The 288,358-nt window shown below is 40.5% G+C and overlaps 2 protein-coding genes across 8 annotated transcripts; both read left to right on the top strand.

The window, feature by feature from the left end:
* Nucleotides 1–6,834: 6,834 nt before the first annotated feature.
* Nucleotides 6,835–26,157, top strand: NSMCE4A (NSE4A component of SMC5/6 complex). The gene is made up of 12 exons (XM_048856323.2): nucleotides 6,835–6,967; nucleotides 7,114–7,428; nucleotides 9,695–9,775; nucleotides 10,421–10,551; nucleotides 12,480–12,631; nucleotides 14,547–14,646; nucleotides 16,329–16,419; nucleotides 20,266–20,360; nucleotides 22,538–22,586; nucleotides 24,310–24,401; nucleotides 25,221–25,290; nucleotides 25,913–26,157. The coding sequence occupies exons 2-12, from the start codon at nucleotides 7,119–7,121 to the stop codon at nucleotides 25,915–25,917; spliced, it is 1,176 nt and encodes a 391-aa protein (XP_048712280.1). The 5' UTR covers nucleotides 6,835–6,967; nucleotides 7,114–7,118; the 3' UTR covers nucleotides 25,918–26,157.
* A 4,155-nt stretch (nucleotides 26,158–30,312) lies between these two features.
* Nucleotides 30,313–212,628, top strand: ATE1 (arginyltransferase 1). 7 transcript variants are annotated; one of them, XM_075131043.1, is made up of 13 exons: nucleotides 30,492–31,088; nucleotides 35,744–35,807; nucleotides 38,755–38,817; nucleotides 39,745–39,848; nucleotides 41,791–42,054; nucleotides 50,883–51,115; nucleotides 53,983–54,111; nucleotides 55,180–55,308; nucleotides 84,112–84,144; nucleotides 99,040–99,221; nucleotides 114,752–114,851; nucleotides 172,895–173,015; nucleotides 209,198–212,628. In XM_075131043.1, the coding sequence occupies exons 1-13, from the start codon at nucleotides 30,986–30,988 to the stop codon at nucleotides 209,374–209,376; spliced, it is 1,704 nt and encodes a 567-aa protein (XP_074987144.1). In that variant the 5' UTR covers nucleotides 30,492–30,985; the 3' UTR covers nucleotides 209,377–212,628. The 7 variants fall into 7 exon arrangements, with proteins under 7 accessions (XP_048712279.2, XP_048712278.2, XP_074987145.1 ...); XM_048856322.2 differs by lacking the exons at nucleotides 30,492–31,088; nucleotides 55,180–55,308 and adding an exon at nucleotides 30,313–30,440; XM_048856321.2 differs by lacking the exons at nucleotides 30,492–31,088; nucleotides 53,983–54,111 and adding an exon at nucleotides 30,313–30,440.
* The last annotated feature ends 75,730 nt before the right edge of the window (nucleotides 212,629–288,358 follow it).

Consider the following 288,358-nt stretch of genomic DNA (forward strand, 5'->3'; position numbering starts at 1 on the left):
ACAATCTTTAATCTTAATAGTTGTGGCATAATGTCAATAGAGAGCAAAATGAAGGTTCTTTGGGTACCTGTAAGCTCTTCAGGGCAGGGACTATCTTTTTGTTTCATGTTTGAATAGAACCTAGCACAATAGGGTCCTAGTCCATACTAGGACTCTGTGGAAGGATAGACTTACCATTGCAGTACCCTCTTGTGACTGGACATGGCATAGCATCTCTTTCATCTTTAGCACCCCCTGCTCCACTTTTAGTGGTCTCTCTTGTTTTAAGTTGGCCTTCCAATCAGGTCAAATTTAGCCCCACCCCTTCCAGGGTAACAGCAACTCAACAAGTAATTCCAAGACCTTGTGTCAGGCATGGGAACTTAGGCAACCTTATGCCTTCCTAAAGATTTTGCATCATCCTTATTCCCTTATGTCCGAGTGGATTCATGCTACATTTCTTGTGGCTTGTAGGGGAACTCAGAAACACACTCTACACTGGGTTCTAAACCAGGGACCTTACAACACGCAGCCAGTCTGTTCCATCAGCCACTTTCCCACTGCCTCCCTGGAGGATGCCTTCCTACCATTAGCCTTTTCCCCTCAGACTTTTCCTCAGCCCCTTTGTAATAAGCAATAGCTCCAAGGACTTCTCAGAGGTTTAGCTCCTGTCCTTATGTCAGCTACAGGAGTGTATGCCAATCACGTGTATTCCCAGACTTCCTTCTTCTACTGGTCTCTCTAGTCTTTATCAACTACAGAGAACTTGTTTATCTCCCAGCTACTTCCTTCTGTTGCAGACATCCTCTCTTTTTAATAGCACCTAACTTCATTTTTTATTATTCCTGACCCCTCTTTCAGGTGCAACCAGGTAGGAGAATTGGCTTTTCATGTGTACCCTATCACAGGCTCCTACATGCTACTGCAATGCAAATAATAATTTCCTGTGGCCAGGTCTATACTTTGAATTGCTAGCTTAACATACAATAGTCTGGAAGAGTTCAGCCAGATCAGTTACAGCATTAGCAATGTCATTAGTGTGAGAACATCAATGAGTGCATGAGACCCACTTAAAATTTGGGAATACCTTTTGAATCATCTACAATTTGAGTAGCACAGTACCCAGAAACACAAACAACATAGCATAGCAAACAAGATAGAGGTAGTACAAAATGCCCAGCACTTGCATGAGTCACACCATGTCTTGCAGGGAAACCCCAACTGTTAGTCATTATCCTCCTTATCATCATCATCCTGATGTCTCCTACGCTGCAGCACACAGGCTGGGCAATGTTTATTACAATGTGTTACACTGATGACCCCTATATCCAATACATATTTATGGGGGTTTCAGTCCCTTTTCCCCCTATTTGAATTTCTACACGCCACTTGTATTGAAGTACCCCACTTCCTATAGGTTAATTATCCAATTATATCTAATTAATTAGCATTTATGTAAATTGGTTGCCATACTATTATTACAGTTAAACCTTATGAGTTTCATTTTTACATACTGCCTAAAAATATCCTAAACTTCAGTAACCTGTGTTTGTGTTTTTCTTACTTCACATCCATCAACACATCTTATTTGTTGCAGAGCAAGCATCTTGTGACTTGTCATTTGCCTGTCATCTAGTCATGTCAAGCCTAGGCTTTACTTATAAGCCATACTTACCTTATAGACCTTGGGCCTGTCTGTTCTCTACTTGTATTATAACATTAATCAATATTTTTTTTTATTATAGACAAGATTACATTCCATATCTTAATATGACTGAATTTCTTTTAAATAAAACCTTAGCTTTGAATTTCCTGGTTTTGTAATGCTTGATTTTTGGATAAATACAACATTCTTGTAATGTTCTCTTCTTCCCCCACCTTAATTTACTGATATGTACTCTCAACCTTAGATCCATATTGAGTACTTTATCTTTGGCTAAATAACACAACCGTAGTCTGTGGTTAGCTGATGAGTTGGTGTCTGTATCTCAGTACCAAGTATATGCTTGTTAATTTACTTCACATGACATAAACTGCTTATTCAGGGATTAATTAATGTACATACTTAGATAACTGAAATGTCTGTAAATTAATTTTCACATTTTCTAGAAATAAAGATTCAATTATACTGTTGAACTGTACTTTGAGTGAATTTATGCAGGGAAGCTTAAGCACAGTAGCAGAATCTCTTGTAATCATGTCTAGTGTGAAATCAGTTTCTTAACAGGGTAAAAGTCTTAAGTCATCTTTGAATGGCTTTACTCCATCTGGCCGTTTTGTTAATAGCAAGCCAAAACATAAAAACATAACTTTTATTTGCTAAGCCAAGAGGTAAAGAGCCACTGCTATCTCTTCCCTGCAGAGACAATTTTGCTTATAGACGTCTATTTCTTTTATTCCATATGTAATTACTAGAAATGTTTTAATTAAAACAGGATCTTTGTTTAAGAGTTGTAGTATGTTTGAGTACCTGTACATCTCTGCCCTCTACTGGATAGAAGATCAGATCCTATTCCATCTGTGCCAAAGGGAGGATTTCAGGTATCTAGTTTTCATACTTTTGGAATCTATTTTAGGGAAATTCTGGCTTCCTTCGAGGAGTTAAAATTATTCAGAAAGTAAAAATGGGGAAAAAAGTTCCCTGTGAATCCCCATTCTTACAGAAATGAGACAACCATATCTGAGAGATCTTTGGGGCCCACTCATCTCTTTTGTAATTAGTTTTCAATGTTAAAAAGGTTTAATTTAAAGCTTCATAACAAAAGCTTTTTACAAACATTTGCTTGATGTTTTAGCAATCTTAACCTAAAACTAGAAACTAAAGTCATAAGCCCTGCATTGGCACAGACAATAAGGATTTTCCTTTGTTTGTAGGCACCTGTGGAGTATCACATACAGTCCTCAGCTAAAACCTCTCCAACACATCATCAGTAATCTACAACCCATCCTGGACAACAATCCCTCACTTTCACAGGCCTTGGGAGGCAGGCCAGTCCTCGCCCACAGACAACCTGCCAACCTGAAGCATATTCTCACCAGCAACTACACACCGCACCATAGTAACTCAGGAACCAATCCATGCAACAAACGTCGATGCCAACTCTGCCCACATATCTACACCAGGTTTCAGAGTAACAGCCGCGTTAGTCTGTATTCGCAAAAAGAAAAGGAGTACTTGTGGCACCTTAGAGACTAACCAATTTATTTGAGCATAAGCTTTTGTTAGCTACAGCTCACTTCATCGGATGCATACTGTGGAAACTGCCGAAGACATTATATACACACAGACCATGAAACAATACCTCCTCCCACCCCATGCTCCTGCTGGTAATAGCTTATCTAAAGTGATCACTCTCCTTACAATGTGTATGATAATCAAGTTGGGCCATTTCCAGCACAAATCTAGGTTTTCTCACCCTCCGCCCCCCACACACACAAACTCACTCTCCTGCTGGTAATAGCCCATCCAAAGTGACCACTCTCCTTACAATATGTATGAAAATCAAGGTGGGCCATTTCCAGCACAAATCCAGGTTTTCTGACCCCCCCCCCCCCCAAACACACACACACAAATTCACTCTCCTGCTGGTAATAGTTCATCCAAAGTGACCGCTCTCCCTACAATGTGCATGATAATCAAGGTGGGCCATTTCCAGCACAAATCCAGGTTTTCTCACCCCCCCCCCCCCGCCACACACACAAACTCACTCTCCCGCTGGTAATAGCTCATCCAAACTGACCACTCTCCTTACAATGTGTATGATAATCAAGGTGGGCCATTTCCAGCATAAATCCAAGTTTAACCAGAACGTCTGGGGGGGGGGGGGGGTAGGAAAAAACAAGGGGAAATAGGCTACCTTGCATAATGACTCAGCCACTCCCAGTCTCTATTTAAGCCTAAATTTATAGTATCCAATTTGCAAATGAATTCCAATTCAGCAGTTTCTCGCTGGAATCTGGATTTGAAGTTTTTTTGTTTTAAGATAGCGACCTTCATGTCTGTAATTGCGTGACCGGAGAGATTGAAGTGTTCTCCGACTGGTTTATGAATGTTATAATTCTTGACATCTGATTTGTGTCCATTTATTCTTTTACGTAGAGTCTGTCCAGTTTGACCAATGTACATGGCAGAGGGGCATTGCTGGCACATGATGGCATATATCACATTGGTGGATGTGCAGGTGAACGAGCCTCTGATAGTGTGGCTGATGTTATTAGGCCCTGTGATGGTGTCCCCTGAATAGATATGTGGGCACAGTTGGCAACGGGCTTTGTTGCAAGGATAGGTTCCTGGGTTAGTGGTTCTGTTGTGCGGTATGTGGTTGCTGGTGAGTATTTGCTTCAGGTTGGGGGGCTGTCTGTAGGCAAGGACTGGCCTGTCTCCCAAGATTAGTGAGAGTGTTGGGTCATCCTTCAGGATAGGTTGTAGATCCTTAATAATGCGTTGGAGGGGTTTTAATTGGGGGCTGAACTTCTGGTTAAACTTGGATTTATGCTGAAATGGCCCACCTTGATTATCATACACATTGTAAGGAGAGTGGTCAGTTTGGATGAGCTATTACCAGCAGGAGAGTGAGTTTGTGTGTGGGGGGTGTGTGTGAGAAAACCTGGATTTGTGCTGGAAATGGCCCACCTTGATTATCATGCACATTGTAGGGAGAGTGGTCACTTTGGATGAACTATTACCAGCAGGAGAGTGAGTTTGTGTGTGTGGTTTTTGGAAAAAAAAAAGGGGGGGGGAGTGAGAAAACCTGGATTTGTGCTGGAAATGGTCCACCTTGATTATCATACACATTGTAAAGAGAGTGATCACTTTAGATAAGCTATTACCAGCAGGAGAGTGGGGTGGGAGGAGGTATTGTTTCATGGTCTGTGTGTATATAATGTCTTCTGCAGTTTCCACAGTATGCATCCGATGAAGTGAGCTGTAGCTCGCGAAAGCTTATGCTCAAATAAATTGGTTAGTCTCTAAGGTGCCACAAGTACTCCTATGTCTACACCAGCAACACCATCACATAACCAGGACGTAACTAGATCAGCCACACCATCACCGGTTCATTCACGTGCATGTCCACCAATGTAATATATGCCATCATGTGCCAGCAATGCCCCTCTGCTATGTACATCGGCCAAACTGGACAGTCCCTATATAAAAGAATAAATGGACACAAATCAGATAGTAGGAATGACAATATATAAAAACCTGTAGGAGAACACTTCAATCTCGCTGGACACACAATAGCAGATTTAAAGGTAGCCATCCTGCAGCAAAAAAACTTCAGGACCAGACTTCAACAAGAAACTGCTGAGCTTCAGTTCATTTGCAAATTTGACACCATCGGCTCAGGATTTAACAAAGACTGTGACCGGCTAGCCAACTACAAAAGCAGTTTCTCCTCCCTTGGTGTTCACACCTCAGCTGCTAGAAGAGGGCCTCATCCTCTCTGATTGAACTAATCTCATTATCCTCAGCCTGATTCTTGCTTGCATATTTATACCTGCCTCTGGAAATTTCCACTACATGCATCCGACAAAGTGGGTATTCACGCATGAGCGCTTATGCTGCAATACGTCTCTTAGTCTATAAGGTGCCACAGGACTCTTTGCCACTTTTACAGATCCAGACTAACACGGCTACTCCTCTGATGCCTGATTACTGAGGAAGCAGTGATAATTGTGCAGGCCTTGCTGGTCATAGATTCATTATGCTTGGCAACAGATTATTATATTTGAAGTCTTGTGAACTGCAGCTGCCTGGACATGAATTTTGTGTAAAGGGGATGTGGAAATACAGCATATGTAGTCACGTACATACTTGAATAACTATTCACATGTGGATTTTTTTCATTACACACACATCTATGTTTCAGAAGTGGTGTCTGGATGTTTATTTTCCTTAAAAATGGCTAGTTCTCTCTGAGGGATAGTCCTCGGTAACCTTCTGAAAAACATTTGAAACAACAAAGTTACAAGAAATTCATATTTAGCTTTCATGTACATATAGTAGAAAATATCGTTCTAGTTTTAGGTTTCACAGTTGCCTGCTGTGTAACTCCACAGTTCCACGTTGGTGCAGTCTCTAACAATTTATTTTTTGAGCACCTGGTGAAGTGCTGCAGTTTAAATACTAGTTCCAGCCAACAGAGGGTCCAATTTTGAAACAAGAATGTCTTCCTAAAAGCCAGATAACGCTGTGGGGTGAGGATGTGCAGTAACCACTGCCTAACGTTGTGGACCAATCCTGTCTCATTGTTTGCTCGTACAGTATTGCCCACTCTGTCTAGATCCGTCTGTTGTCTCTTTATAGTTAGACTGTAAGCTCCTGGGAGCAGGGACCATCTTTTTGTAGGGCTCCTAGCAGTACAGGGTCTGGGTCCAGGAGCAGATAGTGCGACAGTTACACAACTACACTACCCTGCTATGAACAAGGTAGGGAAGTGCCCTGCCGCAGATTGCACCGGCTGTCAAACCACACTGTGCGTTGAACACGGTCACGCACCAGGACCGTGGGCAAACCTGCAGCTTCCTTCGAGCACCGCCTGGTGCGGCCGGTTTGCACCCATCATTTGGCATGAAGCGTGGGCCCTGCAGTTAATTTCCAGGTTTTAAAGAGAGATGAGGTGAGGGGGAATGTAAAAGAACAACTACAGCGAGGTGCCCCGTGTCTCCCCAGCGCTCAGGGCAGCGTCAGCACCCCACCCCCGCTGAGCAGAAACACCCTCCGTTCTCACCCCTCAGAGGCGCTTCAGCGGCTCCCTGAGCGTCGTGTGCCTCCCACACGCCAGGGGGCGCTGCAGATACTGAGAGACGGAGGCAGAAGGGGACGCCGCCGGCGCTACACATACCGCTCGGGCGAGTTGCTTCCTCTCTGCTCTCCCCGCCCTCCATTGGCTTCGCGCTTTGGCCCTCGCGCTTCGCCGTCGTGAGAGTCCTAACAACGCATGACGCTCGGGGCGCCAGTGGCACGCGGGGCCCAGCGCGTTGAGGGGTGAGAGCCCGGCGGAGCGGGAGGGTTTGAGGAGGTGTTTTCCCCGGAGGGGGGATGGGGCAAGGCCCGAGCCTGAAGGAGGCCGGGGGAGTGAGGAAGGCGTAGGGCCGCCCGCGGCTCACGCTCTCCTTCTGCCCCGCCCGCAGCGGCGATGTCTGAAGATGCTGGAAGCGGCGGCGACTCCCTCCAGGGCCGGGGCCCGGACTCGGGCCGCAGCCACCGCCAGCCTTTCCCGTCCACCTCTCGCAACGGGGCCGTGCCCGAGCACCAGCAGCGCAGGCTGGCGGGAGGCCCAGGCCGTCGGGGCCCCCCGGAGGCTGCGAACGAAGCGGGTGACGGGGAGGAAGCGGAGTCGGAAGAGGAGTCCGGGCAGGGCAGCGAGAGGGCCGAGCCTGATGAGGACCACACGGACAGGAGGATGCTCCGGCAGCAGTATCGTCAGCTGATCAACAGAGTGCAGCGTAAGCCTGGGGATCGCCCCGGCCCTGGGGTCCGGGAGGGTGATCTGTGTTCGTACGGGGCTGGCACAGTGCGGTCCTGGGCAGTGGCTGGTGCTCCTGGGCGCTAGGGTAATACAAATAGTAACAACGATGATAGCGCTGGGGTCTCCCTGCGGCAGCCAGAGACTTAGCCCTGCCGCAGAGCTGCAGCTGTCTCCGTCGTGCTTGATGCAGCTGCAGGAGACTGCCCCGCCCAGGACAAACGGCCTGTGCCCTACTCACTGGGAGGCTTATAGAGAGCTAGGGCTGAAGCTGGTGCTGGTCTTCGGATGATGGAGACTAACGTCACAGCAGAATTCTTCCTCTCCAGAGGGAAAACACTTTACCGGGTTCTTTAAAGGATCGTCTCTCCTCCTGAATTGTATGAGTGAGCATTGCCAAATTTTGGGCACTTAAGTGGTTTAAACTTCATAGGTGCTGGATAACCAGACAATCTGTTGCAGGAGTTGAGAGTGTTTGACATTTTTGAAATTTAGGCACCTAAATCTTTATTTAACATCTCGTTTTAGACATCCAAGTTTGAAAATTTTGCTGTAAATGTGTTGCATCCTTTTTTGCTGCCAAGGCCCAATTGAGGGAGGCATACAGGCTAACATGGCTGCTACTCTGAAACGAGTATAAATTTAGCAATTTGAGGTGATGGCCTATTTAGTAGACTTTTATCTTTGAATTAAAAACAACTTTTGTCATCACATTTTTAATGTTAAAATGTAGAAGGATAGTTGGTCAGTGACATGAGAAGTTTAGTAATCACTATGTGGTCACCATAATTCCATATAAAACTGTATTAAAGCAATGTTAAGACTTCGTGCTTTATGATTTTTGGGATGAGATATGAAAAGTCCTTATCAGTGTACAGCAATGCAGTGCACAGATGAAGATATGATATTTTTACCGGAAAGTACGGAAGAATCATAGCCAGAATAGACCTAAACCAGAACACTATCCTACAATTTGCAAAAGGGTCCATGGGGTTTTCAGTGATCACCAGTGCTTATGACCTGTATTTTACCTCTATGATCTCTGTTTCCCCTATGTGTACAGTCATCAGTGATGTCCCTTTGTCACTATTCTTCTGACTTGTAAGAGTGCTTGACTACTAAGTCATCAATAACAATTCCAGCAGCACCTGGTATTTTTTGTCTTTTTTTTGTTTTTGTTCCCCCTGCCCCCCTTCCCAATCCCCCCGAAAATCTTCCATCTCATTCTGACTTGCTTAATTTACATGATTTTTACATGAAATTGCAACTCAGTTTTAGAATAACTCAACTAGTGTTATAAGATGTTTAATAATACACTTATCAAGAAAAACACCAGCGCTTTGGAAAAGTGTATTAAGAGCTGGATGCATGTGCTCAAACCACTTGAACACTATGATGCTGTGAGTAGTCATATAGAATCAGGCATTCAAATATTCCCATTGTGTCGATGTTTATTAATCTAAATAAATGTAGTTGTTTGTTTTAACCTAGTGATGTCTAGAAATGAAACAACCTTTATTATTATTATATGTATTATTGTATAGTGTTTAGGAGCGTTGGTCATAGACCATGACCCCATTGTGCTGTACAACCTTGCATGTTTTTATAGAGGTCCCTAATTGGTGATGTTTAAATGTGTGAGACAAATGACATATGGCATAACTCTCATGAGCTCTGGTAACTACTTTGACTTAGAACAGGATATTTTAATTGGAATGATCAGCAAATTACATATAAGATTAAGATCTACTTCTTAATTTTGGAGCTTTTTAAAAATGTCCACATGCCAGAAATATACTGTGGATGGTTTGTAATCACTTTAGGGCTTGTGGGGGAAATCCTAGCTTTTGCATTTCTGAGTCTCATTCTATAAATGGGAACTCTTTTTATTGAAACATTCATTTTACAGTACTGAAATAGTCCTACTATCTGCAGTGACAAGTGCTACTGTTTTGATTTGCAAATACTTAAATGCTTAGCAGTAAACATGCGAATAGTCCCGTTGATTTCAGTGGGACTACCCGTATGCTTAAAGTTAAGCATGGGCATAAACATTTGCAGGATCAGGGCCTACATAAATGCTCACTGTAAAAAGTACTAAAAACAGATTTGGAGTACTTTAAATTTGGTGAGATTTAGCGTCAAGCACTGTTAGCTACTTATGCTTAAGGCTATAGGTGTTTATTTTTTGATGTGTACATGTTTAATTTAAGATTTCATTTATTTGTTGTTTTCTTTTTTCCCAGAGAATCGTGAGGATATGCTGAGTTCAAAAAGCAATAGTTTGACAGATGCGCTACAAGAAGCCAATAAATTGTTCAGTGGAGGTAAAGTTAATCCCATAGTCTATTTCAGAAATTTTTGCTTTGAACCTCAAAGCTCCTGATGTGATACTCAAAATAAAAAAATTTATGGGAATCAAATTCAGGTCCAAGTACTATATGAAAACACTAAAATATAGCAGTACAGTTCTTTAATAAATTGAAATGAAGATGGAACTGCTTGAGCAGACCTCACTACACTTAAAAAAAGGCAACAAACAAAGCAGCCAGGAAACTCCCCTTTAATAAATTTAGGTTTATAGCTAAAAATACAACAGTTTATTTATACTTCTGTATCTTGGCTCTGCAGTGCAACAGGAGTGAAAAAATAGTGTAAAAACTAATGTTGTTTAAGTAAATAGATTCAGTATGCTGTATTTGGAAAGAGCAAATATATTGGGGAAGAAAATGTAATTTTACTTTAATGATGGCTTGACAGTGTTTCATGCTTCCTATTGGCAGTGATTGCTATTTGCAGAATTGGCAAACGTTTTCTTTTAGAGCAGTCTGTACAATAAAAGGAATGGTTTGATCTTCAGAAATTGACTTACAAAGCACATTAGCTCTGATTTTAGAGTTAGTGTAGTGTATACTTTATCACATTTAGACAATTGTATTTTGCTAACATACATCTTTCTTTTTCCATAACAGTTTCCCAGGCAAGGGAGGCTGCTCTGGATGCCCAGTTCCTTGTTTTGGCATCAAATCTAGGAAAGGAGAAAGCAAATGAGTTACACTCTGAAATGACAGTATTTGACTTGCCAGCATTTGCTGAAGATTTAGTAAGTTAAAAACTGCTGACTTGTTAAAATGTGGCTTGAGATTGCCCTATATGTAATAGAAGGGGAAAAGAAACTGGGGTTAGAAGATTTCAGACAAAATACTGCTGTTGCATTAAAACTTAGCATAATTTCATGAGGTTCTTTAACTTTTTTTGCAAGCAGTCTAGAAGTTTATTCTAAGTTTCTGCTCAATCTACAATAGTTGTTTTAAAGGCTACATTTAGAATCTACAGTTTTAATAAAGGAAATGTAGCTATACAAATTTAGACTCCAAATGTTACAGGATCAGCGTCTTACTGCATCAAATGATTTTTCACAGCAGTGAATTGAATGAGGTTCTTTACAATAGTGTATTTAGTAAAGAAAAGAAATCTGCTGTTTGCTGTTTTGAAGGTATAGCTTTTCAAAACCAATGTTTGCTGTTCTTTTTTCTATTACATGCACTAATTCCTATTTTAACCAAAGCTGTGATTTTCAGTGGGACTTCGATATCTGAATCTTATTGGCAGTTTTGAAGATCTCCTGTTTTATTTCTTGATACTCTGGCTAAAAAGTGCCAGTTTGCGCTGACATTGGAGCAAAAGCCAATTTCATTTTCTTATTATAAGCTGTTACAGTAGCCTAATGAGGAGTTGCAACTTTTTGTCAAAGGTGTAGCTTTGTTGTACAAGAGAATTAGGTTCCATTGCTTATTATTGGCTAAAGGGGGAAGAGGCATGTGATGTTTATACGGTACTGGAAATGTGTTCAGTTGTCCCAAAAATGTGGTATGTTCAGAAACTGTGTGCTTTTAATTGCATTGTAAAGTTAAGAAACAGTAACTTCCACACTTGCTGGCATAGCGGTCAAGGATTGTATGAAGGCAGAGGCGAAACTGTACTCTCATTCTTAGATATAGCTATGCAAAGACAAGTTTAACACGCACTGGGCAATGGAAGAAAGCTTGCAAATGAATAGAGGACTTGTGTTGTCTTTCTAGCACCATTCATAACCATCCATTTGCATAGATATTTAGTTTATGGGTAAAAAATACAGGTATCTGAAGTTATAACTGGCAACTGAACTTCTGGAGAACATATGATAAGTAAGATAGTAGATAGCACAGCATCACTCTTTGCTGCTATGCAGGAGGACACTTCAATTCCTGTCCTCTGAAATGCAGGAAAGCTGTCATGTTGAAGACAGCCGTGAGGCAGTGTCTCTTTAAACAGCCTCGTGCTGGCAGTCTGAAAAAGAGAATTGATAACTGCCTTAGGTCCCATTGATTTCAGTGGAACTACTCACAAACTGGTCATAACTTTATGCCTAAATCTTAGCAGAATCGGGGCTACAGGTCCCAGTTCTGCAATAAACTCTGTTCAGGCAGATGCCTACACCCACGTAGATGTCCGACTTCAGTGGGGCTCCCATAGGGCTGAATGGGCTACCTGTGTAGAGCTTATTGCAGGATTGAGGCCTAAAAATTATACAGTGGGGGTGAGGATAGACAAATGAGAAACTATAATTAAGAGAAACTGCTATGTTCCAAGAAGGAACATACCAGTTTCTTTTTTTGTGATAAGACCAGTAAGATGTTGGACCAAGACCAATCATTCTTTCATATAATATTTAGCAAATTATTGTATAATTTTTAAAATGTGGATTTTTTTCCTTTTTAGTACAATTTGGGAAGACATATCTAAATATTTGAATTTTTGTTTCAGTAGCAATTGACAGTGTCATTCTTTCATTAGGTAATTCATGTTTCTATATGTCGACTTTAACTTAGTTCTTTTTTGTTTTTTTTACTGTAATTGGAAAAAAAGTAAGCGATTCTTGCAGTATTCAAGTAGGGTATACATTATAATGCAATATCTTAGAAATAAGCAGCCATTGACTTTGCTTTAAGTGAAATTTAGATGCAATATCTTCCCCCCCACCCCCAATAGCTAACATTTATGGGCCTAAATCGTCTAGAAGGAGAAGAAAATGATAGTGATGATGAGAGCATTGCTCATGGATTTTTACCTAATAATGCCTGGCATAAACTGGGAGCAGAAGCAGAAAGATATTTCAGAAGATCTCCTTCTTTTCACTACATGTAAGTATATTCAAGGAAAATGATCATGTATGCTGAAGTGCAACATGGCCTAATTCAAGTTAGTTTTCAAAAGGACTGACCCTTAGCTTATCAATGTTTAAGTAGTGCACTGTATTTGAGAGAAGAGATTAACTTGGGAGTCTGGCTGCAGTCCACAGCAGAGGTCTCTCCTGGCATGGCAGTTGCGTCACTGCACACTGAGTTGTGCCCTTCTCCCACCTAGATGAACTCATGTTCACCCAGGCATTTCAAATAACATTGTCCTTTCAGGGTCTGGTTTATGAAGTAGTAACACAAAATGAACATAAACCATTTTTTCACTCTTCTGAAGCAAACAGTTCTTCCACTGGACAGTAAGATCTCAAAATTTCCTTTACCTAGTCTTTTCTGCCCTACAGTGCCATCCTCTGAAAACCTTCCTTCTGCCCTTGTAATATTTTCCATTTTCCTCATCTGGGAGGCACAGCCAAAGTCACAGGAGAGTCCTCCTCTCCTCCTTAGGCCTTCCCCAGGCCCTGTAAAGCACTTTGTGGACTTTGCTCCCAGACCTCCTACCTGATTGTGTGTCTATCCTGATCTGTCTCCCTGAGCACCATATAATCCTCTGCAGGATTCTGTAGTTTGAGAGCCTCCCAGTACTTCCTGCTTTTCTCAGCTGTTTCCTAGGAAATAATCTGAATCCTGGAAATCATCCCCACACTTCTCCTTTCCTGGCTCTACTGCAGGAGAGGCTTTGTGCTCCATGCAAGTTTTCCTCTGTGTGAAGAGGCACTCTTATGAGGTGCTGCCTCCGGGCTGCTGTCAAATGATCCTTGGTTACCTGACTCAGGCCCAGAAGCCCGGCGTTCACTTCAGACAGTCCCAGCTCACCCTGTGATAGATCCCAATTTAAATGAAAAAGATCAGTTTGATCATCCTGTCCCTGCTAATGCAGGTTTTCCCCCCTACAAGTAGAATTTCAACTCTGATAAAAGACTGAAGTATTTGAAGGCCTCAACCAGCTATATCACTTGTACTACAAGTAACTGTTGCAAGTGGTTGTAAACATGATCATACGGTCTAACACACTGGATTGTAATAACAGATGATTGATATGTTAGGAAGACTAGTAGCTAGTTTACTATTGAAATCTCAGATAGTTTTTGTGTTTTAAAAGTACCAACAAAGTGCTGAGGGTAATTTTATTCAAACATTATACTGGAAATGATCAAAGATATTGAATGGAAGAAAGTCTAACTTTGATTTCTCTCTAAATAGTTGAGTCTGGACCTTTAGCTAAACCCTTCTTCTATAGAAGGTTAGGTTTCCTATGGCAAAGTGTGAATATTGACAAAGTACTGAATTTTTGGTATCTATTAAAGTGCCCTGAATTAGAACCCATGTTTTAAGAAATTAGATCTATATCCATTTTTCAGTCCATTGAACATACTATGCCCTATTCTGAGAGTTTTGTTTCAAAATGCGAAGTTAACATGTTCATAGCTACAGGCTTACAATTGTAAAAATTAAACAAATGATCAGGGAAAAAATATAAAATTGGACTATTTTCAGAAAAAGAAGCATGGACTACCCCAAAAGCTCAGTTTAAAGAAGATATAAATTCAGTGTTACTAGTTAATATAAAAAATGTCATGTCTCTATGACAAATAGATTTTAATTTATTTTACTAAAAAAAACTTGGAATAAAATAATGCATTTAACATTGTATTGATTTATACTGTTGCAAAGCTGATTGCAAATTGTAATTCACAGAACCATTAGTGGTGGCAGTTTATAGGAATCATAGTACATATTAGAAGCTTCATGTTCAGTTTCCTAGCATTATTTTCCATCTTAACCCAGCAAACAAACTGCTCAATATATTCTCTAGTAAAGTAGTTTACATACATTCATGCTACTTTTCTACTTGGGTTAGGTTGGGATCCTTCAAGGCTGATCCTCCTGTAGCAAGGCAACGGATTGAGAGGCAGAAAAGGAAAGCAGGAACAGAAGAAAAAAGGGCAATGCCTGCTCAGGTTTGTAAAGTAATATTTTTAATAATCATTTTTGACAGCATAGCTATCCTAAGTCACTTTTTTAGTTTGTGAATTATCTGTTTTCTCTACCACTATGGCTGCACTTAAAACGCTATAGTGGCACAGCCGCAGTGGTGAGGGATTCTCCCGTTGCTGTAGTTAATCCGCCACCCAGAGAGGTGGTAGCTAGGTTCATGGAAGAATCTTTCCAATGACCTTGTGCTGTCTACAACAGGGGTTAGGTCATCTTAACTACATCTCTCAGGGTTGTGGATTTTTCACAACTTTGGGAGACTTAGGTGATGTGGTCCAAGTAGGAGATGCCCAGGATTTTACGGAAATATCTCATCTCTGCTACCTGTATTTTCCGTTCAAGTTCTGCTGTAAAGGTCCATGTCTTGCACACATACTGAAAAATGGATATGACCAATGTGTGCAGCAGTTTCGGTTTGGATTCCAGGGAGATGTTCTTATTCCTCCAAATTGGTTTTGTTTTGCCACTGCTACTTTAGTATGCCTCTCTTTATTATAGATAAGACAGATCTGCAGAATCACATTCTCATTAATATCCTGTTAGGAGTAATTTCAAACCTGTCATGATTTTTCTTAAGTAAATGTCCGGCCTTTTTATCAATATAGGTTAAAGAAAACCTTAAGTAACTGTCCATTTTAGTAATAACAAGCCCCCCAACCCCCCAAACTGATTTTTAAGGTTTTAGAAGTTTATGCACCAGCAGAATCCTCCCAATTCCTCACAACTAGGAAAAACAAATGGTCCTTACAATAAGTCCTGGAAATTGATAAACTGGAACTCTTGAGCTGGATTGGAAGAGCGGGAGTAAGTTTCCAAAGCAGCGGCTAACTGTCTCCTTTCTTAAATAAGTGGGGCTGCAGTTCAGGTGCCACTGTGCATGGCAGATGTGGCAAAGAGAGAAGGGTAGTCTTTCAGATAAATAGATTCCAGGCATTTGACATAGTCAAGTATGTTATGCATATTATGTTCCATGACAGCAGCCTTTTATTACTCTGTCTTCTGTTTTTTATAGCCAAATGCAACAATTCAGAGCTGATGTTTTCTTTCTGCTGTCAAAGTTTGACTCAGACTCACAATTTATCAGACCACTCTGTTTTATTAGCAAAGCTGCTCTGCTAATACATTTAGAAGTGAGCCCCCCGAGTGGGGCTTGTGTCTCTTAATTTATACAGTTTTTGGAGAACAAGTTACAGAGAAGTTACAGACAAAAGAAGAAAAAAGATTTTAGTCACCACCCTTCGAGATCCCTGAGACCAGTCACATATCTTCAATTACCTGCCACCCGTAACAATCTCCTTTAACAGCTTCCAGTTAACTTAACTAACTGCCCTTCACACCTTCCATTCTGATGCCTGCTTCTTAGACGTGCTGGCTCTATCTTAATTGCTTCTCCATTCAAAAGCTAACTGTCCCTACATGTGCTCCCTCAGATACTTTGTAACATGTTTTGGCATGCCCTCTAATATACAATGTATCCAGCATGTCCCCTTATACAACGCTATACTTATACAATGTTATACTTCCACACTGCTTAGTACTAAAACTTGTCACTAAAAGAATATGATTAAAAAAATGTAGAAAAATGTTTTTTCTCTGTAATGTTGGCTTACACCGGGATAGATGCATGATTCTTGATATTTTTTTTCAGTTGAAGAAAATGGAGGAGTCTCATCAGGAAGCCACAGAAAAAGAAGTAGAGAGGATCTTGGGATTGTTGCAGAGCTATTTTCAAGATGATCGTAAGTGTGCCTCCAGTTTAGCTAAAATTTGCACTAAACAGGGAGGTGTAATATGCTATATAGATTACACTTTGGAAGCTAGGGAATGAAACTCAGTTACTACATTAGTAATTAATGGTGTCTAGAATCCAAGGTTCCAGTGTGTCCTCCTTTGCTGGTGAGGAGGTTAGGCTTGTAGACTTGAACTCTGGCCACATTCTAAATTCTGTCTCTGTGCGGTCTCCACAGCGATTGTACTGCATTTATGGCCTGCAATTGCAGCATTTAGCCTGAGGAGCTATTGTTTCTCTCTGCAGACTCAGAAAAACATGGTTTCGGTTGACATTTGGAACAATAAGGACTAGAAACTTGATATTTTTAAATGTAAGCTTGGGTTCTGCTGAAACTGATGGAGGCTGTTCGAGAAATATGGCAGTGAACCAGTTCAACTAATCTCTTGACTCTAGTCAAAAATAGGGTATTAGAAAGGTTCTTTCAGTCCTTTTTTTTTTTTTTTAAACAAGTAACTGTGACAGCAGCCTATCATCTAACTGATGATATTGCACGAAGTTAATTGAGCACATATGACGCAAACAGTTGTGAGACCTCATCCACAATAAGTTTTTGAGCGGACATTAATTAGGGCTCTACTTGAATTTCAGCCTGCATCACTTATGAGATTTTGGATGTGTTGAGACAACTTTTTTTTCCATGACTTGTGTATTGCCTTGGCTAGTGAAGGCCAGTGGGGGAAAAACTGAATCCTTCACAGATGGGAATTGATACTCCCTCTGTTAAGGGAGGACAAAATTCCAGTTCGCCTTAAGGAAGTGTATTTCATGGGGCCTGTGTTCTAGAAACTAGTCCTTGGTGTTGAGAGTCTATTCATTATCAAACTGTATTTAATCTTTCATTTTTGGTTAAGATTATTATTATTATTTGGATTGTTATGATGTGACAGTTTTCACAGCATATGGATTTCTTTGACATACAGTAACTCCTCACTTAATGTTGTAGTTATGTTCCTGAAAAATGCTACTTTAAGCGAAACGATGCTAAGTGAATCCAATTTCCTCATAAGAATGAATGTAAATAGCGGGGGGTTAGGTTCCAAGAAAAAAGTTTTCGCCAGACAAAAGACTATATTTTTTTACAGACACAGAATAGAAGTTTTAAATAATTTAATACTGTACACAGCAATGATGATTGTGAATCTTGGTTGAGGTGGTGAAGTCAGAGGATGGAAGAGGATGGGATATTTCCTAGGGAATACCTTACTGCTAAATGACCAGTTTCAGAGTAGCAGCCTTGTTAGTCTGTATTCGCAAAAAGAAAAGGAGTACTTGTGGCACCTTAGAGACTAACCAATTTATTTGCATAAGCTTTTGTGAGCTACAGCTCACTTCATCGGATGCATTCAGTGGAAAATACTGAGTGGGGAGATTTATATACATAGAGAACATGAAACAATGGGGGTTACCATACACACTGTAACGAGAGTGATCACTTAAGGTGAGCTATTACCAGCAGGAGAGCGCGGGGGGAGGGGGGGGACCTTTTGTAGTGATAATCAAGGTGGGCCATTTCCAGCAGTTCACAAGAACGTCTGAGGAACAGTGGGAGGTTGAGAGGGGGAATAAACATGGGGAAATAGTTTTACTTTGTGTAATGACGCATCCACTCCCAGTCTCTATTCAAGCCTAAGTTAATTGTATCCAGTTTGCAAATTAATTCCAATTCAGCAGTCTCTTGTTGGAGTCTGTTTTTGAAGTTTTTTTGTTGAAGAATTGCCACTTTTAGGTCTGTAATCGAGTCACCAGAGAGATTGAAGTGTTCTCCGACTGGTTTTTGAATGTTATAATTCTTGATGTCTGATTTGTGTATTCTTTTACGTAGAGACTGTCCAGTTTGACCAATGTACATGGCAGAGGGGCATTGCTGGCATATGATGGCATATATCACATTGGGAGATGTGCAGGTGAACGAGCCTCTGATAGTGTGGCTGATGTTATTAGGCCCTGTGATGGTGTCCCCTGAATAGATATGTGGGCACAATTGGCAACGGGCTTTGTTGCAAGGATAAGTTCCTGGGTTAGTGGTTCTGTTGTGTGGTATGTGGTTGTTGGTGAGTATTTGCTTCAGGTTGCGGGGCTGTCTGTAGGCAAGGACTGGCCTGTCTCCCAAGACTTGTGAGAGTGTTGGGTCATCCTTTAGGATAGGTTGTAGATCCTTAATAATGCGTTGGAGGGGTTTTAGTTGGGGGCTGAAGGTGACGGCTAGTGGCGTTCTGTTATTTTCTTTGTTAGGCCTGTCCTGTAGTAGGTAACTTCTGGAAACTCTTCTGGCTCTATCAATCTGTTTCTTTACTTCTGCAGGTGGGTATTGTAGTTGTAAGAAAGCTTGACAGAGATCTTGTAGGTGTTTGTCTCTGTCTGAGGGGTTGGAGCAAATGCGGTTGTATCGCAGAGCTTGGCTGTAGACGATGGATCGTGTGGTGTGGTCAGGGTGAAAGCTGGAGGCATGCAGGTAGGAATAGCGGTCAGTAGGTTTCCGGTATAGGGTGGTGTTTATGTGGCCATTGTTTATTAGCACTGTAGTGTCCAGGAAGTGGATCTCTTGTGTGGACTGGACCAGGCTGAGGTTGGTGGTGGGATGGAAATTGTTGAAATCATGGTGGAATTCCTCAAGGGTTTCTTTTCCATGGGTCCAGATGAGGAAGATGTCATCAATATAGCGCAAGTAGAGTAGGGGCTTTAGGGGACGAGAGCTGAGGAAGCGTTGTTCTAAATCAGCCATAAAAATGTTCATAAACATTCATAAACATTCATAAACCAGTCGGAGAACACTTCAATCTCTCTGGTCACGCAATCACAGACATGAAGGTCACTATCTTAAAACAAAAAAACTTCAAATCCAGACTCCAGCGAGAAACTGCTGAATTGGAATTCATTTGCAAATTGGATACTATTAATTTAGGCTTAAATAGAGACTGGGAGTGGCTAAGTCATTATGCAAGGTAGCCTGTTTCCTCTTGTTTTTTCCTACCCCCCACCCCCCCAATGTTCTGGTTTAACTTGGATTTAAACTTGGAGAGTGGTCAGTTTAGATGAGCTATTACCAGCAGGAGAGTGAGTTTGTGTATGTATGGGGGTGGGGGGGATGTGAGAAAACCTGGATCTATGCAGGAAATAGCCCGACTTGATTATGTAAAGAGTTGTCACTTTGGATGGGCTAGCACCAGCAGGAGAGTGAATTTGTGTGGGGGGGTGGAGGGTGAGAAAACCTGGATTTGTGCTGGAAATGGCCCACCTGTTGATCACTTTAGATAAGCTATTACCAGCAGGACAGTGGGGTGGGAGGAGGTATTGTTTCATATTCTCTGTGTGTATATAAAGTCTGCTGCAGTTTCCACGGTATGCATCTGATGAAGTGAGCTGTAGCTCACGAAAGCTCATGCTCAAATAAATTGGTTAGTCTCTAAGGTGCCACAAGTACTCCTTTTCTTTTTTCTAATGTATGGCCATTCCAACAGAGTAGGGCATGTTAGCACTTATCTTGCAGGAGTGTTCTTAATTAATGAAACAATGACAATTTTTAACTACTTTATTTCATTTCAGGTGTATGTGGGGAGGTGGGACGTAGCGGGAAGAAAGGGGTAATACGCTGTGTATTAAAAAACAAAAAAACAAAACCCTGTTACACATTAAGAATTTGAAAATATATTAAAATTCACATAAGAACAGTTAAATATATAACAATTTGCTTAAGCCCTACATAGACTATTATATCTCTTAAATTAGCATTTACATCTCTGCTAGCTTTATGTATACCATTTGTTTTATAACCACTGTTTTCTTATGTCTATAGCGAATATACCTATTTCCTTCTTTGATTTTGTGATTGATCCAAGTTCTTTTGCACGCACTGTGGAAAACATCTTTCATGTGTCCTTCATTATAAGGGTAAGGAGTAACTTGGTCTTCAAATCTTACTTGTATACTGGAATGATCCAAGAAAACCAGAATATTTGTTTCTTTTTATTTACCGTAATTGCAGCTGCTGTTTCCACAGTTTTAGTGAGGTGGTATATTTTTTGCTTCTGGGACAGGATGATTTGGGAATGCACGTCTAACATTTGACACTGATTTGGTACTGTGGAGTCCAACTCTGATTTGCATTTGTGAAAATTTTATTGGCAAAGTGTTTGAAATCCCATTTTTTTCATTAGTCTAATAGAGAAGTTTTAATAGATTTGTGATCAAAGACAAATAAGCATAAATGGATTTTACATTGTCACCAGAACCCTAAGATAAAAATTGGGGTGGACTGATTTAAATTAAAGCTATATAAATCACCAATTTTAATTATAATTTCAACCAGCAATCAGAAATTTTGATCTGGTTTTGCATTTTTACTTTAGTTACTGTTTTAAAGGTTAATTCTCATTGGTCAGTACTTGTTGCTAACAGGAGGATACACTGTAACAAATACACATCATTGCTTAAATTAAGATAGTTTAACATACATTTTTAAAATTAATTTTGACATTTGTATTGTTAGAAAATGGTGACCAATGCTTTTTTTATTTACTAGGTTGTTTCAAGCTGCATTTGGATGAAAATCTGTTTTAGTTTTTTAAAAAAATTAAATAATATATTTAGCACTTTTTGATTTTTATTTAGTTTTATTAATGTCTGTTTTGCATTTATAAGTATGGTTTATGCATTGAGCCTGGGACTTGTACCCAAAAACTCCTGAGATCTAATCCTTGCTCTGACACTGACTCATTCGGTGGACTTGTCCATGTAGTTTGTTGTCTGTGTAGGTCAGTGGTGGGAAACCTGCGGCGCACGCAGCCTGTCAGGGTAATCCGCTGGTGGGCTGCAAGACCGTTCGTTTACATTGGTACGGCTGCCCGCAGCTCCCAGTGGCTGCAGTTTGCCGTTGCAGGACAATGGGAGCTGCAGGAAGCAGCGGCCAGCAAGTCCCTGTGGTTTGCGCCGCTTCCCGCAGTGCATCTGGTTGTGAAATCAACCGTTTACCACCCGCGGAGGTGGTTTGATGGTTTTTTTTAGTGTTTGTTTGTACATCATTTTAAAGAACTAAAACTTTGTACAGGCACTTATTGATACACTCTTGCTTATATTTTTGTAAATTAATCCTCACTTAATCTGTGAAAGTGCTTTGCTCCTTTTGCCTGATTTCATACATGAAGTGTGGAGTACCAAGCATTATTCTTCCCCCGAATGACATTGTCCAGGAAGAAATAGGAATAATGCAAATGTGATGGTGTTTTTTCCTTTGTTTTTCCTTTGAAGCGGCTGGTAAACGTATCAAGTTATGACAGTCACAGAACTGTGGAATATATTGGAATAGTAGTTGAATTGTTTTTAAGATGAGTTTTAAGTGCAAAAGCCTGTAATCGCTTAAGAAGACCATGTTTTCCTGCGCATGTGTTTTAATGGATTTAATTCTGTAGTTGACATATTTTTAATCCCAAATCCCCTATTTTTGTATCCTTAACTTCACTTATATATTTTGCTTTGGGCTAGAATATCTCAAGTTTGTTCTCTGCCTAAAGTTTTTTTTCAGTGGTTTAAAAGTAACCAATCCAGTTCTCAAATCTTTTCAGGACTACTGTGTGCTCAGATAACCCACTCTCTTAATTCAAGTTTGGCATGTATGTAATCAGTGAAAGGAATTCTTTTGAATTCAGCGAAGAAAATTTGAAAATGAATAAATGATAATGAAAACTATAACTATATTTTCAATTTAAAATGCATGTGGTGAAATGACCAAGGGAAGTGTCAATACTATATTCATGTTATGATTGAGATTTTACAGATACATGTTAGGAAGTTCACTTATGTCTCCCTTAGCAATGGTAAATTTGCACTCCTGTGAATATGTAGGAAGTATTTGCAAGAGGCTTAGTTATTGTTGCTCTGGTAACATAACTAAGATTCTTGATGCAAGAATATATGTACATTTCCACTAATATAGCATTGCAAAGTTAGTCATAAATAAATGAAAACTGTGTAGCCTTTAAAAAAAAATTGTCGTTGTCTATTTCAATATTTTAAATCATCTGAACAGTTTTAGTTTCTGTAATTGTAAATCAAATTGTATTGCATTCTAGGATGGCTTTGCAAGAATAAAGCTGGATCAGGACAAACTGCCAGTAATAGGTAAAATACATTTAACTTTTTAAAAGGCATATAAATTACTCAGGCACCAAAAGAGTTTGTGTATCTAGACGGTTTATAGGTCTTTTAAGCAATAGATTTAGGACTCGTATCTCAAGACCTCACCATGACCTATTGCCTTCAGTGGGCATTGCTTCTGTTCCTATGTGGTATCTGCTTCATAGGCCTGATAGCATAACCCTTGCTTATTTGAGTAACTGTAGGATTGGACCATGCAACTTTCAAAGTATTGCAAACAGAGAGAAGCACTATAACTTGCATTTATTAAATGAAGAGTCCTTTAAAGTTTACTTTAGTTTCAAGCCAGTTCTGTTAGGATGCTTGACCTTTTTCTCTGCAGACAGACACAGAATGCATGGGCTTTGGTATACAGGTCACTGAAGTTGCTAAAAAGATTGCTATTAACTTCAGTAGGCTGCGGAGCAGGCCCTATATGAGCTAAGAACATACATAAGAACGGCCATACTGGATCAGATCAGAAGTCCATCTAGTCCAGTATCCTGTCTTTCGACAGTGGCCAATGCCAGGTGCCCCAGAAGGAATGAACAGAACAGATAATCATCAGGTGATCTATCCCCTGTTGCCCATTCCCAGATTCTGGCAAAAGAAGCTGAATTCTGGCTAAAGAAGTACCTGTCCAAAAAAACCCAGAAAATGGAAGTCTAATCCAAGTGAACCTAATGGAAAGAAGTATAAATTATGGTAGGTAAAAAGATGAACATTAGGAGAGCAAAGAGAATTTGAAGAGAAAATAGTCTGCAAATAACAAAAGTCTTAAACATAATAGACAAAGCAGGAAGCCTACAAAAGCAAAGCAGGCAGCCTGGTGTGTCTGCTAGAATGCCAAGGAAAAAAAGGGAAATTGAGGATAAGCTACATGATTTTCTTTTTTAGTTTTCACAGAGGGTAATGGGGTATATCTACATGAGACCTTCATTTTTTAGGTAACAAAGAATTAGTCCTGGAACAAATTGATAAAGAGCAGTAAGTCACCTGTACCAGATAGTATTAATCCAAGAGTACTAAAAGAATAAGAGAGAAGTTGACAGTGGCAAGCAAAAAATGCAATACACTAAAGTCAGCTACGGATGGCTGGAGAACTGGAGGGGAGCAGATGTCATATAAAAGGCAGTGACAGATACTTGGACTTACAGACCAGTGAGCCTTATATCAATACCAGGAAAATTGGTTAAAACAAGAATTAAGAACAGAATTGTAAACACCTAGACTGTAATATTGTAGGGACAAACAAGTACATCACTTATAAAAGATAATGTGTCTAATCTAGAATTCCCTGAGTACATCATCAGTCATTAGTAAAGGATAATTAGTTGGCATGAATTGACAAAACCCTTCCTTAGAGGATACTAGGAAAACATGAGGTGTGAGGTAAAATCCTGTAATGGATTAGAAACTGCAATGTGGTGGTAATAGGTGAAGTTTTAAGATGGCAAAATATATATATTTTGCCTGAAACAGTCTGGCAGATTTGACACAAATTCACTACCAACTACTGAAGTTAAGAGAGTGTTTACTGTTGGTTTTTTATGTAGCATCTGGTACTGGCCTGTCAGAGACATAATAATGGACTAGATGGGCCACTGATTTGATCTGATATGGCAATTCTGATGTTCCTGAATGGTACTGTAACACCTGACATGCCTTTCTAACTGTATGGGTCCTGAAAACGTGGTATTTTGAACAGAGCCTTCACATGAAGAAGAAGGTAGAGAAAATGACCAGAATGCCCAAGTACGGAATCAAGCAGTCATATCTTTGAGCCATCAAGACTGGAAGGTACAATAGATGACACTGCCTTTTGCTTTAGTTTAAATTTAAAGAGTCTCGGAGAGCTGTGCTATTCTATGATGTGAAGTCACAAAGTAATGCATCTTATGACAAGTTGTGTACACATCTTTGTATCAATACATATTGATCATTATGGACTCCGGAAAACTAGTAGGTACAATCAGTTTCTTTCTATAGTGAGATATGGAATGGAGACTTCATTCCAGTCCATGTCACATTTATACTGCTTCCAATCTAAGGCTGTGCAGCTACAAATAACTTTCAATTACTGTACTATATAAAGGCCATGTAGATATTAGAAGTCAGTCCAAATTGCTGTTTGTTTTCCTGTGTTACATGGCATTCAGTCATGGCGGGGGGAAGGGAGGGAAGGGATGTGTCTGCTATTTATCATATCCATAATTTGATTTAAAAGAATGTCCTAGGGTGCATAAGATCAGGCTTATCTAAGTTCCTGAAGGTGGTATGAAACAATGATAGTGCTCCATATGGTGAAGTGCTAATTGTAAAGCTATCACATATGCACCCACTTTTCACAGACTGGGTGTGCAGAACTTGGTGACCTGAAGTTTAGTTTGACTAATAGACCTTAAAGTGGTTTATTTTTAAATATACCTGTAGCAAAAAAAGATTTTTGGCACATGGAACTCCCATCCCTTCTCCTCCCTAAGTTGACCTAATCATTCTAGCAAGTGCTGAAATGTGAATGCCCTGTGTATTTCTAATACAACTAATTCCTATGTGTTTAAGTAGTCATAGTAGTGTAATAAACTTTTTTTTTTTTTAACTCTGATTTTCTCTGATCAGGACATTGTAGAAACTTTTGAAATCACAGAACCTATGATTCCCCCTCCTGGTGTCAGCCAAGAAAATGAAAGTAAGTATTTATTTAAATTGATTTGTCAGAAGACTTCTTCATAGTTCAATCCATACATTTTGTATGTATTTGAAAGAATTGTAGAGAAATTACCTGTAATGCTTGTGTAACCCATAGAATGTAATATGTTTAATGTAAATACTTGAAATTGCATATTTGTTTAGGGTTTTTTCCTTAAGTATACTTTAAAGACCACTTTAATTCAGGTGAATTACTTTGGATATTGCAAAGTGTTTAATTACAATGATGAGTGCTGTAGAAAAACCTGAGTGTGACTGTATTCTTTGTGGATCAAAAGTCTTTGCATATAAATCTTCTAAACAGCAAAGAGTTGAAATATGTGTACTTGAACATTTTATGGCTGGCTAGTTGTTCGGTTCTCAGAACTTCATACTGATATTGTAAATATAATGCTGTGAATGATCATGGTTTAGTTTATATAATTTTTAATTTTAAAAAGGACAGTTGATAAGTGATAAAATATTCTAAGGGCATCTTAAAAATACATCTATGGAATTTATTTTTAGGAACAGAGTACATGAAGGAGCAATGATAAATGCAATGTAATAAGGTTTAGGTGATATTGAACTGTCTTTTAAAATGTTCTTTATTTCTTTTCTAGGTTAGGTGCCATGAAGGAAAAAATGTGTGTTAAAATATTCAGATAAGTTTTATATGTATATACTGTATGATAAAATTTATTTTTGATGAGAACACTAGTTTAGTTTAAATTTGATTCTTTTTATATAACAAGCTTATTGTATCTTTTTATTTATACATGTCATTTACAGTAGTAAAGGTTGTCATGATACATAAGGCATTTTCATCCTATCATGATTTTCTTTAATAAAGCCCTTCTGTAATGTTGACTGTTTTCCAAATTTTTATACAATAAATGTAGACAGGGATGGCCCAGAATACACAGACTACATGACTGCAGCTTAAGTTCAATTTGTGGTTATTAGTGATTGTTATTGATACTCTGTACTTGATATGGAGGTGGGGTATACAGAAAATAGAAGGTGGTTTAGAACTCTTCATCGGGAGCTTTAGAAAAATGTTGGTGTCACAGCTGAAGTGGAATGAGAATGGAATGGAATATAAACACCAGAGGAAGAAACAAAACTTGCCAGATTTTGATCCTCAGTGTAGCGTCGGATGAATGCTACTCTGAAACCTGTTTAGAGGCTGTTGGTTTCAGACCTGTTGATAGTAACACTTCCCCCTCTCTTTTTTTTTGTCTTTTTAACTTTCCTGTCTTAAGTGAGTTGACTTACGTCATGCCAATAACTTAATCAGTATTTTTCTGAAGACAGAGCTTCCTTTCTTATGAGGGATATTTTTGATGGGTTTAGATCCCCGCCCCTTCCCTTCTCCTTTCTGTTCCTTCCCACCCACTTATTGTTGCCTCTTCTGCTTTGTCTGATGCTGTTCTCCGTTAGCACTCTGTTTTCCGGTGCATGATGTGCTGAAATACCTTGGCTGACATCATAACCTCCTCTGCTAGCTTAGGTAGTGTTGCCTCTGGTTTGAACATTTTAGGACAATTTATTGGCGCATTAGGCAGATTGAACTAGGCAAGGAAGGAGTTAACTCTCATGCAGGTTGAATGCAACAATTTCCTGCTTTTATCAGGGTGCTGCACTGAGGCCCTGGTTCAGCAAGCTATCTCTATTCAGCAAGGCACTTCAGCAGGTGGTAAGGTCCCATTGACTGTAGTGGACTAAAGCACATATTTGAGTTATTTGCTGAATTGGGGCCTAAGTCTTGAATGGATTCACTTCAGCTACTCATTAGACAGTAGGTTTTGAATGGGACTCCAGTTTTGATGTACCTTACAAGAGAAAACTGCAAGTTTCTTGAAATGTTACACCTCTAGTGCAGTTTGCCTCCCCAATTTTTGTGCAGATTCTTCCCTGGTTTTGGAAATCTTGCACTTTTTGCCACATGTTGTAATGCTCACTCATACTACACGCTGTTATAAAAAACTATGTTTTAGCTGTCAGGATTTAACCTGTAACTGTAGAGTAGAGGCGAGGAGTGAGATTGATAGTGGACATTGGAAAAGAATTAAAACACTGGGAAATAGAGTTAAACAGGATAGTGTTCACTCACTAACATCTGTGGGGGGGAGGGAGGGGCTGGGAAGGAGGAAAAGAATCAGAAGAAAAGGGAAATGAAATAAAGGCAAAAAGAACAAAAGTAAGGAAGAAACAGCAGTAATCACTTTCTTCTATTGAGATTTCTGTGAAATCCTTAGAACAAGAGGTGCCTTTGGTTATTTAAAAAACAAAACACCACCACCTGAGCTCATAAGTACTGACTGGCTCAAAAGGAACTGTCACCAGCTTTGTTAGACACTGTCTACCTTCAGCTACTAGTTCCTGACAGGCCAAAGCAATTGCAACATGCACATGAAGATTCTTTAAACTAATATCCAGGAAATAAACAGAGAGCTGAGAAACACTGGTCTCTGATCATGATGCCATGGTGATTATCAACTCCTTGTTTCTTCTAATCTTTATCAGGACTTTTAGTATTGAGGCAGTGATAGAAAGGCATGGAGGAGCCTCATCCCTCAATGGAAAGAGGAGACATTACTTGTTGTTGCAGTCTGTTGTTTGAACAGAAAATTGCTTCTACTGAAAACAATGACTAAGAGATCCATCCATTACCAAAGAATACCTCATCAGAAGAATTATGAGACTGAGCATGGAGCAAATCAGTTTGTTTTCAATTCTGTTCTCATAGAAGTTGGTGCCCCACAAGACCACCTCTTTGATGCCAGATGTATGAAAGATCTTAGACCATTCAAGACAATCCTCAACTCTAGAATATTAATGTATAGTTACTGTTAACCAAGGAGACGAGATTTCATGGGTTTGAAGTGTCTGTGAATCCCCGGGAGGATGCATCTATGGACACTAAAATGTGAATGGGTAGTACTTGTAAGTCTACTCCTGACTGAAGATTGTCCTTGGTCTCCCATGAGGCCAGAAAGACCCTGAACTCATCTACTCTTTAGGGGTGATACAAGAATCTCCAGCTTGCTTCCATTCACCACTGTTTTCAAGTTTCCCTGCACTTTCATTTGCATCTGATAATTCCACATGGTTGTGACTGAATGAATGTCAGTAAATTGATCAACCTTCCGTTAATAAGAATTTCCGGTCACTGCTTATTTTGTTATAGATGTAAGGAAAGGCACTTAGTATTGAAGTCCATGAAAGAGCTAGGAACTGCTGTTTATGGGGGCACTTACATTACTGTAGGCAAATCACTTAATTTTAATTTTTGGAGGTGCCATATACATTACTGAGGTTTCTGAAGAGAATCCTTCCCCATGTCGGTGAAAGTGAGGAAGAATGGTCTTGCAGTTAAAGCACAGGAGTGGGGCTCAACAGACTGGATTCCATTCCTGACTCCTTGTGTAACCCTGTCAACATTATTTAATATCTTGCTCAGTTTCTCCATCTTTATGCTGTCTTCAAGGGGCTACTTTCCCTTTTTTGAAGTTTGGGAGAAAATTTTTGCAGATTTAATACTGAAAACCATTTTGTGTTTAAGGCTTTAAGGGGGTCCTATAATGAAAATTGCCTTTTGCTAAAGGAGAAGAAAGTGTCAGAAAGAGACATGAGGGACACTTGCAGAAGTGGCAGGTGTGGGAGCCAGTGTTGTGCTTGATATGTTTGTACGTGGCAGTTGTGGACCTCCTGTGAGGACAGGGAAAACTCTATAATTCCTTTCTTCCCCTATTATGGGGAACCTCCTTAGATTGCCAGGGGCCAGGAAAACAGGCATGTTCAGTGCATGCAGATCTGAAAATGGGAAAAGGTAGTGTATGTCACAAATACTCCATGTTGGAGGGAGTGAAATTGGACATGGTCAAGCCCATATGCCTTGCAATGGGATGAGGGAAGCTAAATGGGGGACTCTATGCTTGCACGAGGCCCATGGTGCTGCGGGAGGAGAAGAGACTAGTCCCACTTTTATAAAGGGGGGGAAGGAGAAATTCATTTCACACAAACTTTAACGTGGAATTAAAGCTGCTTATACTCAATTGCCTCCTGTGCCCCACTTCTCCTACCTTGCCCAATATGAGTTTAATTCCAAAAACTCCAGTTAGAAAAGGTAGGATAGGTAGAGTACAGCCTTTTCCACACACAAAGAGCATTAGAAGGAAAAAAACCCCAACCAGCCAGCAAAAGTGTTGGAAGACTGAGGTGCAGAGTTAAGGTGACATCTCCCCCCTCAACTCTTAGACGTTTGTAAAAACAGTAAGTGAAATTTTAGGCGTACATTGATTATTTTAAGTTCATCTCTTTACAGCCCCTGACTTGCTCAAAAATAGCTTTACTAAGAGGGAAAACTCTTTCGTAATCATGGCAGAGTTCATGCCTCTAACCTTCCATGGCAGACACTTTTTTATTTTTGTAACAGAGGGCTTCAGTCCTTAAAATACATCTGGTAACGTATGTTCTTAAAGTGTATCCCACAATAAATATAAAAAAAATATTGTTTTTATCATCCTGCATTTACTAGTATTGTGTACTAAACATTTTATTTAGGCTCCACAGCATAGGGTCTGAGTGAGTATTCGCTAGCAAAGGGTTGTAGTAATGGGTTTCATGCACAGTGCCACGGCAGGGGCGATACCTGCTTCGTTGAAAGTAATTGAACAAACAGCTTGGCAGGGAGCGGTTCTCGCGGAGAACGCTGTGTCGCCTCAGCGACCCCCCACAGTTCACCCACCCAGGCTCCCAAGCGGTGAATTTTCAATCCCCGGAGCAAGTTCGTGAGGCGGAGCAGCTCCCGTGCATTGAACAGGGCGCCTGGGAGCACTACCCTCACCGCAGCTATTATGCTTTATGATTCCAGACAGCGCCACGCCTGCCAACTCCCCAAATGCACGAAAAGGGTAAACCGGCTGCGTCCCGGCTGAGGGCTTGTCGAATAAGGCCCGTGCACATGGCGGAGCAGCTGTGACCTTCCCCCCCCCCCCCCCCGTGGAGGGGCGCTGCAGAGCGCAGTCCGTGGCCGGGTGTGAGGCCCCCCGTGCACGATGCACTGTACCGTAGTGGAGTACAGAGGCTGGAAGGAGGGTTACCAGTGTGGCTATTGCGCCTCTGTCCAAGGGAAAGTCTCCACTGGTAAGTAGGTATAAAGGGCTGGGCTGGAAACAAGCCCTGTAACACCGGCTCTCGCAAAGGCCGAGCAAGCAGCCCGGATCTTCAAGCACTGGCTGCCCGGGAGCCGGACGCAGCCCTCTCTGCCTGCTGCTACCTGTGGCGGAGTACACAAATGTCTGGGCAGAGGTCCAGCTTGCTCAACCAAGGCTGGGCACCCCGCCACCACCGGTCCGGGCCGGAGCTCTGAAATACCGCTGGGAAACTGGGACTCCCTCAGCGGCACTTGCCCTTGGTAAAGATGGCGGAGCTTGCGACCTTCTCCTCGAGGAAGCTCCCGTGCCCTTAGTAAAGAGGACGGACCCGCCCCTCTGTTTCTCCTGGAAAACGTGTGGGCTGCCGTTAGTAAAGATGGCGGAGTTTATGACTGTGTTCCTCCCTGTGAGGACGCAACCTCGCCAGGCTTGCCCATAACCAAAATGGCGACGGCGGTTGCTTCCGGGGTCGCGAGTAGGGTTTCAGGCACGGCGCTGCCCTGAGCTGGTGGGTCAGTACGGACCGTGGGGAAGATGGCGGGGGTCGACCGTTCCTCGAGCATCGTTGAGTACTTCGGGGGAGAGGCCGGCTACCGCTGCGGCTACTGCAAGAACGTGACTGGCAACCTCTCCCATGGTGCGGGCCGGGACCCCCCCCGGGGCGGGGGAGTTGGCGGGGGGGCGGTTGTTGGAGCAGTTGGACCTGTTAAAGGGGACTGAGGGAGTAGTTGGGCGGGGGGGGGGCCGACCCGGAGGATAGCCTGTGGGGTGGGAGGGGCTGGCTGGGGTGGGACTGATACGGGCAGTTTAGGTGAGGGGACTGGTTTGATTCAGGCTGCAGGACAGGGAGAGTTGCCAGTGTGAGGGGGGCCGAGGGCGAAGACGAGACGTCGGGACGTGGGGGGGGGGGAGAGGGACTTGGGAGCATGGGTGCTTCTTTGTTTATATGGGGCTGAGGGAAGTGTGGGAACCGGGCACGTTCATAGGCTGGCTGGTGGAAGGGGTAGTTCTGAGGGTTAAGATCCAGTAGCAACCTGTTCACATTAAAATGCCCTGGCAAAACTGCCCATTCTTCCCTTAAGCCTTTCTGTGAGCCCTGCCTTTCCCCCCAATTTCTATCAAGCCTGCATCTGTGTAGAGTTTACAGGTGTGCCAGTCAATCCCAGAAGTTTTAAAAAGCTCTCCTGAAAGTAGGCTATGCCACTTTTGGCTGTGAGAAATATAGCATTTGTAGACTGAGGGAAGTCGGCATTCAGATTGATAGTCAGGAGAGGTATGGGGTGTGTCTGACCTTGCTGCTGACTTGCAACGTGACCTTGGCAAGTCACTTAAAGCCAAACTTTCAAAACTGGCCTCTAATGTGGGTGCTTCCGGTTTTGGATTCCTAGCTTCAAGGAACCTAGATCTTGACATTCGAGGTGCTTAGAACCCACAACTCTTAACTGAACTCAGTGGGAGCTGTAGTCACTGAAAAGTTAGGTACATAGGTTTGAAAATGTGTCCCCTAATCTGTGTGGGCCTCAATTTGTGAAAGACTTTCAGCTCTAAAAAGGAAACATTTAAATATTGTTTGTACACTATTAATAGATGGGTATTCCATTATCATAATTTTAATGATTTGTCTAGATGTAATTTTTTCAAGAATAAGTAGATATTCAGTTTTCAGAGTAACAGCCGTGTTAGTCTGTATTCGCAAAAAGAAAAGGAGTACTTGTGGCACCTTAGAGACTAACCAGTTTATTTGAGCATAAGCTTTCGTGAGCTGCTCACGAAAGCTTATGCTCAAATAAACTGGTTAGTCTCTAAGGTGCCACAAGTACTCCTTTTCTTTTAGCTATTCAGTGCTTGGCAGTGTGAAACTGACAAGAATCATGTGAATTTCAGGCAGCAGCTGCCAAGGCTTACAGGGTCTGTTATTGGGGGGGCTGCCCCACCATGTGGACTACCCATTGCTGGATGCACAACAGGGCTTCTGTGGGAGTTGCTGAGCCAGCCAGCCAGCTTGGGAGTCTAGAAGCTCAGGTATCACTAGCCCAAGACAGTCAAAGCTGCAGGGCTGCCATGGAGTCGCGAACCCTGGATGCCCATGTCAGGATATCCAGACCCCCGGCTGCAAAGCCAGGAAGCTGGAAGCCCTCAGGGTTTGTCTGTGCTGCAGTTGGGAGTGAATATCGAAGCCTGGGTAGACAGACTTGCACTAGTGGGACCTGAGCTATTGAGCTAAAGATAGCAATGTGGACATTATGGCTTAGGCTCTCAAGCCCACCCCACCCTGTGACCCTGAGCTGGAACATCCATGTATCTATTTTAGCATGGTGGCTTGAGCTAGGCATACCCTGAGAGTCCCATCTTGAGCTGGTGTGACCGGTTCGGTCACAGAGACCCCCTTGGGACTGTCACCTGATGTGTTGAATTTGCCTCTGACCCCATTTTCCCTGCCACCTTGGGACTCCAGAACCCTTGCCTCTGAGCCAGACATGCTGGTCAGCTGCAAACACTGACCCACATCTGGTCCACACCCCCAAAGCAGCAGACTTCAACCAAAAACTGCTCAGCAGGTCACCTATCTCCAGCACCCAGACACCCAGTTCCCCATGGGATCTAAACCCCAAATAAATCTGTTTTACTCTGTACAAAGCTTATACAGGGTAAACTCGTAAATTGTCCACCCTCTAGCACTGATTTAAGTAGGATTTAAGTGGTTCCAAGTAATAACAGACAGAACGAAGTAAAATATCAAGCAAAATAAAACAAATTACACAAGTCTAAGCCTAATACATTAAGAAACTGAATACAGTTAAATCTCACTGTTACACATGTTCCAGTAAGCTTCTTTTACAAATTAGACTTTTTCTTAGTCTCGGCCCAATCCTTTCCCTGGTACAGTTCTTGTTAGTTCCAGCTCAGGTGGTAACTAGGGGATTTCTCACAACTGGCAGCCGCATTTGTTCTGTTCCACCCCCTATTATAGCTTTGGCACAAGGTGGGAATCCTTTGTGTGTCTCTCTGGGTTCCCAGCCCTCCTCCTAAATGGAAAAGCACCAGGTTAAAGATGGATTCCAGTATCATGGGACATGTTCACATGTCTTGTGAGCCCCCCCTCCATTCTTGCAGGATTGGCCGCATGTATGTAGTAGAGGCTTGCAGGTTAACAGAGCCATCTACAGTTAATTGTCCTAGTCAGTGAGAGCCATCAAGATTCTAAACCACCATTAATGGCCCACACTTTGAATAATTACAATAGGACCTAAGAGTTATACTTCATATTTCTAGCTTCAGATACAAGAATGATACATTCATACAAATAGGATGAACACACTCTGTAGATTATAAGCTTTGTAATGATACCTTACAAGAGACCTTTTGCATTAATCATATTCCAGTTACATTATATTCACACTTATAAACATCTTATAAAACATGAAGTGCAAACATCATGCTAGTGGGGCCTGAGGTATTGAGCTAAAGATAGCAATGTGGACATTATGGCTCAGGCTCTCAAGCCCATCCAACCCCTAGGCCTGTGACCGTGAGCTGGAACATTCACATAGCTATTTTAGCATGGTGACTTGAGCTCAATATACCCTGAGAGTCCTGTCTTGAGCTAGTTCTTAGCTCTGTGTTTCCCAACCCTGGCTGCAGTCCACACAATGGGGCTGCCCCAGAGCCACAGATCCTAGAAGCCTAGGCTCCTCATCGGCACACCAGGAAAATAGGCAGGCTTCTGATAGAGTTTGTCAAACCTGAGACATTTCCGTGAAATATTTCAGGTTCAACAAATTTGCATTTTCCTTTGAAACTGGCTGGAAAAAGAAAAGGAGTACTTGTGGCACCTTAGAGACTAACCAATTTGTTTGAGCATGAGCTTTCGTGAGCTACAGCTCGCTTCATTGTAGCTCACGAAAGCTCATGCTCAAATAAATTGGTTAGTCTCTAAGGTGCCACAAGTACTCCTTTTCTTTTTGCGAATACAGACTAACACGGCTGTTACTCTGAAATTTGGCTGGAAAGTTCCTGACCGGCTGTAATGCTTCAGAACCAGAATTCCAAGGTTCAGTCCCCACCCAAGAACACAGCATTATATTCACACAAGTAGTTCTTCTGTTTTCAGCTGGAGTACTCTTGTGAGTAAGGATTTGTCTACACGGGAAAGTTATACTAGTGAAGTTGTGAATTTAAACTGATACACATGTGTGGACACTCTTGTTTTGGAATAAGAGTGGCTTTTTTTGGTTTAGCTTATGCTGCTTTGGAAGGAGTTTAAGATAAACCAAAAAAAAAAAAACCAAAACAAAAAACCCCCACCACCTTTATTCTGGAATTATACTGGTATAACTGGTTAAACTTTCCTGTGTAGACATACTTTAAAGATCTGCAAGGTTAGGCCCTATTCTGGTAGCTGTCTGTGATCATATTCTGTGCACTTGTCCTAACCACCCGTACAGTTCAGGCCATTTTATGGTCTGTCTTGCTTCTCTTGGCTTGAGGACTGCTCTGTTTCTTGAGTTCAGAGTCCCATTGTCAGGTAATATGGTATTAAGTTTTTTCATGTTGGGAATATGGAATCGTGTATTAAAGTCTTTATCAGAACCACCACTGTGGTAGATACCGCAGTAAATGATAGCATAGTAGGCACAGAAAAAAGCTTAGATAATCCCTCTCATTACTTGTGCCCTTTCATCTGCATTTTGTTTTGCCATTTCTTCTGGTGTTAAGGGTCTGAAACTCCTGGTTTAAATCTGCATCAGGAGGCCTTCCAAATATATCCTGAGCTACTCATATCTAAGAAGTGGGGTATTTTGCTCCTAGCCTTGAATGGCATCACCTTAAAATTGGGGAACTATATGTGATTGCCTCTTTCAGACATGTCAGTAGGGAATTTGGGAAACTAATAAATATAATCAGATTATAAAGTCGGTTCTACCTTTTGTATGGATGTTTGAATAAAATGACAAAACACATAAGTATTTTAATACACTTAAACATAGTAAATATTTGACACTAAAATGTTCTAAATTTTAAATTAATTGGATGATTGACTTTCAGTTTTACTTCAATCTTGTTTTACATTGCCTGTTTTTAAATTCTCTTAACAAATTTCCCATTAAGTTTTTTGTCTCTTTATTCATTGAAGTGTTGAATATGAAGTTTATAAATATAAGAAACTGGTCCCCCAAAAATTGTTAGAAGAAATCCCAAATTAATCTTTTAGATTTACAGTAAGCTTTCAGTAGAAATTGCTTAAATTTTAATGTTTTAAAGATAACTGTGACAGTGACCTGTTTGTTACAGGCATGTGGGCTCATTCGATGACTGTTCAAGATTACCAGGATCTTATAGACAGAGGATGGCGAAGGTAAATTAAGAAAAACAATCTTTAAAGGGATGCTGTCATTTTAAGCTTGGTCCAAAATTTAAATTTTGTTTAAGGAAGAAAAAGCTTTCATAATACTTAAGATCAGTAGACTATTTTACTAATTAGATAGAAAAGTGAAAACATCTGTATTTAAACAAATACACACACCGCAGCACTGAGGAACTGAAAATGATTTTCCTTGTCCTAGCTGATATAAATGCAATGTGCAAAAGTATAAATAATGGCAGATGAATTGGATTTTCAAAACTTTCACCAACATAAGTGAATATGTATTTATTTATAATATATTGTTCTTAAATTGTGTTAGTTTGAATTATCCTTAATACAAAAATACTTAAATATTTAACTTGAGGCCTACTTTTTCCTTTGGCATTAGATGACTTCCATCCTTTGATTAAGACTTGAAAAAAATGGGTGCCTAAAGTCAGGCTGCTAACCCTGTATTTAGTCATTCAAATAAATGGCTGGGTTTTTAAAAGTGCTGAGCACCCAGCAGCACCTGTTGATTTCAGTGGGAGCTGCTAGGCACTCAGTATGTACGAAAATCCAACATGTAATCAGGTGACTAAATATGGGTTTAGGAGCCTAATGTTAGGCACTTCATTATTATGTCTTGGCGTTTATGTTTTAGAACAGTACTGAAGTACTTTATACATCTTGAAAATGTTACTCTAATCCAGATAATCTGTAAATGCAAGAGTTGGGTCAAACTGGAGAAAGTTCTTTTCACAATTCTCCCTCCCCCGCCCCCCTCAAAGGTGGAAGATATGGTGTGGTAACCAACTCTAGCATCCACCTACATGGAGAAATGAAGGAAGAGTGTCATAGCCTTTAAAAACTGAAATATTTTAAAACATCTCTGTAACATTCCCAATTTATTTGTACAGTATGCATGAAAGAAGAAACTTTCTTTTGAAGAAAATACAAGTTTTCAAGTACTACATGTTAGTAAATAAAAGAGAACTGCCATACAGATATGATTTTTATTCACATATCAGCTCTCAAAACTTTCACCAGAGAACTACTGGCCAGAGGCTAACTGTTCTCGATAGTGGCAGATATGAAAAATACTCTATTGAGAATCCCAGCTCGCTCCCCAATTGTCAAGAAAAGGGGTGTGTTCTAAGACAGTGGTTTTCCACCTTTTTTTCTGGCGACCCAGTTAAAGAAAATTGTTGATGTCCACGACCCAACGGAGCTGGGGATGAGGGGTTTGAGGTGTGGGATAGGCTCAGGACTGGGGCAGAGAGTTGGGGTTTGGGACTGAGGGCTGCGGGATGTGGCTGGGAATGAAGGGTTCAGGGTGTGGGAGGGGGCTCTGGGCTAGGGCAAGGTGTTGGGGTGCAGGAGGGGATCAGGGCTCTGGGGTGGGGCTGGGATTAGGGATTTGGGGTACAGGAGGGGGCTCTGGATTTGTGGCGGGGGCTCAGGGCTGGGGCAGGGGATTGGGGTGCGGACTTACCTCAGACGGCTACTGGTCAGCGGCGCAGCACGGGTGCTAAGGCAGGCTTCCTGCCTGTCTTGACACCGTGGACCATGCTGTGCCCCGGAAGCAGCCAGCAGGTCTGGCTCCTAAGCAGAGGCGTGCAAGTGGCTCTGCATGGCTCTTGCCCACAGGCACTGCCCTCTCCAGCTCCTGGCCAATGGGAGTGTGGAGCCAGTGCTCAGAGCGGGGGCAGTGCTCAGAGCCCCGCGGCCCCCCACCTCTGAGCTGGACTTGCTGCTGGCCGCTTCCGGGGTGCAGCATGATGTCAGAACAGGTCGGGGCTAGCCTGTGTTAGTCAGACAGCACCGCCAACGGGACTTCTAATGGCCCGGTCGGTGGTGCTGACCAGAGCCACCGTGACCCGGTTCCTTATATTCCATGACCCACAGTTTGAAAACCACTGTTCTAGGATTCCTACCAAGGTGCTATCCTCCATTTTTGGAGATGCCATCTTTTTTATCGAACGTTGACTAGTGGGCACGGGGTAATAAATTGGAAGCTGAATTTCTGTATTTGAGGAAGAAATTGTTTTTTCATCTCTCTCTAACCCCTAACCCAGCGTCTTTTGGTTGCTCCAAGGAGGATTGCTACTTTACCTTTTCCTTAGCTTCTGTTTTTTTGGCTTTCCTACTCTGTGGATACCAATACTTGCCTCCACAGTTGCTCATAGTTTTTCCAAGGAGCAGTAGCAGAAGTATGTAATTGCCATGATCCTGATTCTTGTCAGTTTCATCGCTGTCCAGGTCTCTACAGCAGTCATGAAATTGACCATTCTAATTTGTGAAGTCATTCCAACTTGACTTGGTTGTGGCTTGCAAAAGCTATGAGCAAACAGATGACGCTTGGAGGTATATGTCTGGAGACTCAGAAAAACAGTCCTGTATCAGGAAAAATATCTGCCATTATGAGGGGTAGGCATGTAACTTAAAAGAAAAAAATCTCACATTGTGTGGAAATTGTTAGCTTAGGCCCCTCCACGCTCCAGGATAAACTTCCATGGTAATAGGCAAGTAGATTTTTCAAGCCCTATTCTGCTTCTAATTACAGAGAATTGGAGATCACTATAAAAGGTGTCTTAACTAGAATATAAATTAACACTCAGGTAGGAAGGTATTGAAAAGTTAGATAGGAGATGGGGCTACATGACCAAGATAAGAGTCTTTCATAGTTGCGTTTCCATGCCTCAGTTGGCATTTTTGAAAGGCCTAAATATGACTGGATAAAATTTGAATGTGGAAGCAGGTAGCAGGTTGGTGAAAATGCTAAAGAACTTGCTATTTCAGTTTTGTTACTCTAGTCAGTACGGGATTTTCATATTACTTGAAGGAACAGTTTCACGTGTTTTTAGAACAATTTAGAAACTTCTGTGAATTAATTTTGTATTGTACTTATAACAGACATTGTTACAAGTTTAGTGAAGTATTTTATTATAATTTTTAGAAGTGGGAAGTATGTCTACAAGCCCATTATGAATCAGACATGTTGTCCTCAGTATACAATAAGGTAAGAGCTTATTGCATGTGAATAGTGCCTTTAAAGCTGTGTTGCATATAAAAGGAATAATTTAAAATATGATAGTAGTGTGAAAAATCGTAACATTTAAGGAAGGCCACATATTCAAAAATAACTTGGCTTGACCATTTCCAGTTGAGATCGTGGTCATACAAACATGGTCTTCCAGGATGTATTAGTTCCTCCTGGTTAAAATAATTAGTTGGATGGTAAACCTACTTTTTAATGGTATTGCGTTCTTTGAATGTTACATAAGACATAAGTGGGTTCATGCAAACTATGACAGGCTTCATCATCCTGCACCATCCCATCATGAATGCATCCTGGCCTATCACATTTAGATTGCCAGCTCAGAGCAGCAGTTATGTGAAGGCGTACATGAAATGAGCTGGTGGTTGCAGGCTGGCTCTTAATGGATGTGTCTGTGTCCTACAGGCACTCTCTTTCATATTCTCAAAAGGGAATACTATGGACTGAATAGTCATGGAGAATGAACTACCTTTACTTCCAGGTAATGGTGGTGGGTAGTATCAAGGAAGCTTGGATTGCTGCCACCAGTGCTGTAACTGTTCTTTGGGTAACTGGATGACTCCCAATAAGTTCTTTTCTCAAGCAATAAAACTCGCTTTATATTTTTTAATGAGAATGTACTCCTTTATCCATATACAGTTGCAAGAGTGCATATAAAGGTGCATATTGCAAAGGCATCCATGAGGTCAGAATCTTGAAAATAATCCTTTTAATAAAGTAGTTGAGCAGGTGGTTACAAGGGAATTTAAATAGAAAAGAAATGAGTTAAAGAAAAATAAATAGTTGTATGCAATATTGTATTATAACTTTCTATAGTTCTTTGTTTTCTTTGAACTATATTTCTTGTAAAAAAGAGAATATTTAAAAATATTTGATTTCCTGTTTTAGATGTCGACCTTTACATTTTCAACCTTCCAAATCTCACAAGAAAGTTCTGAAGAAAATGTTGAAATTTCTCGCTAAAGGGGATTCTCCCAAAGTGGCTGGTGATGGTAAGAAATTCTTGGTCACTGAAGAAGTGTGAGGATTATTCCCATGGAAGAGTTAATGTAGCCTGCTATGTTTTTAGAAATGGTTCAGGCCCTGAAAGGGGCTTTGATGGAGGGTGGGGTGGGTAAGAAAGTACCCTCATTTAACAAAAAAACCCAAACAAACTAAAAACAAGATCGAATTTAGCCTCGGTGTTTATTGGTTGGATTCTAAATACCGTATCTTTACAACCTGCCCTGAGAAGGGGGAACCATGTGGCTACATTGCCCCAGGAGCAGACTAGGAATGAATTGTGACAGTTCCTCGTGTGCTACTTCCTTTTCTGCGGAGGAGTAAGTTTAACTTTTTTTTCATATAGCAGCTTGCTTCCCCCACCATGTACCTGGCACTTTCTAGCTAGGGGAGTATCAGGCAAGCGGCTTTGTCTCACCCTTGCAACTGAAGCCACAATCTGAACAGGATCAAGGGAAGGGCCTTTATTCCCATATGTGATTACAAGAGCCCCTACTCAAGAAAGCTCTGAGAAATTTACAGAAAAACAAAACTGGCAGTTTTTTTGGTGAGTCTTTCAGTTATTTTGTGCTTCCTCCATTGGTCACAGCAGGTTATTAGATCATAACTTGAGTATCTTGTTTGAAGTGAGATTAGTTGTGATTTTCATTTTAGGAAAGCAAACAGCTGTTATCATGGATGTGTGGCACAAAGAAGACATTTGATTTGATTTTTCAGGCTTTTAAGAGGGTAGTGCAAATAAACAAAAGCAGTGTATCTTTTTATGTTGAAAAAAACTTGTTAAATTGGGAAAGTGCAACACTATTTTGGATGTTGCCATGAGCGAAGTATGAGCTATAATTTATACAGTGAAATTCACTCAAACAATTGTTTCCATGCCGCTTAAGCCTGTAGTGGGCTAGGCAGATGGCAATTGTAAAGGTGGAGTGTCTATGGCAGCACTGCACAAGGTATTGTGGTATTGGAATGGAGAGTAGTTTTGGTGTTTGTCAGTGTACATGAAGCACAAGGATATGAATCCCATTGTTACAGCACACCTCACGTGAGTTAATGCAGCCTCTATTCCCATCAATAAGATAGAATAGTAGTCAGAGTTATAAGTAGTTTCAGGCCTAATCTGCTCCTGAATCTGAGTTCCCCTGGATGCTGTGTGCATAGGCCTCCAGCTCCTTTGGAAGCTGACTGACTATACTGGGTGGAGAGGAGAAACGTGATTGTAAAACTGATCCTAAAAAGTGAGGGAAAATAGACTTTTCTTGAATATTTTTATAATAATCTTAATTGTTACTGATAACTAAGGTGCTACTTGCAATATTGAGGAAATTGTGGATTCTGCAGTATTAGGCTTCCAGTGCAGTTTTGACAGTGGGAGCCTGACGTGTGTGGGACTGACGCTGGGAGTCCAGGGAGCCCTGGGCCCTCACTCTCAGCCCCAGTGGCTGACAGCGGGAGCCTCCCGCTCTCAGCCTCAGGCAGCTGACAGCAGAAAATCGTAGAAAAGTGATAATGGACTTTATTTAGGTCCGTTATTACTTTTCTGCAATTTTCCATGGCTTGTCTGCAACTCGGCTGCAATTTTTTGACAGTCATCCCACAATTCAAATAGGGCTTTACCTGTGACATTAAAAGGTTAAAAAAAAAATTTGGAAGTGATTTTTAAGTGGACTGTCTCTTCAAGCGTTGGATAAAAATCCAGTGATATGTTTATACAAGCCAAAGACAATTACACCCACTGCCGTCCTTTTTTAAACGATACTGTTTCCTATCTTGATACTCTAACATTGCTTGTGTCAAGATCATAACTAGCTGCATTCTTGCTAGCTGTTGTAGTTTCTAAATGATTTGGATGCAAATGAATCTTAATATAATAACCCTGGTGTGGTATGAATCTGGATTGCCTGTCTTGCATTGACAGTTTGTCATCTATCTTAGTTACAGAAGAACCTATGGATTCCCACAGGGAGGATGCTGTTGCTTGCAGTTTTGTATTAAAAAATGAATCTGATGTCAGTCAATCTGAACTGAAACCTCTGAATGTGGAGGAGACGGAGAGGGTTGAGACTGAAGATAACGCAGAGGAGGAACTGAAAAAAGAAGTGGAGTCAGAGCCTCCCCAGACATGTGCAGATAAAGACAGTGCAGGATCTAGTGAAAGATCGGATTCAGCTAAACTTGTTCATACAACACCCAAGCCAGGTAGCCAAAGTTTCTTTATTTGCCTCTCCCCCCATTATTTTTCCCTTCAGATTGTTTTGTTAGAGTGTTATACCTTGGCTGGTAAACCTAGGGCTGTTTCTCTTTCTTTCATATGCCCTCAGTTGCCCAGGAAACTACAGTCTGTAAATCAAGATATGGTGCATATTGCATGACTTTTTAATGCTCCCAATATTTTGCCCAGTTCATTTTGTTCAGTTCATTGGAGCCATCCAGCAGGTGCACCTCTACCCCGATATAACATGGTCTTTGGGAGACACAAAATCTCACCGCGTTATGTCGAGCTTGCTGTGACCCCCCGTTCCTTGTTCCCTGACCACCCCCTCCAGAAACCCCCCCTGTCCCTAATTGCCTCCAGGACCTCACACCCTACCCAACCCCCCTGTCCCCTGACTGCTCCGACCCCTATCCACACCCGTCCCCTGACAGGCACTCACCGGCAGTGGCGGGAAGCGGCGCAACATGGCCCCAGCCCGCTCCACTCCGCCACCTCCAAGCCACGGCACTCTGCTTCCCGCCACCGGTGAGTGTGGGGAGGTTGGGGGAAAGGATGCCCCCGCACTCACCTGCGGCGGGAAGCGGAGTGCTGCAGCTGGGAGCTGACGGAGTGGAGCGGGTTGGGGCCGGGCTTCCGCCACCTCCGGTGAGTGCAGGGGGGATCCCTTCCCCCAAGCCCCCTCCCTCCAGCGACACGGCTGGGGCCAGGGCGAGGGAAGTGGAGTGGGCTGCTCCTGGCCCCCCGCTAATCCCCTGGGCCACTCTGGGACTGTGGAGCCCACAAAAGTGCCCTCCCCCCCAGTTCCTGCCTCCCAGACCTGGCGGGGGGGGGAGCCCCTGACCGCCCCGGAGACCCTCTGCCCCTTATCCAACCCCTCGGCCCCAGCCTGGCACCCTTAACACGCTGCTCAGAGCAACGTGTCGGAGCTTTACCGCATTGTATGCGAGCCCGCGTTATGTCGGGGTAGAGGTGTATTTATGTCCATGGTTGCTAGTTTCTATGGCTGCCAGTTCATGGAAGCTTTGAGCGTCATCTAGGCTCTCCAGCCAAATAGGCAATTGATAAATCTCACCTCATAAGCAGCAATAGAAAACCAATTTGGTGTCTAAAAATTGGACTTAGTTACTTCCATTCATGAAAACTAGTTAGCTAAGGGTTATCTTCCTTTAGGTGGCATGTTTAGTTATCCTGTAAATTATTTTCTCTGTTATAGTTGCCTGTCTTATTTGTGCACGTTTATAAATTATTTTCTTCTTTTTAGGAGCTATGTTTCTTACACAGAAAAAAACATCAGTTGCATATGTTGAATGGCCTAGGGTTGTACTTGCTATTTTCTGTTCCAAGGACAAGTTGGACTGTACTTTGCTGCAGAAGCAGAATGCTAGTGTTTTTGCACTCCAGAGAAGGATAGCTTTGCCTTGGCCATGAGCCCATGGAAAGACCCTCTATGGAAGTGCCCCTTGGCCTGTTTCATGTGTTTAGGATGTAGCCTTATTTTTCTTTGAGAGACTTAAATATTTTAAAAACCCCCACCCTGCTTGATAGTAAAATGTGAGATAGTGAAAATGTATTTTTTTAATTGTATGTGTAGTAGTTCCATTTTTCTTTTATACAGCAAAAATAGACGTTTTCTAGTTCATTACACTTCCAAAGACTCATGCATTTGTACAATGCTGGGGGTTTTGTGTATCAAACGCTGCACGGGAATTTTTGCTTATTTTACTTATTCTGTAGGACAATGACCTGTCTATGTAATGAGGTTTTTATTTCTATATAAACAAATTTATAATGGAAAAGGTCAACTTTTTCCAAGGCAAAAACTAAACGTCTCTCAATCTGGAAAGTTTTAAACTAGAAGTAACCTTTAACACTAACTCCAAAGAGTTTTTCTTTGGAATTAAGAAGCAGAATAGTGGAGATATTTTTAACATTTTTCATAACTTAGTGGTTGTTTTACATTTTTATCGCACAAGTTACAGTTCAATCTCTCAACTGCCTTCAGATTTGTTGTTTTCCAAAATATTCACCTTTAACGGCAGAAACTAAGTATGAGATGTTTATTCCTAAAAAGAAAACCCAAACAAACAAACAAACAAAAAAAAAACCCAAAGCAAAATACTACCAATTGAGCATTCTAAAGGAATAACTTGAACAGGAGTCCTTCCATTCTAAACTCTTCTGCTTATGGGAGCTGTGATATTGCTTACTGTGGCAGCGGAGCCAGGCAATTTATAGCTCATGTACTAGGTTTTCTAAAATGATCAACGCTCCCCCCCCCCAATGGATTGTCTTTATTAGAAAAAAGAGTGTGTTCTTACCCCCTGTTAGTGAGCACATTCTAACTATACTGGGTGAAACCCTTGTGAAGAAAGACAGGGCAGTTTGTAGTTTTCACACATGTTGGCAGGTAAGTATACGGACTATGGGGGACCCTAGAGGTTAGCTTTACTTGCAAACGTGTGAAAACTACAAACCACTTTCTCTTCATGAATTATTTCTTACATTAGTTAGTGTCTGGCTAACGTGAGATAAACTAAGAATACACATTTTTTTTCCTAGCAAAGGCTCACCCAGCGAGTGACAGATTTTCAACAACACAATATCCATTTAAGCACCTAAATGAAAGAGCCAGACTTCTTGTAAAAGTACACAGCAAGAGCATTGGGAAAGCTGCTTGTTGGGCACTTCTGTAAATCTGGTCCCAGATTTCTAAAGGCTTGTTAGAATATGGTGATTACATTTTTTAAAAAGTTAAATACTTTTCTACCCCCTTGTGGACATTTTTACCAAAAAACAAAACAAACAAACTGTTAAAAAGACAAAGCTTTGCCATTAACTATGTAAACTGTTTTCCTAGACCTTGAATGCAAACTAAATGGAAATTGAAAAGGAGTACTGGTGGCACCTTAGAGACTAACACATTTATTTGAGCATAAGCTTTCGTGAGCTACAGCTCACTTCATTGGATGCATGGAAATTGACAGCAGATGACAGCCATGAGTAAAGATTAGTATAAATTGCCTTGTTTTAAAGTCGAGGTAGAGTCCTCAATTTGTGTGAAGAATAACATTGTGTGACACTTTTTAAACAATATAGATGCAGAGAAAGTTTGAAATGTATTGTTTGTATTCATTATTTCAAAATTAAGCACATATTTTAGAAACAGAAATTTCCAGTGTTGTCCTTTTCCTTTTTGGAAGGCTTTAAATAAAATATAAAAGTGAGTTACAAACACACCCAAATCTTATTCAGTATACCTGCAATGTTTTAGATGTAGTAAGTGTTAAAGGTTACTTCTAGTTTAAAACTTTCCAGATTGAGAGATGTTTAGTTTTTGCCTTGGAAAAAAGTTGACGTTTTCCATGATAAAATTTGTTTATGTAGAAATAAAAACCTCATTACATAAACAGGTCATTGTCCTACAGAATAAGTGGTCTGTTTCTGCATATTTTCATAAGGAAAAAAGGTTTGAATATTTATATAAAAAAAAGTTAAACCAATGTATTTATTCCTTTGCTAATATATTGTTTGTGTAATTTACAGCAGAAATGTGAGATTAAACAGATGCTGAGGACAGGCTAGATGCTCAAAAAACTCTTCAAGAGTATCATGAAAATTTTAAACTCTTCTGCTGATTTCTTCTAGGACCTTGGGCAAGTCACAATCTTTGTGGTTTCCCAATCTGTCAAATGGGTATAATGATGCTTACTTATCTTTGTCGAGTGCTTTGAGATCTCTAGATGAAAAGTATTATTCTCCTAAACAAAAATGTTAGTTAACTGAACAATAAGGATGATCACTTACATTCTTTTCATTGCATTGGCCGGAATTGCAGAGGAAGAGAGCAGGAGTGGTGTTGGGGTGTAGCAGTTACAACCTCCCGCTTATTGGCCAGTCGTGCCTCTTCCCAAGGTCCTTGGGAAGTCTTCACCCTCCCACCTGTAGTGGTCACTGCTCAAGTCCATTAGACTAGAACCCTTCTGGTGAATCATGGCAGGCTTGCCACTGGAAGAAGCTACCTCAGGAATGCAGTATGGTACCTCTGCTCCTGAGGCACCCCCCCCCCCCACACCCCGGTCTGATGAAACAGGTTTGCTGGTGAAAAGACTAACTTAGGGGTGGGTGACCATGGGTAGATCACCTGCTCCTATGTGATATCTCGTCTGTGTCTTCCTCTTGTCTCCCTCCTCCTCCCCATATCTTCCCTAGGTGCTTCCTTGTATTCTAGTAGAGCTGAGGCAACATCACCACAGATTTATTCACACATTTAAAGGTCAGAAAGGACCATTAGATCATCTAGCCTGTCCTCTTGAATAGCAGTCCATAAAATGTTACCCAGTTACCCCTGTATTGAGCTTCCCCTGAAGAGCCCTGGTTGTGCTAGAGCCTCTGCACCAGGTATCGCACCTTGGAGAGCAAAGCCTGTGTGTGTCAAGACATTAGCCCGTCCATCTCTGGTTCCGCACAGTGTTGAGTCTTGATGTACCTGATATTGGACAGGTGTAACTTTATTACCTGGTTAAGTAGCATTAGATTAGGCACCTAACTTTACTCCTCCAAGGGCTCCAGGCTCTACTCCTCTGTGGGCTCAGGACCTATTCCCTGTGGACTCAGGGCTTAATCTTTTGCAGGTTTAGAACATCTTTTACCAGTGAAAGAGCCTTACACAGTAATATCCTACTTAAGCTCTATTTATTAACAATCACCAAAACAATACACACGCTAAACCTACAATACTCACCACTCCCAAAAAGGCAGATGAACTTTTCTTGATGGCCAGTCAAGAACAGGTCATCTGGGGGACTCCAGCTTGTGCATGGTGTCATTGGCAGGGTGTTGAGGGCTGCCAGCTATGATCTTGGGGCTGTCTTGGAATTGGTTTCCAAGAACTTCCTTTTGTACCACAGTTAATATAGTGCAACTTGAGTCTTGCTTAGCTTTCCCTTAACCAATCATTTTACTAAAATATTACTAAACAATTTTCTAATCAATCCTAACATATTGTAAAACAATTCTTTAACCAATCCTATATACAACTTATTTAAGGATGTTTTGTTAAACATTTTGTTTGTTTAAGTGCTCTTATGAGGAAAGCATAGGAAATAGCTGTCCTTTTTTCGAACTGGATGAAATCAATGTTAATTTTCCAACTCTTGATATTCCCCATATCTTGTGTTCTAACACTGATAGCTTTTGCTTCATTGTCAATATGATACTTATAAAATGAATGATAAAATGGAAGATTACAGTTCCTTACGTTCTGAGTTCATTTTGTTGTATAAAAGCAAGCGAAATGAGACTACAGATTTTAGTCTTGGACCAAGGCCAAAATATTACTTCTGACTTGAAGGATCAGTCACTTTTGAAAGATTCAATATCTTGGCCAATGAAGCTAAGTAAAGAAAATAACAGATTTAGAAGACTGGAATATTTTCTCCAATTATCTTTTTCTAAGTCTGATGTTTTCTCCAGTATACGTAATGGGACTTCATCAAAAACCATAATAACACAACAACTACTACCACCCACAATAAAACAATAACGCGACTTAATGGAAATTTTTTGACCAAGCCTGTTTATCATTGTACCAGATCTGTAGAGCTTGGGTACAGAGTAGTGAGTTAATTCTTAAACCTTTAGGTTATGGAAGTATTCAGCACCCATTATTTTTTAATGAACAAAAGGGAAAATTATAAGTTGTATTGCCTTAATTTATGTACATTCAACATTTGTTCATGAAAGACTGTTTATCTGTAGCATGTAGCTACTGGTTTTAGACTCTCTGTCAACCATGAAAATCAGCAAAATTCTAATAAGGGGTCAGGACTCAAGCATTTTTCTGGTTTTTCTTTCCAGCAGAGCCATTTCTGCAAAGGGAGACTTTCTCTTCATTTGTTTCTGTGCATCATTCCATATATATGATTTTACCAAGTGCACCCGTTGTACCTCTGGATCAGAGGAGTATGCATAAATTTAAATGATTGTGTCTCATACTAGAAATGGAAATAGGCCTGTTATAGTTTATTTAAACTCAGACATTTAGTTCAGCTTCATGCAAGATAGGAAAGTGACATATCTGAATGTTTAGAAAAGGTGTCATTGGGAAAGAAAGCCACAGAATTTGAAGGTGAACAGGAATTCAGTGAGTCTAGTCATAAATTAGCTGCTTTAAACAATGATTAATATAGCAAATATTGATTTTTAAGTACTGAAATACTTTAATACCTTTTTAGTGAAAAGCAGGAGAAAAATTACATTATCCCATCTCAGTAAATATCAGGAGAGTTTTAATTATTATAAGCAATGTGTTGGTGCGTTTCCTGCAGCATGATGGGTCCAGTGAAATCTAAGAATACACTTTTTGAATTAATAACCGTGACTTGCATGAATACATGTAATGTTCTGCATTCTATCAAAGGTCTAAAAATGAATATGCTTTCTTAAAGGCGTAATTAATAGGTGTGAGATTTTTCCATTTTAACTATTTGACATCGGTACTCCAATATGAGTCTTACTTCAAGTGTTTTTACAGGCACAAAGCCTGTGTATGGTTGGAAAATTTTAAAAGTTTTGATTATTTTTTAAAAGAAAAGCTCACTGTTTGTAAAGCATATAGTATTAGACGTTTCTTCGGTAAGTAAAAAAAACCCTGAATTTAAATATGATATGTCTAAAAATACAGTAAGTGAGATTTTTACAACAAAGCCAAGAATATATTAACTTGTTTTAAAGCAGTATAATATATATTACAGCTGATGTGCTATTTTCATTTGCTAAATAAGAAAATAATTTTAATAAAATGGAAGGGAGAGTGGCTGGTTGTTTTTTCAGATCTTGTAAATTACATAAATACTAGAATACCAAAATGCTGTATTTTCTAGAGAGACCTGTTGTAAAATATTGTACCAAGTGTCTTCTATACAGTATACTGTTTCTAATGTGACTTAAATAAGATAAGACTGATATTTGGAATATTTATTTGCTTCTGAAATAAATGGAAATGCTAGAAATGGAAATATGAGAAAATACTGTGAAATTATACATACTGTTGTACAGTTCTTGTTTTCATAATTTAGAGTTATAGGAATATATTCAGACAGTAACATTTTGAAGAACAGTGAAGTCTCATTCTCAAAGTGATTAGGGCACTTAAGAGCTTTGTAAGTCCCATTGAAAGTCATTTTTAAGTCAGCCACTTCTGAAAATGAGAATTAAACTCCAAAGTCAGTTATGCACTTCTGAAAATTTTACTCAGTATTAGTGATCAGTTTGTAATAGTGAAGCACCATATAGTCTTTTCTCACTTGTGTTAAATTATATATGGTCCGATAATCTTTAAGCTATCACTAATGACTCTTTCCCATACATGTTCCTCTTATACATTTGTCTTCTTTAAAAAAAAAATAATAATATTTCACAACCAACCATAAGAAGTAACCAATAAGAGCCGACATAAAAATATGCACATTCAAAATACTGATGATGATGGGGTGGCAATATAGTTATTTAAACCTTTTTAAAAGTAGGCAAGCTAGGTCGTATTTCAGACTACACACTTATCTGGCCTTTAATTCTTCTCTGCTCTGCATATTAGAGCTATTGGCAATGACTATATATATGTAGCAAAGGGTTTTCAGGCTGTGTGAAATAAATCCATTCTACTTTGCGTCCTGTGCATGATTCTGTCAGGTTGCCCTCTGCGTTGCTAATGCAATATATCAATTCGCTGTTGGTGGTGACAGGTCCTTCCAGTGCCTCAAGGTGATCCTTTTAATTGCTTGGATATAGGACTGCTTTACACAATGCAACTAAATAGGAGCTGGCCTTTGTTTGTGGATAGATGTGGTAGTGATTTAAGCACAGTGTGTGTCGGGAATTGGGAAGTCTTGATTTGTATCCTTGACTCTGAAACTGACTTAAGGTCTAGGCCAAGACCTTTAACTATTTACCTCAGTTTCTCCATCTCGAAACAGGGAATGATATTTGCATCATGGGGCTATTGTCAGGGCCTTGTTTATTTTGCACTTCTGCCACCACTAAATCCATCATTTATAATATAACTTTGCTACAGAATTTAAGCTTTCATTTAAAATAAATAGGGTATTTTAGTCCTTGTAGTTGTGAATGTAAGCATAAAAATGTGAATGAATGAGTATAACTAGATTATCCTCCTAAGTCTGTAGAAAGCATGAAACAGTAGCTCTGCCCATTTGTCTCAGTGGAGCATTAATTCTGAAACCAACTGTTTTATTGGCTGAGCATTTTAGCTGAAACACCCACCTACTGTGTTTATCTCTGATTTCAAACTGACTGCCATGCCAAACATCCCATTTCCTACTCAGCAGCTAAAATCCTGTATAATTTATATGATACAGCTATTCATTTAGACAAAAATATGCAGCATATTGAAAACTGAGTTCAGGATACAATGTAAAATTGAATTTAATGTCAAAATGAATGAGGGCTACCGTAATGATTGTATTTTTGTTTAATTCATTTAAAAATCTCAAATTTTAATTTAAGTGAAGCTACCATAGGATTTTTAGTTTGCCATATCAGATGCCATGAAAGGAATGATCTTGCTGCAGTTTAGGTCTGGCTTGCCTTAAGGCATGTGGGATCCTAGCTAATGGCTGCAAAATGTTTTGAACGTGGAAAAGAGTGCTGTGTAAATGCTAAATAACATCATGCTATTAAAAAAATTATATCTTTTGTAAAAGTATTTTTTGTAACCAACTCTCTTCTGTCCCACCTTTCATGTAATAGCTATCTGTGATATAACCTTGTTGTTTAATTCTTTATGTCCATCTAGGAAAAGGGGCTGATTTGAGCAAGCCGCCCTGTCGAAAAGCTAAGGCCATTCGGAAGGAAAGAAAATTGCACAAGCTTCTTCAGAACCAGACACACACACTTGAAGGCTCTCCAAGTCAAGTGGAGCCTCAGGTTTTACACTCTCAAAACTCTAAATCTAAAGCGAATCAACCTAAGTCCATTGAAGACTTCATTTTTGTCTCCTTACCTGATGATGCCGCACATCAGTTAGAGGTATTGTCAGTTACATTGCTATTGAATTATTTTTATGCACATACATAAGAGAAATCATTTCTACCGTTAGAAGCAACTTTCAAAGAAAAGACTAGTGAAAACATCTGAAGTGGAAAAGGCTCACTTTTAAAATAAAAGCACTGGAGCAATGATAAATACTATTTACATTTCCAGCGCTTAATTTTTCAGCTTTTGAAAATATATTTTGCTATAAAATATACATTATCAGGGAGATTTTCAAAAGTACCTAAATTATTTAGAACCGTGTGCTCATAAATTGCCTAGCTATTGTTTAAAAATTTCCCCTTGAAATCTTATGAATGAGAAAACAAAGGTGAGCCTTGCTTGGCCTCTAGAGGGCACTCTGACTCTTACAATCATGGGCTCTTACTGCTGAGAATCCTACATTTAACCAAATACTGTGAATCATGGTGTATAAAATCAGTTTACAAATGAAAGAATTAGAATTAGTTGAGTGTTATGGAGAGAAAAATGCAATATAAATTTCTAAAGCATATACATATTTAACTGTCTATGATGATGAACCTAATAGGAAAATAAAACCTGTTCTTACAACTGAATTGAAAAGGCATAGTACAAAACTCTTTCCTATAAACGTATGTCTGAAATGATTTATAGCAGGTCATCAAGCTTTGCATGTATAATTTTTTTCTTAATGGCAGTCAATACATTTAGTTGTCTGTTAAATGAGTTACAAAAGAATTAGTAATATACTGGCTACTGGCTGGCAAGTCTGAGTTTTGAGAACTTTCTAAGCTTTTTGTTTATTTTTAAATTGGACAAACGTTCCTGGAATATGAGACAGAGAATAGTTTATTGAAGACTTTCTTGCCTCTTCTATAAACTAGAGCCTGGTATTTATTGACCACCATGGGCAGTAGTGTTCATAATATTGACTGAAGTTGAGAAATATAGTGCTTTTGTGCTAATAGGTTGAAAAGATCACCAGTGGTGGAAAATAATGGCTTGATTTGTACAGCCTAAATAATAATAATACAAAAATAAAGAAAAACCCCACAGGCCTGGCTCATTCTTCCAGGTTTTCTGGTACAGTTAAGTTACAGGAGAGTAGGAGAGAACTTATGTATTAAGAAGGAAGGAGGGATAGTTGACCAGAAGATACCAGGCTTGTGGAAGGGGGCCAAGAGTTTAGGAGGATTTGCAGGAGGGAGTCAGCACAATTGTCGAAGAGTGATTCCATGAGTTTTCATGGGTCATGGTGGATTTTATAGGCAACAGCAGAACCTCCCCAGAACTGGAAATTATATTGTTTCCAAGCTGTCCTTGATATTGAATACAGCCTTAAATATGTCTGAAGATACGGGATGAAGATGAGGTTGTCTATATGATATTACTTTTTTTAATCTAGGAAGCAACCATTTTCACTATAAACTAAAATTTCCAGTTATTACTTTTCATTGGTCATGCGGATGCCTGCTGTTGTAACTCTATAGTAAATTACGATTCCTGAGGCAACTAACAGGTAGGAAATGGGAACAGAAAATGAGAAATGATTACCTAGGAAAGAGTACTGGAGAAAAGGAGCTGGGGTTATAATGGGGACCACAAACTAAATATGAGTTAACAATGTAATACTGTTGCAAAAAAAGCAAATATCATTCTGGGATGTTTTTGCAGGCATGTTTCGAAGTAAGATAAGAGAAGTAATTCTTCCACTCAGCACTGATAAGGCCTCAGCTATAGTACTGTGTCCAGTTCTGGGAACCACAGTTGGGGAAAAATGTGGACAAATTGGACAAAGTCCAGAGGAGAGCAACAAAATGAGGACAGGACAGGACAAGAAGTAATGGGCTTAAATTGCAGCAAGGGAGATTTCGGTTAGACATTAGGAAACCTTCTTAACTGTAAGGGTAGTAAGCACAGGAACAAATTACCTAGGGAGGATGTGGAATTTCCATCATTGGAAGCTTTTAAGAAAAGGTTAGGCAAACACTAATTGGGGTGGTCTAGGTCAGCGGTTCTCGGGGGGGGGGGGGTGGGCTGGGCTGCAAGCAGGTTTCAGGTGGTCCATCAAGCAAGGCTAGTGTTAGACTTGCTGGGGCCCAGGGTGGAAAGCTGAAGCCCGAGCAATTGCCCTGCTTGTTACCCCATAACATCAGCCCTGGCTTTTATATATAGAAAAACAGTTGTTGTAGCACAACTGGGCTATGGGTTGGCCTCAGAAAGAAAAATGGTTGAGAACCCATGGTCTAGATAATATTTAATCCTGCTTTGGTGTAGAGAACTAGACTAGAGGACCTGTCCAGGTCCCTTCCAGTCCTACATTTTTATGATTCCTGTGATTGTATGATTCCTCTCTTCTTTTCCTTTTAATTAGGAAAAGGTCTAACTGTTCTCCTGTCATCACCACAGTAGTGAACTTCCTCCAAAATGTATAGAGTTCAGACTTCCAAGACTTAAGTGCATCTAGCATTTTTTCAGCATGATGTGAGATTGCAGTAAAAACACATTTTTAAATTATGGAGATCAGTTAGTGTCTTGCATTTCACTCATTGGCTTATTAGTTTTTTTGAACAATATTTGTATATTTCTAATATAAGGGCTTAATTACCTTAAAATTAATACTTAGAAAAACTCAAGTTTCATGCACTGAGAATAAAAGAAAACCTTCTTTATTTATCTGTTACATGGTAGAATTTTTTAGCTAACACACACCTGAAAAAAATTGAAAGGTTGAAGCCTGATTTATTAATTAGACTTTTAAGTGTGATCTGTTTTGCTGAAAGTCAGAATTTCTCTGATTGTGATATCTTTCATCAGCTTTTATTTATGTATGTAATTATGTGATATTGCAATAATGAATCTGTCTTTAACTTCTTCTGAAGGTGAGGGTAGTGAGATCATCTCCACCAAGTTGCCAGTTCAAAGCCACATTTCAGGAATCTTACCAGGTCTATAAACGTTACCAGATGGCTATTCACAAGGACCCACCTGATAAACCAACCATAAGTCAGGTCAGAAGGCCAAGTATAATTTTATGCAAAACCTCAACTTCCCCTCCATTTCATAGGTCTTGGATGGATTCTGTGAGAAACAAATGTGGACTTTATATCCATTATATACATGTAACTCTAATGGAAGCATGTAAAATCAAGGGAATAGTGAATTAAACCAAACCAACATCCTGGAAGTGCAAGCTGTTTTTTGGTATCTTATTGTAGGTGCCACAAATATTTAAACTTTATTGCAGACAAAAAAATGAAGAAATCATGGGCATGATTCAGAACATTTGGAAGAACTATACAGGAAAGCCATAGGGGAGTAGGAGAGGTGGACCATGGGAGGCACTCAGATACTAATATGAGGACCACCATATACATATTCAGCATTTCAGAGGGGTAAATCCTGAAGTAGAGTTTCATTGACTTAGATGTGAGTCTTTACATGAGGAAGGCAAGCATAATATGAACCAAAATGTGTGTGCAATAATTATCACATGCAAAAATTGCCTGTTGAGCTTTTACTGGAGTTCGTATAAAGCTCTTTGCTACTTACAGTTTAAAACAGTTTAAAAGAAAACAATACATTCTAGCTAAATTACATGTTGTCACTATTTCACACAATGAATGGACCTCATGTAATAGTTAAACTTGCCTGGTATATTATTTCTCTGTGAAGCAAAGCAAAAACTGGGGCAGGGGTGGGAGGGGAACCTAGGCAGCAAGTATTAGGGATGTGCCTCTAAAAAGAAGACTTTCAACCACACTCTGAACTATGCAGTCAAAATAAAATGTCTGTTATTTTGTTCTGTTTGTATTACCCAAGGATAAGAGGGCAGAATAAATTAGTACTTGCAGTATGACAGCCTTATATAAAATCTAATTTAAAATATCTATAATACTTTAATATCACACTCCTTTCAGGTTATGGGGTATACTTGCCTTACCCCATTTAAGATATGATGCTAATGGCTGCGGCTTTGAAATTGCTTTGAGGAGATCTTCCACTAGCCTTACCTTCAGGAGCATATAATCTGATAAGATGCATTTAAATATTTTGCTTGTATTTTCCTTGCTCTGAAGGTGAGGTTAGTACCTGTCTCCTTTGAAGACCCACAGTTCAAATCATCCTTCAGCCAGTCAGCTACTTTATTTGCCAAGTATCAGATGGCTATACACAAGGATACACCTTCTGAATGTGGCGAGTATGAGGTACAGTTCACTGCATGCACCTTTACCAATATTTTTTGATAATGTTCAGATAAGTGGTAGCAAAGGGTACCTTTGAACTAGTCTGCACACTGAAAACTGTACTGCTATTACAAGTTGGGAAGGAAAAAATAAAGCATTGTTGCATTCAGTATTTGTGCCAGGTTTTAGCTCAGAGGAAAATTTCTCAGCAGGAGAGAGACTGGATATGTTATTGCAATCATAACAAAAAAAATACTGACACCAGCAAGTAAATAGAGCAGTTGTACATGGTTTAATTAAGGAAATTTGCGACTGACATCTACAGTGAAAACAATGAATCGCAATGTGATGACTAAAATATTGTTTACCTGAGTTAGAAAATGTGTTAGATTCAGGATACTGTTTGGTAGCTGTGACAACTTCACATTTCAGATGCCATTCTTCGCTGTATTTTGACATGTTACTTCATTTTACAGCTTTTTTTTTTTTTTAACATCTCTGTTTGTTTTGTTTTTACTACATTGCTAATGACATCATATATGGTCTGTTTTTTCCACTGCGAAAGCCAAATTAGCATTAAGAATATGCTTCAGACTGGTGGTTGCACACTCAACAAGAATACAAAGACTGTGGAAGAAGCTTGCTTTTTAAACCCCAAAAAGTGTTTATCCGCTTTTAATCCTAGCTAACCACATAGAACGTAGGTGATTTCCTAAGAGGCGACATTAAACTTTAGCTAGCAAACTTTACAGAATTCGTGTCTTGTAATCTAGTTCTCTCTTTTCCACTGGGCACAAGTATAAAGTTAATATGTATCCCTTATCTAGTCAGAAACCTCTTCCAAAGTTATACTTAGCTAGAGCATTTCATTCTTAGGAATAAGATTGTACTAGCAGAGGTGGTATCAGATAACTCATGGTTGCTTTCCACCTGGAATAATAAATAGAGTAATTTTTTCATTTGTTTTCAGGACAAAAGTTTTTAAAACATTTAAGGGAGGTCAGAAGGGCGTTACTGAAGGATGTTGAAAATACCGGACTGTGAAGCCAAGAACTCTGATTTTTCACTTCATTTGATATCATAGTTTTTTTTATAGTTCCTAACATAGTGAAATCTGAATAATGTTTAGTCATTCCTTTCACTGGCATAACCAAAGGTGGTTATACTGCAAACCATGGAAAGCAATACTGGGGAAGTGGTCTAGTTTGGACTCTAATGTTCATGGTGGTTAGATCATGAAATTGCTCTTGCTTGGGGTATAATGACTCTTTCCAACTTTAATGTCTTGAGTTTTAGTCTGACACAACATCCCTGATCTTTTTCGCTCCAAAGATCTTGCTGACACACAGAAGCAGAGATCAGAACCTGCTACTTTTAATTTCGTCTTGTTCTTTATATTAAAAAATGAATGAAGAAGTCTTCATATCATAAAGAAGCCTTAAAGGACAAAATCAAAATAGCTATTTGATTTGCAGTTCATCTTTGAACTAGGGATCAGGAATTAGGGGTTGTCATAAATATAAAGGGAAGGGTAACCACCTTTCTGTATACAGTGCTATAAAATCCCTCCTGGCCAGAGGTAACATCCTGTTACCTGTAAAGGGTAAAGAAGCTCAGCTAACCTGGCTGGCATCTGACCCAAAGGACCAATAAGGGGACAAGATACTTTCAAATCTAGGTTGGTGGGAGAAGGTTTTGTTTGTGCTCTTTGTTTTACGTGGTTGTTCTTGCTTGGGACTGAGAGAGGCCAGACAAAAATCCATCTTCTCCAACCCATCCTAATCTAAGTCTCCAATATTGCAACCAGTTTAGGTAAGCCAGGCAAGGCGGATTAGTTTCTTTTGTTTTATGTGAGTTTTCCCTGTGTTAAAGAGGGAGGTTTATTCCTGTTTTCTGTAACTTTAAGGTTTTGCCCAGAGGGGGATCCTCTGTGTTTTGAATCTGAATACCCTGTAAAGTATTTTCCATCCTGATTTTACAGAGGTGATTCTTCTTTTAAGAACCTGATTGATTTTTCATTGTTCTTAAAATCCAAGGGGGTCTGTGTTCATCTGTACCAATTGGTGAGGATTCTTATCAAGCCTTCCCCAGGAAAGGGGGTGTAGGGCTTGGGGGGATATTTTGGTGGAAGACATCTCCAAGTGCGCTCTTTCCCTGTTCTTTGTTTAAAACGCTTGGTGGTGGCAGCATACTGTTCAAGGACAAGGCAAAGTTTGTACCTTGGGGAAGTTTTTAACCTAAGCTAGTAAGAATAAGCTTAGGGGGTCTTTCATGCAGGTCCCCACATCTGTATCCTAGAGTTCAGAGTGGGAAGGAACCCTGACGGGTGATATGAGACTCGGTAGCTCTTTGGACAAATGCGAGAGGTCTACCATAGGCTTTGATGGCTGTGGGCCCTGTTGATTTATTTTAAGAGGGAGATCTGAAAACAACGATTTGTAAAGATGGCTTGGTAGGAATCCTAATTTTCCCTGTCTCAAGGTATCAAGAGTGCCATGAGGCATTTATTTGAATTTCAGAGTGGAAAGAAGGTGAATTTCCAAGAACAACTTAGCGCTTCTTCATCTGCCTCATCCTTACGTAGAAATACAGTGTAATGTGATCCACTTGAATGATTTTACTATTTTTTTTCTTGATAGCTTGAGTATCAAGGCTATGTGTAGTTCCCTGCTTGGGAAGAAAGACCTAGTGCCTTATTCAAAGCTCATTGAAGTGAGTGGAAATACTTCTACTGACTCCAATGCCATGTTTCTCAAATGCATCCACCAGGGGCTTTTCTTGTGACCGCAGCCTCCTGGGTGATGAGTGGGGAAGGGCAAAGCAGCCATCCCTCCCCAGGGCCACCAGCAGGAGCTGGTCCTTGCTGTTTTCTGGAACCACAAACACGTAGGAGCAGGCAACCAGTGTGAGTTCCCCATGTTCGTGGGGGTGGTGGGGCTTGGACTTCGGCCCTGAGTTGGTGGGCGGCAGGCTCTGGCCGTGTGGCGGTGGACTCCATCCCCCAGCCGCAGGGCTTCAGACTCCAACCCTGGCTCACCCTCCCATCGCCCCTGGCCCGCCTTGCCTGCCTCCCTCCCTCCCTCCCTCCTCCCCATCTAGGGCTTAATTTGTCCCCCAGCTTGCTGGGGCTGAGTAAGTCTGCTGTGAAAATTGATATTAACAAATATACAAATATCACTTTTCACAGTAGCAGATTTACTAGCTAACACGTCTTTTTAAAAAAAAACAACCAAAAAAAGCAAAACATGCAGAGCATCTTATTTGTGTTTCTATTCTGTTTAGGTCCAGTAAGGAACAGACACAACTGTATATTACTTTTATTATTGAGTCTGCAAAAAAAAACAAAAAAAAACCCTACATAAATAAATTACCATGATTTGGACATGTATATGTGCATATTTATTTGTTTTTCCTAAAATTAAGTAAGTATTTTAGGAAAAAGTGTCAGTGCAGCCACCAGCAAGAGTTGGTGGCTGCACCCTGAGGCCATGAAAAAATTTGTTGTGAGAACCCCTGCTCTAATGACCTTGGATCAGGCCCCTTGAAAGCAATAGTAAGTCTCCTTTGGTAGAAGTCATTTTGGGAATTGTTTGCCCTTAGGATTTCTTGATCCACCATTAACATGCAATGAGGCAGAGCAGGGTGACTGATGAAGTAGCTAGGGGAAATGCAAGATGTTGTGTGACCACAACCAGTTGCTTCTCATGTCTGCTCCAGGGTGGATTTGATTTAAATCACGATTTAAATCACTAGTCAGGAAGACTCGATTTAACCTTGGATTTCTTCATAGAAGTGCATTCTTGTTGGTTGTTATAATCTTAATACATATTCTTCACAAGTCAGAGATAGATGTAGGTTTCATTTGTAGAAGGTACACACTATCCATTTTTTAAGTGATTTATTTTGAAATCTTTTCAGATTAGCTTCACAGCTATATCAGAAAATGAATGATTATTTGGTTATTTCATTTACCAAAGATAATTGAAGCAGATATTTATGAAGTCATTGGGAGGTGAACTATCTCCAGTTCAACAGGTTAAGCATCAATATTTGGAGGATTTTCTTGCGATGCTGTATTAGGAGGAGAACATCACCAGACAGTTAAATAAAACAATTTAAATGTCTAAAACAATGTTATGTATTCTGGATTTTTTTTCTTCAACAGCAAACATATAATATTTTAACAAAACAAGCATATGAATTTTTGAATTTAGTTAAACATTTGAGTTTTTTTAAAATCAGGTTTGTTTTTGTTAAAATAAAATATTAAAAAAAAAACCCCACAAAAATTAAATAGACTATGTCAGCCAGGTCAACATGAGAAATTTAAAATATTGGCTTCTGCAGCTAACTCAGTCATCTTCAGCTTCATTTTCCTGTTTGTTCATAGTCTGGAAAGGAAAAACAAGCTTTCCTGCTTTTTCAGGTCCCAAACGATTTCTCAGTTTGGAATGAATTAGTCCAAAGGAAGAAAATATTCTTTCTACGCCGGCAGAAGAAGCTGCTGCTGTTAAAAGTGAGATTATCACTTCAACAGTCTCTGAATCCAACTGCTTAAGTGACTTCCACCAGTTCACTGGTGTGACTTTCCTTAAAACATCATCAACAAACACAGACAGTATTTCTTGAAAGGTTCTTATTCCCAAACTGGGTCTCTTTTACGGCCTGCTGCCATTATAGGTTTTCTGGTATGGAAGATCTCAAATCAATGAAGTCTACACTCAGAAAGACCTCTAGACTGGAAAGACCTCTAGACTGGAATATGCTGCCCAAACAGTTTCACTTTTGTTTCTACTGCTTGTCCCTCCCTTCTCACATTTATCTCTAGACTTCTTCTCCTTGTCCAGATCTGTTCCGCCCCCAACAATCTTCTATTCATTGAACTTTTTGAAACTTTGCACTTTTAGAGAGAGATAAGGGATTGACTCTGTGTACACAGATTTGCAGAGGGACAATATGGTTGAGGTCTGTTATTTGTCACCTCTATATAGTTATTTTATTTTAAAAACATTTTTTCTATTAACAAGCATGTTTGAGAACTGCAAAACTAAGCATCTCTGATGGTATCTTCTAGACTGAGCACTGAGTCCCATTGGGTAGATAGAAAGATTTATCTAACTAATCTTTACAGAAGTTCCTGGAACCCAATCAGACTGCGTCCCTAATCCATGAACTATTGGAACTCATTTACAAAACTTTTCTTAAACATTACATGAATATATTGTCTCATACTATAGAACTATAATTTATAATCCCTATTCCATGATGAGAGAACTTTGAGCTGTAATGTAGCTTAATTAAAACTATCTTTAGACAGGTTTTTCCCTAAAAAAGCATTTTGTCAAAAAAAATAATCTGATAAAAAAAAAATCACTGATTTTTATTCACCCTGGTCTGCCCTGACTTAGTCGTTGTACGGTAGGAACAAACAAATATGACAAGAACCAGTGCTCGGACATTGGGCAGAGAGGGTTTTGTTTTGGTTCCTGAAGGAAATAGTCCACAGAGTGGATTCTGCATACTGTTTGTTACATATTAGAAGCCCCTAATTTTTCAGACTATGAGGGATAAGGAAGATGTCCTCAAGTCCTTGATCTGAGTCACTTGTAGGAGAAGATGGAAATCACCACATACAAGATTTAAGAGCTCTTAAAACACTCTTTTCTCTCCTCTTTTATTTATTTAATAAATCATGCAGACATTAAAAAAACCCACTTTCTGGAGCCAAGCACTTCCTTGAGTGAACGTAGAATTAATTCTCTCTCCCCTGCGAAAGGCCTCTTCTCAGGGTAGCCGCCAGAGTGGATGAGTTTAAACTGATAAAAGCTAAGTAATGCAGAGTAAAGACTGAATAAAGAACAAAGACCCCTACTTCAAAAAGTTAGGTCTTGTCTACATATTGTAGCACATATGGGTGTAGTGGATAATCTTTCTGCTCAGGAAGATAGTACCACAATTCACATATTTGGAGTATGGACTGGTGCCAGTTCAGAAACTTTTCTAAGTTTTAAATTCAGAAACCAACCTCCTGAAAAAATTATGGGACACATTTCACATGCTCTTTCAGGAAGATGATCCTGAAATGTTGGCATAGGTATATACTGTGTACTCACATTGATTATTTTTTTTTGTAGCTCAAATATTTCTCATTGCAGCAGATGGCAGTTTTAGGAATAAAATAATTTTGTGACTGACAGAAAAAACTAAAGATGAAAGTTGTAAAGTAGTTAATAAAACTCTTAATCTGTAAAACTGAGTACTGCTAATATAACATGAAAGAACATTCACTTCCATGCAGATTTAAGATGAGAACATGTCCCTTTACATCTGGATGTCAAATGAGAAGGGGGATAATGAGCCTTCTCTAAGAATATCAGATTGACTGGATTTCCTGTAGCATGGCACAGGCTGCAACTGTCCTAGCGCTCAAAGACTTTTTGAAGCACTGGCTGTTTAGTCCCATTCTGAGACCAGTGCTCAGTGCCCTCTAGAATATTCAGTTTAATTTCCTTTCCAACCATGGTTAGCTAAAAATACTAGAATAGTGCCTTTCATTCATACCTCTCAAACTGCTTTACAAAGGAAGGGAAATATAATTATCCACTTTAAGTTGGAGAAACTGAGGTGGTTGGTGGAAGTGGTTTGCTGTCAGAACAGGCTTTCTTTTTTGGTATGTTCCTTACTCCTAGGTTAGTATGTCTAACCATTGCAGTGATGGAACTGAATATCCTTCTCAGTTGCAGCTGAAGGAATTGTTCGCAGAGATTGTAAAACTCTCTGTGGGTTGGTCCTCATTTGTTTATTTTATGAGTAATATGCTCGTTCTGGAGCAGGTCCTCAGGGTTCCTCTTCAGCATGGATCACAAGGATTTGGAGTATCAAAATCTCAGTTTTCAACAATGGGCTTTAAAAGGAAAAACTCACTGGTGCTGGAAGAAAGACTGGAGGTGCTCTTTAAGTATATGGTCAAGAGTGAGACTTATTGACTGAGGTATTATTATAGATGGAATCTGATTGATATTGACATGCCTGCTGAAGAGTTTTTCTGGATACCTGAGAAAATTATCTCTAGGTCTTCCCCTCTGGGCACTATCCCTGAAGTTTCATTTGTTGAACTGGAATGAAATTGAACTGTAAACTTTGGATGATTTTGTAGAGTCTAATAAGCTGACCATTTCCCTTAGGCTTTTATGACGTCTGATATAGGCTATATCTACTCTAGAGAGCTTACAGCAGCACAGCTGTACTGCTGTAAGATCTCTTGTGTAGTCACTCTATGCCAATGAGAGAGAGCTCTCCTGTCAACATAATTAAATCGCCTCTAACAAGCGGCAGTAGCTATGTTAGTGGGAGAAGCTCTCCCGCTGACATACCACTGTGCACACTATTACTTATGCTGGTGAAACTCATGTCACTTAGAGGGGTGTTTTTTCCCTCAATCCTGAGCGACAAAAGTTTTGCTGACATAAGTACTAGTGTAGACATGGCCTTAGTCAACTCTTCTGGACGACTTCAAGTGTCTGGTCCAGCATGTATAGCTGTACTAATTTGAAAGAATAAATCTTGTATCTGGCTCTGGTAAATAGTGAGTATTTCATGCTTGACTTGAGGGCAGTATGTGAGTGGAACTTGTGCTGAGGCCAATACCCTTTTGCGCTTGCTTGAAAAGATTGCAAAAATGACAAAAGCCAGATATTAAAAATCTCTTATATGCCATGAGTTCCTTTATTATTATATAAAAAAGGATGCTTTTTAAGACTGTATTGCTAGATTTTTTTTTAAAGGAACTTTAACACTGAATTAAAAAGTTTCAGGAACTAGTTGACATTGGGGGGTGTTCTGGGTGGTTTTTAAACCTTGATTTAATTTGGGTTGTCTTTCCAAAACTACAGCTATTTGGTGTGATATTTTTGCTCTGTCAGTGTGCACAACTCTACCTGAGCATGTGCACGAGAGAGAATAAATGACAGTATTCTGAACAGGAAGTAAGTGTGGTGTATTAACTCTTGTTTTATTCTCTAATTTTTCTCCTTTCTTTTAAATTGAAAAGGCGAGCTTTGCCTTCCTAATAAACAATTTCTTTAGTGGCCCATAATTAGACGCTCTACCTTCCTGCTCTGTGCAATGACAGTAGAACCACAAGACTAACACAGTTCCTTTAAAAAGAATACCAGTTTGTTCAGTCGGGTTCAGTGACTAGCTACTAGTCAAAACTGACTGAAATAATTGAACAGAAAAGAGCTGTGTGTTGCTGTTGTCTGCTTCATCTGGCAGTCAAGTTTTTCCCTTCAAATTTTTTTTTTTTTTTACATTCTACAAGTGCAAGACAGTCTCCTTTTGGTTCCCAAATCTCAGAATTTATGTAAATTCATAGCTAGGCTAGTTGCAAGACTGAGCTCTACTTGTAGCAAAATATGTCATAGGTTATATATTTTGCTAATTTCTTGTTCCAATTAAGGTATTGTTAATTTTGGATATTAATCTCCAATAGGTTTGTCAAAGACCACAAAATTATGGTAGTATAGCTATATTAAATATAGAGCTGAAAGGAAAAGGAAGGGAGACCATTCACTTTTTAAAAAACATTCTGATGCTATGTCTCATAGCTTTGTTTTTTGCTCACCACCGTTGCCAATCTATTTCTACTGGACCATTGCCGGTATCAAAAATCTCTCTCTCTCTTTCTCTGTAAAATACATATTCACTTAACCTTTTCTCAGTTGCCAGTTACAGTATTTTGTTTCCAACCTCCCCTTATTCAGCAGTGTTCTGGAGACAGCAGTCTTTTCGCCCCTCTAGCAGCATCTCTCAGCATAGTCTTGGTGACAACTTTATTTCTAGTTTTCACCTCTGAGATTGCCATTCTCCTTGTAAGATTATCACACTTCTTTTGGACCAAAACTGAACAGAAAAATCTTTGCTGACTCACTTGCCAGTCCTGTTCTGAGATGGCTGTGTGCCCCCCCGTTCCTCGCCCCCCGCCACTATACATCTTGGCTACCAAATAACTTCTTGTACCTTGTGTTAACTTAAGCCCCAATCCTGCAAACCTTTACACATGTATTTAACTATACTACCTTGAGTAATCTTATTGAAATCAAAACAACAACTCTCAGTAGTAGAGTTAAGCACATGAATAAGTGTTTGCGGGATCAGGTCCTTAGAATTTAAACTCTTTGAACAGGGGCTCTCTTACTTTTTAAAAACCCTGTATTTTTACAGTACCCAGCACAGCAGAGCCAAACCATGGTCATAGCCTTTGGGTACTGCGGTAATACAAGTAATGATTCTGCAGGGCATTGAGCACATTCCAAACCCAACTTTCCCTCCACCCTCTCACTGTATCTTTCCATTCTTCCTTATGCAAAAATACCTTCTTCTTTGTCACTTTTGAATTTCAGTTTTCATTTACTTACATTGTGTACTTAAATTCATGTTCAACTTCCTTCCTTCTTTCCTTCCTGAGTTTTAGTAGTAAACTAAATGATCAACAATCTTGTCTTCTGTGCACTGAATACACTAAAATTTGTAATGTTTTTCTCTTCTGCCTCTTATTCATATATGCACCCAATAGAGTGCTCACTCGCTAATGATATTTTCACCTGTATAATTGAAATTTTGAAATAGTTAATGTACAGATATCGAAATAGCAATCATTTTAAAAAAGGCAGTCATTTTTAGTCCATTGTATTTCATAAGTATTTTGCTCAACATCCCTTTTATTTCCTTCTAAACAGCACATATAATCACCTAAACAAGACCTTAGTGTTACTTGTTGCATGATCGTTTGTTACACCATATTCATGGCTGAAACCCTAGTGTTAAAGCTGCTCTCATTTTGTAAAGATTGCGCTGAGCAACTATATATTTTATTTTCCCATTGATACGTTTCTTATTGATACATTGATAATTGCATATATGGACACAATATACTAATCAGTGAGTTTAGTAAACCTATGTTAGTTGTGAATCAAGTCTCCTTCCCTCTTTGTCAGTTAAAAATACTGTCTACATTATATGTCAACTTGTTGTACTCAAGTCAGTTTCAGGCTTTGTTTAAGGTTAGCGTCCTACTGGATTTTGAGCATTTGCTGTCAGTGTCTATCAATACAATGGTTTCTATGATTCATTGTAACAGATATGCTGGAGGTGAGAGTCCTGGTGGAGGTAATCTAGTTCCAAACCCCACTGATTGCGACAACATATTAAAAAAGTAATGTTCTGATTGGTTCTCTAGTTGAAGACATTTTTTCTGTGATATCTTCTTCAGAATCTTTATAGCTCTTCCAACTGGTGGGCAGAGAAAATGGTTGCTTTGGAGCATGCTTGCCCTTTGCCAAAAATGCTATAGTTTCTCCTGGAATCCAAGGTAGTTTTAATTGCCAACAACAATATTTTTTCATCTGTGCTTTCATCTTGACTTGAAAACGGCAACCATTTGGCACGTAAATCTTGCATCTATTAACTATTCCCTTTGTCTAGATTTGTTTACTATCAATTGCACTACCCTTGGAAGACCACTTAAAAGCTACAGACAGCAATGACGCTTGCTTGGAGATGTTAGCCATGTGTAGAGCATGTTACTCCAGTGCTTCAAAGTTTGCAGTGGCCATCTCTTTGCTTCCAGGTGCAATTCAAGTGCTGATGTTAATATGTGAAGTCCTAACTACTACAGGCCAGCCCTCCATATGCTCATTCTAATAGAGTAAATGAAGCAAGGTTCCGGTGGGGGGAAAAAGACATGATTATATGACTGAAAACTCTCAGTGCATTATAAGTAAGTAGAGGTGTATGTGAACTGGATTTTCTTTGCTTTGGGGAGAGTGTCATAAATTTGAGTTTTCTTTGGTTTTCTTCCAGAATAAAAGTCTTTGAAACTTTCTAGAAGCTAAAATTAGGAAAAAGTTGATCAAGACATTTTGTTTTGACAAAATCTAAACATTTCTTTCTGATTTTGACTTTCTTCATTTTATAATATGAAATAAACTGAAAAAGTAATTTCAAAATGGAAAATCAAAACATTTCAAAAAAGTTGAAATGGGATGTATTGACCTTATGAAATGCTTTTTTAAATTTTTTTTAGTTTCTAAATGAATTTTTATTAAAAGGCAACACACTTCCTCAAGATGCCATGCTTTCGATGAATCAGTGGTTTTCAGAGGAAAAATGTTCTATAGGAAAATTTCCAACCAGCCCTACACATGGAGGGCCAGAACTAGTGTTCCTGGGTGGTCTTGATTCTGGTATTTCCTGAGTTTTGGGTGCTTGACTTTCCAGTCTCAACTTTCTTTTAACATAGTTTTTATATATATAGGTTATTTTAAAAAGAGAAAAAATAAATTGTATTTTGTGCAATTGTAGGATATTTGAACATTCAGGAACTTTAGTATTAAGGCTCCAGCAAGGTTCACAGAACAAAATACAGACAAGAAATGGTGATATTTGACAGTTTTTATAACACAATTAAATCTGAAAGGCTTTAAGGGGGATAACAAAAGTCTCCTTTCTGACCCCAGGGTCATCATCCGACCAAATTTCAAGTTCCTGCTGCAAAGTATGGTGATGGTAGAGCTCTTAAAAAGAAAAAGTCAAAACATAGTTATAATGGAAAATGTTAGGCAATATGAATATAGAGTTTGCCTCCACTCCTTGTATCATAAATTTGCTACTATATCAGGCTTCAGCTTTCCTATAATCATACCTTTTAGTATGTAGAAAGATGCTAATGAAATCAGTGCTGCAAGGATTTATTTACAGACTTAACAAAATTATTTACTTATTTGTACTGAACTTGGGTGGTGGTTATGTGGGTTTGGTAAACCAAAGGAAATGATTCAAGCCATAAAGTAAGAGGAGAAATTACTAACGGTAGGAAAAAGTAAGTATAGATGTGACCTCTGTAATGAATAGCAATTTAACATGATGTTCTGATCACTGACCAAAAGTAAATTGCAATGTATATTTTGGAGAACTTTATCATACCGTACAGTGAACCGTAATGGATTTTGTGCAACCCTCCATTAAACAAGTTTTTAAAAAGTATTGATTTTTTAAATCAATGTCAGATGAACACAGTATCATTTAAAACGGAATTCTACAGATTACCAGGAGATCAAGAATACTATAACTGTTCAGACAAAGTGTAGTAAATGGAATTTTGTTCACTGATTGTGTTTTGAAATGTTTTTAGAGTTACACATTTGTATTTGTCTTTGAGTGAGTAGGAAGGAGAAGTGGTTTATGAACTTGTGATATTGTTTGGAGATGTGAGTAATTTTCATGTTGAAAAAGCAATGTGGTGGTAAAATCAACTCCATTTTTCTTAGGAGCATTAATCTTAATTTTCTGCAGTAAACTATTATAAACCTTGCATACACTTAGAAAATTTATATGAAAATATTGGCTTCTTTGTTAAACCCATACACAACTGTGTATTCAGAAATCAACTTGAGGTCAAACTCAGATGAACTATTCACTGAAAAGTACATTTAAACTATGATATTGTCACCTCCTTATTTTTCTTCATCTCAGAAAGACATCCAGTGGCTGCCAATATATAAATATTAGAACTTGCCTCTGAGCCACAATGACTATGAAAATGATAGAGTAAGATAGTTGCTATGAGAGAGTAAATAATTCACTGTCATGGTATTGAAAGTAGACAGTCATATTGTATTTCCATAATGAGAAATTAGTACAACAATATTGTTTGATTTATAAATGAATTAGATTTGTCTGACTCATCTAGCTTATTCGCTCCTCCAGACAAATGAGTTAAGTCAACTAATATCTAAAAACACTCCACAATTCAATACCGTTTTGCTTTCCAATGTGATCTAGAGGAATTCGTTTCTCAGTTCCTGTGGCTTTGCTAGGCAATGTTAGCAGAATATCAAAATACACAATGCAAACTTTTCTTTTGTTTACTAGTTATAGTTTCAACAACAGAGGGATTTGACAAAGTGTATGTGCGCTAGTTGGTCCAGGAGAATAAGGTGTTAATTCCAGTTTACCCCTCTGCTTATGCAGGTGCTCAGGGGAAAAGTTGAGTGACTCTCTTGTTACAGGGATTGGGAAGAGAGAGGGATTGGGAATTTCCCTGAGGCACAGGAGTCAAGGAGAGGTCCAAGAACACAGCAGAACCTGGTTGATATGACTTCCTGATGTGTGGCTTTGTTTACTTATTTAAAAAAAAAAGTGTGAATCAGAATAAAAAATGAGTTCAGGAGGTGTATAATGATTTATCCATACGTCTCCCATTGCTGTTATTGCAGTCTAGTTGTAGCTGTGTTGGTGCTAGGATATTAGAGAGACAAGGTGGAAGAGGTAATACCTTTTATTGGACCAACTTCTGTTGGTGAGAGAGAGATGTTTTTGAGCCACACATTGCTCTTCTTCAGCTCTGGGAAAGGTACGCTGAGCATCATAGCAAAATGCAAAGTGGAACAGATTGTTTAGCTTAAGTAGTGAGCACATATTGCAAGGGATCGCTCAAGCTAGAGGGGCCTGCTAACACCTCTGCAGACATGGGACAAAAAGATGGGGTTAGTGGGTGACAGATTGTTGTAATAAATCATAAATCCAGAGTCTGTTCAATCCATGATTTTTAATGTCTAGCAGAGTAATGAATTTAAGCTCCCAGGCTCAACTTCTGAAATGGTTGTGCAGGTTTCCTTTGAGGATGAGGACTGATAAGTCAGATGTGGCATGATCGCTTTGTGAAGTGATGTGGTACTTTTGTCTTCTATCATTTTCCTGTGAGTTCATTCAAAAGCGTAGGGATTGTCTGGTTTCACCCACATAGTAGTGGTTGGGGTTTTTAGTGCACTGGAGGAGGTATCCCACATGTTGTGATAGGCATATGAAAGGTGTGTTGTGGAGGGTGTTGATCACTGTAGCAGTAGAGATATATATGTCTGCAGGTTTTGCATCTGTTGTTCTGGCAGGGTCTGGTGCTGCTTTGGGTTGTTGTGTCCTGGTCTGTGGGGAGCTTGCTTCTGATGATGACTTGGAGGGTGTGGGGTGTTGTTTGAAGGCCAGAAGTGGGGGGGTCAGGAAAGATATTTCTTTCAGGATGGGGTCCCCACTGAGTAGACATTGTAGTCTGATATCCCGAATGAGTTCCAATGTGGAAAGTGAGAACGGGGTGTACAGTTGGAAGGGTTTTTCTTTTTTTGAAGCAGGTTCTTTCGGGGTATTTGGCTAGCCTATTCCATGATGCTATCTACTTCTGTGGTACAGTGTTCTTGTTTGGTGAAGGCGGTTTTAAGTTTGTTGAGGTGTATATCCTGGACTTCCTCCTCGGAGCACATTCTGTGGTATCTGAGTGCCTGGCTGTAGATAACAGATTTCTTGGTGTGTTCAGGGTGGTTACTGGCTCTATGAAGGTAGGTATAGTGATCCATGGGTTTCTCATGTATGGTTGCCTGTATGATTCCATTGTTGAAGCTGATTGTGGTGATTATTGCAGGGGACTGGACTAGAAGACCTCTCGAGGTCCCTTCCAGTCCTATGATTCTATGATTATTGAAAGTCATGAAGCTAGCACCCTGTATGCTACTTTGAAAATTTACCCTGCCTGTTTGTATTGTGAAAGGGTATCCAAAAAATAATTAATATTTGTGATTGTAAACTTTACTAGGGGTGATGGATATTCCTAGTTTTTCAATGTAATATGCGTTACCAACTTAGTTACTATACTATGACTGTAATGCAGGGAGAAGAACAAATTATGTATACATCAAGTATCAAATGATTGATAGAACTGCTTTGAGTAAAAGATGTATAAATGTAAGCCTTTCATTTTATGTCATACAGTAGGTTATCAGCTAGTGGTAAATAATGAATAACTGAAAAGATTGTTAAGTTTTAGTGAATAAAGATCTAAACAATCCTTTAGGTTCCAAATTCTCTGCTGGTGGTGTTGAGTGCAGCTCCATTGATTACACTGGAGTTTTCCCATTTACACCAGCAGAGAATTTGGCCCTTTCTATTTGAGTATGTTGATAGCATGAATTATGACAGTTGTTGCTACCCTATAGGGACTGTGCCATTTTGTTACTATGTTCTTTGGACAACTCCTTGAACTTTTAAGTTTATGGACAAACTGTTGAATGGTGTGGGGCATTAAATACTATACTAGCATATCTAAGTGATTAGTTAAAACACTGAGGAATCTGTCTCCAGCTTGGAACCTTCAGGGACATTCTTAAAGTAGATGTAGTGAGTGCAAACATTTGTAATCACCGTATACCAATATGAATTCTGAATAACAGTCAAATCATACCTTTGTTAAAGAATGTTCAACACCCAGAATGGACTATAATTAAAACTCTTACACCTATGATTGGTATGCAACAGTTGACAATTCGTAAGTTTTTGTTGTTGTTGTTGAGGTAACTGCCCTTCTCACAGAAAGTACTGTACACTGGCTAGAGACACATGAACATTTAACAAAAAAAATTTGAAAACCCTCCAAACGACAACTGGCCTCAAACTGACCTTTTTTTCAGTTTTTTCTCCTTCTGTACTGACCTCAAAGTTAGGGTTAGAAGAACTCCTTAACTGAGAGAGAGGTTGGAGAATGCGATTTTCTATTTCACACAGTCCCTAGAAACAACAGTACCTGGACAAGGAAATTGCATGCCTGGAAGTGAAATAATTTATTAGTCCCTACTGTCTTACCTTATTGGTAGGGAATATGTTTAAGTGACAGATCACTGTCCATTGTTCTAGCTGAACTACATTAGAATACTAGGGTAACCAGATAGTATTTGATGCTTTAGTGCTATAAATTCATGACTGCAACCAGGCTTTGCTCTCCTGGGTTTAATTCCTGCTGGTCGTGTTCCAACTTGATGTTGGTTAGCAACCCACACCCCAACTGTCTAAAATGTTTGGGGGAATCCAACATCAGTGGCAAGTGCCATATTTGTAAAGGGTTCAAGCCTCGCTCTAAGAAACATTGAGCAGCTAGGCTTAAGTGTCTTCTTATGGAGTCAGTGTTTTGCCCTCTATTACAGCTGTCATGTTCAGATTGGACTTTGTGTGACAGCCTTGATACGGAAGTCTCCGCTTGTGACGTCTTCAGCACCTTGTTCTCTGTCTCTGATACCAATGAAGAGACACATCTTCCAAGGACTCAGTACCACAATGAGCAAGATCATCTGTACTAAGGCCAACTAGAGGCAAGGACTCTGGAAGAAGCTCTGATGGGAGACTCTTCCCAAAGCATCCCTCATCTAAAAAGGGGGATTGTAGACTCTAACTGGTGTCATGTCAGTCGAGGTTGAATCCTGAAGTTTGCGTCAAGCTCAGGACTCAATACTAGTACTGATGATGTTGGAGGTATACACAGCTGTCAGTGGCCTTCCTGGACACTGTAAGGTATCCCCCATCCTGCTAGGATCTCCTCTCACCTACCTCTGTTGGTTTTCTCGAGGGTTCACTGAGAACATGCAGGCAACATTCCTCAATGCCTGGTACCGGGATTGGTACCAAGAAGCTGGAAGTTGCGCCGAGAGCTCCTCCATTGCAAGAGACTGACCAGACATTGCCTCAGCATCCTGGTGCATCATCATCTTCATCAAGAGAAGAGGCTATAGAGATGGTGAGCAATTCACCACTTCCAAGGGATTACAGGGCTCACAAGAGCCACTTAAAAGGGTAGCATCTGTTCTGGGCTTTCAGGCAGAAGAGGTCTGTGAGAAATCCAACAAGCTAATGGATATATTAGCTTTGGCGGGCCCTCCAGGGTGGCACTCCTGATTAACAAAGCAACTTTGGAGTGAGTCAAAACACTTTGGCAAACCCTTTCTTCCCTCCATCCCACAGCGAAATGGGCAGAAAGGAGATATGTCCCTTCTAAGAATTTTGAACACTCCAATTGTGGCAGCAGCTAATGAACTGGGGCACCAAGTGTTGACCCCAAAGAGAAAGGAATTGAAGAGACTAGACTAGTTCGGCTGTAAGCTTTATTCAATGGGAGGGCTGCAATTTAGAATTGCTAACTAACAGGCTCTTCTAAGTCGCTATGACTACTCTCTGGGAGAACATGATGAAGTTTAAAGGAGCAGGAAGGAGTTTAATGTGATGGAGGAGGAGGACAAGCCGGTGGCCAGGACAGCTTGGAAGTGGCTGAGTCAGCAGCTCGAACCAGGGCATCTGCCGTAACTATGAGAAGATGTTTGTGGCCACAGTCTTCAGATTTTCCTCCATAAGTGCAGCAGGCTACCCAAGACCCCTGAAGGTCCCTCCCTCTTTTCAGGAAAGACAGAGACGGTAAGGTACAAAGTAGACTAAACGATTCCAGGGCGATCCTGAAGTCATTGCTTGGAATCTATACACCAGTGCTGAAAAGGAAGCAGTTCAACTGGCAGCAGATTCTCAAATATCTGAGCTTTATACTTTATACCTTGGTCCCAAGATGTGCAGAAAGAGAGTAGCAGAAATTCCAGGAGGTGATTCCCTCTCCTCTGCATCTTTGCATGGCAGATTCCTCTTGACCACCAGCCTGAGTTTGTCAAGGGCAATATAATCATCTGTTCATACCCCTGTGTTTTTCAGTAGTCTATTCCATTTCCTCCAGGCTTGGGGACACATAAACAGGCAAGGGAGGAGTGTGTTTATCGCAACTGCATCAGGAGGTGATTCTCCTCTGGGAGTTCTGCATAGCCAGCTCCATTCACTTCAGAACTGCATACCTTCCAAGTGCGCAGAACATGTTGGAAGATCATCAGGGCAAGGGCTTTCTCTGATCATTGTGAGTACGCACTATGTCTGGACATGTCCCAGTCCATCTTTCAGCTGTGGAGGGACTCCCCAAGAAAGTGCTGTCAGTTCTGTTCCTGGGAAGGGCACAGCCATGGCTCATTGATGGACACTTTCCTGCTACCATGGAAGAACTCCCTAATGTTCTTCCATGGCTGTATTAAAGTATATTTGGCAGCTATTTCAGCTTTCTATCCTTCAGTGGATAATGGCTTTATTTTTTCTAACTGCATTACTATCAGATTGCTACAAGGGTTAGGCTGATTATACCCACAGGTATACCTGTTCCCCATAGGATCTGACCCTGGTGATGCTAAAATTAATGGGGCCACTCTTTGAAATTCTCAAGACTTGCTCCCTGCTCCACCTCTGTATGAAGGTGGAAGAACTCCCTAATGTTCTTCCATGGTACCTCATACTTATAGCACTGGTTTGACCTTGAAAGCGCTGGTATTTGACCTTACTAACCATGTCAGTCAGACCTCTGTCTCTCCTCTTGGATCCAGATGCAATTTCTCAGGACCATGGCTGTCTGGTCTAGGCTAGTCTGCAAACCCTCCAGCTGACAGAGTGGATGCTTCATGACTAACACTGTTGGAAAGGGGTTGCTCTAAGGACGTTCTGTAATTACTGTTGAACAGTAGAAAGTCCAGGTGCACTGATGAGATGAATTTGTTTTCCCTTTTAAATCTGATATCAACAGAAGCATCTCTTGGCATAGCAGACTTCTGTCAGCCACTTATTGGGCTATCTTTCGCACTAGAACATCAAGGTCTGACAGTTAGCTGTATTAAAGTATATTTGGCAGCTATTTCAGCTTTCTATCCTTCAGTGGATAATGGCTTTATTTTTTCTAACTGCATTACTATCAGATTGCTACAAGGGTTAGGCTGATTATACCCACAGGTATACCTGTTCCCCATAGGATCTGACCCTGGTGATGCTAAAATTAATGGGGCCACTCTTTGAAATTCTCAAGACTTGCTCCCTGCTCCACCTCTGTATGAAGGTGGTGTTTGTGGGTGCAATAATTTCATCCAGGAGAGCAGGTGAGTTGAGAGTCTTGGTGTTAGAGCTTCCTTATACAGGTTTCCATAAGAGTAAAGTTTACTTCTGCCCTCACCCAAAGTTCCTAAAGGTAGTGTCTAATTGCCACATTAATCAATCAATTTATTTTCTGACTTTCTTTCCAAAGCCTTCATTCGTTTGATGTGAGAAGAGCTTTAGCTTCCATTTGGACCGCACAAAGTCCTTTAGATCCTCAATTCCATTGTTTGTTGCAGTTGCAGACAGAGACCAACCAGTTTCCACTCATAGAATTTCCTCTGGTATTTCTTCTTGCATTCATTTGTGCTACCAGTTAGCTAATGTCACGCCAGCACCTAGAATGTTAGCCCGTTCAACTAGAGCATAGAAAGCTTCAGCATTTTTCCTGGTGCAAGTAACCCTTCAAGACATTTCCAAAGTGTCAACTTGGTCATCAGACTACAACTTTGTTGCTCGTTATGCCATTTCCCATCCGTCCAGGAATGATGCTAGTTTTGGATGGGTGGTTGTCCAAATCCAGGTACACTTAACATGGAGGCAGGTCTGGAATCTGCTTCTGAGTCACCTACAGTGGAATGGACATGTCCAAAGACTTGGAGAAGAAGAAAGAGATACCTACCTTTCCATAAGTATAGTTCTTTAAGATGTTTTGCACTTGTTGATTTCATGACCCACCCTCCTTTCCTTCTCTATTGGAGTCTATCTGGTAAGAAGGAACTCAGGAGGGTTCGGATGGCTCTGTCCCCTTATCTGCATGCAGTTGTGCATGACACCTGAGGCCATTTGAGCTGCTCCAACAGATAGCACTGAGGAGAAAAAGTTCTCCAATAGCTGTGCATGAGGTGTGCAGACACACCAACAATGGAATGGACATGTGCAACACATCTCGAAGAACAACAGTTACAGAAACGTAGGTAGCAGTTTCTTCTTGTGATGTGGCCTTCCACTAGTTTGGACAGAATAGTGGGTAGCTCCATCTAGTTCTTGCCTGAGGTAAAATTATTTAAACTCTTTTCTTGTCCTTAAAGAAATACGTAGACACCAAATATCCTAGTTTTCCGGACTCTGGCAGCCAAGCTTTCAGCACTGTGTACAATTACCTTCTTTTAGTTAGTTGAGGTGTTTTTTTTCTTCCCCCCCCCAATACCATCTCTTTCTGCTCTGTCCGCCACTCTTTGACCTATCAGATTCAGCCACCTTAGGACAATGGCTTCTCTCTTTCTCTCCACACCTGGTAGGGGAAGCTTCAGCAGTAGTTTGCTCAGTTGACTTCCTCTCTCTCCCTTATGGCCACTAGCAGCAGCTTAAAGTTGTTTGGATCACCACACTCCTTAGCTGCAGTGGCTTATTGGTTTTGATCTCCAGTTCACTGAAAGAGCCTTGGGCAAGCCATCAGCAATATGAACTGCAGCAATGAAGATTCCTTCTCATGGCCTTAGTGTATACGCACCTGGTTATTAGACAGATAAAGATGAATTGAGGGGATGCAGAGAAAAGCTACGAAGTTAGACACAGACTACATGTGTGACCTTAGGCCAGGTCACTTCGAACCTGACTCCTGTGATACTCAGCACTTATAGTTCTCAGAGAATTCTGCTGGAGTTTTGAGTGCTCAGCACCTCTGAAAAATCTTTGTGCCTGTCTTCTGTTAAATAATACTTCCCCACTTTACATGGTGGTTGAAACTAAATAATTCATATTTGAAAGGTCACTACACTGTAAGTGCGAACTGTATTTATTGTGACTCAAAAGGAAAAGGCCAAAATCAGTAGGGAACACAAGTATTTTGAAGAGGATATATACTGTGAATAAAAATAAATGGAAAGCTATTAGAAATGCTTCACGCAATCCCTTCCTCAACATCTTAACAATAAAAGACAGCGGTTGTTTAATTTCTGGTGCAGTGTGCTAAAAACTTAACCTTCAATAAGTTAAATAAACATTAACAAGTGTGAAATTATACTTTACTAAACAAGTAATTCTTCTATGAACAGATCAGTTGTTGTTAACACTTGTATTACATGCCTATTTTTTCCAGTAAGCCTAAGGGTGATCCCATTTTATGACAGTTGACAAATGAACAATATTAAATTCCTATAACTTAGTGTAAATGTTAGTTGTTTGTCTTTTGATGTGGAAATTCATTTTACCAGCAAAGTCATTCTGAACAACTGCTTATTTGATTAAAGATAATGTCCCCTGTCCTAGAATACTGTTAATTCTCAATTACTGCAGTTGTAAACACTATGAATGTGTGTGTGTGACTGTTTTAAGTACCCATCCAGGCATCCAGTAGATTTATCTGTCTAATAGATATTGAATGATTGTTGTTGTTTATTTTAGTAATGTTGAAATCTGAAAGAAACAGGTAGCTTTTCCTGATGCTCTTGGTGATGTGTTGAAAGAAAATTATGCTTTCTGGCAGTGCTGACATGGTAAAAACCAAAATAACTTTGGTTGTATTGCTAATAAACATAAAATTAAAAGGAAGGGATACAAAATAATGCCTAAGTATAATTTGTGTGGTATTCATATATAGAACTCCATTAAGATTAGTGTGGACCTAAAGCTCAAATATTTCACTGTTTGTTAAGTGAGTGAGTGTTTTCTCTTTTTAGACACTAGGAATTTAAACAGAGGTAATGCAGTAACAGTGTTACTATAATAATACAAATATGAGAAGACCAGCAGGTTGCATTTGAAAGTGGTGCCAGTCATTAAACTTACAAAGGGAAAATTTTTCAATATACTGAAATACACAAGTAGGTGAAATTTCAGGTTACAAGTCCAATGTTCTTATTCGTTTGTCTTTTAAGGTAAATGAAAAGATTGACAAATACCTTGTGTTATAAAACATTTAATGACACTTGGCTTTCAGGTACATTATTTTGGCACCATTAGCCTCATTTATTATTTGTGCCATCTCAAAACCAGGTAAATAAATTTCTGGCTAGAGAGCACTAAAGCTATCCAAATTCTAATTTTTGTAAAGTGTGGTTTGTTTTTTTTGCTTTTTTTAACTACTAAGCATCTTCTGTAAACTGTTGTGTGGTATTAGGCCACTGTAGATATATCCTTGGTTCAAGACTTTTCCGCTATTGGTTATCTTCAAAAGATTTGAGGACTTATAGTTTAAATGTAGTTTTTAAAGAGTCTAGTTTTACTGTACTAATATGGTGTACTGTAGTTTTGTATTATTTGTGTTAAGACATTTATATTTTTTTATTTTATTTTTCTTGCTCCTTTTCATCCATCACATGTAGTAATCAGTGTGGCTGTTCTAGGATTTAGCCACATGCTATTTCTACAATCACATTGTTAGTTAATGTAACTTCTAGGTTTTAAGTCTCTTTACAGCATTGTTCGTCCTTAAGAAAAACTTACAGCTGCAAGACAACCAAAATAAATGATGTGGCATCTGTACAAGTTAGAAAACATTTCCGTACATGATCATAAAACTTGTAAGCAGTTCTCAGAAAAAAGCCAAAATGATCAGTTTTATTGCCTTTTAGACCCACTGAAGCAAGAATTCTTATTTAACTTATTTGGGATATTTTATAATGACAAGTTCATAGAGGAAAAATAGTATGCCCCTCAGTTTCCACTGCTAAGGTAGTTGGTCAACCTCCTTACCTTATGCTTAGTTAAATATTTGTCTTGGAAGAAAATAATGTAATAGCATACAAAAGATTCAGTGTCTGAAAAGGTGCAAAAAATATTACCAAAGTGGTCAAATAGTTTGTTCTTTATTTTTCCAGTTTTTTCATTACCTCCCTGAAAAGACAGTTGAACCAGTACAGAAAATGAAGTCAGAAGTCCACGGTATGGCCGAGGGACTCATTCAGATCTTTAGAAACCATATATCTGTGTATTTAAAAAAAAAAAAAAAAAAAAAAAAATTTAAAAAGTGGATATACCTTGATACTTGACGTAGTTGATATACCTTGTCTTCCAAAGATACCTAATACACTGGTTCTCTACTTTGGTGTCTTGAGTTTCCAGTGAGTGTGTGGCCAAAAGGCATATAGGTTTTTTTGTTTTTTTTTAAACAATCGAGGCTACTGGGGGATGCTTTCACCTTACACTCTTCCTCAGTCAGTTGGTGTATTAGTGCATTTGCTGACAGCTACCAAACATTAGTCTCCCATGCCACTTTGTTTTGACTGTTGCCTTAGCAGATTCTTCCCCCTGTACATTTGCAAGTTAATCAATCCATTTTTGTTGCATATCAACGCTTCCTTTTTTGGTGTTCCAAGTATTCACTCTAGTTATTTACATGGCCCGTTTCTGGGTAGTAAACAGACTGCCTCGCAATCGTTAATGAAGTTTTATTCTTACAACATCCCTATGAGTGAAGGAAATAATCTGTTTTACAAATAGGGAACTGAAGCACAGACTATGTTAAGTAACATGCTCAAGATCACTCAGGCAATCTGTGTCTGAAATGGGAATTGAAACCATGTCTCTTGCATCCTAGTCTAGTTCCTACCCTGTATGTTGTTAACTTTCCCTGGGCCTGTTCTTATGCAAACACCAACTGTAAGACTCACTGAGCTCCATCACATTTCAGGAAGATATGGCAAGAGAAAACCCCAGTAATCTTGATCACTCAATTCAAGTTTGAGAAATGCGGTTCTCTAATACGTTAAATTTGCCCCATGATATCTTCCATTTGTATTTCCCCTTATTCAAATCTTTCCCTTGAGGAGACAATTGGGTCCCTCATCCAGACCTCAAATGGAATGGCCATGTTGTTGCAGACTTTTTTTTTTTAAATGTAACTTCTAATCATGTATCAGCTGTGCTCTCGGTATCTCTGTAATGCTTTTATGTGAATGCATGCCTTTAAAGGTGACAGGCAAAGGAAAAAGATTGGGCTTGTATCCCTTATTTGCCTGACAGATTTTTTGAAAGCAAATTTTCTATGCTTTTCTTTTTTTTTTTTTTTCATTAGAAGTTTTGTTGTCTGTCCTGGCAGACTGTGGAACTGAAGGTTAGTAAAATGATGTTGTCACAAGAGTTCAGAGCAACTGATGAGAGAAGGGATTTTTAGTCACACTATAACACTTACGGGGAGAAGGTGTGGGTTTTTTTTATTGAAACCTAGTTAACTATGGTGGTAAATGTTTTGGTTAAAGGATGTCTTTGTTAAAGATTCAGTGTCCTGCTCCTTCAGTTAAAATTAGAGCTCAGGTTAAACATCTGAGACAAGTTCTGATGAGTCTCCCAGGAAAAACAGGGAAGACCAGGCTTGACATTCCTGGTGCATAGGTGATAAATATCAAGTAGAATTAAAAAAAAAAAAAAAAAAAAAACCCCAAACATCTTTTAGACCTTGTTTGCACACTAAAGGTACAATAAGGGATGCCAGCTGTTCTTAAAACCCTGTGTAGTCATCTCCAAGGGGAAATGTTTCTGTTTTTTGTCTAAGAGGTTTTTTTAAGGTCTGTTCCTGTATTACTCCTCTTTATGGACTCAGGCCGGTCTCTTTCAATGGCTGAAGTGTACTTAGCAGCCATTTCCTTCCACAGTGTTCCTGTACAAGGAATTTGTTGTCTTTTCTTTGTACCTGAATAAAATTGTTCCTTAGAGGCCTGGTGAATTTATATCAACACACATGAAGTCCTTACTATCTGTCGGATTTTAGTCTGTTTTTTACTTGCCAATCGGTAGCACTTGGGGAATTACCCAGTTCTCCTAAAACCCTGCCCAATAATGCTCACCCTGCTACAACTACAACAGGTCTGGAGGGAGAGGAGGATAAAAGAACAAAATGTTTGGCCTGGAAAGAGGGGCCCACAGAGAGAATCCTGAGGAACCTCCATTTGGCTTGTATGGAGTTGTCTTCTCTCTCCCTGTGTGTTTGTAGTACCTGAAGAATGCCATCAGGGGGAACTGGCAAACAGTTTGAAGGAAGGAAAAAACTCAGTAGATGGATCTTCTGTTTGTAAAAGTCCAGGAAGCCTGCAGAAAAGCTGTTTCTTCTGCAAGCTCTGTGCACCAGTTTTTGCAAGCAGCCTGCAGTGCATCATGCAGCCCCCCTAAATCAAGCAGAACTGCAATATGTCGGAAGAGGGAATGGGCTTGCTCCAGAACTCATGAAAATATTCCAGAGCCACCGGATAAGTGGACAGTTATCTGTCTTGTGGGTGAAGATAGATCACTTTAGTTTTCAGGGCTGAGAGTTTGGCACCTTCCATTTAAAATGTTAAAACTGTTCAAAGATTAAATTCACAGATAACTCTTTTTTCCCCAAGGGTAAATGGCAGCTATTAATCTGCCTCTGTCTTTGAAAATGAATTGCAAAGATAAGCAAACAACTAACATAGTCAAAAAGAATATACTTTGTCTTTCAGTTGTGCCTTCCCTCTGAAGAGCTCAAATCACTATGCAATCATTAATATGAAGCAGGACTGAGAGCTAACCCTTTCCCCATACATGCTATGTATATTGGATTTATGGTTACTATTTTGCTTTGAAAGAAACCATGTTCTTAGATGTAGCTCTCATTTATCCATAACATCCGATGCAGCTCATAATTTCCCACTAAAAAGTCAGAAGTCTTATTTTTCTAGAAGCATGTATTTGTCTTCTCCACTGGTTCGTTTGAGTTAAAAACTTCCCTACATTCTTTCCATACCCTTTTTAAAGTATTGCTTTCTTAATGTGGCTTTTTGGTAGTATATTCATCTATTTTTGTATTTTCAGTTGTATTTTGTTTTATATTGTTTTTGGTAGTGGTTGACAATTTATTATAATAATTGGATTATGATAAATTAATGTAGCACTCATTTTATAATTGTATTTATTGTATGAAAAACTGAAAGCTGTTGGTTTATATGAGGTTAAGATTAGAAGTTTGCACTTGCCAAAAGATGTCCAATAATATTTGCAAATAACTGTTGATAAATGGTTTCTGCTAAATAAATGCAGACACTGTGGCCATTTACCTCTTGCATTTAGGGGCAGCACTTTAGAAATGTGTTTGTAATTGTCTTGCATCTGAGAATGAACTTGAACTATACATTCATGGCTAACTTCAGACCTCCTCTTTAAATTGAGTGATTCTGAACCCAGAAAAGATACCTTTGTTTTGCTGGTCAGATTGCATTTTTTATTAAAGTGAATTGCAGATGTGGGCTTCAATCAAAATTTAGCAACCTTTCTGCCTCTCGCCAGTCCCACTGCTGCCAAAAACTACACCATCATTGAATCACTTATTTACGATTACAGTAGAAAACATGGCATTGCTAGTTTTAGAGATATTCTTATGTAAAATATGTTGATGGAGAGCTTTGTTTGTTTGTTTGTTTGTTTTTGGGCTATTTGCTAATATTTGTTTATATCTTCACAATCATTGTTTTTTGACTAATTTGAAACACTGATCCGGTGAAGCCTACTTCCTAATTGCAATTATTATATAGTTGTCTGTTAATTGAAAATCATGAACTGAAAGATAAACATAAGTTATCTAAATGTTTACATTTAGATTAGAAACTGAGTTTCTTAAATTTAATTACAGTGGTTTATGCTCCTTGATTATATTAAACAGTTTGTGTTGATTTTTCTGAAATTATAAATATGGAGTTCATTAAACTTAAATCTGCAGGTTCTATGGAACAATCAGTTCCTTGCTACTTTAAAATATTTGACTTTCTTAGATAAAATGTCAGGAAAGTTTAATCAATGAATGTATATTTTAATATGAAAGCTTTAGCAGATATAAATAGATGAGGAAAGTAACATGCAATAATTAGATACGAAATCAAGTGGATGACTTGAAATAGTTAGTTTCCCATAAGATTGTGAAATAATTCTAGGTTATTATTTCTCCAGCAGAAAGGCTGCTTCTGTGTTTCCAATATTTTCTTGGAAACTGACTTAATCTTTAACGATATGGGGTCGCTGTGGTAGTGAAAGTGCATTTCTGACAAGCAGTATGTAGATAACTGTGGCAACATATACTCTCTGGCGAACACAGTTTGGCTGTGGCAACTAAGTCTTAGATTAAGATAAAAACTTTTCTAAAATCAAATGAATAGCACAGCAGGGCCTTAATCGATAAAACTGTTTGAAAAGTGTCTTTGGCTCAGCTTACTGACCCATAGGGTATAACTTGCACCATAAAGCTAGAGTTACAGATTAAGAACTATTGGGGGTCTTCTGACATCAAAATTAACAACACATGGTTTTTTTTTTTTTTCTGGTGCCAGAACCTTCTAAAACTATTGGCTATAATGATTGATATCAAGGTCATGGAAAACAGACAAGCAATGTAGGAATTTATAAATCTCTGCTCTCTTTTTAGCCTGTGTGCGTCAAATTTGAATGGCTCTTTGGAAAACATAAAATGAGCTTTTTTTCAGAATCCAGAAGTAGAATTAGAATATTACAAGCATACATTTTCCCATGCCTCTGCAATAAAACTCAGAATTACTCAGGGTGTTGAACCCCTTCCTTGTGAGCATATCTGAAAGGGCTAATTATAGGCAACACACACACAGTTTCCTTGTCCTCAGCAGCTGTTTTTAGACATTGCTTAAAGCATATGTCTAAATATTTACCATTCATTTGTAGGTTAACTTGATTTTATGTGTTTGGGAGAAAATGTAATCAAAATTAGTGCCCTAGGAAAAATCTTAAATTTTATTTCTGTTGAGCTCTTGATGAATTTACTGTAGAATCAGTCTTTTCTCATATACCATAATATATGGTTGTGACTGACTACTCAGTTTGTACTTTACTGATTCTCCAATTAGTGTATTTATGCAGATTTATGCAGCTTCAGGGGGCTGGAGTTAATTTTTAAGTGATCTGTTTTACAGTAATTTGGCTGTACAAACACTCACTTTCATAAGTAAGGATTTATTTAGGATATGTATAGCACTTTTGGCCTAAGGTCAACAATGCCAGTGTAGTTTACATGTTGACAACGTTGGCATTTTCCTACTTTATTCTGTTCTAAGAAAGATCGTTTGCTGTGGGAAGTCTTGTTTATCAATGGTACCATACATATACTCCTTCAGAGAGAATTAATCCTTTGCCTGTATAAATCACAGTAAATTCATTAGGGGAGGAGTGAATTAAACTGGGCAACATAACACTATCTGTTAAATAAATTGATTATATTTTAAAAATCCATTTTGGGATAAACTGATCCCTGTAGTATCTTTAAAATATTGACAAATACCTATTGTGCAAAATAAGTAAAAGTTATGCTGCTTTATTTAGAAGATAAATGGCATTAGGTAAATTACATTATTGTTTATTCATAGTCTTTTTTTTTTTTTTTTATCTTGAACACAATCACAGTCTTTCTGTTTGGGTTTCTCCTTTTACGGCAAACTATTTGTGGCACATCAGTATATGCTGAAGAAAAACTCTAGCTTTGAGAACACTTGCACTTTCAGGAAGCTGGTTTTCATGGACCTGAGCAGGCACGTTTTTGACTATGATATTCTGCCTGTAAATGTTAAGATTTAACCAATCTCTACCACCAAACAGGAAGACCAAAAAAAAAGGTGCTTTAGTGATAAGGATGGTTGGATGGAGGAGCAAGAGGTGTGGAGGTGGGAAGAGGAACTTTGAGCTTGTGCAGGGCATGGATTTAGAATAAAAATAAACTAGACGCAAACTTTGTATATGTAACTGTAATTTTATGTAGTTTTCCTCGGTCCCTTCTGGCAATTTTGTATTTTTACCTGTTTTGTATTGGACAGAAGATTTCAAATGTTTTGTAAAATTAGTTCAAGTTTTATCTTCCAGTACTGGTAAATAAGACATACAGTAGTCTCTTTTTGGAAGGTTTATTTTAATTTATGGAATCATCTGTTTTTACTTTCAATGGTTTGTTTTGGAAAATGAAGTATTCTTAGAGATTGCATAGACTTCAGGGTATTCAAATTAATAGAGAAAATTTAACTTCAATGCTAACATTCTCTTGTTTCTGTGTTGTTTGTTCTGACCATCCTCGGGGGACTATGCTTCTGGTAAATCCCTCCAATGCAGTTCACAAGATTCCTCTGCGATTCTCCACTTGAGGTATGAATTTAATCTTAATTCTAAACTTTGAAATGATTTAATTCCAGTGTATCTTGGTTTCTTTTGCCTTCTGTAAACTGTACTTCTACCAGATCATTATCTAGATATTACAATAAGAGGACTATCTGTAAGGGACATAGGCTGAGATTTGCAAAGGAGCCTATGGGAGAGGCACATTCTTCCTTTGAATTTCAGTGGGAGTTGGTCGTCTTAACTCCTTTAGGCTCTTTTGATAAACCCAGCCATTGACTCTGGTGTACACAGTACACCTATATTTTAGTATTGGGGATTGCATAAATTGAGGCAAAACCCGGAAGCCCTGAGTCAAGCAAAGCTCTTCAGGACTGTAGAAGCAGGTCGTGAAAGGCTAATAAGACATGTAAATTTCTGATTGATTTAAGTTAATGTTAAAAAATCGTGGTTGGATGTTTTTTGTTTGCTTTTTAAATAATGGCCAGGTATCTGATTGAATGTTATAACTATCTTAGGATGCCATGCTATCTTTTTCCCTTTTCTCTTTAGTAGTAGTCACTAAGGCAGAATCTATCCATAGTCTGGGAGAGAAAGGTATCAAATTATTAAGGGCATCATTAGTGTCCCTCAAACATTATAGAGGGTAGGGCCTTCTGTCCCTGCATTCCAGCAACATCAACTTCATTGCCAGTCCAGCAAGATCTCTTGGCATATTTTGAGGGGGACTAAAGGAGCAGAAGTTAAGTAAAATTCTAAAGTTTTCATTGTGTTAATGTGCTCTCTCTGACCCCCACATAGGACGTTTATCATTCAATGCTACTTAGGACACTTGGTATTCTAAAGACCAGGCTTACTTTATATACTAATTATGAAACATGTTCAACAGTAATGTACCAAGCCTCAGTGAATGTTTGTCCCTACAAAAGATGGTTTAACAAGTGAGGAGCTCTGTGTCTTATTTTAAATTGATTATGTTAATGTTTATCAGTTTCAGTGTCTAGTTTTTGTCCTCTGAACTGATTCTCTGACTCTGTTACTACAGTACAAATCCAAAATACACAAACAAATAAATTTAATAATTGAGGAACATGCCTGTTTGGTTTTATGCTGCAATTAACTTCCTCAGCCATCAACAAAATCCTTTCTCTGCCTTCCTTAAGATTCCATCTGCAGTGCACAGACTTAAGGCACTTTTGAGGACGCGCCGTATAGTAAGGTTGTTGTTGCTCACTAGGTCTGGGAAAGAGATCCTTTTTTAAGACATCCTCATTTTTGCTTAAAAGGGGTGCAAATGGTAAATTGGTTATTGCATCAGTTGGCTTTGAAGAAGTTTGGCTAGCACGCCTGTTTTATTCTGGTCATCTCAATCCATTGTTGTGACAAAGTGCAATAAGACTTTAACCTTTTCAAGATCCACTCTTTTAATGTTGGGGCCTGCATGCCAAACCAGGATGGCTGTTACCAGGAAAATCTTTGTGTAAGTGAAAATTTTCACAAGATGTTGAAAGCACAGTAGTCTACAGGGCCTAACGGGATCTAAGATCTTTACTGTGCTCACATGCTTATGATTATATGTGATCACCAATTTTCTGCTCCTCTGCTCTCATTGCTGGCAGAAGTTTTTATCACAGCCTGACAGCTCGTCCCCTAGCTGGTTCCTAAATGCATGCTTGTTACATGGCTCTTCTGCTGGTTTAAAATAAGTTCACTAGTAGGTTTCTGGAAAATGGCTAATCTGTCAGCCTCAGTTTGTTTAATATCCTTTTTTCTTTTAAGAATTAAAACGATGGAAAAACATTTTTTTTTGTGGGGGAGGGCAGGGGGAAAGAGGTTATGCATAAAATCTCATGTCATACTTTGGGTTATTATGTCAATACAAGTAAATTAGAAATGATCAAAAAGCAAACTCAACATTAAGAAAGATTTTTTCCCTTTTTGACAGTTTGTTTGTAAAAACAAGTTTGTTGTGAATTAAAGGAAAATTAAGTGAACACATCACTTTTTAATCTTATCTGCTTTTGTTCTAAAGAGGAGTCCAAGACTAGTGACCAAGAACTGAGAAAGGAGTTCACAGTTTGGAATGATGATTGAGATTACTTCATTTCCAGAACAAATACTGGGAAACAAAAATGTGGTACTGTCTTTGTTATATGTCTTAAAGAGTTAACGACCACATGATGGCAATGAAATTGTCAGGTTATAGTAATTACACCAGTAATTTGATATGTTGCAGTTTGAATGAAGCCATGTGTGGAAGGTTTGTTACTTTTCTCTGCTGAATCTACCTCCTTTACATTCCTGCAAGCTGAAGACTAATAGAGCTCATTAGACTTTATAGGAAAAGGGCTTTTATCACCTCGTCAAGTCAGGCAGCAGATTTCCATTATATTTCTAATTTTGTATGGCTACATAGATGCTGATGTACAGTTCCCTGCTAGGTTTATGCTAGTATTCTTTCTTACAGACATTTTTTATTGACATTTCAAAGCTTGAATTAAATTTTGTGTGGCACCACTTACAGATGTCTTCAATTAGATGAAGTTAAATAAAAGGGGTTGTATATCTGAGGCCAAAGGATTCTTGAAATTCTCTATTCTAAAATGATTTCCACAAGCCAATCCAGTAGGATGCAGCTTCTTCCATTTTGGGGGGGGGGGGGGGGGAATTCAAAGCAAAACTAAACCTTATGTGAGTTTGAATTTGTTTTGATTTTTTAATCTGTATTAGCTGCAGCAAGTACCTATATTAAAATTGTCTTCCCACTCATTTTATTTTTCCTTCCTTTATTACTTAATTCAGTCTTGAGGTATTGCCATCAATTCTTAAACATGAATTAAAATATTATTTCCTTCGAGATATAATAAGTGACAGTGGAAGAACAGAAAACTCTCTAGCAAAAAATACAACTCTGTAAAGAGAACCATCCTATTTTCCTCACTAAGACTATATAAAAAACATTCAGCTTTTTATCACTGCTAAAGATTTTGGTGTCTTCTCAGTCTGTCTAGACAAGAGCAAGATTGATGGTGTGGTACAATGCACAGCAATCTGCCATATAAATATTAGCAGAATAGCTGAGAATTATTCAGTGAGTAGAAATAAGCATATCAGTGATGACACTCTCGAGGTACTCATTGGTGTTTACTTGGAGAAAATTCAATGCTCTTAAAACAGAAAGTTGCAAAGTCAAGTAAGAGTTTGTACATGAAGTCCTCTCTGCACAGAAATGAGAATTTACCTTACAAAAATACCAAGATTGGGGACAAGAGTAGGACTACAGTAAACGATCTTCTGAAGTTCCAAATGTTTGTGATGTTGGCAAATCTTTATTAAGCATAATTGTTAAATAGATTTTTGGTAATCAGCAAATCTTAGTCCGGTTTTTGTTGTATTTTTGTTACCCTCATTGGTTTGCTTTCCCCCATTTTACAAGCCTTCCTATCTGTCCTCTTCCCAGGCCACTTACGTTACTTCTTTATGGTCTCTCTTTGCCCTGTCTTTCCCTCACTTTGTCTCATCACCTCATTTCAGGTTCAGAACTTTATGCAAGACACCTGTTACTAGCATTGACAGTGGATTTGCTGTCAACTTTCTAAAATGCACCAGACAAACTAGCTTTCAGAGCAGGTACAGCTTACATGTTTTGCTAAGCTTTCAGGGTGAGGAATGAATGTGCTTGTGACAGCTGGTTTGCTGGCTGGAAAACTATTTTCTTCCCTTGACCGCCCCTTCTAAAAATATTTAAACATGCTGTTTAGTTAGTCCCCATCCTCCACCCCCAAAAAGTCATGGGTTACTATTTAAGAAGTTAAATTTAAGGTTTGATTTATTATGCAGTGCTTAAAATATGTGGTTTATATTTTAGAAGAATAGAACTAACAAAAAGTTTGTGCTCCAACAGAAATTCTAATATTTTTATATCTGACCTTTTATATTCATGCTGTTCAGAAAACATCTGTTGGCCAATAAAGTTCTGATGTTTTAGAAAAACTAAGATTAATGGGATTGGTGTATAAGGTAATTCTATATTATATCCTGTTACCCTTACTTACAACTTGTGATAAAAATAACTGATATTTTTTTAAATGTCAGTTTTCTCTGCAGTTTCTTCCTGTCTTCTATCAGAGGGGTAGCCGTGTTAGTCTGTATCCATAAAAACTCCTTGTTCTTCCTGTCTTTGTTGGTCACAAGGCCAAGACCAATCAATACAAAAACTTTTCACCTTCCTTATCCAGACCATCAAATTTTTGTCCAATCTCTGTTCTCCCCTGTCTTTAGTTGCATTTCTGTGTAGCAGCTGTGTGGTCGTCATCATCTTTAACTCTTCATTTAACCAGGTTTAGTGCTAAGTGACTACAGCTGAGGAGACAATGGTTGTGAGTTCTTTCCTTTGAAGATCTTACCCTTTGCTTTCCCCCCCACATACAGATGTAGTGATCTGCTGGATTTAATTTGTTCAGTTCTGATGGGATGAGGTTACCTTAAATACATTGTAACTAAACCAACCAATGCATTAGACTTTTGATGTCATTCTGTCTGAAGTTAGAAAAAGTTGCAGAATAAACTGAGTAGGATTATACAAGCCTCTGTAAAAGGACAAAATCAAATTAAAACAGAAGTAGGCTCAGAAGATATTGCAGCACTTGAGCGGGAGGAAAGATGGGACCTCGTTGGGACCACCCTTTCTTCCCAGTGTCCCAGGATGCAGAACTGTGAAGAGGTGAGGCTTCCTTTTCCTCGGGAGGACCAGGGCCGATACAGAGCCCCCTTGCCCAAGCCAGGTAGGCTGGGGCAAGAGAAGAAAATCAAGGGAGTAACCAGGGTCATAACTTTCAAGCCAACAGAAGCAAATGCAAAAGCAAGCTCTGCACCAGCCACCTTTGGACACTGATGATGTCATCAGCCAGCTTCCTACAGTTTTCACTGTGGATCAACAGTGACAAGGTGTCACTAAGCAGTTTCTTTGAATTTATTCCTGTTTCTAGGAGTTCTTACAAGAAGAGTCTGATAAAGTATCCTGGGTCCAGTAATATTCGCTACTTGAGATACTTGTCAAAATTTTGCAGCATTTCAATAGATTACTTAAGGCAGTCACTTACCTTAGACCCCAGGTTAGGTTTTCTCTTTCACCGGGGAGCCTTAGTCCTTAGGTTCTCTCTTCCCCTTTGAATCTTCAACCTTAAGTTTTTATCTATTAAAGTGAGTTTCTAATGGCTATTACTCGTGCCTCCTTGATGGAGAAGAGAGCTACACTTGTGTAAGGAACCTTAAAAACAAGACATGAGCATATTTGGACAAGTACATTGTTTTCTTCTGAAGGTAGCTTTCGAATTTTACCTCAGTCAGGGTATTTCCATTCTCTGTTTTTGTCCCAACCTAGGCAAGAGAAATCAAATTAAAAAGTAAGTAGTAATTTGCTCTATAAATTTTAGTTATAAAACTAATAGGTATATTATTATAGAACTGTACAAAAAACATTCAAACAACTTTCTTGATTAAAGACCAGCAGTCTATTTTCACATATTTGATCTGTAGAGGACAAACTCAGGGAAACTTAGTGTTCCAAAATGAACAACTCAAAATCATTTGTTACGAAAATCTTCATAAGTATAGAACCCATAGCATTACACTCTTCTGCTGTAAGTATTTTAAAACTAGGGCACATTGAAAATGCAAGAGATTATGAACGTTAGCATATACAATCCTCACTTCAGAGCTGTTGAGTATAATGCTTTTTGGTACAAAGATTTAATAATTGGTTTCCCATCCAAGGCCCTAATCCTGCAAAGATATAAATTCCTGAAGTAATTTTTTTGTGTTGTGAGTGGTACCATTGACTCCAATGGGAGTGTTCAGAGTGCATTAAGCTAAGCACATGTGCAAGTGTTTGCAGGATCAGGGCCCTGCTATCTCCTTATCCCAACCCAATTTAGCGTGTGAGAGCTGTCAGGATCACATGACAAAGTGCATGACTACAAGCTGCATGTCTTGCTCGTCTTTCATTTTCCCTTTGATGTTGGATACACCGTTTATATACTGCTAACAATCCCAATTGTTTTTCAGATACACTAATAGTAAGAGCTTGCAAATCAGCAAACTCTTTTCAAAAGAAAGCAGAAACCCTTTGTATTTAAAACAAAAATATTTCCCCTGAGGAATCCAGTATTGGTAAATTTAAGACACCAATATTTTTCCCATTATGATTAGGGTGACATTCATTTTTAATCTTCACAATTTACTTTAGTTTAGTTCTCTTTTTTTTCCTAGAAAAGTGTGAATAATTCTGTTTAATTTCATAATGGAAAACTACAATTTCTGCAGTACTGGTTCATGTAAAAAAAATTGAATCTACGTTTATTGAAGTTGTTTAGAGAAAATAGTTTCTTCCTTGGCAAGCAAACCTCAGATTGTATGCTTAGGTTTCATCCAATAATTGCTACATACTGCAGCGAGTTTGCTTCTTAGGTTATATATAAAATTGTGGTACTTCGAGGCTTAGCTATCATAGCTAATTAAAAATTAGTTTAAAGCTTGTAACAGTCTTGAAACCTATAAGGATTCATATGAGTGCTGGCGTTTGATTCAGTTGTTCATATTGTGAGAAATGGGAAATAAAAATATTTGGCCAAACTATGAAGTCATTCCACATTTATTTCCTTATGGGTATAGAGAATTATTATCAGCTACAAGAAAACCAGCAAAGATTTACATTTTTCAAATATATTCCAGTGTTGCTTTTATCAGTGACCTCTTTGTTGAGAATATATAGCTTACACTGCATCAACCGACAAAGTGAGCGTGACTGTGCAAAGCCACCAAAACTGAAGAAATTAAAAATTACCACATACTGTAATTCAGTCTGACCGGTAAACGGGCATAATGTTAGCGTGATAGCATACAGGATCCTTTAAGTTGTCCCACCCTCCCCTGACCACATACACACAGTTAACTCCAACATTAGCAGAGTTCCAATAAAAAGTCAGGGCACACCTGGCAAAAGATTCCCTCTAGGACCCCTGAGAGCGTGGCGAGCTAGGCGAGCTACCAGGTTCACAGAATACTGGGGAGGCACTTTGAAAGCCATAATTTCACTGACCCCAGGGAAAACTGTATCTAGACTAGGAACAAGAGATTTCCTCCTTTCCTTTCCCTTTATGAGTAGTATAGACTTGTCTTCTCACCTTTGTCTTTACATCCAAAGCAGAAGAGAGAGAACGTATGATCCCTTAATTGTTATGGCTAACGTTACATTCCATCTGGCAAGTGATAGTCGCTGTATTTCAAGATTCATCAGGAACAGATAGAGTGACCAGACTATATAGGAGTAAAACTACACCGTTACCTTGATTGTAAGTTCTTTGGGACAGGAACCATCTTTGTTTTGTGTATATACATCATTTGTTTTGTGTATATACAGTGCCTTGCACAATACGGTCCGGGGCCATTACTCCTAGCTTCGCTGGTAATACAAATTAATAATAATAAATAAAGTAAAGCTTCTAAAAGAAAAGTGAAAGTGACTGACATGCATTAAAGCGATCTGGGACATTGACTATCATAAGTGAAGTTTGAATATAACAATTTACTACAAACATGTTCCACTGTATTACTGGACTTATGATCAATACAATATATTAGATCAGGAATCGGCAACCTTTGGCATGCGGCCTGCTCCCTGGCAGGCCGGACTGGTTTGTTTACCTGCCACATCCACAGGTTCGGCCGATCACAGCACCCACTGGCCGTGGTTTGCCATTGCAGGCCAATGGGGGCTGCAGAAAGCGGTGCGGGCCGAGGGATGTGCTGGCCGCCGCTTCCCTCAGCCCCCATTGGCCTGGAGCGGCGAACCGTGGCTGGTGGGATCTGTGATCGGCCGAACCTGCAGAGGCAGCAGGTAAACAAACCGGCCCGCCAGGGAGTTTACCCTGGCGGGCCGCATGCCAAAGGTTGCTGATCCTTGTATTATGTGATATAAGTTAATATTAAATATGATTTAAAGCACTAATGATACAACATTGAGATGTAAAAGTTTATAGACAGTACGGTATGAGGTCAAAGTAGAATCAAACCCTCTGGTGTTAATAGAATTGGTAGCTAGTTGAATGATAAGTGCAATTAATATGTAACAAAAATACATTTTATTGTACTTTTTTAACATGATATAAGCTAGTTTATCTTTTAATTTTGGTCCTGGTTTTAGTTCTTAAATCTACATTTTTGATTGCACCCATAGCACCCATAAATCTTTATAATTCTCACACCAATGAATCCTTGAGTTTTTTCATATTGATACCTAATATTAGCATTTGAGACCTGGTAGCCTCAACCCTCCTCCGGGGTCAGGGGGAAGAACTAATTTTGCTTGGTTTTGTATAAAACTTCAACTTGTTCACTGAGAGTATGGTGTATATTCAGATATCCCACACTCTTGTGTTTTGGGATTTAAATTACTTAGTTGGTCTCTTAAACAAGATTTGCTGCAGAAAATATTGTAATAGGACGTTCTTATTTCTATCACTCTGCCTCTCTTCTTATGTTTAGCTGATACAAAAAACTTCCTGAGACTGTTTTACCCTTTTCCCTTCCTGTTTCTTAAATTAAAATGTGATACATTTTCAAGAATATATTCAACTAATCTATTCAAACTAAATAAATATTGAATTTTGTTATATTTTTCTTTCTCATTATTTCCTGTGCTAAAAAACAGCAAACAAAACTGTCAAATGTATTGCACTAGATAATAAAATAAGGATATATTAGCAGAGGTTAATTAATGGCCAGTGGTGGGGCATGAATTGTTCAGTTATAAACTATGCTGCTTTCTGAGAGTCAGTGTCTTTTAACTCAGGGTACAGCACCCTGTGTGGGGGGGGGGGGGGAGTGTCTGAAGGCTTGGGATAGTACAAGATACCAGCAGCTCCTGCTGTACCAGATGGCCTGGAGCCAGGCCACCCAACAGTTTGCACCATGTTCTATTAACCTAGGGTTGAATCAAGCCCATTGCCTTTAAAATACCATAATAAAAATAATGCAAATGTTAGATCTTGTTTGAAGAAAAGGTAGCATTCAAGGTCATTTGCCTCAGACTTGTGAGGGCCTGGGGTTTTAATAATATAGCCCTTAATCACAGCATACCTAGTTGTGTTGTGATTCTCTCTCACAGCTTGAGGTTTAGCTTTTTTTTCCTCTGGTGTTTTTCTTTTTAATGTAATTTATTAAATGAGGGGAAAAAACACTGTTAGCTTTTAAATTCCCCATTTTTTTCACATGGACCATGTTGTCTTTAGACACCCTCTTATTAAAACCCTGAAGGCATAAATATTTTAAACTGCGTTACTAGGGGAATATTATTTCTAACATCAGACTGTTTCAACAGAGTGCTTTTGACATTGGATTTCTTGACTCGTTAATTTTAGAAGCTGTGGCACTTTTTGTAGTAATCAGAATAACTCAGAGTTTTTGTGGAATAAGAGTTAGGGTGCAGTGTTTCTGGTAGATGAGGTGAGCCCTGTACGATATGTCTTAATCATCTGATGTCAGTTATTGTGTACTTAGCATAGCGAGTGCCAAACATTGTCCCAGAAGGACACTTTAATAGTGCAAGGTGCTATGAACCCATTTCTGGAGGGACAGATCAATATTTCACATTGACTTAGTATTCTAGATCAGTTATACCTGAAAAGCCACTAGATGGAACTTAATACAAGTAAGACCTCAAGTTCAATGGAGTTGAGCATTCACTAAAATATTGGGGAGTGTGGGGAACAATATGTTACAAAAGATTACTTTGCATGAAAGGAGGAAATGTGTAAAATAAAACTTTGTTTGGTGAGGTTTGGTTTAATATAATGTAGATTCCAGAACTTTGCTGGGAATTATTGGCATGCCTGTAAAATTCATTGTAAAATAGAATTTGTTCATAATATTTTACAATAATTGAATTGGTGGGAATTAATAGTGGGAATACTTAAGGTATAAATAGTAAATACTGTACCTGACATCTGTGCTGCTTTTGCGGAGGTTCACTGATTCATTTTGATTGAGATGATGTATATGCATCTTCTCCCTCTACTCGCTGCCATCTGCGCACACACAGGCATTCTTTTACTTCACAAAATAACTGCACGTTAGCTGAAATGTTATTTTATATACTCTATGCTATACTTTTTTTTGAAAGTTCAACAAATCCTGTTGGACAGTTTTTAACTTCAGATATTTAAATTTAGACTTTTTTTGCATGTGGATAAAAGTTTACTCTTCCAACTTTACTGCTTCACAGAGATTGACTTTTTAAAGTGTGAAGAAATTAGAAGCAGTTTAATTTAGAAGAAACACAAGTACTCGTTTTTGAAGCTGTGTAATGCAAAAGCATAAACAGCATTTTCTGCTAAATTTAAGGTACTGGGATGTGACTCTTCAAATAGAAATGCACCTCTATTGCACCTCTCTTGGTGGAATAAGACCAAAAATAGAAAAACTTATTGCTCTTTATATATTTCAGTCCATGTCTTCTTGCTGAGGGCCTTATCAACATCTGTTGAAAGGGTGATGTGCAGTCTGAGTGCATGCAAGGGGCAAGAGCATGATGCTCCAACAATGCTGGACCAGTGGAACATAAGAGCAAGCACAAATTAGAGCAGATTGTTCTATCTTGAAATAATGGCTAAACTGACCCCTGCCTGCTTGCAGAAAGTGTTAAGAAGAGCTCTGGTCCACCTGAGGAGCTGGTGCTTAAAGTAGTGTTGCTTTCTCTTGGGACATGGATGTGAAAATAATCCCTAATGAAGAATTAATCATTAGATATAATATAGAAATAACTTGTTTTTTGTCTTGAGTAGCTGCTGCATGAACAAATAGTTTATATAAGAAAAAACATAACTGATATAAGATCTGCATAGATCTTCATAGAAACAAGTCTGCGTATATGCACTATAGTTTGAGGTCCACATTTTTTATTGATACACAAGCTGTCAGTTCCATATTTAGTGTTAGTAATACCACACTGCAGTTATTGGTTGAAAAAGCAATTGGTGAAATCTGCAGTTATTGGTTGAAAAAGCAAGGAGAAACATCTGAGTTTTAGGCCTAAAAGTCTTGAAATTGTCCCATATAGAGGTTTAATATTAACACGGTTATTTCATATAATTTTTTGGAAAATGGGGGAATATTTTGAAAATATAGATGTAGGGCATGCAGCTTTCCTAAATAAGATGTTAATCTTGCTAGTGTACTCCAATCTTAGCTCTGGTTCAATGCATTTAGTTTGTAATAACTATAGCCAAATACTTTCTCTTGTGCCTTTTATAAATGGTCATATTGTAAACACTACTTGCATGGTCTTTATCATTGGAATTACTTGTTTGAACAATTCAGTCACTTTTACCAAACAAGTCAGTTGAAATTATTTTTGCTCATGTGACTAATTTTTGACATGTGGTACCAATCAAAATAAATTTGACTGCCCATCATCTCTTCAGTCTAGGCTATGGTATAAAAATTCTTCACTTAAACCCACCTTCTGTTGTTGTAATGTAAAACAGTTGGCAATAGAAGGTAATATCAGATTTATTGAGTGAAAAGCAGTTCTTTCTGAAGAACTTGTTGTTCAGTGAAAAACATGACAAGATGGATAATTAAGTTGAACACTGTGGAATTCAGGATTAAAGGGAACTAAACGGTAAAGAAAATGTCATGCCAAAGTTAGTTGTGCAATACATTTTAATTAGAAGATGGTTTTCTTCTTAGTTTGAAGAACCAGTCTCTGGGTTTAGATAAAAAGAAAAGGAGTACTTGTGGCACCTTAGAGACTAACCAATTGCGTATGCATCCGATGAAGTGAGCTGTAGCTCACGAAAGCTTATGCTCAAATAAATTGGTTAGTCTCTAAGGTGCCACAAGTACTCCTTTTCTTTTTGCGAATACAGACTAACACGGCTGTTACTCTGAAACCTGGGTTTAGATACTTACCTAATCTGCATACTAGACTGTCTGTACAAACACACAACAACAATAAATTATATCCCTACAGCCAACCACCCTGCCCTGCCCTCTCTTTAGAGAGCTGAGAAAAAAGATAAGCTCTGAGGATTCTTCTGCAACAAATACTTTACAGTTTGAGTTTCTCCACTAGTTACTATGAATTCTCTAAATTACTGTAAACATTAAGCGCCTCAATACCTGTCTGAGAACAGTATTGTACCAATTTTAAAGATAAACTGAGAAATGGAATTTCTCTGGCCAAAGTCACATAACGAATCATTTTTGGTATTTGGAATACAAAAGGTCGTCTCCCCCCCCCCCCCCGCCACACCTCCCCCCGCCCCCGGTAATAGCTCGCCTTACCTGATCACTCTCATTACAGTGTGTATGGTAACACCCATTGTTTCATGTTCTCTGTATATATAAATCTCCCCACTGTATTTTCCACTGAATGCATCCGATGAAGTGAGCTGTAGCTCACGAAAGCTTATGCTCAAATAAATTTGTTAGTCTCTAAGGTGCCACAAGTACTCCTTTTCTTTTTGCATATTCTGAAAGTAATATATTAAATGAAGAGGCATGAACAAAATCTTGTCCTGCATCGCAGTTAGTTGTGGGTTGATCTGGGACCATACTCAAAACATACTTGCCATAAAACCATAAATTATATCCTCAGAAATCCTGACAATTTGTAGTAAAGCAAAAAGTGTTACTGGAATTTAAGTATTGTACTCTATTAAGTATGAGAGCACATTGCCAAGATTGTTTTCCTGTTTGTTTTTTGAACCCCACAAAGCAGAATACTCATCTTCAAAGTTTGTGCTTCACTGAACTTGGCACTTTTCCTTGAAAATAATTTTGCAATGGAAGCCCTAGGTAACATACAGAGAGCATGACCTTTTAAAATGCGAATAGTGTATCAGAACGGTGTAGCAGTGTTACTGATAGTAAGGTATACACAACTTGTTAGTAGCGTATGTAGTGTAACACCAAGGTTACATATTTAAACCCAAAAGGCAGAGAATATGAAGTAATAATTAAGGTTCTCATAGTGACAGTAACCCATATTGTATAATATATTCATGTATGCATTTAACAGCCTAGCTAGCAACACTCTGTGATAGATGCATGAGTCAATGTTGGACCTGCATCCAACCTTCCTTTCGGGGAAATGTATGTGTGTTTCACAACATGTGGGAATTTGAGGCTATGGCTACACTGCCCTGTCGTTCTTACAGAACTCTATTAATGCAAACAAACCTTTTAGTTCTGTCCTCGGTGTCCACACACAGGGGAGTTACAGAACAGCCCTTTGGTGTACAGTGCTGTTTATTCCCCTGTAGTCTGAACAATGGGGCACTGTAGACAAGTCCTGAGAAGAGCTCCTCAGAGTCCTACTTCTGAACATTTTTGACTTTTCCAAAATGGGAGAAGCAAAAAATAAGTCCCCAAATTAGTTTTAATAATAATAATAAAAATCCCAAACCTACACATTTAGACAGAATTGTTCATATTAATATAGCGCTCTGTGTTATGCTACATGATTACACGATTGAAGCCTTGAGTCAGTTTGTATCATTGAAATTGGTAATCTATACCAGCAACTGATCAGAAAAGAACTATGGGTTTTTTTCCCCATCTGAACAAGATTACAGGTGAGCTTCTTGTTATAGAAAAATGAGTTTGTTCCAATAATCATAAAGCAGACATGGAGGGGTAAATCTAATCTCTTTCCAGCAACTGCAAAACTAACATAATATCACTAGTTCAAAGATGTGCTCCTATATCATAGCTTTTTTCTGACAAATTCTTTGATCCCTGTAGGACCTATTCAGTCTAAATGGTGGCTTTAATCATTAAGGCTAGATCCTTTATATATTACACAAAAATCATTACATGTATTCAGATTGTAAATAGCTATTTGTTTTATTTAACAATGCATGGTGTTAAGATAAGATTGCACACTTTCTTTCTTTGAAGGGAAAAGAGTCAAAACAGACCTTTCCTGCTTTATTTCTTGCTCCCCATTGCTAATAAACTAAGAACATTGCTTACAGTTCTAAGTGCTTAGTCCAACAAGAATTATCTTCTGTTATACAGTAAGCAAGACTACAAAGCTTAAATTTGGTTCTTCAGCACCCTGATCTTACATACAATTTTTAAAAATAAATTCTTAACAAGAGGATATGAATGACAGTGGAAGAAATATAAAGCATTTATTAATCATAGAAGGTTAGGGTTGGAAGGGACCTCAGGAGGTCATCTAGTCCAACCCCCTGCTCAAAGCAGGACCAATCTCCAATTTTTGCCCCAGATCCCTAAATGGCCCCCTCAAGGATTGAACTCACAATCCTGGGTTTAGCAGGCCAATGCTTAAACCACTGAGCTATCATTAAATGACATACACGTTTGGTGGCATGTCCCTTATAAAGGTAGAAGTAGGAAAAGACTCACGACCATATCAGGGAAAAGCATCGTTTGCAATACCGCTTTAAATTGCACATAAAACAATCTGGAAAAAACGCAGATAATTTTGATTTCTCCTAATTTCAGCAGAATCACTTTTCTGATGTTTGGTACAGAAAGTGTAGACTAATAATCGTGACTATAGAGAGAACCATGCATTGACACCATCTTGCAAGCTATAAAGCTAACTCTGTGAATTGCATGTATTTTCAAAACAGGAATTGATTGTCCATCTTATTTGATTTTGATAGTCAAGATTTTAGGTATTTCTGGAGATTTCACACTGCATTATTGTTTAATAGTGATAGAGAACAAAGGTAGTATAGAAGTGGAGGGTCTTCAAATTGTGTGTCCATCCCGTGTAGTGTGGAATAAGATTGCATTGTGTGTGGTGTTCTCTGCTGTCTTTTTTTCAGTTTTGTTTATACAGAAAACTTGTTTAATCACTAATTATCCCTTTTTTTTTGTTTCCCTTAGGCAGAGAATCCTCCCAGTGGTCCTGATTGTGGTTATGGTTCTTTTCACCAGCAGTATTGGCTAGATGGGAAGATAATTGCTGTGGGTGTAATTGATGTTCTTCCATACTGCGTGTCCTCTGTGTATCTGTACTATGATCCTGACTATACTTTCCTATCTTTGGGAGTCTACTCTGCATTAAGGTAAGAGGAGAACATTTTTGATCTTCAGTTAGTAGTGATTGATATTTGCTCTTAAATTTGAGTTTGTGTACTGTATTTCAAACCAAACCTTATACTGGAGATATTAAGCAAGAGTTTCTTGTTTAATTTTGATGAGGGAGAAGCTTTTAGGGGAAAAATCCCTTTATGTAGTTACTCGAGATTTTGCTTAAGTTCTGAACATTCTCAGCATTGTCTACTAGTATTCAAGCAGCTATAAAACGTTCCATGTAGATTGAAAATATAGAATTACATTTAGAAGAGGGAAGACAATATTGAAATTGAAGTTTTCTTATTTGCTTCATCTTTTTATTTGGATTAGGAAATTGAGTTTTTAAGTGAAGGTTTTTATTTTTTTATTAATCAAGCTTTATATCACAATAGACTAGATTTTGCCATTCTTAGGCCAGGACTACACCACAGACTTATATTGGTATAACATTTCTCAAGGGTGTGAAAAAGCCCTGAGCAGCGTAGTTATGCCCACCTAACCCCCAGTGTAGACAGCGCTATGTTGGTGGGAGAGCTTCTCCTGTTGACATAGCTACAGCCTCTCGCGGAGGTGGATTACCTATGCTAATGAGAGAAGCGCTCTCATTGGTGTAAGAGCATCTTCACTTAACTTCTTTAAGTGCAGACCTGCTCTTACTCATGTAAGGTAGCCCTTCACTCCTCAGGTAGTCTCATTGATTTCAGTGTTTACTATACTTCAGTAATTTTTTTCAGCAACTAAACTATTTGTCAAAAAATGCATTTTTCAGCTGAGCAAAACTCAAAAATTTGATACAAATTCAACAAATAGTATAGGACAAACAAATTTTTGTCAGGACTGAGATGCTCTTCACAAAATGAGAAGAGGTGAGTGAGGAGGAAGGAAGTGGGGTGATGGTCTATCCTTATAACTTTTAGCCCAGTGTTTAGGCCACTCACGTGGGATGTGGGAGACCCCTGTTCAAGTCCTCACTCTGCCTGATATGGAGAAGGTATCAGAACTTCTTCGAGTGATTGCTCATGTGTATTCCACAATAGGTGTGCGTGCTCGCCACGGCACCGGTCCCGGAAGTTTTACCCTTAGGGGGAATCGTCCCAGCGACTCCTGGAGTGGCGCCTCCATGGCGTAGTATAAGGGGCGCTGCACGCTCCCCCACCCTCAGTTCCTTCTTGCCGCTACTGAAGGTGCATCGGAACTACTCTACTCCAGCTTTGCTGTAGCTCGTCCCCAGAACTTTTTGTTTGTTCATTGTTAGTACCTGTAGTTAGTTAGCTGTTCAGTTAGAGTGCCCGGGCCAGGGCATGCCCCGGGTTTTAAGTCGTGCAACACTTGTAGGCAATCTATGCCAAGGAGTGACCAGCACACAGACTGTTTACGCTGTTTGGGAGAAACCCATATCAGCGATCGTTGCAAGATTTGCAAGTCGTTTAAACTTCGGACTGAGAGATTAGGCTCCAGGCTATTCTGATGGAGTCGGCGCTGACCCCGACTCTGGTGTGCCGCTCCAAGTTGGCACCGGGCACCGCGGCAACCTTCTGGAGCCTTCGACCAGTTGGCACCGCTCCCTGTACATGGGGCACAAGAAGGCAAAGGAAACGCTTTCTTTGTAGCGGCAGCGAGGGAAACCAGGGGCAGAGACTAGACCCATGTCAAGCAGTCCTTGATCCCCTCCGGCCTCAAGGCCTCCGACTCGCGTCGGGCGGAGTAGCCCAGCCAGTTTGGAAATGCCGGAGGCCCTGCAGGTGGCCTGGGACGTCATGTCCATGCCAGTACCAGGAGCGCTGCCGATATTGGCACCTCGCTCCAGGGGCAAGCCACCGCTGGGTTCTCCGAAGTCGCCCCCAGCTCGGCACCGGTCTCAGGCCAGGGAACATTCCCAACGCCGTTCGCTACCCAGCGACAGTTCAGGGCATAGCCCTCAACTCCCACCAGACTGTCTGGGTGGGTGCCGTCCGTCTGAAACTCTCGGCACCAGTCTGCGTCACGGAGTGAGTACAGACAGGACCGAGGCAGACGTCGCCAGAGGTCCATGTCTCATAGGGATTACCACGGCTGGTCATGGCACGGACGTCGACGCCGTTCCCACTCTGAATCCCGCTCCAAGACTCGGCCAAGGCAACACCGCCGCAGCCCAGGGCATCGATCGCTGGCATCTCGCAGTTGCGAGTCCGCCTGTCTGAGCCCATCGCGGAGCAGCAGCTACAGATGGTACCAGTCCTCCGCATCAAGGTCGCGGTCCCGTGGGCAATGTTGTTCCCGGCACCGCTGTTCCTCCCGGTCCCGAGACAGCGGCAGGTTGTTTGTCAGCCCGGCCTCCGCTTGTAGTCGCCCTTCCATGGGACAGGCCAGCCAGGCCGAACAACCAGGGCCTGTCAGTGCCGCAGCCAGTGCAGTGGCCCCGGGCCCCTTGGCGGGCCCAATGGTACCAGTGGGCACTGTGGCCCCGACACAGCCCCCAGTGGGGGCCCGCTCAGTAGCCAGATCCTCAGAGGCACTGTCGGCCTCCCTCTCCAGACCTCCGAGGAGGGGGGTCAGTGTGACATACGTCCTCGGGACCGTGCCCAGAGTCTGACCAAGTGATCCATCCCCCAGTGCCGGCGGACACCCAGAGCACTGTGCCGGCCTTCTCGCCCTCCCTGGATGAGGCAATAACTGCCCTGCCCCAGTCCGTCCCGCAGGAGGACTTTAGGACTCATCAAAAACTTTTTAAAAGGTAGAGGAGTTGGAGGAGCCCTTGGATGCCCTGTTCAACGTGCTGCCCTCTTCGGCACTGGGCAGGGTAGCTTTGCCCTCCATGAAGGGTGGCAAAAATTTCAAATGTCTTGTGGCAAACACCGGCTTGCTGGCCCCCATCTCTAAGAAGGCGGAACGCAAGTACTTTGTACCCACCAAGGGGCATGAGTACCTCTACACCCACCCGGCACCCAACTCCCTGGAGTCCTCAACCACAGGGAGCGGCAGGGCCAACCAGCTTCTACCCCCAAAAATAAAATTTTGCGGAGGCTGGACTCTTTCAGGAGATGGCTTTATTCTCCCTTGAGTTTTCAGTTGCGGGTGGCAAACCACCAGACGCTCCTGGGCAGATACAAATTCAATTTGTGGGGTTTCCTGCCCAAGTTCAAGGATCCTCTCTAGGAGTATGATAAGAAAGAGTTCAAGGCGCTGGTGGAGGAGGGTACAGCAGCTGCCAGACCATCCCTGCAAGCAGCTTCGTATGCGGCAGACATGGCAGCACGCTCTAGGGCCTCAGCGGTGTCCAGGAGAAGGGCGTTGTGGCTCCTGCTGTCTGGGCTGTCCAGTGGAGCACAGGCTGCCATGCAGGATCTACCGTTTGACAGCAAAGCTCTGTTTATGGAGCAAATGGATACAAAGCTGCATGGCATGAAGGAGCCCAGCCACCCCCCAGACTCTGGGTCTCTATGTCCCGGCTTTGGCCAAATCTAGGTTTAGGTCTTTTTTTTTTTTTTTTTTTAGGTTTAGGTCGCAATAGGCTTCCACTCAGCCAAAGTACGAGGCCGCCTATAACAAATCAAGGGTCTGTAAAAGGTGCCCTCAGAGGCAGTCACAGCCTGCCCCGCAACCTGGGTCCTCCAAGGGCAAACAGGTGGGGAAAAAGGCGGTTTTGACGGGACGCTCGGGGGCACCCTGCCAGTTCTCCCCAGGGATTTCCCCGCTCCTCCCCTCCATGAAGCTTCCCTTCTACAATTGGTTGTGTGCTTTCCTCCCGGAGTGGTCACAGTTGAAAGGCCAAAGGAGGACTCAGGCCTATCCTGGACCTGCGGGATCTAAACCAGTTCATGGTAAGGCTCAAGTTCCGTATGGTCTCACTGGCCTCCATCATCCCCTCCGTGGACCCCGGGGACTGGTACACTGCCTTCGATCTGCAGGACACATACTTCCACATTCACGTTTTTGAGGGGCACAGACACGTCCTCCATTTCCTGGTGGGCAGAATCACGACCAGTTTATGGTCCTCATGTTTGGCCTATCCACTGCCCCCAGGGTATTCACAAAATGTATGTCGGTGGTAGCGGCCTACCTCAGGTGCTGGGGGGTCCAGACCTTTCCGTATCTGGATGATTGGCTGGTCAAGGGCAGCTCCCGGTCGCAGGTGAGGGATCACGTGACGCTTCTACTGTCCACATGCGCCGCCCTGGGCCTGTTGGTAAATGACGCCAAGCCCACGTTAGTCCCAGTCCAATGCATAGAGTTTATGGGGCACTCCTGGACAACTCATCGGCCGCAGCCTCCCTCCCACCGGATAGGTTCGAGACCCTAAAAGGGCTCATCGACACAGTCACAAGTGTCTAGTTTCTGGTGACTATGGCCAGAGCTTGCCTCCAGCTCTTGGGTCACATGTCTGCGTGCACGTACATGGTCCACCACACCAGACTCCGAGGCCATCCAGAGCTGGAGAGGCCCCATTCGGAGTTCTCCTAGGCCAGGAACAGGATGGACAAGGTCCTCACCGTGCCTGACTTGGTGGTCCACCCCAAGCAACATGCTCCAAGGGGTCCTGTTCCGGTACAGGACGCTGAAGCTGGTGTCCGATGCGTCGGACCTGGGTTGGGGGGCCCATGTGGGGAACGTTCAGACCTAAGGTCTGTGGTCGGCACAGGATCTGTCCCTACACATAAACGTCAAGGAACACAGGGCGGTACACCTAGCATGCGTGTCCTTCTGCCTGCACCTACAGGGCAAGGTGGTCCGGGTCCTCACGGACAACACGGCCTTGATGTTCTATATCAACAGGCAAGGTGGGACCCGGCCCTCTGCCGCGAAGCCCTCAAGCTGTGGGATTTCTGTATAGTCTACGACATCTGCCTGAGGACCTTCCGTGTGCCAGGTGCCCGGAACACATGGGCAGATCGCTTCAGCAGGAACTTCTCCTCCCAACACAAATGGTCTCTCCACCTGGAAATGGCTCACCAGCTCTTCCTCATGTGGGGCTGCAGCAGACCCGGCGCTGTCCCCAGTTCTTCTCTGGGGGGGGCGGGGACTGGGACGGGGCGCTATCTCGGATGCCTTCTGCCTGTCCTGGTCAGACCAGTTTTCTCTATGCCTTCCCCCCCATTCCCACTGATCAGCAGGGTCATGGGGAAAAAAAAACAAAACCAAAAAGACAGACAAGGCACAGGTCCTCCTGGTTGCCCCGTGGCCAGGCTACATTGGTACGGGACCTTCACAGGCCTGGTGGTTGCTCCGCCGCGGCCATTGCCACTCCACCCAGACCTGCTCTCCCAGGACCAGGGCATCTCTTCTAGCCAACCCAACAGCTCTCTATCTCACAGCATGGCTGCTCAATGGTTAGGTAGAGGGAAACGGACGTGCTCAGAAAGGGTCCAGCATGTCCTCCTGAAAAACAGACAGCCCTCCGCGCCACGCCTACTTGGCAAAATGGTTCGGTTCTCCAGATGGGCGGCTGAATAGTGTCTCCCCAGTGGCCACCCCGATCCAGCTTGTCCTGGACTACCTCTCTACCTTAGAGCCCAGGGCCTGGCGCCCTCGTCAGTCAAGGGGCACCTGGCAGCCATATTGGCCTTCCATCTGCCAATGCAGGGGCACACAGTATTCCCCCATGCTGCGACTGATCACTTCCCCAAGGGGTTGGACCGTCTTTCCCATATGCTAGGCCCCGGTCCCACAGTGGGACCTGAACCTGGTGGTGTCTCGTCTCAAGGGGCCCCCATTTGAGCCGCTATTAGCGTGTTCCTGGTCTCACCTCTCATGGAAGGTGGCCTTCCTGGTCACTATCACGTCGGCCATGCGGGTCTCGGAGCTCAGGGCCCTGACTTCGGAGCCCCGATGCATAGTTTTTCATAAGGACGAGGTTCAGCTCTGCCCATATCCTGCGTTCCTCCCCAAGATGGTCTCCGCCTAAGACTGGGTTAGGACATTTCCTGCCGGTCCTCTGCCCCAAGCCTCACGCATGCAGTGAGAAACGCCCCCCCACACACGCTCAACGTGTGAAGGGGTCTGGCTTTCTACCTCAAGTGGACTAAGCCGTTCAGGAAGTCCTCGCAATTGTTCGTTGCCTCGGCTGAGCGCATGAGGGGTGGGTCGGTCGATTTCCACTCCGCGTGTCTCCAACTGGATCACTTCGTGCATCTGCACCTGTTATGATCTGGCAGGTGTTCCCCCAGCACTGATTGTAAAGGCGCACTCGACTCGAGCGCAGGCCTCATCGGCTGCCTTCCTAGCCCTCGTCCGCATCCGGGACATTGTAGGGCCACCGTGTGGTCTTCGGTTCACATGTTCACCTCGCACTATGCGATTGTCTCCCAAACCAGGGATCACGCCGGGTTCAGCAGGGACGTACTCTGTCCCGGGAATTTGTAAACTCCTACCCAGATATAGCTTGGAATCACCTATTGTGGAATACACATGAGCAATCACTCGAAGAAGAAAAGACAGTTACCTTTTCCGTAACTGGTGTTCTTCGAGATGTGTTGCTCATGTGTATTCCACATCCTGCCCTCCTTCCTCTCTGTCGGAGTTGTCTGGCAAGAAGGAACTGAGGGTGGGGGGAGTGCGCAGCTCCCCTTATAAGGCACCATAGAGGTGCCACTCCAGGGGTTGCTGGGGCGCTCCCCCTATGGGTACTGCTAGGGGAAAAGTGTACAGCACTGGTGCACGTGGCGAGCACGCACACCTATTGTGGAATAGACATGAGCAACACATCTCGAAGAACGCCAGTTACGGAAAAAGTAACTGTCTTTTTTTCTCCCACACTGCAGGAGAGTGGCCTAGCCACGTGGGTGTCTCAATCTGTCCTGTTGAAGCAGTTTATAAATAGTTTTAAATAGTCAGTGGAGCTGGGACTTGAACTTGGGTCTCCCACATCCTATGTGAGTGCCCTAACTACCAGGTGCTAAAGTTATTGTCTCTCTCTGGCCCAATGGCTATTCATCGTCGTTCATAGTGGCAATTCATAATGACCACCACCATTTCTTCCTCCTATTGTGTTAATCTATCGCTTTAAAAATGCTTGAAACAAAATGTTTTGGAGAGAGTGAAACATGTTTTGTCTGACCTGGAATGGATTTTTTTCAATTTGCTGAAATGTTTTCAATTTTTGGTTTTGTTTAATCTGAATCAAAATTATATTGTTTCGTTATCTTTTGGAAGGGCCAGAGAACTGAAAAATCATTTATTCACTTAGCTCTGGTGTTTACTATCTGCAGTGGGGCTAATTGAGGAGTTAAGGACCTGTTGCACATGAATAAGGATGACAAAATCTGAACTCAAGGAAAAGTATATCCATTTCATTGTGGATATCCATTCTACATTTAATAAAAAATAAAATTTTTTTCAGCAAGGAAGCTATTACTGATTGTGAAATGCAGATTATAGAATGTTAGATACATACATTAATATACAATTACCATGAAATCTGTATAGTTTTTTTATTTTCTATGTCAAAATTTTAAGAAAGGAAGAGCATCTCTACAAAATGGCTTTAATGATTAATAAATAATTACCTAAAATTGGTTAAAGAAAAGCCATGACCACAAATATGATACCTCAATAATCTGAAGTCTGTGAAATTGAAGAAAATGTCTACAAAATGAATGCTAAATTTTCTTTAAAAATATTTTAAAGCATATTAGATATTAATTTTTCTTACTACATACTTCATTGATATATTCCATTAAGAAGAGGAGACAAGACAAAATGCTGATTTAAATGAGACCAATGTCACTTTTATTGATTACCTCAATTTATTTAATGTAGTTAATTGTGGTACTGAACACTAAGGCCCTCATCTTGTAGCCTTAAATATGTGCTTTAGTTTAAGCATGGGTCATTCAGTTGAGTTCCCTTACGAATTTGAGGACTACTCTTGTACTTAAAGTTAAGCAAGTGTGTTCATCTAGTAGGAATAGGGTGCAAACCTCTTACCAGTAGATCATGTTTAAATATTTAATTGAACACTGCCAACTTGAAATGTAATTATCTATTTACTGAATCTGCTTACCACTGAGCGCTCCCTCCTGGCCAGATGTGGCATCATAGCTCCTCGTTGAGCTAGCACCTCCTGTCAACGATCACTCCAGTGCCGTGGCAGTTTCTCTGCCTGCTGGTAACTCATCCAATGACTCAGCCCTCTGGCTAGGTCACAGTCTTTGATCCACCCCTTCTGGGGTCACAGTTATCCAAATTAAAAATCCCCCCAAAACATCTTAACATAAAACATTCAACGTCTTCCCTGATCAGAATTTCTCCCAGGCCTACCTGCCTGCCTGGAGAGCTTTTCCACAACTGCCTCAGGGCCCTGCTCTTTGTACTCTTTACAGGTACAGTGGCATTTTCCTCAGCTTCGCCCCTTTCACTGTTCTGAGCGTCCTGCTTTTATAGGAACCTCCCTTCCCTTCTTTATCACTACTTAAGCCTGGCTCTTTTTATATAGGAATCATCTGATTCCTCCTAAGTGGGGCTCATCCTGTAATTAGGGTTGGCTTAGCCCCTGGCTCTCCTGCCCATGGGATAAGCCACCATGTTACAAATCCCCACTCCAGCTTTCAGTGGAGGTCAGACAGGGCTACATTCTTGGCCCTCTCCTTTTCTGTCTCTACACCTTATCTCTAAGTGATCTAATTCAAAACATGGCTTTAACTATCATATTTTTGCTGGCAACTGCTCCATCTATTCAAACTAAAATCTCAGATTTTTCTGTTATCTGCTTGTAAATATGCAGCTGTCAACTCAAGCTCAACAAGGACCAAAACTGATCTCTTCTCCCTCCCCTGATACACGTTTCCCACTTTTTCAGTCATCATGGACAACATCCTTCCTTTCTCTCATTAAGGCCTGTACTCTCCACTTCATCGCTGACTCACTCTCTCTAGACTCTGAAGTCCAGGACTTACCTAAATCTTGCTGCTTTTTCCTGTACAACTCTTAAGATCCAACCTTACATATTTATTCACACAGCTAAAACTCTCAGCTGGGCACTCCGTAATCTTGCATCTTGACTATTGCAACCACCTCCTTTCTGGTTTTGGCTAATGCCATCTTGTCTCCCTTAAAACCTTTAAATATGCTGATGAAAAAATCATCTTCCTAGCTCATCAGTTTGACCATGTTACACACTAATTCTCCTCATAGTCATCACAGACAACCAATATCCAGAGTTCTGCAGAGGTTAGGGCTGTACCGATAGTGAAAGGGTATTTTCAGGGCACCAACAGAGAATGGCTACTCAGTTCATTTGCCTGCATTAGCTCTAGAAAAGCATATAGGGTTTCCAAAACAAGTAGATATACAAGATACATTTAGAGGTATACTAGCCCAGGTGAAAATAATTAGTTTCCCATAGAGTGACAAGCTGGGTGAAGAAGTATCTTTTATTGGACCAACTTCTGTTGGTAAATGAGAGAAACTCCTCTTCATTTGTGTGTGGCTCGAAAGCTTGTCTCTCTCATCAACGGAAGTTGGTCCAATAAAAGATATTACCTCACCCAGCTTGTCTCTCTAATATCCTGGGACCAACACGGCTACAACTACACTACATACAACCGTTTCCCATTGTTCATTTAATCATTAAGGATACTGTAGGTAGAAAACTAGTTGAAGTTTGGAGACCCTATAGAGAAAGAGCAAAGGCAGGTGAATACTAAGCTCTTATCTTTATCTGTCAATTTTTTTCTGAAGCTCCACATGTACTGTGAGGCACTTCGAGGATATGTGCTGACACTATTCTCTGTATAGCTTGGTTTGTATTTTTGTATACCTGCCCTATTGTATCCATATATCAGTTGTACTTTTAGTATGTCAGATCCTGAGGGGAGGGACCTATGTTCCTGTGCTCGCTTGGTGTATGATGTCACAATGTTATTAATGAATATGACATTTTAGAAATGCAGACATTAAGAAGGCAAGGTCTTTGGCCTGGAGGAGCTTACACCCTGGTTTAAACAGGCGGCATACAAACTACTAACTGAGTGGGAGCAGAAGAGCATGTTGGAAAGTGAAATGAAATAAATAAATTTTTGAAGAGTGAAGTTGCTTAGTGAGAGGCTCTTCTAACAATAGAATGAAAAAATGCACAAAGTCAAGAATGAGAGAAAAAGACAATGGGAGAGAGGATTGGGCAAAGTCATAGGTCACGAAGCAGGATGGGAGAGGAAACTGAACTGGAACTAGGTCTTGTTAGTTGTGTGGTGTGCTCAGCTAATGTAATGCAGCGTAACAGCATTATTCTAAAATAGTCTATAATATTTTTCAGAGTTGCAGCCGTTTTAGTCTGCATCCACAAAAAGAACAGGAGTACTTGTGGCACCTTAGAGACTAACACATTTATTTGACAATAAGCTTTTGTGGGCTACAGCCCATTTCATCAGATGCATAGAATGGAACATATAGTAAGATACAGAACATATATCTATACATACAGAGAACATGAAAAGGTGGAAGTTGCCATACCAACTCTAAGGGGCTAATTAATTAAGATGAGCTATTATCAGCAGGAGAAAAAAAAAATTTGTAGTGATAATCAAGATGGCCCATTTCAGACAGTTGACAAGAAGGTGTGAGGATACTTAACACGGGGAAAAAGACTCAATATGTGTAATGATCCAGCCATTCCCGATCTATATTCAAGCCTAAATTAATGGTATCTAGTTTGCAAATTAATTCCAGTTCAGCAGTTTCTTGTTGGAGTCTGTTTTTGAAGCTTTTCTGTTGCAAAATTGCCCCCTTTAAGTCTGTTACTGAGTGACCAGAGAGGTTAAAGTGTTCTCCGACTGGTTTTTGAATGTTACGATTCCTGATGTCAGATTTGTCAGTTTACTCTTTTTTGCTTAGAGACTGTCCAGTTTGGCCAATGTAAATGGCAGAGGGGCATTGCTGGCTTAAACACAGGGAATGCACTTTTAATATTTCTTGACATTACTGATTTTCTTTACTGAGTTTGATTGTATAAAGGTGTACACTTGTCATTTCCAAAAGATCCCTAATCACATTGCATAGTGATCAAAACAGAATCTTTATAACTCTTTACTAATTGAAAAGATATTTTAACCTTAATTTTTTTTAATGATGAGAAGCTCCATGCTTCTGCACAGAACTGACACCTTTATATGAGTTACTATGTACAGAACAGGGAGGCAAACAAGAGTTCACAATGGGATCATGGTCTCCTATAGCCTAATATTTTTTTGAGTTACTTAGCCTCCCACTTCAGTAGCATAAATTTAGTAAATCCATTTCCAGGTTCAGTATCTTACTAGATTTGATTTTACAAAACTTGATACAGTAAAGCTATGAAGTTTAAAACGTTATATTGACTATCAACCTCATGATGGTATGCCTGGACTATGCGAATAGGCAGTGGTACTGCTTAACGGGAATAAGGTTTGCAGGATTAAATCCATACTGATTAGTTTACCTTTGTATATGTCTGAGGCTCTTATTGTAAAAATTAGGCTTTTACCATTTAAAGATGTCGGTGGGGAGGAAAAAAGCCCTCTGCAACTGTAAAAATATTATTCCTTCAATTTTTTTATTTCCAATTATTGTGAAGGTGTTTTTTGTTTACGTGAAACATACTCTCCAGATTGCTATATATGGACCAGTGCACTGGATCCATGAGCTTTTAAACTCCCCTGGATCTGGGTGTGCTCCAGCTACAGTCTCTGGTTTCTCAGGCACACTTCTCAGGCATAGATTCTTGTACAACTTCTAGGGAATGGGACTTTTCAATCCAGCTCCCTTGGGCTCCGTGGACCAATGCTGGCCCCGGAGACTAGGAGAAGCCCCCCAAAATTTTCACATGGTATGTATGACTGAACCACTTTCACTTTAACTTAGCATGGTACCATTCTGGTTTGGCCCAGTTGCCTTGCTGTCATGACCAAATTTCAGTTAGCGGTGGTATGGCTTGGGGCACCAGATTGCAATGACATTCTGTTTTTTGGGGGGGGGGGGGCAAATGCTCCTTTGCCCCTCTCCTGTGGCTCTGCCCCTGCCAGTGGTATGCACCGGGTGTAACGTGCATGAGTCCTGGCACCACTATCCAGGATGCCCCAGTTGCTCAAGCACACCTTCCTCAGAGCTTCACCCTCTTGGGTACTCTGGTTTATAGTTCAACACTTCAGGAGTATGTGATGATTGAAGTAAGTAACATACAGACTTCTCAGAGGACTTTCTAATCACACTTTACTCATAGTGAAAGCACAAGAAATCACAGTACACAGGGATCTCTACACAGTTCCCTTCCACCAAGTCTTCATAATTTTTGGACCGCTCTGCTGGAACATGTCAGTGAACATGTCACTTTTTAACAGCAGCTCCTAATGCCCTTGTCTTTGTTCCTATTCTCCCTCTCCTCCCCCCCGCCCAAGGACTTTCCATTGCTCAGGCCCACCACTCCCCAAGCCCTATTGACATGCATGGGGAGAACGGATTTCTTCTAGGCTGCAGCCGTCTCATTCTTGTAGAGTGCCTCCATCTGAATGGAAGACCATTGCATTCAGGTTAACAACTTTTATAATTATTCCTGTCACACCTCCCCTGACCTAGTCTGGGCGGTTCATGACACACACCCAGTTAGCAAATGGCTGCTACAATATACAGTGATGCAATCAGTGATACAGTAGTTTCATAAACTTCAACCAGAAGTTATAAGTTTTACATAAAGAACTTTCCCAAACTGTCACAACATCATTTAAGCAGAGACCATGACAAGACTCATTGAATACTTCATCAACCCAAATTATGTTGCGTAAAGTTAGGCACCTAAATAAACGGTACCTGATTTTTCAAAGGTGCTGAACACATGAAAGAGTGCTGTATTTTAGGACTGTTTTTAAATATTTTTGTATGTATCACATTTCTTTATTTAACAATAGATTGACATAGACCATGCACGTGAATGTTTGGAATGATCTAAATTTCCTACATAATAAATTCTAAACTTTATGTAGGCACAACACACTTTCATGGCTCAACAAGCTGAGAGGCCAGCTTATAAATCGTGCTGCGTTTGAGGCAGTAAAGCTGAATTCCCAATGGTATTAGAAGGGGCCAACATAGTGTTACTCTTCTTACGTGCGCGCGTGCACACACACACAGAGTTAGAGAGAATTTAGGAAATCGCAAAGGAACCTGATATTATAAAACCTGTTACCAATTTTACTCTGAGGAGATTGGAACTACTTTAGTTTTGTCACTTCCACTATATGCTGTTGAGAATGTATGTTGCTGAGTGTGTAGAAAGGAAGAGATCTGAAGTTGACTAAGTAGTGTAGAAACACAAGTAAAGAACAAGGAGAGGAGTAGAAAGTTACTAGTAAGATATCAGCATTAATGATTTTCACTACATGATATAAACTGATCAAAAATACACTTAGAATTGCACTATTCCCATTCCCAGAATGAAATTCACCCTCTTTTGAATACTACCTAATGTCATGAAAATTAACACTTCATAGTACTCTACATTTTTTACAGAACAAATATATTTCAAGTTCTAATTGAACTATTTTATGTAGCATTGAAATACTAGTTAAGAGTTTTATGTTAATTTAGTTAATGTGGACGCAGTAGGGGTATATAGCTTACAAGTATACTGTACTTTTACTAAATGTGCATCATTTTTAAAAAAGGTCATACACTGATGTTTTATAAAAGGTAGTTAAAGGGCTCCATTATCCCTTTTACACGTACTGTATATGGACGGCACAGTCATATGATATGTAAATTAAAGATGGAGTGGCAGCCTTAACTAAGAATGTTCTTGCTTTCATCTGGTTGAATCTACATGCAACATGGTTCCATAAGAAAAAAAGAAAATTATAACTGAAAAGATTTTAAAATATAAAGATAGTGTTTTTCATTTTAAATGCCAGCTTTTGTTTAGCAGTTGTTTAGTTGGGCCCAAAGTAATCTGAATGGAAATATTAACATTGCTTAAATCACATTGTAATTACTTTTAAAAGGTTTTATTTTGCCTATAGTATTCATACTAAGCTCTTAAATGCCCTTTTATTTGGCTGGATTTTAAATACATGCAGAAACTGTTATCTGTCTTGGAGAGTGACTGTCCTGTATCACCCCCTGCTGGCCCTGTGTTGCACTGTAGTCACTCCCTACCTCCGTTTCTCACCTCAAGGTGAGTTGTCTTGGCTCTCTGTGCTCTAGTCAGTTCTAGAGAGGGGTCTTAACCCTCCAATCAAGTCACAAAACAAGAAACTAAAGCATCCCAACAAACAAAAATGTTCTTCTGCCGTTTGGAGCTTCTCTTCAGTCCCTTTCTGGGCCCTTTTCCCAGTCCCTGTCTGGATTGCCCTGGTCTTTCTCTTCTCTGGGTTATAGTGCTGACCCCTGAGCCGTTCCCTGTGGAGTTAAGCTTTCCCTTCAAGGGGCTAGCTCAGGACCTTACATGAGAGCCTACTCACTCCCTGTGGTTCCAAGTGCCAGATTCTACTCAGCCATTTTATAAGGCCCAAGTGTTGCTAATTAGCTGCCACCCAGCCACTTAGATAATTAACTACTCATGGGTGGAACTGGGTTAGCTCATTCTCCTTAGCGGAGCCTATGACTGGTACGCTGCTCCATGACTCATCTGAAAGGACCAGCCTTCTGCAATTGTGTCCAAAAGTTTTCTATTTGAATTGAATATATGCATAGGTATAGAGTACATTTAATAAAACACTTAGTTTCCATTATATGTAAGCATCATGTAATTTTTAAAAAGTTAAACATATTAGGATCTCAATATCTCGCAATATCCGCATTAGTAATTGAACAGTTAAAGGAATTAAAAACAAATGTTGCTTATCCCCTTTCCTTCTCAAACACACATGGACACACAGATCCATTAGACACTGAGAGTGGTGAGCTTCCATCCATGTTTCAGCCAGATGCAAATTTAAACTTCCAAGTTACAAATGCTTTAAAAAGAGCATGATAATGGAAACACTGACAAAACATTTACTATAGCAGCAGTGCCCAGTGCCAGTATAATAAAAAGAGAAACTTATTGTGAAGTATTGTGCTGTTTTTCTCTCCTAATTTACATGAGGAAGTCATATGAACAGGCACTATATACGTGAAAAATAGCTTTTGCTGCATGAAGATGGAAATATTTGCATATAAATCGCTAGAACACACACAATAGAATAAACAAGAAGCTTCTCCTTGAAACTTGTTGATTTAAAAAATGCTCTGATGTTTGCGTGTACTGTTTTAGCCTGTCTCTATACAATTACTGGGCCGGATTTCTATAGAACAAGAAACCTGTTAAATGGGTGCCTTTAACCTCTTGCTATTTGAATTCAGATCAGCCAATTGGTAGGCCTAAAATGAGGCTCTCTTGCTTGAAATGGTGTTTTGAGTTTTTGTGGTTTTGAAATAAAATTGCTTTTGAGTTTACAATTTTCATTCTTTACTTGACTAGAGTTTTGTGCTTTTCTTCAGCCAAGAGTTAGGTAACTGTAGTGTATTTCCTTTATAAAAAGCGTACATGTATCTATGAAGACTTGCATTCAAAATTATTCCTTTTTCTTCACTTTCACAGGGAAATTGCTTTCACTAGGCAACTCCATGAAAAAGCTTCTGAGCTGTGCTATTACTATATGGGTTTCTACATTCATTCGTGTCCTAAAATGAGATATAAGGTAAAAGTGTTTTTATTACTATATTAGCATATTTCATGCTGTTTGAAATGTCTGACTGTGATCATCATACTATTTTATAATTCTCATACTGGATGTTAACATGGACTTTGCAGGGTTATAGTCGAATGTTGGCTACTATTTAACTTGGCTTACGAATGAATTTTTTTTTGCAAATTGATTTGTATGTGGTATTTATTACAAGTTGGCTTAAAAATTTCTTTCACTAGGAGAAGCTTTCAAGGATGTCAGACAGGAGTATGTCATATGACTGGTTACCTGGGTGTACCAGATTTGCAATATGTCATGCAGTGTACTCTTGTCATTTTGTTTGTTTTGTTTTTTTAAATCACATGTGACTGAATATGGAAATGTTGGGCAACAACTAACATACCTTCATAGCTCCTAGGTATGCTTGGGTTTCTCCTATTTAATTTTTTGTAATAGGGACACAGAAAGTGCTGTACTGGAACAAACCAGTAGGCACCTAGTTGAGTATTGTGTCTCAGATAGTGTCCAGCAGCAGATTGCTCAGAAAAAGGTGCAAGAATCCCATAGAGAGTTTGGAATAACCAACCCATCAGAAGTTTGTTCTTAACCCATGTTAGTTTAAATCAGCTTATGTCCTGAAGTATGAGGGTTTTGTCCCTTCTATTTTTTTTTAAATCTAGTGTGAATCTGGGTGCTCTCATTATCTCTATGAATGTAAATTCTTTTTTGAATCCTACTCAACTCTTGATCTCAGTTTTGTTGTATGTTCCCCAAAAGTCTACAGAACAATGAAACATAGCAAAATAAATGTGTTGTATTAATACATTTCTTTTGCTGGCTGAAACATCTTTTTCTAGCAACAGAAAGGAATACAGCTGAAGGTAAAAAGCTCATTGCCACTTCTGTTCAAAAATAACTAATATAAAGTTTGAATGCAGTCAGAGTTGCATTTATTTTGAGCGCTGATTGGTAGAAAGGATGCTAATAGACCTGCTGAGATTTCAGTTTCTGATACCAGGGCGCTCTAATGTCTAAAAAAGCTTCTAAGCTGTCTAATTGAAAGTGAGGCAAGAGCCATCTCAATTTTGCTGTGACCCACGTTCAGCATGTGTCCATAATTACTCGTTTTTCTCTAGCTGACAAAACAAGCCTGGTTTTGTTTAAAAAAGTGACCATCCCTTTTTCTTTTGCCAGCGTCAGTTTATCATCTGCATTCACCAGCCAAACCAAAGAAACAGTTACATTTGTAGACAAGTCAGTGAATAGCAAAATACCACCTCTGACTTCATGTCTCCTTAGAGTATCACATCAGTTGCTGAAACTATGGGTTTTAATTACTTGCCATGATTTTTGGTATACATTAGAAGTTTGGGATGACTCATGACCATTAAGGCACCACAGTTTAACATCCCTAATCTATTATGCAATGCAACATTTGTAGAGGAATGTATTTAACTTAATAAAGTATCTGAATAAGAAGAGACCTATTTATAACTGATAAGACAAACACTATCTCTCAACTCTTTAGGATATCATTATTAAGAATCACCTGTCAGCCACTGGCAGTAACTTTACTGGCAAGATGAACTTTGCATCCAGGGTGGAGGAAAGCTCACACACAAGCCAACTTACTAAAGTAGCCAACAAGCTATCAAACTGTAAAGACTAAATGGTGCAAATGTATGACTGACCTCCACAGCCATTCTGCAATTATATTATTAACCACAATGTAGCCTGAGTTCTAGTGAGGTAAATTCTACTGTTTATGTTAGTTTAAACTGATTCCAGTGAAAATTTGACCTTTTGTAGATGCTTCCAGTTTGCACGCTGTTTCCTATTAAATTCCTACTATGGAAGTAGGGCTGATTTGATATTCTATGCCCTTTTTAGTTACTCGGAACCAAACTCTGTCCTCAGTTACACATGAGCGACTCTTTTGACATCAATGGGGTGCTAGAGTGTATTTGGTCCTTATTGAACCTATACATGTCTGTGTTCTTAGACAACTTTAAATGTCCCAATTTTGAAATTCTGCATTTGCAATACCAGAAAGACTTCAAAAAACCAAACCCCCTCCCCCAAAAAACCTATACATACACAGAACACATTCAATAGCAGGAGAGGAGGGAGAATGAAGATTTATGGAAAAGGTTTCAGGTTTTTCCATTTAACAGTCACCACATGTGATGTCATTGCAAACCAATTTGACATTAATTCTATAATACCCCCCTCATTACTCTGAGTAATACTCTGGAAACAAACCTTAAAACAAAGCATTGAAACCTCTCCTATGAAGTGAGGAGTGGTTTTATATATGACTGGTGGTGGTTTTATGGATTAAATAATTATACAAGAAATTTCTAATTTGACATATTGGTGTTAAATTGAATACTCTGCTTAGTCCTGGTTTTAATAACTCCTTTCCTCCAATGGTGCCAGTCTGGAAAAATATGAAGAGATGTGGCTAGAAGCTGTTCAGCTGATGTCATGGTGAACACAATCAAATGATGGAGGAGAGAAGATGGGAGTGAGGGGTGTCCTGAGAGAACTAGTCATCCTATAATCTGCTCTGCAGGGTTATACATTTTGAGACCATTTAGAAACTGAACATAGTCCCCCTGTGGCTATTAAGTAGTGACTTTAGAAGGGAATATACATATTAACAACTGGCTGCCAACTTCAGCTTGAGTTGAGTTGAAGATGTTCTTGCTTTTAACCAATACAGTAAAAAAGGGTTGGGATAGGGTTTTATTGGTGACCTCCCTTCTTTTTGTGCTATGCTGCTGCAGTTGATATATGAAGTCTTTTGAGCTGGGATCTCTCCCCTTCCCCCCACCCCTTGGCTTTAAAGGAAGGTGCTGCTAGCAGAGCATTTTCAATGACGACACTGCAGTTCTGGAATTCAGACTCTCCCTGAATCATCTCATCTGCCAGAATTCAAATCTTTTGATCTCCTAAATGGTTTGCTAAGACTTCAGTTTTCCCTCGATGTTTGGGAAAGGGGTGGCTGATGACTTGGGATATATCAGAGTGGTGATTTTTATTATGATTTAGTGAGCTTGTGGTAGTGTTGCACTTCAAGTGGATGTAAAATTGAAGTCCTTGATCCTGTGGTTATGATCCATGAGGGCAGACTGCTGTTAAAATAACTGGGCACTGCATGCATGCAGCAGTCTGCTTTCATGAGTCACAATCCAGGATTGGGGCCGTAATTGGTTGTGTTCAGATTAAAAAGAGACCATATTGTGCAAAGTGCCTACTGCCCAGGTGGGCATTTTAAAATCTTTAATAAAAAATGTGGCTCAAAGCTGAGAATGTAAACTCACATTCGTAAACACCAGAGCCCTATTCTGACTGGGCACTTTTATGGAATGCTGATCACTGACCATATCCCTTTTGGACGCTGTTTCTGTTGTTGAGACCATGTAAGATTCCAACTTCAAAAATTTTAGAACAGAATAACATTGGGTAGTCACTATATAATAATGGCTTCCTTTTTCCTTTGTAAGTAAGTGCTGGATTGCATTGTGAGCTATATGGAGAGCAGATGGGAGGTTGCTCCATCTGTAGTTTTTGTACTTATCACAATGGTAACTGGGCATCTGAAGTGAATTTTGCCGAAGAAAAATTAGAGGCCTGTGTATTTTATATCTTTTGTGTACTATATTTTTATAGTTAATGTAAATCCTTATGCAAGATTATCTTGGTTTGTGCAACCTTCAAGTATAGCCTGGGCTTAACACCAATAATGTTTTTAGCAAAGCTGAGCAAGTCACTACTAACAATGAATAAATTACATCTTTAATGGTAAATGTGGGCCCTTTTCGTTCAAAAGATGCTATTTCCACAAACGCTCATATGACTCTTGGCACAGAGTGATAAATAGTGTGTAATGCTGGTTGAAGATCAGAGGCTAGAACATAGGGAAAAAGAATCCTCTGAACCTAAGTCCCATGGCACTATAATAGCACTTAACTATTCTGACTTCCAGGCAAAAGGTGGAATGACTAAAGGATAATTTTTCAGCCCTGGGGATCAGACATGTATCTACAGTAGTTATTAAAAAGGAGTAATGTTTGACACCACCTCTCAGATCTCCCATTTGACTGTAAATGTGTCTTAAAACAGTAGTTATAGCACCAATTAAATTATTGTTAAACTGGAAGTGGGGGACAGGAATGTTCAAAAACCCTGTTGTGAGCTCTTTATATTCCCATCACTCTCCAGATTTTCTTCCATAATGGGTTAATATTTATTAATTGGTGAAATAAAAGCACAAACTTAAGGATTTCTGTAAGCCAGTTAACCAATATGTTAGTGTGTGGAAAAAATATAGTGAATAAACATTACGCAGTGATATTATTCCATTTATTTTAGGGTGGAACGAAAACTTTTCTACGCAACCTCATGACCTTCTGGTAAAACTTTTCAGACTTACTCTGTTAAATGTGATGGTTTTTATGTTGGAAAAAGTAGTCCGCTGGAAAGTTCAAGAATGTCAGTGTTTCCACATTCAAAAAAGCTCTCCAAGATTCATAATGCATGGTGCCTTTTTTCTTCAGCCCTTTGGAGTCTGTGACAAAGCTCCAGGCACAAGAAAGCATTTTAATTTATAGTGATGTTGGTTTCGGACTGTTCCCATGTATTTTAACAACTGTTAATGTTTCCCATTTAAAGGTCTGTATTTACCGGTACAATTATGAAATCAAGTAACCAAATTCAGCTACAATCACTCCAGAGAGATCCTTGGGAAAGATCCTTTCTTTCTCTCTATTGCGCCTCCATCTGCTGCTTCGTAATTCAGAATGGAGAAATTTGACTGATCAGTGGCTACAGATGCTTAAACAACCTCATTCTTCCAGGCTTCAGAGTAGCAGCCGTGTTAGTCTGTACCACAAAAAGAAAAGCCGAACTTGTGGCATCTTAAAGACTAACAAATTTATTTGAGCATAAGCTTTCGTGACCTACAGCTCACTTGATCGGATGCATTCAGTGGAAAATACAGTGGGGAGATTTATATACACAGAGAACATGAAACAATGGGTGTTACCATACACACTGTAATGAGAGTGATCAGGAAAGGTGAGCTATTACCAGCTGGAGAGCAGGGGTGGGGGGGGACGGACCTTTTGTAGTGATAATCAAGGTGGGCCATTTCCAGCAGTTGACAAGAACATCTGAGGAACACTGGGGGGTGGAGGGGGAATAAACATGGAGAAATAGTTTTACTTTGTGTAATGGCCCATCCACTCCCAGTCTTTATTCAAGCCTAAGTTAATTGTATCCAGTTTGCAAAGTAATTCCAATTCAGCAGCATCTCATTGGAGTCTGTTTTTGAAGCTTTTTTTATTGAAGAATTGCAACTTTTAGGTCTGTAACCGAGTGACCAAAGAGATTGAAGTGTTCTCCGGCTGGTTTTTGAATGGACTACAAGCTGTCAGGAATGGTATCCCTGATAATGTCCTGGCAAATCTGGTGGCTGAACTTTGACTTTGTCCTCACCCATAACTATTTCACGTTTGGGGACAATGTATACCTTCAAATCAGCGCCACTGCTATGGGTACCCGCATGGCCCCACAGTATGCCATTATTTTTATGGCTGACTTAGAACAACGCTTCCTCAGCTCTCGTCCCCTAACACCCCTACTCTGCTTCTGCTACATTGATGACATCTTCGTCATCTGGACCCATGGAAAAGAAGCCCTTGAGGAATTCCACCATGATTTCAACAATTTCCATCTCGCCATCAACCTCAGCCTGGACCAGTCCACACAAGAGATCCACTTCTTGGACACTACCGTGCTAATAAGCAATGGTCACATAAAAACCACCCTACACCGGAAACCTACTGACCGCTATGCCTACCTGCATGCCTCCAGCTTTCATCCAGACCACACCACACGATCCATTGTCTACAGCCAAGCTCTACGATACAACCACATTTGCTCCAACCCTTCAGACAGAGACAAACACCTACAAGATCTCTATCAAGCGTTCTTACAACTACAATACTCACCTGCTGAAGTGAAGAAACAGATTGACAGAGCCAGAAGAGTACCCAGAAGTCACCTACTACAGGACAGGCCCAACAAAGAAAATAACAGAATGCCGCTAGCCATCACCTTCAGCCCCAACTAAAACCTCTCCAACGCATCATCGAGGATCTACAACCTATCCTGAAGGACAACCCATCACTCTCACAGATCTTGGGAGACAGGCAAGTCCTTGCTTACAGACAGCCCCCCAACCTGCAGCAAATACTCACCAGCAACCACACACCACACAACAGAACCACTAACCCAGGAACCTATCCTTGCAACAAAGCCCGTTGCCAACTGTCGACATATCTATTCAGGGGACACCATCATAGGGCCTAATCACATCAGCCACACTATCAGAGGCTCGTTCACCTGCACATCTACCAATGTGATATATACCATCATGTGCCAGCAATGCCCCTCTGCCACGTACATTGGCCAAACTGGACAGTCTTTACGTAAAAGAATAAATGGACACAAATCAGAGGTCAAGAATGGTAACGTTCAAAAACCAGTCAGAGAACACTTCCATCTCTTTGGTCACTTAATTACAGACCTAAAAATGGCAATTCTTCAACAAAAAAACTTCAGACACAGACTCCAACGAGAGACTGCTGAATTGGAATTAATTTGGAAACTGGATACAATTAACTTAGGCTTGAATAAAGACTGGGAGTGGATGGGTCATTACACAAAGTAAAACTATTTCCCCATGTTTATTCTCCCCCCACGCCCCGTTCCTCAGACGTTCTTGTCAACTGCTGGAAATGGCCCACCTTGATTATCACTAGAAAAGGTGCCCCCCCCCCCCCCCGCTCTCCTTCTAGTAATAGCTCACCTTACCTGATCACTCTCCTTACAGTGTGTATGGTAACCCCCATTGTTTCATGTTCTCTGTGTATATAAATCTCCCCACTGTATTTTCCACTGAATGCATCCGATGAAGTGAGCTGTAGCTCATGAAATCTTATGCTCAAATAAATTTGTTAGTCTCCAAGGTGCCACAAGTACTCCTTTTCTCATTCTTCCAGTCTCTTCTGACTAAAGGTCCCCCAAACAGTGTATTTTGCTTCCCTTACACTTTCTGTGACTGTTACATCCCTGGCTCTCTAGTGGTTGTTATCAAACTGCTTTTTGTTTCTGCTATTCTGGTTTCAACAATTAGTGTGTAGTTTGCTACTCTTTTTTTAACTTCTATTCTATATTGACTATAAAATAGAGTTTTATTTTATTTTAGACAGAGCTTGCTTTCCCTCTGGGTTTTCCCAGGGTTCTTCAACTCTAATAGTTGTGTGCAAATTATTTTTAATTTTAGTTCATGTTGTTGCTTACTTTGGCCAATGATCTGGTTTTGCATAAACTGTGTGTTTAAGTGTTTGTAAATAAAAACTGAAGTACTTTAAAGTGTGAAACAGAGCTAATAGCTTCTTGCCATGCTATCTCTGTGTACTGTTTTAAGGACATTCTGTGATATGAAGAGGTGTTTTGACTAAACTCTTTATCCAGACTTGTATGCAGGCCAAAGTAAATGGAATTATTTCAAACAGTCTACTTCAGTATCATGACGTGGCCAGACATCAGATAGATGGAACACTAGAAAGGACTCTGAAATGGCAGAAAAGAAACAAAAGGCCAATTCATCTGTGATTAATCATTCTTAAACTAAATACCTCAGACTGACTGTGGTCATAAGCAGTGCCCCTGGAATTCGGCAGAGCTTCAGAGCCAGTTTCTGTGGATGATTTTTAGGGAATTCAACATCACTTCTGCAGCAGTGAAAATATGTTCAGTAGTAGTCTGCAGTTCCACATCCGCAAAATCCGGAGTTGGCTGACTAATTCCCAGGAGTCCTGGCTTTTTCACAGTTCCCTGACCAGGGAATTTAGTTAACCTTTTCAGTAAACTTGGATTTGCTACATAGGCAGAAATGAAATAACCACAACAGGGTACAGTCCAACAGGATTTTGCTTACAGCCTCATGCTGTTGTGACTCTGCCACTGAAGTGCTGAAAAGATTGCAAAGTACTTCACTAGCTCCACACAAAATGGAGCTGGCTTTTGTACCCTAGTGATGGATTCTTTATTCAGAATCTAATCAGATATCAACCAGCCATTCTGTGCCATGTTAATACTTAGACTGACCATGGAAAATGACAACTAGATGAGAGATTGCTTTGGAGGGAAAATAGGAGGATGTGAGACTAAGCCTGCTTAAATCTGTTAAAAGTTTTTAGTGAGTTTCCAGGGTTAAATGTTTTGTTGGGTTATTTGTAACAGTAAATGTACATCAAAACATACACAAATAAATGATTGTTACATAGTGCGATACCAGAAACATGCTGCAGAAACCAGTTACATTATATGATGGAATAATTAGCTTAGATCACAGGCCTCTATTCTTTTTTCTTAATTGAGTATCATATTTTATAGACTGGAAAACTATTATCCTCGCATACAATAATTTTCTTTCTCTCTCTCTCTCTCTTAGTGGAGAAAGAAGCAAACTCCAGCATACAATATGTTTGATTTCTCATGGGATTGGTAAAAGACAAACTAAAATTGACAGGTGCTGTAGTAGCAGAATAAACACTCCTGGTTTGTTGTTCAATGGCAAATTAGATCTCTTCCAGACTGACTGACTGCTTTCTAATAGTAGCATCAGTTATAATGAATGCAGACAACGTGTAACTACTCTGACCTCAACCTTTGTTCCAGCTGCCACCACTCTAGAAATCTGTAATATCAAATTAAGAGAGCAAAGAAGTATATGTCAGCCCTCCACTTGTGGAGTAATAATACATGAAAATTACATCTTGAAATCACTGTACAAACTTGAGCTAAAACCCCTTGTGTGGTGAAGTGTATCCAGTGTAAAATGAGGTATTGAACACACAGATTGTGATATGCAGTCATGTGGTGAGTCAGTGGCAGAACTGGGATTAGAATCCAGAAGTCTTGACTCTTGGTCAACTATCTAAAGACTAGAGCACACTCCCTCTGGTATCTGACAATAGTAACAAACAACGTTTATCTGGACAAGAAATAAGATTTGTGTAGTATGATGGAGAAGGGAGTGGGAAGGTACTTTTCTTCAGTAGACCTTTCCAGTGATTAGGATATCACCAGCTAAATGTCACATGCACTCTTTAAATCCCCAAACTTTGAAAGCTGTGAATTTACCCCATGTGTTCTATTTAGTGTTTCTGATTAGGGACTGGCAGTCAAGACTGCTCCTGAGTTACATTACTGGTTTTGGCACTGAAACACAATGTGGTTTTGGGAAAAATCACTCAATCTGTCTGGCCAAGATTTTCAAAAGTGAGTTTGGATGCCTCAATATTTGATTGCCCAAACTATGACACCTTAAAAGAGCCCAATTTTTAGACTGTATTGCTCAGCATTTTCTGAAAATCAGGCACTTTTTAAAATGTCTCAGGTTGAGCACTCAAAATCACTAGTCACTTCTGAACATTTTGACTCTCATATACTGTAAAATGAGGATGATACCTATTTCTTAGTCCAGGTCTGTACTACAGATCTAGACCGCTATAACTTCATCACTCAGGGCGTGAAAAATCCACACCCCTGAGCAACGGTTATACCGACCTAAGACCCTGTGTAGACAGTAATATGTCAACAGGAGCGGCTCTTCCGTTGACATAGCTACCGCCTCTCGGAGAGGTGGATTAACTACGCCAATGGGAGAAGCTCTCCTATCAGCATAAGTGCATCTTCACTTAAGCGCTACAGCAGTGCAGTTGCATTGGTGCAGCTTCACCAATACAGCATTTTAAGTGTAGGCCTCCCTTTAGACAGTTTAAAAATTAATATCTGTACAGTGCTTTGAAGTTCATCTATTATGACTGCTTTTGAAAGTAGGTTAAAGAGAGAATTCAAAGTGTCGCTTCCTTTTAAATGGAAATGACACAAGATGGCTTCCTGATTCTACTGTAAAAGCTGATTTTTCCTGGGCATCATCATCTAAGGGAATCTGCCAATTACCTACAAGTCAAATCCAGTGTGCTTATGAATTTTGCACTGCCCAAATAGATCCAGTAGGTCCTCTATTCAAGGTGTGGGATACGGGTCAGGTCGTGTGATAGCTATTAACCTCCTAAAGTCCACACCCAACCTCCTGGTTTTATCCCTTTTAGGTACCATCACAATCAGAGATGTCCAGGGGCTTTTTGATTTAGTAGTCACCCCCATATCCAGAATGTTTTCCACTTCCTCCTGAATTTTCTTCTGCATTTCTCCTTTAGCACGATATGCTTTGCTAGGAACAATTTTGTCAGTTAAACCTGGCCGGTTGGAAAATACCTGTCTGTAGTGTTGGAAAAGGTCTAACATCTGCTTTTGGTGGGGTTCAGTGCTCTCCAGAGTAACTGCTTCCTTATTCTTCCTGACCAAATCAATTAAGGGGACAGTAAACGTTCCCTCATCAGTGCAACAAATCACATTCACTGCCATCTCCCTTTCATGGTAAGCTTTGTGGAAGTGGAAAAAGGGATAAAGGGAATTTGAACGCAGACATCTTAGTGTTCTTAGGAATAGAGCAAGAGTCAGGTTCACTCTAACAACACGAGACTTTAAGACAGGGCCTGGGTGAGTGGGAAGCAAGTGGGAAGACTGTAAGAGATGCAGTTTTGACCTTGTGTTACATAAGAATGGAATGCAGACTGTAGCAGGAACTGCTGAGAAAAGTAAGATATCAGGAAGGAGTATGTATAAACAAGATGGGGCTGTTGATCATTATTGTATGCATCAAAAGGTATAAATGCTTGCCCTAACTGTTTGTTTGGCGGAGACCTGCCTAGGAAGGGAGAATCCATGTCTGTGTGTTCTCTCCCCCTTGCAATTGTTTGAGAATAAACTGTCTCTGACTTGTTGCAAACAACCTAAGACTGAAGACTGCAAGTTTTTCTTCCACAGCTTTCAATCTATTGGAATACTTTGCACAGCTCCCCTGCCATAGGGCATCCTTACATAATAAGTGACCTCATTCTTTCTATCACCTCAGAAGGTTCTTCCCAACACTCTTATATTTGGTTCTTCACTGGAATCAACACTAATACCAAATCACCTATGCCAAAAGGTCTTTCTTCAGCATACCTATCATAACAAGCTTTTTGAACCACCTGACTCCTTTTAAGGATTTGCTATATTAAGTCCATCATAGCCTTTAAATTCTCTTTAAAATGAGTGACATCCTCTCCTACAGGCTGTCCTGTCTCCTCTGCACTACCCTTCCAAGACCCTTGAATTAAATCTAGGGGTCTCCTCACATGTCTCCCGTAAAGGAGATCAAAGGGGGCACAGCCAGTAGTTCTTTGGGAACATTTCTATGTGTGGGAAAACAAATAAAGGAGTAACACATCCCAGTCATTCTTTCACCTGGTGACATACATCTTCAGCATAGCTTTCAAAGGCCCATTATATCTTTTCACCAGACCATTAGTTTCTTGGCAATAAGGGGCAGCCTTTATATTCCTCATTCCACACAATTCCCATAACTTTTTGAAAACTAAGAACATGAAATTTGCACCACGATCTGACAAGATTTCTTTGAGCAAACTTACTTTGCTGAAAAAGGTGAATATAGCAGTAGCCACCATTTCAGCTTCAGGGTAGCTGGTTGCAGAATCCACCACAACAAGTATGTATTTCTTTCCATTCCTGGAAGGTTTAGTGAGAGGCCCTACAATATCTATAGACGTTCTGCAAACACCTCCTTGATGCTGGCAATGACTGAGAAGAGACTTGCTGGGTCCCTTTAATCTCTTACACTTCTGACATGTCACAACTATTACAGTCATCTTTTACTGTCTCAAACATGAGGCTAATAGAAACTCTGCTTAAGCCTGTCACAGGTTCTCTCCACTCCTAAGTGTCCAGCAAATGGGCAATCATGAGCTAACTGCAACAACTGTGTTCTGTACTTATCAGGCACAACTACCTCACTTGGATCTCTCTTTCTCAATGACAGCCCCTAGACCTCCTTTAAAAAAAAAATCTACCCTGCCCTTCCCCGGCTGGGGTGGTATTCTGAGCTGCAATCCTCTCTTGGTTCAGGGAAGGATCAGCCTGTTGAGCCTCCAACTCCTTTGGACTCCCACTTAAGTTGAGAGCAGACTCTGGCAAAGCAGTGGAATTTTCAAATCCCTTATCTAACAAAGGGCTGCTGGCATTCTCCCTCCCCAATCCTCCCCGCTGTCCACGGACAAAGCAGGTGAGTTATTGCCATACTCTTTCTGGCTGTGACTAATGACATTAACCTGCTTAGCCACAGTTAAAGTATTATTGCCTATTAAAATATCAGCAGGAAGAGGCTTTCTAATGCCCACAATAACATCTCCTTTCAAATCCTCCCACTCAAGGTGAAAAGGAGTACAGCTCACTGCTGTAGCTCACGAAAGCTTATGCTCAAATAAATTGGTTAGTCTCTAAGGTGCCACAAGTACTCCTTTTCTTTTTGCGAATACAGACTAACACGGCTGTTACTCTGAAACCACTCAATGTGGACATTATCCAGTGGCGCAGTTATAGAAAATTCAGCCAAAGCGAATATATTTAAATTCTTACCAGGGAGTTTGTTGTCTTCCCTTACCAAATTTTCCTTGGCCAAAGCAATTTGGGACACTGTGTCCCTCCAGCCCTTACAATCTATGCCATTTACCTTTTGCATTTTTAATAAATTCTACATTACTTTCCCAAGACTCAGTCCTAAGAGAGAGTTCACTGGGCCTTTCACCTCCTCTTTTGCTGGATCGATGGTAGGGGTACTCACCTTGGGGATTGTGGGTGTGGACTGTGGGATGACTAAATTTTGGACAATTTGGCTTTATATGGCTGGAAGCCAGACAGTGATGTCAGACTATCTGCCTTTCCTTCAGGCAGAGGGTTTTAAAACCTGGCCTCCATTGTGGTTTTTATGAAAGTTGGGGTTAGGTTTATTCCCAGACCCCTCCACTCTCTCAACCCAGGTGGATGGGGATTTCCCTTCTCCTGAAATTTGCACCCCTGTGAGCCCTTGTTTCAGTAGTTTCATCAGGAATTGCTGCAGCTTCCAAAACTGAAAGGTTTTTTGTTTGTTTGTTTGTTTTGTCAAAGATGGCTGCCTTCACCTCATCTGTAACTACCCGTAACAATTGCTCCTGGGCCATCAGATTAAACAATTTTTCATAATCACCTTCTGCCCCACCCCATCATCCATTGTCTGATAAAATTACATGTTTTATGCACGTATTCAACATGAGCGATACTGTCAAATGTTAAGATTTGTATACTTCAGTTGATAGGATTCATGGGTAATCTTAAATCTTTTCAATATATTTTCTTTAAATTTCTTACATCTGATGAAGTGAGCTGTAGCTCACGAAAGCTCATGCTCAAATAAATTGGTTAGTCTCTAAGGTGCCACAAGTACTCCTTTTCTTTTTAAATTTCTTCTTATACACTATAGCATCACTCTCCTCCAAATCATTAACTGGGAAGATGACAATAGTTTTTAATTGGTGAACCTTTTCTTCTGGAATCTTGTTATCCCATGCAGTTTCTCACAAGTGGACAGAAACTCTTCTACACAGTCTCTTTAAAATTTGAGTAGACTGTCTCCCACTTCCCAGTGTTGTGTGGGAGTGTACTCACAGGCTGAGGAAGCGCCTTTTGCTCCTCCAGTACTCTGAGCAGGAATGTGTGCGCTTCCATCTGTTTCCAGTGTGCCCTCTCCTCAGCTTCAGCATTAGCTTTGGCTGCTGCTATATGTTCCATGCGTCTTTGATGGGCTCTCTCCTCAGCCTCCTTCTTGGCTTTGACTGTTGCTTGGATTGCCTCAGTCTCCCTGACCACAGCTCCACCATCTTTCTTTCATGCTCACGTTCTTCCTGGGCTGACTGTTGTTGCAAGCAGACCAGTTCCCCTGCAGTGACTGGGGCAGGAGAGTGTGTGGATGCCTGGTCAGAACTTATGAGCAAAGCTCTCAATATCTGATCTGGGGCTCTCTTTTTATGGTTTATTCCCCTCTCCTTACATAACTTTTCAAGGTCTTTTGTCTCAAGACCATCATATGATTGTGGTCGACTCATTGTGTCTATTCATTTAACTTTTAAAAACTCTCAATATCAAGTTTAAACTTTTAACAGCGCTGGGTTATGATCTGTAAATCCAGCAGACTTGTGGGCATGTGAATCCTTCTGAGTTTGCCAAATGTCACACTTTCTGGAATGGCTCATGACAATGATTGCCAACCTTAGGGCAGACCATCAAAAAGCAGGGCAGAAACCCCAAACTGGTTGTATGTTCTATAATTAGATTTCACCAACACAGTTACAAGTTTCAGAGTAGCAGCCATGTTAGTCTGTATCCACAAAAAGAAAAGGAGGACTTGTGGCACCTTAGAGACGAACAAATTTATTTGAGCCTAAGCTTTCGTGAAACAACTCTGACATCATAATCAAAAAGGCTGACAAAGGAGGTGCTGTTGTCGTCATGAATAGGTCGGAATATGAACAAGAGGCTGCTAGGCAGCTCTCCAACACCACTTTCTACAAGCCATTACCCTCTGATCCCACTGAGGGTTACCAAAAGAAACTACAGCATTTGCTCAAGAAACTTCCTGAAAAAGCACAAGAACAAATCTACACAGATACACCCCTGGAACTCTGACAAGGGGTATTCTATCTGCTACCCAAGATACATAAATCTGGAAATCCTGGACACCCCATCATGTCAGGCATTGGCACCCTGATAGCAGGATTGTCTGGCTATGTAGACTCCTTCCTCAGGCCCTACGCTACCAGCACTTCCAGCTATCTTTGAGACACCATTGACTTCCTGAGGAAACTACAATCCATCGGTGATCTTCCTGAAAACACTGTCCTGGCCACTATGGATGTAGATGCCCTCTACACCAACATTCCACACAAAGATGGACTACAAGCCGTCAGGAACAGTATCCCCGATAATGTCACGGCAAACCTGGTGGCTGAACTTTGTGACTTTGTCCTCACCCATAACTATTTCACATTTGGGGACAATGTATACCTTCAAATCAGCGGCACTGCTATGGGTACCCGCATGGCCCCACAGTATGCCAACATTTTTATGGCTGACTTAGAACAACGCATCCTCAGCTCTCGTCCCCTAACACCCCTACTCTGCTTCTACTACGTTGATGACATCTTCATCATCTGGACCCATGGAAAAGAAGCCCTTGAGGAATTCCACCATGATGTCAACAATTTCCATCCCACCATCAAACTGGACAGTCTCTACGTAAAAGAATAAATGGACACAAATCAGACGTCAAGAATTATAACATTCAAAAACCAGTCGGAGAACACTTCAGTCTCTTTGGTCACTCGATTACAGACCTAAAAGTTGCAATTCTTCAATAAAAAAACTTCAAAAACAGACTCCAACGAGAGACTGCTGAATTGGAATTAATTTGGAAACTGGATACAATTAACTTAGGCTTGAATAAAGACTGGGAGTGGATGGGTCATTACACAAAGTAAAACTATTTCCCCATATTTATTCCCCCCCACCCCGCTCCCCCCGGTTCCTCAGACGTTCTTGTCAACTGCTGGAAATGGCCCACCTTGATTATCACTAGAAAAGGTTCCCCCTCCCCCGCTCTCCTGCTGGTAATAGCTCACCTTTACCTGATCACTCTCCTTACAGTGTGTATGGTAACACCCATTGTTTCATGTTCTCTGTGTATATAAATCTTCCCACTGTATTTTCCACTGAATGCATCCGATGAGGTGAGCTGTAGCTCATGAAAGCTTATGCTCAAATAAATTTGTTAGTCTCTAAGGTGCCACAAGTCCTCCTCCTTTTCTTTTTACCGTTACAAGTGTTAACTCCTGAAGAACTATAAAAATCTTACCATTCGCAAAAAGAAAAGGAGTACTTGTGGCACCTTAGAGACTAACCAATTTATTTGAGCATAAGCTTTCGTGAGCTACAGCTCACTTCATCGGATGCATACTGTGGAAACTGCAGAAGACATTATATACACAGAGACCATGAAACAATACCTCCTCCCACCCCACTCTCCTGCTGGTAATAGCTTATCTAAAGGGAGCAGGAGAGTGGCGTGGGAGGAGGTATTGTTTCATGGTCTCTGTGTATATAATGTCTTCTGCAGTTTCCACAGTATGCATCCGATGAAGTGAACTGTAGCTCACGAAAGCTTATGCTCAAATAAATTGGTTAGTCTCTAAGGTGCCACAAGTACTCCTTTTCTTTTTGCAAATACAGACTAACACGGCTGTTACTCTGAAACCAATCTTACCATTGAGTCACAGACAGTCCTGTTGGTCATTTCAGTCTATCTTGCCACCCAGGCAAGATGAACTATATGATGGTCACTTTACACCAAAAATCACGATTTTCAGGTTATTCCCAGTCCCAAAGGACCAGTCACTTAACCCAGGTCAAGTGTACTCGCATCTCAAACCAAAGACAAAGCCTGTAGCCAGTCCTGTAACAAACTAACTAAAGATTTATTAGCTAAGACCAGAAGAATTATTTACCAGGTTAAAATAGGAAATGTGCACACACAAATGAGTTATCTTAGATTTAAAAAGATAATATAAGCTTCTATAATAAGCAACTCTATACTTTCTTTCGGTCTGATCCATGCGAAGCAGCATGAGGATCTCTTGCTTATATTTAGGAATCTGCCCCTGAGGCTATATCTAAACTACAGACCTTCCAGCAGCACAGCTGTACTGCTGTTGCTGTAAAGTGTCCCATTTAATCGCTCTGTGGCGACGCTTGTAGACATTGTCTCAGAGTCTGGACAGCATAAAGATTCTGGTTTCTCCTTGATGGGGATTTATATCCCATTCACCCCAGAATCTAAACTGATAGAATGAATTCATGTGTATGCCTCCCCTTCCTGGAGATAGTGAGGAATGCAGCCAACAAGGTCTTTGTCCTTTGATGCTACACAATGCTTCATTTGCCTTCAGTGGGCCATTTTATGTTCAGGATGAGCACTTCACCTTAATGAGTGTTGGTTCTTCTGTTTGGTGAGTGACACAATTATAGAAGTTTACAATGCAAACACTCAATTTATGTATCCCATGGTATAAAGTTATATTATAAGTAGGATTAATACATGCAGCATCCTACAAGCATTCCATAAAGTCTAAACGCGTTCTTGTAACACTAATATCTATTTAACTATACTAATCCACAAGTAAGCCAGACTGATTGTTCAGCTATGCATTTGTCAGTGTTCAGTGAGGCCCTGGGTCTTTGTCATGAGCCGGCACCTGGGCTGCCAGCGTCACAGGGCTGTTTTAATTGAAGAAGTTAACTGTATTTCATTGCACTCCATTATATATTAGACTTTTGAATGCTGAAAATTGAGCTAAACACCTATAAATTCTTCCCAAGGAATGCGAATCTTTAATAAATGGGCTTGTTTTAGCCAAACAAGCTTTAGCTTAATTTATCTTAAATTATCTGGAACCTTCAGTAAGGTCTGTAACATGGCTTTTCTGATGTCCAGAAAACTGAATCTCTCCACATTTGATCATTCATTTGTTTCAGCTGGAAGCAAGAGTACTAGTATACTGTAAGAGATTAGTCTTGTGGGGTGTCACAGAATTTAGTTCTCACTGCTGTGGTGCCTTCTTGTGGCCACCTCTGGGGATTAGCTCTCTATCAGTCTGACACCCCCGTCCATCTGTCATTCATGCTGTGACCCCTTTCTCACCCTGGGAGTTAGTGTTTCCTCTTTGTGAGTCAGGATGATCCCTCTCTGTGGCTTGGCCTGCCGGCCAAGTAACTATAGTGTTCCCCTTCCAGAGTATCAAAGTCTCACTGGACTGGTTGAGCGAGTATCATTCCTGGCAGTCCTCCAACGCAGTTATGCCACTTCCCCAATGGCAGCTAGGGGAAGCCAAACCCACCCACTATTCTGGGTTCCAGTTCAGAGACACTCAAATCAGTGGCCAATGTCTGTGCTGTCCCAAACCTTGCAACTATTTCCTGCAGCGCTTTTCTGCTCTATCACCCTTCTGGGTAAACCCTTCCTTCAGGGCTGGGATCCCAGGGCTTCTGTTCTTACCCTGGGTCTCCTTTCCCTCTCTAAGCCAAAAGAGTGACTACAGGCTTCCACCTTCTGCCCTCATTTCCTGGTGTTATACTAGCTCGGGGGGGTGGGGGGAGGATGGACTTTTTGGCCTGAGGGCCACATCTGGGTATGGAAATTGTATGGCGGGCCATGAATGCTCACAAAATTGAGGATCGGGGTGTGGGAGAGGGTGAGGGCTCTGGGGTGGGGACAGAAATGAGGAGTTCAGGGTTTGGGAGGGGGCTCCAGACTGGGGCAGGAAGTTGGGGTGTGTGTGTGCGGGGGAGGTGAGGGCTCCAGCTGGGGGTGCGGACTCTGGGGTGCGGCTGGGGATGAGGGGTTGGGGTGCAGGAAGCTGCTCTGGGCTGGGACCAAGGGGCTCAGAGGGCAGGAGGGGGATCAGGGCTAGGGCAGGGGGTTGGGGTGCAGGAGGGGGTCAGGGGTGCAGGCTCCAGGTGGCGCTTACCTCAAGCAGCTCCCGGAAGCAGCGGCATGTTCCTTCCTCGAGCTCCTATGCAAAGGCGTGGCCAGGCGGCTCTACACACTGCCCCATCCGCAGGTGCCGCCTCTGCAGTTTCCATTGGCATGGTTCCTGGCCAATGGAAGCTGCCGAGCCGGTGCTTCGGAGCGGGGCCACATACAGAGCCCCTTGGCTTCCCCTATGTGTAGGAGCCAGACGGGGGACACGCTGCTGCTTCTGGGAGTCGCGCAGAGCCAAGGCAGGCACCTCAGACCCACTGCGCTGCTGACTGGAGCCGCCAGGGTCCCTTTTCAACCGAGTGTTCCGGTCGAAAACTGGACACCTGGCAACCCTAAGTCTATATGAATCTCATTGCTGGTTTGGGGCCTAATGGAGCTGGATGTAAAGGATTTGCTGGGTCTGGAGGAAAATAATGTAAATCACTAACTTGGTCTTTAGCCTAAAATGAAAGCTTTTATCACTTCACCCATTGTTGGAAGCACTATTATAGACCTGACACAGGTTTTCTTATCACTCTCTTAGCTACATTAGGCAACACAGATAAAGATGAAAATTAAAGTTGGAAAGTCATTGTGAAGGAAACATCTAAGGTAGTGCAGGAATAGCTTTTCTGATGAGGCCACCAAGTGATACCAATTACATTTTAAATGTAATTAAATAAAACATTGACGTTTGTGGAACCTAGATACTGCTTCATGTAGTGTTCGGGCAACGTAGCATCATTTGCACTGGAGAAACCAGATGGAATCCTGTTCTGCTCCTACAGGAAAAATGCTTCTAGGCTGTTTAATATATTTGTTTTTTGAAACACTGCTGATCAATGCTACCTTTTTATGGTCAACTGAAGCCCCTTTAGGAAAAAAAATACAAAAACATACAGTTCTAGCTGTGCTTTTCTAAATGTATATACAGTGTCTGTTCCTTATACCAAGCTGAACAGAACTGAAGTATAAAACAGCTGACATAAAAGAAAATAAATACATTTGTGACTTTGTACACCCGTCTGCTTGAATCACCAATGAATTAAATGCTTGTTACACAGCTTTTTGTGTGCCTCTCTCTCTCTCTTATGTGACCAAGTCTCCTGTTCATTACAGCTTTTTTCCTCTGAGGAAATAACTAAACAAGCGGTCATGTGTCTGAAAACAGACACCTTTGGCAGTAAGTGAATATGCTTATTTAAGCATTAGAGAGTTCAACCTCAAATGCTATACATTTGTACGGTATGGACTTGCTACTGTACTAGTTGTCTACCTGGCACCATTTACTAGGGTAATGCCTTACTCACAGGACAAATTTCTTCAGAAATGCTTTATTAAACTTTTGTTGTTTTCAGTATTATTTGGAGTGTGTATTATTTCTGCGCTATATTAATGGATATTTTCTTGATAGAGGAGGATAATCCCTCTTAAATCTTCACATTTGTTGTCTTTTGTACAAAGCTGATATTTTGTTTATGAATATGCATTAAACACAAGAATTCCAATATAGTTTTTCAAACTCATCTTTATATTCTTTCAGTAATTTCAAATAAGATAAAATATCTGGCAAATGTAAATACTCCATCCATGTGAGTGGTATATGTTTATAAATAATCATATGAATTAGTCATTCAGTGATAAGTTATAAAACTCTAGAGATTAAATTGTTACCTCATTCGAGTGATACTTAGTTTGGGACTTAATGTGCATTAGGAGTAAGCTTACAAATTTTACCTTGCTTACGTTAAATTCTTTTGTGGAACTTTTACAGTAACTGTGTAATTTTATTAATTTGTGTGTTACGGTCTAACGAGTCTAAATTGTAGTAAGACAATGAATTGACTTTCCACTTTGTACCATTATTTCTGTTTTTTTTTTTAAAGATTGCTGAATTGCAAGGAAAATCTGTAAGGGTTAATGGCTCCAGAGTTATTAGGAGTAATTTGACTACTGCTGTCAAAGAGAGTTGCCAAAAAGATTAATTCAAGATCACCATAACAAGCCTGAGATAAACTGTCCTGTGAATGATACACTGGAGAGAAGTTTATCATGTCTAATGCATGACCCTACGCAGTCATAAACTCACTGATTACAACAGAACTCTTAAATCTTCTCTGTAGGCTTATTCATGAACTCCATGGCAACTATAAAGCAATTCACATGAGCACAATGAGAACCATACTCTGTGATTTATATAGCCAAAGCTTTGATTTTTTTTTTTTTTGTGCCGTAAGCAGAGTTTACATTTCACAAGTCATTGAGTCTTCCCACACCTGATATGATGGGATACAGCTCCATTTTCTAGCATTGATAACATTTTTCAAGTTCTGTAAACTGGTTTTGTCATTTTGAGAAAGTATAAGAAATTTGGCAGAATATTGAATATATTTCTCAGGTTATAATGAGCAACTGATTAATGCTATATCATCATAGCTCAGATTCATTTCATTTTCCATTAGTGTGGGTCATTTTTTGGATGGTCCCATAAGGACACTATTAGTCTCTTTTTTGTGTGTATGTCTTTCTCTACACATCATCTTAGACATTGATATTTCCTTTTACCAAGTTAAAGAGAAGTTGGGAAGAACTGCCATAATTGATTACATTGGTTGTCATACTAACCAAGATATTGGCACCTTTGCCCTCTCCAACAATGATTTCTCAACCTGTGGCGCTTGAGCCATGTGAGGTTGTTGGTAGCCCTGCATATGTCTATTTTCATAATAATGGGTGAGACGTTTTGGCATCAAAGGTCTGGTGTTCTAGAAAGAAAATTGCAATTAAATACAATCACTCACACAGACATCGGTGGTAGACACATCCATACAACCAGATTTACTGAGTCTAGTGTATACTATACTATATCACTCATTTAGCTGTAAATAATATAGCTCATATTGTATCCTTTTTTATTTTTCTGTTTTGATGATTGTATTAATTATAATTGTTTTTATTAGGGAACATTGGCTAGTGGATTTTATTGGGGATGGAAGCCAGGAACTCCTGCTACTCCTGCCCCTGTTGCCCTTTGTGGCCTTTACAGTAGGAGTTGGCTGACATATCTTGTAATCTACACAAAGAAAGAGCTTTCTCTTCCTCTTTCAGCAAAGATTGAATAGCAGATGCTGTAATGAGGTCTGATCATACTAAAACTTTGTTAGTATACTACAGTACTTTTCTGGGAAGTATTATAAACTTAATCTATGACTAACAATATATATTAACACAAAGTCATGTTGTGATGCATTATTTTTGTGTGTGTTTGAGTTTGTTTACTTGCTAATTTGAACAGTGTGTGTCCCAGTCCATGCAAATTAGTGACATTTTACTATTGGAAATGTTCAGCTAGTCCAACAGTTTAGCTGGCAAAATGTCCTTAGTGTTTAAAAGAATGATTAACTGGGTGGCAGCACAGCAGCATTGTCTGAATGGGAACTCGAGTCCTAAGGCTCATAAAGGGGATGAATTTGAACATCAGGAAAGAAGCATTATATGTAAATTTTCTAGCAACAGGTATTAACTGGATAGCATAGGAGCCAGCTGTGAAGACATCAGTTTACTTGCTATTGTTATCAGAGGCAATGACAACGATAACAGCGTTGAGATCCTCTCCTAGACCTTTTCCACACGGCTTATCCAGAACAACTCGTCCAGTTCTGGGAGAGCACTTCATCCAGTTTGCGGGGATCCAAAAACTCAGACTCCTTCACTCGGGTTACTTTATTAAGCATGTAACAGTTCTATGCCCATACTGGCCAGGCCCAGATGCAGGGGGTTTAGGTAGGATGATACCACATTTGCAAATCATGGCACATGCTACACAGTTTATATACATTTTTCTTACCTACTAACATCTATTCTTCTTGAATCTAATTGGTTTGGACATCATACGGTTCGAAGTAAGGTGCTACGGGATAAGAGGGAAGGTGATCTCATGGATTGGTAACTGGAAGATAGGAAACAAAGAGTAGGTATAAATGTTCAGTTTTCAGAATGGAGAGAGGTAAATAGTGGTGTTGCCCAGGAATCTGTTCTGGGACCAGTCCTATTCAGCATATTCATAAATGATCTGGAAAAAGGGGTAAACAGTGAGGTGGCAAAATTTGCAGATGATACAAAATTACTAAAGATAGGTAAGACCCAGGCAGAATGGGAAGAGCTACAAAAGGATCTCTCAAAACTGGGTGACTGGGCAACAAAATGGCAGATGAAATTTAATGTTGATAAATGCAAAGTAATGCACATTGGAAAGCATAATCCCAACTATACATATAAAATGATGGAGTCTAAATTAGCTGTTTCCACTCAAAAAAGAGATCTTGGACTTATTTTGAATAGTTCTCTGAAAACATCCACTCAATGTGCAGCAACAGTCAAAAAAGCAAACAGAATGCTGGGAATAATTAAGAAAGGGATAGATCATAGGACAGAAAATATCATGTTGCCTCTATATAAATCCATGGTATGCCCACATCTTGAATACTGTGTGCAGATGTGGTCGCCCCATCTCAAAAAAGATATGTTGGAATTGGAAAGGGTTCAGAAAAGGGCAACAAAAATTATTAGGGGTATGGAATGACTTCCATATGAGGAGAGATTAATAAAACTGGGACTTGTCAGCTTGGAAAAGAGACTGCTAAGGGAAGATATGATTGAGGTCTGTAAAATCATGACTGGTGTAGAAAAGGTAGATAAGGAAGTGTTATTTACTCCTCTCATAACAGAAGAACTAGGGGACACCAAATGAAATTAATAGGCAGCAGGTTTAAAACAAAAGGAAATATTTCTTCTTACAACACACAGTCAACCTGTGGAACTCCTTGCCAGAGGATGTTGTGAAGGTCAAGACCATAACAGGGTTCAAAAAAGAACTAGATAAATTCATGGAGGATAGGTCCATCAATGGCTATTGGCCAGGATGGGCAGGAATGGTGTCCCTAGCCTCTGTTTGTCAGAAGCTGGGAATGAGCGACAGGGGATGGATCACTTGATTACTTGTTCGTTCCCTCTGGGGCACCTGACACTGGCCACTGTTGGAAGACAGGATATTGGACTAGATGAACCTTTGGTCTGACCCAGTAGGGCCATTCTTATGTTCTTATGTAAGGACCTTTGCAGATTATGTATGGCCCAATTGCTTATGTCCTCACTTTATCTACATTTCAAGTTTATAATTTCAGGGTATTTAACTTACCTCAACTAGCCCCAAAACACTATCTGTAGCACAATGGTATATTACACCCTTGTGTTTAGTTTAACTTTGCACTGAAATCAAACTGCCTGTCACACCCTCGTTTACAGTTCAACATTGTACTCAACCAAGCTGTATACAAGTTTACTCATGTCCAGCAACATCTATGCCTGCAATCAGTAGTTGTGAATATATTATAGGATAAAACAGGGAAGTCTCTTTATGAGAATATAAAGCTGTAGGGTGCCTTGAACTGAAACATGGTCTGAATTATTTGTAGTGTTTACATTTGTGGTTAAATTAATCTGAAAATGGACTTTGTGTGGGGGCTTGAATATCCTCTCCATTCCTTGAGTTGTAGTTAAGTATCTGTTGGAACAGAATTTTTCAGGAGGAGGGTATCGCAGGAAATGAATTGCCAAAACGGTACAGAGGTTTCCTTGCCTGTTGTGTACAGCTGCTGCAGAAGCTTGGTGGACAAAAGTTTTGTTTTATTTTGTTTCACACATTAAGTAGAGCAAATGATGTGCAGAGAAAGAAACAAGTTAAAGGATGTAGAAGGAAATCCAGAGCAATTTTGACTTAGTACTAGAATCACGGAAGATCGTAATTGGTTGTGTTTAGATAACAGCAGAGAAACATTGTAGAACTTATTCCATAGTATCCTATGGTAGCTGAAATTTATTTAGGCCCATGTAATTTAAAAACAAAATCACAGTCCCAGTGCCCTTAGTTAATATTAGAGGCACTGCATTCCAGTCCAAGACTGTGGAGTCAGGCAAGCTCTTGGCTGGTGCCTTGTTTTCAATAATAGCATCATGAGGGCAATAGAGCTTTGACATACTGTACAAAAAGGGCCCCAGACAGAAGAATCAGAGGCGACGTTAAGTGTTTTGAATTTTTTAAAAAGTTTTGATGAATTCCAATTAAACAGTCCCAAAGGCTCTTAGAAATTACTTTATTGGGGCAGGTCTAGTAAGATCTGGAAGCTTGGCAAGCTGTTGTCTTTGCTTTCAAAACATAAGGCTAAGTCTGCTACAGAAATACTGCAGTTTCCAGATAGTGCCTAGGGCTTTAGAATTACCATAAATGAAGTTTAAAAAATGTAGTTAATTTTGTCTTTATTCAGTTACTTAATGTTTTTCAGCTGCATAATTAAACTATACTAGAAATGAAAGAATTTGAAGGGTTGCAGTTCTGAACACAATTACCAAATCTGTTTGTGTTGTATGGTGTGTAGGATATTTCTGAGATTTTTGTAGTATGTTTTTTTTTTTTCTTGGATAGTGCGTATGATGTGTTCTCTTCCTTTCCTTCCCCAATTAAAAATTGTGAGTAGTTGGGACATGTTTGCACAAGCAAGAAGGGTGGTAGAATGGGGAGGAAAGAGGTTTAAAAATGACACTAACTAGCTGAACAAGGTTGCTCGGAGCAAAAGTACAGTGGCACTGATTTGTTCATCCCAGCACAAGCATAATATTGTTTCATGGGTAGGCAATGAAGGGAGGAAAGAATGAAAGTTTTATTCTACTGACCTACTGATTTTGTGGGTTTAAAAACTGCTGTTCTAAAAGGCAAATTACAACTAATGCATACTGTTGAGACAATCCCCCGACTATGTTCTTTATTTTTTCCATCATACCCTGTTACTAGCCAGTGTAATTCTGTTTGCTACAGTTAACTGTTGTTTAATTGTCTCCTGGGGTTTTTTTTGTTTTTGTTTTTTGGGTTTTTTTAGTGTTTGTTAATACTAAAAGGGATAACAATCCTTCTAAAATCCAATATATTATGTGTTTAAGTGCTGGCCAATGAGAATGGAAACCAACTTTGCTTTTTCCCATACACTCAATTAAAAAGCTTTGTATTGACGGTGAAGACGTTAAATAAAATGCTTAGATTAAGAGTACTGAAAGAAAAGGTCAGTGTGGTGGGCTGGAGGTAGCCAGTCCTGAGTTCTGCCTTTCACTCCTCCGTCTGGAAGGACCTGAGGATGCTGTGGAGTATAGGCAGCCAATTTCCTAAGCGGGAGATGAGCCTTAATTTGGCTCCACAATGATTCATAAGTCAGGAGTGGCATTGATGGGACTGCAGAAGTAGCAGTGATCTAACTATAACAGTGTGATATTTTGTGGGGGTTTCTCCTAGTAAATAATTTTGTAGCTTTGGTAGAGATATTGTCTGTTTGTAAGGACTTATTAAAACTGCATTTTAGAATCTAAACTGACATTTCCTTCCAAGGAGACCCTTTTCTGTTTTTGTTCTGTTTGTTTTTTGATGCTGATGACAGTGGCTTTTGAAAATAGCACAAAATGCCGCCTGATCAACAGGCGATGGTGAAGGGACTTCACGTGATTAATGGTCTTCCTTATCACATGGTTGAATGAAATGTTAGCCCCAAAATAACTGGATTACAGATGGGACCCAGTTCTTGGTATAGTTCTTGGTCCACAGCACGTTTTACTTTGTGATCTGTGCTGTGGAAACAAGTTTGTGTCATTGCCCACCACTGAAAACCCACATTCGACCTTTTATATGTTCATTCAAAACAATATGCTTTGGGATGGAGAAAATTTAGGATTGCCACAAAACCATCTTATGTCTATGGTACGATAAGAACTAGATGCTCTGTTAGATATACTTTTTTTTTAATTGATCCTTCTATGTGCTGATTGCATTTTTTAGAAGAACAGTGAAAAGAAATAATGGGTGTGAACCTTTCCTGAGTGAGACTTAAAATTGTGAACATTGTCCTTTTTAGGGATTTATGATTTTTTCCCCCCTAGGTTTAGGGTCAAATCTTTGTTACGTGCCCTCTGGCTCTGTTAGGCTGTTTGGCTAACACAACACAGTTGAGGATTGAGCCCACAGAGTCCACTCAAACTATGATTCCATTTCAGTACAATAAAACTCCTTAATTCCAAACAGTTATGCCTATATAAGGTGCTACTTATAAACCAGTTTACACTACCACATCAGTTGTATAGTATACAATGAGCATTCATTCAAATTTTTTATTACGTTATGATTGCTCTGTAATCTAACAAGGTAAACAGAACTACTTGTGCTTAGAGATACACATGTGCTTATGCGTTTTGCTCGATCAGGGTTGTTTGTTTTAGGACAAGTAGGGGAAGATAGTTCCTAGGACAACTATTATTTTTCTTCTTTGGTTTTCCAACTCTGTGAAACTGAAGCTATATACTTCTACAGTACAGATACTAAAATTGTGCAGGCGTACTTCTATTTTTAATATATACTTACTCATCATTGTGTTGTAGATAAGTTTTTCAATATATTCTTGAAATACCATAAACTCTCTTGGTGTCATGAGGATCTAAGTAACATAGTACAGTTGGTGGTTTAACTCATTTGTGTGCAAACTTATTTTTTTATTTTGTTATGGCAATTTAAGAAAAAATTAGTGACATCTTGACTTACTAGCTATTGGGATACATAAAGCTTAGTTAAATAGAAATTTTCCAAAAATGTAAGTAGACCTATTTTTGTACATTTTAAGACCAAGAGTATTTCTGAACTAACTGTAGCTAGTGGTAAAACAGAATAGTAAATTATTCTAGCCATTCAGGAGAGTGCTGTTGAACCCAGGCAGTCTTGCATTTATGTTGTCACTTGGCAGAAAAAATCTCATATTTTCTTTCTTTTAAAAAAAGTGAGTTTCGTTTGCTCATAGTGTTTCTGAACTTACTCCAATCTTACCATTTATGTCACTCTACTACTAATTATCAAAGTTAAAATCATAAATCCAACTTGATAAATGTTGAAAAATCTCAGTATTAAACACTTTGTTTTTAGTGCAGGAGACAGAATTGATTAACATGAGTAGAAGTTTGGAAAACAAGTCAGTTAAAAAAATTATACAATGCAAAGACCTTTTATATATTTAATACATTGTCCTGAGGCAGTCGGCATTTTCTCCAAAATAGCTTGGCATGAATGCAATACATTTATCTTCTTGCTTATTTCAGGCCATATTTTCTGCACGTCATTTCTACAGTTGTTTAATATTTTAGTAATTGGATTCCTTTCCCTTATCATACATTAAGCATAGTCCGAAAGAGACTCAAATGGGTACAAGTCCAGAGACTCTGGGGCCCCAATATCCCAAGATTTATTGTAGCATCTAATACTGTTGCATTTTGCATTTCAAGTTCAAGTCTCACTAAGATTGAGAAAATGAATGGAAGCTTGTACTAGCTGCAACACAGTTCACAATCTGCTTTGTGCTGTTTTAGATCTTTCAGCAGTTACAGTAGGTACATTTGTTGAGCCACAGGAAGGCCATGATGCTGGCTGTTTTGGGTATTTTAAGTTTTGGGAACCTAATGATGTATCTATCATGACTTTTATTCTTGGCATAGGTTTTGTCAGACTGATTGATGTGGCTGTTTTTTACCCTGATCAATGATCAGTTAGCTTTGACTCAGGTGTTTGTAAATTTTTATTTTTAGTCTCTGTGGTTGTGAGAGCCTTGATGAAGTAGAATGGCTTTATACCATAATACTATTTTGCAGACCAATAGGTTATGTAAGAAAAGAGTTTACTGAACACATTTTAGGAACAAGCAGTGGCTAAAATTAGCTAAATAAACATTCATTTGCTCTGTAAAAGGCAGTTCTGCTAAAATACATATCACTGATGGTCTAAAATGTAAGTTCTGTTTTGTACCAGTACTTCCATTTATCATTTAAAAAGCTGTTTTGAAGGTTCAGATTCAAACATAGGTGCCTCCAAGTATGGGCAGCCCTTTATCCATAAGATCATGTAGGAAAACCAGACAGACTGGTAGTAACAGAGATGTGCATTAATCTTTCTCTCAGAATCCCTGATAACACACATGATGGACATTTTCAAATAAGCATGAACAGTTTCCCTTTTAGATGTAGTTATGCTGTATATATTTGTTTTACATTTTCCATCTTCAAATTTCCTTTTTATGGAATTATGTCATTTTGGACCAGCTATGTTACAATCATGTTTACTTGAAATTTATAATAGTACATAAATAGGGTTCCACAGTAATGAGAATAATTTTTTGGTAATAAGTTAGTTTTCAAACATATAGCCATGTGGTGTGGCCTACTGCTTCATTCTAGTCCTCATTCTGTGTGACAGTATTTGTCTTACAGATGTCTTTTACCATGCCCCTGCCAACATAGCTTTGACTTCAAACAATTTTAACAGGTTTCAGAGGAACAGCTGTGTTAGTCTGTATTCGCAAAAAGAAAAGGAGTACTTGTGGCACCTTAGAGACTAACCAATTTATTTGAGCATGAGCTTTCGTGAGCTACAGCTCACTTCATCAGATGAGTGAGCTGTAGCTCACGAAAGCTCATGCTCAAATAAATTGGTTAGTCTCTAAGGTGAAACAATTTTAAGTGGCATCCTGTAAACCTGCTGTCCAGTCTCCAGCAGATGGAGTATCGTGAAGCTGTTTAGAAGTGCAGGTGGAAACTTTGTCGGTGCCCCAGAGGTGAAAGTAAGCCGGTACGCCCCGGTACAGCGTACCGGTAAGAGCAGGTGTGCCGTACCAGGATCGGCTTTCAGAGACGGCAATTTAAAGCCCTGGGGTAGCGGCGGGGCCCTTTAAATCCCCGCCTGAGCCCTGCTGCCCGAACCCTAGGGTAGCAGTAGCGGGGCTCTGGCTGGGATTTAAAGGGCCCCGGATCTCCAGCTGCTGCTACCCCTCCCTCCCCCCAGGGCCCTTTAAATCCCCACCTGAGCCCTGCTGCCCGAGCCCCGGGGTAGCAGTGGCGGGGCTCTGGTGAGGATTTAAAGGGCCCCGGAGCAGTAGCGGTGGCTGGAGCTCCAGGGCCCTTTAAATCCCCGCCAGAGCCCCGCTTCCGCTACCTCAGGGCTTGGGCAGTAGGGCTCAGGTGGGGATTTAAAGGGCGCCGGAGCTCCAGTCCCCGCTACCCACCCGGGGCCCTTTAAATCCCCGCTGCAGCCCTGCTGCCAAAGCCCTGGAGTAGCGGTGGCCTGGTTGCATCGGGGATTTAAAGGGCTCGGGGCTCCAGTAGCTGCTACCACAGCGGAGCCCCAGGCCCTTTAAAGCTCTGCCAGAGCCCTGAGCCCCGGGGTAGCGGTGGCAGCCGGGAGCCCCCAGGGCTCCTCAGTGATTTAAAGGGCCCGGGGCTCTGCTGCGGTAGCGGCAGCTGGAGCCCTGGGCTCTTTAAATCGCCCCCGAGTCCCGGGGCTCCCAGCCGCCTCTGCACTGGTAGCTCGGGTGTGATTTAAAGGGCCCCAGGCTCCCAGCTGCCACTACCGCAGCAGCAAGATTTAAAGGGACCGGGGATTTAAGGCCCTGCCTCTTCTGGTTGAGGCTGTGCGCCCTGCTCAGGACTCCGGCGTACCAGTAAATCCTCTAACTTACTTTCACCCCTGTGGTGCCCCCAAAACATCCAGTCTTTATTCCTCCAGAAAACCTGTCTCTTACAAATAATTTACATGCTGAATTTAGTGTTCAGCTGATAACTAATCTCATGCAATGCTACCAGAATCTTAATATGTGATATTACTGTACATTTTGAACTTAAATGGACTTATTATTTTTTCAGATTGTCATACTAAGATAAATCATCAGAAAGAAACATTTGTTTGAAATATTTACAGATTGGAGATTTTAAAAACAAAAATACAGATGGCTGTGATGCAGAGGCCCATTGGTGGTTCACTACTCTCTGAGCAACTCGTGTCAGGCCTGACTTACTCACTACACCTCATACGCTATCGTCAAGATATATACCCAACAGGTGGCATGTAATATATCATCGGAAAACTAATAACTCATCAGTCATTAACATTCTTGTGTGATGTATGAATGGATCGTGTACAAAGAGTTATGGATATGTGCTAGAATTTTATGTTCTTGAAATGTGTTTGGTAAGCGGTGCATAAGCACCATGTGTGTATTTGCTTGTCTGAGCAACCTGGTCATCAGGCAATCACAGTGAAGGTACATAAAAGGTAAACAAAGCCAACTAGTGAGTGCGGGAGATAGCATCTTAACTCTAATGAGGGGAGGTCTGAACCTCAAATGATAATATTGAAGCAAGTAATTGTATACAATTACTATATTATGAAAGTGTATAGAGTAAGGGCTTTTTTGAAAGCCTGTAACACTCTGGTGATTAATACTGTGAAATGTACTCAGCACTGTATGAGGAACTAGGGATTCTCACTGATATTATGTTTAAAGTCGGTGACCACACAGCTTTTCTCCCAGACAGAAGGGAAAGCTGCTTTCTACCAGTGTCCAGTGTAAATTAAGCAGTGTGGAATCAAAACAGTAGAACCTCTAATTGCATTCAGATTGGCAGGGGATGGAGCTAGCACCCTCAGGAAGCGTTCCTGCTTCTTGAAGGAGTGTCAATGAACTTTGAGAAGAGAGCATGCAGCAGGAGAGAGAAGCTTTGTCTGTCTGGGCTTACTTTTCAAAGAATATGTTTCCACTGTTTACTGGACTGTAAACAGAAACGAGGGAGAGCCCCATCGTTATCCATCAGTTCTGAGATTAAAGGGGCCAGAGCTCTTGAAATCATAAGCTGTTGAATCCTTCAGTCAAGGGGATTGAGGTCTCTGGAAACTGAATATGGGTGAGAAACATGCTTAGGCAAAGATTGTAACTTGCTGAAGTTGAGTTTGTGTTAAAAGAATACTTTTACATTTTGTTTATACCCTTTCTATCTTTCCTCCTCATGCCTGGTATTGCTTAAACCTGTGACTTTTTTTGTTGTATAAACTTGTTTTACTGTTAAATAGAATGCAGTGATTGAAATAAGAGTGTTTGTCAAACCCCAGTTAAATTAATGAGTTGCAGTGTTTTGTCTCTTTAAAGGAGCAACAAATGAAAAAACTCCTGTGTGTGTTCCAGGAGAGGGCTGGATACTACTGAGGCAGACAGTTTGGGTAAATTTGATCCTGGGGGTGGTGTTTGGGGTCAGTCTACAAAAAGTAACTGGTTGGTGGAAGCAAAGCTGTGATCTGTATGCTTGTTACAGGCTGTTGGTGTCAGTGCTGTTTGCCACAGCAGGACAACATTTCAGGTATCCAGAGTTGTAGGGCAAGTGGTGACATAACCCTTACTGGTCTGGCTTGAACCTCAAAAGCATTGAATATTTTTGAGATCAGCTAAACTGAGTATTTTATTCATATTTCAATACCTTATGGCTAAACAGAAATAATCATTGTTTAAAATCAAAATTTGTGGGTGCTTTATAATATATTATCGATTACCACAAATGCATGTATCAGACATCCATGACTTGGCATAAAAGGTAAAAGTTTTTTTTACGTATCTAAGACAGTATGGAACTAGCCATTCAAAATACTATTTATTTTCCATAAGTGTTCGCAGGCAAATCTATAGTTCCAAAAATATTAAGGGTGGGATTTCTAGATCACCTCAGAGACGTAGGAGCACAAGTTCCACTGATTTAGGATGCTTCTGAAAAATCCCAATTTAAGTGCATGGTATGCCTACATCTCCCAATTGAATTCCTAATTGGGCACATATGTCAACTCCTGCATTTAAACGTTTTCACTGGTGTGGGGGTGCACGGATAAAACGTAAAGACAGCTATAAATTACTCTAATATTTATTATGCTCCCAAATAAGAACTCAAGGTTCAAGTAAGTGGATGGACATGGAGGTAAGCTTTCTCTTTAAATGTGCGATTATCCATTTGACATAAACTAGGCTACCATTGTATTTGCACATATAAATAAATCATAATTTGGTTGAAATAGTTTCCTTTCATTTCCTCAGAATCATATTGCATATAATATATTTGATTATGCAGATTTTTATTTTTTAAATTGCCTTTCTATTCATAAAGTCAAAAAGCACTAAAAATACACAACTATTAGCCAAAGAAAATTATATATATATATATATAATTTTCTTTGGCTAATAGTTTATATATATATAAAAATGTATTTGCTATGGTTTACATAGGACTAATTATCATAAACCGTTTTTATCCATGTCTAATCTAATAGCAAGTTCTTTTCAAATGAATATAACTTAAAATATTTGAATTTTAAATTTAGTTTATCTCAGTGCCCAAGTAAATGATCTTCATTGTTTTGCATTGACAAATTACTTGATGTTCAGTAAGGACTAAAAGTGAGACTGATCTGCTCTATATCAAAGAATCAAAAAGCCTTAATCCTGGAAGGGGCTCTTTATGGATATACACTAAATGCACACAGATCCTTTTGCAGGCTCAGGTTACAAAAGGTAGACATGTGGCTCAAACAAAGATGTAGGAAAAGATGGAGTTGTGTAAGCTCTTAAAGGTGACTCTAAGCTACTTAAATGCAGATTTACTTTCAAAGAGCCCTATAGCTAATCAGCTATTAAACCTGAATGAGCTTCTAAAACCGCTTTGTTCTCTGACAGTTTCGCATACGTGTACCTGCCGCTTGTGTTCATGTATTGTGTATGTGCAATGTATAATACACAATGATTATTTTCATTTTTCCTGGATACAAGAAAAGAACCCCTAATTTTCATCCATTTCATTTATCACACGCAGAGAGTATTGTCATTTTTGCCAGTTCTGCAAAGGAAAGATATGGGATCCGTGTGATAGATGCTTTAACTTCTTTTTTACTTTTCACAGCTGCCAAAATAAGCTTCTTTTGAGATGCACATAACATTGTTGGTGTGTCTCTACTGCAGCATTCCACTTGAGGGCTCCAGTTGGGTTTTATCTTTTTTGTCACAGTTCTGTAATTTTTTTAATATCCATTTCTGAATTTAATGCCTGAGCCTCCTTAAGATCTTCTGCACTAAAAAATTTAAGGTGTTCACGTTTCACTCTAGTAATCACATGGTTTTATTTTTGAATATTCTCCAGCACTTTTGTTTTAAAAGTAAAAAGCTGTATAGTATCACTTACTATTAGCAGACTCCTTGCAAATTTCTGAGAGTCAAAGATAACGAGTTCCACTTTTTTTGTAGCCCTTTTTCCCTACTGTACTTGATTTCTATTAGTAAAATACACAGCTAAGAAATTGGGGAATTTAAAATCATTCAGCTTACTTACCACTGATACCTATTTCTCTGTTTCCCCCTCAGACTTCTGCATAAACTTGTAGTACTTATCTTCCTAAGGTTGTTCTATAGTCTCCCGTTGATTCTTCTGCTACTGAATTTTTGCTCTCATGATGATTAGGTACAGTATGACCAAAAGGGTCAGATGAACCCAATTCTCTGCTTCAGAAGCGTGTCCGTGCTATACAATCTTTAATGCGGCTGTTTTCACTATTCCCAGTTGGTTATTTTTAATGGGCACTCCTGCCAAAAATTATTTGAAACCACTTTAGCTTTGTTCTGTGCTGTAAATTTTTGTATCTGCTGCTATATCAAATTCTCAGTAAATCTAGCAGCTTGCAAGACTGGTCAGCAGCACTAGTGTTCGCTACAGTTAAATTGGTCCAGCAGGGTCCTCAAGACTAGTTATAAATCTCAGCCTCCCAATTGCCCACAGTATGTTTGGCTCTGTCAAACTATGCTCAGTTTTATGTACATTTTGGAGAGTTATTTACTGTATCACATTTCATGTTTTCCTGCAGTCCACTTAGAACTGTTACCTGCTCAGAATTCAAAATTTGTGAAATCATCCCACTTTCTCCCTTGCTCTTGTATTGTCAAATAATACTTATGTGGCTGAGGTAATTGTTTCAGACATGTGAAGCAAAGCTTGAACTCTGAAAGTAGGAGCCGGTGATCTCTGGCAAGATGATATTGGGATCTGGCAGAATGCTAAGATGAGAAAATTAGTTTTTCCACAGTGTCTCTGTGTTTACACAATCGATTGTATTCCTGTGGAGTCGTTCTGAAAATTTTTAGTGTATTCTCTCTGCTTAGGTTGAAATAATGTTTACAAGTACAAATTGACTGTCTGAGTAGAGTGCAGTGAATTTTATTCGAGTTCTTGGCTCTCTAATACCTTGTGTATTCTCCCCCTCCCATTTCAAAATTTTTTCCCCTGGTTATCTGCACCATATTATTGACACAGGACAAAGTGTCAGAGAGTTCTTGCAGTTGGCTGTACAACTCAGTTTCTTCATGTTTGGCTGCTGTAGTGCATAGAATCATAGAATATCAGGGTTGGAAGGGACCTCAGGAGATCATCTCATCCAACCCCCTGCTCAAAGCAGGACTAATCTCCAACTAAATCATCCCAGCCAGGGCTTTGTCAAGCCTGACCTTAAAAACCTCAAAGGAGGGAGATTCCACCACCTCCCTAGGTAACCCATTCCAGTGCTTCACCACCCTCCTAATGAAAAAGTTTTTCCTAATATCCAACCTAAACCTCCCCCACTGCAACTTGAGACCATTATTCCTTGTTCTGTCATCTGGTACCACTGAGAACAGTCTAGATCCATCCTCTTTGGAACCCCCTTTCAGGTAGTTGAAAGCAGCTATCAAATCCCCCCTCATTCTTCTCTTTCGCAGACTAAACAATCCCAATTCTCTCAACCTCTCCTCATAAGTCATGTGCTCCAGCCCCCTAATCATTTTTGTTGCCCTCTGCTGGACCCTTTCCCATTTTTCCACATCCTCCTTGTAGTGTGGGGCCCAAAACTGGACACAGTACTCCCAGATGAGGCCTCACCAATGCCAAATAGAGGGGAATCGTTGGTCCATTGACTACTGGAGCTTCCCTTAAAGTACCAAATGTTGAGGTAGCGCAGATGTATCTTAACCTCCTCTTCCCTTGACATGTATGCCACTAGTTTCCTTCCACAGAACTGAAGTGGATATTGCCTGTCTATTGAGGATCTATTTGGGGAAGAAAACTATTAGAGCCTCCCCTGGGATAGTACTTGGGGTGTGCTATAGACCGCCGGGATCTAATTTGGATATGGATAGAGCCCTTTTTAATGGTTTTAATAAAGTAAATACTAATGGAAACTGTGTGATCATGGGAGACTTTAACTTCCCAGTTATAGACTGGAGGACGCGTGCTAGTAATAATAATAGGGCTCAGATTTTCCTAGATGCGATAGCTGATGGATTCCTTCATCAAGAAGTTGCTGAACCGACTAGAGGGGATGCCATTTTAGATTTGGTTTTGGTGAGTAGTGAAGACCTCATAGAAGAAATGGTTGTAGGGGATAATCTTGGCTCAAGTGATCATGAGCTAATTCAGTTCAAACTGAACGGAAGGATTAACAAAAATAAATCTGCAACTAGGGTTTTTGATTTCAAAAGGGCTGACTTTCAAAAATTAAGGAAATTAGTTAGGGAAGTGGATTGGACTGAAGAATTTATGGATCTAAAGGTAGAGGAGGCCTGGGATTATTTTAAATCAAAGCTACAGAAGCTATCGGAAGCCTGCATCCCAGGAAAGGGGAAAAAATTCATAGGCAGGAGCTGTAGACCAAGCTGGATGAGCAAGCATCTCAGAGAGGTGATTAAGAAAAAGCAGAAAGCATACAGGGAGTGGAAGAAGGGAGGGATCAGCAAGGAAAGCTACCTTATTGAGGTCAGAACATGTAGGGATAAAGTGAGACAGGCTAAAAGTCAAGTAGAGTTGGACCTTGCAAAGGGAATTAAAACCAATAGTAAAAGGTTCTATAGCCATATAAATAAGAAGAAAACAAAGAAAGAAGAAGTGGGACCGCTAAACACTGAGGATGGAGTGGAGGTCAAGGATAATCTAGGCATGGCCCAATATCTAAACAAATACTTTGCCTCAGTCTTTAATAAGACTAAAGAGGATCTTGCCCATTAGCAAGAATTTTTAATGAATCTGTAAACTCAGGGGTTGTACCGTATGATTGGAGAATTGCTAACATAGTTCCTATTTTTAAGAAAGGGAAAAAAGGTGATCCGGGTAATTATAGGCCTGTTAGTTTGACATCTGTAGTATGCAAGGTCTTGGAAAAAATTTTGAAGGAGAAGGTAGTTAAGGACATTGAAGTCAATGGTAAATGGGACAAAATACAACATGGTTTTACAAAAGGTAGATCGTGCCAAACCAACCTGATCTCCTTCTTTGAAAAAGTAACAGATTTTTTAGACAAAGGAAACGCAGTGGATCTACTTTGCCTAGATTTCAGTAAGGCATTTGATACCGTGCCACATAGGGAATTATTAGTTAAATTGGATAAGATGGGGATCAATAGAAAAATTGAAAGGTGGATAAGGAATTGGTTAAAGGGGAGACTACAACGGGCCCTACTGAAAGGTGAACTGTCAGGCTGGAGGGAGGTTACCAGTGGAGTTCCTCAAGGATCGGTTTTGGGACCAAACTTATTTAATCTTTTTATTACTGACCTTGGCACAAAAAATGGGAGTATGCTAATAAAGCTTGCGGATGATACAAAGCTGGAAGGTATTGCCAATTTAGAGAAGGACAGGGATATCCTACAGGAGGATAAGGATGACCTTGTAAACTGGAGTAATAGTAATAGGATGAAATTTAATAGTGAGAAGTGTAAGGTCATGCATTTAGGAATTAATAACAAGAATTTTAGTTATAAGCTAGGGACGCATCAATTAGAAGTAACGGAGGAGGAAAAGGACCTTGGAGTATTGGTTGACCATAAGGATGACTATGAGCCGCCAATGTGATATGGCCATGAAAAAAGCTAATGCGGTCTTGGGATGCATCAGGAGAGGCATTTCCAGTAGGGATAAGGAGGTTTTAGTACTGTTATACAAGGCACTGGTGAGACCTCACCTGAAATACTGTGTGCAGTTCTGGTCTCCCATGTTTAAGAAGGATGAATTCAAACTGGAACAGGTACAGAGAAGGGCTGCTAGGATGATCCGAGGAATGGAAAACTTGTCTTATGAAAGGAGTCTCAAGGAGCTTGGCTTGTTTAGCCTAACTAAAAGAAGGCTGAGGGGAGATATGATTGCTCTCTATAAATATATCAGAGGGATAAATACCGGAGAGGGAGAGGAATTATTTAAGTTCAGTACCAGTGTGGACACAAGAACAAATGGATAATAACTGGCCACCAGGAAATTTAGACTAGAAATTAGACAAAGGTTTCTAAATCAGAGGAGTGAAGTTTTGGAATAGCTTTCCAAGGGAAGCAGTGGGGGCAAAAGATCTATCTGGCTTTAAGATTAAACTCGATAAGTTTATGGAGGAGATGGTATGATGGGATAACATGGTTTTGGTAATTAAATATTTATGGTAAATAGGCCCAATGGCCTGTGATGGGATATTAGATGGGGTGGGATCTGAGTTACCCAGGAAAGAATTTTCTGTAGTATCTGGCTGATGAATCTTGCCCATATGCTCAGGGTTTAGCTGATCGCCATATTTGGGGTCGGGAAGGAATTTTCCTCCAGGGCAGATTGGAAGAGGCCCTGGAGGTTTTTCGCCTTCCTCTGTAGCATGGGACATGGGTCACTTGCTGGAGGATTCTCTGCTGCTTGAAGTCTTTAAACTATGATTTGAGGACTTCAGTAGCACAGATATAGGTGTGAGGTTTTTTGCAGGAGTGGTGGGTGAAATTCTGTGGCCTGCGTTGTGCAGGAGGTCAGACTAGATGATCATAATGGTCCCTTCTGACCTAAATATCTATGAATATCTATGAATCTATGATCAGAAAGATCTATGCCAGATTCAGATAATATGCAATGTTTTGACATTCCTGGAGGGCAATCCATTTTTAGCTATTTCCATGGTGATATTATCATGTGTTGGACTTTCCTGGTGATGTGTTCAATCCAACCATGTTATGAGGGTACAGAAAATATTTAGAAAAAATTTACACAATTATCCTGTTTTATGTAAGCCCTTTTGAGGCTGTGCATACTTGTAATATTTGCCTTTGTTTCTCAGTTTGAAGAACTATCTTTCTCATGCTTGTCTGTCATTTGGATGTTATTATTTCAACTTTGGATAAACATTCAGCCAACTTAACTCAGTTCAGAGTCCATAAACTTGGTGTTTCTGTCATCAACAGACTGAAACCAAGGTACAATAACCACTGTAGACTAAATAATGTTATTTATTAGGCTTGAAGGGGCCATTTTTTAATCTTTCTATTGTCTTAGGATACCATGAAACACTAAATATATTGCTTTGAGAGGTCTTATACCTCACATTTATTGCCTTATGTTTTATAAGGCAGATCATGACAGTCATCAGAATGAAATGTTGAATAGTTTTTTAATCCTCCCTATTCATACTTCCCAGAGAAACATTATAGCAAAGTTTCTAAATGTTTCTGTTGTGCAAGCTGAGAACACCAAGAAAATCTAAGATGGCATTATACGTGAAAAGGAGAGAGATAATGTTAGTGGTCAGTTGAAGAGCAACCCATTAAAAGTGGAGTCAGCACTTTAAAAGTTAGAATATCTTTCCCCACCACCCTTCCATTCTTCACATTAAAATGCTGCAGGATATTGTTGGGCATTGTGTTCGGTCATGTAAACCATAGAAATATATGCACATGTTCAGCCCAGGAACAGTCATTCTTTAGGATTGCAGATATAAATAAAGTAAACATGTAAATGCAAACAAATATCAAGTACCTGAGGATTGTACAGCATCCAGTGAGGGGGAGGGGGAATATGAAAAACAAGAAGCTGTGATGAGGGAACAAATTGTTTATGAGATTAGAGAGAGCAAATAAAAGATAGTTTAGATTGTGTGCTCTGAGATATTGCATCATGGATGGGATGGGGCAAGAGTGGTGGTATTAATCCCTCACTATTCAGCACTGGGAAGATGGCACTTAATATGTATAATTCTGAGTAGTGCAAAACTGGCAAGCTTTTTATAAAATGAGGGAAATCAGAGAATTGCAAAAAGAATGATAAAAGAAATGGAGAGCTTGTTAAGAAGAGAGGATATAGAAGCTAAATATATATGTTTTGACAAAACTGTAACTAAAGGCTGTATAAAAAGTAATATTTGTAGCTACCAAGGAGAATGAGATTGTTTAGCATAGTCCAAGGTAGGGTATAATTTGTATCCTAGACTGTACAATATCATACCAATGCAAGCAGTGGAAGCCCCTTTGCTTGAGACATTCAAAATTAGGTTGGACTGAACAAATCAGAATATATTACAGAGAACTTCCTGTCTTGGCAGGACAAATTTACCTGACTGGTCTTTTCCCTCTCTTATTTCTGTGTTTCTGCTAAACTATTTCATAAAAAATTCACCTGGCAGTCATTGATGCTGTAATAAACTTGTAAAAGGCAAATCTGTTCCTACAGAACCTAGAATGATTACACTTTACTTAGGTAATCATACATTTTAAACCATCTTTTAGAATCCTATTTCAGCCTCTTGTGGGCCATTCTGATTTTTCAAGCTGAAGTACTTTATTTGTAAAGGTTATTTTACCTTTTTTCCCCGGGCATAGGACTCTGGAGGACTAGAGAGAAAATTGAGTGATGTCAACTCCTCTGTAATAAAGGAAATGAGTTCTACTATGTCTGATCCCTCTCAAGAGAGAATTTTGACAGAAACAGGATTGATAGCACGTACCTCAAAACAAAAGGGAAGCAGATTGCTCCTTGCCTTCCTCACCCCCTTATTTCTGATTCCTTCTGCCTTTTACCTAATCCCACTTAACTCTTTTCTTTTAAAATTGCACACCTGTCCTTTGGTGGAACATGCTGTTATTGAAAATTGATTGGGAAGTATTTTCTTCCTGTCTTCCAGTAACATCACATTTCATTGTTTCTTCACATTAATGTTGTGTTAATGTAGTGCTCTGAGTTGAGAAACATGCATATTTGCATTTCAACACTTCAGTTTTAGTGCACCTAAACTCACCATCCAAAGCAAACAGAGGGTATCCTCTGACCCCCTTTTCAAATAGAGCTGGTGGTAAGGAATATTATGCAATGTTAAACTCACTTCTGACTCTTTTGGGAGGAAGAGGAAGGGAGTTATTCTTTTATTTTGAGGGAGAAAGAGCGAGATGGTTTAAAGAAAACTTGGTCTAGATCAGATTGGGGTAGGCTATGTGCTCAGCATCCCTTTCCAAATATTGCTACCTGGAGAAAAGTTCAAATCTACATCTCTCAGAACCTGTGGGATTTTTAGTGTGTATGGGAATTATTGGGGGAGCGGGATTTGTGTGTGTATTATAATATGAATTTTATGTATAATATAGATGGGGTGGTAGCACTGCTTGTTATTAAGGCTGCCCGACACCTTCCATTATAAGACCCTGTTTGGGCTAAAATTTTACAAACTGGATGACTGCCTCAGCCTGTGTACTTTTGGGGGTTGTGGGGAAGGCGTTGGTGGCAGGCCAGGAGTAGAGTTTGAAGCCACAACAGTTAATCCATTTCTGAGAAAGAGGTGAGGGAAAAATGTTTTTGTCCATGTAAAAAAAAAAAAATCGGATGTTTTCTTTGAAAAGCTTTATCTGTCCTGTACTTCTGAGCAGGGATTTATAATTTGACAGGGTGTGTGGGGCCTTTCTGTCAGGGATGTCCCTTGCCATCTGTGTGAAAACTCACCCAAATCTAGACAAGTTATAAGGCTTTGAAAATTCACCCATGCTCAATAGAGACTTAAGAGTTTACCAGCTAAATTCATTGAAGATTCCTTGTTGAGCAGGATGTTCCTTGCAATTGCACCTGTAGGCTGCTGTGGGACATTCTGTGGGTCAGGGTCGAGGCATCTGAACTGAGAACAGGGAGCAGGTCTCTCCTTTGCTCTGTGACTCCCCACCACCACCACACCCAGCCAGCATGGAGGAGAAAGCTGCGTAACTTGAATGCACAGGGGACAACCACCAGACCTACGGGGCAACAACCTACAGGAAGTTGAGTCATGGGTGAATAGATGTGAAGAAGGAACCTAGGGATGAAGGTGGTGGAAACAGGGACTGCAGGTTGGTGTGGAGAGGCGGGGAAGGAGAAGAGAGGGAAAACTAGGAGTTGAGGTGGTGGGGAGACTGGGTAAGTAAATGGGAGGTTCAGGGGGAGAGACTGAAATCAGATGGAGAGACTGGGACTGGGAACCAGTGGAGCAGGGGGAAGAAGAGAGAGGCGCTGGGATGCGGGGGGACAGCCGGAACTGAGTGGGCAAAGAAATTGGACAAGAAGCCTGATAGCTGGGTTGGGGGGCGAACATGGAGACTAAATAAAGAGCCATGTGAGGGGGATTGGGACTGGGAGTCAGTGGGTGGGAGGAGCGACTGCAGGCTCATATTGGGAAGTGAGAGAGAGAAAATAAAGAGCCATGAGGAAAGAGAACTGGGAATGTCTGGACAAGGAAACTGAGATGTAATGCAGAGGGAGACTGGGACATGGAGTTCAGAGATGAGAGACCAGGACTTGCTGAGCAAGAAGATGGGGAGTGAGATGAAAAGCCTGAGGAGTGGCGACTGGGACTCTGGATTACAAGTAGAGGATGGGGATGAGGATCCAGGGAAGGGGAAGAGATGGGGACAAGAGTCCTTAATTACATGATCACCTACTTATTTTTTTCCAAAGGACCCCTACCTCATTCAGTGCACTGCTCTGGGGATAAATCAGTGTTGTGTAGCGAACGAGGCTGTTGTCCGTAGAACCTTGCCTCACTTGTTGCAGAAGTTAGAATTCGTGTAAGAACTTGAATAGTGAATGAGACAGGGGATTACAGGAAGATTAAGGCAGCTGAATGCTGCCTGGGAAAATTATATTCTATCCCTGCTTTTGCCATGGGGTTCCTACATGATGCAGGACAAGTTACTTAAACCAGACTTTTCCCAGTGTTCCTCAGTCTGTGTACCTGACTTGACACTGTGCAGTCTGATTTTTCAGAAATGCTGCAACTGAAGTTAGTGCTATGTAAGTTCTCTGAAAAATCTCAATTTGGTCTCCCAAAATCAATGAATACTTTTGACCTCTGTGCCTCAGTGCCTTGTCTGTAAAACTGGGATAGTACCACTCCCTCACCTCACAGGGCTGCTGTGAAGACAAATTAATTCCTGTTTGTGAAATGCTCAGATACCACAGTGATGAGCACCATAGGAAAGCCTGTGAGGAAATTAATAATTTTGTCTTCAGAGCAAGGTTTGGATAGCATTCAGTAAATAAAGCATGTAGCCACCCACTGAATGACGAAGAGAAAACAAAATATTTAATAGTTGCTTTTTAAGTAAGCACTGTTTGTTTTGTGCTCTGAATGAGGCAGGAGTCCTATGGAAAAAATGTGATCATGTGGTTATAGACTATCATAACCCATATGCACAAGGTTGCCTAATTATGGCTGCACTGGCAACCTCCTGGCATTTACTAACTTTTGAGTGCTTGACTTTGCATCCTTAATTTTCTTTTAACGTAGTTTTTGTGTGTAATATGTATATTTGTTTATAAGTGGTCCCTCCCATTCCTTTATTTTTTAATACAGAGAATTGAGATAAATGTGGGCTTTGAAATGGTATAGGTGATATAGGTAAAGGGCAAAGATTAATATATTTTTTTCCAAGATTTCCCCCAGGTTCTTAGAATCTATGCTGGTTCTATATTTGGGAAGAGAAACTGTCATTATGGTGGAATTCTTGTCAAGAATCAAGTAGCTGTATATATGATATTATGCTCATTTCAATTCAGAGTTACCAGCAAATTGGAACCCTTAAAAATGTAGCAATTTAAACTTTCAGATTATAATGACCGAGATAGCCACTGCAATGTTTTTATTTATACATCAGTGTCTGTATGCATAATAGGGTTTTGTATTAAGTAGGCTTTTCTGTCTTTCTCTTGGCAAAATCATTTTGTTACATGAAATGTTCAACAGTCATCGTGGAATAATTGAGATACAATATTTCTGCAATATCCTATTTACATTCATTTTGGGGGTATCACAAATACATTTAAAATTTGTTTTTAAGTTATAGCTCGACTGTAGTAGTGTTACCTTGAGATATGTTGTTGTTGTGGCAAAATGTATAGATATACAATCAATACCTTCATTGAAATAAATGTTGGGTGAAACCTTCCTGCAGAAGATTTGACAGAGAGGCCATTTCAGCAAACGATCACAGTGTCTCAGTGTGGCTTAATATGCAGTACTTTAATACTCTTGAGTAGGGAGTGTAGATAATTGTTGCTACTGTGCTTCAAAAGTAGAAATTTTTTCCATGATAGATTAAAATGTCTCCCTATTGGTTAATTCAGATAATGGTCATGGATTGGTGTGTGAGACAATCAAGAATATGTTTTTATGGTGAGATTTTAATGTGATTGAAGTGGAATTGAGGAACTTAAGTTTGCAGAGCAACCAAGAAAAGCTTTTGTATGTACGAGAAGCAGTTTTGCTGGATGTTAGAACAGAACTATTTTTATGGAATTACTACATCTGTATAAACTTAGCTGATGGTTGGATCATTTATGCTTGTTTAAAGCATTAATAGCTATTTTATGAATTGTACCTTCATCACAAGGAACAAATCTGCTTAGTTTGTCCTTTCATTTCTCCCCAAAAAAGAATCAGTTCACTGTAGAAGTCCTACTCTTTTTGACCAGTTGGAAGAAATGTGTTCAGACATGTCTAATTTTCACATTCAGTTCCCATAATTAGACATGCAAATATAGTATTTGCATGTGTAAATGACTAGTTAGATGTTTAAATGACTGCTTACACATAAGGATACCTCTCTGGAATGCTCAGTTTTGTAACTGTTCACCTTTTTTACACACAAGTACTGAAAGTTGGGCTGTATGAGTTGGATTTTCAGAAATATGGTAGGCATTGCTCTAATTCTGTTCCAAGTAAAATCAATGAGAGCTTTATTGCTAACTTCATTGGGAGCTGAGTTAGGCCAGTGCTGAGCACTTTTGAAAATCTCACCCTGTAGTACAGATTTTTCCTAAAAAAAGTAACACTATTGTTTAACTTCTGCTTCATTCTGTATGTTTAATTTTTCTAGGTAAAATCCATTTTGCCTTTAATAAAATCATTCCATTTTATTGGAATGCACATCAATATAAAGATTTTGGAGGAAGGCTAGACTAAACTAGTACTTAGTTTAACTACTGTAATGATTTGACATAACTCAGAATTTCCTTGCTTTTATAATTGTAGACTTACTACCGTGGTCTAATTCATCTGAACACATTGGTAATGGTTAGTTCTCACTTAGTCTTTTCCCCTGTGCTATCCTTCCATTTCGGTTAAGAGTTATGCTGAAGTATCCATAATAAAAACAGCCTAACCATGACATATTGGGATCATGGTCAGGCATAAATCAAAAGGGTCAGTATTAAATCCATTTATATCTTGGATCTAATGTATTCGAGTCTGAGACAATGCAAACCTGGTTGTGATGAGATAATTCCTAAAAAGGTACAAATACCTTTTTCTCAGAATAAAGTCAAATAAATAGGTACATCTGGTTAACAATAATGTTTCAAATCTAGTAGCTAAAATCACTTAGATCAAACAGTTCAAACTTTCACATAGTTGCCAGTCTTTGTGAATGGAAGAGGAATAAGCTTTTGTTAACGTGCCTTGGAGAGGAAAGGGACACTTGAAAATAGTTAGCAGAATATGTGTAGTGCATTAAATTATATTTCCTTCAGAGCTATGGCACCAGAAGCTGATAAAACAGCAGACAGAAATGCAGGCTTTGCAAACGCTATGGTCTGACTGCTATTTATAATAATGAAGCAACAGTCTCTTGAACATACTGATTGCTCTTAACTTTGAGTTTAAATCCAGAATTATCTTACTGACTAATGTGGTGCTGTCAGTAAGGATAATGGGATCTGTTTAATATTAAGAATATGGCTAAAGACACAGATTATCTGAAGCACTATTGATTGGCTAGCTGGGTCTTTCTGATGTCACACTCTCAACAGTTCACAGCTGGGACTTCATCTCATAAACGCACACAAAATTGGCTAATCTCATGTTCTGTGTGGGAGTGGGTGAATGTGGTTATGGAAGAGGAAGAAATGCAGCTGAAGGAGAGAAGTCACTTCAAAATGCCCCCTCCTCCAAAGTGCAAGCTGGTCCTTCCTGCAACACTTTGTGGATCTTTTGGACACACTTATCTCATTTTCTAGTGTAAAAGCTAAACTGAGAACTATTCAATAGTTCAGATTATTTTTATGAAAGAGAGCAATTTGAAAGTAGCTGTTAGGCCAGTGACTCTTTTAGTTTCTGATGATAGGAGTGTCCAAATAACTCAGGGAACCTTGAAAAAAGTGAGAGAGAGCTTAGAAAAAAATTGACTAAAAATATATTGAAAATAGTTGGGGAAATGAAGGTACATGTCAACGATTCCCTACTTTAGCTTTCTTGTAGGAACTGCCTTTCCTAGTGCAGGGATTGGCAACCTTTGGCACGCAGCCCGCCAGGGTAAGCCCCTCGCAAGCCGGGCCGGTTTGTTTACCTGCCGCGTCCACAGGTTTGACCGATCGTGGCTCCCACTGGCCACAGTTCGCCACTCCAGGCCAATGGGGGCTGCGGGAAGCGGCGCAAGCCGTAGGATGTGCTACCTTGCTCATTTGATATCTTGCTGGACTTACGCTGTCAATGTGGCTCTCCCAGCGAGCATCACTTAGTGGCTTCATGGTCAGATTTTTAACGCCTGTGAGGATCTTCCATCTGATAGTTGATGCTGAAAAAAGGATGTATATTCTTTGCAGTACTCTGAGGAGAGATACTGAATCTGACACAACCAGATTGAGGGAATGGCAGCCGCAAGGCATGAAGAAAGCTACTGGATTCAGCATAGGGATCCTTGCCTGGGAGCCACTGTTTCTTCCCTTCATGTTCACGCCATTGTCGTAGCCTTGGCCACGGCAGTCATGTAGCTTTGTTTTATTTTCATTCAAAATGTTCATAAACAGTTCTGCTAGGCCTTTTCTAGTAGAGTCTTCCTCAGAGTGGAAACAGTTAGTGTTCCTTTACTTGGATACAGCCAGCATCGTCGTCAGCAAATCTTATTGTAAATTATATCTTTTCACTGTGACTAATGTCGGGTGTGCAGTCCATTATTACAGCGTAATAGTTTGCTTTGCTGTGCCGCATCAATATGTTATCAAGCACAGTCCTTGCCATAAGGTCAATCAATTCATTTTCAATTGTTTTGCAACAGTAATGGTCCATAGTTTCTTTACAAACTACTCGACGGTGCTCACACGTCACATTGTCATATTTCCCAAGGAGCTCTACCAAACCGAGGAAATTACCATTATGTTCAGTGAACAATTTATCTGATGAGCCCCGGAAAGCCAAATTATTCTTTGCAAGAGGAAGATAATTGATATCAGATCCTTGAGCAATGTATCCGATTCAATGTATCCGAGGGTGCTGAGGGAGTTGGCTGATGTGTTTGCAGAGCCATTGGCCACTATCTCTAAAAACTCATGGCAATCGGGGGAGGTCCTGGACAATGGGAAAAAGGCAAATATAGTGCCCATCTTTAAAAAGGGGAAGAAGGAGAATCTGGGGAACTACAGATCGGTCAGCCTCACCTCAGTCCCTGGTAAAATCATGGAGCAGGTCCTCAAGGAATCATTTGGAAGCACTAGGTAGAGAGGAAGGTGATCAGGAACAGTTAACATGGATTCACCAAGGGCAAGTTATGCCTGACCAACCTGGTTGCCTTCTTATATGAGATAACTGACTCTGTGGATATTGGGAAAGGGATGGACATGATATACCTTTACTTTAGCAAAGCCTTTGATACGGTCTCCCGCAGTATACTTGCCAGCAAATTAAAGAAGTATGGATTGGATGAATTGTCTATAAGGTGGATAGAAAGCTGGCTAGATCGTCAGGCTCAATGGGTAGTGATCAACGGCTCGATGTCTAGTTGGCAGACAGTATCAAGAGGAGTGCCCCAGCGTTCGGTCCTGGGGCTGGTTTTGTTCAACTTCTTCATTAATGATGCGGATGATGGGATCGATTGTACCCTCAGCAAGTTCATGGATGACACTAAGCTGGGGGAAGAGGTGGATACACTCGAGGGTAGAGATAGGGTCCAGAGTGACCTAGACAAATTGGAGGATTGGGCCAGAAGAAATCTGATGAGGTTCAACAAGGACAAGTGCAGGACAGAAGAATCCCATGCACTGGTACAGGCTGGTGGGGACTGACTGCCTAAAGCAGCAGTTCTGCAGAAAATGACCCTGGGATTACAGTGGACGAGAAGCTGGATATGAGTCAACAGTGTGCCCTTGTTGCCAAGAAGGCTAACGACATATTGGGCTGCATTAGTAGGAGCATTGTCAGCAGATTGAGGGAAGTGATTATTCCCCTCTATTCAGCACTGGTGAGGCCACATCTGAAGTACTGCTTCCAGTTTTGGGGGGCCCACTATAGAAATGATGTGGACAAATTAGAGAGAGTCCCAGTGGAGGGCAACGGAAATTATTAGAGGGCTGGGGCATATGATTTATGAGGCGAGGCTGAGGGAACTGGGATTATTTAGTCCGCAGAAGAGAAAAGTGGGGTGGGGGATGGGATTTGATAGCAGCCTTCAACTACCTGAAGGGGGGCTCCAAAGAGGATGGAGCTAGGCTGTTCTCAGTGGTGGGAGATGACAGAACAAGGAGCAGTGGGGGAGGTCTAGGTTGGATATTAGGAAAAACTATTTCACTAGGAGGGTGGTGAAGCACTGGAATGGGTTACCTAGAGAGGTGGTGGAATCTCCATCCATAGAGGTTTTTAAGGCCCAGCTTGACAAAGCACTGGCTAGGATGATTTAGCTGGGGTTGGTCCTGCCTTGAGCAGCAGTTTGGACTAGATGACCTCCTGAGATCTCTTCCAACCATAATCTTCTGTGATTCTATGTTACTTCAGAGTCTCAAGCTAAGTTTTATGACATAAAGCAGTCTCTGATGTACTGATTTGTGGTATGCAGTTTTCTCACTGCTGTTTCTGTCCTCATACGAGGCTGATTCTTCTTTATCATTTCTCTCCTTTTCACGTAAACTAGATTTTTTTTGGTCGTCATTCTCCTTTCTATGTGAGCCACATTCTTCTTTATCATCACTCTCCTTTTATGCCACCAGGAAATGTGGACTTTTCTCCATCACTTTCCTCACATTTCCATTCCTCATCTTTTCATAATAGGACTTCCATCATTTTACACTTTGCTCCTCAATTTCTTCTGCACTGGGATGATTGCTACTGCCTAGAGCCCAGTCTGTGGTGTTCTGTTTCAGATATTTTCCCATCAAATTTTCCCCTTTCTGCAAACTAGATTACAATTGAGGTTTTCGCTTCCTATAGTGAGTTCCTGACTGGAGACACCGTGCCCCTTACATAATCGTGAGGCATGGTTGACAACATTGTAAGAGGTTCAAGGAAAATGTAGTTTTTCAGAAAGTCTGGAAGGGTCCACGAGATTCTAGAAAGGTCCAGAACATTCCAGGAAGTTAGTGAAAAATGAATCCACATACGGAATACTTTTAAAACATTTTGTTTACCCTTTTGTTGCTAACAACAAAAACAGCATTCCAAGCTTGGCGACCCCCACACCCATAAATCTGGCCCTGGTCTTGAGGGGCAGGCAGCAGATGGGAGACATACTCACAACGAATTCAGAGATAGAGTGACTCTGCAGGAAAAAAAAGCTAAAATTACTCTGATGATACCAACTTATCTTTATTCTTTAGTCAAGCTAATTTTTTCTGCTATTAGCTACCCTATTCTATTTAAAGGTCTAGAGTTTCCACGATCTTTAGCATTGACTAACCAAATTTTCAACAACTTTCTACTGTCAGCCACTAATATATTAATAAACATTAGACAATAATTTAACTTGGCTTTCATCCTTTCTAAAGAGCAACTAGTAATGAAAGCTGTTTCCTATCCAGGCAAGTTTTTAATATGTATCAGGAGTTTGACCCTTACCCTGTTGCATATAATTTGCAACAGTAAAGTGTTTATAGATCATTAGCAATTCAGAGATAGAGTGACTCTGCAGGAAAAAAAAGCTAAAAATAAACCAAAATGATCGGGAAGTTTGGATGAGGTTTCTTTTTTATTATGTAAATTTAACTATCGACAATTCCCATGAAGGAGATGAGTTTTGGTCAATAACTATGTGCACACATTTTGCTAAGAAATTAATGTTGAGACTGAGCCTGTTTTCATTTCTGGAACTGAAATTTAATCTCTGCACTTTGAGTTAATTTAAAAATCTTAAACAGATAGATACATGTAACTTGGTGTATGTTGTTTACCTTAAATGTCTTGAGGAACCTTATCACAAACTTTTTGAAAAGCCAAGCAAATTATATGCAACAGGGTAAGGGTCAAACTCCTGATACATATTAAAAACTTGCCTGGATAGGAAACAGCTTTCATTACTAGTTGCTCTTTAGAAAGGATGAAAGCCAAGTTAAATTATTGTCTAATGTTTATTAATATATTAGTGACTGACAGTAGAAAGTTGTTGAAAATTTGGTTAGTCAATGCTAAAGATCGTGGAAACTCTAGACCTTTAAATAGAATAGGGTAGCTAATAGCAGAAAAAATTAGCTTGACTAAAGAAAAAACATAAGTTGGTATCATCAGAGTAATTTAAAGTATCAAATGTAAAGTGTTTATAGATCATTAGCAATATCTAAAGTACTGTTACTAACTAGGTCACATAGAAGTAATTGGTGCACCATCATTCTGTGTGTGTTTTGAAGTGCAACTTTAAAGGCTGTGTATGTTTCATAACTTGAGGAAATAAAAAGAGTGAGAAAAAACATTTATTGAATATCTTTTCTGTGTACAAGAAACAGCAATAGCTATATCAGTCTTTACATTATCCTCGGTTGCTGCTAAACCTTTCCTTGCAAAGACTAGACAACAATAATATCACAGGTTTCAGAGTAGCAGCCGTGTTAGTCTGTATCTGCAAAAAGAAAAGGAGGATAAATTTGTTAGTCTCTATGGTGCCACAAGTCCGCCTTTTCTTTTTAACGATATCACAGTTAATAAAATGTACACAAAGTACAGAAAACCTACTGCTGGGTGGAAAGGGGTTTCTCCTTGAATTTTGATTTTAAACTTCTTGAGCACAAAAAAGAGGTGTGCAAGTAACATCCCGTGTGCATAAAAAAGCAAGAGGTGCCGCGAACTGTCTCTCATGCCCTAGGAGTGTGTCTTAATACCGAAAGTGCAGTTAAACTTCCAAGAATATTGTATTCATGTCCTGGAAAATCTCGATCGCGTGGTTGTTAATATATTTTGAAGATTACATAAAAAGTACTTATTCACAGTGTGTTGTAGAGAACAAGATGTGCTAAAATAATTTAAGACTTTTTTTATTATTTGCATCCAGATTATGCTATGTGCTCTACAAATTGTCTGTTTGCAGATTAACTCCTTTTTATTCTGTAATTTACTCCAAAGGAGGTAAATTAACAAATGTGTGGTTTTATGTATACACAGAAATATATGTGTATAAAACTAAAACCGCTACTTTACAATTAGAACTGTGTGTGGGATAGGTAGAGTTTCAATATTTTTGAAATTTCTTCTGTTGCAGAACAAGGACATAAAAAAATTAAATATTTCCAGTGAACTGAAATACTGGGAGGAAAAAAAAATTGGGGGTTTGTGCTAATCAAATGAAACTTTTTTTTTCAATTTATTCTTTACATTTTAGATTATATAAAAATAAACTCAAACAAAAAATCTAAATGTTCTGTTCCAAAAATGTCAAAAATGCTTTTTTCAAACTTAGTTTCAAAATCAATTTTCATCACAAGTGGTATGTTCCTTGAAATATTTAGCTGTCGACAAAGCAACGTTTTCTGACAGAAAAATATTCTGTTGGAAAATTTCCAACCAGCTCTACTTAGAATTGAAGTTTGATTGTATATTAATATTACTGGATATTTTAAAAAAATATTTGAGCAATATATTGGGCAAGAGAGTTCTTCATTTTTTAAGTCTTTTAGGCTCACCTGTTGACACATGGAATACATAAGAGTGATTTCTGAATGTTAGAAGTACAAATGGATTCAGATGTTTAGCTCTTTCTCTGCTAGTTCTGGCTCACCTCACTGACTCAGTGTAGCACAGACCAAACACAGTTTGTGAAAACAGAGTAGCTAGAGTTACTTGTAAAGCGCTCTCTTGGGGGCCAATAAAGTCTATCTTTGTTTATGTAATGAAATCAGGGAGCAAGGGTCTGCTGTAATTTTTTGCTGATGGGATTCCATTGGTATTGTCTTTCAATGAAAAGCCTGAATTTAATAAACCTTTAAGGCTGACTTACTTTTTCTCATGATGTGCTGCCTAGCCCTAATGGATTGCTGTTGATAATTTGGGTTGTTTTGTTTATGTAGTGTTAGAGCTTCTCTTTAAGCAGCTGGCTGGAAACTGAGATGAAGGCTGCCTTAATTCACTTTTAATAAAAGATCAATGGGTTTATTGTGGGAAAAATAAAATACAGATGTAAACTTTACCTGATATAAGAATTAAATGTATGTTTAACCTTTCTTTCTTGTTTGTTCAATGCTACTGGTACTTAATCCTCTTTGTTTTTGAGGCTATTATCTTTCTTTTGTGCTTTTACATTTTAAATTTGACTTAAACTGTAAAAACAAACTATGCTGATGATTTTCATCTCAAATGCTCACCAAATCCCTCAGATTTTTCAAAGTATTTAAAAAGTAATCTCCAGACTGAAGTCTCATTAAAACCTTTGCTCTTGCTCTGGGACAAAAGTTCAGAGAAGCTTCTGATGACTTTGATTTGGAAACTGTAAAACAAAAAACGGCATGGTGTGAATTGTTAATTTAAGTTTTCTTGTAAGTCTGCCAAGTTGTCTCCAGAAGTTTACAATTAATATCCAAGAATGCTTAATAATATCCTGAATGTCATATTAAAGATTTTTTTCTCTTTTTATATTAAATATAAGAAGGAAAAAAGCCCACTAGTGAAAATAAAAATAGAGCATGCCTTATTTTTGTAAAAGAAATAAGTCCGTGTTTACATGGCAGTAAATTAGCCCTCTAGAAAGAAACATCAGTCTCAGAGAAATCTTTCAGTGATGATTGTTTTCAGTATCTTTTTTTTTTAAAAAACAAATCAATTGTCAAGATGTGTGCACTGATTTTTATGAAGACACTCATTTTATTTTTGGTACTTGGAAGGTATAGGATTTTAGATAAGGTTTACCGAAGTGATGTTCATCTTATCTACAGTAGAAATTAAAACAACTTCTTATGGAGTTTTTGCAAATCCCAACCCAAAATGTACTGACATTTTGTTGTCTCAAACAAAACTGGTTTTTGCAAATCCCTGGAAAAGAAAATCTAGCCTTAGCAGATAAAAAACTTGAGCACTGGATTTAGAATCTATGAGAAGGCAATTCCATTATACTATAATTTCCAGATCTATTAAACCCACTATTTACACATTCTTTTAAAAAGTGCAGCATCCTATTGTCTGCCACATATTTTCCGCCAGGCTCTCTTTCTCGATCGAGAAGATGAGTCGTCAGCAGGTGGCACTGGAACTCAAGTGCTCAGAGTTAGAGGTGGTCTATGAGGTGAGGGAGTTTTTTCTAATGGAAGTCGTCTTATATTTAAGAATCCGCAAGATGGTCACTACCGTAACTACAGTACCATAAGAGCAAAGGATTTTTAGGTCATTAGGAGAAGTAAGACCAAATTTATTTATGCCATAGGTCAAGTGAAATTTTATTCTTTAATTTGAATCCAAAGATGAATCTTTTGGGGCAGTTGTTTTGGAAATCTTCAGTTACACTGCTGTGATGAACCTAAATGAGACTCCCTGTGCAAAGGTTTTTTTCCTCTTGAGACAGCATGCTCATTTCTTCTGGACTTTCTGGGTATATTTTTAATATTTCCAGAACTGCTTCTTTGTGATATTGATTGTACACTTTGATATTTTTCTTAGAAAGGAAAAATGAAATCTGAGTGTTTGCCAGTGATTGTTTATGGAAAGGGTGCTAAAATACACAAATGAAACCCTGGCTAGATACTTATGTTTTCTACAGTAAAATGGGAGTGTATGAAGCATATCGTATCTTCTCATTTAGCTGTTTAAATTATTTATGGTGAATCAAATTATATTGCCTGTAAGTTGTTTTTTTGTTTTAAAAAAAAAAGTCTTAGGGTTATATCTAAAATACAGCGGTATTGTTCTAATGTGTTATAAAGTGGTTGTAGACTTCCATAAAATCTCCTGCTATGTGCATTCTGTAGCTTTCCTGTAGTTTTTGAAAATTAAATTAATATAACAGAGTTATCCAAGTTACTCTGAGGAACACACACACAGCTTCTCCCTCTTGATGACATTGCAGAATTTGGATTTAGGTAGTTAGAGTGAACCACAGCATTTAAAAAAGGGAGGAAAAAACGTGTATGTAATGTTTGGGGATACTTGAAAACAGAGTGGAGATTACCTAAGAGGCTTGGGTACTGGTATAGTTTTCACTCTACATACATTTATATTTCAAGTGATATCCATGTGATAAACTCAGCCTACCGTGACCACCTCATCTGCACTCTATCCATCTCCAGCATGACTATTGCTAAGATTCTAAATATTTGGAGGCAGGAAACATAAAGCAACTTGCCAGAGAACCATTTGCTTCTCTTCGTTCCTCCTCCTCCCCATGTGGAATTTCCCCACAAAAATTTAATGGCTCGAGGTTCAGAACAGGCAATGTTTAGTCCTGGGACAAGGACAGGCATAAGCTCCAGTATCTCATAAATCGCCAGTTGAACAGCATATGCTGAACAGCATATGCTCCATCCCCCCTTTCTAATATTAGAGGGCACTTGTTTCTAGCTATGGTAGATTACAGTGTAGTGTAAACTGTACATATATACTGAGATTAAGTCTAAATCTAAAAAAGATGAATATTGTAATTAATTCATAAATGTCAAACAACATAGAAGTGAGTTGGGATGATTTCACTCCTTTCTATATGCACACTTTTTTTGTCTTCGGTATTAGTAATTCAGGTCCTTTCCTGTCAAAGATCATGATGAAAACTTTCAGGTGACGACCCAGGAGAAAGTATAAAGGGCCCAACTGAATGATTCCAAGGACTGCAATATGTTTTCCTCCTCTCTGATAATATATACTCACTGAAGGATGTAAGATTTCCTATGAGTTTATATTGAAAAAATCCTTTGTGTATGTTGTAAATTTCCACCCTGGTATGAGGGAATGTAGATATTTTACATCTTTTAGTATGACTCACGCATATAACTTTTTTCATGCTGCAGTGAGTTTTAATGGCACAATATAAATAGAAAGCCAATATGAATTTAGAGACACAACTTCCATTTTAAAAATGAGAGTTTTAATGAGAGTTGTCAAACTAACTACTCAAGTCAACTTTGAAATTTTCTCAAATGTCTACTTTACTTTTATGTAAAGAATTGGGTTTGGGGCTATATCACTGAAATTATGAGTTCCTGGGGTTTTTTTGTTTCGAAGCTGTGATAGCTCTAAATTAGATTGCATTTTAATAGTAAATCTTATGACAAAAATGTTCCATGTGTAATGAAGGTTTGTGGATTTGCCAGGGATATAGTTAATTTTAATTTGAGGCTCCACTTTATTCCTTGAAAGTGGTGTTTTTTCACAGTTAGATATCACTATCCATTCTTAAAAACATCTTGGACTTCTGCTTTTGTACTTGTTACAGACAGTGCTTGAGGTAGCCATTTCTTTGGTCTTTTCTTTGGTTTAGAATCTGCCAGTTAATACTTGACTCTAGTTAATTTTATACCTAAAGCTTCACCTCAGAACACACAGAATTTCACAATTAATCCATGTAATTTTTCAGAGGGCTGCACATTCATTTAATTTTCAAAACTCAGAACTTTAAACTCAATATATTTTCAAACCCAGTGTAAATGCATTTTAGGGAAAATTGAGTTAAGATGAGTGACCAAGCTTTCCTTGCTTATGTAGATGAAAGTACAGTATACAAGAGGCTGAGCAAGAGTTAAATTGCCTTATCCCATTGTTTAGGTTGGAAAACAGCTCTCAGAGATGGTTACTAAAATATCTGTCCACTCTTGACCATTTGAATCCATAAATAATTCCCTTGTAATACAAACAGGTTTTTACTCAATCTAGCTGAAAAGACAAACTGGTTTCCAAATCCCCAAATTGTTTCGTTGGGGTAATGGTGACTTAAATTGTGCCGTAAATGTTACACTAACGTTTCATTCAACAGCTCTGTTTAGAAAGCATAACATTTAAGAGTGGTTTATTTAATAAAGCAATTTCTAGTCTTTGGCTTAGACGAGAATGTTCTAAAGCCATGAGGTTTAAGTTTATACTTGGAGTTGAGGAATATTGTTTTAACTTAAAGTAGAAATTTTGCTTTTTGTAAAACAGCAATAGTTACAAACTGATCCTGAATGATTTTCAAATGAGAAAATCAAGGTCAGATAGAGAGTTTTTAAAGTAAATGTTTTATTGTGTGTTTTAAGCAAACACTGTATACGGAAGGCTACTTTAAATGAAAACTTCCTGGTTGTCTGTAAATGCAAAGTAATCAGTTTAAACCAACAGAAGGTATTGATTATACAGAAGCCTTAATAAAAACAACTTGCAAATTGGAGTCATTGATGGAAAGAGAGGCATTGCTAGTGAGCAGAATGAACTATCATTTGAAGTGGAAGGATGGAGTGAATGGAGCTGGGAACTGTTAGAAGGGCTTCGCTTGCTAGAATCTTCAGGAATGTAGCCTGGATGTGGTTCTGTGTAAAACTGATTAGTTCATCTTATTTTTTCAGTGATCAGTCTTAATATTGCAATTACTAGGTGGTTTTCTCATTCTAACTGTAATAAGTATGAAAGCTGCTGATCAGTACTGTAAATGGGTGGTTAGTATTTTAATTGTATGACATCAGTGTATGAATTTCTGACTTAGCATGCCTGAAGTTGAAGTAATTGGCAGGAAGCAATTAATTGACCAGATCATCTAAATATTGTCGAGAGTTTAGTAGCAGGAAAGAGGATTTATGCTTGTCTCAAAAAATTCAGAAAATTTATTTCTTCTAATTCTTCAAGATCAAATGTGCCACTGCATAAAGATTTGAGTATTCAAGTGGAAGAACAGAACACTGATTAATTTAATTCTGTGAATGAGATGGTTTCAAGGACATTGTTGTCATTGAAGTATAGCCGCAATAACAATTTAAACCCTTTTTCAGATCTTCTATCAGCTCTTTAGCGTCAACTTTTTTCAAGAGAATTTTTTGGCAGTAGAAGATGAACATCAACTGATTGCCTTTTTTATTACGCAAAATGAACTGTTTAAAGAAGTGGCTGAAACTGTTTGAGATGCAGGCTTCTGACTCTGCTACATTCAGTGTGATTTGTCATAATTCTGCTCACGAGCAGTGGGTTTCAGACCCTATGTCACTCGAATTTGTTCTTAGTTTTTTTTACTTTTCATAGCATAGCCCTTGTTTTTGTAACGTGATACATGTTTTCTGTTTGAAAACTAGTCATGTTTGATAGTGCCACCACATTTCTTGAACTGTGTATGGAGGTTCAATGGGGGGAGTGACTAAAATGAATAACAGGTCAAAGGTGGGATTTCAAAGTAATTAACAGCTCAAAGATCAAACTTGTTTTAAACGGGGTGAATTGACTGATTAGAGTGACAAATTATTGCTGAGGTGATAATTTTCTTTAACTGCTGGGATAAGGAATATTTTAGTTGTTTTTTCATTTCTAGAAACACCTTATCTTGGGAAGATTATCCTTTTAACAAAAATTCTATCTCTGGGGCTTTCCTAATGCTACTCATGATACTCTTGGAATGACTTGTATATTGAATTAACAAAAATGTTCCATTTCTTCTTTTGTATTTTAATATTTCATTAAAGGGCGTAGAACAAATGATTCATCACTAACACAATAAAAACAGTTTGCTGCCTTAATGGTGGGTCATACTGTTCTTTTTGTGTTTCGAATGAACAACATTTCAAACAAACTGCTTTTGTAGTGCTGAATTTTTTATTGTCAGCACCAACTCAGCAAGACTGTAGGTAATAACTGAGTTTAGAGTTCAAAGAAGCAAGACTTGAGTATTCATTGTGGACACCATAAAATATATTAATATATTAATTTGAGAAACTTTTTTTTAAAAGATACCCAAGTCAAGCTTGTGTTTCTGAGATGGTGCAGAAATCACTAACAGGGTCACTTAATGTTTATGGTGAAGTTGTTTCTGGATCATTTTGTTTAGTCTTGATTAAAACCATTCCTTGCACATAGTGAACTCTGGAGTCTTTTAGCTGGCATGTTGTTATGTAACTGATATGTCTATTCTTTTTTTCATTCTTCTTCATAGGGTCAGTATAGGCCATCTGACTTATTGTGTCCAGAGACATATGTCTGGGTACCCATTGAGCAGTGTCTACCTACACTTGAGCACTCTAAGTATTGTCGCTTCAACCAGGACTTAAAAGCAGGTAGGTTTATAATAAAAGGTAGGCCAAATTGTCTAACTTATTTTTACAATATCTATCACTGTCATCATCTGCTAATAAGATTTCCGTAAAGCCTTATATCTATTTTTATAAACATCAAAAAAGCACTTCCAGTAATCATAGCAAATAGAGAGCATGTCTTCAGCTGTCTATTAAAGTATGCAATTGATGAAAATGAAAAGGTTTCAGTGTATAATACATTCCATAGAATATATGTAATTTAAAGTGAATATTTCCTAATGGCTTTATGTGAACATATACATTATTTATTCAGTCCATTTGATGAGCTAAATGACCAGTCTTTTCCTTCTTTAGACTTCAGTCTGATACAAATATTTAAATAAAGAGAAAGGAAAGAAGTCAGGATAAATATCTTAAGCTGAAAAGAGTACCAAAATTGAATTAAAAGGGATCTCCAAATGCGTTTATTAACAAAAAAGATTCAGTACCTGTAGGGGATTATGTGATGAATACCTCAAATAGTGACGATAAGAGGAGCATTGTGCATATGACTAATCTTGACTTCACCTTGTTTTACCTCTTAGTGTCTGGATTGCTTCTTTCACACAGTGATTCACCAGCATGTGCTGTTCTGATCAAAATCATCACAGTTTAGAACACAAAATGATAAAAAAGATTAAAAACAACATAATAGAATAAAAAAGATGTACCTCTCCTGTAGGCCAACTCAATGCTCCGGAAAGGTTCTGTAGGAGTATTATAGCACTGGATGGCGCATGCATGAGAGAGGTGGCACAAGGACAGGAAGCCAGCACTACATGTCTTTGGGAGACCTCATTTTAAAAATAGTTTAAAATGAGGTGCTGAATACCTTTCTTTTTCACCACAAAGCTGTCTCTTCATATCCCCATGCTATGAGGTCACCGACCATTGTACCATTCAAAGATGTAAAACCATTAGGGTATGTCTACCCTACAAAATTAGGTCGATATTATAGAAGTCGATTTTTAGAAATCATTTTATTTAGTCGATTGCATATGTCCACACTAAGTGCATTAAGTTGGTGGAGTGCGTCCTCACTACCGTGGCTAGCATGGACTTACGGAGCGGTGCACTGTAGGTAGCTATCCCACAGTTCCCGCAGTCTCCCCCGCCCCTTGGAATTCTGGGATAAGCTCCCAATGCCTGATGGGGCAAAAACATTGTTGCAGGTGGTTTTGGGTACATGTTGTCAGTCCCCCCTCCCTCCGTGAAAGCAACGGCAGACAATCCTTTTGCGCCTTTTTTCCACGCAGACGCCATACCACGGCAAGCGTGCAGCCCGCTCAGCTCAGCTCGCCGACACCGCCGCTGTTGTGTCCCGGGTGCTGCTGGCAGCAGACAGTGCAATAGGACTTCTGACTGTCATCATACACAACTTCCGCTGCAACTCTGCTCTGCTGCTATTGTTTCAAGAGCGAATTTCTCCATGTTGTCTGTCATGGGCTCCTGGGTACATGTGTTCTCCCTCGGAAAATGTGCGCGGTGCTAACAGTCATCCTCCACCACTTCCACTACAACTCTGCTCTCCTGCTCTCATGAATCCACCTCACAGGTCCTCTCGTCATTCTCTATAAATGTCTATTCTCATGGCATCCATCTTCAGCCACCACTTCCGCTGCAACTCTGCTCACCTGCAGTCGCCATACCACGGCAAGCATGGAGCCCGCTAAGATCACTGCGGCAGTTATGAGCATTGTAAACACCTCGTGCATTATCCTGCAGTATGTGCAGAACCAGAACCTGCAAAAGCAGGCGAGGAAGTGACAGCAGCACGGTGACGATAGTGATGAGGACATGGACACAGACTTTTCTCAAAGCACGGGCCCTGGCAATTTGGACATCCTGGTGGCAATGGGGCAGACTCATGCTGTGGAACGCCGATTCTGGGCCTGGGAAACAAGCACAGACTGGTGGGACTGCATAGTGTTGCAGGTCTGGGATGATTCCCAGTGGCTGCGAAACTTTCGCATGCGTAAGGGCACTTTCATGGAACTTTGTGACTTGGTTTCCCCTGCCCTGAAGTGTAAGAATACCAAGATGAGAGCAGCCCTCACAGTTCACAAGCAAGTGGTGATAGCCCTATGGAAGCTTGCAACGCCAGACAGCTACCGGTCAGTCGGGAATCAATTTGGAGTGGGCAAATCTACTGTGGGGGCTGCTGTGATCCAAGTAGCCAACGCAATCACTGAGCTGCTGCTATCAAGGGTAATGACTCTGGGAAATGTGCAGGTCATAGTGGATGGCTTTGCTGCAATGGGATTCCCTAACTGTGGTGGGGCAATAGACGGAACGCATATCCCTATCTTGGGATTGGACCACCTTGGCTGCCAGTACATAACCTGCAAAGGGTACTTTTCAGTGGTGCTGCAAGCACTGGTGGATCAGAAGGGACATTTCACCGACATCAACGTGAGATGGCCGGGAAAGGTACATGATGCTCGCATCTTCAGGAACTCTGGTCTGTTTGAACAGCTGCTGGAAGGGACTTGCTTCCCAGACCAGCAAATAACTGTTGGGGATGTTGAAATGACTATTGTTATCCTTGGGGACCCAGCCTACCCCTTAATGCTCTGGCTCATGAAGCCATACACAGGCACCCTGGACAATAGTAAGGAGCTGTTCAACTATAGTCTGAGCAAGTGCAGAATGGTGGTAGAATGTGCATTTGGATGTTTAAAAGCATGCTGGCGCAGTTTACTGACTTGGTTAGACCTCAGCGAAACCAATATTCCCATTGTTATTGCTGCTTGCTGTGTGCTCCACAGTATCCTTGAGAGTAAGGGGGAGACGTTTATGATGGGGTGGAAGGTTGAGGCAAATCACCTGGCCACTGATTACGCACAGCCAGACACCAGGGCGATTAGAAGAGCACAGCAGGGTGCGCTGTGCATCAGAGAAGCTTTGAAAACCAGTTTCATGACTGGCAAGGCTATGGTGTGACAGTTCTGTTTGTTTCTCCGTAATGAAAACCCTCCCCCTTTGTTCACTCTACTTCCCTGTAAGCCAACTGTCCTCCCCACTTGGATCACTGCTTGCAGAAGTGAAACGTTGTTTCAAAATCATGCATTCTTTATTAATTCATCACACAAATAGGGGGATAACTACCAAGGTAGCCCAGGAGGGGTGGGGGAGGAGTGAAGGACAAGGCCACACTGCACTTCAAAACTTATTGAATGTCAGCCTTCTGTTGCTTGGGCAGCCCTCTGGGGTAGAGTGGTTGGGTGCCCGGAGCCCCCCCCCCATCCCCCCGCGTTTTTCGGCATCTGGGTGAGGAGGCTATGGAACTTGGGGAGGAGGTCGGGCAGTTACACTGGGGCTGTACCGGTGGTCTGTACTCCTGCTGCCTTTCCTGCACCTCCACCAGACACTGGAGCATATCAGTTTGATCCCTAGTAGCCTCAGCATTGCTTCCTGCCTCCTCTCATCTTGCTTGTCCCTCCTGTCCTCGCGTTCATTTTCTGCTTTCTTGGACTCTGCCTTTGTTTGCCTCCACGCATTCTTTCAGTGTGGAAGGACTGCATGAGCTCAGAGAACATTTCATCGCAAGTGCGTTTTCACCTTCTTATCTGCGCTAGCCTCTGGGACGGAGATGATAGGAGGAGCGTTGAAATATTATGGGGGAGGGATAGCTCAGTGGTTTGAGCATTGGCCTGCTAAACCCAGGGTTGTGAGTTCAATCCTTGAGGGGGCCATTTAGGGATCTGGGGCAAAAATTGGGGATTGGTCCTGCTTCAAGCAGGGGGTTGGACTAGATGACCTCCTGAGGTCCCTTCCAACCCTAACCTTCTATGATTCTATGATTTGCAGCTGTGGGAGGAAAAAAAGGGAGAGTAGTATTTAAAAAGACATTTTAGAGAACAATGGGTAGACTCTTTCATGGTGAACCAAGCTGTTAACATTACATAGCACATGTGCTTTCGGTACAAGGTCTCATTTTGCCTCTTATATTGAGGGCCTGCCAGTTTGGTGTGAGAGATCTCACGCAGGGCCAGGCAACAGCATTCGGCTTGCAAGCAGCCATGGTAAGCCACAGTTTTTCGGCTTCTTCAACCTTCATAACATGTGGGAATGGTTTCAAACAGCAGCACCTTCCTTTCCCATACCAAGCACCTGTTGGGTTGGGCATTTAAAAGGAGGGGCTGCGGTTTTCAGGTAAACGTACAGCACAAACCCAACTAAACCCCTCCACATCCAATTCTCTGGGATGATCGCTCTCCTGAGGATAACACAGAGAGATAAAGAACAGATGTTGCTTGAATGCCAGCAAACACTGGGACCATACGCTGCCATGCTTTGTTACGCAATGATTATGCGCTACTGGCCTAGCGTGGTAAAGTGTCCTACCATGGAGGATGGAATAAGGCTGCCCTCCCCAGAAACCTTTTGCAAAGGCTTTGGGAGTACTTCCAGGAGAGCTTCATGGAGATGTCTCTGGAGGATTTCCGCTCCGTCTCCAGACATGTTAACAGACTTTTCCAGTAGCTGTACTGGCCGCGAATGCATCCTAAGTCTTCAGGGCAAATTAATCATTAAACACTCTTGCTTTTAAACCATGTATTATATTTACAAAGGTACGCTCACCAGAGGTGCCTTCTCCAGCTTCATGGTTCAGGAGCCCGCCTTGGGAGGGTATTGGCTCCAGGGTGATAAACAGTTCCTGGCTGTCGGGGAGAACGGTTTCTCCGCTTGGCTGCTGTGCGCTATCCTCCTCCTCGTCATCTTCCTCGTCCCCAAAATCCTCATCTCGGTTGCATGAGACTCCCCCCTTGCAGGTGTCCACAGAGAGGGTGGGGTAGTGGTAGGGGCTCCCCCTAGACTTGCATGCATCTCATCATAAAAGCTGCATGTCTGGGGCTCTGACCTGGAGCGGCCATTTGCCTCTTTGGTTTTTTGGTAGGCTTGCCTGAGCTCCTTAATTTTCACACGGCATTGCTGCGGGTCCCTGTTGTAGCTTCTGTCCATCCAAGCCTCTGCACTTGGAGATTTTTGCAAATATTTTGGCATTTCATCTTCTGGAACGGAGTTCTGATAGCACGGATTCGTCTCCCCATACAACAATCAGATCCAGTACCTCCCGTTTGGTCCATGCTGGAGCTCTTTTGTGATTCTGGGACTTCATGGTCACCTGTGCTGATCAGCTTGCCATGCTGGCCAAACAGGAAATAAAATTAAAAAATTTCCAGGGCTTTTCCTGTGTACCTGGCTCATGCATCTGAGTTGAAAGTGCTGTCCAGAGCGGTCACAATGGCGCACTCTGGAATAGCTCCCAGAGGCCAATACCATCAAATTGTATCCACACTACCCCAAATTCGACCCGGCTATGTCGATTTCAGCGCTAATCCCCTCGTCGGGGAGGAGTACAGAAATCAATTTTAAGAGCCCTTTAAGTCGACAGAAATGGCTTTGTTTTGTGGACGGGTGCAGAGTTAAACCGATCTGACGCTGCTAAATTCGACCTAAATTCGTGGTGTAGACCAGGGCTTAGAGTCCACATGGCTTGAATGTATATCTTGATGTTTGAAACTGTGCTTCCCTAATGATATCCAGTTCTTTTTTTTTCTGTGAGCATGAACAGTAATGGAATTGAATATTATTTGCCCTGTTTTTCCTTCATTCTTATTTAAAATCATAAGAATATTTCCATGTACTTTAGTGTTGGGGTTTTTTAGTGTGTAGTCTACAGCTGAATAAAGAATTAGTGTTTCAATGGCAGTATATGTGCAGTGTGGGGAAGGATGGAGGACATTGTCCTTTCTCACAAGCTGTCTGGTTGACTGAAGGGGTTGCTTTGGACCTTAGAAGGAGCTACATTCAGCACTGCTCATCAGTAGGAAGATTATGGGAACACAGAGAACTTCAAGAATGGGGAGTTCTAGAGGTGGGTAATAAAGTATCTGAAAATATCTAGCTACTTAAATGCATTTAAACAAATGCATTTAAACAAATGCAAGGAAACAAAAAAAAAATATGTATTTTGTACAACTCCTGAGCTGAATTTTAACTTGAGGCAATTTGCAATGTTAATTGTCTGTAAAACTCCTTAAAAGTAGAGCTCATTATGGAAACCTGGGTAGGACCTTTTGTGTGTATATAAATAATATACCCTGGCATTCATATTGCCACCAGTTAATCTTCCTGTTTCATTAGCCCCTGTCTATTTAAGGAACATCATATGCAGTAGTAGCAGTACTAAGTGATATCATGTCACTGTTTTGCTCCGTACAAGTAAACTGTTGCAGGGACTAAAACAGTAGCATACGGTGCTTGTTTGAAAAGTGTTGTATTAGTGCAATATGTGCACTTACAGTAGGACCTGTTAAATTAGGATATCATGGAAATGCAAACATTTATTAAGCCTCACATCATTCCAGTAAGGTAGGTGTGTAATATGCTTTGTCACCATGCAATTAGATTACTGTAACGTGCTTAATATAACAACGTGATGGACATTGAGACCACTGAAATTCAAATTTAATGCAGAATGCATCAGCCCATTTATTAAACAGGGTTTCTTCTTGGGAACACACACCACCAGTGCTCAGTGATCTCCACTGCCAATAAGATTTTTGGTGCATTTCATGGTATTGACCTTAATCTATGAATGATCTGGTGTCTGAAAGACCTCCATTCTTTCTCTCCAGTACTGCCACAGTTGTGGTCAGCAGAAGAGTGCAAAGTGCCTCTCTTGATGGTAAAAATGAAGATTGCTGGTAGGGCATTTTCCATGATAGATTTTCTGCTTTGAAATTCGCTCCTTTCCCCACCCATTGGTCCATCGGTGCCTAGATCTGTTTAACTGGGAAGCATGCTGCAAAAAAATACTTTTGCTCCTGGACATTTGGGGAGAGGGCCAAGGCTTAGAGAAGGGTTATTATATTTGCCATGGTGGGGTGTATATTTTAATTATCATTCTAATATGCTAGTGAATAGTTATATATTCTTTGACTTTCTAAAAAAAAAACTAGATTTTTCTTTTTGCTGCATTATTAGTCATTCCTGATTTGTGGTACGATTGGCTAAATGATTTTATTGGGTCACTCGCTGTAAACTCCTGTGCCTCCTTTTGCATTTATTTTGCTCAGTTCCTGAATTTGAAACCCAGTGGGATTTATGGAATAAGGAATAAATCTACAGCAATGGGGGGGTTCATATGTTACTTGGTGAAGAGGGTGTCAAATTCCAATGCTTCTCCTCCCTCAGCATACCCTGATTGCTCTAAAAGTAGATACCAGGCATGTCACACGCTGTTCAAGAGAGCCAAGCCTACTTCTTGCAGTGGACTGTCCACATTATGAAGGCTTATATAGTTGCATATATAATGGTTGCCATTGAAATGTCAAAATTTACCAAGCCACCACACCTATTGTATGGTTGTTATTGGCATATGTTGAGAGGAAGGATTCCCCTCAATTGTTAGGGCACTGACCTAGGACTCAGAAGACCTAGCTCTGCAACAGATTTTGTGTATGACTGGGCAAATCATTTAGTCTCTCTGTCACTCAGTTCCCCATCTGTAAAATAGGGATAATAGCACTTCCCTACGTCACAGGAGTGTTGATAAATACGCTAAAGATTGTGAGGCGCTCTGATACCACAATAATGAGGGCTCTATAAATACCTAGACAGAAATGTTTACTTTTTAAATATTTAATGCAGCTATTATGTTGGGTATTGTACAAAACACGAAAACAAAGACCGTTCCTTCTCCAAAGTTTTTATAATAGAGCTACAACAATAACAAGGCGCAGTTGGGAAAAAAGGCGAGGGGACTTATTTGGAATTTTGTTTTTAAGTGCTTGTGGATATCATGAAAAAAGTAGTTTTGAGGAGGCATTTAAATAGGGAGGATGGTGGCTTGACAAAGCAGGACTAAGTCATTGCATTCCAAAGAGAAAGCATGGAAAAATGTGCAAAGACATGAGTGGGATAAGGAAATAAATTGGTTGGGAGGCTGGCTTTGTTCCTTGCCCCAGGAAAGGAAAATGTTGTTGTACTTGCTAAATAACCAAACCAATGTAAGTTGGTGATAGTGTGGCAGTGAATAAACTAGAGACTTGGAAGATAACCAATAGGGGTAAGGGAGCATCAGCAGCTCTGGGCTATGGAATCCTTATCATAGAAGAAACATTTGGAAATTTTAAGATGTAAAACTTTGTATCTTTATCAGTATTGAATATCTCAGTCCAGACACTATTTGAAATCAGACTTATGTCCTGTGGTTTAAGGAAATGAAAACACAGTTACATGCTGAAATATATGAGGCCTGCTGTGAGCTTACAGTCATTTGAGGTTTAAGTAGCTGCGGGCTCTAAAGAAGCTGCTCTCTACTGCAGGGCCAGTTTCCTGCAGCACTCCCTCAGTACAGTCAGTAATGTGAGAGCCTATAATTAAGGGTGGATTAGACAATACTGTTCTATTTTAGATGACTGGATTTTCCATAATACTATTACCCTACCTGTAGTAATTCTATTAAGAGCTCCCAATTTTTCAGTTATAGGCTTCCCTACTCTCAAATTAGCATCTAGTTTCAATAAACAGCTGAAAGAAGCTACACAACATTTTCAGTGTCACCTTTTGGCAATAAAAAGTCACTGGAAATTCTCTTCTCCCTGTCTTCCTTAACATATATTTTTCAAGGTGAGAACATTTTGCAGACATTGATCAAGACAGGAAAAGAGCCAACACTTTTTGCCACTTTCTAAAAAGCCAAACAATTCCAATTGAATTTAGCAGTTGCAGAATAATTGGTTGGTGAGGGAAGAGTGTATTTACTGCATTTGTTAAAATCTCCTGAGCAATGTAGAACTTTTTTTAAGCTCTTCCCTCTCCCACCTCTGCAATACTGTTAAGATTTCTGAAGTTCCTGTGTCTACTACGTACTAGAAAAGTATCTTTCCTTAAATCAGCTAGAAAATACTTTTGTGAATTTTCCACATTTGCATTTGGTTTTGATTAAATGGTAAGGCATACTTTAAGAACAGAAATACCGGGATAGTATTTGCATTTCTGATTTCAGAGGATTATGCCTGTTTCACATTTTTTGTGTTTTGATATTTGGAGCATTCCGCACTCTGTTTTTGTAATGGCTTTAAACTGTACCATTCTTTCTCCTTCCTCATACTCTGCTGCTCCAGCATCTGATATCTTTCCCTGCAGCAGCAGACTGACGAAAGAGAGAAGGAGGGAGATGGGATAAACTCCTCCAGTTATTACACAACAAAGTGATGAAACCAAAGGAGAGTCTAACATAGGTAATATAAACAAAATATAGGTGCTAATCAAACAATTTGTTAAGCCTGAAAGAATTTTAAAGTCTCTAATTATTTGGAACTGTGATTTGGGCTAGTTTTCAGGGTGGAAATCAGTTGGTGCCTCACAGCTGCATCAGGTTGGACTCATTACTGATTCTGGTCAACATAATAGGGTTCAATGCACGTTATTTAACAAACAAAACAAAAAAATGCTTCCAGTCTTACAGAAATAGTCATATCGTGTGCCAGCAAACCCTTAAAACTGATTTTAGAGTATATTAGCATGTTGAAAACCTCTAGATATGTAGTTTTTAATGTACGATATGAAACAGTTTAAAAATAACCGGGTTCATCAAAAATTGTTAGTGTTTTTATAATTACTAGTTAAACTTCAGATTTTAGTGCATACAAGCTGTGCTTTGCTAAAATATTCTTTCTTTTTATAAGTGGTAGTGAATTCAGTGATAAATAAGATTTCTGTTTGCTGTCGTTGCATAGGTATTTTAAGGAATTGTGGTAGGTTTAAACCTTCAGCATCTTCAATTCCTCATACTTCTGTGAGGAGGTATGTTAGGATCCTGATAGAAATCATTTAGGCAACACCAAGTATCTTCACATAAATAGGATTTGACTAATTAAATGTAAATAGACAGGAAACTAACAGAACAATGAAACGTACTGATAGTTTTTTGTTTTTTTAATAAAGGGAGGTTTGGAGAGTGAGATTCTTCGGAACTGTTTTCTCTGTGGTGTACAGATCATGAGTTCTTATCCCTCGAAATACTCTGCCTTAACTGAGCAGCCTATTGCAGACCAAGGGTCTACTGTATATTGAAACTAAACTCTTTTTAAATGCTTTTTTTGCCTCTGTCTTCACTAACAAGGACATCTTCCAGACTGCTGCACTGGGCATCACAACATGGGGAGTAGATGGCCAGCCCTCTGTGGAGAAAGAGGTGGTTAGGGACTATTTAGAAAAGCTGGACGTGCACAAATCCATGGGGCCGGACGAGTTGCATCCGAGAGTGCTAAAGGAATTGGCGGCTGTGATTGCAGAGCCATTGGCCATTATCTTTGAAAACTCGTGGCGAACGGGGGAAGTCCCAGATGACTGGAAAAAGGCTAATGTAGTGCCAATCTTTAAAAAAGGGAAGAAGGAGGATCCTGGGAACTACAAGCCAGTCAGCCTCACCTCAGTCCCCAGAAAAATCATAGAGCAGGTCCTCAAGGAATCAATCCTGAAGCACTTACATGAGAGGAAAGTGATCAGGAACAGTCAGCATGGATTCACCAAGGGAAGGTCATGCCTGACTAATCTAATCGCCTTCTATGATGAGATTACTGGTTCTGTGGATGAAGGGAAAGCAGTGGATGTATTGTTTCTTGACTTTAGCAAAGCTTTTGACACGGTCTCCCACAGTATTCTTGTCAGCAAGTTAAAGAAGTACGGGCTGGATGAATACACTATAAGGTGGGTAGAAAGTTGGCTAGATTGTCGGGCTCAATGGGTAGTGATCAATGGCTCCATGTCTAGTTGGTAGCCGGTGTCAAGTGGAGTGCCCCAGGGGTCGGTCCTGGGGCCGTTTTTGTTCAATATCTTCATAAATGATCTGGAGGATGGTGTGGATTGCACTCTCAGCAAATTTGTGGATGATATTAAACTGGGAGGAGTGGTTGATACGCTGGAGGGCAGGGATAGGATACAGAGGGACCTAGACAAATTGGAGGATTGGGCCAAAAGAAATCTGATGAGGTTCAATAAGGATAAGTGCAGGGTCCTGCACTTAGGACGGAAGAACCCAATGCACAGCTACAGACTAGGGACCGAATGGCTAGGCAGCAGTTCTGTGGAAAAGGACCTAGGGGTGACAGTGGACGAGAAGCTGGATATGAGTCAGCAGTGTGCCCTTGTTGCCAAGAAGGCCAATGGCATTTTGGGATGTATAAGTAGGGGCATAGCGAGCAGATCGAGGACGTGATCGTCCCCCTCTATTCGACATTGGTGAGGCCTCATCTGGAGTACTGTGTCCAGTTTTGGGCCCCACACTACAAGAAGGATGTGGATAAATTGGAGAGAGTCCAGCGAAGGGCAACAAAAATGATTAGGGGTCTGGAACACATGACTTATGAGGAGAGGCTGAGGGAACTGGGATTGTTTAGTCTGCAGAAGAGAAGAATGAGAGGGGATTTGATAGCTGTTTTCAACTACCTGAGAGGTGGTTCCAGAGAGGATGGTTCTAGACTATTCTCGATGGTAGAAGAGGACAGGACAAGGAGTAATGGTCTCAAGTTGCAGTGGGGGAGGTTTAGGTTGGATATTAGGAAAAACTTTTTCACTAAGAGGGTGGTGAAACACTGGAATGCGTTACCTAGGGAGGTGGTAGAATCTCCTTCCTTAGAAGTTTTTAAGGTCAGGCTTGACAAAGCCCTGGCTGGGATGATTTAATTGGGGATTGGTCCTGCTTTGAGCAGGGGGTTGGACTAGATGACCTCCTGAGTTCCCTTCCAACCCTGATATTCTATGATTCTATGATTCTCAGTAGCAATACAGAATGCCTCTAAAGATGTGCTTTGTCATCTATTGTCATTAAAAATAGTCAGCTTCTTCACTAAAACTGTCCCCGGGAGCTTTAATAGACATTGTGTTGAGTATTCTGCAAAAGTCAAAAATAAGGACAGATTCCTGTCCAAAGTTGTGAGGATAAATACATGTAAGTACCTAAAACAGATAGAACAAATGAGGATAAAACAAAATATTGAATAGCTGTCCATTAAAGTGAGCACTGTCTATCCTGTGCACTCAATGAGGCAGAGGTCCTGTGGAAGAAAGTGAGTATGATCATGTAATTAAAAATTGTATCATAATTAGGGCTCCATGTCTGTTGCAGAAGTCACTTCTGCAGCGGCCAGTGTGGCTGACCCCAGGGCTGCCCAGCAGCTGGCTCCGGGAACAGCCACTCAGGCGGCCCCCCAGGCAGCCCCACTGGTCACTTCTGGAGTGGCCCTTGGGCCAGCCGCATCGGCCGCTACTTGGGCTGCTCCAGGCAGCTGGTGCCGCTGGCCCCGCCTCCCCAGCAGTGCCCCCCCCCGTCCTCCCTCCAAACAGCAGTCCCCCAGCCCCTCCCCAGCAGTATTCCCGGGGGCAGCCAGAGCAGCCACTGCTCAGCGGTCCCCAACAGCTAATGCTGTTGACTTCCCCCACCACAAGATTTAGTCAGGGTTATTTATAGTAAAAGTCATGGACAGTTATTGCCTTTGACCTGTCCATGACTTTTACTATAAATACCCATGACTAAATCATAGCCTTAATCATAATATATATTCACAAAGGGGACTGAATTAAGATTTCACAGGTAACCTTGAATCTGATATTTCCTAACTTTTCACTGCTTGATTATGCAACCTTAAAAATGTTCTTTTAATTTTGAGTATAATATAGTGTATATTTACTGTAACATAAGTAATTGAACAACTTATTTGTGTTGCCCTTGTTGACATTGTGAAAATGTACCAAAACGGAATTATTTTAAAAAAGGAAAGTCTGATGGGTTCGGTCACCCCCTTGCAACTGTCACCTGATGTGCTGAAATTACCTCTGAGCCCGTTTTCCCTGCCAGCTTGGGACTTCCAGAACCCTATCTTGTTGAACCAGACACGCTAGCCTGCTGCAACACAGACCCAGGGTCTGGTCCACGCCCCCAAAGCTGCAGATTTAGGTAACCTGCTGAGCTGTTTTCAGCTATCTCCAGGCACCCAGTTTCCAATAGGGTCCACAACTCCAAATAAATCCGTTTTTACTCTATATAAAGCTTATACGGGGTGAATTCATAAATTGTCCGCCCTCTATAACAAAGATAAAGAGAGATGCACAGCTGTTTGTTCCCCCCAGCTATTAATCACTTACACTGGGTTTATTAATAAACAAAAGTGATTTTATTACGTATAAAAAGCAGGATTTAAGTGGTTTCAAGTAATAACAACCAGAACAAAGTAAGTCACCAAGCAAAATAAAGCAAAAACGCGCAAGTCTAAGAAACTGATTACAGGTCACAGACTTCTTTCACAGACTAGACTCCTTCCTAGTCTGAGCCCAATCCTTTCCCCGGTACAGTCCTTGCTAGTTTCAGCAGACATCTCATGTGGTAAGCAGGGGTTTTCTCATGACTGGGAGCCTCTTTTGTCCTACTCCACCCCCTTTTATAGCTTTGGCACAAGGTTGGAATCTTTTGTCTCTCTGGGTCCCCATCCCTCCTCCTAAATGAAAAAGTACCAGATTTAAGATGGATTTCATTATCAGGTGACATGGTCACATGTCACTGTAAAACCTCTAGTCTCCATACCACATTGGTATGGAACACTGAAGTCCAGAGTCGGTAAAGCTTAATGCAGGGCTGTCATAATTTGGGAATAAAGAACAGGAAGTCATGTCTCTGTCTGTCGGTCTGCATCCATTTTCCTTCCACAAAGAGGCCATTGGAGGAAAATGAATATAGAAAATTTCATCCAGTATTAGCCAGCACTAAGCAGATGGAATTGATGGTGAAAAGGGTAAATAAGATTACTTATCACTTGTCTATTAGGTTGGTTGTGTTTCTAATTTAAAGCAGAAATACGCAGCTGTAAAGTCTTTTCAGCTTCAAACCTCAGAGTAAGAAAATCAGTCTGTGAGTGCACTCATCCAGTAGAACCAATTTAATAACCTTAATAACAAAATAGATATGAAATCAGGAGAATATTGGCACTTTATTTTTGTATTATTAGCAAGGTTGGAGAAAAATAGAATTATGGCTTGCACTTCTTATTAAAACAAGTGCAGATGGATAATGCTAGTTTTTGGTACAAAGAAAGCATTTAACTGGAACTCCAACTTTTGATGATCTAAAAGTGGATGTTGAGCATATATTTTGCTATTTAATTAATTCACACCACTTGCCCTCACAAGTCATCTGTGTCTGGCACACTTACATAGTCAATTCTCTCTGCAACTGGGAAAATGGAGATTTCAGTTGATATGCTGTATTATTATATACTGGCACATTTGAAGTATTTGATTATATTGTACAGAAAAAAGAAAAAAAAAAAACCTGGGCACACTAAAATGCCAGCAATATTTCAATCCTGTGAATCCCCTTATTCACCTCAAGAATATGCTCCCTGAGGCTTAATAAGGTTTTCTTTAGTAAAAAAACAAAACTGCTAAATACCCACAGACTTGGACATTACATGAGTTGTTACAAATAGGTCTGCTCATTTTACAAGCATGTTCATTTGCATAGTGCTTTCAGTGTTTCACTAGAGAAACTAGTATGTAGTGACTGTTTTTGTAACTTTGTGTTTGTTTGAAACGCACTTCACTTTACATAAAATTTAGGTAGTAATCCTCTGTTTATACTTTTCTAAACGGGGTAAATTTCAAACTTCATATAAAAGTAGTGATGGTAGTAATATAGCATCATTTAAAGTCATTTTGTATTTTGTAGCCATCATAGTGTAGAATGTGCATATTTGCTTATTGATCATATTAAGTACAGGAATTGCAATCAAATTTAGTGCTGTATTTTTAGTGGACTGAATTTGGCCTCCCTTTCTGCAAGAGCAAATTATGTTCACGTTTTTGCACCAAGAAAATGAACTACAGGTGCAAATTTAGCATGCTTCTGAAAGTTTGTCTTAGCATGGATAGTTGGTAAATACAGCACTGTTGTTTCTGAATCTATCCAAATGGATTTATGTAAAATACAAACCAAACATAAACTTCAGTGTTTTTAACATTCCTCCTGCATGATCTGCAGTGTCAAACTGATCATAATTTAGGTGTTTTCAACAGTATCACATGCACCTTCTTGGGAAAAAAATAGATGTAAAATAAATCTATTCAAAACAGAGTAATTGCCTTTTAAAAACTCAACTTGTCTAAAAATTATCACACAGTAGTATCAGAAATTACCGCATTTTCCTCCTTAGGAGGTAGCTGTAAAGGAGGTTTGCAAATGTTAGCTTTTTAATAATATCTCTTGTACATACATCAGCTTGGGACAAATATGAAATAAGTACATTTTCCTATAAATGAAAGAGAACTGACTATTGTTTTTGTAGTACAGTAAAAGCTTTGTTATCTGGCATGGTGGGGGAATGAAATACCCATTTTCAAAGAATTAGAATACAATAAAATGAATAAAGTATAAACTACAGTACACGGGTATTCACCAATCTAGTAGTAGTACTGCACTGCAAAGTGGTTGGTTTTTTGACGCATTTAGGTGTATACAGGTAAAGTTTTCTATACAGTAGGTTATCTTATGATACTACATATCACTATGGGCAGCACATGGCATAAACCCAGATCACTATAAATACACTTAACACAAAAGGTATACTGAACATAATTTAATCTTTCTTTGATGATTCAGAAGGCACTTCAGGATCTTCAGTGTCTCAGGGTCATCATTATCAACATCAATGATCATTGTAGTTGTAGAAGGTGTAGGAGATTGGGCTGAATCTGTAATGACACTGTGACATACCCTGGAAGCTGCTTTTTTTGAATAAATCCCTGGTATGAGCTTGCTTACTTGTCTTCTGCCTCTTTTGCATAAAAGTAGAGTGCAGAATGTTCAATTGCATAACCTCCTGGCGGTATACTAGTCCCGGTTACTAGATTGAAGATTTGTATTGGGAGATATCAGAAATGCCAGTTAATAGAGCTTTCTGGATGATAAAGTGCTGGATAACACAGCTTTTACTGTACTTGTGATCTTGACAATCAAAGATCAATTCCTTGCTCTGCCAGAGACTTCCTGTGTGATCTTGGGCAAGTCACTTAGCCTTTCTGTGTCCATCTGTAAAATAGGGATAATAGTATTCCCTGCCTCTCAGAGGTTGTGAGGATAAATATATTAAATATTGTGAGGTGCTCAGACACTATAGTGATTGGGGCCATATAACTATCATAGAAAGCTTTACAGCAAATGTGCAGAATTGTGAAGTCCTTCTCAGTCTTATTTATGGGGATACTACTGCTATATTATAATACATCTGGTATTTACCATGTGTTTTAAAAATAAAGTGACTTCTGATTCCTTTGGGTACTTCAGAGGGCTTGGAGTGGGAAAGGGCATTATTACATTCTAGTAGATTGTGAAACATATTTTTGTTTTTCTTAATTTAAAAACTGCAAAAGGGCTAAACTTTCTTTCTCTAAACACAGCCAAATGTGGTCGGCTCCAGTTGTATAACCAGCAAGGGAAGACCTGTATCAATTACTCCTATCAAGTCTTTTAGAATTTTGCATCTCAGTAGTTCATGTCAGTTTCTAATTAAGTTTATAAACACTTGAAACCAATCTGGAGTGAGTATTTCTAAATCCAGCCTGATCCTTGATCACAAAAGGTATTTAAACAGTGAAGATCGTGCTAATGAGCTGTAGCCAAGCAAATTTGTCAACTCTCTTCTTAGTATGTGAAGAAGGGGAGGGGGGGGAAAAAAGCTAACATCCAAATGAAATGGAAATGATCACTCTTGGATTTTCCATCACATGACTTAAGTTTTTAGAATTAGAACGATCACACCATAAAATCATCTTCTTGAAACTTAAATGTTCCAGTGTTTCTTAAAGGCAGGAAAGATAATTTAATCAATTTTAGTTAGCTTTATTGAGCTACTTTTTCAACCATCAGTGACTACAGACAAAAGTTTAAACTGTGCAATTTGTAGGAAGGTCACAAAAATTAACCCTCATAAGTTAAATTTGTGAACCTTTTGTATGTTAATATATACAAATGTTATGCACTTTTAAGCAAAATGTTCACCTCTTGAAAAGTTGGAAATGCTTTCAAGATGTTCCTCAAAATAACATAACGTATTTGTTTTTATCAAGACTATTTTATCAAGCATATAGTAGTTGCACAGGTGACAGCTGTGTTCATTTTTATATTTCTCCAGATAATTTGTCTTGGAACTTTCCCATAAAAATTGGAAAGATTAGGAATGAGTCCACATATCAATTAGATTTTTATCCAGGTTTATATACCCTAGGAAATGTACCTGTACTGTGTTCACTTTGACCTTACATTTCCTTATAGTTTTTTGCAGGACTAAATAAACAAGGTATTTGTGTGATTGCAAAAAATCTCTTCTTGGAACTGTCCCTTGGAATTTCAGATGTACTTTTCAACATTTATTCTTTTGATATTTCTTATGTATTTTGTGCTAAACTATTTTGTAGTGTTCATGTAAACTGTTAAACAATTGCCGCATATCACCCAAAGGCTATTTTAGGTGTGCTTGATGTGATTCTTATGTATGGTTTATATATTAATTAAAGGGCAAGATGCTGTGAGGTTCTGAACACCTCTCAGAATGGGCACCTTAGTTTGGTAAGTATTTTAGGGTCATTTAACTCAAGATACACTATAAATGTTAAGATAGTCATTTGGAAGTATTGAAATCCAGCTTGATCCTTGAAAGTCATCGGTTCTGCAACAATAGTTTCCAGAACAATTAATTTTAAAGAAGAAATGTATTGGTTCAAAATATGACTACATAAAAATCCTTTCCTTCTCTAAGCTATTGCGTGTGATCATCTGCTGTAGGGAGGTAGACCATTAATACTATGAATCCATTATTAATGCTTGTTTGGTTTTTGCCCATATTCCTTCTGCTACTAGTATTTCAAATTTGTGTGTTCAGTTTACTGACCTTCTAAGTGTGGCTGCCTTCTGGTGCATATAGACGATGCATAGAACTCCACTGGACCCCAACCACGGCTCTTTGTATTCCTGTGGAATGTATAAAATAATTGGCAATCCTCATCTAAATTACCTTCAGAGAGATTGTGTGGCACCCACTTTTTCTTATTTAAATATTTTCAGTTATCCATAAACCATATTTTAACAACCAGTGCAAGAGTATTCAAAGAAGCCTCATGAATATAATAAGTTTTGGAGTTCCTGGATAAAGACAACTTTGTGAATTGTGATGGCAAAACCCATAACTTTTCCAAAAGCGAAATGCTTGATATTTTTGAAGTTGTATGGGTTCTGTTCAAACTTTGCTTGAAAAATAAAAATCTTCTGGCAAAATATTTATGGAAAATATTGAAAGGAAGGATAAGTTTGGGAACTACATGTCAAAACCTACTTTACCATGGTAAATGTCCTATTTGTAATTTCATCTCCAAATCTATGATAAAATAGCATTTCCGTGTTAGTATTGAGGCAAGTCTACTACATGTGTAACTTCATTGTGTGACTAAAACTTTTCCTCACTTGTCAATATCAAGAAATCAGGAAAAGGATTGTTAAAATTCGTGAAACCATTTTTCATGCTTGTAAATTGTTCAGAAAAAATGGACAAAATTCTAAAAATAGTTGATGGGATAAGGTGGACAATTCAGGCTGAATTGTTTCATGTAGAGGATAACCAACATATGGAATTAGTTACCAAACACGATAAAAGTTAAAAGTATAATTGAGCCCAGATATACAGCAGATGCTGTTAGTGGCTCCAGGGATATGTGCTGGGCCTGAGTCCCCTTCCCACCGAACCAAGAAGAAGCCACTGGGGGACACTGGGTTCCAGCCAGCACTACCAGCTACTGCAGCTAACTCTTCAAGGGAAGACCTTTTTGTAAGGCCTTCACAGCTTCAGAACATGTTTACTCTTCCTCTGCTGTCATGATATCATCCACTCTAATCATGTGGACTTTTTTTAGACCATAATTGATGCCATATTTTACTTATTTTTTCCAATAATTGATTGATCTAATGTGATTTATGTAGCCAATTTGCTACTGCCAATCCAGTCAAACTTTGCCTCTTTCACAACGACATCTGCATTCATCTTTGTGGTTTTCAAATTTATCCATTCCTCTCTCCCTCCTCTTTGCCTGGCTCATTCCTATCTCTTCATTCTTTACCCCAATGAGCACTTTCCTTTCCCCAGCTTCTCTGCAGATGCTCCTACCTTCTTTAATCCATTTATCTCCTTTGTCATTTCCACCACCACATCATTCAAAGCTACCAGAGCTTATCAACCACGTCCCCCCAGCAATCATACTATGTTCATAGCTTAGCAAAGCAAATGCAACAACTTGTAACTCTTGTCCTCCATGCTTTCTTCCATTCCATTGTTTTATTACTGTATGTCAAAATTTTGGTCTCAGTATTACAAATTGCAGTGTCCCCAAGTGTCACTGAAACCTACAGCTGGTGGGGGCTCTTGTAAGGTCAGGGACTATGGGCCAGATTGGTTCACTTCATTATAGTGCTGCTTCAATTTACACCGGTTGAGAATATGGTCCTGTGTCTTTTATTTGTCCGAAAAGTGCGTGCCATACTTTAGATACTGTATAAATATAATAAAAATATATTATTTCTGAAAAAAGAGGAGTTTGTAAGGATATGGCCAAAAAAAAAAAAAAAAAAACCCAAGATGATGAGACTAAAGTAAATCAGAAAAAGACAGGTGTGCTGTACTGGATTACTTTTCTCTTGAGTTAAATTTTTTGGTTTTAATTATTTAAGTATTTCTTGCATCAGACCCAGAATACAAAGAAAACGTTATTTAGGACCTCAGTTCCTTAAAATTCAGGATAGTCATCCACAATTTTAGGGATATTATTTCGAATATCCACAGTATATTCCTTTAATTTGTTTTTAATTTGAAATGGCTGAGGAGTAGTCACTAAGCCTTGGGTATCAAACATCTAAAATTTATTTAAGCTTAAAAATAAAAGCTTTTACCCCATCATAAGTATAAATTAGTTTTGAAATCCTAGATGTTGAAGGATCTCACAAACCATCTGGAGGGACGTTCAAACTCAGACTTTTTGGAAGCAGGCATGACATTATATTTGTGCACTACTTATGGCAACATAAATTAAACTGGCAGATTAGAATGATTTTGCCATATTGAAAATTACTGTTTACGGCAGAGAGAGATTTTTTGGATCTTGACTTGGTTTCTGTTATCTTTGTCTTCACAAAAAGTTAAGAGCTTTAATTAATGGCTAAAGTTTTTTTTTTCTAGTTAGTATTTCTTCTGTACTGCAGTCATTTTAAAATATTTCCTAAGGCAAAATGTGTTTGGAAAAGTAAAGTGAGCATTCAGTATTTATCACAGACGTCCAGTGTGCTAGCTGGTTTTAAAACTTGTATGTCTTCAAGCTCATGTAGTTTTCTGCATTTGTTTATTTGAGAAAACTGTTTTGACCAGAGAAGTTCTCCCTAATGAAATCCTCAGTCTGAGTTCCCTGCCATGCCTCATGACTCCTACCCATAATTCAACCATCTAGCTATTAGGTATGCACACAGAGCTAATGAGCCAACTGAATTTACAAAAAGAAAAGGAGTACTTGTGGCACCTTAAAGACTAACCAATTTATTTGAGCATAAGCTTTCGTGAGCTACAGCTCAATTCATTGGATGCATACTGTGGAAAGTTTAGAAGATCTTATTATATACACACAAAGCATGAAAAAATACTTCTTGCCACCCCACTCTCCTGCTGGTAATAGCTTATCTAAAGTGATCACTCTCCTTACAATGTGTATGATAATCAAGTTGGGCCATTTCCAGCACAAATCCAGGTTTTCTCACCTCCCCCCCCCCCCACACACACACACAAACAAACTCACTCTCCTGCTGGTAATAGCTTATCTAAAGTGACCACTCTCCTTACAATGTGTATGATAATCAAGGTGGGCCATTTCCAGCACAAATCCAGGGTTTAACAAGAACATCTGGAGGGGGGGGGGTAGGAAAAAACAAGGGGAAATAGGCTACCTTGCATAATGACTAAGCCACTCCCAGTCTCTATTCAAGCCTAAGTTAATTGTATCCAATTTGCAAATGAATTCCAATTCAGCAGTTTCTCGCTGGAGTCTGGATTTGAAGTTTTTTTGTTGTAAAATAGCGACTTTCATGTCTGTAATCGCGTGACCAGAGAGATTGAAGTGTTCTCCGACTGGTTTATGAATGTTATAATTCTTGACATCTGATTAGTGTCCATTTACTCTTTTACATAGAGTCTGTCCAGTTTGACCAATGTACATGGCAGAGGGGCATTGCTGGCACATGATGGCATATATCACATTGGTGGCTGTGCAGGTGAACAAGCCTCTGATGGTGTGGCTGATGTGATTAGGCCCTGTGATGGTGTCCCCTGAATAGATATGTGGACACAGTTGGCAACGGGCTTTGTTGCAAGGATAGGTTCCTGGGTTAGTGGTTCTGTTGTGTGGTATGTGGTTGCTGGTGAGTATTTGCTTCAGGTTGGGGGGCTGTCTGTAAGCAAGGACTGGCCTGTCTCCCAAGATTTGTGAGAGTGTTGGGTCATCCTTCAGGATAGGTTGTAGATCCTTAATAATGCGTTGGAGGGGTTTTAGTTGGGGGCTGAAGGTGACGGCTAGTGGCGTTCTGTTATTTTCTTTGTTAGGCCTGTCCTGTAGTAGGTGACTTCTGGAACTCTTCTGGCTCTGTCGATCTGTTTCTTCACTTCAGGAAGTGGGTATTGTAGTTGTAAGAATACTTGATAGAGATCTTGTAGGTGTCTGTCTCTGTCTGAGGGGTTGGAGCAAATGCGGTTGTATCGCAGAGCTTGGCTGTAGACGATGGATCGTGTGGTGTGGTCAGGGTGAAAGCTGGAGGCATATAGGTAGGAATAGCGGTCAGTAGGTTTCCAGTATAGGGTGGTGTTTATGTGACCATCGTTTATTAGCACTGTAGTGTCCAGGAAGTGGATCTCTTGTGTGGACTGGACCAGGCTGAGGTTGATGGTGGGATGGAAATTGTTGAAATCATGGTGGAATTCCTCAAGGGCTTCTTTTCCATGGGTCCAGATGATGAAGATGTCATCAATATAGCGCAAGTAGAATAGGGGCGTTAGGGGACGAGAGCTGAGGAAGCGTTGTTCTAAATCAGCCGTAAAAATGCTGGCATAGTGTGGGGCCATGCGGGTACCCATAGCAGTGCCGCTGATCTGATTGTCCCCAAATGTAAAATAGTTATGGGTAAGGACAAAGTCACAAAGTTCAGTCACCAGGTTAGCCGTGACATTATCGGGGATAGTGTTCTTGATGGCTTGTAGTCCATCTTCGTGTGGAATGTTGGTGTAGAGGGCTTCTACATCCATAGTGGCCAGGATGGTGTTATCAGGAAGATCACCGATGGATTGTAGTTTCCTCAGGAAGTCAGTGGTGTCTTGAAGGTAGCTGGGAGTGCTGGTAGCGTAGGGCCTGAGGAGGGAGTCTACATAGCCAGACAATCCTGCTGTCAGGGTGCCACTGCCTGAGATGATGGGGCGCCCAGGATTTCCAGGTTTATGGATCTTGAGTTTGTGTGTGTGTGTGTGGGGCTGGGGGGGGGTGAGAAAACCTGGATTTGTGTTGGAAATGGCCCACCTTGATTATCATACACATTGTAAGGAGAGTGATCACTTTAGATAAGCTATTACCAGCAGGAGAGTGGGGTGGGAGGAAGTATTTTTTCATGCGTTGTGTGTATATAATAAGATCTTCTAAACTTTCCACAGTATGCATCCGATGAAGTGAGCTGTAGCTCACGAAAGCTTATGCTCAAATAAATTGGTTAGTCTCTAAGGTGCCACAAGTACTCCTTTTCTTTTTGCGAATACAAACTAACACGGCTGTTACTCTGAAATCTGAATTTACAAAAGACATCACCTCTATAGCTGAAGTTTCTTACCTTTCTACCACCTCAGGCAGTCTTGGAACCATTCTTTCCTCATCTACTGCAGTTAGTTTATTTGGCCAAACTTCCTTTGTTGCTCTTTGTTGAAATTTACTTACATAAAATTAATTTTAAGTTACATTTCATCTTGGTATAGGATCCAGTCAAGGTGGTACTTCTGGAGAAGTATTCAAGCTCCAGGAATTGTGCTTCATGCGACAATAGAGGTGGCCCTCAGATCAGTATGTCAGTTGCTAAAACTCGCTGGGAAAGGGTGCTCAGCACCTGTAGTGTTTGTTTCACAGCAATAAGCAAGCTGAAGAGATGCCTTCAATTGGAGGAGGTCTTTTCCACCCAGTCTGTTGTATCAGTCTCTGAAGACAAAAAGATCTTTGGTTCCAGTACCCTCTCAGAACAGTACAGATTTCTCTGCAGCACTGCCACCTTTTCCCAAGAAGGTTTTCATCTATACTGAGAGGTTCCAAAGAAGAGGCCTCAAAGTGCTCTAAGTCTAGGTGCAATTTCTTTCACCTTTTATTGACAGCAGTGGTTTCCAGGAGACTGTAGCGTGCTGAATATGCGCTTCGTCATTCTAATTAGTGCAGTCCAAGGAAAAAGCACTCCAGATACTTTGGGAACTCCATTCACAACTCCATGGCCTTTGGAGAAAAGTCTAAAGTTGAAGAAGTCTGCATCCAGGCCTATTGTTAACTGATATGGTTTCCAGCACCAGAGAGACTGGGTTGTGACACTACCGCGTAGAGCTCAAGTCAAACTTTTATTTAGCCTTATTCTCTTCACTTTGGAGCTAAATCAGATGCTCATTTCAGCTGGCAGTCCTTCAGTCTTTATTTAACCAACACTTCCTACAGGTGTTGCTAATCTTCTACAGAGGACCCCTTCAGAAACAATTTCGTGTGGAGAAAGGAAGGTTACTTTTGGTAACCACTGTTATTTAAATACTTCTACAGCTCTCCACTAGCCATTTCTCCTTCAGAGCATAATAGCTAGATTAAATTATTAGTATGATTGTAGTGACAGTTATAAATGTAGTTTCAGCTTCATATGCCTCTATTGTTTTCTGTTCACCTGGTTAAATGGCTTTAGAAGGATTCCAGAATTGTGGGCCATGGCATACAACTTCTTTTAGTGTAGATCTGCATAGGTGGTTTAGTCCAAGAACTACATTTGCTGGTACATAAGTCTTTTTCAGATTGCTGCAAGTAACATCTGAAATCTGAAAGGATCTTTATGAACTTTGTTGTTATAAAGAAAATACCTTCCATAGATATTTCAAAGAATATCTTCCCATTCATCTTTAGCATTCAAATAATAAGAGTCAGAATACAATTGCTTAAAGTTCTGTTAAGGCAAGTCTGGATTATCAAATTTTGACTATTTGTCAAGTGTTTTGTCTGGTGGTTACTAAAGTTTTAATTCTAAATAAAAAATCAGTGATATGATTTCAGGCTCAAAGCCAGACAATTTTATAAGATGTGTATAATATTTATTGTGTTTTCCTCTTTAACCATCCATTTTAAGGTTTAATAAGTTGTGCTTGCAGTACTGTAATTCTTTTGACTTAATTTGTGAAACAATCACAGATGATGAGTTAAGGTGCATTTTTCCTCTTAGGACAAAAGGTTTGCCTTTTGAATAGTGATTTCAGAGATTACCAACTTCTTTTCTGCTAGAGTAAGTGAACTGCAAAGACTTGGCTGAGTCAGACCATCCTGAACGTTTTACTGTACTTCCTTTGTGACTTGTTCTTGCTGGTTTTAATTAAAAACTTTTTTTTCCCTGGTGAGGTGTTTATGTTAGCTAATGCTTCCTTTTAGCTGTGCTTTTAGTTTGGTCCGAAGTAGTAGTTTTATATCATGAGGGATATTAGACATTAATTTTTCTTGATGAATGAGTTTGAGATACAATTTGAGACAAAAAATACTAACTTATTGTTTTGCATAAATATTAATATTCATGTATCCAGCCTATCTGAATTTTGTACTGTATCTTTCTAGTAATAGCTTATGCTATTCTATTTTTCAAATTTTTCAAAAGGCTTCCAGTATCTCACAGCTGACACAAAAGAAAACATGCTTTACAATCAATAAAAAGCAAATTAAAATAAACTTGGTCAGATATGTCATACTTAGTTTTCTAGCTAGCAAGTTTAAAGTCCATTACCATTGATCTGTACATCTTTAATTTAGTTTATCATTGCAGATCTGAGTTGTAAAATTAGAAAAGGTAATAGTGTACAATTAGTTTCCTTTTGATCTGAAAGATCACATGATATGAAGCACTTACAACCATTTATAAACTAAATTTGTATTTGAATTGAAATTTTAGATATTTTAGCTTCCTGCAAGTTACCACCTTTTTTTTTTCTTTCATCATTTTTGATGTTGGCAGTATAAGGCAATTCTAATCCTGACGCATTGTACATTGTGCTTCTTTGCAGGTTTAACACTCTAGAAAACCTTGCAATTAAATATGAAATTAGCATTTATGACTAATAAGTTTCAAAGCAAAGTGGAAACTGGTCCATAGTCTCTTTTATATGATGATTGTTTTAAAAGCAGCCTCAAAAGCTGCCAATCACAGAGATCCAACTTTTATTGCTAATGGCACATTTTTGTGCCTCCCACACTGATTTTGAATTATGGAGTGATACGCGGCATTGTATGACCATTAATTCTTCAGTTATTTTCTCTAAGGTACTAAATATGGAGCTAGCTCCCCCAGTATGGTAAGGTTGTCTTGCCCAGGTTAAGCAGCACAAAGAAGCCCTAAAAACAGTATAACTGGCAACTTGAGGATACCCACTGGTTACAGGAAGCTTTGAATGGCATAGAGCCGCCCAGTGGCTCCAACAAGACTCCCCCATTCTCACCCCGATAACTAGCAAATGAAACATGGAAACTGGTATTTGACAGAACATTATTATGCCCCAGTGATCCCCAACTGGTGAAAGGGCCCTTTGGGCCCTGGGCATCCAGCATAGATTAGAGCAGACCTGGGGACAAAGTTAAGGTTGTGCATGCAACTGTAATGTTTCCTTTGTGTTCAGTTATTAGGGTTCCCCCCATGGAGTGTTCTGAATCCAGTAAGCAAGTATTTACTTGCTCTGTGAAATAAGTTTTTATTTCACTTTTTAAAATTTTGGGGGTGGGGGGTTAAGCTCAGGTTTTTGCGTTGTACCAAAGGCCATAAGATCTACACTGAAGTTACTGATATATGAAATGTGAGTTCTTGGATTGAAACTAGAGAATGAGCAGTATTTTTAGATAGGTAGCACTTCCAAATGGATTTACTCCTGTCAATTCAAGCACCTATTGCAGAGTTACACGGACATTTCTACATATAGAAAATAGCGTGCATCTGATCTTTTGGAAGTTGAAGCTAGACAAATTCAGACTGGAAATAAGGCATACATTTTTGACAGTGAGGGTAATTAAGCATTAGAACAATTTACCAAAGGTCATGGTGGATTCTCCATCACTGACTGTTTTAAAATCAAGATTGGATGTTTTTCTATGCTGTAGGAATTATTTGGGGGAAGTTCTATGGCCTGTGTGATACAGGAGGTCAGACTAGATTATTACAATGGTCCCTTCTGGCCTTGGAATCTGAATCTGTGAATTTACCTATACTCAGAAATGCACTTTTTACCTTTTGGAGAGCATTAGTGCATCCTACTGTTATATATTCGTCTGTGCTGTGAAATCATTAGTGGACCTGTGTGTATGATGTCCTCTTGTTACCTTCAACATGTGTCTCAAACCAGATGACAGCAGTTAAAGAAATATAAGCAGTCTTACTGGGAAAATGGTCTTGATGGCCAAATATTTTGCATGGTATAGGTTTTGTAGTGGATTTAAGGAAACTCGGAATTATGATCAGAGACGGTCTCATATCAGAGTTTAGCCGGGGTATCATGATTCTTTCTTCATTAGAAATAACATAACCGAATAAGATTTTATGGTGAGACTCTAGCTGTATCCAGTCCAGAAAAATAGAGGAATATTTTCCTAATTAGTGACTTTAAAAAAAATTGGCTGTTGTCCAATTTCCTTTCTGTTTTAAAAAGTAATAAATGGCAATAAAACTTACACTTTTTAATTTTTTTGGCTATTTCTACTTGTTTATTTTCCTGTCATTCAGAATTTTATGTACTTAAAAGATTAGCTCTTAGCTTGTTCTTTTTTTGTTTCTTGCATAATTTGAGACTTGGTCTTGCATAAATTGAGAGTTAAGTACATCAGCAGTCCATTAAATGAGAAAGAAGAATCAGGCAAAAGGTGTGATAGTGATAGCTTCTTCAGGTACTGCCAGCGCTCCTCAGTTCTGCCTTGATTGGCCTTTAGCCTCTTAATAGGCTCTTTGTAACTGGGCACATTTTTGTAACACATCTTCCCAAACTCCTTATTTCTGCTCATTTCTGCCACACGTTGAAAAAAATGACTTTCAGAGACTGTATTGTGACTGTCTTTGCTAGTCTTTTTTCATCAAAACTGTTTGAACCCAACACCCCAAACTTGAAAAACTGATTAAGATTTTAAAATTTTGCTGCAAAGAAGTTTTGAACCATTAAGCTTTTCATGTTGTAGTGCTGATTTAAAGCATGTTTCTACTTGCAACCGTGCATTTGTTCGACTATGTGTCTACATTCTCTTGATCTTTCTGTGTACTTCCAAAGGGCCCTGTCCCCCGTTACTGCCACAAACATGCAAACACAAAATCTAACACAAAATTCTCTAAATATCTGTAAGAAACCAGATAAATCTGCTTGTTCAGCTGGTATCAGGTTATAATTAAGAAAATTTTAAAAAATCTTTGGATTAGATTCAGGAATAATGTCAGAGAACGAAAAGACTTGGGCTCTAGCTGCTCAAAATCTTCATAGGAATAATAAATAAAAAATAAATTCCCACAAAAATTTTAAAAAAGTAAAGCCAAAGCTTAATCTGTGAGAACCTGCAGTGATACACTCTTGATGTTCACCTCGTTCTTTGTATGAATAGAATGGCAAAATACTTCGTTTTATTAAAACACTGTCTTTCAACAGTTTCCTTAGTAAGTGAGATTATTGCCATAGTTAGCATAATATCAGTGTTCATGGCACTACAGTTAGGGCTGTCAAGATCTCAAGGCATAATTTGCAAGTTTCGCTTTCCAGTTTTCTTTACCAATTTTTGAGTTTTTCAGTTGCCTTGTGGGAAAAAACCAAAGTTGAAGAAACACTGCTTTAAACTGTGATGATCAAATAAAGGCTGCTCTCTCCATACACCGCCACTCCCTCTAAAGTCCCTACTAGCTGCCATATTGCGGAAACCTACCCTAGAGCGAGATTGCTTTTTGGAGAACCGACTATTGTTATTGTTAAGTGATCACTCAATGTTTGCTGTGTAGCAAGTAAAGGCCCTCACTTCAGTATCCGAGTCGGCTGTCTCAACATTTCTCATACCTTTTGACTAGAGAATGAGTATCCAGGCCAGGAAATCTAATCAATATCTCTTCTAGCAAGACAGAATACTAACCACAGGGCCTCTGGGCCAGCCCAACTGCTGGTTTCTTTTTCATTGATATTTGTCAAGCCATTAGTCCATAATGACAGCTAGATATTACAAATCAGCAAATGATTTAAAAATATCACCTGGTAGCCTTCTCTTTGACTTGTGTGGTTCTTGTTCATGTATGAGATTTCAATAACTTTTTAAAAACAAGGAAATCCGCAGACAAACACTGTACACCAGGTGTTAAGGTTGCAAGTGTGTACCAGTAATTTAAGGGTAAAAACCATTACAAGGGTGTTATGATTATCCCCAAAACAAGTATTCCCAGGAAATTAAGAGTTAAAGTTAAACTTAAAGAAATTCAAACATATTAAGATATAGAAATGGATGGCTAAGGCACCCAAACCTTCACTCTGCCCTGACACACTGGGGTGGCGGCGGAGGGGTGTGTATGTGTGTGCACAATCCCAGTATCTATAAAATTAGTTTACTCTAACCTGGAATAATCACCAACACTAAAATGTACTGATCATAGTTTTATAGGTATTGAATGACTTCAGCTTTAACTGGTCTACAGTGAAATGTGTAGAAATCTCTTTTGAAATCTAGTGGTTTTAGCATCCTAATTTAATGATGATAGTTTTTTGCATGGCAGCTAGGATTGTGTGGTAAATAAGAGACATAAATAAAGTGTATGTAATTCAGCTGTGTCAAGCAATTTTGGTTTAAAAAATAAAAATCAGCAGATGACTAGTAAGTAAATGACTTTGTGTGTGTGAAAAAACGTGGAGAGGACAAATGTTTTTAAATTAACTTTATTCAACAAAATTTCCGTATGAACTTTTAGCTTAGAGATTTTAGTGCTTGATCGACAGCATATTATTTCTTGGAAGCCGAACCATAGCAATTTTCCCAACTTTTGCTGAGCTTTCAGAAATATTTCCATTCATGCTCTGTAAATTGTTCTGGATAAATTACTTGAAAGAAGAAAAGAGAACTTAAGATCAGTGTATCCTGTTAAAAAGTTAGTTGATATGCACTTTGCTATAAAATTACCCATTTTTATTCAAAGTGTTTCAAAGTCTGTTTCCCATTTGGAGAAGAAGTTTTAAATTGATTTATTCTGTACTCTGGCATAAGCCTCCAGAAAATTGTTGCAAATCAATATGAAAACATGTGAGAGACTAAATCATTGGATAATACTTCTGTTAAAGTTTGCCAACCTGAAGTAGAAGCATAAACCAGTTTGGGTTTCTTTAGACCAGATCCATAACTTGGGTAGCCAAAAAGTTTCATATTGTGTTGTACTGAGGCTTTTAAAGCTGTGTATATTTTTGGAGCTATCCTTCGACCGGTAACTCGGAGCCTCAACTTTTTGCATGGACAACCACAATTGGCTCTAGGTTCAGAAAATCAAAAGCACCCTCATCCTCTGTAGTGTTGAATATTTAAATCCTTTGCCTTTTTCAATATGTAACTAAAGTCCAGATTCTGCTGTGTAGCTGTATAGAGCCATCAAGTAATCTGAGTCTGATCCTCTACTTTCTCTGAGTATTTATTTTTCTCGATTTCCCTGGTATGTACTATACAGGAAGGATAGACATGGGTGTTAAAGGTAGGGGAGTAGCATTGGACACGAAACATTCCGTAATGAAATAATTCTGAGTAAAGAGAACCTGCGTGTATACAAATCCCAAGTCATAATAATACAACTCTATTAGCGGGTTTACCCATAAGAGAAAGATGCTGTGTATGTAGTTTTGGGGGAGATCTAACATCTAACTAAATCTAATAAAAGCAGTAACAATGGGTGACTTCACCCTAACCGACGTGCATATAAAGTTAGGGTTAGTGCTAGGGGTTAGGGTTTGGGTATTTCATCAGAATAAAGTTGGAGGACTGGTATTTTTGAAACCTAAAATTATTTCTTGGACCAGTTAGTTCTAGAGCATACAAGTGATGATCAACTTCCAATTTGTATTAAATAACACACTGGAGTTGGTTGAAGAAAGAACTATGTACAGTCAAGCCATAAGGTAATAGTGACCACAAAATAATTAAATTCAACCTTTTCAGGAACCAAAAAGTAGCACTGTGGCATTCTAGTTTAAAAAGGGGAACTTTTAAAAAAAAATAAAATAAAATAAGGAAACTATTCAAAAAGAGCCTAAAGTCAAAAGTGAGGAAATGAAATTCTTAGGCTCAGCATGGAGGCTGCTTAAACATACCAGAATTGAGTCGCAGAAAATATACATACCCCTAACCAAAGAAAGGGAAAGGAAAGGAATAAAATGATATTGTTAAATGACAGAGTCCAAGAATCAGAGGGGTAGCCGTGTAAGTCTGTATCCACAAAAACGAGGAGTCTGGTGGCACCTTAAAGACTAACAGATTTGAGTTTAACAGGTATTCTTAAAAAAGCAAAAAACAAAAAAGGAGAGAAATCCAGACCAACTGACAACAATAGAAAGCAAAATGAACTATGACAAAATTAATGTAAGATGAAAATTAGAAAAGCCAAGGGAGATTTTGAGAGAGAATTAGCTGAAGACAAACAAAATTTTTTTAAATACATCCGAAGCGGGAAGTGTGCAAGAGATTCAGTGAGTCTGTGTACAGCTAGGCAGTAAAAGGAGAAATGGAAGAGGATGTAAACATAGCAAAGTAACTGAATGGTTACTGAATGGTTGTCGTGGCCTTCGTGGCAGAAATAATTACCCAAAATCAGTGATTCTCATCTCGGGGTCTGGGGATCCCTGGGGTGGTCATGAGCAGATTTCAGGGGGTCCTCCAAGCATGGCCAGTGTTTGACTAGCGGGGCTCATGGCAGAAAGCCAAAGCCCCACCAAATGGGGCTGAAGTCCGTGGCCCTGAGTCCTGCCACCCTGGGCTGAATCCGAAGTCTGACCAATGTGGGGGCCCCTGGCAGTTGCCCTGTCCTAACACCAGCCCTGGCTTTTATATGCAGAAAACCAGTTACCGTGGCACAGGTAGACCGTGGAATTTTTATAGCATGTTGCGGGGGGCCTCAGAAAGAAAAAGATTGAGAACCCCTTGTCCTAAATCTCATCTTTTTAGGTAATAAGGATAAAGCATTGCCAGAGACTGAGGTATCGAAAGAGGAAGTGTTGAGATAATTTTAGAAAATAGTAACAAATCCTCAGGACTAGATGTCATTGATTCAAATAGGCATAAGAGATAGAATTGAGAAAAAGAGCATTTAGGGTGAATTTCAAAATAAATTTCTTGACAGTGAGGTGTATGATGTAGTCTTCCCAAGATATGCGTAGAAACTCTCTTCTGCAGGACATTAAAAACTGGCCTTGTGGGGAGGGGGAGAGACAAGGAAATACACTGTAAATAACCTTGAATGGTCCCCAGGGTGGACTGGTTGATCATGTCTTTTCTGCCTCCAACATCTATAATGTTAGGAGCCTTTTGAGACTGAAGAATAAAGCGCACAAAATTGAGGGGAGAAACAGAGGTCATTGGGTGGTTCATGAGAATATACTGTGAGAAAGTATGGGAGAAAAAGCATTTTCTGATTTTTATTTTATTTATTTTTTTTTAATTATAACAGCTTCTCCAATGAGTAAAGTTGCTGAGCTGCCCTTTCTACTTCAGCTGTGTCTGGCACATAGTAACCCATGAGAAAATTAGGGAGGGAAAATAGGAAAACACTAGTTAAAACTATTTTAATAAGACACAGAAGCAAGATTAGTTGTTGGGCTTTTTTCCTGCTTTTAAAAAAACACTGTTTCATTTACATTAATATACTACGGATTTCATTCCAAGCTGATATGATAGCGGCATCCTGTTTTGCACCTATGTCACAACAGCACAGTTACACAGAGAAGGAACATTGGTACTCATATTTTCAAAAGTACAATTAATTGTCTTTAATGTGTGCTTAATATTCAGATTGAGCAGCAGATTTCTGATTTTTATGTTTGTCAGGTTATTTCTTCTTTAAACAATACCAGAGCCCAATCTGTTTTTATTTTCCATTAAATCCTCTGGAAGCCATCCTACTTAAGGTTGCCCAAAGAATTTAAATGAATAAAGTGAATACTTTCCTATGCTCATATGATTTTGGCACTAGAACAGTAGCAACTGGAAGCTGACTAAATTGTTTCTTATGGATTTGGTATTGTGGTGACAGAACTTCTTATTCACCCTTTATAAAAGCTTAACAGTGTACCTGATTAGTTTAGTGATGACTTAAAAGTGCAAGTAAAAGCCTTTCTTTTTCAGATGCAGTTTGAATCATATTTATTTAGTCATTTAAGTACTTTCACAGCAGGTTCTTTTTGTCCCATAACTTTATTCTTTTATGGGGTTGATAAATTATAGTCACAAAAGAAAGGTAATCTCTCTGGTGTTTAAAAGAACACCTATGGGAAGGATTTTATCATTCTGGTCTTTGTGTAACATCTGTAAGAATCATGAATGGGCATTGAATAAGTGTAAAACATATACATGATCACTAAAAGCATAAGTTAGGGGACTATGCATATCTGAGTTTAACATATTACCCCTTAAGACAGTTTTTACATGCACATACACACAGTCTCTGAAGTTGTGTTGATGCTGAACTCAGGATGATTCTTCCTTCAGCAATATTCAGGATAGTTGGAAGTTTCCCTGTCTGCCCTGTAAGGGTGCATTTTTCTGAAGACTTATAAAATGGTGCCACTGTCCAAGCTGGGATTGGTCTACTGCATGGTTCTCCCCCATAAAATACTTGCCCACAGCTATGCTAAAATCGTGGTAGCAATAAGTATGTTGCATGGTCTGATTCCAAAGAGGACAATGCACTAAGATCTGATGTAGTGAGTAAAAGTGAGCTAAGCATATAAAAACACACATTCAACAGCCCAAACAAAGTTCAACTAAGCCAGTGGAGACTGTGGAGAAGTTGAAGGTGCAGGAGCTTTAGTTACTGTAATACATACAATCTGGGGCAAGGAGCAATACAAGCCAAAAGATTCATTTGCCCACAATATCTGGTTTCAGTTTTAAATAGAAGTAATAAATATCAACGAGTAAGTAAAGAACAGCCGTGAAAGTGCTCTCTTCAGACAAATTATGAAGACTAGTCTTGGCACTGGTCCAGTTCAGGTTGCAATACTTGGCCTAAAGGTGTAGTAAGTACAAACTTTTGTCTCCCATTTAAGAAGTTAAAATAACGTTAATTGTGTCACCTTCTGAGGCTGAACTTGCAAATTTTGTTCTCTGTGAACTTTCACAAAGAATGAGAATAGTATAGAGGAGTGGGAAGAATGGTAGAAAAACAAATCCATTAGGATACCAGAAAGGTATTGGCTACACATCAAAAAGCCTAATGGATTTCAAAGAGGGAGAAAAAGCCAAAACAAAGTGTTTTTTACTTCAGAGTTTATCTAAAGCAAGTGCCAGCAATAATTAGTGGAGAAGCATATCTTAGCATGTACTATTCAGATTTTCTTCTTTCACATCACTCTTTCCTACTCAAGAAGAACATTGTACCTTTATGTAAGGAATCACAACAGATAAAAGTAATGAAGTCATTCTGAACTGGATGAATCTCTATTTTATGTATTAATATCCGGATTCAAGCAATCAGCAGAAAAATTATGATTCTGCAAGCTTCAGTGGTGACTTTCAAAGGAAAAACATTGTTAGTGACTTCTTTTGTTTCTTTGTAATGCATAAAGGCAGCCTGAAAGGGATTTTAAAACTTTTTTTTTTATAGTGAGGGTTACGTTTTAATAGACATTCTCATGAACAGCCTCCCATTCCCCATCACATACGCCCATCTCCCCTCTCTTTCATGATAACTCAGCCTACCTGTGGCAGCTACAGAGGTTGCTTACATGGAAAAATAGTTTATACATTTATTGCATTTTTTTAACCTTTCGTGTAATTTAGGTGTTGGAAACAAGGCAAACAACACCATGTAATTAGCCAGCTCTTCAAAGACCATCAGCAGGTACTCCAAAGACATCAGTGTGGCAATACCTGGACTAAATAATGCAGCATGAAAAATCTGTCTAGTTTACTTTACTTGTAGTCTGTTCAGGTCTATTCTATTAACTGCTTGCAAAGAATTTCAGATGCACTTTGGAAAACCCGTTAGGAAAATATCGGCCTCAATTTTGGAAGGCTCTGTTTTTTCCTCTTTTTAATTAAAACTGTTTACCCATAAAGTAACTATTAGAATTATTAGGATTTCCACATTGGTGGTTTGATTGAATCAGCAGAAGACATCATCCCAGTTGTTTATAATTCATAATGCAAAGGGAAATGGTGTAGAATGGACTCCAGCAAGATTCATTTGAGGAGTCTTAAATCTATGGGAAATGGATTGTTTTTACGTTGGGGTGGCAGCTTTAATTGTAAAGAAGCACAATTTTTAGACACAAGTAAATTTGAAATGTTAGAAATTTTAAAATATATACATGGATCATGAAATGGCTTTATACCTCCCCATAAGAACTTTGTAGCCAAAGCATCTTCTGAGCCCACAAAAATATGTGGTACTCTTCGCATAGCTTATGTCCTATTTACTGGCATTGTAATGAATGTCTTTTTGCTCTGTTTTCACTTAGCATTCTAATAGTTTTACTTTCCAAAAGGAGCTTTTAAACTGATTTTTATATTAATGGCCATGTAAACCTAGTGTTCAACAAAGTCAGTGTTTTCTTTAAACAACACTTTGTAAAAATCTTATTAATGTAGCATGCAGCTGCTTCAGGCAGTATGGCTAGTTGTTCTCTTACTTAAGTAAAAACTTTGTTTCCCAGTTACTCTAGAACCATTTTGCCTGGGATGTAAACACCTACACAAATGAGAATTCAGCAATAGCAGCAACAACTGGATGCAAACAAATGAAGTTTTAACTTATTCAGCACAATACTCTTGCATGGTGCTTGTTAGAATAAATCAGAGTGGTATTGTACATTAGGTTAATAAAATGCAACTATGGATGAGGCTTGCTGCCTGTCTGGGTCCTGAAAGCCTAGGGAAATTGGTCAGGCCAATGCTGTCAACCCTGTTGTTGGGTCTGCAGGACTATGGTATCAGACTGGGAAGGGTTAAGTAATACACGACACATGCTGGACCTCATTTCACTACTGGACCCAGCAGATGGGTATTCATGGAAGAGTGCAAGAGAGACTAGGAGTTGGTTGGGAATAAAGCTGTACTCAGTTTGGGAAGAAATTTTGTCATTTATACCCCAGAAAGGATTATGTGGGCACCTTTCTCTGCCAGCGAACCAGGGATCCCATGCTATAGCAATAACATTTGGAAACAGTGTAGTTGTCAAAAACAACACTGCTTTATGGCAACTGTAGGAAGTCCATTTTGGTCAATGATATTGGAAAATAGTTTCAAATACAGTATTGCTTCTGGCATGGATCTCCACTGAACACAAATTTCAATATAGCTTTTTATGTGTGTTAGAAACAGCATACCTAACCGCTTCAGGTGGGTAGATGCGTGATTTATTTTCACTCATCATGGATACATGTTTTCAACTTATGATTTACATTACTCCACAACCCATGCATATAGATCAGCTCGAAACAAAGTTATCTTATTCTTTAGTACTAAAGAGAGCACATAGGTACATTACCTTTTCTTAATCAAAGAAAATAAGGTGAGGAAATGCATACTAACAAGGACAATATGTTTATTAATTTGAGTTTTATTTCTTTTTGCAGTTGATGAAGGTTGTATTAAAGAACTGGGCCGAGTTCGGGTTCTTCACAAGAGAACTGTAATGCCTTACAGTGTGTATAAGAAAAGACGGAAGGGGCCAAGTGATGAAACCAGCGTTCAGCAGTATGCAAGTTTGGTGGGACAGACATGTTCAGAAAGGATGTTGTTGTTTAGAAGTTGAAGAGTTATTAAATGGCACTTCTACGCCACTGTATTTTATTGCACTGTTGTTGAATGATACATAATACAGTTCTGTATGCTTACTAAAATAGAGCAGTATGAAATATAGGTATCTGCAGTAGGCTATTGTGAATACATGGTAGTATACTTACAAGCAAAATCTATTAACACTTCAAATGATTTTCAGCAAGGCTTCAGCAATATGTAGAGTGTCTTAGTTAAACTTGCTTGCATGAATTTTTTAAAATTAGGTACTTTTGGCCTTTCTTTGCATTCTGAATACCTTAAAGTACCCAAGTGAACTGAATAACAATTTTGTTTTCTGTAGAGGCAAAGGTTAACCATAACTCTTCCCCAGATGAACGATACATCTATTAGAAAATCTCTCATATGGCTCCCTAGAAATCTGTGATAAAAATTGTGGAAGTTGTAATGAAATGTGTATAACTCTTAGGTTTGTACATGAACTATTGCAAGAGACTTGAAGTGTGCAATTACTTAATATAGAATGCTGCACTATTATATCATACAATTTATTACCATGTAATGTAAATATATAGAGGGGGCTCATAATTTCATAGGAACCATTTTGTTATTTTTAAATAATGTGTATTACAGTGACGGAGATCACACTGAACTTGGAAATTAGGTTCATTTCTCCATGAAAAGGGCAACAAAGTTTTGAAAAGCTTTCTTCCCCTTTAGAAATAAAACTGAGAGAAGTTTCGTTATAAAATTACCAAAGAGATACAGCTAAGTGGTACAGTGGGTAAATATGCTAGCCTTATACTTTTGCTGAAAACAGTTCATATCCAAATGTGGATCACATGTGTAAATGAGCTTGGTAGTTAGCTCATACTCATGTGTACATATTACAAAACCATGCTCAAAAAACACCCAGGCCTTGACGTGAGGTACCACTGCTATTCCGCACTGAGGTTCATTTGAAGAATTGTGTGGGGAAGCTTGCACAGCACTTGCCTGTTCTGTACGCCTTATAGGTAGCAGTGTTAGCATCCCTGGCTTTCATTTACACTGCAGCCACTCATCGGATGACACATTTAATTTTTTTTGAATAAATATTTGTACTAGTTAGAAATTCAAGAGGTTCTGTTGCTTTGTTATAAGCACTATATTATTTCATATTTGAATATTATGTGTGCTCTTTTGCATCTTTGTGTCAGTATCTGCTGATAGAAGCCAGTTCTTATATAGTTCATCAATAGATTGCAATATCATAAAACTCCACACATTTGAAGTTTTGTTACTGTTTTTGCTAAAAAGAATCAGTACTTAAACTGAATCAGTTTGAAGTTACATATTAGCCTTTCAAGAAAGTGATTCCTTTGTTGGGAAAAAAAAAATCTTTAGGTGCTTACATTCTAATGTGCATTACCTGTGGAATTAAAAACCATCTTCAATCCTTTAGGAACCTTTTTTAATTTTAAATAGTAGCCATATACAAACATTGGCACTATGATAATTAATTGGAATAACTAATTGAGGTCCAAGCAATGCAATTCAAGCAGACATTTTTCTTCCCTTCTACTCCCCAATTTATGATCATCATAGTATTGGTTTCAAATACAAGTCTAAGAACATTTTTGAGAACTCTTTCGTATTTTACTCGACATGGTTATTGCATTGGTCTAGTCAAAGTCAAGTGGCAATAAAGAAATGATATGGGTGTTAGCATCACATCTAAAGTATGATGGTCAACCAGTTAGAATTCAGAGGTAGTTTCCATATGCTGTAATTCACATAGTTTATCCATGATTCAACTGATGGTATTTTCACAGAAGAAATACCTACAGTCTTGTTTTTCAATGTGGCCTACACAGTTGATTTCTTTCTAAAGAGGAAATACTCTTCCTAAACTGTGTTAATGCTTCTTTGAATGATGCACAGTGACACCACAAATTACAATATAACCTTTATAACACTTTCTACCTACAAACTATATTGAAATGTAGTAATATCCAAAAATAACTTGTAATGTAATCTACATTTATACAAATTGATCAGAAAGGCAGGAGCTCCCAGTGGTTTTGGTATTAAAATGCAATACTATGGATGGTAGGCTTCAGACTTACCGGGTTTATTTTGGTTCGTGGACACTTACGCATTTCATACTGAGCCACTTAATTGTCTGAGGTTATTCTTTTGAAGAGCAGAGCTCTTGCTGTGCACTCAATTAATGGAGGCACAGAAGGGTACAGAGATGATGCTTAAACTTAGGATAGGCTTTTCAGACGCACTCAGTGTTGGCCTAGCTCTACTCCCTTTGAATTCATTAGTTAAAACTTGCATTGATTTCAAAGAGAGCAGAGCTAGGGTAATTGAGTGCTTTTGGAAATCCCAGCCTTAATGCCTCATAGAGATGTATTAGTTTGTTGTTTTTATTAAAGAATGTTACAATTCTTGGGAAGATGCTTTGACCAGATATACAATTAAAGAAAAATGGGATATTTAAACAATTGAAATTTGAGGACCGTCAGGTTTGATGTTGCCCTATTTAGTTTGACAAGAGAATGTACTTGTCCATTTCCTAGATGAACATTGAATAGGTGTTGCCACACTCTCTGAATTTCATTTCAATTGCAATGCTACAGCTATGTGGACTTTCTGTTAAACTTGACCACTTAGTTCATCCAATCTAAAAGGCTGAGATCTGACTTGTTTTTTCTTTTCTGTTATTTCAAAGGAGATTATTAATACAGTATTTGTCAGCACTGCTCACTCTACTCTTGTTTTGGAAATGGTACAAAATACCTAAGGTGAAATCCTGGCCCCATTGAAGTCAATGGGAGTTTTGTGGTGGACTTCAATGGAGCTGGGATTTCACAGCTAGTCATTTTGAATTTAGTATAATGTCATGTCATTGAGAACTACTGTAATTAGAAGTTGTGAGTTTAGGAAAAAATATTTTATACATTACTTTTTTTCCAGTGTCAGTAAAAGCTGGAAAGTATAACTCCCCTAACGCTAGGTTGACTTTATTAAAATCGGTGTGGTTTCTAAATGAACAGAAAAAAAGTCAAGAAAATGCAAAATGATGTCAAATACTAATAGAATATTTAATTTTAATTAAAATTAGCTGGGAAGCATATTAATTTCCAACATAAACAGACTTCAGCAAATGTAAAGGAAAGACTTGCCTGCATGTTGAGTTTATTGTATTTGTAAGTGCTTTTCAGCCAGTCTGCTTGACATTTTAATACAAAAAATAAAGTGATTTCCTGTTTGCTGTGAATGCTTATAAATAATTAGTAGCTATATGATTGTGGTCTTCAGTGTTTCTGTTTCTGAACAACCAAGACAATTGTTTCCTAATGTGTATAGCAAGGACACAGAAGTCAAAGGACAACATTGATTAGGTGGCACACGTGTCAACTCAAATGCAGCCTTTCTTTGAAACTATTCATTTTTGTCCTAACTAGTAAAATTAAAACAGCTGCTCACCTAATACCTTGATACAACCATTTCCCTATTCTACTGTGAACAGAATAAAATCTAGAGGTATTACTTTTCAAATATAGGAAAGTGGCACAACTAGTCACTTTAATTAGTCTTTACTATTTCCAAAAGGAAGTTTTAAAAATGAATTACCTGGCCCAGGCAACCAAATGTTCTGTAGTTTACAAACATAGGAATAATACCAGAAACACTGCAGTATGTAACAATATGTATCTGTTATCAGACCCTGAAAAGAGCACCGCACAACTGAGAACTATGTATTGCTCTGTATGTGTTTCTAGTTGCATATAGAAAAGGAGTACTTGTGGCACCTTAGAGACTAACCAATTTATTTGAGCATAAGCTTTCGTGAGGTACAGCTCACTTCATCGGATGCATACTGTGGCATCCAATGAAGTGAGCTGTAGCTCACGAAAGCTTATGCTCAAATAAATTGGTTAGTCTCTAAGGTGCCACAAGTCCTCCTTTTCTTTTTGCGAATACAGACTAACACGGCTGTTACTCTGATAGTTGCATATAGGTACTTTCTGAGAGCTCAAGTATATAGCTCATTTTACTTTGCTTTGATGGCGATTTGTACAATCAGATCTTCACTCCAAACTATACAACATGGTCAAGGCTCAAATATGAGATCTCCTATGCAATCCTTAATACATTAATACACATTAATAACATAAATACACATGGGGTGAGAAGATGTTAATCATCTGAAAAATATCACTTTGCCTGAAACTTTGAATTCCAGGTTTCAACCCAAAACCTGATATTTTTGCTGTGTTTATCAAATCTGAGATAAATCTGGTAAATTATTTTAAAATTATATGTAATGTATATTAATAACATTACATCATTATGTATAATTTTTCATTTTATAATCATTTTTATTTTTAAAATCCTGGCCAATGAGTGCAGGCTTAGTATGAGACCTGCTGATGCCATCCCAAGGGGCAGAGCCTTTCTGCCAGGACCATCTTTTGCAGGGCTCAGACTCAGGTGCCCAAATTGTCTCACTCTGGTTAGTGCAGGGGAGCTCTTGAAGGACTTGTGTATCTTTGATAGGGAGGCCCAAACTATGCCACAGCCATGAAAAGAGTTCCTTTATCACTTTCTGTTGGACATGGGCTTCCCCCCGCTACCCCCCATGATGGCTAAGCAAGGTGGTTCTTTTCCCTCAGAACTAGTTGGGCCAGAATTCCACTATCTTAGATTTCTGAACAGAGCTTCTGTCAAAAGCCTAGTCCCTCAGTGGTTCAAACCTCTGCTCTAAGCACCTTATAGGCTCCAGTAGATGGTATGTTAGTGTGCTTCTCTTCCCTGGTGCCACATTTTCTGAAGGTAGTGACATTTTTCTACCCTCCAGTAGCTGTCCAGTGCCTTCAATGAATTCTGAACCTAATCTTCCTCAACTTATATAGACCTCCTTTTGTGGTTCTTCACTCAATACATTTACAATTGCTCACCTTGAAAATAGTGATCAAGTGATGACTTCAGCAAGAGAGTGGAAGAGCTCTCCACATTTACCTGTATTCCTCCATATTTGGTCTTCTGAGGTGGTTCCTCGTACCTGTCCCTGTTTTCATCTGAAGACTACTCTGAGTCTGTCCCAGTCCCAATATGGAAAGAGTAAACACTAGTTCTCAGAACAGCCTTAGTCCCAAGTATGCAAATGGTTATTGAACTCAAGGCCTGATGGGACTACGTATGCAAGTAAATTTATGTCCATAAGTATTGGGGGATAGGCCTTAAGATGTGTTAACTTCATTTTAAATGCATAGCACCATGTTAATGCAATGCTGTAGCTCATGTCATCACTAAAGATTGCATCCAGGTGGTAGTTTTGATTTGTAAATCGCATTTCTAAATATGTATCTATCCAATAAACCAGTATGCTATATAAAATATGTATTTCATAACCATATAAAATGTGTCTTTCACTGAGAAATTAATGTTCACTTTAACATTAAGATTCTGGCACAATTGAATGAAGGAGTTTAAACTGATACTATTTCTTTAGCTCACAAAACATTGTCCTTTTCCCTCAAACATTTCAGTTGACTGAAATTTTTAGCCTTCTCCCCACCCCCACCCCCAATTTGCAGGCTTTTGGCAGTTTGTACTAGGGGACCCCTAAAATCTATTCAACATCATTTTATTTTTAAATGTGTAACTACTGTTAAATAAGGCAAGATGGTTACTTCATGAAGTCCAGTTTGTCAGAGTTGTTAATTCCTATGCCCCGAGACTATGGAGACAAAGCTTTTCATTATTAATGGGCCTTTTTGATTATACAATTAAACAGTGTTATTACCAGTTTGTGATTAGGGACCTCAGGCTCTCAATCAAGTCCTATATGAAAACTCAAGAACCTATATTTAATATACCAACCAAAATTGGGGGCAGGGCAGGCTAGTATTGACAACAAATGGAATAGATGCAAAGTGTCTTTTATAAAGAATTATTTAGCATAGTAAACATTGGGTGTTGCAAATTATTAGCACCAGGATGGATAAACTCTGTATTTGAAGCCGATGTGAATAATCCCAATGTACTTGTCTGCTCTATGTCTAGTCAAGTTTTGAGAGTACGAATGATGCTAGGTTGGAAAGGAGGCTTACCTTGCAAAGCTAGCTCCATTCATAAAGAAATGCTTCAGAAATAGAATAGACTTGTTCCTTCAATAGTCGCCACAATTTATAGAGAAATGGCAAGATAAGCACTAATCTGACAGGTAGTCGTAGAAGAGTCTCTTCCCAGGCCTCTGTCTGACTGCTTGTATTAAGTGATTAATTGTAAAGTAGATATTAAGCAGTTTTATTTTACTTCTCCAACCTCTTCATATTATGTAACTTGATAGTTTTCATACAGTACATTTTTCAATTAACTATAACTGACTTTAAATTTATATACATCTACATTGCATATATGTCTATATACTGAGTTTCTACTGTATTGAATATAATTTCTATTTATTACTTGTTGGTACAGGGGAATTATATTCCAGAATATTATTGCAAGGTTTATCCTGCGTATTTGTGTTACTGTTGGTTAAACTTGGGGGTTATTTCTTGCAGTCTGTCTGAGCCCTGAGAAATGTTAGGACTGTCATGTTCTAAGAAGCTTCTCCAAAAAAGGAAATCTAATAGTGGAATGTACTTCCAAGAAAATACACTTTATAAAATATACTGTAAAAGAGAGGAAATGGAAAATGCAATATGTAGGTACTATATGTATACAACAGGTTCCTTAATTTGATGCGGTGGAAGTTTCTGTGTAAATAATAAACCAAAGAAAAATGTGGATGGTAAATTTTTAAAGTAAAAGATTTTGACCTATCTTCCTTTCCAAAGTGATTCAAAGCCTAATAAGGCTAAAGCTAATTTTTGATTACACTCTGCCCTGATATAGAGCAAAGGCTACTTCCAGTCTCCTCAGAGTATACAGTATAATTCAGTATAATAACAGGCTTCATTCATGTTTTAGTTAAGTTTCAGATTCATAGGACTCTTCACAATTATGTAAGATCTAGATGGACAATCTATAGATACAGGAGTTTGCCTAAAGCATTTTGGACCTACGATAATACAATTAGGAAGTAACACAAAATTAGGTTCTGACCCCTGCAAAGAGTTACATGCGTGTTTTAACTCACACTGAATTGTTCCATTGAAGTTGATCTTAATTTATAAATGTAATGTGCCTGTTTAGAGCATGTGGATGTTTTTTAATTTTTGGTGTGGCATTAGAGAGGTCTGCATGAATATTTTGTCTACTGAGATTTAAAATAGCATAATTTGTACTCTTCTGAATTTTCTTTTAGTTTATGCCTCATTTTCCCTGCATGCTTTCTACAGCTGGATCGTAATCCTCATACAAATTATGCTGTATTCTCTGGTTTCAGAGTAGCAGCCGTGTTAGTCTGTATTCGCAAAAAGAAAAAGGAGTACTTGTGGCACCTTAGAGACTAACACTTTTATTTGAGCATAAGCTTTCGTGAGCTACAGCTCACTTCATCAGATGCATTCAGTGGAAAATACAGTGGGGAGATTTATATACATAGAGAACATGAAACAATGGGTGTTACCATACACACTGTAACGAGAGTGATCAATTAAGGTGAGCTATTACCAGCAGGGGTGGGGGGGAACTTTTGTAGTGATAATCAAGGTGGGCCATTTCCAGCAGTTCACAAGAACATCTGAGGAACAGTCGGGGGGTGGGGTGGGGGTAAACATGGGGAAATAGTTTTATTTTGTGTAATGACACATCCACTCCCAGTCTCTATTCAAGCCTAAGTTAATTGTATCCAGTTTGCAAATTAATTCCAATTCAGCAGTCTCTCATTGGAGTCTGTGTTTGAAGTTTTTTTGTTGAAGAATTGCCACTTTTAGGTCTGTAATAGAGTGACCAGAGAGATTGAAGTGTTCTCCAACTGGTTTTTGAATGTTATAGTTCTTGACGTCTGATCTGTGTCCATTTATTCTTTTATGTAGAGACTGTCCAGTTTGGCCAATGTACGTGGCAGAGGGGCATTGCTGGCACATGATGGCATATATCACATTGGTAGATGTGCAGGTGAACGAGCCTCTGATAGTGTGGCTGATGTGATTAGGCCCTATGATGGTGTCCCCGGAATAGATATGTTGACACAGTTGGCAACAGGCTTTGTTGCAAGGATAGGTTCCTGGGTTAGTGGTTCTGTTGTGTGGTGTGTGGTTGCTGGTGAGTATTTGCTTCAGGTTGGGGGGCTGTCTGTAAGCAAGGACTGGCCTGTCTCCCAAGATCTGTGAGAGTGATGGGTCATCCTTCAGGATAGGTTGTAGATCCTTGATGATGCGTTGGAGAGGTTTTAGTTGGGGACTGAAGGTGATGGCTAGTGGCGTTCTGTTATTTTCTTTGTTGGGCCTGTCCTGTAGTTGGTGACTTCTGGGTACTCTTCTGGCTCTGTCGATCTGTTTCTTCACTTCAGGAAGTGGGTATTGTAGTTGTAAGAATACTTGATAGAGATCTTGTAGGTGTTTGTCTCTGTCTGAGGGGTTGGAGCAAATGCGGTTGTATCGTAGAGCTTGGCTGTAGACAATGGATCGTGTGGTGTGGTGTGGTCTGGATGAAAGCTGGAGGCATGTAGGTAGGAATAGTGGTCAGTAGGTTTCCGGTATAGGGTGGTGTTTATGTGACCATCGCTTATTAGCACTGTAGTGTCCAGGAAGTGGATCTCTTGTGTGGACTGGTCCAGCCTGAGGTTGATGGTGGGATGGAAATTATTGAAATCATGGTGGAATTCCTCAAGGGCTTCTTTTCCATGATCCAGATGATGAAGATGTCATCAATGTAGCGGAAGCAGAGTAGGGGCGTTAGGGGATGAGAGCTGAGGAAGCGTTGCTCTAAGTCAGCCATAAAAATGTTGGCATACTGTGGGGCCATGCGGGTACCTATAGCAGTGCCGCTGATTTGAAAGTACACATTGTCCCTGAATGTGAAATAGTTATGGGTGAGGACAAGGTCACAAAGTTCAGCCACCAGGTTTGCCGTGACATTATCGGGGATACTGTTCCTGACAGCTTGTAGTCCATCTTTGTGTGGAATGTTGGTGTAGAGGGCTTCTACATCCATAGTGGCCAGGATGGTCTTACTATGCCATTAATGACTAACCAATTTATTTGAGCATGAGCTTTCGTGAGCTACAGCTCACTTCATTGGATGCATACCGTGGAAACTGCAGCAGACTTTATATACACACAGAGAATATGAAACAATACCTCCTCCCAGCCCACTGTCCTGCTGGTAATAGCTTATCTAAAGTGATCATCAGGTTGGGCCATTTCCAGCACAAATCCAGGTTTTCTCACCCTCCACCCCCCCACACAAATTCACTCTCCTGCTGGTGATAGCCCATCCAAAGTGACAACTCTTTACACAATGTGCATGATAATCAAGTTGGGTCATTTCCTGCACAAATCCAGGTTCTCTCACCCCCTCACCCCCCTCCCAAAAACCGCAACCTGGATTTGTGCAGGAAATGACCCAACTTGATTATCATGCACATTGTGTAAAGAGTTGTCACTTTGGATGGGCTATCACCAGCAGGAGAGTGAATTTGTGTGGGGGGGTGGAGGGTGAGAAAACCTGGATTTGTGCTGGAAATGGCCCAACCTGATGATCACTTTAGATAAGCTATTACCAGCAGGATAGTGGGCTGGGAGGAGGTATTGTTTCATATTCTCTGTGTGTATCTAAAGTCTGCTGCAGTTTCCACGGTATGCATCCGATGAAGTGAGCTGTAGCTCACGAAAGCTCATGCTCAAATAAATTGGTTAGTCTCTAAGGTGCCACAAGTACTCCTTTTCTTTTTGCGAATACAGACTAACACGGCTGTTACTCTGAAATATGCCATTAATGTTTTCTCTGTAAAGGTAATTAGTAATTTTCTTTTCAGTCTCTACAAATGTACAAATGAATGATATGCTTTTTTCACAGGATTCTCAGACCCTTTGGCATCTTTCTTCTCCCTCCTCAACCTAAGAGGAGATGTGATATTAACATTTAATATTTTACAGCAAAATTCCCAGATTACTTTGTTTTTAGGTGTCATACACCAAGCACTTTTGAACAAAGCCCACCTGACAAGTTGCTGTAATAATTTTCTGATACTGTTTTGTTTTTTTTAAATATGTGCTATTTAAAAACGCTAAACTGTTGTATGATAGGTCTGTACTGCCATACATGCAACTGGCATTGGCAATTCTGATGAAAGCCCTCTCTCCACCACAGTGGATGTGACAACACCCTTCCACATGTATTGTGGTAGTAGATGTGACCAAAGTGGCAGAAAGCAGGTTCTTGGTTTCAGTCCAGTTTTTCTTCACGCATTTATTGCCTGATACTGGATAATGAGACTAAGGGCTGAGCTCTCCTTCATGGTGCAAAGTGCCCTTGAAGTAGTTCAGGGGAACTTTCCAGAAGCTGGGAATGGGTGACAGGGGATGGATCACTTGATGATTACCTGTTCTGTTCATTCCCTCTGAAGCCCCTGGCATTGGCCACTGTCAGAAGACTGGATACTGGGCTAGATGGATCTTTGGGCTGACCCAGTATGGCTCGTCTTATGTTCCACTGCCATGAAGCTGATTCAGGTGACCCTGCTGCATCTTAAACCAGGCACCCCCCTTAACCCCTTGTTAGGGGAGGAGGGAATGTGTGTGGGTATGGACAATGGAGGGGAGAAGAATGTGGCAAGGCAGAGCTACACCTGATCCTCCACTGGTGCTAATTAGGCCTGCTCCGTGGAGCCCTAACTTGAGCTGGGCCAGATGGCTCTGAATCAGGAAGCTGCAAGTGTCTCCCTGAAGCTGCCCCTTTATGCTACATCCAAGCACAAATCAGATCTTACATTTTTGTCCTCCAGGTGAAGTACACTGTGTGAGAGGAGCACAAATGAGTCCCATCTTATTCTGAGTCCTTACCCCCTCAGTGGTGTGAAACAAAAACAAGATGGGATGCCCGGGGCCTGCTAGCAGTATGCTTGTGAGCCAGCAGATGGTACTGTGTCCAAGTATCTATGTATACCTAAGTAATGCCATCGATAAGGGGTTTGAATATCCTGTTTGGGCAAACATGCTAAAGCCCCAAATGGGAGGGGCATGGCTTTCCCAGAAAACTGACTATGCTCTGAAGAAGCAACATAAACTGGTATCTGCATGAGTGGGCTCCTGTTCTCGTATAGGATAGCAAGGAAAAAAGGGTACAATAACAGGCATGTGAGTGAGTATGGCACTATAGAGCCACCTCCGAAGAGCCTGTAGATTCTTCTGAGTGGCCTTCTTGCCTGCATGTACCCCGCATATCTCTTCCCTAAGCTTAACATCCTTATCTTGGTAGTCGAACCTTGCCAGCCAGGATGTAACCCTGAGTAATTTATCTAGGTGAGAGATGTAGAGGGAGGGGCACTCAGTTTTTGGAAAGAGTAAAGCCGTGTCTAATATTGTTTCATGACCCATTAACAAAAAATTGTCTAATAATCTGGTGTCCGCTGTCTACGGTCTTTGAAAGGCTGCACACCAGACTGAGTAGATAATAGGCATGACCTTTACCATTCATTGCCTGTACATATTCTTTAGTCCCAGAATAAAGAACTGTGAAGCCACCCTGAAAACCTTCTCCCAAACAGGAACACTGATGTGCTGGGGAAATTCCAAAACAGCTCTCAGTACTACCAGCAGGGAGGGTGAAAAGAGGCCACCTGGATCAACCTGGTGATCAATGGAGTGACAGATGTCAAAGCCAGGGAAAAGCATGAAAGGAAACCCTGTAAGCTGAGTGCTCTGAGAGGAATGAGGGCAGGTTTCCCTATGAGTACTGTTTAAAAGACAGGCCATTGGTGTTGGGTAGGAAAGGCTGGTCTTGTGGTCAAGTTACTGGACTTGGATATCTGTGTACGGTTCCCAGCTCTGCAACAAACTGCTTGTGAGATCTTGGGCATAGTCCATTTGTAAAATAGAGGACACAGGACTGTTGTGAGGATAAATTAATTGTTTGTGGGATGCTCAGATGCGAGGTAATGGTGGAGAAAGGGTGGCATAAACTATTAATCTTTCTACGGGGTGTGTGCTACATTGTGGCCTATGTGGATATGTCACTTTAAGATACCACCACCTACATAGTAGCTGCAAATTCAAGGACATAGTTTCTTATATTAACATAAAACAATGTATATAAACTATTTGAACAGTTAATTCTGGGCATTGTCAAACCTTTTAGTTCTTGAATTTCATGTTATATTTTTCTTTGAAACCAATATCTGTCAGTATACACTTTATAAAATATGAATCATGAACATTAATCTGTAACATAACCTCAAAAACTTTCCTACCATATCTGCTCTGCGGCTGCATGTTACCGGTTGACACCTATTATCTGTTTCTTTGTAATTTCTTTTGTCAGATGTTTGTGCTTCACCAGTTATTTCCAATTTCCTTTTGACATTCAATACACCTGTGTAATGTCTGCCTAAAGTCCATCATTGAGATGGTTATCAGAGCAGAAGAGAAATGTTAGAAAGTCTATTAAGTGGTGAGAAGAGTGGGAGAGTCGATAGGGACTAGGTCAGCTTGGGATCTGTATGTTTCAGGAAAAGGGCGGATTCATTTATTTATGTTCACAGGAATCTTTTGTTCAAGTGTGGTCAGCGAATGTTCTGGGTGCGTATAGTTTAAGAGTAACAAAGCTTATCACTATCAAGCCCCCATTAATCAATTGTTTTCCCTTGTTTGTGATGCTTTGGCCAGTATAAATTGACAAAATGCATGTATTAGGGAGTATCAGTACAGCATAATGGATTGCACAATGCAAGAAAAAAGCCTTCAGGTCAATGCATATGAGTTTAATTCAGTGAAGTACTTGATTTAAAGGATGACATTACATTAATTTATTACAGTTGGGATTCTCAGCCTGCAACTGTTGGAATGGTTGTTTACTCATTGCAATTCTTTGGCATTCGCTGGTAACATGAAAGCATACGGGCTATGTATAACCACACTGAGGATGGTGGTACCCACAATGCCAGCTGCAGAGGTGGTTGGTCCATGGCCTTGGAATATCAATGTGCTGATTACTTTCAGGTTTCAGAGTAGCAGCCGTGTTAGTCTGTAACCGCAGAAAGAACAGGAGTACTTGTGGCACCTTAGAGACGAACAAGTTTATTTTGTGGGTTACCCACAAAAGCTTATGCTTAAATAAATTTGTTCGTCTCTAAGGTGCCACAAGTACTCCTGTTCTTTTTGCAGATTACTTTCAGTGTAGGGAGGAAATTTGTGGGGACTCACACATTAGTGTTCTGAGTTTGGAATGAGTCATTTCATACAGACTTCCCAAAATTGAGATGCAGGCTCATTGCTTTCTCAGTACTGTCCCATTGTCTTGTTACATGTTTTAACTAAGAGTATATTTATGCTACTGTTTGCCAGCTTCCAACAGCTCTGTCTTCTGCACAGAATTAAATTATTCAACCCAGGCTTCCAACTCCCACTCCAGTCCTCTAACTGTGCCAGACCATGCAGCCTTTTGTTGTGCCTACTCACCTATTTCATTCTGAGAAAAGATAATACAAATGTTACATTAGCTACAATCAGTGCCTTCTAAATGCATGACTACTGCGTGTCCGCTCCAAAGGAGAGCTACTTTAGTAGATTACCTCTCATGCAACTAATTGCTGCTACTCTTTCTTTTGCCAAAATAACATTTTTCACTGTTCTAACGAAACCTCCAGTCTAAATATACATCTAGAATCACTGTTAATCTGTCATACTCTTAGTTCCTTAACTATCTTAACATACCTCTTCTGTTCATGTTACTTTGATTAAAATAACTGTCTGATCAGGTTATTCGTGTGCAGTCACCAGGGGGCATGTTTCAACAAAGAAGTTACATGGTGTCTCCCTACAATGTTAACAAGTGTTTGAATAACAGAATTCTTTTTGGTTTTATCAGCTTCGTCTGCCAGTCTCATTCTGAATTTTGGCTTTTCTTGGAAGGGGAGACATTTTGTTCTCTATCCTAATCATGCCAGAAAAAACCCTTATTCACTGGATGACAAATTTCTGTGGCCATTGGTTCAATTACCCAATCATTTCTAAATGCAATCCCATTAAAGAGTGAGTTATTTCAGTACAAGTGACCATGAGGTGATGTACCAGAGATAAAATTAAGCACTAAGGACCACTTCACGAAAGCAACCACCTGACGAAGTTGCCCACTTTAAAGTATCCTCACCCTGGGAGACAATGCTTCCTGGGATCCTCCCCTGACACAGTACCCTGTGCACAAGGCTGTGCCTCAGGACACAGTCTAGCCTTTAGAAGATAGAGAGGACTTCACCTTTGGCAGTCCCTCCAGATTGTTCCATTCTGTTTCATGGTCACTGTAGATTTTTATGCTTTACTGCTTGCAGCGGGGTGGTTACCCGCTCCGGCCCAGACAGGGCCAAGGCCAGCCTGGGGAGAGGGCTAGGGCTGTGGGAAAAGCCAGGACGGATTAAGGGAGCAGCCGCAGCTGTGGCCCACTCAATCAGGCCCAGCTGCCCCTATAAGAGGCTGTGAGCCAGGAGCTGTCAGTCAGTCTCCCTCTGCCTGTAGAGGGAGAAGGGCCTGGCTGCAAGGTGCCGAGCAGGACACCTAGATTGGAGCAGGGCTGGGGAAGGACCAGAGGAGCTGGGAGCTGCAGGCCTGACTACAGGCCGAATAGGTACAGGGTTGCAGAGGGGCAGTCCATGGGTAGGCAGAGGCAGCAGGTCCAAAAACGCCTTGCCTGTGATGTGTGGCATATACACTGCAGTCTGCCCCAATACAAGGGGCTAAGTGGGGACTGGCAACAGCCCAGACTGAGGCAAGGTGGGGTTAGAGGGTAGGGGGTTCCCCTGGGTGGGGAGACCCAGAACCCAAGAGTGTGGGGGTACTGCCGGGGGGCAGCACCCCAGAGAAAGGGGCCCTGGGAGGGACACGGGGGCCAGCAGTAAGGCAGGTCACCAGCCTTCAGAGGGTGCTCCGGTGGCTGGGCGAGCTAATTCCTGACAATGACCAGCAGGAGGCGCCACAGAGGTGAGTCCAAACCTTTACACGGCTATTTTAAATTCCTTAAAAGCTTGCATGTTTTATAGCACAGTGTACTTGACCTTACCTTTATAACTGTGTGTTCTTCTGCCCCTCCAGAATACCTTGGACAGTTATTACAGTATGAGGAGAAAATGTCCATTTTGATCATTCTATTGAGAGAGTACTATTTCTTTCTGAAGCTTGTTTTGTCTGAGGATTTCAAAGCATTTCAACAATTGATTAGTAAATCAGCATAATCCCCCTGTGATGTAATTAAGGGCTATATCGTGCCAACTGAAATGAACATGGCAGCTGATAGTTTAGGGAAGGAAGTAAAAAAGAATTTTCTGTCCAGCTGAGAGACTGCCAGGGGACTTAGGCGAGCAGAAGACGGAAGTTAGCCGAGACACCGGGGTTAATACCCCACCTTATGAAATGTGCCACAAGTCTTTAATGACCTCAGTTTTACACCTCGTCCAAACCACAGGATAAAGTTGGCTCAGTGCTGGCTGGCGGGGGTGGGAGGTGGGAGGAGGAAGCAGCACCATTACTACCATTTCCTGCAGGTAGGCATTCTGTTAAAGCCTTCCATTCAAATACTGGCCTAGGAGTGAAGGGGTTGCTGGCCCCTTTAAGGGAAGTCTGGACCTAGGCTACCTCTCAAGAGCTCATTTTGAAGGGAAGGAGACCATCTAGGCAGTCGATTGAATAACGAGCACCTAGGACTCATAAAAGGCCATCAGGGCTCAGTTGCAGGGAGGTGCTCCTAAAGACAGGCACCCCCTGAGACTCTTGTTGGAGATGGACTGTGGCCTATAGACATCTCCCAGGTAAAGGTGAAAGGAGTGAGTACAAGGGAATAGTTGGGGAAAAGATGACTGAGAATTACCTCTGGCCTGAAGCATAACCCTGTTCTAGGAGAAGAGGTCGGGGGGTCCTGGCTTAAGGAGAGTGAAACTGTTTGTTATAAACCAGAGCTGGGGACTCCTGAACTTGGCTGGATGCTTATTGGTTGGTATTAGCCCAGGGTTAGAAGAAGGGTTGGACTTGAGGGGCTAACAAGGAGGGTTTTCTTTGTAATCTGGAAAAAAAGATCCTTCAAAAGGGAGCATCTGGTTTGGAGTTCCTGGGTCTGAGTAAATCATTGCAATGCGGGGAGAAGAGGGCAGCCAGCATGCAAAGCCACACTGTGCCACAAGGGGTATTCTCAAGAGTGTTGACACTGTGCTTAGCTCAGTGGATATTCTGGGGATCCCAACACAAGATAGTGAAGCTGTAATTGATGCATATTTATTCTGTTTCTAAAACATGAAACCTGTATTGTTTTTGTGTATTCCCTTTTATTATAAAACAGCTTTTTTTCTTCACAAAGGAAAGAAACCAAACACCAAAATATAATAAGGTGACCTGCTAAAAAAGCAAAGCCAAACATATCTCTTATAACAAAAACCACATTACCCAAAGAATTGAACCTGTCAAAGATCACACAGATCAGGTGTTTTTTCCCTGTACATATCATTGTTTCCTCACTGTGTCCATGGTCCTCGATTTTTCTTTCACACATATTAGCTCCTTTTAATTCTTGTACAAACTTCATAAGAACTGGTGCATTTCTGGAGCTAATCATTCAGTGAAACATTTAACCATGTTCTTCATTATTACCTTGCAGAGTGACCTACTTGACAGCAAACAAAGAACACATTGACATTTACAGTCGCTAATCTATTGATTCATGCTGGAATACACATTGCAGTCAACAGGAGAACCATAATTGTTTCAGTAAATCCTACGAACAGCACCCTGTACATTGATCTAAAATGTCCTGAAGTTGTAGCTTCACAATGTCATGACTCTCCCTCCAGGCATCATATTTTTCAACTTACAAGCACTTTTTGAAAGTATTTTTAATAGTCTTGGAGCATGGAACCAGTATCTTATCGATTTGAAATATCTTTCCTTAATGTGACCCTGTTGCAGATAATCCACTGACACAAATGCCTGCAAAGCCCAGCGATCTGAGGTGTGACTGATTTCACGCTTTTATATAGGTGTTGATGCTTTGGGATTGGCTCTGGTTCAGATGAAATCAGACGGTTGTGAAAGAGCACAGTGAGTATTACACAACCTCATATCGTACTGCGTTTTTCAAACAAATGATAGTCTCAAAGTTAAGGTTTTGAAATATAGCGAGGCAGAGTTGTCTTTTGTGGTCAACCCAGTGAACTTGAACTCAAGATAGCTTAGTTAAATTACCAGTTTTGCCACGGACTTTCAGTGTGACCTTGGATAAATCACTTAATCTTCTTGTACCTCAGCTCTCCAGCTGGAAAATAGGGATGATCCTTTTTCCTACTCTTTACTTGCCTTGTCTCTTTAAATTGCCCCCTCTTCAGGCAGCGCCTCTTTCTATAGTGCCTACTTCAGTCAGTGCCTCTCGGTGCTACTGTAGCATGTATTACAGTAGTATTAAGAGATGGGCTCTCAATAGGGTGAACAGATGTTCCAATTTTATAGGGACAGTCCTGATATTTGAGGCTTTTTCTTATAGAGAAGCCTATTACCCCCTCACCCCCATCCCGATTTTTTAAAACTTGCTATCTGGTCACCTTAGCTGTCAGACGCAGAGAGATGGCACGAGACGGCTGTTTTGATGGTAGGAGTTGCAAAGGAGAAGCAGACCTTTAGTACTGTGGCAGCCATACAGATTTGAAACATCATCAACTACAAGTAAACTTCAATACCTACAATATTACTTCTGCTTCGTTCAGGGGTGTAATGCAGTAACTTTCATTAGTCGACCCAAAACTGCAAAGATTTTTGTGGCTGTCGCGTTTGGTTCCCTGTGCCTGCTTCTCCTTGTGTTCAGTTGGCTCCCCCTGCCATGCCCCCCCCACCTTATGGTCTCTGTTCTCTATGCCTTGAACAAGGAGTGTGGGTAGTTTCCTCCCCTCTTCCTGTGTCTCAAGGAGGAAAAACTTCATCAGATGAGGTCCTTACTCAACTTCCATTGAAGTATCCCAGATTCTTGGGTGGAGAGTTGAGGCTCTTCTATCCATGACCACAGTAGCTACTGGAGGTGGGTGTCTAGGAGGGTGGGATTTTTTTCGCTCTGGGCTCTGTGTTTTTCCACACATGATGTTGTCTCTGTGTTCTAGTAGGAATGGCCTGGTGGAGATGTTTCATTGATACAGAGATCCTGTCCTGTCTTTACAGCAGCCTTACCTGTGCTTACTTTTTCAGAACATTTTCCACCATTGCTACCACCCAGATAGACAGAACACCCTCATTTTTACCTGTCTGAGGAGGGATAGAGAAAACAGTGTTAAAAAGGCCCCCAACCTGTCTTGACTAGTGCTGGTTGTAGCACAGTAGTTGGAAATGTTAAGAAAAATTTCAGTTTTGATGCATCCATTGATGGGTCTTTTAGCTCACCCTGTGCTTGATCCTTTTCAGACCTCTCTATATCCATTGCCCACCAACACATTATATGGTAAATCCTACGAAGGAACTAACAATGAACCTGCCTGTGTTCTACAAAGATTTGGGTTAGGTGGTAGACTGAGGGAACTTTTAACTCCATCCTTTGCCCTCTTAGCTTCTGATTGGCAAACACCGCATGGGGTTTTCTGAGTCTGTATCTTGTTCCCAAATAATGCCAGACCTGAAATATTTTCAATTCATCTGGTTGCATTGGAGAGTTAAATCATCTGGATCAGCAAGATAAATGCCCCAGAGGCTTGTGAAATGAAGTTGGGAACCATAAATATTAGACTCTTCTTAGAGGCTTGGTGCTTCAGCCTAACACATTTTATCAATTTATTCTATTGTTCAGAAGAGACGGCAGCTTCACTTTTCTGGTCTCTGACCTTTTGGGGTTAACAAGATAACCACAGGCCAGTTGACTCTCCTATTGGCGAATGTATCCTTTCTTCCCCTCTCATGGTTTGTCTTTGATAGCCAGGACTTAGTTTCCCCTTGCCCCACCTTGATGGTCTCTTTGCCTTGTCTGGTTCTTGAGCATCTGTGGCCTGTTCATAATTCTTTCATTTTTCCCTCTGCCCTAGCTGTCTGGAATGATAAAAATTGGCCATTTGGTGCAAGTCTGTTGCCTAGGAATTTCTTTCACTGGGTTGTTCCAGGCACTTTTAAAGACTGCACCGGCAAGTATGAACATTGGGGAAGAAATCATGGCCTGGGTGCCAGTGTGTCCTAGAGACCTGGATTGGGACTTGGGAGACCTGTGTGTTGTCCCTTGCTCTGCTGTTGATTTGCTAGGTGACCTTGGGCAAGTTACTTAATTAAATATAGTTAGAAAGCTTTTCCTAATATCCTAGCTAAATCCACTTCACTGCAGATTAAGCCATTTGCTTCTTGTCCTACCTTCAGTGTATGAATGACTCAGTTTTGGCATTGCTGTAAATCAATATTTTTTTAAAAAATTACTTAATAAAAATGACTAGGTTTTTTTGGTGTGGAGGCCCAAATAAACTTTTAAGCACAAATAAAAATTGATTTACTCTTTTACGATTGCCCTTATTTTTCTAATAATTAACACTAAAAATCAGGTGGAGGAGGAGAGGGAGCAGCATCCCCCAGAAACCTTAATTAAGGACTAGATTTTGATACTCTAACTCATGTTGAGGAGCACCTTGCTCCACCAGTTATCCTTGTGTTTTCAATGAAACTCCTCACAGAGTAAGGTATTACTCAATGTACCCTATTACTTATGCCTTCTGAACTGTGAGACAGTCCCTCCCACTGAAGGCGAGGGCATTAGATGGACTATTGTTCTGAGCCATGGTATGTGCCTGTGCAATCCCTGACACCTCTGTTGAAATAACCCACCAGGGTGCCAGTTATGACTGGTGTCTATTGGATGTATATCGAAAGATCATATCCACACAACTCTGTGATTTTATTAGGGGACATGCAGCCAAAATCATGCACAGTTCTTTGAAAATGTATGGGGCTGAACTATATGTCCTCTCTGGGGAGAACTCCCTGGGTCAGTCAAAGTGAATTAAAACCAAATGTGTCCGTTTTCCATGTTTACTTTTTAAAATAAATATAGCAGATCAGCAGAATGCGGCTGCTATTATGAAGAAGTTTTCCATTTTATTTGGAAGCAAGAGGGGATCTGTATTTTAAGTGCAGGCTCTATTGACAGTAAAAAGAACAGTTAATACTGGACCACTGAACAATTCATTTATCAAAGTGGAAGAATTTCAAGGAAGGGGAAATAACTCATAATAAAGTTGGAGTAAAGAATGGCAGCTAGTATACAGAAAATTCAAACAAAGAAAAGCAGCGCTGACCCACTGGGCTCCTATCAGCTCCACAAGAAATAGAGATTGAAAGATCTAGAATATTTTTGGGGTGGTTAGATTACAGTTGTTTACTTTTATTAGTTGATGCCTCCAGGTACCTGACCCAGAACACTCCTGATGGTTTCTTCCCTCTCTCAGCAACTCTTTACTGCGCCTTTCCTATACATTTATGCTAAGGTAACTTGGCAGAATAGGTCCCACTGAGTTAGTATTACAACTGTTTCTGTTCAAGTCCTGGCAAGTGGTTGGAAACAGTAACTAGAGCATGGTGGCAGATGTAAGCAAGATGGATTTGGCAAGTCACTTAATCTGTCTGTAAAATGGGGGTGATAGTATTTAACCACTTCTGTTGAGTGTTTCAGATGAAAAGTTCTGTGTAAGTACCAAGTATTATTGGTGATGATCTGGATTATAGGGAAAGTCATACAATGGGATGCCACCAAGATGGGATAATGGCTGACGGAGTGAAAGATACTGACAGATTGCAGGAGAATTGTGGCAAAATACGGAAACGGGCAGCCAACTGGAATTTACTACTGGGAGTGTAGGATCATGTTCTGGGAGAAAAAAGCAATTTCTATCCTCATTAGTATCTTGAAGGAGCAAAGGAGACATGGAACTAGGGGCATGAGCCAACACCTGCTGAAGTCCAGGGAAAGACACTCACTGGTTTCAGTGCCTTTGGATCAGGCCCTCTGTGAAGGTCTCTGGTAAGTGACTTTAAAACTTAATGGGCTCATGCAAAGAGTTATAGATGATGGTCTGTTCTTGTGGCAAGGTAAGGTTCTGACATAGTTCTGAACTGAAGCTGAAGGCGGAAAATATTAAACTGAATAACAGAAGAGGCTTTTTCTCAAAGAATAATACTCCATCTGTGAAAACATTTGGGGTAGTCAGTGTGAAGGAATATAAAGTTATAAGGGAAAGAAATAATATGACTAGCCTACTGAGAAGCAGTGTGCAGCTGCTCTGAGGCAGGAGTTCAAAGTACAGGGACTTTTGGTTTGTTCAGCAGTAATGATTGTTCTTGTGCTTTTTATCAGCTAGTACAGGATGCTCTCTAAGTAATAGCACTCTTAGACCAGACATCTCAGCCCTTTGGACATGCACTTGCCAGAGCAGAAGTAGTAACATGCAAATTGTATCTTGCATTCACACAGCAGTAACTCAAAACCAGTCACTGCTTCTGAGCTATGTGGGCCAGCCTATTTTATTATATAAAATCAGGATGAAACTTTGCAGATTATAAATGTATTTCTTCAGTCCTTTCCAATTGCTAAAGTCCTGTGAATCACGCAAGGAGAATTGTTCAACACACATTCCAACAAAAGAAATTCTAAGGATACTGAATATTCATAATGGAGCTTGGAAAATCTGATTAGATCGTAGGCAAAGTTTGATAAAGAGACTGATTGATTACTTTTCATAGTTTGCTCTGTACTCATATATTAATTTGTACTCTGTTCAAACTCAGCCCACGCTTTGCAGAAACAGAAAGAGTAGGTGTTGGAGAAATATTGGCAAAAGTGTATCTTTGTTAGAATCAGAAAGCAAATTTCAATGGACTTCTCAGCATGGCAAGTATCTAGATGTATAATTTTGTTCTAGCTTTTTCTTGGTTGGACGTTCTAACCCAATATTTCATACCAGTGGAAATAACAACATTTTAGACAAATGTATGCGCTGCAGTGAATATGAACGTCACCACATTTTTCACATCAAATTAAGAATTTAAGACAATTATTGAGAGAAGTGAATGACCTTCGTCAAGCTGATGATTCTAAGGCAAAGATTTTGTCTACTTTATGTGAAAGGAGATCTGATCACAGCTGGCACTTGCATATTTAAACTAAGAGGCAAAACAGTCAATTCATATTTTTGGGTACCATCTTTAAAATATATTCTCTAAAGAAATCAATCACCCCATGTATATTAAAGTAACAACATTTTATTGCCCTTTTTTCTTCCTAGAAATGGGCTTGAATCAAACCTAGGATCCAAACACTGGTGACTTGTGGAGTGTTTGAAATATTGATCTCAAAACCCAGACACCTGGGTGATGGGGCCACAAAGGTGTCTATATGGAAAGACAATCCTAATCTGTTCTCTAGAGGGGGTGGGGAGGAGGGAAATGGAAAAGGGGGAAAATACAATAGATTCACAAATGTTAATTAGTGAAAGTTCCATTGTTAAATCAAGTTCCTCCGCCGTGCTGTTGACTTCACATTACCACTGAACCCTGCAGCCTGCCTCTATTGGGTAAGGCAAACCTTGTTTTTACAAAAGTACATGTGTTTGGGGTTGGATGGGTTGTTTGTATTTAAATCTAGGGACCATAAAATGAGAAGAATGAAGTATTATGTAAAAAGACTGACTTGACCTCCCATTCCAACTCTCCTCCTTGTGTAACATAACGAGCCTTGTTAAAGAAGTTTATATGAGTAGAACAGGAATACTTTAGAGGGGACTGGCATGCAAGTAACAAGTGTATAATACCAGAGCTTTCAACTACAAGTGTGGAGTGGGAGAGGGAACATGTAAGCTAAAACACTGTTTTCTAACTGCTGTCTTTTGCTTTATGGCCACCTCAGGATGCCTTGTTTTCCAAAACTGAACTATGCAAGAGGTGTGTGTGAATCCTCCTCTCCATTTTGTGTCATGTGGGTCCTGATGCCCACTGCCTACAGATATTTGTGTTTCAAATTTGAAATTTAACCTCACCCAAAACTGCCAATTTTTCTCTGATTTCATATCCAAGCCAAGGGAACTTACAATTCTCTTGATTTTTGATGCAGCGCCACTAAGGGATGCCATATTTGTCGTATAGCAGGGTAGTCAATTATTTTTGTCAAGGTCCAGACTCCGGAGAAAATAATAAAAATAATAATGATAATAGTAAGTAAATAAAAAGATTTCAGGGTCCATTCAAAAGCATCTGGCAGTCTGGATTTGGTCCATGGTCCGCCTATTGACTACCCCTGTCTAACAGGTTGAGGAGCCTGTCAATGGCTTACTCTGAGTTTTGTGTGCCTGGAGAATTCTGCTTAGTATGGGTCTGTTGCAAACCTCTTGCATCTCTCTAGCTCTGCTTCTCCTAATTCTCTGGCTCAGTCTGATACTCTCACCTGGGACCGATGTTATACCTGCTTCTAGTAATGTAGGACACTGAAGTTTAAAAGGGAGAATGGAGTTGAAGGTGTGTGTCTGAATCCATCCCACTTCTTCCCTACCAGGGACAAGAGGGATGCTGGTGGTGCTATCCCATAGTCCCATATGCCATAGCCCACCTTCGAAAGTGAGTCTCACCTGCCTCTGAGTAGCGGCTGCAGCTACCAATGAAACTGCATTGTTTGGGGGGACGGTATAGTTAATTTGATGGCAGCTGTTTGAGATCATGTGAGTTCCATTCCATCTACCCCTCCCCCAGATGGCAGTCAGCTTCAACTGCCCACAGTCAACCCCCACTAGCCCCTCTGTTCTCCTTCTGGGCTGCAATCAGCTCCCATTGACCTTCGCACAATCAGCTATCATTGACTCTTTTCCCTCCTGCATGGGAAGCCACCATTTTCCTCCCTACTCCACAGGGAACCAATCCTCCCCCTCTGATGCCAGCAGGGAACACCCATTCTTGCTCACAGGCAGTGACCCTTTATTTCCCTTTCTTTTTCTGCCCTGTCCCCATCCCTCTAGGTGAGCAGCAGATGCTGCTGCTTTTCCTTCCTCTTCTTCCTGCTGGTTCTCCATGTAGTAGTTGTTGAGGTCCTTCCTCCTAGCACAGCTGGAATGGTTTCCAATCATAAACCCTCATAGAATCATAGAATATCAGGGTTGGAAGGGACCCCAGAAGGTCATCTAGTCCAACCCCCTGCTCGAAGCAGGACCAATTCCCAGTTAAATCATCCCAGCCAGGGCTTTGTCAAGCCTGACCTTAAAAACCTCTAAGGAAGGAGATTCTACCACCTCCCTAGGTAATGCATTCCAGTGTTTCACCACCCTCTTAGTGAAAAAGTTTTTCCTAATATCCAATCTAAACCTCCCCCACTGCAACTTGAGACCATTACTCCTCGTTCTGTCATCTGCTACCATTGAGAACAGTCTAGAGCCATCCTCTTTGGAACCCCCTTTCAGGTAGTTGAAAGCAGCTATCAAATCCCCCCTCATTCTTCTCTTCTGCAGAATTCTTCTCTTCTTCCCCTCCTTTTTCTTGGGTCTGGGAGATCTGTTTCCCTCTTCCCCTCCATCCATCCTGCCCCAGTCATGGGGAGTTGGCTGACTGGACTGCCATGTGTGACCTGAACGGTCAACTTAGGAGAAATGTGCACAATTTAGGAGAAATGTGCACAATCAGCTGCTTTCTGGGCTGAACAGTTTGGCAAAGTGTCAGTCGATTTCCCGCCAGACAGATAGGACTATGGGAGTTGCTTTAGAGCCTTTTGTTGCTGTTCTCATAGTGAAAGATGCTGTTTTGTTAAGTTCCTCTCTCCAGTGAAATAATCGCATCGGTCAGTTGTGCCATCGACCCTCATGATGTAGTTGTGGTGAATTTTAGGTACTGGCTTTGTGCAATACAGTAATCCAGGAACTAAAGCGTTAATTATCTGGTTCTATTGTTCATGATTTAATTAGAAGAGATGTGGCTTCTGTATTGCTATTAGCTAGAACTGCCTGGGAAGAAGACAAGAAAGCATAATTATAGGTAATGTTCGGACTTGCACGTGTGTTTAAGGGGCCAAAAATTATCTGTGGTGTAACTCCAGGATGATTTTGACCCTATCAGCCTGCTTTGGTTTTCAGTTGGAGGAATCTATAGAATCTGCTTAGGACACTGGATTGTTTGGTATTTTTGGTGGATAAATTGAAGTGAATGCTTTGTACTCAGCAATGAACTTCCAAGACTTTCACTTTGAACTGTATTCCAGTTGATAGCCAAATTGCATTGCATGAAGAATTGTGAAGAATCATAGAATATCAGGGTTGGAAGGGACCTCAGGAGATCATCTAGTCCAACCCCCTGCTCAAAGCAGGACCGATCCCCAACTAAATCATCCCAGCCAGGGTTTTGTCAAGCCTGACCTTAAAAACCTCAAAGGAAGGAGATTCCACCACCTCCCTAGGTAACCCATTCCAGTGCTTCACCACCCTCCTAGTGAAAAAGTTTTTCCTAATATCCAACCTAAACCTCCCCCACTGCAACTTGAGACCATTACTCCTTGTTCTGTCATCAGCTACCACTGAGAACAGTCTAGATCCATCCTCTTTGGAACCTCCTTTCAGGTAGTTGAAAGCAGCTATCAAATCCCCCCTCATTCTTCTCTTCCGCAGACTAAACAATCCCAGTTCCCTCAGCCTCTCCTCATAAATCAGCAACCCTTGGGGCACTCCACTTGATACCAGCTGCCAACTAGACATGGAGCCATTGATCACCACCTGTTGAGCCCGACGGTCTAGCCAGCTTTCTATCCATCTTATAGTCCATTCATCCAGCCCATACTACTTTAACTTGCTGGCAAAAATACTGTGGGAGACCATATCAAAAGCTTTACTAAAGTCAAGAAATAACACATCCACTGTTTTCCCCTCCTCCACAGAGCCAGTTATCTCGTCATAGAAGGCAATTAGATTAGTCAGGCATGACATGCCCTTGGTGACTGTTTCTGGTCACCTTCCTCTCCCCTAAGCGCTTCAGAATTGATTCCTTGAGGACCTGCTCCATGATTTTTTCCAAGGACTGAGATGAGGCTGACTGGCCTGTAGTTCCCTGGATCCTCCTCCTTCCCTTTTTTGAAGATGGGCACTACATTAGCCTTTCTCCAGTCGTGCGGGACCTCTCACGATCGCCATGAGTTTTCAAAGATAATGGCCAATGGCTCTGCCATCACATCTGCCAACTCCTTTAGCACTTTTGGATGCAGCGCATCTGGCTTCATGACTTGTGCTCATCCAGCTTTTCTAAGTAGTCCTGAACCACTTCTTTTTCCACAGAGGGCTGGTCGTCTCCTCCCCGTGCTGTGCTGCCCAGTGCAGCAGTCTGGGAGCTGACCTTATTCGTGAAGACAGAGGCAAATAAAGCATTGAGTACATTAGCTTTTTCCACATCCTCTGTCCCTCATTCAGTAAGGGGTCCACACTTTCCTTAACTTTCTTCTTGTTGTTAACATACCTGAAGAAACCTTTCTTGTTACTCTTAACATTTCTTGCTAGCTGCAACTCCAAGTGTGATTTGGCCTTCCTGATTTCACTCCTGCATGCCTGAGCAATATTTTTATACTATTCCCTGGTCATTTGTCCAATCTTCCACTTCTTGTAAGCTTCTTTTTTGTGTTTAAGATCAGAAAGGATTTTACTGTTAAGCCAAGCTGGTCACCTGCCATATTTACTATTCTTTCTACACATTGGGATGGTTTGTCCCCGTAACCTCAATAAGGATTCTTTAAAATACAGCCAGCTCTCCTGGACTCCTTTGCCCCTCATGTTATTCTCCCAGGGGACCCTGCTCATCAGTTCCCTGAGGGAGTCAAAGTATGCTTTTCTGAAGTCCAGGGTCCGTATTCTGCTGCTCTCCTTTCTTCCCTGTGTCAGGATCCTGAACTCTATCATCTCATAGTCACTGACTCCCAGGTTCCCATCCACTTTTGTTTCCCGTACTAATTCTTCCCGGTTTGTGAGCAGCAGGTCAAGAAGATCTCTGCCCCTAGATGGTTCCTCCAGCACTTGCACCAGGAAATTGTCCCCTACACTTTCCAAAAGCTTCTTGGTTTGTCTGTGCACCGCTGTATTGCTCTCCCAGCAGATATCAGGGTGATTGAAGTCTCCCATGAGAATCAGGCCCTGCGATTCCGTTAGTTGCCAGAAGAAAGCCTCGTCCACCTCATCCCCCTGGTTCGGTGGTCTACAGCAGACTCCCACCACGACATCACCCTTGTTGCTCACACTTCTAAACTTAATCCAGAGACTCTCAGGTTTCTCTGCAGTATCACACCGGAGCTCTGAGCAGTCATACTGCTCTCTTACATACAATGCAATTCCCCCACCTTTTCTGCCCTGCCTGTCCTTCCTGAACAGCTTATATCTATCCATGACAGTACTCCAGTCATGTGAGTTATCCCACCAAGTCTCTGTTATTCCAATCACATCATAATTCCGTGACTGTGCCAGGACTTCCAGTTCTTCCTGCTTGTTTTCCAGGCTTCTTGCATCTGTGTATAGGCACTTAAGATAACTCACTGAACGTCCTGCTTTCTCAGTATGAGGTAGGAGCCCTCCTCTCTTGCTCTCTCCTGCTCGTGCTTCTTCCTGGTATCCCACTTCCCCACTTAACTCAGGTCTTTGGTCTCCTACCCCTGGTGAACCTAGTTTAAAGCCCTCCTCACTAGGTTAGCCAGCCTGCTTGCGAAGATGCTCTTCCCTCTCTTCATTAGGTGGAGCCCATCTCTGCCTAGCACTCCTCCTTCTTGGAACACCATCCCTTGGTCACAGAATCCAAAGCCTTCTCTCCAACACCACCTGCGTAGCCATTCATTGACTTCCACGATTCGACTGTCTCTACCCAGGCCTTTTCCTTCCACAGGGAGGATGGACGAAAACCCCACTTGCGCCTCAGACTCCTTTATCCTTCTTCCCAGAGCCATGTAATCTGCAGTGATCTGCTCAAGGTCATTCTTGGCAGTATCCTTGGTGCCCACGTGGGGAAGTAGGAAGGGGTAGCGATCCGAGGGCTTGATGAGTCTCGGCAGTCTCTCCTTCACATCGTGAATCCTAGCTCCTGGCAAGCAGCAGACTTCTCGGTTTTCCCGGTCGGGGTGGCAGATAGATGACTCAGTCCCTCTGAGGAGGGAGTCCCCGACCACCACCACCCACCTCCTTCTTTTGGGAGCGGTGGTCGTGGAACCCCCATCCCTAGGACAGTGCATCTCATGCCTTCCAATCGGCAGAGTCTCCTTCTGCTCCCTTCCCTTAGATGTATCATCTAGTCCACTCTCCGCATTCATACCTGTGGAGAGAACATGAAAATGGTTGCTTACCTGTATCTGCATTGCTGGTACATGGGTGCTCCCCTTCTGGAGGTCACATGCTGCCAAATTTCTTCACCGTCATTCTGTCCCCGCTGTGCAGCCTGCTCTGAAGCTTCAGAACGTTGTGCCCATAGAAGCATATCCTGACGTCTGTCCAGGAAATCTTCAGTTTCTTTTATGCAATGCCGGGTCGATACTTGTTTCTCGAGACCTTGGACCTTCTCTTCCAATATGGAGATCAGCTTGCACTTTGTACAAAGTTGCTTCTGTCCTGTGGAAGAAAGACACCTGCACAGGATGTGCCATGTTTAACAACAGCTGAACGCTCACCATCCATATTATCTTCCTTCTAAGAGCTTCCTCTGGTGTTGTAGTAACTACTCAGAGAAGCTTGCAAGATGGAAGCCTCAGTGGGCTCTCCCCAGACAAACTCCCTCTGTTAGGCTCTCTGCTGTTCGCCACTCAGCTGGTTCGCAGCTGACTGTCTTTTTATAACAGTCAGGCCCACTCAAAGCTCACCTGGAACAAAGCACTCCCAATTCACACTTTTCAAACAAACAATCAAGCACACAAGAGTGAACTGTCAGTGTGCTGTAGGCTTGTCCACTTGACTGGCCCAGCAGCAGATGTTCAGACACAGTGATAGTCGCTTTTTGAACCATAATGTTTTTTGGTTTGGCAAAGATATCACCAGTGTGTCTCATATCAGAAAACTGACCATAAAACCCTAATGCTTGGAATGCTTGAAAACTAGATTATATAAAGCAGAGGAAAAAAGCAGGAAACAAAGCTTTGTGTACCCTGGGGGTTAGGTCTTTTTTGTGTGTTTAGTTTATGATGAAGACTGTGTTTGCGTTGTTTTTATTGTCCTGAAGACCCTGAGCACTATGATAATACAAATAACAATACTAAACACTTCCTTGCTAAGTATGGTGGTTTTATCTTTTAGTGCCATTGTTAGGCAATTTTGCCGTGTCCATCAATGGTTTATTCCAAGTACAGAAACTATAGCAAAAGTAAAATACACTCACTAAATTAAAGCTCCAGTAAAAAAACTACGTAATAAAGCTCAAGAAGTGCGTGATTTAAACCCAAATTATTTAGGTTTTTTTCTAAACTAATCAGCACACAGATGCTTTAAAGGGGAACTTCCTCCTTTCTTCTGATAAACATGTGGCGAGTCAAAAGTGTTTAAGTGTGGTGCCCAGTGTTGCCCTTCAGTGGGGAGGTCACCATGGTAACAGGCAGCTGGTCTCTAGAAAGCCCCTGTATGCTGCCAGGGGGCAGTCAGCAGGGGCACAGGCTCTGTTGGCTGTGTTTAGGATTCCCTCATTGTTTTCTAGGCATAAATACTCTCAATAGGATTAGAATGTTTAAGAGGCTAAAGGCTGTGGGAAAACTTTTGTGTGCCATATTTCTCTCTTCTTCTGTTGTATCTGAACATTTCCACTAGATGAACAATAGTGTTAAAACATAAGGGCAAATGTTTTGGTAGTTTGATTTGGAATTATATATTCATGAATCTACATAATAGCCTTTCAGCTGCAGCATTGTTGCTTAATGCGCAGTCTAGGAGTCGTGAAAGAGGTGGGGGCAGGGAAGGAACAGGGGAAGCGAACGGTGAAAAGGGGGAAAACTAAGACTTCATCAAAGGAACTTGAGAAATGGTATGAAATGATATTTTTTTCCCTGCTCACACATGGTGCCAAACAACCTAGTTTGCACTTGAACTACTTTCATGGAACTAATATGTCCCTTTTCTCTATTTGGTTACTTGCTTAGATTCTTGGGAAGGAATGGAATAAAGCTGGTCTTCAGCACATACATCTGGATTTTCCTTTGTTTGATGTGATTAAGGTGAGTGCTGTGGACCTGTTGGGTTACCCTAGAATGTTTCACCTGACCTACAATCTGTGGCAATCTCATATAATGAAGGGGGAGATATGTCACTTAGAAAAGAGGCAAACATGGCAAGCAGCCAGCAGGATCAATTTAGATGGGCAGCTTACAGGAAAGTACCATAAAAATTCCCACCCTGGGCATCTCTAGCTAATGTGATCCTCATTTGGGCATGTTTCGAAGTCTCTAAGCACTGTTAAGCTCTCTTGACTTCACTCAGTGCAGTTATTAACGCTCCTGCACACGTCCCTGAATTCATCCTTTATAACTGTATGGATTTAAAAAAATAAAGCAAAGACACCGTTGTATCTCCCTCTCACATAATCTTCATCTTTATTTATATTACAGTAATAGCTGGAGGCCCCAAACAAGATCAGGGCCACAGTGTGCTAGGAGCTGTACAAATGCATAGTAGGGGATAGTCCCTGCCCCCAAGAATTTACAGTTTAAGGCTACGTCTACACTTATAATGCTACAGCGGCACAGCTGCAGCTGTGTCACTATAGTGCTTCAGTGTAGACACTCGCTACAGTGATGGGAGAGGTTCTCCCGTCACTAGTTAATCCACCACCCTGAGATGTGGTAGCTAGGTAGGAAGATAGAATTCTTCCATCGCCCTAGCGCGATCTGCACTGGAGGTTAGGTTGTCATAGCTGTATCTCTCAGGGGTGCAGGAAGGGAAGCAGAAGCACAGAGAGGTGAAGTGACTTTCCCAAGGTCACAGCAGTGGTAGAGCCAGGAGTAGAAAGTTTCCTGACTCCCAGTCAGTGATCAATCCACTGTACCGTGTTGTATCCCAGTTACTTAATCGATTCAATGTAAAGCTTTAAAGATGTTTTCCATGTATATAATATATAAAATGATGCACTATTAGTTTAATTTACTTTTCCTCAAAGAGGATTTATTTTATTTCAAAGATACAAGAGCTTCTAATCAAGCTGTAACAAAATCCTCTTAGAGCATTAGAGGTCTTATTAAATATACTCATTATGGTACTAATACCAAAGACTGTGTCCTCCTAGTGCTATATTATTGGAAAGTGGAAGAACTATATACTTCTGCCAGGTACACCCAAAAGCATTCACAGGTTTGCCTAGCCCTAGCTGATTTGGGATGATTAATAAGCAATTAATTATAAAACATACGTTATAGTCTCCAAACATATCTAGATGTGTCCTGAATAACTGAGTTACAAGTATACATATTGCCAGCAGTGACAGATTCTGGAAGTTAGCACAAGAGTGCAGTGGGTTAATTCACATAGGGCTTTTTCATAGAATGTATTTTAGGTTCTTATATGGCCTTCCATTACTGTAGTATCTGAGCACCTCACTCTCTTTAATCAATGTATTTATCCTCACAACACCCTTGTGTAACAGGGAAATACTATTCCCACCCTTTTACAGATGGGGGAAGGGAGGCCCAGAGAGGCTAAGAGCCAGATATTTAAAGGTATTTAGGTGCCTAAAGATAGGTGTTTAGTGGGATTTTCAAAACCACCTAGCTGCCTAACTCCCAGTGGTTGAGCAGAAGCAAAATGGTGTTTTTCATCCTTAACATTTTTTCTGATGTTTTTACTTAGCGTTCAGATGTACTGATGATTTAAGTTCCAATAGTGAACTCAATGCTGCACAAGCAACAAAGGAAGGCACAACCTATGTTCTGGGGAGTTTGAAATGCAAGGGCTAGAGTCTCACAGCCTTTACTCGGGGAGTAAGCAGGAGTAAAGCATCTCCTTCCTCTGCTGCTTGACTGTGTCAGCATGAGGCTCAGAGTGTGTGAAAAAAGCTGGAGTTACTCATCCACTGCTCTCCACTGCAAGTGAGCAGCTGAGGAGGGGGTAGAGCCCTAGCTCGCTCCTCCCTATTTTCCTGCAAGCCTGGCTGGGTAAACGAAGAAGAGTAAGTTGCTGTCCCAACAGGGATGAAGTAACTTCTTCTCACCCAGAGAAGCAGGGCAGCTGGTCAGGAATGGTGATTCTTGGGCCAAAATCATCCTGTCTCCACAGGGAGAAGAGCGCACAGAGGAGTGTCTTCTTTTGGATTTTTGGTTGGTTGGTTGTTTTCATTTAAATATACACATCGCTATTGCACAGAAGGCAGGTCAAAGAAATGTGCACTTGGAGCTGACGGTAGTGAAGTTTGTGATGGTTCTATTTCCTGGGGAACTTCATTCCACAGTCTGGGACCAGCCATGGAGAAAGCACTGTCTCCTGCACAGACGAGCTTAATCCTTATTGTCGAGAATTCTGTTGTGTCAGAGGAGTGACCCATTTGAGCACAGTCTTCATCCTGGAGCTTTAAGCAGTTTTTTTCGATATCATGGAACACCTTATGAAGACAAGGACTGAACCCTTGAACTTGATTCAAAATTCTGTGGGTCACTGGTGTAGCGGAGGATGGGTGTGATGTGCTTGCAGTAACCTGTGTTGCTAAGGAGACAGGGTGCACTGTTCTGTACTTGTTGGAGTTTCCTGATTGGTGAGGCTTCATGCCCAGGTATATTATATTTTTGCAGGGCAGCCAAAAAGTGGTGACAGTGTAAATCATTGAGTCTAGGTCATCATCTGCCGGGATGGGATGGAGTCTCATATCCAGCCAGAAATGATAGACCGCATTACTTGTGGATGCAGCTATGTGAGACTTTAGCTTGGATTTCTTAGCAAGGAATCTAAGAGTACTCCAAACCTAGGCTATGGACTGAACTGGCTAATTTTGGGTCTAAACCTTCAACCAAAGGAGATTGCACCATAGCTGTGAACTCTTAAATGATTTCCTATACCCATAAGTTTCAGCCAGCTGCTGTTCATTCATGAGCTGATTTCATCCGAGCACTGGACCATTGTGGTGGTCGTGATGTGGTGAAAGTTACGTAAAGATGTGTTGCACATTGCTGGCAACTGAGTCCATGTTGTCTACCCAGCTCACCTAAAGATTGCATGTAGGACAAGGAAGAGAAATGAAGTCCTTTTGGACCTCCACAAGTGAGGGGTCTAATGATGGAGGTACAATTTCTCATCACTACACATTGGGTACATCCCTCCAATGACTCAAGCCATTTAGCACATTCCCCTAAACTCCTGCAACCTCTCTAAGGTGGGATAGAAGTATCTCATCATGGTTAACAGTGTTGAATGCTGCAGAGAGCTTCCAGGCGGACGAAAATGGGTGTCTGCCTTTCTTCCATTGACAGGAGGAGATAAACTGCCTTAGTGGCATTGATGATTAAATTCCAGTATTCCTGCTAGGATTATATTTCAGCCAGCTCCACAATCCATCTGGAATTGAATTGGCCATTGATCCAATAGTATAGCTGCAAACATGGTAGTTGAATGGCTGGCAGCCTCATTCTTCAGTGCCCGTATGTTGAGAGCCTTTGGATCTGTGACGATCATACTGAAGACATCCTCTTCACTGGAAGTCTCTGCAACCTCAATCGCTACGTGTATGGCTGCTTTTTTCTTCCTGTGATAGCTGTAGCATTGGGATATAAAGGGGTTCTGTTTCCCATACTCCTTGCACTGTTTTCCACAGACTGGGCGCTCTTCTGCCTGTCATGTCTCTTCCCACAGTATATTCACTGGATCATGGTAGGTGTGTGCTTCCTGGGTTTCTCGGGCTTGAGCCTGTATACTTGTTTTGCACTAATGGCCTGCCATTGTTCTGATACTTTCCCATACCAGTTCAGCTGCCCTTGCTATTTGGAGGCATTTCTCTAGGATTAGATCTGTTTCAACAATCTCTCCTGTAAACTGAATTTGTGTGTTCAACAAAGAGTCCAGTCTCTAATTAGTGAGTCTTTTATGCCTCCAAAGTTACTTGTGGAGGCAAAAGTTCTCAGCTCTACAATGTAAGTATTGATTCCCTTGTCTTGATTTCTGGCAAAAAGCAAACGCATCACCACCACAACAGTATCTCTCTACAGTCTCATTGTGTCTGGGATCACAGTACTCTTCAGACACATTTATCAGTTGTTCAGTTTTTCCAGCATTATTTCTGGCAACGGTCTCACTCACTGCTCATCCTTTCATTAGTCAGGTCTGATTGTAACTTTATGCCCTAGGACTGAGATTTTCTCACACCCATCCTTATTCACCCTGAGTAGTACCTTTACTTTAATGGGGGCAGCCTGGATTGCCATTTATAATATGTTTAATAATAATACCAATCCTGAGTGTAAGTGGCAGAATCTGGCCCTGAATAAACACTTGCCATTGATTTAGTTCTCAGTGCAGACTAGTGCTTGTGACTGGGGAGAAATGTGGTTTTATAAGGGCCAGTTTGCTTCCCCTTAGGGTGACCAGATAGCAAGTGCAAAAAATTGGGACATCTTTTTTCCTGGGGTTGGGAGTGTAATAATTGCCTATATAAGACAAAGTCCCTAATATTGGGATGGTCCCAATAATATTGGGACATCTGGTGACCTTACTTCCCACTCTCCCTTGTTCATGCTGACTCCATGAATAGTCCCGTTGAAATCCATGGGGATATTCACTGAGCAAGATGATGTCCAGTGTGATTAAAGGGTATCAGGATCTGGTCCTTAGGGTGGATGAATGTGCACAGGGCTCTATGAGTTCTTTGACAATGCATGACAAAAACTTTAATTTTATTTACAGGATGCAGTTGTAATTAAGGAAACCATAGCACTGAACTTGTATTTGCTTGTAATGGAAGATCATTTCTGAATGATGAGAGATGTGTGATGCCTTTCAGACTGACTTTATTATTTTTACTTAACTAGTGTATGAAACTTCTTGTAACTAAAAGTCCAAGATGTGCTTTTTGGAAAATTATGAATACCTCCTTGGCAATACTTTAGAGGAAAAACCTAGGCAGATTTTAGGGCATAGGCCAACATGCTTCTCACTTTGTGTTTAAAAAATATTAGGTCATTATAAATTTTTCTCCTTACAATTTTTAAATTGATAGGTAAAATATTATGGAGAATAGTATTTTGCTCACCTAATCTGTCTTCTCTTCGCTGGACGTTGGCTCACTTCCCCTAATGATAGAGTAAACGAAAGTAAGAAATGTATGGAAAAGAGAATAGAGTAGAGTTGCACGATACTAGCTGTCGCGATGCTGTTTCTGCAGCTGTTGCTATTAGTGTTTGTCACTTTTTAACACTTCAGTGAATTAATGTAAAATTTGTGAAGCAGGTGTTTTCACTATAAGATGTAGTGTGGTGATCTAGCCAAATGCCATTGCTTTTACTTAAATTCAGTTTTTCTTCTGAAAGGCAAACCTAGAAGCAACTTTCACTGTGGCTCCTTGCACTTGATTGCTGTCATCTTAGAACACTCAGATTGCTTTTGAAATGTAACACTTCTTTTAAAAAAAGAATAGAGCCTTTTCCCCCTCTTTCCCAGAAAATTGTTTACAAAAGAAATGTCATGATTTGAAGAAACGCATCTGAACTGTCTTATTCAAGGATTTTCTTGTTTCATCCATGAAAAAAGATCTTTTGGAGCAGTCTCTTCCACTTCAACGAAGGTAAGCACATTGTTCATACCAGTGTAATCATTAAAATATTAATAGAAGCATGTCTGTGGGGCTTGTGCCCAGGCAGCAAAATAAAAGACAGATTTCTAAAATCTGTTTTCATCTTGGTGTGCCAAGAGTTAAGATACAAATCCTTTTGCATCAAGATAATAGACTGCTAAGAACTCTGTTAATGGGAAAAATGAGTTAAACAGAAAAAGCAAACTCTGGCTAAGATTGTGAGTGCTAATGTTAATTTAAAAACCCAAATCATTGCAAAGTAGACCAAATAGAAAAGTATTAGTAAACTGCTTCTTCTTTTGAATAGATGATGTGCTGTGATCATTGTCACCTTTGACTTTAAAAGTACTTCACAAAAGGCAGTAAAGGCTCTCCCGTTGCTGCCACTCAAGGCAATGATGAAAATCCCATTCCTTTCAATTTTCAATAGGTGATCAGGCCCCAAATGAGCCTTGAGGCTGCAGAATAGAAATTTACTTAGCTGCAGTACATTCTCTGTGTCTTGCATTATTGATGCACTTAGTTTTCTTCATAGCTATCATATCAAAAGGTAGTTACTTAAAAACTGATCTGTTCCATTTATTTACACATTGTCATTTTATACAGTTGATCTCCAGAAGTATAGCAATTTTATTTTTTCTGATACAGTTAACCAGTGTCATAGCCTCAATTCAGCTAAGCATGGATGCACGTGAGTCCCTGTGTTCAGAAGTGCTGTATGCCTTATGAAAATGTTTACATGCCCTTTTTTTCCCCCCATTCAAATAACTGGAAAACAGCTTTTAAAATTCTTATAGAGCTTCAGCTTAGTGAGGGCTGGTGGCTTTGATATCTTTAAGGGGGGAAGTGTTCTAGAATGGAGGCCTATGGTACATTCATGCTACGTGATTTCCCACTAAACTTTTAACACGGTATGTGATGAAGCTCCAAATAACTATTGTGACAAAGTTCCTCCTCTACCTTGGTGGGTCTTGTGCTTATTGGTGGATTTGCTCGCCTTGGAGCTTCACAGCAGCCCTCAGTTTGGCCATTTTCATGAACCCACGGTCCAGGTCAACTCCTCCTGTGTCTGACCAGGAGTTGGGAGGTTTGGGGGGAACCCAGGCCCACCTTCTACTCCGGGTTCCAGCCCAGGGCCCTGTGGAATGCAGCTGTCTAGAGTGCCTCCTGGAACAGCTGTGCGACAGCTACAACTCCCTGGGCTACTTCCCCATGGCCTCCTCCCAACACCTTCTTTATCCTCATCATAGGACCTTTCTCCTTGTGTCTGATGATGCTTGTACTCCTCAGTCCTCCAACAATCCGCATTCTCACTCTCAGCTCCTAGTGCCTCTCGCTCCCAGCTCCTCATACACACACCACAAACTGAAGTGAGCTCCTTTTTAAAACCCAGGTGCCCTGATTAGCCTGCCTTAATTGATTCTAGCAGCTTCTTGATTGGCTGCAGGTGTTCTAATCAGCCTGTCAGTCTTAATGGTCTCCAAAAGGTTCCTGATTGTTCTGGAACCTTCCCTGTTACCTTACTCAGGGAAAAGGGACCTACTTAACCTGGGGCTAATATATCTGCCTTCTATCACTCTCCTGTAGCCATCTGGCCTGACCCCGTCACATATCCCCCCCCCCTCTGCTCAACACTACGGGGTTGGGCAACTTGGGACGTCAGGCAGTGTACTCGTGACAAGCCATCTGCATTGTCATGGTGGCTTCCAGCCCGGTGTTGTGTGGTGAATTGGAAAGGTTGTAGGGACAGGAACCATCTGGTCACCCTTGCATTCTTCTCTTTATTTCGCTGCATCCACTGGAGGGGTGCATGGTCGGTCACAAGGGTAAACTGTCATCCCAGAAGGTAATAACGTAGTGTTTCCATGGCCCATTTCACAGCTAGGCACTCTTTTTCAACCACAACATACTTCTGCTCTCTCGGGAGGAGTTTCCTGCTGAGGTAGAGGATTGGGTGTTCTTCATCTCCGACCATCTGCGATAGGACAGCTCCCAATCCTACTTCAGATGCATCTGTTTGTAAAATGAATTCTTTGTTGAAGTCTGGGGCTATAAGCACGGGGTTATTGCAGAGGGCTGTCCATAGATCCATGAATGCTTTCTCTGCGGCATCTGTCCACTGGACCCTGGGCTTTTATCAGGTCTGTCAGGGGACTCGCTCTGGTAGCAAAATGGGGAATAAATTGTTGGTAGTACCCCACCACACCCAGGAATGCCCGGACTTGCTTTTTTCTGATTCGGCCGGGGCCAATTTTGGATAGCCTCTAGTTTTAGTTGGGGCTTGACCATGCCCCTTCCTACAATGTAGCCAAGGTATTTAGCCTCAGCTAGCCCTATAGCATGGTTGGCTGTGAGGCCAGCCCGTCTTCGTGTGTCCAGAACCGCTTCCACCTTTTCTAAGTGGGTTTCCCAGTTGGGGCTGTGAATAATCACATCATCCAGTTATGCCGCTGCATAACTGGTATGGGGCCGTAGGAGCTTGTCCATAAGATGCTGGAAGGTGGCAGGTGCCCCATGCAGTCCAAAAGGAAGAACAGTATATTGAAACAGACCCTCTGGTGTAGAGAGTGCCATCTTTTCTTTCGCATCTTTGGCAAGTGGAATCTGCCAGTATCCCTTTGTTAAATCAAGAGTGGTCAAAAATCGGGCATTGCCCAGGCGATCAACTAACTCATCGATATGGGGTATGCATTGAATTTAGATATCTCATTCAGCCGGTGAAAGTCATTACAAAACCTCGTGGTGCCATCGGGTTTGGGCACCAACACAACTGGGCTTGACCACTGACTGTGGGACTCTTCGATGACTCCCAGCTCCAACGTCCTTTTTACCTCTGCCTTGATCTCCTCCCTTTTTGCTGCTGGGGCCCGATAGAGCCTTAAAGTTAGCTTTGCCCCAGGGTCTGTGATAATGTAGTGATATGCTTTGGTGGTCTAACCTGGTTTGGTTGAAAACACATCCTGGTATTGGTTGATCATCTCAGTTACCTCCTTCTTCTGGTTTGATGTCAGATCAGGAGATATCCTGATCTGCTCCTGGATCAAGGTCTCTTGGGCCACTACACACGCCTCTCGTTGGTGCCAAGGCTGTAAGGGGTTAATGTGATAAATTTGTTCTTGTTTCCGGCGTTCTGGCTGCCACACCTTGTAGGTTACTTCCCTCACGGGTTCAACCACCTCATAGGGCCCCTGCCATTGGGCCAAAAGCTTGCTCTCTGCTGGGGTACCAACACCATCACCCGATCCCCTGGGTGGAACTGCCTGGCGATTGTAATGGGTTCACTGGGCCTCCTGCACCTTTTCCAAATGTTCCCGTACAATAGCTATCCATTCTCGCATCTGCAACACATGGTCAATTATATTTCTCCCTTCATTGGGTTCCTCTTCCCAGATTTCTTTTGCGATATCTAGTATGCACGAGGGTGGCGTCCGTATAATAATTCAAAGGAGGAAACCCAGTTGAGGCCTGATGTACCTCCCGGATTGCAAACATAAGGTAGGGTAGTAGGGTGTCCCAATCCTTCCCGTCCCGACTTACCACTTTCCTTATCATTGCCTTGAGGGTTTGGTTAAACCTTTCTACCAGCCCCGTAGTCTGCAGATGATAGACTGAAGTTCTCAGGGTATGTATATGGAGCAGCGTACAGAGGTCCTTCACTAGCTTTGACATAAATGGGGTACCTTGGTCTGTTAATATCTCCTTTGGTAGCTCAACTCAGGCAAAGATCCCCACCAACTCTTTAGCTATCATTTTAGAGGCTGTGTTCCGCAGGGGGACAGCTTCTGGGTCGTTAGTAGCATAATCCAGAATGACAAGTATATATTGGTGGCCCTGGGCTGTCTTCTCCAGGGGTCCCAGTAGGTCCATGGCTATTCGCTTGAAGGGGACCTCTATGATGGGAAGGGGTACTAAAGGTGCTCTGATTAGCCTGCCTTAATTGATTCTAGCAACTTCTTGATTGGCTGCAGGTGTTCTAATCAGCCTATCAGTCTTAATTGTCTCCAGAAGGTTCCTGATTGTTCTGGAACCTTCCCCGTTACCTTACCCAGGAAAAAGGGACCTACTTAACCTAGGGCTAATATATCTGCCTTCTATCACTCTCCTGTAGCCATCTGGCCTGACCCTGTCACACTATGTGAACAGCTGTATCTGGTGTGCCACATGTCTGAGTCTTGTGTGAAAGTACAAATACATTAAAGTTCTGTTAATGGTTCTGGGGAGAATTTTCAAAAGCACCCAAGTGTCTTAGATAACTGAAAGTCAATGGGCTGTGTGCTTCTTAATCAAATCGGCGCTTTCACAAATCCCACCCTGAGATTTTAAACACGCACAAGTCTGGAAATCCAAAGTTCATGGCTCCTTCAACAACCATCTCTTTCCCCTCCTTGTGCATATGTCAAGTCAGACAGAGCTGCATCTGCTTACTCAGGCCTGAATTTGACCCCTTGTATTTTCATATTGTGTAATGTTAATGTTAATACCATGTGTCTTGTAACAGGACTAGGACCTGATCATGCAATGGGTTCTTTGCAAATGAAGGGGTGTGCCCACTCAAAGCCCATGTAGGATCAGGGCCATAATTCAGTTTTGAACGTCATTAGAAATGGTGTCAATTATTGTTACTTAGATTAATATCAGTGTGCTAATATTTCTGTTAGAATAAAAAGCACTCTCTAAAATATACATTTGGAAAATATGTGATTTGAGAATCATTTAAAAAGACACATTTGTCGTAATCTACTAAAAATTCTGTGCTATTTTTAAAAATTATAGCTTAGAGCTGATTAATATAAAGACTAGTCTAGCATAGACCTTAAAATTTAGTTCCTGAATCAGTGAGACACATCTATTAAAATATAGGAATATCCTAACATAGCACTTAGCCTCCTGTAAAGAAACCTCTTCAAGTGGATTAAATACTGTTTTGATTTTTATTTCCTCCTAAAAATACTGATGAGATCTGCATGAATACTGGTAGGAACATTTTTTTTTTTAATTCTCAAATTAATTGACTAAACTGTTTTGTGAATCTGCTTAAGAATTATTCAATCGGCTTATTAAGCTAGGCAAATAACAGAAGAATATTAGTTAGGCAATTTGTTCAAAAAATTCTCAAGTTGAAATATTTATTAACATTAATTTAATCAGACCTGATACTGACACAGAGATGCAGCTTGCCTTAACTCTGAGTAAGAACTTTCTTCTAGTCCAGCTATATCCCCAAATCCTTTCAGATACAGTATTTGCAAACTTGATCAGGAGTAACAGGTTTTTCTCATGACCTGTTGTATAGTTTCCCTCCTGAATGGGCTGTTGTGCTAGAACATCTGCAAATAACTCTGGCTTCAGCATAAAGGGCCCTGTTTTGCCCTTATGCCCCTGTGCATTTCACACTGGTACGTAATTTCAGTTTAGAAATGGTGCTACACGTCTCTCCCTTTCAAGTTACACCGAATGGTTCATTTTCTTCTTTATTCACTGAGGATTTAATTGCCCTGCAACATCAAAAGAAGAATATACCCCAAAATTACCATTCTCTCTCTTAGAGTTTAGTTACTGTGTGTCTCAGGGAACTGGCCAAGATATGCTGGCAGTGGGGGTTGGGGGGGAAGGGGAGGGGATGGGGGGAAGCATGCATCCAAATAAGGGCTGTGAGAGGAGGGTGAAGAAACAGACTGGCACAAATAAGAGAGTGTTAAGTGTTCTCCTTTTTACTTTAGCTTCCATCTGTTGGCAGGAGATATTGTTATGCCTCTCCCCATCTTATCTTGATATTTTTAGCTGTAGAAAAAGGCAAAGAAAGCCTTTCAGTGTTTGTGAGTGCTTCCCTTTCGAGCTTCATAAATGAAGGCTCTGATCCATTCTTTAATACTATTGCAGTGTTTTTGCAAGTTGTTGGATGCCCAGGCTGTTTAAAAAACAAAACAAAACACCACCACCCCCATGCTCTTTTCCCAAACTATGAGCTGGAACTACAGACTTTTGCCAGTTAGCAGCAAATATTTGAGGGGAAAAAATCAGGACAGCTCAAAACCCCTTTGACAAACAAGGCAATAGAAAGACTGGATCCAGTTTGTGACAGACTTCCAATCACAGAGTCTTAGAAGTGTAGGACTGGAAGAGACCTCAACAGGTCATCTAATCCAGTCCCCTGCACTCAGGGCAGGACTAGACCATCCCTGACAGGTGTTTGTCTAAACTGTTCTTAAAAACCTCCGACGATGAAGATTCTACAACCTCCCTAGGGCAGTTTGTTCCAGTGCTTAACTACTCTGACAGTTAAGAATTTTTTCCTAATATCCAATTTAAGCCACCCTTGCTGCAATTTAAGCTGTTTGCTTCTTGTCCTATTCTCAAGAGGTTAAGGAGAACAAGTTTTCCTCCTCCTCTTTGTAACAACCTTTTATGTACTTGAAAACTCTCTTCTCTTCTCCAGACTAAACAAACCCAATTCTTTCAAGCTTTCCTTATAGGTCATGTTTTATATGACTTTTGCTGCTCTCCTCTGGACTTTCTCCAATTTGTCCACATCTTTCCTGAAATATGGCACCAGAAGTGGACACACTACTTCAATTGAGGCCTTATCAATGCGGAGTAGAGCGGAAGAACTACTTCTCATGTCTTGCTTACAGCACTCCTGCTGATACATCCCAGAATGATGTTTGTGTTTTTTGCAACAGTATTACAGTGTTGATTCCTATTTAGCTTGTGATCCACTATAACCCCAGATCCATTCCTGCAGTACTTCTCCTTAGGCAGTCATTTCCCATTTTATATGTGTGCAACTAATTGTTCCTTCCTAAGTGCAGTACTTTGCATTTGTCCTTAGTGAATTTCATCCTGTTTACTTCAGACCATATCTCCATTTTGTCTAGATCATTTTCAATTTTAATCCTATCCTCCAAAGCACTTGCAACCCCTCCCAGCTTGGTATCGTCCACAAACTTTGTAAGTGTACTCTCTATGCCATTATCTAAATCATTTATGAAGATATTGAACAAAACCACACCCAGGACTGATCTTTGTAGGACCTCACTCAATATGCCCTTCCAGCTTGACTCTGAACCACTGATAGATAATCTCTGGGTTATGCACTAGCCTTATAGTAGTTCCATCTAGGATACATTCCCCTAGTTTATAAGAAGGTCATGTGGGACAGCATCAAAAGCCTTACTAAAGTCAAGCTATACCGCATCTACTGCTAACCCCTATCCACAAGGCTTGTTACCTTGTCAAAGAAAGTTGCTAGGTTGGTTTGACATGATTTGTTCTTGACAAATCCATGTTGACTGTTACTTATCACCTTATTATCTTCTAGGTGTTTGCAAATTGATTGCTTGATTACTTGCTCTATTATCTTTCCAGGTACTGAATTTAAGATGACTGGTCTGTAATTCCCCAGTTTGTCCTTATGCACTTAATGATAGATTGGCACTATATTTGTCCTCTTCCAGTCCTCTGGAATCTCTCCCATCTTCCATTAGTTTTTGAAGATAGTCACTAATGGCTCAGATATCTCCTCAATCAGTTCCTTTCAGACGATGAAATCAGATCTCCTCTTCTCCAAATGTGAGGGACTCCTAAAATTTCACTGTGGGTAGAAATTCAGACTCTTTCCAGAGATTTATTTTTTCAAGGGGACACCTGTACATTGTTCAATTCTCTTTGGAAGATGCTAACCACTTCAGGATGATGGGCTTCCCAATTGTTTTCCATGCTGCAGACTGGTATTCTTGGGAACATGTACATTTCCTACCGTCTTCAGTCTTTCCATAAGCCAGGTGCATCTTGAATTGTGCCCCACTGGAAGCTGACCAGACCAAATTATTCAAAATTATTCACGTTCGCCATTGCAAGGAAGTAGAGGAGCTTGCCATAGTGGAAGTCACTGTCTCAGAGGCAAAGCAAAAGATTTCTATGAGAAATCTGTATCTCTCCTTATGGATCAAAACTAGTACCCTTGAGAGTTTGTTTTGCCCATATATAAAATTACTGGAAGTAACAAGTTATGTATCCATCCTTCAAACACTTATGCATGTGCATACCTTTAAGTATGTGAATATTATTACTGACTACATGAGTGCTTAAGTGTTTTGTTGAATCAGGCCCTTGTCCTTTTCCTCCTCCTCGCTCCCTCCTTTTTTGTATCTTGCATCCCTTTCCCCAACTTTTCATTTGTTTTTGTCATTTTAGATTGCCAGCTTTTTGGGGCCCTGATCCTGATTGAAGCCTGTAGGCATTTCTGTGGTTTTAGTAGTAGTAACAGAGTAAATAAAGGTATTCCCTTCCTGTTTTGCTACTCTTTTTTTTTTCTTTTCTGTCAGAAACACTGGTGCAAAATGCTAACTGGTTCATGCACTGGTTGGCAAGCTCTCCCTAGATCTGCTTAAATAGAATGCATTCAAAGGAAACCAGAAGACTTCAATAGACTTGGAGAGCATAATTATAGATGCCTTTAAAATAGATGAAGTGATTGAAAAAAATTACTTTTTACCCCCAAAATTGGGTTTTTTTTGGGGGGGTGGCCCAGAATTATATTTATACTTGTAGCAAGTGGTTCACATCTTATTCTCCTCAATTCAGGATAACACTTTTTTTAATAAGAGTCAAGCGATCCCTTTCTGAGTTTGAACCACATTTCTTTATGTATAAAATATCCTTATCACTCTGCAAGCTGACACACTGATCCTACAAATGCTTCCGTGTGTGCATAACATTAAGCACATGAGTAGTTCTCTTAAATCGGTGGGATTATTCATGCTTAAAGTTAAGCACATGCTCAAGTGTTGGTAGGAGCAGGATCTACAATGAATTACCAGGAGCATGTGCATGTTGTAGTTTTTAAATAGTTTATTTCAAAATAAAATATTTTACAAGGGAAAAGATAGTGAAAGATAAATGTTGTTTTCAAGTATGTCCAGGGCACATGCAAACATAAGGAGACAGGACTTCAATGAGGACTGTTTAAGCACCTGGAAGAAATGCAATTTGTCAAAGAATTATGATCGTCTAGTCCAGACAAGACTAGCGCCTGAACCAGAGTTTCCAAATCCTGACAAATCAACATGTGTTGAAACTTGGAAATATTTGTTAAATTTTTAAATAGGAATTTCTATTAAGTTTATCAAGGAAAAGTTATTCAGATTACCACTGAGATTTGTAACTTGTAATTTGAATTTGTAATTTGTAATTTGAAGTGAGGTGGTAAGCAGAGACCTCACTTCATTAGACTCTGCATGAGCAGGCAAGAGGAGCTAGAGATCATATCCATAAATAAGATAATCAAAGTAATCCATAAATCACCTTTTAGGTTTTTTTACACGTTTGTTCCTCTGCTCTTTTGAAAATTTTGAAGCCACTCTTCTCCCCTTTCCATCCTCCACAAAAAGCAGAATGGAATGGTCTCTGGGAGTAGGCCATTTTGTCGCACAAGGCCATTCTGCATTGTGGTAAAGCTCTAATTAGCCGAACATTTTCACACAACATCTGTCCATTATCTTTAAAATATATAAGTAAATAAACACACACACACACATATGTGCACAAATAAAAAACCATACACACAGTTTTTACGGGTGTAATTAAATTGTCTTTTAGAAGTTATGGCACTTTTTCTTTTTAAAGCAATAAATTGCAAAGTTTTGAGCTGAGAACACTTAATGAAGTTGATCATGGTATTCCCTATTGTTGTTGGCTTCTTTTAAAGTACAGTGCCCAGTTTCATTAAATGCTGCTCTCCCTCCACACTTCCCCTCCTGTTGCGTTGAATGTCAGACTTTCACTGTTAGCATAGGTTTTCATTATTAGGCTTTACACTTCCAGCATCTGGGAGCAGCATATATAGCATATGTGCACATAATTTATTTATATTTAGAGAAAGTGTGGTGTAGGTTGTACAATGTTAAATTCCCCTTAGGATGGCTGTTTCCTTAATGTGTTAGCACAATGTTTTCAAGAGTATTAGTATTTCCTGCAGTAAAGACTTGATTCACGGTTGTGTCATAACATGAATTCTCTTGATACCAGTGCAGTGATATTTTTAGTTTAAAATGAGGTTTCTTATGCTGCGCAACATGTTGCGGTCAAGGCACTCTTCTTTTTAAAACACTCCCCCCCCCTTTTTTTTTTTTTGGTTACATGTTTTCTGAATCTTGTATGCAATTTTTAATAAGGCAACTTTAAAAGACCCAGAACAAACTTTATAACATAAAAATAATTAAATGGAGTAAGTATTGTCCCAGATCAGTTAACAGGTAGGTATTTGAGCATTTCTAGTTGAAGTCCAGCTCTTTTCTTACCTTTGAGGACAGCATTTCTGACTAATAGCTGCAAAGAGCTGTGTGTGTGAAAAAGGCACTGTTGGGTTTTTTTGTGTTTGTTTTTTTTTAGTTAACCCAGTCCCTCAGAATGTTTTGGAAATACGTGCTCCAATCAGATCAAAGCAGCCAGGAATAGTAGTAGGCTTTTTCCTTACCTGAAAGCAGGCCTTGTTAATAGTTGTATTCATCTGAGTTAAAATTAAGTTTCTGTGGTGTTGACCTAAAGCCAGCTTTTCCCACAGGACTATTTATTTAAAAAAAAATCTAAAATAGTAATGTGCATATGGCATATGCAGTAAACTTGAGACAGTCAGGATCTCCATTTGGACTAAAGCTTTCTTTGTATTTCTTCGGTACTTGGAGCCCTAAAGGAAAAGTGTGGCAGTAAGCTGACTTCCCTTTCCAACACATGGAATACGCAGAATTTTTAACTTGTTTGGGAGTAAAGCATTTCAGAGGGCTTTGTACTTGGAGGCAAATAATAAAATTCTGACTTGAATTGCTAGTATTATAGTCTATTACAGTTTAGGGATAAGTTAACTTGTAGTTTAATTTGCTGTTGGTACCAAAACCTGTGGGCCCCCACCAGTATTCTTATTGTGAACCTAGTTTTGAAAAGAATAGGACTGAGATGGCTGTTACTAATCCTTTTATAAGAAAACTGAATAAGGTTTATGATGTGACCATGACTTAGAGTTGTATAACTCATCAGTAGAGCAAGTAGACTAGCATTTGTACGTTATGGCTTGCTTAGTTTAGTTCATTTAGTACTCCTGTAAGGTACCTGGTGAACTGAAGCCTTTTATCTATCCACAGAAATGCTATAACATGGCAGCAGGTTTCCTGCCAATGGTCGCAATAGCTGTTGGAATTCCCTCCAAAACATCCATTGCCTGCCTTCCCTTACACCCCTGTAGAACGAACCATGGTTCTGCCCCCACCAAAGTCCTGAGTTCTCAGAGAATGGGAGTATGGGGGCTGTCTTTAGGACACAAAAGCCTAGCCAGTATAGTATGATGGAACATTTTTTCCTATAGCCTAGTAAAGTGTGCTTTGTATATAAATGACTCTCATGGACTCTGTCAGGCGTATCTGAACCCAGAAGGCAGTGTGACTAGTGGATGATGCAATGGACTGGGGTTCAGGAGACCTAGGTGCTATTTCCAGCTCTGCCACTAGTCTGTGCGCAATCTTCGGCAAGTCACTTCTCATTTTACAGACAGAGAAAACATGGATAAGACACTGACCTCCTTTGTAAAGAGTATTGGGATCTATAGATGAAAAGTGCTCTCTGAGAGCTAGGTGGTATTATTTATTATTATAATGATATTATATATGTGACTATTTCAAAGGAAATTTAAAAAAAAAAATTCAGATGCCTCCCATATTCAATCTCTTCAGGCTATCTAACTCTTAATAGTTTTTTTTTCTTATTAACACCCCCAGAAGGCATTGCTGCATCAGTAATCAATAAACCAGCTACTAAGAAAAACATTCACATACACCTTCCGAACCATGATCCACCGGGGTGGGGGGGTGGAGGAGAAAAGAAGGAACAAAAAAGAGATTAGAGCTTAATAACTAGCATTTATTTCCTGTCAGTATCTTTGTCTCATCCCTTGAGGAGAGTCCTAGGCTTTCTTGTGCAAAGTCCGACCAAGGTGGACTCTTAAAAACTGTCGTAAATAACTGAAGTGCAATTGCACTCTTTTTGACACCTCCTAAGCGCCCCTGGTTCATTTGCAACAAGGTATAGCTTAAAAAAACAAATTCCATATATTCAAGTCTGTATAATTGTAGAGTAATTCATAAAGATCAGTCACCTAGAAAAATTCACATGTCAAAGAAAAAACTTCAAATAGAAGCAATGTCACTGCCACGTACGAAATGAATGCTTGATACTTTAATATCAAGGGAAATTTACAAATTATATTTTGGCTTGGCAAGACAGTAAAATTAAATATAATAGCTAAAAAGTCTTTCAGTAAACAGTCTACATCACTGGTTATAATTGCAATGATTCCAGTCTTTTGTTACCGACTGAGTCAATAGCACAGAAGGAGTAACTTTTCCTTTCCTTTCTCTTCTCTTTATTTTTTCCAGTAAATGCTGACATATATCTAAATCAGAGGAAAGCCTGGAATAAGTGAGAAATACAGCTTTTATGTTTCTGTACTGGATGATTAATTTATTTTTTCACAAGCTAAGAGAAGAATATTTTATGGACTTTTTACTCAGCCACCGCCAGTCTTTGTTTACTTAAAAGTTTGAGATCTTCAGGGAAAAACAGCTTCATAAATTTAGGGCAATTCTATAAAAACCTACAAAAATAGGCATAATAATAGTCATAAAATGTTAAGGTGAAAAAGCAGAGAGGAAAGAGTGTGGAGAGTCCCCAAAGAGTTATGTAATTCCAGGAAGATTTTCCTACCTGGCTGACTCAAAGTTTGACAGGTTCAATGGGCTTGAGTGTGAGAGATGATGGACATGTCTAACTCTCTCTTGTTGACTTTAACTGAAGTCATGGGTGTGCAGCCCCTCTTAGCATCAGGCACATATACTTTACTTTAATACTTCTCTCTTTTTTAACTAGAGAATTAGTCAGCTTCGGGTGTGGCAAAATCTGCCTTGAATTCTTAATACATCTGGATAGGCAGAAAATGATATAATTTATATTTTATTTATTTATTTTTGTATGGTACAACAGCTAAACCAACACTCCTGCCCACTGACTTCCTTCTGAGTGCCAGACTGAGCAGGAAAGAATAGTATCAAGTTGGAAAAACAAATTTATTTGACATTTTAGGTGTGCAGAAGGACCTGTTTCTGTTTGTGTTATGCACATACCTTTTAGTGAGCACTTTGAAAATTTCCCCTCAGCTTGTTTGCATTGGCATGCACCACTCTAGGCAATGGAGCATTTGCCATGAGGTTTGTGTTTCTTACACAACTTGAGGATCGGGGAAGAAGATGAAGAGGTTATAAAGTTCTGTTATTAGGCTTGGGTTTAGCATCCAGAAGTTCAAATCTTTTAGTCTGTTTTGCTTGCTTGCTTTATAAGCAAACCCATAGGGAAAGCTCTATCTGTCAGTTTATTGGGTGAATGTTAAATTTTAATATTGTGTACAGTATTATAAATAGAGAGCCTTAGCTGTGCTGAGTTCACATGGCAGGTATCCTTTTCCCGTCTATTGCTGGAGTCCTTCAGAATGCTGGCATTGTTAGCAGAGGCAAAAACGTCTCTCTTTTTCCTGCACAACCTTTTGCTTCTGCGTTGCCAGTAAAAATAAGAGAATGAAATGGCTTAAATTGCAGACCTCCCTCAAAATAACTTTGTGGTCATGCGTTGAGGGCAGAAATTGTTCATGCTCTTTTAGCATGTATGAGATAAAATGTTTCGCATGATTGTTCCTTTCCTGTCTTACTTTTGAAAGAGGGGTTCAGGTTTTCAAGTAATTTCCTATGAGCATGATTTTCCTTTGAGATATTGTGAGAAAGCTAATAAATGCATATTTTCATTGGAAATATAACTTGAACTTTCTTTTTCCTGCACTGCAAAAATGCTACATTTTTAAGAGACCAAATTAGAATATTTTGAGGCCTGATTTTACTCCACCTTATCAATTCTTCACTGTTTTTGTTAAAGTTTATCTCAAGGAACAAATATATTTTGTCAACACAGGCTACTCAACCTTGGAGAATTTCCCTCCTTAGTTCCTCAATATTACCCTAGTATACTGTGGAATGAGGAAAGCTTTGGAATGCTGATGCACTTCTCAACAAGCCCACTTATTGGGATTCTGAGATTAAAGTTCTTCTTTTCATCAAGATAAAACTCTGACCCCTCCACTTTCTTATAACTCAGCATCCTCTAGATGGGCCTTAGGCACAGCTCACGGGCTGGTATGTGGGGATGGCTTAATAATAGAATTTCCTGCAGTGAGGTTCTTATGGATTCTGTGAAACCCTGGAGAGAGTCAAGGAAATCTGCATTATAATACATTGTTTGGTACAGATTTGTGCACTGAGAGGATATACAAAAGGTAACGGAAACTAAATGTGTCAGGCATCATCTCTCTAATCCAATATGGAGTCTGTTTAATCTCTTTCAAAAAATGTCTCAAGGACTCCCACTGCCTTCATTGACTGAGAGTCTTTACTACTGATCACTCCGGGGAATGGGAGTATTGCATAGCAAGGATGTGCTGACTGCGATGATCTCTCCATTTTAGAAGTTTTCAATTTATGTATGTGGAAATTAGACTTGATTAACTCATAGAGGTGCATCTCTTGCTAGAGTGTCCCTGCCAAATGCTTCAGTCAAAGGCTCTGAAGGGACAAAAATGCAAAAGACTGTGGAAGAGGAGGTTGGCAATTTGGAGGAGGAATTTATGATGCTGTAGGGTGCATGAAGAAAGAATGGAGCATGCCTGACATTTTTGTCCCAACTAGGAAATTCAGAAAGGCTTAAGCGCAGCCTTTTAGATGCAATGGAAGGTGGCAGAACTTTTACAATTGGACATTATTCATGATGTGGGAACAATGCTTTGGGTTAGTTCACAGATATCTAGGACCCCTGCAAAGTCATTTAATTGAGGCTGACGTGGGCCAGATCCAAGTTTCAGTATATACGTCTCCCTCTACAAGCCTCAAACTCCTATGCAAACTGCAGGAGGTTGAGCCCCATCAGCAGGAGGGAATAAGAAAGGTGTGCAGAGTTGTTTTGTGTGTATGGGGGGTGGAGGTGCGGGGGAGGGAGGGAGGGAGTAGGGATGTAGAGTAATAGCAAATATTTTTACCATGAGATTAAACATTGGTTAAAATTGATGTTCCCAGGGTGGGCCCAAACAATGCTAGCAAACCTGCAGCTACTGGAAATCTCTGGAGCACAGGGTCCCTTCTAATGCTGGTGTGATGTTTACTGCTTATGCCCCAGTTCTGCATGGTATTAGGTGTGGGCTGTTTCATGCTGTCTGAGAACTATCTGAGGATAACATCTTGAGTGCCTTGGGGACTCAAACAGAAGGTGGCAGATGCCTTAACAATACCTACAGCAACATGCTATTTATATAACATAGGCAGAAAGTGTATACCCAAGCAAACAAATGAGAGAGAAATAAAGAATGATATAGGCAGATCAAACTTTCGGTATTGATCGTCTGCTTACTATCAACTCTTGGATAGCTTGCCTTTCCTAAAGGTGATGGAAAAGAGACAATAAATGACCAAAGACACAGACAACATGAAGCAAACTTCTCTTGTCAGAGGTCACAGGTCATCTTTACTGTAAAAATCACTGTAAAAGGAAGAAAAAGTCAGAATCCCTTTAGAATCTGTGTTCCAGTTCCTAGCTTGACCATAATTTAAGTGATAACAAGAACACCATGTACTTATTAACCAAATACTAGAACTTGTATATAAAGGCCTATACAAAGATAAAAACCGCAACATGCCTATGAAACATTCAAGTGTTGTCTCTCTCTGTCTGTGTTGGCATCAGAACCATCAGCTCCATCCAATTTTTGTCTAGCAGGTTTTCAGCTGTGCTACAATTACAATAAAGATAAATCTTTCCAATATAGTCATCCTTGTAAACCCGTGTTTGGTTAAATAAAACAAAACCTGTCTGTTGCTTTTGTCTAAAGAGATTGTTTGTTCAAAAATCTTGCCATCTAGGTACACAGCCTATTATGTGTTCAGTCAATATGTAGATTGACTTCAGTGGGAGTTTTGCCAGAGTTAGTTTGGTTAAGGGGGGCAGGATTTGCTCCCCCTTGATGTTTATGTGTATCAGGGTTTAAAGAGAAGGGGATTAATAGAGAAATGTATTCATATAAATATACATGTATATACCAAAAAACACATAAGCAGTTGACAGGATTTTCTATTAGAATCTGCATATTTATTCAGTCACCACTCAGAACAACAGCGGCAGATCCTCAGCTAGTGTAACCTGGCATAGGTTCTGCTTAGTCAGTGGTGCTTATCTGATTTACATCAGCCGAAGTTTTGGCCTCTGGACTTGTGTTTTGCTCTTCAACTGATGTTCTCAAACAGAACTTTAAAAGGTATTGGAGCTCTAAGATAGATGTACTTAAATTCTGAGCTGCTCTGTTGAGGAGTCTGTGTAAATAATTCAAACTTTGGGTGGTGCAATACAAGCCAACTTGGCACCAGATTCTACACTTTGTAGGTTAGCTTTCCTGTTATTTCTGTATGCCAGGCCCAGTAAGTAGGGAAAATGACAACTAGGCAGCACTGATCCTATCCTATTCTGGGTGCCGCTAGAATACCAATAATCAATATAGGCCAGATCCGTCGAATCGTGGAAGTCAACGAATGGCTACGCAGGTGGTGTCGGAGAGAAGGCTTTGGATTCTTTGACCATGGGATGGTGTTCTATGAAGGAGGAGTGCTGGGCAGAGACGGGCTCCATCTTACAAAGAGAGGGAAGAGCATCTTTGCCAGCAGGCTGGCTAACCTAGTGAGGAGGGCTTTAAACTAGGTTCACCGGGGGAAGGAGACCAAAGCCCTGAGGTAAGTGGGAAAGCGGGATACCGGGAGGAAGCACAGGCAGGAATGTCTGTGAGGGGAGGGCTCCTGCCTCATACTGGGAATGAGGGGCGATCAACAGGTTATCTCAAGTGCTTATATACAAATGCACAAAGCCTTGGAAACAAGCAGGGAGAACTGGAGGTCCTGGTGATGTCAAGGAACTATGACGTGATTGGAATAACAGAGACTTGGTGGGATAACTCACATGACTGGAGTACTGTCATGGATGGTTATAAACTGTTCAGGAAGGACAGGCAGGGCAGAAAAGGTGGGGGAGTAGCACTGTATGTAAGGGAGCAGTATGACTGCTCAGAGCTCCGGTACAAAACTGTAGAAAAACCTGAGTGTCTCTGGATTAAGTTTAGAAGTGTGTGCAACAAGAGTGATGTAGTGGTGGGAGTCTGCTATAGACCACCAGACCGGGGGGATGAGGTAGATGAGGCTTTCTTCCGGCAGCTCACGGAAGCTACTAGATCGCATGCCCTGATTCTCATGGGTGACTTTAATTTTCCTGATATCTGTTGGGAGAGCAATACAGCGGTGCATAGACAATCCAGGAAGTTTTTGGAAAGCGTAGGGGACAATTTCCTGGCGCAAGTGCTAGAGGAGCCAACTAGGGGGGGCGCTTTTCTTGACCTGCTGCTCACAAACCGGGTAGAATTAGTGGGGGAAGCAAAAGTGGATGGGAATCTGGGAGGCAGTGACCATGAGTTGGTTGAGTTCAGGATCCTGACGCAGGGAAGAAAGGTAAGCAGCAGGATACGGATCCTGGACTTCAGGAAAGCAGACTTCGACTCCCTCAGGGAACGGATGGCCAGGATCCCCTGGGGGACTAACTTGAAGGGGAAAGGAGTGCAGGAGAGCTGGCTGTATTTCAAGGAATCCCTGTTGAGGTTACAGGGACAAACCATCCCGATGAGTCGAAAGAATAGTAAATATGGCAGGCGACCAGCTTGGCTTAATAGTGAAATCCTAGCGGATCTTAAACATAAAAAAGAAGCTTACAAGAAGTGGAAGGTTGGACTTATGACCAGGGAAGAGTATAAAAATATTGCTCGGGCATGTAGGAATGATATCAGGAGGGCCAAATCGCACCTGGAGCTGCAGCTAGCAAGAGATGTCAAGAGTAACAAGAAGGGTTTCTTCAGGTATGTTGGCAACAAGAAGAAAGCCAAGGAAAGTGTGGGCCCCTTACTGAATGAGGGAGGCAACCTAGTGACAGAGGATGTGGAAAAAGCTAATGTACTCAATGCTTTTTTTGCCTCTGTCTTCACTAACAAGGACAGCTCCCAGACTGCTGCGCTGGGCATCACAAAATGGGGAAGAGATGGCCAGCCCTCTGTGGAGATAGAGGTGGTTAGGGACTATTTAGAAAAGCTGGACGTGCACAAGTCCATGGGGCCGGACGAGTTGCATCCGAGAGTGCTGAAGGAATTGGCGGCTGTGATTGCAGAGCCATTGGCCATTATCTTTGAAAACTTGTGGCGAACGGGGGAAGTCCCGGATGACTGGAAAAAGGCTAATGTAGTGCCAATCTTTAAAAAAGGGAAGAAGGAGGATCCTGGGAACTACAGGCCAGTCAGCCTCACCTCAGTCCCTGGAAAAATCATGGAGCAGGTCCTCAAAGAATCAATCCTGATGCACTTGCATGAGAGGAAAGTGATCAGGAACATCCAGCATGGATTCACCAAGGGAAGGTCATGCCTGACTAATCTAATCGCCTTCTATGATGAGATTACTGGTTCTGTGGATGAAGGGAAAGCAGTGGATGTATTGTTTCTTGACTTTAGCAAAGCTTTTGACACGGTCTCCCACAGTATTCTTGTCAGCAAGTTAAGGAAGTATGGGCTGGATGAATGCACTATAAGGTGGGTAGAAAGCTGGCTAGATTGTCGGGCTCAACGGGTAGTGATCAATGGCTCCATGTCTAGTTGGCAGCCGGTATCAAGTGGAGTGCCCCAAGGGTCGGTCCTGGGGCCGGTTTTGTTCAATATCTTCATAAATGATCTGGAGGATGGTGTGGATTGCACTCTCAGCAAATTTGCGGATGATACTAAACTGGGAGGAGTGGTAGATATGCTGGAGGGGAGGGATAGGATACAGAAGGACCTAGACAAATTGGAGGATTGGGCCAAAAGAAATCTGATGAGGTTCAATAAGGATAAGTGCAGGGTCCTGCACTTAGGATGGAAGAAACCAATGCACCGCTACAGACTAGGGACCGAATGGCTAGGCAGCAATTCTGCGGAAAAGGACCTAGGGGTGACAGTGGACAAGAAGCTGGATATTAGTCAGCAGTGTGCCCTTGTTGCCAAGAAGGCCAATGGCATTTTGGGATGTATAAGTAGGGGCATAGCGAGCAGATCGAGGGACGTGATCGTTCCCCTCTATTCGACATTGGTGAGGCCTCATCTGGAGTACTGTGTCCAGTTTTGGGCCCCACACTACAAGAAGAATGTGGATAAATTGAAGAGAGTCCAGCGAAGGGCAACAAAAATGATTAGGGGTCTGGAACACATGACTTATGAGGAGAGGCTGAGGGAGCTGGGATTGTTTAGCCTGCAGAAGAGAAGAATGAGAGGGGATTTGATAGCTGCTTTCAACTACCTGAAAGGGGGTTCCAAAGAGGATGGCTCTAGACTGTTCTCAATGGTAGCAGATGACAGAACGAGGAGTAATGGTCTCAAGTTGCAGTGGGGGAGGTTTAGATTGGATATTAGAAAAAACTTTTTCACTAAGAGGGTGGTGAAACACTGGAATGCGTTACCTAGGGAGGTGGTAGAATCTCCTTCCTTAGAAGTTTTTAAGGTCAGGCTTGACAAAGCCCTGGCTGGGATGATTTAATTGGGAATTGGTCCTGCTTTGAGCAGGGGGTTGGACTAGATGACCTCCTGAGGTCCCTTCCAACCCTGATATTCTATGATTCTATGATTCTATGATCTTACAATAAAAATATATCTGTCTCCTAGTCACAGGATTGGTTTTCTGTATCATTTAGGTGGTTTCGGTGTCTGGAAACTATAGCAATGGATGCGTTAAAAATGTGTGGACCTACTCCTGTTTATGTCAGTGGCAAAATTTCCTTTGACTTGAATAGGATCAAGAGTGAGTTCATAGTCTTGGAAAAGAGATAATTAAAGGGGCATATGATAGAGGTCTATAAAATCATGAATGGTGTGGAGAACGTGAATAGGGAAATGTTATTTACCCCTTCACGTAACACAAGAATGAGGGCTCACCAGGTTTATGATTGCCCTGTTCTGTCCCTTTTCCAGTGCCAAGATAAAGAAAGGGGTGCGGATAGATAAAGACAGTGGTGGGAAAGAAGGGAAAACACCAAAAACAGAACAATTCAGAGAAATTTCAAACTTTTTTGCAAAACATATTTATCATTTTCCAACTAGCTGTATTACTTGTGGGGAAGAAAGATGATGATTGCAAAGAAATGTAGCTTGCTTTCATCTTCCAGTTGGAACAGCTGCTGGGAGTATTCAAATTTGTCTAGTTGCATTTTATGACACATTTTTTTGTGAAAAACTGTTATTAGAACAGTAGCTGCGAATGAAGGAACGAGATTAAATTGGGAAAAGTTTCATGCTTTCATTTTAAACTTGTGTGTGGGTTTCGACAGAGTCTTTCATCTCTGGATTCAAGGGTTCTTCACTTTTTTCAAATATCCTTTTTGAAAACCATTTGAGACTGAGAGGTTGTGCAAATATTAACTGGCTATGGTAAGAGTTCAGCAAGGAACTCTTAAAAGTTTCTGCAATGTGAGGCTTTTAAATATGGTGCTCTGGGTACACAGAATGTTTTTTTTCCCTCCCTACAGCGTTTTTATTTTGTGGGAGGCAGGTTCATTAGGTGTATGGTCTATGTAATTTTGATAGGACAGATTTATGACAGCAAACCATTATATTTTAGCATCGTTTCACTGTGGTGGATTTGTTACATCATTAGCACCATACAGAGTCAACTTTGCAGCTACAATGGGTCTAAATCCAGGTCCCAGCTCTAAATAAGCTTATGGCTTTTATGCTTATTTCCATGTCTGTTTCCTAAGCAGGCTGCATGTCAAGGCTAGTTAGGTATAGAAAGGACTGTGGAGAATGTTCCTGTATCCTTGCCAAGCACAGAAAAAGCAAGGAGGAGAACTGGTTAATCAGCTTTACCAAAGATGAAAACTATTCAGTTTTCTTTCTTTTAAATGTTTATATCATATGAAAATATCACTATATACTAAGGAATTGGGAAAAGGAGGGATAATTTAACTGGTTCTGCAAAGACATGAAGTCAAGCACATGTATAAGTCATTGAAGGAGTGGGGACTTAGATGGTTGAACATCTAGTGTGGGTATTAACAGAACCATATTTTGCCTGTAGTGAATTATTTGTGACCTAGAAATATACTGCTTATTGCTCTGCAATTAAGTTCTCCAGCTGGCTTTCTTGAAGAAACAAGCTGTAAAACAATCCTTTTAAAAATCCTTTTAGGTACACTTTTGTTCATTCCACCATAGTTCCCATGTTTTGAATTCAGAATTTTTCCAGTGAGATGATTCATCTAAATAAAAGCTCACCTTCACTCTTTTTGGTTTTAAAAAAAAAAAAAAAAAACCACATTGAGGACAGCTCTACCCATGAGAAGACAGGAGCTTTTCTACTCCACCCAACTTGCATAACTGTTCAGAGAATGAACTGAAATGAATTTTTTGTAGTATGTTGATGAGTAATTTCAGCCAGGGTCATGGAGAGACTGCTGTCAAGCCTGGAAACATAAACAGTTGCTCAAGTAAACAAACATCATGGACAGGTTTTTAACCTTTAGCTTATTTGATTTTTCAGACTACAGAACATGTTCCTTCTCTTGCCCTTTGGTCTTTTAGCTTAGGAACACTTTTGAAGCCTGATTTAATTAATTCCTCCCTCAAACCAATTAAAGAGGAAGAGGAGGTAGCTTTCATCTTTTTCCTTTGGCAAGAAAGGTGACATTCATGTCTCTCTGTGGATGACTTGTACACTTTACCTGTCTTTGATGGGGCAAAAATGGGGAGCGTACAGTGCCATCCTCTGAAAATTAGTAATTACTTTGGGAATAGCAATGGGTTATTTTCCTTTTGGAAAAATACATGAGGGAACTTGAGTTCCAGTGGGATATTTTCAGCAGATGGCACTGCCTGTCGACCCAAATGTATCAACGGTGTAAATCCCTTGGCTTCGGTCGTTATTCTTGGGATGAATTTGGTCCATAGGTCTTCGATCTAAGTTTACTGCAACTCCTGAGCTGTCTAGTATTCTCCAGGTTCCTAAATACAGTGTCTCTATTCCAATTTATCTAGCACTTGAAAACAGTCATAGTATGCAGGCTACAAAATGAGAGGCTGATAAATGCTTCTGTTCTCAAAGTTGTTAAGGAAGAATTGTTCTTTTTCTGGAAAGAGGATCTTGATTTGAGGAATGTTCCTCTCAGTCTTTCCCTCTCTGTCTCTCCCATAGATCCTGCGGACAAAAATGTTGAGCACCCTGTGAAGAAATGATAAATTAGATGCAGTGGAAATGAAATTTCCATTCAGTCGACATTACTCACACAGTAGTTAAAATGGGCAGCAAAGTTTGTGCTGAAGAACTGCAAGAGATGGAAAAGGAAATCAGACAGAAAGTGTGTGTGTGTGTATATATATATATATATATATATATATATATATATATATATATTTTATTACCAAGTAGCATCAACACTTCCATTATACTAGCACTCACTGGATATAATGTTGTACATCTTCCTATTGATGCACAAAGATCAACTAGTTAAGAGCTAGATGAAGCCTTTAATCAGTGATCTGAGTATGTGGTGGTCCTTGTTCTTGGGAATATTCGTTTGCTACAGCCCTATGCCAGGGGCAAGCTCCCCTCTGTGTCATGGTGGCTCCGTTCTATGGGCCAGTGTCTCAAAGGTGTGAAAAGAAAAGGAGTACTTGTGGCACCTTAGAGACTAACAAATTTATTTGAATATAAGCTTTTGTGAGCTCACTTCACAAAAGCTTATGCTCAAATAAACTTGTTAGTCTCTAAGGTGCCACAAGTCCTCCTTCTCTTTTTGCGGATACAGACTAACACAGCTGCTACTCTGAAAGCTGTCAAAGGTGTGAGAAGCTAAAGTTCTTCTATATATGTACCTATTTACATCTATACAAGCACAGCTCACTCTTCTAACTTATGTAGTTCTTACAGTGAGATTTCCAGAGCAAGTATGAATTATTACAAATTGGGAATTCACATTTTAAAAAATATCCTCCAATATAACTTAAAATTCCTGGTTTCCATGAATTTCCTACTAGTGTGTTCAGTTGTCAAAATATTTGCTGAAAACTAACACAAAAGAGGTCAAACGTAGTCAAAAAAAGTTCATTTTAAAATATGAATGAATTTTCAGGGTTCATTATTTTTTGCAGCATTCACACATTCACTACCAGACATTGAACTGGAAGTGTCAAGTTCCAAAACCCATTACGAATCACTTGAGCTGCCCAATCTCCCTGCATTAGTAAAACATTTTGTCATGGCTGTGTGGATTTGCAAGCAGATTTAGCCACCAATTTAACAGCGAGAGTCTCCAGAGGGTTAAGTCTTTTTTAGACAGATTTAATATTCCCCTTGAAAAACACCAAGTCAATCAAAAAGATGTACATTATTCCAAAAATGATAGGTTTATTTTTGGCAGGTGTTCAATAAGCTTGGAATTAAAGGGAGGGTCTGAGACTCATGATTCTGAAATTACAAGAGATTTTTTCCAACCCACATTACAGTGAAAAAGGAGGTACAGCTTTTGTTACAGTGCTGTAATGAATCACTAAGATGTCCCACAAAGTCAGTGCTTCTGTTTTCAAGGTTTACCCAAATGTAGGGCAGAGAGCTCTGTGTACTTTCACAAGTTCAGGTTTCTGGAAAATGTTTTATAAAACTTCTTCAAGAACCTGAAACAGAGAAGTTCCTTTAACCCTTTCAGTACATCTGTTTAAAACAAAATAAACATACATAAACATTTTAATTTATTTATTATGCGCATAAAGGCGTGACACATGAAAGTGCTGGTAAGAAAATGATCTTTCGTCTCTGACTTCAGTCAGATGACATGGATCAGGATTAAAAAAGAAAGTTCTGTCCCATAAGAACACATAAGAGTGATCAACACACACTGACTCCAATGCCTAATGTTATAGCTGTAGCTGTCCCATGATTAAATTGCATGAGTACGTGTGGTGAGAATACATGTAGTGGTGCAGTGTTTGAAAGAACTTCAAAATATCAGCAGAAAATGCTGGACATAAGTATATATATCTCTTTCTGGTACTTATATGTCCCTCACTACTGTAGTATCTAAATGCCTCACAATCTAACATATTTATCCTTACAACACCCTTCTGTGTAAAATTATCCCCATTTTACAGATCAGAAACTGAAGCACAAAAAGACTAAGTAAATTGCCCAAGGAAGTTTGTGGCAGAGCTGGGAACTGAACACAACTCTTCCAAGTCCTAAGTGAGCTCCCAAACTACTGGGCCATCCTTTCTCTTGAGGCTGTGATTAGAGCTAAATATTTGAAAAGATTATTAGACAGTAAACTTCAGGGTCAAAGCCCTTTTACATGTCAAATAGCTGACATGGAACATAGTCACTTTCACCTGGACCAGCAAACTTGACTAATTGGAGTTGGCATTGGCATTCTTCAGTTTTCCAGATGTGGTGTCTTCCTGTTACACTGGGGAGTGGAATGCTTTACACCTGACGCACTCAACACCTCACAAAATAACATGGGAGCTGAAGATTGCAAAATAACCAGGGACTTGTTTGAGCTGGAAGGGATTCCTAATAGGTCGCGTGGTCCACGCCTGCATTGTGGCAAGATTAAATTAATTAATCATGAAACATGCGTGATGGATGGATGTAAAATCTGACCTTGATTTTTCATTGGCAGCAGAGTCTGTTTGTTGTTTAATCTATTTCACTAGGTATACAACAGCTCCTTACATATTTGTAGACCATAATCTCCTCTCCCCTCACCCTTCATTTCTTAAAGATAATAGAATGACATGAGGGGTGTATTTATCATTCATTTTTTCTCAGAAGACTGGTTGAATATAGTCCTTTCTGTGTTTAATTTTGATTGTACGTTACTACATAAACCACTTCACACATGCTATTGAATCCCATTTTATCTCTTATCAGTTTCTTTAGCTCTGTTGATACAGAATAAAAGCAACAGGGTTGAATGTGATAGTGTCCATTGGGGCTTATCGTTTGAATAATTTAATCTGTTTAAATGCTGTAGTGTAAATGCTGTCCTATGTTACCACATCAAAAGGGAAAATGATCTGATTTAGCTATTTGTCGCAAAAAGTAAATAATGGTTTCGGGTATAGTAATATTTCAAGAAAATATGTTCAGATTTTAACCAACATTCACTGAACATGATGAAGGTGAAGGTTCTGACTTTGTCCATAGTTTACCTTTTCATGCGGTCTCCATGGAGTCTGAGCGAAGTGCATGTTAATATCCTTTTATCTTCTTCCTAATTAAGTAACCTTGAGAATCAACCTGCAGAGCAAGAAACTTAACACAGAGAAATATGACTGGCTGCTTCATCCGTGCTATGAGATATTGTGCCAGCAACAAATCAACAAATATAATAAATATAATATAAATATAATAACCACGGCTCATGTAGAGGCTCACGCAGTTTCCTGGTATACCCCTCACAACACTGGGGACAGCATAGATTGTTATGACTGCAGCAGAAACTGACAATGGTTCACCACCCAATATTTTTAATATAAATATTACAGATGGATATGACTCACACATGCTACCAGACACCCCAAAACTTTATTATAAAATTTCCCAAGATTAATAGTTCTATAAAAATAAAATGATTTAATTTCTTTTCTTAGCAAAGCTCCATCCAGTTGTGCATATGCCGAAATTGAATAACCACTTGCTCTTACTATTGGAACTCCAATTATCTTTTCCCTTCTTCTTCTTCTTTTTTTTTTAAGTACCTTGAAGTGTTGTCATATCTAACTTCTGTACTGTAAGGTCTCCACGGCAGGGACCATGTGTGTGTTCTATAATGTGCCTATTGCATGTGTGGGTGCTGTAATACTAACAAAAATAGCAGGAGCTATTTTAAAATTTTAAAATCTGAATTTTTCCTTCTTTAGCTTATTTCTAGTAAACACACAAAAAAGCCCAACTGTAGTCAATTTAGAGTTAAGGGTGCAAATGCCACCAAAGCAATAATTAAAACCAAGAAAATTGCTGATTAAGCCAATGTTCTTGTCCATGCCAACATCATCTTGCATAGTGTAATGCTTGAACACTATTGTACTTGCATAATGTACTGCTTGAATTTTACCTGAACCCACACCCTTACTCACTGTCAGTTCTGTCTATTAAGCTGAGAAGTTGTGGTTAGTGTTGAGCCAGGATGTGTAGAAAACATGGGGCGAAGGGGAGAATTCTGTGCAAGGGGGAACTGTGGTGGTGGACGGTATTGAGGGCCAGGACTATGCTTGGAGTCTGCCTTTGGGAAAGCCCAATCTCTTTGTGCTGAAGGGCTGACTTGGAGGGACTTGCCTTCACCTCCTCCCTAGGCCTATATCTTCTTCACAGCTCTAGTTATCCTACTACATTTACCACCCCTTTGCCCCTCCCTCCCCAGCTTCAATCCCACACTCCCTGCCCATTCTGCCTGTCTGGATCACCCAGAGTAGTTGTAAAGCACAGCTGGTGAGTCAGGGAGGCAACATCAGAAAATGGAAGTAGCTGATAGAAGTAGTCTGTACTTGGTGTCGCTAGCATAGGTTATGCTGAAGGACAGGAAAAACTTAAAAGCTTTTATTAGGTGATGTGTAGAACTATCCAAAGTTGCATAACTGGAAGACGTTATTGGAACATACGTGTGTGTGAAGTTTGGAGTGTTGGGTGACTGTGGTTCTTTAGCTACAGAGAGCTGAAAAAGTCAGACTGTGGCAGCCAAATTTCAGAAGGGGTTTGCTTCTAGGAAGCGTCCTAGGCAGACTTAAGTTAGACGCTACAAGGGACGAGGGCAGACCCTGAGCTGGTGTAAACTCCAGTGGAGTTACGGTGATTTACGTGAGCTGAGGAGCTGGCACAAGAATTATAGTCCTGCTTTGTGTGCAAACCTTTCGGTTGTGACCAGTCCCTCCATAATTACTACATATGAACTTGCTGCAGATTGTAGATTCTGATATGAGATTTAACCTTGTTAGTCTGGGTACTGCAGCACACAGGATTGTGCTATTTAAGAGAGGAGTAGCATCAGCTTGGTTTGTTTTTGTCATAAACTTAGGCTTTTTTTCTTCTCACTATTGATTGACTTTATACATAATGTGTCTAACATTTTAAGTACTTCCTGGCCATGGCTGTGTCAAAACTAGCAAAGGAATATCTCAGTGTTTTTCACCCCGTGAGATGGGTTCTCCTGGGACTGGTGCCAGATTTGTTGAGAAGAGGTCACAGGGCAGAGTAGAGATTCGTAATATCCAGCTGCTCTCTATGCACCCTGCAAAACTGTGGGCTTTGTGGGCCTACATTTGTCATACCCCATTTTGAATTTGGACTGTCAGGTGCTACTATGGACTTCTGCCTCTTTTAGCGGCAGCCCAGCCACCTGCTGATCTTCACTGTAGTCCAGGAGTGAACTTTATAAAGGGGATTGGCCTGAGGAGGGGGTGCAGCATGGTGCAACACTCCTCTGACTCCACCTCTCATGCCATATCCTACTTCCGGGGAAGCAAATAGGAAAAAGGCTGGGGTCTAATGGGGTGGAGCTAGATTGTAGGCATAGGGAGGAGCTGGAGCTGCTGGAATGCTACGCAGCACCATGCTGTACTATAATAGTGAGGAACTTATCTGAATGCAGGGGCCAGCAGGTCAGGTTGGAGGTGGGTGACGGGATGTCTGGGGACCAGAGCACCATCTCCACTCTATATAAATCCATCGTACGCCCACATCTTGAATACTACGTGCAGATGTGGTCTCCCCATCTCAAAAAAGATATATTGGAATTGGAAAAGGTTCAGAAAAGGGCAACAAAAATGATTAGGGGTACGGAACAGCTGCCATATGAGGAGAGATTAATAAGACTGGGACTTTTCAGCTTGGAAAAGAGACGACTAATGGGGGATATGATAGAGGTCTATAAAATCTTGACTGGTGTGGAGAAAGTAAATAAGGAAGTGTTGTTGTTTACTCCTTCTCATAACACAAGAGCTAGGGGTCACCAAATGAAATGAATAGGCAGCAGATTTAAAAAAAACAAAAGCAAGTATTTTGTTTGCACAGCGCGCAGTCAACCTGTGGAACTGCTTGCCAGAGGATGATGTGAAGGCCAAGACTATAAAAGAGTTCAAAAAAAGAACTAGATAAGTTCATGGAGGATAGGTCCATCAATGGCTATTAGCCGGGATGGGCAGAGATGATGTCCCTAGCCTCTGTTTGCTAAAAGCTGGGAATGGGTGACAGGGGATGGATTACTTGATGATTACCTGTTCTGTTCATTCCCTCTGGGGCACCTGACACTGGCCACTGTTGGAAGACAGGATACTGGGCTGGGTGGACCTTTGGTCTGACCCAGTATGGGCGTTATTCTGTTATGTTCTTATGTTCACTCTCATAAGCACAGCAGGAGTGGAGGTTAACAGCAGGATTTTTTTAGTGAAAATGCAGGAGGTGTGGGACAGAGCTGGAACAGAGTCAGTAAAGTGTAGCTGGGGGCAGGGTCATGCAGCATTGCTGAGATGTGGACTTTTCTCCTCCAGACCTTAACCACAATTTTAAACCAAGAGCAGGAGCTTTCCCCCCCATCCAACTCCATCTGTATGGCTAAGCCAGTGTCTGAGCTGGGTGGCCTGTCAGTCTGTAGGGGGCTACTCTGAGATCAGTGCACCTGGCACTGCTTCACTGCATGGGTACCAAGTGTGTGGCTCTGTATGTGGTGAGACAGGATTCGATGATAGCTGACAGACTTGGATCTCTGAATGGAAAGACTGAGTGCCGCACACCACCAGGCGAGCCTCCCTGCCTCTTGCTGCCCAGAAGCTGCTCCCCTCATGCCAACTGTCAGCTTTGCCTTGCTTTCCCAGAGTTTCCTGTACAGCTGAATGAGTCTCAGCTCTTAATTGGGAGAAGCACAGCGTGGAGGCTGAAATGTTTGTTGAATCCGGTCTCGCTCCAGCCTTGGGAAATGATGTTGAAATACTGCAGAAAGGACATCTCTGGAACGATCCGTTTGAATTTTTAACTTGAAAGCACAGAGGGGCTGCTAATGCAGTGAAAATAACTTTTGTGCAAGTCTGCCAAACAAGAGAGGAAAGGAGAATTTAAGACGCTTAAGCTGCCTTAGTTGGACTTTTGTAGCTACACTGTTCTTTGCTGCATCATTCCTCATTCTCTCCTGGATGAACCTGGAATGCAGCCCTGCTGTTTAATCACTTCACTTTACTGCTCACTTGTGGCTAATAGTTGCTCCTCCATATTGGAAGTGGAATGCAGTAGTGCTACTTCACTTTGCCATCACATGGCTGAAACGCAAGCAGACATCAGCCAAATTCAAAGGATTCCGTTCTACAATGCACTGGGCATGGAGAAATACCTCCACTCGCCACCCCCCTGCCAAATACCAAACGGACGGCCTCTTTATCTACAAAAAATACTGAAGCAAATTGACAGCCCAGATACATGATGGATAGGTAGATGGGGAATGGAGGGTAGCTCTTATTCCACCCGCTAAAGGCCACGTTTTTTAATGGTCTGGAACTCTGCCTTTACATTTGAACCTGCAATTTTGAACCCACAACCAACTGTGGACACAAAATTGCAGATGTCATTCACTGGGGCAAAAATGACACAATTCCATATTCTAACTACCGAATCCAAAGGAACAGTGAGACAATTAGCTGCCTAAATGCCATCATTTGTGCCCACAATTAATTATAGGCAGAGAATTAGAGGCCATTAAAAAACCTCTGCCCTAAGTAAGCAGATTTATTCTCTCCTAGTCATTAATTATACTTCAGTAAGTGGTCTTGACAAGATTCTCCTATCAGTTGAGACTGCTCTCATGAGAGAAAACTAGCTGATATTCCACTATGAAAAGATTTTTTATTTGTTTAATGATGTAAAAAAATACCCCAAACAAACAACCCATAATACAACCCAGATGGAATATTTAAAATGTATTAATTACTTTTTTTCAAATCCAGACTTATGCTCTTTCCATGTAATTTAAAATGCAGAGTGTGCAACAGCGATTGCTCAGGGCTGTGCCTGAGCCCATAGTCTTTAAAAAGAATGTGTGGCAATAAATAATTGCACACCTTCTCAGAGAGACCTATTTGTTTGACAGTCTGACTCCCCTAGTGTGTATGTGTTTTTTTGTGACATTGGCTGGTTTTTGTTGTAGTTGCTAATATTGGAAATCAAACGAAAACTTAAAATCCCTCCCTGATAGAAGAATGGCCTTCAGGGTGCTCCTTTGCATGAGAGAGCCCCCTTTTAAAAAGAAGTGTTAGAATGATCAGCCAAAAAAGAGGTGCTGTTTAGTTCTTTTCTATCCATACACAGTAGTGCTACACTGGGTGTATAAATGTGTTTAAGACTTTGTAATAATATTTTCAAAGGAAGAATAAAATTCATAGTTTCACATTGCAGAATGATTTCTCTTGTTCTGAAGTGCGAATGAATTATTTTTGAAGGAAAAAAAATCTCTATACAAAAGAGTCTGATGCCGATACAATGTGTAGGATGTGATGTGATGTGTGGAATGCCCATATAACTTTCCTGTAGGACTTTCAGTACAGAGTTGTCTGATAGATTTTTCAAATGGAAAAGAGTTTTGTTTGCTTGCAATTATGATACACAATCAATGTAAGTTTAAATGATCACTGCTTCTGTAGACTTACTCACAAATTCTCTTTCATATAAAGCCAAATAAGACAGTTGACAATGCAATTCCATGAAAATGAGACAAGTATTCAAAGTGCAAATAGACTTAAGTATTTGTTCAGAAAGATAAACATTAAGGGCCAATCTATGATACAATCAGAATGAAGGTGACAGGTTTTTACATAGGTGAGAGGTTTTTCGCAGGAGTAGGTGGGTGAGATTCTGTGGCCTGCGTTGTGCAGGAGGTCGGACTAGATGATCATAATGGTCCCTTCTGACCTTAATATCTTTGAATCTAAGTCAGGGGACAGGTTACAACACAATTCTAGTTTTATGAGTAGGTGGGACCTTAACTGTGCTTCTCAATCTGATACAGTCGCTTCCAAGGCTTTAGCTCTGTTATGGGACATGATTAACACATTCAGAACTCTCTTCAGTTGTAACCATGTGTCACACGCATTCACTCCTCTCCTTCAAAGTTCTCCTCAGATCTCACATCCCTCATTCCTTCTGGTTAACTTTCCAAATCTGACCTCTCTTCTGGACACTGTTCTAAGTCCATCATTCTGGACACTGTTCTAAGTATAGTAGGAACTTGCAAGATAGGAATGTTGTAAAGCATATACGAACCCTGTTTTAACCCTTTGGTCCTGTTTTTAACCATTTGGGGTCTCTCACACAGCCTTTTATTCCCTTTCATTCCTTGCTTTGTCTAATTTACCCTGTAAATCCCACAGGGGAGGAATACGTCATTTTTACATTTCTGAATGTGGTGCACACCCACAGTGGCATGTAAACAGTAATACATTTGGTACATTGTTTATTTTCTTCCGCCACCAATACACATTTAGGCAAAACTTTCATAAGAGTGACAAACAGAGTGGAAATACTTTTCAATAGAGTTGGGGGGAATTTTCACCTTCATAATTTAACTTTTACAACTCTACTGCAGGCATACCATTCTGTGCTATGTTTGTGTTTGAGGCTTTGTAGCATTAGCTCTCTCTATGTGATGTACCTAGACTCAGTGGTGAGCTGGAGCTGGTTCCCACCGGTTCGCACAAACCGGTTGTTAAATTTTGAAGCAGTTTTAGAACTGGTTGTTAACCTGCTTCCCTTCGGGGGCGCTGAGGCTTTGATGGGCTCTGGCTGGGAAGTGATGTAATTCCTCCTCCGGCCGCCGGGGGCGCTGCGCTGCGGGAGCCATGTGGGCTGCCGCCTGGCCCTGGGCACAAGCCCTGTTGCTGCTGCTGCTCCCCCGATCCCTGGCCCTGGGGCTCCCGCTGCTGCCTGGTGGGTCCCCAGCTGCTCTGCTGGGCCTGGGCTGCATCCTCCTGCTCTCCTCGTGAGCACCCACCACCCTGCCCGCAGCCAGCCCCTGCCCTGCCCGCAGCCAGCCCCTGCCTCCAGCCACCCCCTGCCCTGCCCGCAGCCAGCCCGTCTCCAGCCACCCTGTGCACCCCCTGCCCGCAGCCAGCCCCTGCCACACGCACCCCCTGCCTGCAGCCAGCCCCTGCCGCACCCCCTCCCTTGCCCTGCCCGCAGCCAGCCCCTGCCTCCAGCCACCCCCTGCCCTGCCCGCAGCCAGCCCCTGTCTCCAGCCACCCTGTGCACCCCCTGCCCGCAGCCAGCCCCTGCCACACGCACCCCCTGCCTGCAGCCAGCCCCTGCCGCACCCCCTGCCCGCAGCCAGCCCCTGCCGCACCCCCTCCCTTGCCCTGCCCGCAGCCAGCCCCTGTCTCCAGCCGACCCCCCCGCCCTGCCTCCAGCCACTCCCGGCACTCCCTGCCCACAGCTAGCCCCTGTCTCCAGCCACCCTCGCGCCCCCTGCCCGCAGCCAGCCCCTGTCTCCAGCTGACCCCCCCCGCCCTGCCTCCAGCCACTCCCGGCACCCCCTGCCCGCAGCTAGCCCCTGCCGCACCTCCTGCCCTGCCCACAGCTAGCCCCTGTCTCCAGCCAACCCCCACACCCTGCCTCCAGCCACCCCTGGCACCCCCTGCCCGCAGCCAGCCCCTGTCTCCAGCCACTCTCGCGCCCCCTGCCTGCAGCCAGCCCCTGTCTCCAGCCGACGCCCCTGCCCTGCCTCCAGCCACCCCCGGCACCCCCTGCCCGCAGCTAGCCCCTGTCTCCAGCCCCTGCCGCACCTCCTGCCCGCAACCAGCCCCTGCCGCACCCCCTGTCCTGCCCGCAGCAGCCCCTGTCTCCAGCCACCTCCAGCACCCCCTGCCCGCAGCTAGCCCCTGCCACACCCCCGTCCTGCTCGCAGCCAGCCCCTGTCTCCAGCCACCCCTGCACCCCCTGCCCGCAAGCAGCCCCTGCCACCCGCACCCTCTGCCTGCAACCAGCTCCTGCCACACACACACCCTGCCCTGCCTGCAGCCAGCCCCTGTCTCCAGCCACTCCGCACCCCCTGCCCTGCCCGCAGTCAGCCCCTGTCTCCAGCCAGACCCACACCCCCTTGCCTCCATCCAACCCCGCACCCTCCTGTCTCCAGCCAGCCTTGCACCCCCTGCCCTGCCCGCAGCCAGCCTTGCACCCCCTGCCCTGTCCGCAGCCAGCCTTGCACCCCCTGCCCTGCCCGCAGCCAGCCCCGCACCCTCTTGCCTCCAGCCAACCCCACACTCTCCTGTCTCCAGCCAGCTCCCCACCCCCTGCCCTGCCTGCAGCCAGCCCTGCACCCCCTGCCTCCAGCTAGCCCTCCCCCACGCCCCTGTGTGCAGCTGACCCAACGTCCACTGGTGCCCTGCAGTTCCCAGGGCAGTAACCCTGCACACCTGCTTCAATGAGGGGGGCAGGGAGCAGCTGGGACCCACACATGTGCACACCCTAGGGTGACCAGACAGTAAGTGTGAAAAATCAGGACAGGGGGTGGGGGGTAATAGGAGCCTATATAAGAAAAAGACCCCAAAATCGGAACTGTCCCTATAAAATCAGGACATCTGGTCACCCTAGCACACCCCCAGGGAGTGGCGGGGACCCATACATGTGAAACGGAGCTCATTTCTAGTTCAAGCCCATCTTTTTAAAAAAGAACTTTAGGCAGGGTTAACATACATCCGTATTTTCCCAGACAGCTCAGGCTTTTTGGTTCTTAAATCGCTGTCCGGGAAGAATTTTTAAATTTTAAAAATTCTTCCCAGGAAAATACGGACGTACGGTAACCCTGTTGGTACAAAAAATACATACTGGGGCACATCCCTTAAATCAGAACTTTTTATAGGGAACGGGTTGTTAAGATTGTGCCTAGACTGAGATTACATCAGATCTCACAAGCTAAGCAGAGATAGTCCCGATCAGTAGGTGGAAAATCCAGGGTGTTGATGATTCTGTAGGTGCAGTCTCCCTCCTCAGTCAGTTCTGAAATAAAGTCCATCATTTTGCTAGAAAGTAGCTGGTGGAGGTGCCATCTGCCAGATAAGACCATAGCTTATCACTGATGGCCATTAAAATCCCCAATGGAGGAAGTTAGCTCCATTCTTCTGGCTGAATTCCCAAGAAGAATCATGGCATTTTACTGCCGTACATTTCTCCCACTTGTTAATGATGTTCACTTACAGTGTACTGACCTGCACTCCTGAGCTGTAGTGTTGTGCACTGTTAAACAGCCCAGAGGTGCCACATTTCAGTGGGTGGAGGAAGTGGCAGGCTCTGTATAAAGGTAAAGCTGTTATTTATACAAAGGACGTTTTCATGACACTGCAGTTCCTAGCCCAGCATGTTAAGGCTGAAATAATAGTGGGTCTCTTTAGAAAACCATGTTTTATTTGGCACATTTTGTAGAATATCAGTACAAAGGAAGAAAATAAAGTTACATTTATGGCAACTGCTTCAATGATCATTGGTAACTGCTTGCCACAAATAACTGCTTGTTCGTGCCTACGCATGATATTTGAAGAGATGAGCAGAATAAAATGATACAGCATTGGCAATATTTAGTGCTATGTACTGTGCTACCCACCACAAAATTAATGTAATCGTGGCAAGTATTTATTGAAAATGAAACATATTATGTTCTGGTCTTTGCTTTACAGCTTTCCATGATTCAGCACTATTCTCTGCTTCCATATTCCTCCCTCTCCTGCCCCCCGGCCCCCATTCTGCCTTGTTGTCAGCCTTGGTGCCCCCTTTATTGCCTTCTTCCTTGCTGCCTCCTCGTCATGAAAACATCCTTTCCATATCCGTTCACCAGCCCTCCTCAGGTGTGTAACAGTCAGCTAAACTTTTTGCATCTGGGTCTGTTTTCTTTAATATCCAGGATTACAATGTTGTAAAGAAAATGAGAGAAAAGACTGGCCATTGCTTCAGAAACCTCATTTATCTTGTCTATTCTACCCCTTTCTTTTCAGAGTGTTCATATACAAAGAGGCACTCATGAGCTGTTTGTGTCAATCCCTTATGAAGATGGCAAGCATTTCAGTGATGCCTAGTATCACCAGATGTCATGATGCTGCAGAATTCTAATACACCCATGGTAAACAAGCAGTGACAATGACAATTCTGAGATGGAGTGCATTTGTACCAGGGCTAGTAGCTGTACCTGAAATAACAAAGGGATAATTGAACTCATTGGGATGACATACTGCAGCACAGTGGCAAAAGGATGGAAAAGGAGAGATTAGCAGGACTTGGCTTGTTCAGGATGACACATGATAACATTATTGGTTCTGTCATTTGATGCTGGATAGACAGTGCAGAAAGAAAGCTATTTTAATGGTCTACGTTAGCATATGATATTGGTAAGGTCATTTTCTCGTATTTTCTGTTCCATTCTTTCTTGTCCTACATATGTTCATTCCTCTTTCTTTTGCTGTTGAGCAGATGGTACAGTCCCTGTTCACGGGCAGCAACATGACTGCAGGATTCTTTACATAGCAGAATCAGATGAGAGCAATAAATACAGTAATTCATCACCCGTGTTATCAGACCTGGGGTGGGCTTTGAACAAGAAAGGAACTAGGAATTTGAGATTTTCTGGGGTGTAATGGTAACTTGAAAAGCTGGTTCTAAAACTGAGTGAATAATTTGCAACAAATAATTTAGTTGACTAATTTAGCCTGTATTCCCACTGTCACAAATTATGCCAGTTATATTTAGGTGCTGAAATATGCATTTAGGAGCCTAATGGTAGTCAGATTTGAAGATATTGGTCTTCTGAGTGTATATTCCTTACCTATGCACTCACTGGCATAGGAATGTCTATGTAAATAGTAACAGGTTTCAGACTGGTAGTCTTGTTAGTCTGTATCAGCAAAAACAACGAGGAGTCCTTGTGGCACCTTAGAGACTAACAGATTTATTTTGGCATAAGCTTTCGTGGGCTAGAACCCACTTCAGCAGATGCATGGAGTGAAAATACAGGAGCAAGTATAAATACATGAAAAGATGGGAGTTGTCTTACTAAGTGTAAGGTCAGTCTAATGAGACAATTCAATTAACAGTAGGATACCAAGGGAGGAAAAATTACTTTTGTAGTGGTAATGAGAGTGGCCCATTTCAAACAGTTGACAAGAAGGTGTGAGTAACAGTAGGGGAAAATTAGTATGGGGGAAAATAGGATTTAGGTTTTGTAATGACCCAACCACTCCCAGAATTGGTATCAGGCTAACACTCTGAGGGAAATGTGAAAGCCTGCAGTTAATGCTGTTCCCATCCCGTAACTAGGTGAAGTCTGATTTGGAATTGAGCCAGACAGATAGCTTTTATTAGCTGATCTGTGATTGGGAAGGTAAACTCCTGCTGTCTTGTTTTATCACTAAGAGCCAGATTCTGATACCCTCACTCCAATAGATTAACACTTTATTCCACATGCAGTGCCATTGAAATCAATGGGACTATACATGCATAAACTGCTACTCAGTGCAAGTAAGGGTACTAGAATGTGATTCTAAGGGTATATTGACTGAAAAGTAAGATTGGTGGAGGGAAGGGAAGGGGAGACAGGAAGAGCAAACAGCTGATCTTTGAATGTTCCATGTATTTGTCTAATGAGAGTAATAAAGTGGGATGAGTCGTCAGCTCAGGATTGATGACTGCAGCGATTTCCAGGTATTCTGTTTTCTTTTGTAAGTTAATTGAAGTTGATGGCACATTGAAATTACTTTTTAAATCGGATGAGTTGGGTGTGCAATCTCATCAGCCATCTAACATATTGGGCAAAGACATCACAGGTTTAACTGAAGCCTCAGTCAATTTGTGGTTGTTGCAGTAAATTATTGTTTCTTCTAAACCCGTTAATATGTTTGTTTTTAGATTTAGATGAAGGCTGCTATTTTATTTCATTTTATTTCATTTTATTTTATTTCTGGTGATGCTTGAAATGTGTTAGGTGTGTTTCAGACCAAAATGAAGGCATGTTTCCTGCCCTGAGGATCTTACAATAAACAGGCAAAGGTTAGGATGAAGGAGTACAAGGTATAAGTACAGTGGTCCAAGTAGTGCTTGGCTGTATCTTCAACTAGACATGATTAGCCAGCTAATTTCCTTTGCAGCCCAGCAAAAGTGGATCTTTGAGAGGGACTTAAATACAGAGACGGTAGTGGCCTAGTTGATGAACTCAAGCCACAGGGAGCAACATAAAGGAATTCATGAAGTGAAAAGTTGACAGATAGATGGATGAGGCAAGTGAAGGGGTGGGGGAGGATGTGGTTGTAGAGTATGAATTTATTAAAATGTGAAAGGGCTTGAATGTAATGTTTTTCATATCAACAAGTAATTTCAAATCTATTTACCATTAGGATGTTAAAATCTTAAGGGTTTGTTTTCAGGGTTCCATCCACAAAGACCAGTTATTCTTACCTGACTGTAATGTATAGTCGGGGGAGCTTTGGACATAATCCTGATAGGTGAGCACATGGATTATCACATTTCCGGAAGGAGCTCTGCTGAAAGGAGAAGTCAAATGCTCAGAAGATGTTTGTGTTCTGAGCAGCCTGATCCAGTTCTCAATGAAGTGAATATAAAGACTCCCCTGTACTTTAATGGGAATTGGATCAGGCCCTAGTTTTGTATTCCCAGAAGCTGTGGCAAGATGGTGGCAGCTGGAAGACTGATTCCTTGTCCTTGCAGGATGGAGGAGAAAACTATGGGAAAAGAGAGAGACGGGAAAGCCAAAGGGGTGAGTTGGAGAGGATGGAGATGGTGGCCATGACCTGGCAAAAAGGGGAATGGTCCAAGATGGGTGGATCTTCTTGGTTGACTTGATGGGGCATAATGGTAGCCAAGATGGGCATAATGGTAGCCAAGAAAAGCCACCATATAAAGTTGGTCCTCCGGATAGCATTTTTACAATATCACTTCAACTGTGACGTTTCATTTTGCTGCTCGTGGTCTTGAATTTTCTGGATGTTATTTCTGCTAAAATCTGAATGGTTCCTCTAGTTGCTGTAACTGACGTGTGCATATACTTGAAGGAAGAGTATTCTCTTCCAGTGGAGCTATTAAAAAGAATAACTAAGTGACACCAGTTTTGATGTGAGTGTGAATTGGTCATAGCAACAAAGAGATGGGCTGACAGGTGAAAACCCTTCTCCTTTATCTCACTGAGCTTGTCTTTCATGCTTTTAGGTTTAAAATACCAAAACTGTTAATTCTGATGACATTTCTGTGTTCAAACTGAGAGCACTGACACCTAGTAGTTGCTCATCTGGCGTGTAAGCAAACATCTTTTTGCGGTGCATGTGTGGAACGGTGTAGTCCTGTTAATTAACTGTTGGAGTTTATTTTGGAAACTGTTCATGGCTTTGTCTGCACATTTATTCCCTACACTCAGAAATACTGCAAACTGTTATTGTGACCTTTTGTACGGAGTTACTACGACATGAAGCTGTTTCAGAGGGAGGTAGCATTTGGTACTCTGCCAAATTCCTCTGGATACCCAGCAGCTTCTGCCAAAGCCTCCAGACCATCTGCTCAGAGATGGGATGATATTACTTGATGGCTGGAATCAGTAAGATGAGGAATATTTGGCATGCAGAAATATTTGAATTTGCCTATAGCTACAGTGAGTACTAGTTACAACAGAGTATGTGAGCCACTTCAGTCAGTTGTGCCATTTCTATAACAGAATCATAAAAGTTGGAGATGGACAAGACTTGTTCATTCATCCAGTAATCCCTCTGAAAATGCAGAACTTGTCCCTACAGTTCATTTTCTAGACTTTTGCTCAGTCTTGTTTTAAAAGCCATGAGAAATAGGGCTTCCATCACTGCACTTGGAAGATTATTTCACAGCCTAAGGGTTTTCACTGGAACTCCTCTCCCCCCCACCCCCACTTTACAGCATAATTTTTTCTTATTTTTTTTCTCATTACTCATTTTCTCATTACTCTTATCTAGTCCTCACTGGTGTTTTTAAGGTGTTGACCTACCTCCAGTGTAGCTCTACTGGTGGTAGCTCTGCTGGGAATGCCGGTGAAGATGATTTTACTGCCATGTTTTGTAGACTGGCTGAGAGGAAGAAGTGCGAAGATTTAGAGATGGTGTGGGGGAAGGGGAAGAGAAGTCAGGGATGGCTCCCAGGTTAATGGCCTAAGTGATCGGAAAGATGGTGGTATTGTCATCAGTGACAGGACTGGCCAGTTTAGGAGGGATGGTCAGGAATTCAGTTTTGTCCATTTCGGGTTGAAATTAACAGTGGATGCTAGAGAAACATCTGAGATGTGGTAGGGGTTGGTGGGAGACAGCTCAGGGTGGAGATGTGGGATTTGGTGGAAAGGTGAGTTATCTGCAATACAGATAGTAGCTGATGCTATATGACCAAATGAGATAACCCAGAGAGAGTATAGGGAAAAGAAGTGTACGGGGAGACTTCGGCTAACTAGTAAAGTGCCTGAAACCACTATGGCTTATTGCTAAAAGCAGCCAAGTCAGCAGGCTGTAAATTAGCCAAGTCAGCAGGCTTAGCTTAACCAAGGCAGGAGGGGAAGGGGGTTTTTGGGTACCACAGAGAGGGCAGCTTGACCCCGCATCCTTCCTGATAAGAATTGTGTTGAAGTTGCTGATACATGCATCTTAGAAGAGCAGGATGTGCCCCAGGAATGTCTGTTGGGGCCTCAAGGCTGCAAACGCTGGAAAAACCCACACCTGGTTAATCGATGATCAGAAGGAACCTCTCACTTGACCATTGAAACTGCTTACTTAACAAGTTTGCTTTAAGGAACATGTCATTCTATTACTGATGTATAAATAAGGGGAAAAAGTTTGAGGTAAACTCTTCAGGACTGGACTCTCCCTCTGGATGCATCTTGTGTTCCCCACTAGCAGACGGGTTGCCGCTATGCCACTCGAGAGCCACACTCAGCTTTGGTAATTAGCAAGGGTTGGGGATGTTTTACTAACCTGTTACGGAGGGGTGTATAAGTGCTTGAGACTAAGTAAAGTTTAGCTTTAAGTGAAAGCACTCTTGTGTTGTCCTGTTTGTTCCAGCCGTCTATCGGTCGGACGGCCGTGTCTCCCCTGATTTATTTCCTGACACCACCTCGCACAGAGTAAAAGTTACCAAGAGCTTTGGGTTGAAAGAACCCCGGGTAACAGAAGGAAGGGATGAGGGTTGGATCCCTCTTGGGAAAGGAAGGAGGAGGATTCCCTGAAAGATGCTGAAGGAGCAATCAGAGGTAGAAGGGAGAATAAAGGACAGAATCATTGATGTGGGTTGCCAGCGCAAGTGCCCCCTTCTGCAGTGTTGAGAAGGCAGGTTGCAATCCTGCCCTTAGGGATTTATGCCTGTTCCACAGTTGAGTACTCTAAAATGGGCCATATGTACTGCACAGTAAAAATAAAATACCAAAAAGAATAATGAAGATTTCTTCAAATCATGAGGTTCTGAAATGCAACGGAGTTCACTTGAGTACCATCTTGCTGAGGTTTGCTCAGAGACTGACTAGTCATTACAACACGTGAGTTTCTCAGTTGGATGACGTTGCATAGGAGTTGAAGATACTATTTACCAGAAAGAGTTAGGTGTGTGGCTCTATAGGAATATGGCTGCTCTTTTGTCATGTTTCAGAGTAACAGCTGTGTTAGTCTGTATTCGCTTTTGTCATGGAAACTATGAATTCCATGCTCCTTTGTGTCAACTCTAACTTTTACTGTAGACTCTTTTTTTTAACTATAGTTTCATGATTTATGTCATTTTCACTAACAACTCTATGCCTTTTCTTAAAAATAGTCATAGCAAAATCACAGCCCTATTTTCATTATGTGTAACCATTAGGAATTGTACATGTAGTCGCTGGAGATTACTGTTCCTGAGTCTCCAGTCACGGAGGCGTCAACCACACCATTCCTAGTTCTATGCTAAGTCAGTTTATAGTGGAACACGGACATTTTGTTCTGGGACAGTTTGCCTCCCTCTCTTCTTACCTATGGAACTGGAAAAGCATCAGATGCCAAAAGGAGATGGGGCGCAGGGTTCATAAAAAGGGGAAATCACCACGAGGAAGGAGCAGCAACAGCAGACCTCAGTGTTTTTTAAACTTTTTAGACTCTTTTAAACAACGCTGCTAAAAATTAAACATTAAATATTAATTTTCCTATGCAAAACAAACTATGTAAGCTGCCTTTTGTTCTTTACTTTGGCACTGAGTTTCAAATAGAGCATACCATGTTGCCCTCTTACACTAACCCAAAACAATTAGCTCTAATTGACTTTTAGGCTTTCGTAACATTGGATTCTGTGCAAGTCCCCTGCTTCCAGTAATAAGAAAAGCTTAGTTATATGAAGTGTAATTTACGAGAGGAAAACCAAAATATGAAGACATACTTACTGAAAGTCCTACGTGGTTTTCACTTGGTAAAATATGTAACCTTAAACTGGTCATTAAGAGAGAGGGGAAAATAGTATTTATGGCTTTCTTAATGTGTCTTTTTCGATCTTGCATGTTATCGTGTATAAAAGTAACTCCTATTTCAATGAGGAGCCATTTTAGAATGAATTAAGTTTATTATTGCATGTCTAGCCCAGTTTGTTTGATTTGAACTGCAACTAGAGGGATGAGGGCATACTTGACGTTTCTACTGAGGTAGAATGTCTAAAGCAATGCCAGTTTGGGATCCATTATGGGAAGCTAATAAAATCCTCTCAGTCTTCTGTCTTCTATGAATGAGATTCTGCCATCCTTGCCTATGCTGAGTAGTACCTTTTTAGTAGTCCCAATGAAGTCAGTGGGTCTAGGCATGGAGTAAGGTACAACTCAAAGGGTTTCAGAATATGTCCCTGTGACAGGGTGCTGGCTAAGGAAATCTGAGCCAGGCCACTATCATGCCAGCTGCAATCAAGAAAGGGGATTGGAGCTGGCTGAGTAAGCCCAGCCCTGATTGGCAAACAGGGAACAGCTGCCGGCTTCGTTAGCTGGGGGCTACATAAAGACTGGCAGGAAAGAAACAAAGGGAGGAGCATGGATGGTGGGTATCGTAGGAACAGGAACGTGTTGCCTTCGCAAACAGCCTGATGTGTCTGTCCGTCCCTGCCATGTTCCGCCCCCAGGCCCCATCCTGCCTGTTGTTCCCTGGCAGCCAGGGATCGGGGCCAGCAGTGCGTCCCAGGGAGGCTGGGGAATGCCGGTCGGGGGTTGGGCCTGGTGGCATGGCCTGGGGAGTCTGGGGCTGCGCTGCCCAGCTCTCGGTGCTGCAGGGCTAGGGCAGCTAGCCCGGGGTAGGGGCCAGCAGCCACAGTGGGGGTGGGTTCCAGTGGGTGTGGAAAGGGCGGGGCTTCAGGAAGAAGGGGCAGGGCTGAGGGCTAGCCTCCCCAAGCCAGGGGTTTATCCACTGCCCATGGGGAAGAGCCAGAGAATTAGAGGGAGTGGGAACTCTTCTCTGCTGGCTGCTGGAGCTAGCAGTCCTTGAGGCTGTAATACTGAAGCTGTTTGTAGCTAGAAGGTGGTGGGAAAGTGTACTGTAAATAAAGAGCACGGGTGACTGCACTCACAGAGAGGGCTCTGGCTGGTTTGTGGGTGCAGCAGGGGCAGAAGCGAGGAGGGCCAAGCAACGCTCTCTTACAGTCCAAAATATCCCTTTCTTTTATATTGTAAGCTCTTCGGGGCAGGAACTATTTATTTCCAAGTTTTAGGGTATGGACACCTGTCCACTAGGAAGTGACATTTCACACAGAAGCAATCAAATGGCTAATAAGCATCTATGTAGCATCCGTGTAGAACAAAGTAACACCTTGTAGAAATGTGAAGCATTTTTTCCTGCTAATTTAACACTAAATTAAAGTAGGAGGCACCTCTTCGTACAATAGGGCAACACAGAGAAAGAAAGAAAGAAAGAAAGTGGGTGAGATTTTCTAGTTAGTTGTTGGCCTCTATGTACCTTTGTGACCCAGCCACAAATATCCAGCAGAGAATTAT

This window comes from Caretta caretta, chromosome 7, assembly GCF_965140235.1.
Source record: "Caretta caretta isolate rCarCar2 chromosome 7, rCarCar1.hap1, whole genome shotgun sequence".
Taxonomy (NCBI): domain Eukaryota; kingdom Metazoa; phylum Chordata; order Testudines; family Cheloniidae; genus Caretta; species Caretta caretta.

Excerpts from the sequence above, each read along its gene's own strand:
- ATE1 (XM_075131043.1), top strand. The coding sequence starts at position 30,986 with ATGGCGGGGGTCGACCGTTCCTCGAGCATCGTTGAGTACTTCGGGGGA. Across the intron at positions 31,089-35,743 it reads GACTGGCAACCTCTCCCATG|GCATGTGGGCTCATTCGATG; the intron begins GTGCGGGCCGGG and ends TGTTTGTTACAG. Across the intron at positions 39,849-41,790 it reads TCCCAAAGTGGCTGGTGATG|TTACAGAAGAACCTATGGAT; the intron begins GTAAGAAATTCT and ends CATCTATCTTAG.
- NSMCE4A (XM_048856323.2), top strand. The coding sequence starts at position 7,119 with ATGTCTGAAGATGCTGGAAGCGGCGGCGACTCCCTCCAGGGCCGGGGC. Across the intron at positions 16,420-20,265 it reads GAGCTATTTTCAAGATGATC|CGAATATACCTATTTCCTTC; the intron begins GTAAGTGTGCCT and ends TTATGTCTATAG. Across the intron at positions 20,361-22,537 it reads ATGTGTCCTTCATTATAAGG|GATGGCTTTGCAAGAATAAA; the intron begins GTAAGGAGTAAC and ends ATTGCATTCTAG.